General features: G+C 51.3%; 12 protein-coding genes and 1 long non-coding RNA gene across 31 annotated transcripts in view; 4 read left to right on the forward strand and 9 right to left on the reverse strand.

Annotated features, from left to right (window-relative positions):
• Window positions 1-4,338: 4,338 nt before the first annotated feature.
• Window positions 4,339-147,195, reverse strand: CACNA1G (calcium voltage-gated channel subunit alpha1 G). 9 transcript variants are annotated; one of them, XM_069032286.1, is made up of 38 exons: window positions 146,929-147,195; window positions 102,424-102,535; window positions 101,796-101,929; window positions 92,105-92,202; window positions 89,967-90,126; window positions 87,896-88,187; window positions 87,305-87,397; window positions 84,893-85,703; window positions 84,761-84,805; window positions 83,052-83,416; window positions 68,614-68,765; window positions 67,899-68,084; window positions 66,667-66,781; window positions 65,823-65,978; window positions 61,597-61,665; window positions 58,735-58,828; window positions 57,979-58,166; window positions 57,403-57,849; window positions 51,764-51,864; window positions 50,500-50,623; window positions 47,546-47,614; window positions 46,481-46,665; window positions 40,063-40,189; window positions 37,244-37,369; window positions 36,542-36,631; window positions 35,772-35,964; window positions 33,253-33,303; window positions 27,266-27,417; window positions 24,849-24,958; window positions 23,661-23,794; window positions 22,429-22,499; window positions 22,077-22,155; window positions 21,878-21,999; window positions 21,317-21,628; window positions 18,884-19,024; window positions 12,365-12,554; window positions 9,133-9,302; window positions 4,339-5,471 (listed from the first exon to the last, which is right to left on the reverse strand). In XM_069032286.1, exons 1-38 carry the CDS (start codon window positions 147,168-147,170, stop codon window positions 4,617-4,619), a joined length of 7,161 nt encoding a protein of 2,386 aa, XP_068888387.1. In that variant the 5' UTR covers window positions 147,171-147,195; the 3' UTR covers window positions 4,339-4,616. The 9 variants fall into 9 exon arrangements, with proteins under 9 accessions (XP_068888387.1, XP_068888388.1, XP_068888384.1 ...); XM_069032287.1 differs by having other exon boundaries at window positions 21,284-21,628; window positions 35,751-35,964; XM_069032283.1 differs by lacking the exons at window positions 18,884-19,024; window positions 61,597-61,665 and having other exon boundaries at window positions 21,284-21,628.
• Window positions 147,196-157,531: 10,336 nt separating this feature from the next.
• Window positions 157,532-175,937, reverse strand: SPATA20 (spermatogenesis associated 20). 7 transcript variants are annotated; one of them, XM_069032221.1, is made up of 19 exons: window positions 175,877-175,937; window positions 174,866-174,989; window positions 174,712-174,776; window positions 174,207-174,361; window positions 173,849-173,992; window positions 173,397-173,598; window positions 173,168-173,298; window positions 172,970-173,074; window positions 172,389-172,463; window positions 171,965-172,177; window positions 171,616-171,808; window positions 170,744-170,912; window positions 170,121-170,329; window positions 169,817-170,016; window positions 169,616-169,696; window positions 165,670-165,989; window positions 160,120-160,311; window positions 159,419-159,518; window positions 157,532-158,524 (listed from the first exon to the last, which is right to left on the reverse strand). In XM_069032221.1, the coding sequence occupies exons 2-16, from the start codon at window positions 174,973-174,975 to the stop codon at window positions 165,819-165,821; spliced, it is 2,223 nt and encodes a 740-aa protein (XP_068888322.1). In that variant the 5' UTR covers window positions 174,976-174,989; window positions 175,877-175,937; the 3' UTR covers window positions 157,532-158,524; window positions 159,419-159,518; window positions 160,120-160,311; window positions 165,670-165,818. The 7 variants fall into 7 exon arrangements, with proteins under 7 accessions (XP_068888322.1, XP_068888320.1, XP_068888321.1 ...); XM_069032219.1 differs by having other exon boundaries at window positions 174,866-175,003; window positions 175,877-175,921; XM_069032220.1 differs by lacking the exon at window positions 175,877-175,937 and adding an exon at window positions 175,260-175,866 and having other exon boundaries at window positions 174,866-175,003.
• Window positions 175,938-176,452: 515 nt separating this feature from the next.
• EPN3 (epsin 3) lies at window positions 176,453-185,975 on the reverse strand. Of its 3 annotated transcripts, none has more exons than XM_069032754.1 (10): window positions 185,702-185,974; window positions 182,438-183,093; window positions 181,962-182,080; window positions 180,285-180,368; window positions 179,893-180,000; window positions 179,716-179,800; window positions 179,156-179,467; window positions 178,191-178,292; window positions 177,584-177,805; window positions 176,453-177,448 (listed from the first exon to the last, which is right to left on the reverse strand). In XM_069032754.1, exons 2-10 carry the CDS (start codon window positions 183,006-183,008, stop codon window positions 177,129-177,131), a joined length of 1,923 nt encoding a protein of 640 aa, XP_068888855.1. In that variant the 5' UTR covers window positions 183,009-183,093; window positions 185,702-185,974; the 3' UTR covers window positions 176,453-177,128. The 3 variants fall into 3 exon arrangements, with proteins under 3 accessions (XP_068888855.1, XP_068888856.1, XP_068888857.1); XM_069032755.1 differs by lacking the exon at window positions 185,702-185,974 and adding an exon at window positions 184,427-184,448; XM_069032756.1 differs by lacking the exon at window positions 180,285-180,368 and having other exon boundaries at window positions 185,702-185,975.
• A 3,596-nt stretch (window positions 185,976-189,571) lies between these two features.
• Window positions 189,572-201,976, reverse strand: MYCBPAP (MYCBP associated protein). The gene is made up of 19 exons (XM_069032753.1): window positions 201,496-201,976; window positions 200,738-200,868; window positions 199,680-199,827; window positions 199,475-199,578; window positions 198,812-198,986; window positions 197,934-198,049; window positions 197,110-197,260; window positions 196,817-196,932; window positions 196,030-196,130; window positions 195,295-195,403; window positions 194,788-194,968; window positions 194,082-194,269; window positions 193,389-193,535; window positions 192,942-193,214; window positions 192,019-192,140; window positions 191,164-191,279; window positions 190,601-190,716; window positions 190,195-190,410; window positions 189,572-189,720 (listed from the first exon to the last, which is right to left on the reverse strand). The coding sequence occupies exons 1-19, from the start codon at window positions 201,956-201,958 to the stop codon at window positions 189,655-189,657; spliced, it is 3,039 nt and encodes a 1,012-aa protein (XP_068888854.1). The 5' UTR covers window positions 201,959-201,976; the 3' UTR covers window positions 189,572-189,654.
• Window positions 201,977-202,280: 304 nt separating this feature from the next.
• RSAD1 (radical S-adenosyl methionine domain containing 1) lies at window positions 202,281-205,024 on the reverse strand. The gene is made up of 9 exons (XM_069032759.1): window positions 204,832-205,024; window positions 204,256-204,389; window positions 203,972-204,176; window positions 203,534-203,899; window positions 203,385-203,448; window positions 203,151-203,298; window positions 203,029-203,083; window positions 202,546-202,649; window positions 202,281-202,470 (listed from the first exon to the last, which is right to left on the reverse strand). Exons 1-9 carry the CDS (start codon window positions 204,994-204,996, stop codon window positions 202,299-202,301), a joined length of 1,413 nt encoding a protein of 470 aa, XP_068888860.1. The 5' UTR covers window positions 204,997-205,024; the 3' UTR covers window positions 202,281-202,298.
• A 43-nt stretch (window positions 205,025-205,067) lies between these two features.
• On the forward strand, window positions 205,068-206,808 carry LOC138120255 (uncharacterized). Its single transcript, XR_011155793.1, has 2 exons — window positions 205,068-205,616; window positions 206,345-206,808. It is a non-coding gene; the product is annotated as an uncharacterized lncRNA (long non-coding RNA).
• A 395-nt stretch (window positions 206,809-207,203) lies between these two features.
• On the reverse strand, window positions 207,204-243,822 carry ACSF2 (acyl-CoA synthetase family member 2). 2 transcript variants are annotated; one of them, XM_069032758.1, is made up of 16 exons: window positions 243,757-243,822; window positions 237,597-237,792; window positions 235,730-235,858; window positions 234,694-234,747; window positions 232,031-232,149; window positions 231,663-231,825; window positions 231,159-231,254; window positions 230,103-230,251; window positions 229,321-229,412; window positions 228,170-228,246; window positions 209,777-209,884; window positions 209,518-209,669; window positions 208,926-209,067; window positions 207,733-207,843; window positions 207,504-207,572; window positions 207,204-207,412 (listed from the first exon to the last, which is right to left on the reverse strand). In XM_069032758.1, exons 2-16 carry the CDS (start codon window positions 237,774-237,776, stop codon window positions 207,362-207,364), a joined length of 1,692 nt encoding a protein of 563 aa, XP_068888859.1. In that variant the 5' UTR covers window positions 237,777-237,792; window positions 243,757-243,822; the 3' UTR covers window positions 207,204-207,361. The 2 variants fall into 2 exon arrangements, with proteins under 2 accessions (XP_068888859.1, XP_068888858.1); XM_069032757.1 differs by lacking the exon at window positions 243,757-243,822 and adding an exon at window positions 243,184-243,352.
• Window positions 218,797-228,157, forward strand: CHAD (chondroadherin). The gene is made up of 4 exons (XM_069032760.1): window positions 218,797-219,593; window positions 223,228-223,391; window positions 223,556-223,701; window positions 225,979-228,157. The coding sequence occupies exons 1-3, from the start codon at window positions 218,814-218,816 to the stop codon at window positions 223,695-223,697; spliced, it is 1,086 nt and encodes a 361-aa protein (XP_068888861.1). The 5' UTR covers window positions 218,797-218,813; the 3' UTR covers window positions 223,698-223,701; window positions 225,979-228,157.
• Window positions 243,823-247,070: 3,248 nt separating the features above from the next.
• Window positions 247,071-251,425, forward strand: LRRC59 (leucine rich repeat containing 59). The gene is made up of 7 exons (XM_069032681.1): window positions 247,071-247,377; window positions 247,731-247,790; window positions 248,308-248,466; window positions 248,773-248,877; window positions 249,423-249,495; window positions 249,921-250,094; window positions 250,625-251,425. Exons 1-7 carry the CDS (start codon window positions 247,273-247,275, stop codon window positions 250,867-250,869), a joined length of 921 nt encoding a protein of 306 aa, XP_068888782.1. The 5' UTR covers window positions 247,071-247,272; the 3' UTR covers window positions 250,870-251,425.
• Window positions 251,426-252,934: 1,509 nt separating this feature from the next.
• EME1 (essential meiotic structure-specific endonuclease 1) lies at window positions 252,935-257,666 on the reverse strand. The gene is made up of 8 exons (XM_069032518.1): window positions 256,991-257,666; window positions 256,780-256,907; window positions 256,514-256,606; window positions 255,980-256,101; window positions 255,652-255,784; window positions 255,016-255,131; window positions 253,811-254,000; window positions 252,935-253,467 (listed from the first exon to the last, which is right to left on the reverse strand). The coding sequence occupies exons 1-8, from the start codon at window positions 257,664-257,666 to the stop codon at window positions 253,291-253,293; spliced, it is 1,635 nt and encodes a 544-aa protein (XP_068888619.1). The 3' UTR covers window positions 252,935-253,290.
• A 163-nt stretch (window positions 257,667-257,829) lies between these two features.
• MRPL27 (mitochondrial ribosomal protein L27) lies at window positions 257,830-261,152 on the forward strand. The gene is made up of 4 exons (XM_069032561.1): window positions 257,830-257,889; window positions 259,355-259,477; window positions 260,191-260,258; window positions 260,713-261,152. The coding sequence occupies exons 1-4, from the start codon at window positions 257,868-257,870 to the stop codon at window positions 260,917-260,919; spliced, it is 420 nt and encodes a 139-aa protein (XP_068888662.1). The 5' UTR covers window positions 257,830-257,867; the 3' UTR covers window positions 260,920-261,152.
• Window positions 261,153-261,626: 474 nt separating this feature from the next.
• On the reverse strand, window positions 261,627-267,589 carry LOC138120109 (uncharacterized). The gene is made up of 5 exons (XM_069032560.1): window positions 267,468-267,589; window positions 266,684-266,805; window positions 264,678-264,776; window positions 264,055-264,219; window positions 261,627-262,652 (listed from the first exon to the last, which is right to left on the reverse strand). The coding sequence occupies exons 1-5, from the start codon at window positions 267,553-267,555 to the stop codon at window positions 262,506-262,508; spliced, it is 621 nt and encodes a 206-aa protein (XP_068888661.1). The 5' UTR covers window positions 267,556-267,589; the 3' UTR covers window positions 261,627-262,505.
• Window positions 267,590-268,255: 666 nt separating this feature from the next.
• Window positions 268,256-277,346, reverse strand: part of XYLT2 (xylosyltransferase 2) — a 12,629-nt gene continuing 3,538 nt past the window's right edge. Inside the window, exons 2-11 of one of the 2 annotated variants that reach the window (XM_069032273.1) lie at window positions 275,379-275,850; window positions 274,745-274,920; window positions 274,249-274,451; window positions 273,769-273,849; window positions 273,400-273,616; window positions 272,833-273,009; window positions 271,742-272,004; window positions 271,447-271,642; window positions 270,701-271,034; window positions 268,256-270,335 (exon numbers count right to left, since the gene is read on the reverse strand). In XM_069032273.1, coding sequence (XP_068888374.1) covers window positions 270,013-270,335; window positions 270,701-271,034; window positions 271,447-271,642; window positions 271,742-272,004; window positions 272,833-273,009; window positions 273,400-273,616; window positions 273,769-273,849; window positions 274,249-274,451; window positions 274,745-274,920; window positions 275,379-275,850 — 2,442 coding nt within the window. In that variant the 3' untranslated portion in view covers window positions 268,256-270,012. The remainder of the gene's footprint in view (window positions 270,336-270,700; window positions 271,035-271,446; window positions 271,643-271,741; window positions 272,005-272,832; window positions 273,010-273,399; window positions 273,617-273,768; window positions 273,850-274,248; window positions 274,452-274,744; window positions 274,921-275,378; window positions 275,851-277,346) is intronic. The other variant, XM_069032274.1, reaches the window with a different exon arrangement.

Here is a 277,346-nt window from a genome sequence, read left to right on the forward strand (position 1 = left end):
CTGCAGTGACAGGACAAAAGGGGGAATGGCTTCAAACAGAAGGAGGGCAGGTTTCGTTTAGACAGCAGGGAGAAATTCTTCCCTGTGGGGATGGTGAGGCCCTGGCACAGGGTGCCCAGAGAAGCTGTGGCTGCCCCATCCCTGGAAGTGTCCAAGGCCAGGTTGGATGGGGCTTGGAGCAACCTGGGGTAGTGAAAGGTGTCCCTGCCCATGGCAGGGGGATGGAACTGGATGAACTTTAAGGTCTCTCCCAATCCAAACCATTCTATGATTCTATGAAATGTTTCTCGTGGTACTTAAGCAGTACCTGAGCTCCAAGCCCCTGCTGCCTTTCAGCCCCTAGGCAGTGCCACCCCCACCAGCTCCTGCTTTGCAAGGAGTTAAATGACAGCAGGAGTTGCTGCTGGATTTCAGGCTGGAAATCCCAAAGATGTGAATGAGTGGAAAAGTCCAGCATCTTCCTCTTCACAGACAGATCAGATCTGCCCCTTCTCCTCAGTCCTTTCTCCCTGTTGGCTGCAGCTCTCTCCACTGCAGTCCTGACACCCTCAAGCCTTGGACAGAGCTGTTCTTGCCAGGGCAGAGGGATCCACAAAGGGCACAGCCAATGGTCTTGCTGGTCACTCTGCACACCCTGGGTAGTGTCCAGGGCCAGCTTTGCTTGTGGTCACATCAAATTGCTCCACAAAGGGCTGGCATTTCCCAATCTTCCTTCCAGCCTCCTGGCTGCCACTGCTATCTGATACCTTCTCCAACTGTTCGCAATTAAAACATGACCAAAGACTTGACTGCCTGGAGTGATATAGATTATCATCAGCAACAACAACAAAAAAAGGGAAATGCACAGTTGTTTTTCTTTTCAAAAGCTTTTAATAGGACACATTTGGTTTTGTCATTTGTAAAGATTTACACTCATTTTTTGTCTTCTTTTTTTTTTTTTTTTTTTTTAAAAAGGAACATTTTAATCCAATTTTCCCCATGAGTACCACCTTTTGTTGCCCTGACCAAAAGACCTCGTTTTGGCCTATATACCTGATACAGTATAACAATATATTAACTATTAAATACAAAGTTCTATCATATATACTAGGTTGTTACGGACATTGCAATGGTACTGTGCCTACTCTAGTCACCTTGTGTAATAGTGTACATGGGTTATTATAGCCAAAGGGGCAGAAAAGGAGAGACTGGGGCATAGCCTCATTTACAGTGGTAATGCTTTTGTTTTCTTGGTTTTTTTTCTTGTTGTTTTTTTTATTTTCTCCTTGAACACACCTAGTGCTGAGTGCGATCCACAGAAGTCAAAACCAGTGTTTTCTTTGCCCTTCTCCAAAATATCTACAGTACAAACCTGTAACCAAGTTATGAAAAATCACTTCTATGTGCGAGGGGCTGCAAGAATGGAATTTACATTTTTCCAGACACGTCTGCAATCTCTTTTCCCCCATTGTGTCAGACTGGCAATAACAAAATATCCTCCTCCCACCTGCGTACAGTAAATCCACAGTAGTAAAGTGCTGGTGTGCTTGAATGAGCTGGAGAGCCATGTGACTACTTCACCAAGGACAGGGGCTGAGCTCTGGGGGGAGGTGTTTTATGTGGGTACAGTTCTTGGACAGTAATAGCACTGCAATATCGTGGAACTTGAGCTTAGCTGCTGACTCCTGACCACAACCTGGATGCAGGCTATGAAACTACGCTCTACGTGTTGTAATACAGCAGGCCTGGCTCCAGGTTTATGAAAAGAAACTTGTAGATAAGAGCTGCTTCTGTTGCCAAGATGCTACGCAGACTTCTAACAATTTCTCTATAGATTTCTACAAAAATATAAAAAATTCTATCAACATAACCATTCTACAGAATTCCTGTGGATTTTGTACATTTTGTTTAAAAAAGTCAAATTCTATAAAACCCCCCCGAAGGTATTTAAAATGATTTGAGTATTATTGCACACGCTGCAGTACATTTGTATTTGTCTTTCAAAAGGGCATCTAGAAAAAACCTATCTGGTTTAGAAAACAATCTATTTTACATGGATTTCTTTTCCTGAATGCATCATCATAGAGTATCTTTTATTGGCTACTCTTTACTGAATATTCATGTATGATGTAAACTTTTTGTTACTTCCACAAACCTTGTCAGTAGGCAAAACCCCAAGCATTAAAATAGAACAGCCTTTAGGCTTTCTGTTACATTTGGAGTTGAGCATTTGGATTAACATCACATCACTGTTTTGTGCCATGATTTCAAGCTAAAATGTTCAGTGGGTTTTTTGTAAGGAAGGATCTATAGAGTAGTATCATCATGTGAACACGATCCGAATCATTAAGGAACCAGGGATGGCAAATTTAGTGGCCTAGCCAGTTTCCCAAACTATTTAGCACATGTGAAAGGAAAAGCTAGGGATCATTATGAGTGTAAAACCAAAAAGGGATTAAGAATATTTCTCAGGCTTAATGCACTGTAATTTTATTATTTCCTTAAATATGATCTGGGGGAAGAACTGATGAAAGGTTTGTTTGAAATCATTGCTTTAGACAGGCTTAACTCTGGATTTGGGCTGGCATATCAAAGAGAGCGGGTTCTGTATGGGCCTGTGGTGAAGAGGGGAAAAATGTCCCAGCCAAGAATTAATCTAACTGCAGTAAATAGTACAGAATGTTAATCCTCCTACTTCAAATCCACTGATTGCCTGACTTCCTGCTGAAAGCCCTTACATTTCTCCTGGACATGTAAATCAGTAGGGATTGATTATGGAGTAAATGTCCTCAAGTGAAAATAAAGGGGCTTAGGACCTCACATAGGCTGTGGGGTGTGAACAGCATCTTCTCCTTGTGTGTACACTCCAAGCTAATGCAGATACACGTGGTGGAAGTAGCCTAATCTCTGAATGGATAAAAGGCTGTACATCAGCATGTTGTAGTGATTTGAAAAGATCAGTAGTTCTCAAAAAGTTACAAACTCCCGACTGACAGAATTAGCACAAATCCTCCTCCTCCCTGTGCTGGTTCAGAGGCACCATTTGTGGACGTGGTTTCAAACCTGTGACTGTTGGCACACTTCAAAGCATGCCTGCAGTCTAATTTAGCCTACATCTTAATGTGATTTCATGGAAGTGGAGTGGAGTTAATGTCTGGCTTCCATCAGTCATGTGAGGAGGGGGAGGTGTCGAATGGGGCCATCCTCTCGTGGTTTTCAGGCTGTGCTGTCCAGTTTTACAGATTGCTTTTGGCAGTGGGCATTAGCACAGGAGTAAACAGGTAATTTCTGAGATGATTAATGTTACAAAGTAAGACATGAATTCTGGGTTTATCTACTTTATATCATCATGTTGCTGCTTAAGGCTATTGATAGATTGGAAATAAAATTGCAGTTGGGGTTATGTAAATTAACTCTAGCAGTGACAGCAAAATACCTGGCTGTTTTACTGAAAATCAGCAGTCATTTCAGTACCTGCAGACTTTCTTCCATGTACTCTGTAAAATAACTTGCAGAAGTGCCTTGATTCTGTAGAACATAAGCATATGATTTTAATTTTCAAGAATTATTTAAATATGATCAACCTCCAGGCATTTTAGGCAAGAGTTTAACTTTAGGCATGTGCTTAAGCCCACTGCTGTGCCATGTCTGCCCCGAATTCACCCACTGCAAGTCCTAAACTTGACCTCACTCTCCACAGAGTGCAGAGAAGAGGAGCTCCACTGCAAACAGAGGGATGAGGGAGGTGTAAAACTCAGCAAAATAAATAGTCCATCCTGGAGACACTGGAAAAACATCTTGGAAGTGACCACAGGCCTTTGTTGCCTGTTTCCTAGGCACATATGAAAATTAACCATGGATGTGACTTTGTGAGTTGCCAGTGGATGATCTACAACATCCTTTCATAATCCAGTATCTTGTACTGTTAAACGGCTCTGCCTTCACCGTCCTCAGACATCTATCAGCATGTTGGACCTTCCTGGGTCTGAGCACTTGCTTTCACACTCTGAATGTCAATTTTATGCAAGATTGGAATATTCTGTTAAAAAACTGCCACTGCGCTTCTGTACTACGCAAACAATCGTTTTCCCAGAATATCATTGAAGTCCAAGGGGAAAAATAAATTACATTAAATAATCCTTATTTACTGCTGACTGTGGGATACAATTCGTCTGTAATGCACTAATTGGCTACATTTTGTGCTTTGCAAAACAAAATGAAACCCAAACAAAACAAAACAAAAAAAAGAGAAGGGATTAAATATATATATTTTTTAGGTTAAAATATTCATAAAAACCAACTTTATCTCAGAAATATTCTGAGATACATAAAATAGAAGAAAATTAAATGAGTCTTTAGTCACAAAATGTACTACATCCCGCAATGCTAGATTCAATTAATTTAATAAAATATAATATACATATAGATTCTGCACATTGTATTGCTTTTACCTAAGCAGAACATATGCTTAAGTAAGCGTGATATAGGTTAACCACTCTTTTAACCAGCTGGTTCTTTAATCTTTCTTTGGAAATTTTTTACCCAGTGCCATTTTGGAGTACAGAGTTTTTTTAAATTTTTTTTTTTCTTCTATTACATGAAGGGAAGAAAACATTTGGCACCAACAGAAAAGTAACTCAGGGGTCCATTTCCGTTTGATCAAAGGAAAAGCTAGGAAGTGTCAACAAGTCTTTCTTTGGGGTAGGAGATGTTGACATACTGTCTGGAAGCAGAGAATCCCCTATATCCATTGAATCCTTGGACTCACAGGATGGAGCACGCCTCCTCAAGCAAACGTCTCCACTGGCAGGTGAGATGCTGTGAGGTCCCCTAGGTACCAAACTCTGCCCGTCAGGTGGATCTATAGATATACAGGGAGGGCTCAGTTTCTTCTTCTGCCGCGTTCCTTGCAAGCCTTCCATTTCACTGACCACCTGACTTATAAAGCCAGAGGAGCTGGACGTGGAATGGTGCTGAGGGCTGTTTTCCATGGAACAAATCTCTATTGAATGTCTCCTTTGATCATCTAACCAAGAGGGCGGTTTTTTTAGCAGACCCTGGGTGTCTACACTGTGGTATTTCTTCAGGTCCTTCAGTGTCACGTTGCCGGTATTGCCCACGTTCCTCTTAGGAGTGAGAGGCTGACCCTCTGAACAGGCACTCGAGGCTGTGCAAGTTTCTGAAGTGAAAGGCTCCGAGGAGCTGTTTATTTCAGATACTTCTTGGTCCATTGAGTCTTCAGGGGTCTCCTGATATGAGTCTGCACAAGCACAGGATGCTGGTGCCTGCTTTGAAATATTATACTGATTGTGGGAATGCTGCTGCGTATGGACGCTCGCCCGACTCCAGGCAGCCAACTCATTCGCTTCTGAGGGCGTCAGAGCCACTGGTGACTCCTCCTTGGGCCCAGTGGGGACATTTGGGTCAGAGAGCTCACTCACCTCGGTGTGGAGATTCTCCTTGCTATCCAGAGAGTCATTCCTTATAGCCATCTGTATTGGAGCGCAGAGGGGTTGGGGAGGAGAGGAGTTGCCAGGTGAGAGAGACAGACCAAACAAAGGTTAGTACAGGCAAGGCACAGCATTTACAGGACACTCAGCTCTGCTGAGATCCCTCAGCACAGACCCACTGACTCCTGTAACAACCTGTGTTGTGGGTTCTACCACTTCCCATCGTCAAGGACCTGTGGGTTTGTCCCTGTGTGACATCCCTTCACTCTTCCTAAATGGTTGACCTTTAGCTTTCTTCTCTAAGTATGGAGAGCTGCAAAACCAGAATGCCCCCACCCAAACTTAGTCATGTTCTTGTTATGCAAAGGATGAAGGTCTACAGCAAAGCCTTCAATAATTTCAGCAACCCAGGTGTGAGCAGGAAAGAAAGATGTGCAAGTGAGCCTGTGCATTCCCTTCTCCAGCTCAGGTGATGCTGAGGGCCTGGAACAGGATCCCCAGAGGCAGCAATACCAGAGCAACCCTGCTGTGTGCCAGTATCAAGGCAACAGCCTGTCCCTGGCTTTGGTCCCCTGGCTGGAGCCGTGACTCTGCACCATCTTACGGCAGGAGCTGGAAATGCTGGAGTCCAAAGCTGGACTAATAATAAACTGTAATTATTTCAATTCATTCTGATGCTTAAGTTCAGGCTTCCTAAGGCACATTTTGCCTTGGCTGTCTGGAGCCTTATGCAGTATCAGTGCCTGCTGGCAGAGGGAACGTTGGGCATGTTTTGAAGGCTTTGCCTTTTCACTGCACTGCGTTCCTTGTCAAAAGGCTTTATAAATCAGCCATGTTAACTGGCCCTTAAAGGCCAAGTCTCTGTTTGAGAAGACTCTTAAATGATCTTAAAGATAAAAATCTTCACAGGAAAATTTGGAGGAAATGCATACAGCTGGTCCCAGTCCTTTAGAAAAGTGTAAGGAGATGAAATGATGAAATTCCTCATGCTAAGGAATACTTTTGTGACAAATCACCCCAAAATGATCATACACTTTATACAAATATTGTCCCGCAAGGATCGTTTGTGCCAAATGATCTCTATTCAGCAGAGCTCTCGTCAGCTGCAGTGAGTCCATGTGTGCACAGAAACACCAGAGTCTATTGCAGCATCTGCACATTGCTCTCCCGTTGTCAACGGGGACAGCTCAGAGAATATTTAATATGGCAAACAATTTAATCCAGTGCTGGTGAATCCTTTCTAGTTAAAATTTCACAGCATAACACTGGCAACTAATCAGTCAGGAGTGAAGTTATGCTGATCTCCTCAGCACCAGTAGTTTTAGTGAGTGTTTGGGAGAAGAAATCATGTTCATATCCTGAAAAGAGACACAGACCACACGGAAGTCGAATACAGAAGCAAAAAGTAATTGTTGTCATTACTTTTGCTTGCACACCAACCTGTGTTGCACACCACGACAGTATTAGTCACCACCAGCTCTTTCTTTGCCTATGATACAGGCATCTGTGGTTGTTGTTAGTAGTAACTGTACAAATGTTTTACTGGTTTGTTTGAAAATAAAAGCACCCTCTGCCATCCCAGAAGGGGTGTACACCTGTAGCAGCCACAGCTTGGTGTGGGCTACACCTTGGATACACAGTCCTGGAACTACAGAATCAATATAGGTTTAATTTCAGGTAGAATTCCTCTGGAGAAAAGCCTTTGTGCCATGCACTGCCGAGGAGCGCAATCCTCAGCAGGAATGTTCTCCCAAAGCATCCGATCCACTCGTCTTCCTCTGCGAGTGCATTGCTAATTGTCAAACATTCCGGAGTCTAAACTGGACGTTACTGTGGGGGCTGTGCTCGCTCTCCAGCAGTCTGGAGGGAAAGGGAGGTTAAACACACATGTTTTAATGCTCAGGGAAAGTGCAAGGACCAGGTATGTGGTGGACAAGGTTTATCTATTATAGATTCAGGAGAGGAGAGGGAAGGGAAAGAACAGAAAAGAAAAAGAAAAGAAAACAAATCAGAATTGCATGCAGTATATGTAATGATAAGGAGAAATGGGTACTGAAAACCAAACTGCTTTGCCTGTTTGGGCTATTTGATGTGCTAGTGAGAAATTAGTGGTAGCAATAAAAAGGAGCAAAGCAGAAAGCACCTGAGCAAGCAGAAGTGCTGGGGCTGTAAAGGGAATTTTGCCTCTTAAAAGGACTAAGTTTCCCAGTGTCTGGCCATCTAGACTGCAATTAGCAGTAACAGAGATACCACCAGAACAACCTCACTGCTCCCATTAGCCAGCCTGGGAGCTCCTTGTTGCTCAGGAGCCTACCCAAGGCAACCCCTCATGGGTTTGCCCACGGACTGTGTCTGCTCACTGCCACAAAGCTCTTTGCTCTCTGTCACTCCAAGGGCATGTTCATGTCACTGCATGAGCAGGGAGGGCAATAAATTGACTTAAACGTATGAAAAGGTCTAGAAAAAGAAGCCGTCAAAGATATGAACAAAATTAGACTGGAGAAGATGGCTAACATGGTAATTTATTCCGGGTAGATTGCTTCAAAAGGATGGGTCTGTTATTCATTAGAAAGCAAGAGAGAGTGGCTATGAACTGGAATCATGACATCAATTAGTTTCCCCATTAATGGTGATTGGGGTAGCTGGCCAGCCCTGTGTGAATGAATACATGCAAGGAATTTCTTATGTCAATTTAGTATTACAGACTAATGTAATTGTTAACCTTGGTACTTCACATCCATTTTTAGAGCTTAATGAGTCAACTGTCTAATTTGTCAATGTTGATTAAAAGATGAAAGAAATGGGAATACTTTCATTCAAAAGCAAAGAAATTGCTTTTGAAAAAATAGAACTGATCCCCTTTGTGTATGTAAAATCAGGCATGGAAATACTGAAGAAAGCAGAGTTTTTGAATCAGATGTGCTTCTGGTCCTGGTCCAGCTGCACAATCATTGAAATATGCTTAAAAATGTGAGAGTGAAGCACAAGTTTAAGTATTTTACTAAAAAAAGATAAGTCTAAACTTATGTTTCCAATCAACCAGACTGGAATCTTTGATTAGATCTCTTAGATCTTTGATTGAATCAGGATTTAAATCAATGCCAGTCAAAAACCAGAGATAAAACCAGTTTCAAAATAAAATGAGTTCTGCTTTGCATATACTAAAACTTTTTAGAGCTCACAGCTGATGGAAAAAGATTTTAGTTTTCAATTCTCACTGTAAAACCAGTATGCTTCCCATGACGGTTTTGCATACGAGATAACCAATTTCCATGAAACACTTCTCCTCTTTTGGGAAACCAGAGGAGTCAGAGGAGGGGTGGCCTGGGATGGAGCCTGCAATCCCTGTGTCCTTTCAAGCACCGAAAAAATCACAGCAGTTAAGAATTAGTTCCTCAACCCCAACGAGCCCCTAGGGAGCATTTGGCTGCATTTATGAGGAGGATTAAAAAAAATAAAGTGCTAACAATGTGGAGAACATTTAGGCATGTTGCCAAAGGACATGATACTCATCACGCACATTCTTTGGAGTCTCCTGGATGGCTTTCAGATCAAAAACTATCAACCTTTTTGTTATTTCTGTAGGAGAATTACAGTTCTCTGGAGGTTTCTCTGTGAATCCCTCCTTGAATTTAAAGCATGGTTAACCAGGAAATGCATCAATATAAAAGCTCAGCGGATTTATGATCATAACTCTGCTTACCTGTCTGCGGAGCAGCCTTTCAGCAGAAGGGGAGTGCACCTGCTGGGAGACCTGGGGCTTGCTCTCCCCCACCAAATGGTCGTGAGCTCTTACATGGTGGAAATGGTCCTTTGGGATTTGCAGGAGAGAGCTGGTGTCTGCTGGCTGCGACTGCACTGACGCTTTTGAACCTTGAGAGGGGGAGAAGAGGCAGAAATGGGACATGTTCATCCAAGAGTTGTGTCCCAACCTCAGTGACCTCCCAGGGAAAACTGCTGTGCTGCACCTTGGATCGTACAGGCACAGCAAAACCACTGAATTCAGCAACTGGCTCTGCACAACTGGGAAAAAACTCCCATCTACTAATAAATTACTCCAGCATTGTCTATTATTTCATTTTTCTTGGCATTTTCCCCTGATACAACTGGGACTAGCTCCTGTTGAGGACAGAAGACTAGGAACTACAAGTTCATCTGAACTGGCAATTCCTGCATCCCTGCTTTTGGGCCAATAACTTTGCAGGCAGCCTCACCTCTAAGCACCACAAGCATCTGACTTTGAAAGGCTCTAGAAGGTGTCTCCATGCCTGAGCCTGCACAGAGACCAACTGCTGGGAGCTCCAAACCAGCAGGCACATGGAAATGGAAATGAAGCGAAAGGGAACAGCACCTGGCAGCTCTCAAGGCTGGTTTTACAAAGCCTCCCAGGAGAAGGAAACACATACTCTCCAGCCTCTTCCTGACCCTTTGTGGTTGCTGGCTACTTCTTCTAAAAGGTTTGAAACTCTGCGTGCTCCCCCCACACACAGGCTCAACGTTTTTCAAAACAATTCATTTAACCTGGACTGCATCCCAGAGAATCTCATTTGTCCTGGAATCTTTCCCAGAACAACAGCCCCATTACTAAGGAGTATTCAAACAAATACCTCCTGCAAGCGCCAGTGTTTCTGACAACAAAACCTTCTCAGCTTGAAATATTATGGCTTGGTTGTGGTGATTTATTAGAGGCGCCTGGCACCTCTTGCTGTCTTCACTGCACTCTATAATATTACAAACTGTAAACAGGTGGGGTGACGTCCTCCACCCTGAAAAGCAGTGACATTGTAGGTAGAAGAGGACAGTGATATGTCAGAATTTGGGCATCTTACCCACCTCCCAGCACTCTGGCCTGCTTAAGATGATTGGAATTTCACCAGCAGGAGAAAAACACAAGAGGTTTAATTGCCTAATGTGGTTATAAGACATCAGCTTTACCTCTCCGAAGTACTTCTGCTACACCTCAGTGGAACTGTTTTTCCTGTGGATTTATGAGGGTGCAATGCCTGTCCCCAGAAAGCCAGGGCTGTCAGATAGGGCTACTCAGCTTCTCCAAATGGAAACTGGGAAGTGAAGTCTTGAAAAAGGAGGGACTCAGAAATCACCCAGTCCCTTGTTGACATCGTTTTTGTTCAAGACAGTGCAAATACATCCCAATTAAGGGTCAACAATGAAGCACTGGAAATTCTCACTGTAGCAAGCATGATTCTTTTTGTGTGGTCAGGAACTTCTTGACTGCTACAGAGACCCATAAATTCTGGCTCAGCTGAAGCTAATGGGAGATTTGCTATTGATTTCAATGGGATTTTAGCTGCACCATTAGCATTATGTGCAAACAGGTTCTTCAAATCACCACTCTTGACCTTGAAAATTGTGTATTGTGGCAGAGATTTCTCACAACACCACATTCATCTTCCTCCCTTGTGCCCACATCTTTTTTTATTTGCTTCTGTTCAACAGTCACTATTCATCCCAATTCTTATTACTATGCAAATTTCAACATCTTATTTCTAATCTGTTCAAATCTCCTACCATTCTGAACAGTGCTGAAATTATGTTCTGCTTAGAGGCTTTCAAATGGCAATGCTTGTAAAAACTTCCCTGTCTTATTGGTGACAAATGTCTAAAATGATGGCATGTACAGACAAATTAAAGGTGGCTCCATTCACTTCCCAGCCCCAGATAACCCCTGGCAGGCAGAGGAACTGGGGGCACAGGGACAAGCCCTGGCAGGCAGCTGCAAGGGCAGGGACAGAGGTGCAGGCAGGGAGAGCCCTCCCTGTACCTAAGAATATCTCTGAATTTAGCTCCAAGACATATATCCCAACCATGCACACTGGGAAGAACAATTCCACACTCTCTCATTTTCCTGTTCATCTCACACTGAGACGTCTCTCAATTCAGCACATTTATGTTCATTTTACAGGCATTTAGAGACACCATCTTCCCATCTTTCATAGATGTTCCCAGACAGAGCTTCTGAAACCTGCCAGAACAGGTACTGCTGCAAAAAACAGACAGGAGGAAATATTTCTCTACTGGGATTTCTCCTCTGGGCCTGGTGGGATGGATAGAGCACAAGCTGTAGGGACTGTAACCTTAGGGAACCAGGCAGGGGGACAATCAGAGTTGAGCCAGGCCACTGTGACATTGCCAAAAGATTATGACAAAAGGATTTATCTTAAACAGGCTCTGTAAATTGTGGAGGGGCTTTGCAAATTGTGGAGGGGCTTTTCACAGCCATTCCACAAGGTCTAGACACACAGCTGGAAACTAGTGGCAATTTCCCCCCTTCTACCGAAGAGCTTGGTGTCCTGGGTCACAGTGTATTCTATTACCATCCTCATGAGCTGTTGAAACCAGGTGGGGCAGTGTTTCCTTGCCTCCTCCCCCAGACTATCTTGCTGTTAATGGCCCATCATTGTCCTGCCCCATGACTCAGAGATAACTCCCTCCGGACTATCTCCTGTTAATGAGCCTAATCAACACTTGGCCTCATGACTCATTACCCCATTGTGAGATGCTCCACCCAGAGGGAGGAACCAAGCATTCCGTCCTGGATATAATCTGAGATGCTGAACATCAGAGACAACCTTTCCACTGGATTTCCAGAGGACAGGAGCTACACAGCCACCACTGGACCTTCTGAGGAGGAGCAGACCCTCTTTCTACAGGATCACCACTTCAGAGGACTGCAGCCATTGTTCTACCAGACTGCTACCACCACCCTGACTAACAGGGTGCCAGATTGTATCTTGACTCTGTCAGTTTGAAACAGCGTTTTCTTTTAGTTTTTCCCTTTTCTTTAATTTCCCTATTAAATTGTTATTCTGACTTGGTATCTCCCACTAGTTTGTTTTCAAACTAGTACACTTGGAAAACCACAACTCTTGCTCTATTGGAAAATCCTACTCTTTTCCCAGCTGAGAGAGGTGTACCTGACTGGGACTTGTGATGTGCCGGCTTCCTGTCGCCCAGGGAGGCAGGGCAGGGGCTGGAGTAGGGAGGCTGGAACATGTAGCTGTCATTTGGCAAGGAGTGCGTGCGTCCCACTGAGGGCTTCCTCACGCTCAGCAGGTCCTTGCTGGGGGACAGGGTCAGCGTGTCGTCCTTGGAGTGGAGATCAGCCTGAGGGGAAGAAAAATGTGAGGAAGGCAGGAGTGGAAAGGTGGGAAAGAGGAGAAGTGCCCAGAAACGCGAGCGACAGCCATTGCAACCAGGATGGCACGATGGGCATGCACAGGGTGCACGAATGGATCTACCAGGGAGCCATCCCCCTCCGTCGGGGTTGTCAATAAACTCTCACACAATGGACCACAGAAACAGAGGAAGCCACACCGTAGGAATAAACCATGACTATTTCAGGGATATGCAAAGAAGGCATCATGCCTCAAGGCCAGCAAAGGTCACATGCTTGGCAGAACTTTGACCCTCTGCTCCCTAGGTGCCCTCAACAGCAAGGCAGGCTTTTGCAAAGGTGAGTAGTTTCCTCCTCTGACAATGAAAGAAAGAAAACCAAACAAAAAACCCCAACCCAAATGCAAAAACTAGTTTATCAAAAATATTTTCTGTTCTGGCTCACAGCACAATTTTATTGGATTTTCTTCTCACAAAATGAATAGCTAAACCTACTTTATTGAAAAGGATATCTAAAGCTCTACTGCTTCAGGGTGAAAGTCACTCTGTAATTAGAAGGGATCTAATGCAAGCGAGGGCTATTGTATATAGGTTCACTGTGGAATTTTTACAGCCAAAGAGACTCTTGGAATGGGCAGCCCCAGAGGCAATATTGAGTGGATTCAGGTCTGATTTCATAAGAAAATATCTCCATCCCAGAAATGTTCTTGGGTGTTATTGTCCTGGAGAGTATTAGCAAAAACTGAAGCAAAGTCATCTTCCCACTGTATTTCTAATGAAACAATTATTTAATCATTAAAATGTCCCACGTGAAATACACAGGAATAAGTTTGTGCCACTGTAGTCTAATACAGTATTTGGCTGATCATTTTTGGAAAACTTCAGGTCTTATTTTCTGACAAATTTTCCCTTCACTCCGTGCATTACAGGTTTTCTGGAATCAACCCAGATTTTTTTTTAATCCCAATTTTATCCTTCAATCGTAAAAACAAAATTTCACTACGGCATTCGTTTGCACAAGAAACATGATGAGATTAAAAGGAATTTGCAAAAACGAAAAAAAAAAGAGGAAAAAAAGAAGAAAAGACAGGGAATAGGAAAAAAAAAAAAGACCATTGTTGCAAATTTAATGAACAAAACAGGTCTGCACTGCCACGCAGCATTTTTTTCAGTCCTTGGGGAACTGCTGATTTGGATAGAGCTTAGATACAGCCTAGATAAGGGAGACTGCAGTCTCCTGATACAGCCTGGGGAAGCAGAGCCGAACCAGTGCTGGTAAAGCCGAGAGTTTGGATTTGGGAACCTCTCTGTCCTTCCCTGCCTTCCCCTTCTGCCCAGTTCATGCTGTTTAGCCATCATACTACTGAGCTTTAAGCAGAAAAGGTGCCCTGAAACCTGAGATCTCAAACTCAGACCCATTTGGATCTGAACACGAGAATTTGGATTCAAGATCCCATCCAAATCCAACCTTCAGTGAACCTTTAGGTTCATTGACAGGATCCAATACCACAGAGGGCTCGTTTCCACTTTTGGATCATCTTGGCGGAAATCTCATGAGTGAAATTCATGACAACCATTGCAAATGGCTGCAAAATGATCTTCCCAGGCCAGCCCACAGAGCAGTGGGAGCACATGATTTTTTGGTTCAGTGGTACTTTTGAAAAACATGTTGTTTTGGCTTGACTGAAAATCAAATCCAAGTTTTCCTTGAACAACAAGAAGAAAAAAAAAAAAAAGAAAAAAAAAAGAAAAAATCCCAATCCAAATCTATTTTGAGTAAAACAAAATATTGGGAGATATTTTTCAACTAAAGCCACATCTAAATGAAGTGTAAAAACATTGCATTTAGAAGAGATTTCAATGAAAACTTGCAGTTTTTCAGGAGTTTGGGCAACTGTTGTGACCAAACACTTTTTTGGTAGTGATAAAAATTCACAAAATCCTTTGTTCAACACAGTTTTGCTTTCTTTGGAGAGGGGAGACAAACCATCTTTCCTGGCTATACCCTTGAGACTTTGCAATGCTGTCAAACAAGGTTGTCTAATCTGATTCCAAACTAGGAGGGTTTCTCCTCTGTCCAACTCTCCATACTAATTTTGAAACAAAAGGCCTCGTACAAGAAGTTAAATGGAGTTTACAAAATCTTTTGCACAGGATGCCATGAAGCATGATGGGAAATATTGTCACGGTTTAAGAGATGTTTCTCAAATAAGTGCTAATTAGGATGACAGTCAGCTAATATGGCAGAAAATTTATGAACAACACAAACATCCAAAGGCAGGTACATGAACAACAACAAAGAAAACAAGAATGATCTAAAAATGTTGGGGAAGGAGTTATGTCTGTTGTACAGCAGAAAAAAAGCACTTGACTGCTACACAGCTAAAAATGTCTAATGTTTCAAAGAGGACATGGTTAAGGCAGGGTTCAAAATACTGGTTATGTCGGTCAAAATGACACTGAATAGTCAAAAAAATTTTTTTTTCCAGCATGGTGACTGCTAGAAAGAATTTTTCAAAACAAGTATCATCTCAGAGAGATCCCCATTTGTTATTTGTAAAGTAAACAGTCTGGCACCAATCATGCAAAAAGCCTTGTGGTGCCTGTGTTCGTAATGACAAAAATCCACTCCAAACTGAGGGCTTGGGCCTGACCCCTCAGCAGAGGACACGAGCCATTAGCTCATGGGTGTCTCTTCACACAGCGTCACTGATTTGTTTCAGATGGGGAGGAAATGTCAACCTTGACACTTTCCAAAGCTTTTTTCTTTACTACCTACTTCACTTGTAGAAAATACATGATTTTTATACATTAGACACCACAAGAAAAACTGAAATAACCACTCGTTCCTCGCAAGGAGCCAAGGTTGTGGACACAAGAGTGACAAAACCCAGGACCTAATGGCATTAAGGACAGTGTCCTGTTCAGGGAAGAGGTTGGTGCTATTTGGGAAGGGGCTGGAACTGGAAATGCCATTAGGCAGGTGCAGAGAGGTGGGAGCAGTATTTAGAACCCTGTAAACATCAGACTACACAGCGACCAGTGTATGTACATTGCTTTCCAGAGCACTAAGTAAGTGTGTGTTAATGTCATCAGGAAAAGAGTCATCCGTCAGAGCTAAGGACCAGGACTTTTCAGAGAGAATATCTGACGTCAGAGACAGAGCCTCCATCTCAGCTAGAGGGATCTAAAGGGAGAGATGATTAAACATAAGAAACCAGGACACAAATCTTTTGGAAAAGAAAATTAACAAAAGGAAAAAAAAAAAAAGTATCATAATCTAAATACTTCCAGACACTAAAGCAATATCACTGCAGTGGGAGAAGCTATATCATGCACATCATTACCGGGGACAGAACATTAAAGAAATTAAATATAACAAAGAAATTAAAAAAGGAGTGGGACATTCATACTTCAGTGCTTACCAGGGACCTGGGAGAGGGTTTAAAACCATACACTAATGCTAGCATTGTATTTTGCTGTTCTCCTGTCTACACGAAGAAGCAAAAGTAACACTACTTTCATACTAGAGAGATTTATCCTCTTGGCTGTGATCAAATACAAGAGGCTTCAAGATCTGATTTCTCTGAAGTTGTTCCCCCCCAGTAACCATGCTGGTTTCTAAGCTAAACTTGTTGAGTCTGCAAAGATTCCCCAAAAACAAAACCATTTTTTCTGATGGGGTATGGAGTGTGCCTTTCCCTGTGCCCCAGGGAGGCTGCAGGGACGCCCTCCCTCAAGAGGCAGGTGGGACCATAATTCACTTCCTCATGTCTAAAAGGACACAGGGAGAAACTTAAAGCTTGATTTTGGCCAGCAAACACCTTCCTAGTGCTTTCAGCTCATTTTGGCTGGCTAAAGAGCCTCCAGTGACACCAATATCTGCCCTACTAAAGCAGCCAACTGCATTTTTCAGCCCCCAAATGCCCCTCAGGCCTGGCCTCAGCTGCCTCCTCTGGCACTGAGAAATCCTGAGCTGGGAATCGGCTCTACACAGCCACACTCCTTCTGTTTTCATGCATCTTGCACAAATGGGGCATCTTGCCCCACTGAAGGCATTCAAACAATTAATAAATGTCTTTATCAAATCATTGATGAAGCTCTCTCCCTAGATACAGAGGTCTTTTTATAAGAAATGTGAAAATGCCACTTCAGATTTTAGAGGAAAAAGAGGGGGGAAAGGGACTGCAGCATCTCCCCCAGAGCAACAGCTCTGCTGCCAGGCACTGTAAGAGGGGGTGTCTGCTCTGCAGCAGGCCCAGTTCTTCCCAAATCCCCTCCCTGGAAACAGTGCTCATGGCACCAGGAATGGCATTTCATCCGGTGACCTCCAGACCTGGCTCACGCTCGCAGGGGCTGCCTGCTCTGGGCAAGTCCCAGGTGCTTCCTTTCCATTTCTCACTGTGCATTTCTTTTGCCGTCCTCTGTGCTTGAAAAGTCTTTCAGCAGCAATAAATCTTCCAAGAGAAAACACAGAGGCCCAGATCTCTTGCATTGAAGTTGTCAAAGGACTGGGTTTTCTCACTCTTAGAAATGGCAGCCGTGGGGTGGAACAAATCCAGCGATGAGTGAGCCTGGAGAGGCTCAAAATTCAGCTGAGATAAGTAAGAGGGTCGGGCTCCTCTCATCTAACCTTGGCTTTGATATCTCCTCTAGCACAGTCATCCGCTGGCAACAGATGAGAGAGGTGATTTGGAGCCCCTGATTTCGTATAAGGCTCCCCAAAAAGGCATCACTGCAGAGGCTGCCAGCCTGAGGACAGGAATCCCTAAGAGGGACCCACCGACAGGAGCCAGGAAAAAGCTGTGCAGGGGCGGGGTGGACACCAGCAGCTCCTGCCCGCTGGAGCTGCCCTGCTGGGAGCTGCTATTAATCAGGTTGCTTTCAGGAAGTCCCAGCACTGCTCTAAATTCCTGACTTGCCTGAGAACATGACAAATGGTGTGAACAGAAAAGCCAAAATGTAAACCAAACATCACCCCCCTTCAGCCTTCCCAAACCCGAAATTGAGTTTGAAGCCGTCAAAACATTTTGTTGGAAACATCCAACTGATTTAGACCAGTTTTAATTATAGAGGGGGGGGGGGGGGGAAGCTTAAATTTTACAAGAAAAAGCCATTGCAAATTGGAATGCTATATTTTTTCATTACAGAAATGTCAAAACAAACCCATTTTTTTTGCTGCAGCAGCACTTTCTGGTGAAAAATGTTGTGACAAAAAATTTTCAACCAGCTTTCACTGAGTTTCCTACTGACCCTCTGCCTTCCCTGCCAAAGCTACTGTCTCTATTCCTCTGGCAATTATTAGAGGCAACCACTTCCTATAGGTTAATAGACTCTGGGATGCAATATGGAGCAATCAGAGGGAGACGTTATCCTGCTATAGAAAGACCTGCAGTAGGATTTCATTTTACCTAAGTTTGTTCCTTTCCTTAAATGAACCATTGAAAGTTGGGTAATTTAGAGTGTCAGTGAGCTCATAAATAAGCACACTGATTTAACAAGAAAACTTCTGCTATTTTTAGCCAGAAAGGGGGGAAAAATAGATCAAGAAATATGGAATTTTCTCAATTCCAATTGCAGGAAAAAATAGGTGTGCTTGAATTATTATTATGGTCACTGCTGTGTTTTAGGGAAAATATTTGCTCTAAAGAATAATGCACTTTAAAAAGTAGGTATTTTATTCTAGGAAGTAAATGAGCTAATTTTAAACAAGCACTGCCTGCTTGAGAAAGCACTGGAGCACACAGTTACTTTTGTGCATCATTAAGGGCTGCTTCCCCTCCTAAATTCACTAGATCAGAGATGAGGGTCTAGTTCACAGTGACCCATTTGCAAGAAGCCTCTTTAGGAAAACTCTTCAAAACTGGATTTTCATGCAGTACAAGTAGGTACAGAACACAAAGATCATTTGATGATCCCCAGCAGCTCAGGCTCTGCTCTGGGAAAACCTCACACTGTGCTGCACGCTCTGCAGACATGCCCTGACATAGACTGCTGTGGAGCCCAGCTTAGGAGCAGGAAGCCAAATACAAGAACCCCACTGAAGGATGGAGATGGAATTTTGTGCATTTCTCCTCCAACACCCATGAACTGTAAATCCCAATGGAAAACTCCTTACTGTGTTCAGGAGGGAAACTCCGAGCCTGTTCTCTTCCTCTTGCATTGATACACAACATCATCAACTCCCACAGAAAAAGCCAAACTGACTTATGCTTCAAAATCCCTGGGACTGCATTACATAAAGGACTTTAACTTGCTATTAAAGGTCTCAGTCAAACTGAGTTTGGATGGAGACTTTGCAGGAAATTAGGAATATTAACCTGGTTCTCAGAGTTGTAATATTCGGGAGCTGGGAGGGCATAATGATGGCACACAGAGCCTGACAGGTTGTCCATCAGCTTCAGCTCTCCTTCCAGAGATTCCTGGATCAGCAGTGATATGGTGTCAAACAAGTGCCTTTCCTAGGAGGGATGGTGTGTAGCATGCAGAGAGAGAGAGCAAGCCAAAAAGAGAGGAGGAAAAACGTGAGGGACAGAGACAGAGAGAAAAAAAGGACAGCATATCAAACCCAATGAACAAAATGAAGGGGGAAAAAAAAACAGAAGGGGGGAAAAGGTGGAAACGTTCAGGGAGAACAGCAGTATCAGGAACAATGGGACAGGAGAAGAGGAGAGAGAACAGTGCAGTAATATCACGGTGAGCAGAGACAGCTTTCCCAGACATTACGAGAGACGGGGCGACGGCGGCTGCCCCGGGACCGTGGCTGCTCCCGCCCGGGGCCCTCCTCGGGGACAATCTCCCTCTCAGCAAACACGGCCGGTCACTCCTGGGGGCTGAGCAGCATCTTCCCATCGGTGCTGTCAACTTCTACAGGACACTACTCGCTGCAAGGCTTCTGCACACACGGTGCACGCTTTTGAGCTGCAGGACCTAATACTTGACACCTAAATCCATATCCAGAGGGCACAGAAATTAAAATAACCTGACTGGAGAGAAGCTGAGCATCCTGTCCATGGAAGCTGCAGCTGAATAGGATGGACACGTGTCAGGTCACTAATTCATGTGCCAGACATGGGCTGAGGTGCCCCCAGTGTTCTGGCCAATGTCAAACCAGCTGGCCACAGCACTGGGGTTGTACAGAGCAGGGTCTGGCTTTTGCAGGCAGCAGGGGAATGATTTCAGGGTGCACCTTCCATGTAGGGAATGCCCAGTGCATACAATGAGATGAGGACCGGCGCTACAGTCAAACAGCACACAGTGCAGAAATCCCAGGAAAGAGGCAAGCAAAAGAGCATGCTGTCCTTGCAGGGTCATGTCCTGGGAATTGTATTCCTCTGCTATCATGCTCAAGCATCAGATTTGTCCTGAAGATTTTGGCTGGGAAAATAAATAGTCAGAATAAGATCTCCTGGAGGTTTTTGAGGTTTCTGTTTGAGGGAAAGAGAAAGAAACACACTCTGGAGTTCACAACTGGAATAAACCCTTTCCCAGGCCACCTCCAGAGAGGGCAGGTTTAACAGACTGCAGAGTGAGGGTATCATTCCAACTGATTTGCAGTTTTGCCATTTCTCTTTTTTGCCAGTGTCAGTCCTGGTGCAGGACGACAGGGCTGATGACAGTTTGCCAGTACTCTGCTCAACACGTACAACAACAGTTGGGATGTGTTGTTTCTTCCTAGAGGACGTAGTAAATCTGGATTTCCCCACAGTGCCCTGAACTCCTTTTTCCTGAGCCAAAGAGCAGCTTTGGACTCCATCTCAGACATCAGAGACTCTAATGGCACCAGAAATTTCCAGTAGCTTAGGAACTGAAACAAAGCTTAAGCAGGGATTTACTCTCTTTCACCCTTGGACTAAAGATCATAAATGAGTTTTTCATGCATTAGAATACTCATTAGTCCACCCCAGGCTGAGGCCAAGATATGCTGTTGTGAAATCATGATGTAATAAAAGTTAATGAGGTCTGTGTAGAGTTTAACCCAATTTGCAATCAGCTAAGACTAAAAAAGGCTGTATTTATTAAGTAATTTCAGTTCAGTGACCTCCCAAAGAACTTGTCTGGGGCTTGACCTCGCGCTTCATTCCTCAAACTGAATCTTCATCCAAAAACTGTGCTTTAGGGAGATGTGGTGCAGCTCGTAGCAGCTCCCACATTACAGCCATGCTCCTGCTGGTGGGAGTTCTGCCACTAGCTCTGGTGAGCTCAGGTTTGAGTCTCCTCTGGATTATTCTATTGTTAAAAGAATCTTTTCTTACAAGCCTGACTGCGGGGATGGATTTTAAATTGAGGTTACATAAAACAAATTTAATACTGAAGCAAAGATTAGCCAAGTTTTATTCCTCTTTTATGTTGTGGTTCATGGTCTGTATTAGAAAAGCAAACACATTACACTCATGATTTTGCTATCACAAAGGTCCAGTCAAAACTCTGAATTAGAGTAAATTTCGAGCTAGCTCTGAACTCTGTTGCTTGAGTTGACCTCCAGAGTAAATTTCAAAACTCTCTACCTCCAAACAGATGCATCAAGGTGGTCTGGAGACCTGCCTGGGGTCTCTTCCCTGCAGCACTGGCTCCCAAACCACGCAAGGGTCAGCAGCAGACAGCGGGGAATACAAGCCCAGGACATCTGGTACACGCCTCTTTCATTACCAACTCGTGCAAGTCTTCCCCCAACAAAAATGCAGGTCAAGCCCTCCTCACCCTCCAACCAAGATTCTCACCATATGATAAGCTAGTGAGAGCTGAGAATCCACCTTGATTTGCATGGGATTGGTAAATCTGCGGGGGCTCTCGGGTCTCTCTCCACCAGCGGTGCCTCTCCACGCAAAGATGTCCGAGGGGCTGTGCTGGCCAGGGCTGATGGTCTTCATCTCCATCTCTAGTTCTGCTTCGAGCTCTGCCTCCTCCTTTGCCTCCTTGTTGCTCTCCTCCAAGTGCTTCATGAGCACCGCGATCACCACGTTCACCAGGACAAACTGGGCTGTCAGCACAAAGGAGACGAAGTAGATGGGGGAGATGACGGTGTTGTAACAGGTGGACTCCTGGTCACAGTCACGCAGCGTGTCCTGGAAACGGGGGAATGACCACAGAATCAGCCAGGTTGGAAAAGACCTTGGAGATCGTCAAGTCCAACCTATGACCTAACACCAACTTATCCACTAAACCACGGCACTAAGAGATGGAGGGATGTGAAGAGATTCCAGCATGAATTTCAGTCTGCAATGGGTTCTCCTTTCATGAAGAAAACTGAGAAGATTTGGCAAATTTCACATCTAGGACAGCAATACACTTGCTGACAAAACCTTAACATTTACCTTCATTATCCCATTCCAGTTGTCTCCTGTGGATACTCGGAAGAGAGTCAGGAAGGCCATACCAAAGTTCCTGAACGTGGCATGCCGTCCCAGCCCCTCGCAGGGGTGTGTGTCATCACACTCTGTGGGACCAAGCACAGCTGTGAGACCCCCACTCCCACACCATTCCCACCCCTCCCACTGGCACAAGAAGACTCACCGAGGTCTCCAAACAGCTCCACTCCAAGAGCTGCAAATATGAAAAACAACAACATGAAGAGAAGACCCAGATTCCCCACCTGAAAAGAGAAAAAGAAATGGGGGGGAAAAAACACAACAAAAGAACATTCATTGATTTTTTTGTTCCAGACCTGTTCCTTGCTGCATTCTTTAATCCAAAACTTAAATGGCTTCGGGGCAAAAATGACCTCAATGTGAGGACTGTATCTCAGTGCTTCGGGAGGGAAATGTGATTCTCTAATGACAGCAAAGATAAAATGATTAGCATTCCTCTGCAACAGGAAATGAGCTGTGGGCCAGAGGAGCTCTGGTTCGATATGGCAGTGGGTTACCTGCGGCAGCGCTTGCATCACGGTGTCCAGGAGGGCCCTCATCCCCACAGCCATCTTCAGCAACTTCAGCACTGCAGAAGACATGTTTGCAGTATGGTAACGGCAGCGTTAGCACAGAGGCACAAACTCAGTCCCTCTCCCAGGAGCACAGATTATAGGAAGAGAAATGTGAAATCATGTCAAGTGTTCTCCATTAGCTGCTACAGTCCCTGGCCTTTTTACATCGCTCCTCGTTGCCTGGATACTATCAAAATTCTGTGAATAGCAGCATCACCTACCCTGAGACTTGGAGAAAGTGTTATCACTCTGCCTGGCTCTTCCTTCCCCACTTTATCTGTGTTGGACTCATCTCCTTCCTCTGGTTATCATGAGAAGTTCCCTTCCCAGCCCTGGGGCTACTTTCCCACTTCCATAGGCTACCCACTTTCATACATGATTCACTGAGGAATGATTTACACATCTCTTCCAGACGGTTGCATTTCCAATTGGAAGCTGCATGTATTTTTAATTCTGAAAGGGATCCAATGCACAGAAAACCCACTTTTTCCCTCTCTTGAGACACAGCAGCATTTAATTTCTCCTCCAGCTCCTTCTCTGCTTAGATGAGGTCTGTAATCAAAACAATTATTCCTCAGAGCACAATACCCTTCAGGAGGGCCTGGCAGTACTTCATTAAGGGCCTGAGCACTCACATTTTACATCTTCATCATTTGGCCCTGACACCCCCCTGTTCTGAAAAATCAGGCCCCGAGGAAGCTGGCTCCCTGACTTGTCTGAGGGGACAGATGGATACAGAGTGACGAGGCATGCTTTGTCACCAAGTGGTGTGATGTAAAGCCTCATAGGAATTTAAATTTATTAGATTCTCATCTTTTAAAGCCAACATACTTGAGCTTGTGTTCTCTAATCCCTGTTAAGAGATGACTTTGATTTGACTGGAGCAATTTTCCCAGGTGCATCTGTGGGAGTTACTGCCATAGCTACTTCTCCTTGATTTCTAAGCTCTCAGCCTTCAAGTCCTCTTAAGGCAGAAACACATGGTCAGTTGGCTCAGCTTTTTGGCTCCTTGCAAGTATTTTCCCCATTGTTCTTTTATTTGTTTACAGCCTGCTGATGCCAGAACTATGCACATCATGATGGGGATGTGCCCCAGGACTGTTTCCCAATGCTTAACTCTTCTGGTGCAGACTGTGTGCCTCAAACATGAGTCAATTCTGCTTTATCCCTCTCACCTCGAGCGATTCTGAGAACCCTCATGATCCGGATAATCGTGGGGTTAATTGGTAGTGAAGCGTTCACCTCGATCTCTTCCAAAGTGATGCCCATGATAGACAGCAGCACGATTGCCAGATCTAATTGGTTCCATCTGGAGACAACACAAAGTGAAGTTCAGCATCTACTAAGAAGCTGGCAAGGGGAGGCAGCTTGTTTCACACGAATTCCAGTCATTTCAATGGTTTGAGCACTCAAATGAATCTGCAGTATTTTTCTGAGGGTATTATACAAAAGCAGTGATGTTATGAAATCATTATAACTAATGCATCTCATTAGAAAATCAGCCAATTCCAAAGATATCCTTGACTGAGGGGAAAGAGAAACAAAAGCTGGGCAGTTTTCTACCCAAAGGCTGCAAACCTCAGGAGAGACACTGTGATGTCTGTCCAGCCACTTCTAGACATGACACTCATGGACCTCAATGTGAGATCTGCCCCAGAGAGAACAGGACCCCATGTCCAGTCCTTGCAAAAAAATTGTGTTGGGTGAAGGAAAGACCCCAAGGATTTGTACCAGGCTGTAGAGAGTGGTAATTCCAGCATGGACACACAAAATATGGGGACAGGGATGGAACCATCCACTGGAAGCTGAAGGGCTCATGTGAAGGCCTGCTTAGTGCCCTGTTCTTGGTATTAACATTGAAGAAGGCAAAAATGGGAGAAAGAACCACTAAGGACATAAAATTTGTGTTTGTGAGGTAAGAGAGTGAAAATCTAGATAAAGACACAATGTCATCCACTGCTCCTCATCTGCATAAAAGAGAGGTCCCTTCTTTCTTTCATGTTCACTCAGGGCTAGATTCTTTCTCTTGACATAAATTTGGTCACTTCAGCAGGTTCTCTTCATTATGTGGACATGCAACTGGTGTGAGAAGAGAACTGGCTGCTTGTTATGAGATCTGCCCCTGTTTCATCTGTTCCCAAGGGCCAAAATGGTGCGCTCCCATTCCTTGGCATGCACAATCCATTCTCCAGCTCACATCCCAAGCCTCCACCTACCCAGCCTTCAACCAGTCACACCAAAAAGCCTTCATACATATCAGACTCACAGCATGGGGCAGAGCATGGGCATTCAGGACATGGAATGTGGGCAGCCCTCTGCAGAGCCTGCTGCTGGCCCCGTGGTCACAACGGAGCTTTTGTTACCTGTCTTGGAAGAAGCGGCGAAACCCGAAGGCAATAAGCTTGAAAACAGATTCCAGGACAAAGATAACAGTGAAGATGTAATTGCAAATCTTCAGGGCTTCGTCAAGAACCTGGGATGTGGACACAGGATGGGGGTTAGATGTTAGCACTGCAGAGGGGCTTTGCTGCCTCCAAACCTGACTCTTGTGTCATCACTTACCTGTTACAGCTAAAAGTCTTAAAACATGGGCTCTCTCTGATGAAAAATGTCCCAGAGAGTCAGGGAGTGCACTTGCTGCCTGGTGATAAAATCCCAGGAGGGGCTGACACAGGCCCAAGGCACAACTCACACCCCTAGCAGCAGCACAGCCCCAGCTGGGATTGCTGGGGTGAGCAGAAAGAGCTGCTGCATTTGCTGGTCTCAGCAGCACAAGACCTCTTGTGCTTTCATCAGAGAGCTGAATTTCATCCCACTTGTTCGTTTGTGCAAGTTCTGGCCAAATGGCTCCTTGCTGACAGCCTCCCATTACTCCTCACCTTGAGCTTTTGGCAAGGAGCAGGACAGAGGGATGGCATGCCAGGAGAAGCAAGTGCCTTGCATTTTCCTCTGCCCCCCTTCCCTCTGCAGAAGTCAGTCTGGTATTTAATCCAAGTGCATCCTGGCTGGGACAACTCTTGCACAGTCAGGCATTGAGCTACATCAGAGGTGATTTCATCCCCAAAAGCCTCCCTCATGAAGGAACACTGTGGCAGCAGCATCCTTCCTGGCCTTTTAAGTAATGTGGATTGAATTTCTCCCTGCTGGCATATAGGATGGTAATAACAATGTCCAGGGCACTGTTAGGGAACAGGGGAGATGTTCCTGCAGACCAAAACCAACATTTACTGTTCCCTGAGTGGGAGAAATCATAGCAGAAGGAGTTTAACTCATGCACTCATGCCTTTGTGCTACAGTTTAACTTCAAGCATCCATGGACAAAAATCACCTCATCTGACCGAGAAGCACAAGCCCGGCTGCCAAAGGAAGCCAAGGCTTTGAGCAAGCCTCCCTGCCATACTGCAGGGCACTTGGGCTCTGCAGCAAATGAGCACATTTAGCTGGCTGAAGCAGCTCTTTACTCAAACCACCTCTCTGCACACTGCAGCATTCCCGCCTCTCCAGGAGCTGCAGCATCTCCATCTGGGGTCTCATCGCCAGTGCGTCCTGGTATATCCCACAACCAACCCCTTTCAGCACCAAGAAATCACCAGTTTGGATATAAATCTCTTTGGTACATTTAGTCTTCAAATATCTTCAGGATCCCAGCAATCCATCACCTAGACCAGAGGGATCTCCAGGCCCTGATTGAGCAGGACTCAAGCACGTGTATGGCTCTGACCGTGCCGTCATCCCAGCACAGCCCAAGCTTGGACTTACTACCCAGATGCTGCATACCAGAGGCTTAGAGACAAAATGTTATTTTCCTAAAGAAAATGAAAAACAAAAGCCTGCCCAACATTCTTATAATGCAAGAGAAAATGCAGCTGCAAAGTGACTGCGGTAAGACGCACGCTCTAGAGCGACTCCAGCCCAGGCTCCTTCGCCAGCAGCCTTTTTCATCACCAAATGACTGAATCATGCAATCAGCCTTCCAGGGTGTTTAAAGGTGACCTGGACAGAAAAAATAAATTGGGCTTGTTCCCTTTCACTTTTGGCTTATGATAGACTGGAGAATATCCCCCCTGCCTCCACCCCCTGTTGTTTGCATGTTTTAGTTGTTTGGGTGATTTTTTATATTAAGTATTCAAGTCCTGTCTAATTTTAAAGAATATTTCCTCCTATTGTGTGTTATATTTATTCATTCTGAAAGTGGCTAATAAAAATAAGTACAAGTTATATGGCAAAGGCAGCTATTTCCATTTCATTCTTATGCACAAAAGACTTGCCATCCCAGGCCAGGCTGTTTTCATTTTCACAGTATGAAAGAGACCCAGGAAGTTAAGCACAACATATTAAAATGCACTTTAAAGACCAGCATGGAATCCAATTCCTGTGAAAATTGGATCCTATGGGACACTGGGGATTTAGAAGAAACTTTGCAAAAAGACCCCAATTCACAAATTCTTCTACTCTTTTTCCTTTTTCTTTTTTTTTTTTTGGGGGGGGGGGTGGGGGGGTGAAACATAAGTAAAATGGAAGATATCAACGATGACCTAATCAAGCAAAGCAAGCAAACCTGCTCCCAGTCTCATTTTCAAAGCAGTGAGTTTGCACTTAACTAGAAGGAAGAGGTGCAATGGGATCCATGTACCAACAGCCCTGGATTGAGCTGGGAGCCAGTTGTAGGATGGCTACACTCCACTGGCAGAGGTGGAGGTCTGACAGCAAAGCTGCCCTTAACCCTGCCCAGCACAGCTCTGCATGTCCCCCCGCCTGTCCCCTGCAGCTGTCCCAGTACCTTTGGCTGCTGGTAGTGCTCCATGGCCATGGTGATGACGTTGAGGCCGATGACGCCGGTGATGAACAGATCCAGGTAGTGGCTGGTGCACATCTGGTGAATCAGGAGGCGGAAACGGGAGTAATCCGAGTAGTAGGGCTTACACTGAGCTTCTGCAGCGGGGAGGAGGAGAGCGAGAGGCAAATCAAGGGATTTCTCTGGGTCTTTCTCAAGTCAATGCACCCTCACTCTCCAACTCCAGGGATGATAAATTCTAGACCAATCACAGCAACATGCTGTCTTTTTTATTTCCTTTTTTCCTTGCTGGCATGTTACCGTTTTTAATACACAGCAGGGCTCCCGTCATCTTACATCCATTAAACATCTTCAGTGGGACATGCTCTATACTCAGCCTTGTGGCATCAGGGATGAGGTGAGCTGGGACTAGTGTGCTGCTAAAGATAATTTTTCTCTGTAGGGAAATTTAAGTTGAATTTAAATTAAAACAACAATTTTTGTTTCTGCTGATCTTAAAAGTCCCCAAAGCATCTAAAAACCCAATTAACGGTCAGATGCTGGGGACAGATTTTACTAACAATTGCCTAAAAACACAGGCCATTGAGTTTGTGGTAGTCTTTGAAAGAGAAAGAGTTCAGGGCATATTAGGTTCTTTGAAATAAACTGGAGAGAGAACAGAATTCAACACTTTGGCTGTCAGAAAAGTGGTCCATAAAAATACCAAGGAAAACTGATCAATGAGCCTTAGTGATCAGAAAATAATGATCCTCCATTTAGACAAGATTATCAAAGCCTAGATTTCACTGTCCAACTCAGTCCTGTGTTCGGCTGCCTCGGGGATGACACATGGCCTTTAGACCCTGAATGTTCCTAGAGATAAACTCATTTACTCACCTAATCTCTAATGAGGAAATGCCAAGGCTGAGTATATAATTCAGTACAATTTTCCAGGAGGCATTATAATGCAGATTGAAGTGGAAAGGGCTGTCTTGAAGATGTCAGAGTATAATATTACCCTCATAATTAGATGATCAACTGGTTATGAAAATTATTGAGCTGTAAGAATTGCATGGTTGATATTTAGTGCTCTAGAGCAAATGTACAGTTTGACACATTAGCCCAAGAAAAAAGTTGGGCAAGAATGATGCCAGGAAGCACAGGTTTGGGTCGCTCTAGGGCAAAACTAATTTTAGAAGATTATATTTTGCCTGGAAATAGAGTTCACTTTGTCAATAGCCAATGACATTGCAATCAAACCCATAGATTTGATGGTTTCATGTGCTCCCTGCTTCATAACAGGATCCTGAAAAATCAGTTTTGTTTTTTTCCATAGAGACAGACTTTTCCCTTCCAGCTCAGGGACCAAAGGGAAAAAACAGTCAGCAGTTTTATTCTGTAGGGGTTTGGAAGGCCCAAAATTCTGTTTCAATGTCATCAAATGAAAGGCAGTATTAATATTCACTTTCTGATCAGCAGTGGGCTTTAGGTGATCTGCACCTGAGTGCTAAAGCACAGTATTGATGAAAAGGTCTATACAATTAATTTTCATGCTGAATCTATTGAGTGCTTATGAAAAAAAGCAGACTAGTAGTTGCTGACTCACTCAGAAGACTTTGTCAGATATCTCAGAATCTGCATAAATCTCCATAAAGTCAAGATATCTCGATCACATTATGCTAAATTATGAGTAGCAAATTAACTAAAATGTTTGAATACAATTAGGTTAGGAATAGGACCTATTTTTATGAACCAACTTATCATCTCGGAAAGAAACACCATCCTAATTGGATCACTTACTTCTTCTACAGTTATGTATAATTCACATTCAAAAAGAAAAATGTCAATGTTTCTACCTTTTCCTGCAATGGATTTACTTATGAATAATTACACTGGAATTCAATTTTTTTTCTCAGCTTTGACTGACAGGTAATTCCAAATCCTACAGAATAGCACTGATGCTGTTAGAACAGAGAGAGGATTTAGAGAGAGGTTGTAAATGTTCCCTGTGCAGGGCTCCTGCACCTGGATTAGCCAGTGCATGACCTTATAAGCAGGGTTGCTAATTGTTCAGATATCTGCAAAGGCTTTTCCCCTCTGCACCTGCCTCTCCCAAACCTCCTGTTCACCCTTCCCAGCACCCAGGTTTCCACAGCCAAGCCTCTCTGGATGCTGCTCTCACAGATGCCCTTGCAGCCTTCGAAAATTCCCAGTGATAAATGTTCCATCCTTCCCCATTAACTTTTTTGAGAGGGGATTTGGCAACCCATGCTTACAGATCATGCCATCACTCACTTCCCCGGTGTCCCCATGCCGGCCATGCATCTTGGTGCCACACGGATGCTCCCGTGGGATGACTCCACACAGGCTAACGTGCTGCCTGAGGGCTAGGGATAAATCCCCACTGTGTCTAGGTGGGCAGGGAACTTTCTGAACAGATAAACTGGTTTTTACCATTGTGACAATACCATTTCTTTAACTCGACCCTGCAGAGTTCTGCAGAGAATTTGGGGATAGCTCTGGTCTAATTCCCCTTGTGCAAAGCCCGTGCCCCCTATGACACAGTGCCATTTGTAATTATTGCAATAAAGAGCTTAACAATACCAACATCTTGGGAAATACAGACATCTGTTAAACTCCGGGTGGTGAACTTCACAACTAACACAACACCACATTACTGTACTGTTACAATACACTGTGTCAAGAACAACAAGAGCTCTGGGTTAGTCTTGGTTATTACTGGAAAGGTTAATGTGGCTTCCAGGCACACACGGTGTTAAAGGAAGGAGGAGGAGAGCAAACCAACAAAGAAGAATTGGCAGAATGAGAAAAGATGAGGAAATACAGCAAAAGCCCACTACGAGACATCAGGCTGGTAAACAGGGTGTAAATCAAGCTGCTTCACCTGGGCTGGAGGCCAAGACAGAGGGAGAAGTGGGTCAAATCTGGAGATCATTACACAGGATAAACATGGCTCAGACAGTGGATCCTGAGAAATCTCCTCCTAACCCAGGTAAGAAAGGGATGTTGCAGCCAGCTGGGAGGTGGTGTGACCAAGTCCCACCTGCCCCTTCATCCTGGGTGATGGTGGTCCAAGAGGACCAACTGTGCTGGCAAGGGAAGCAGTGCCTGGACCGGGGTGCACTTGGCTTTAGCTCATCATTTCTATGGGCTCTCAACTCAGGTTGTATCCCAAGCTTGACTACTCAACTCTTGGCATTAAGCTGTAGGATTATAACTGATCCCCTTGACAAGGGCTGGGAACTTGCCACTGTTCTCTCCTGTTTGATTGGAAGGAAATGACCATTGCTGTTGCAGGATAAACATTTCCCATTCCTAATCCCTGTCTACCTTTTCCCAGGCCAGATGCCCTTGGGGTTCAGTGATCCCAGACTGGGTTTGGGGCACTAAACTCTGTACTGCATTTGTCTGATGGCTGTGGGACGTCACCTGTGAAACAACACCAATGCCCAGCAGAGCAGCACTGGGGCACCCCTGTTTTTGCTGGGCAGTGCCACTCCCAGCTCCCAGAGTCTCCCAGGGCTCAGCCAGCCTCTGCCAGCACAGCAGGGAGTGGGACTGGGGCCACCTTCTTCCCATTAACTGCATTTTTTGGGGGGGAATCAGGTTGGGCATGCAGCCCAAATATCTCTGAGGAGCATCTGCCTCTGAATATAGCCCTGTCAAGAGAGAAATTGCCACTTTCCCCGAGGTGACTTCGAGCTGGAGGTGCGTGGGCATGGGAAATTGGAATTCACAAGAGTGGGACAATTCCATTACTGTCTCCTTCAGCTTCTTCCTTCTCCTATAATAAGGGAATTAACTCCTTTGCAGGTTTGAGTATATCTGGAGGACAGCAGCAAACTCAGTGAGCAGTGAGCCCTTGACGCAGCTGGATTTACAAACTGTATCAAGAATATTATTAGGTTAAAAAGTAGTTTGCACTGAAGGAACTTGTTTTATTTAAACACAGAGTTTTACTTGGCTTTTATTGTACTGAATGCATTTATTTAAAAAAAAAAATAAAGTGAAATGGAAAATGATAAATTATTTCCACTGCGAAGATTCCAGTTGTGATAGAATGTAGACTTGGAGAAGAAAAAAAAAGAAAAAAAATAAAATAATAAAATATCTCACTAAGCACCAGGCAGCAGCACACGCACGCACACCCACACACCCACACACAATTTCACCTTGTCTTCATAGAAAGAGAAAAGAAGCCCTCTGAAAGTGCAGGGATGTGGGCGAGCTTTGGGTCACAACTCCAGGCTCCTCACTGAACCACAGAAGGTTCGTCTACAGCACCCGGGCCTGATTCCCTAAATTCCCAACAGTCAGGTTCAGAAATAAAACCTTTCTATTTCCTCATGTTGGTGCCTGAAGAGCAGCATGGCACATTCACTGCCACTGGATCCAAAGAAAAGACAACAAAAGGGAACACAAAGCACAGACCTGACAATTGTACACGTTTTAAGGGCAAACGCTAAGAGGCTTTCTGAGCCTGCACGGGATAACGGAGGGGTTTGGAATTACCTCAGTGCCTCAAAAATAACATAAAATAAGACAGCCTTGATGCAACTCTGTAGGACCAGGAGAGGAGTCACAATCAAGCAAAAAGAAGAAAAAATAACCAGATCACCAAACCCAGTGAGAGCCCCTCCCTCACGCTGCCCCCATTTCACAGGAGAGGCCAGGAGGCCCAGCAAGAGCAGCAAGGAAGACAGCAAAGAAATATAAATATCAGGAATGGCAGTGGGAAGGAGATTCAGGATTTATTAAAGCATGTTGTGATAACTTCCAACAAGGCCTTAGAAATATAAGGTAGAACCTCTGTCTCCTTGAGTTATCTCTGCAGTGAAAGCCAATTTTTATTTAATCAAAACTCCCTGCAATCTAAGAGAGATGGATGGAGCCCTGCTCCCACTCAAGCAGTGGGGGCCTGTGCACAGGTGAGAGTTTTAATGGCACAATTTTCGTACTGTATTATTTTTGTCAAAAAATTACAGCTCTATTTGTTTCTATGTTGGTGCCTCTTTAATTATTCAGGCTAATATCCTTAAGTTATGAATTAAACAAAATGCTTGCCAGATCAAAGCTTCTCCTAAAAATAAAAAGAGCAAGGGACAGATTTGCATCCCTGAGCTTCATCCTGAGAAAGCGGGCTGGGAAAGGGAGGTGTGAGCAAGCTGTGGGTTGAAAGGGACAGCTCGGACCCCATTAGCGTTGAGTCCAGCTGGTCCATGCCCACCAGGACCTGGAAAGGCTTTGAGATGGTATTTTTATTTCTTTTAATTTACAAGATGCCTCATGGATTGAGCAACTCTTAATCAAATCAATTGAGCAACTCTTAATTCAAACAGAATTTACATGCTGGGCAGCACAATGACTAAACCCCATGTCCACAGCGGGGGTTGGTGTGGGGTTGAGCTCCCTGTTGAAGCACTGAGGCTGTGCCCTATACTGAATTTTACCCTGCTGAAAAAATTACTCCCTGGAGCACAGTGTTTGTGGAGCAGTAATAAAGGGCTGAAGAAATAATGAAATATCCTCCCTAAGCCTTCCAAAGACACACCTGCAAATTATTCAGACCCCTAAGCTGGTGGTTGGAAAGCTAAAGTCAACAGTAGAGGACCTATTTCACAGTCCAGTCATAATTCTCTTAAGAAAAAAAAGCCAAAACAACCAAAAAAAAGGAGAAAAAAAAAAAAAAAAGCCATGAAAAGTCTGACAGTGTCTTAATGAAAACCAGAGGGGGGGAAAAAAAAATACTGAATAACGTAAGATGATCGAGGAGTAAATTAAGGGTTTGCAAGTGTCAGTGCTGAGGCAGGTCTGCAGACCTGCAGCTCAGGATGAGATGCGTGTGCCATGAAGGAAGCAAACGAGCTTTGCAGCACACACACGGTTTAGTGGGATGCCTCGGGCGCGGTGGCCAGCCGTTAGTGACACAGCACTGCCATTCAGGGGGACGAGACGTGCCGGCTTCCCAGTACCTTGCTCTGCACTGGCTGAGCTCTCCATTAATACATCATCCAGCATTAGATCTAAAAGAACGAAACGGCATTAATCACCCGGCAGGACACACGGCAAGACTCCCCAGCCCCTTCGCAGGTCCCTGTGGCTCTCAGGCTCTCCGTGGCCTCTATCAGGAGTGCTTCCTTGTGGGATCCTGGCGCCTCATGGAGGGTGGGCTCAGGCACGCGTGAAAAAGGAAGGGCTCTTGTGCTTCTCCCACAGGCACCGGTGGAAGCCCAAGAGATCCCCAAGAACCCCCTCAGTTGATGATGAAGAAGACGACGCTGCTGAAGGACAATCTGGGACAGCGACACCTCGCAACGACCACTCCTGCACCTGCCCACAGCTCGGATCTCACACGCTTCCCTGGTTTTCAGACACCTGACTGGATAAATGCATTGGAAGAGTCTACAACCAAAAATGACCGTGCCACCAGTCAGATTTCCATGTCTGTCTGTATCTGACATCCCTAAGTTGGTTTGGGCATCTGGGGTCAGTCAGGAAGCCCAGCTGAAAGAAACCCCCATGCAGTTGCTGGCACAATCCCAGGCCTAGTCTTGGTTTCAGCTGCAAGTTCCCACTGTGCAGAACAAAGTTAAGCAATGACATCTGTTGCCTCCGAGGGCAAAGCTGGACATGGTCAATTAAAACCAATGTTTCGCTGAGCGTGGATTGGGAAAACTGTTCTGAAGCAATTTGGAGGACTTCATACTTTGCTCTTGAAAGGTTTTTATGGCAATTGAATACTCAGCAATATTTGATCCTCAGTAAAATAGCTGTTTATTGCCTCTTTAATTAGGCATTTCATAGCACTGAATGAATAACTGTATCTCCAAGGATGGTTTGTGATTCCTTCCCGCTGGGAAATTGCCCAGACTTACATCTTTTCTTCATCTAGTTCCTCTAGCATTATAAATAAGGTAATTAATAATAACTAAACAACTATTTTTCTTCTATAGAAATGTCTGCATTCCAAAACTGCAACTTTAAATAGCGATCTTTCTATCCAGCCTTTAAAATCCTTTTCTAACTCATCAGCTTGAAACTGTGCTTGGGAACTTGGACTAAGCAAAAGAGCTTTCTAGGCATTTTCTTGAGGGGGAAAAAATACCCAAAAAAACCCAACAACCAAAAAAGACTCTTTCCATCTGTATCCCACTTAACTGAGAACAGTCTAACGTGTCCTCCAGCGCTCTTGAGGGAAGCCTCCATCTTTCCACTGGCCAGTGAGGGAGCCAGGCTCTCGGCATAAACCCAAGTTTGATGTCCAGAGGCTGGTGTGACACATCCTAGTGGTTACAAAACCTGTGAAGCTCATGGGACTGAAAGATGTGACCAAAGGAAATGGTTGGGTAAGTGCTGAACTGAGGGAGGCCGAGGCAGTGCTGTGGTAACGTGGTTCCGTGATTAAGCCTGTCACAGCTATTAAACACCTCTTAGGCTATTAAAAAATAAAACAGACTTAATATCACCAGCTTTGGAAACAAGCATCTGATCAGACAGCCTCTTAAACAGTCCTGAAGTCTGTCAAAGAGAGAAGTGAAAGAGGACAGGGAGAGAGCAGCAGGCAGACTGACCAGGGAGGGAAAGTGCGAGGCCATGGACAGGAAGGGCAATGGAGAAAGTTCAGTCAGAAGAGAGAGCATGCAAGAAGAAGAGCACCTCTGACCTGTGGCCTCTGGCTAACTTATTTCTGACTTATTCAACTACATTAAAATGAAAAGAGACTAAGAGACAAATGTCAGGTTGGAGACTTTTGGCAGAGTGGGGTCTTTCCTCGTTTCACCTGTAGGGCCTCCTCTAGGCAGGGCTGCATGCTTGCACATCCACTTGGGACTTGGGCTCAATTTACACCAGCACTATTTTGTCTAGTTAGTTACTCTCCTTGTCTGGTTTTCTTTTTTTCCTTCTAATCTGTATTTCTCAAGCAAATGCATTGATATGTTTCTCTAAGGAGTTTTAAAGCGTTACTACAATGAGATGGCTCCATTATTTTATTACATTCTTGAATAGCCGTGGTGCTACTGTGCCAATAAATAAACCTGCTTGATAAATGGGACAGGTAACATCACTGTGGCATTACAAGACTGTAATAAACCAAATAGTGAACCTGGTTATCAGCAGCAGTGCTCATGACTCAGATTTACGATGCCATCCAGCACTGCTGATCTTTGCAATTGTCACTATTTGTGTAACATTGAGCTCTGCTATCCAAGAAGCTCCAGGTCTGATTATTATTATTTTTTAATTTAAATAACCTCCAATGGAAAGGTCATTGCAAATCATGCAGCCATTAAAAAGGCTTCCTTGGCTCCTTGCTCAGCCTAAAATGACACTATTTCCTTCATGCAAATTTTATAGCTGGACATGCTTTTGGGAGAAGAATTATCACCAGACACGAGGCAGGGAGGGGAGGGAGGAGGGGATCGTGTGGAAGGTCAAGCAGGACTCAGAAAGATGTGGAAAGACTACCGACCAGCCATCTGTTTCTCCTTACTCCTTCTCTTTTTCTCCAGCCTGCGGAGCCTCTTCTCCTCCCGCCTCTTGGCTTCTTCCTCCTCCTGGTGCTGCCGACACTTGTGGAAATTCTCCACTACCACCCCCACAAACATGTTGAGGACGAAGAAGGCCACGATCAGCAAGAAGGAAATGAAGTAGAGGAGCATCCATGGGTTGTAGTTCATGACTGGCTGCAAAGTGGAGGAAGGCAAATTTCAACTGAACCTCAAAAAAAAAGAATGGGAGCAAATTGATACATCTGTGCCATTCACAGAACTCATGGCCCTTTCAGGGAGCTCAGGCTGCCCTGCTCTTCCTGAAAATTAGAGCTTTCTGAGACATTTTAACTGAATGCTCCTAAAATGTGTGTTGAGGACAGAAGCACCACCTCTTTTGTGCCAAAATGACAGCAGCATCCTTTGCAGCTACTGTAAGTCCCTCACTGAAAACCTCTACCTACACAAAGCACTTCTTTTCTCCCGAAATGACCAAATTGCTCAAAAAGTCAAACCATCCTTTGACAGGTGCACTTCTCTTAATGCAAGTTACACCAGTCGTGTTGCAAAATCTGTAGGGAAAATTTTGAGTACAAATCCAGACTTTTTGCTGAACTCCTCATCACATCCCATGACTTGGATTAAATGCCACCCTGGATCCTAACCCCATAACGCCATTTGACTGTGGAAGCCCACAGTGCTTTGCAAAACAAGAGCTAAAATGTGTTGACCTTTGACAAGTCATTTGTTACAGCTCTGCTGCAGCTTGTACCTGCTGGTCGACTCCCACAGCATCCAAGCCATCATACATGATATCCACCCACCCGTCCTTGGAGGCCAGGACAAAGAGAGACATCAGGGCCTAGAAATGCATGGAAGAAAAAGTTAGGCACAGTTGCACTAAAGCTCTTTTACTTCTAACATCTTACTCCTCTTCGCCCTTTCCTGCCTGAGGAATGTCATTACCTGTCTGATAATGGGACACTTTGATGATCAAGATTTCTCTTGGCAGCAAAACTTATCAATGCCAATGCTCGGTACAGCAATGAGCAGTAATTCGGAAACCACAGTGCTGAAGAAAAAAGTGGCTTCATTTCCTCCCTCCGGGTCTCTACTGCTCCCAACTAATTAGTTCTTACCACACTGCTAAAATAAGTCTGCGTTGCAGAGATGGCTGAAAATGTCCGGCTCTATTAGACAAGCCCTTCTGCAAGATATATTTGGTTTGTTATGTAGCAGTGAAGCAATTAAGTGCTCCACGAAGCCACATGTGCTTGTTCTGTTCCAAAAAGAAGTGTATGCCTGGTTGGAAACACTGCCTTTGGGATTTACAGAGACAGAATGCTGTGTATGTGAACTGAATATTTACTGCGGCTGGCAGTGCCCGGTAAGAAAATCCCGTGGGATAATAATGCACAGGTTTTAAGTCAAGGAGGTAAAGGAGCAAAGAAGCAGATTACCGTTCTATTAATACCTGGCCGAGATTATCAAAATTATACTTGTGCCGGACCCATTTGTAGCTTGCTTCTGTACAATCCGATTTATTTGTGATGTTTCTGGTGTCCTCCCCCTGACAGACAAAAAACTTGCCTTTGAAAAGCTGCAAAACATGCAAAGAAGAGAGGAAGTGTCAGGGTTCAGTCTACACAGGTGATGGGCGTTTCTCCGGGGTTCTCTGCACAGCCCACACCAAGCAGAGCTGTTGAGGGAACTGACCTCATTCATGAAGGTTATTAAGAGTGAGCAACCTGTATAATATGCACCTAATGAGCAAATGCATGATTTCACATCGTTTAGGGCACCCACCTCATGCAATAAGCTGTCTGGTTCAGTGATCTGAGACTTGTCTAAAGGCCTTTGCTCCTGGGTTGTCAGCTCAAGTGTAGCCCCAGCCAATAGCCCAGACCAGCTAATGGCTTCTTACCACACGTGGAACAACTCTGGTGACTCTCAGCCCAGTTAACCACAAATGAAGTGCAACAGGGGCCCTCTGTCAGCAGAGAAAAGGTGGCAGCAAAGAGGCCCAGTGATGGACTAATCTCTGCTCACAGAGGTCACAAGGGGACACTTCAGAGGGGAGACGAGCCCCTGGGAGTGACGTTCGTGTTGAATCAAGACTGCTGTCAGTCCTGCTTTGCTCTCTGATCCTGGGTGCTGTGCCCCAGCTGTCATAAAGCTCTGCAGTCTGTGCAGGGTCACTGAAAATATTCCCTGTGCACAGCTTAAGGAGCCAAGCCCAGCTGGCGCTAGGTACCTGATCCTGAGCTTATTTTCTTTGTTTTAAACCTGGGGAGATGCAACTCCTGGAGAGTCAGCTCCTGATTTATACCTGCATGAGGAACAGGAGCCTCCACGTGCTTAATTCTAGACCTGGTGCTTCCCACACATGGAACAGAGAGTGTCAGGGGATGATTACTGCTTCAGACAGGGTGATTGATGCTAGCAGGATGGATGGTATCAAAGCCCAGGAGACAGACAACAAATCTAGTTTTATTGGCTGACAGAAGCTATTGACATTACTGTTGAGAAGGGGGGGAAATGGCAACCTGCTCTCCAGGCTCCTTAAAACACCACCTGGGTATACAGAGAAGAGACACTGATGGGGTTTGATCTGTTGTTCTAGACAAATATCAGTAGAAATAATAGTGAACAAGATAAACCCACACATTACTCCATGGGTTTCCTTCAGAAATCAACAGCAGGAAGATGGTCTCTAGGCATGCAAAATTAATCACTGCTCAACACAATCATAGAACTTTTAGATGCAAGAAGTATTCCCTGATCTTTCCATGGAGAAACACTATCTGTGGTAAGGCAGACTGGGGAGATACAGTCTTCACAGAGAAAAGTTTTAATTAAGCAGGAAGGTAAATAACTGGGTTTAGCATACTGCCTGTAAATATAACTTGTCTGGGAGCTGGACTGTAATGCCACACATGTGGCAGCAGTAACAGGGCTCCTGACAGGGCTTGGAAATACAAAGCCCAATTTGCAAAAACACTGATCCTTGTCAATGCTTCATGGTTTGGCACTTGTGAAAGGAAAAGACCCAGTGTTTCCTACTGGACTTACTTTATCCACCTCTTTCTTGTATTGTATTAATGACTATTCACACGTGGGCAGCTCTACAACCAAAACAGTTTTGCTAAGAGGACACGCTGTTAGAAACTTCGATGTCTGGATTTTAATAGCATTAAAAACCTCTAGTTTGATCCCCAGCTTATATTTACATGGAAAAATTAACTGTAACTTTGAGAGATCATCTTTTTATAGAAAATAGCTCCAGCCTCATCTTACACCTAATTAGACGTAAATATTAACTGAGAATTGTGCATCCTAAATACAGGATCAGTCTTGCTTGTGTCTACCACCGAACCACATCAATAGTCATGACAATTTAACGTAAGGCTGCAAGTCACCAGGGAAAGCATTGCAATTAGCAGGGATGAAATTCAAAGAGCATACTGCAAGTTTTGTTGTCTGGCATAAATTTTCCCATGTCTGAGTGTTAGATTGTTTTATGGGATATGCTTAGTTTTATGAATCCGTTTAATATAATGGATGGATGCTGTTATGCTGTAATGCTAAACCAATCTAGCTGCTGAGGTGGTTATGGATGGCATGATTTTCTTTCCTGTTTATTTTCAATGCTGTATTTATTATTTAAGCAGTATGTTAGAGTAAAATATTATATAAGACACCTTTCCAAAACAAAGCCAAATAGAGTTGCTTTCCAAAAGATGGCTGTGACAGATCAGATAAACTTCAGAAAGAAGTAAGTGTTATGTCAGAATATTTATATGAAGCAATCTCTTCTTCCCAGGTAATGAGAAACCAAGTGCATTGGAAATTGCCACTTTTCCCCTGGGTTCCTGCACTCCTGGGACTGAGGATATTGCCAGCAGAGCCAGCAGGAAACAGACTCAGAAATCTTTGTTTCTGCAAGCTTTCAGTTACACAAACTGTCAGAATCTGAATGAATCTCCAGGTCAAGGTCTCTCTGGAGTTTACAAGCCAATGATTTCAGCTTTGAGTTTCTATTTCCCCATCAGTTTGTAACTAGAAAAAAGGCGGGGGGGAGATCATAGACTCGCGGAATGGGTTGGATTGAAAGGGACCTTTATAGGCCACCTAGTCCAACTCCCTGCAGTGAGCAGGGACACCCCATCCATCCTGACATCAGTTCAAGCTCAGAAAGGCTTACACTGTGCCATGCTTACAGATACCCAGACATGGGGAAATTTGGGGCTTGTTACGCTTTCAGGTTAAGTGCTGAGGCTTACGAGGACTCACCTGAACTCCCAAGATCCCAAAGATTATGAAAAAGGCACAGCAGATGACCACAATGTTCCCAATGGGCTTCAAGGATGACATGAGAGTCTCCACCACCAGCTTCAGTCCTTGGGCTCGACTAATGACTCTGTAGGGGCAAGTAAGCACAAAAGCTGTTAGTCCGGTTCCTGCCCAGTTTTGCCTCCTATCAAGAGAGAGGACATGAAGAACATAGCATTAGAAAAAATTTTGGACTGAAAAGTGACTCAAAAATCATGATGGAAAAAGCACTTCTGGAAGACTGACCAGTGAAGTTATGGAGGTCTTGGAGGGAAGGGTCTCTGCCTAATACACCCAACTTTGCATAAATAGAGGAGGAAGAGAAAACATACAAGGAGCCAGGTCAGAAAATTCAGCTGCTTTGCTTGGGCCATCCACAGACACAGACTTTCATGCCTGTAGCCTGCTCAGGACTGCAAAGAGAGGGCCTCCCACTGTCCCTTCCTATACAGATTTAGGCAAGACACCTGATGAAACGGAGCTGCCACTCTTACACATCTGTCTGCACATCATGCCAGCAATTACAGAATCATAGAATGGTTTGGGTTGGAAAGGACCTTTAAAGGTCATCCAATCCAACCCCCTGCAATGAGCAGGAACATCTCCTACTAGATCAGGCTGCTCAGAGCCCCTGATATTTCCAGGGATGGGGCATCTATCACATCTCTGGGCAACCTGTACCAGTTTTCATCACTCCTTATCTTAAAAAATAATCTGTAGTGTCCTTATAGTGCTGCTGTATACAGAGACCTGAGCTACCCCTCAGACCATCACAATTTCTGTTTTATACCCACTGTACACCCTCAGTTCTAAACCAGTGCTGTCCTCCAGGTGAAACTTCACTGGCAGGACCAGAAGCATCTAACCTAATTTCTGTAGCTCCTGTCTGTCTGGTATCACACAGAATTTCATAACAGAAGATTAGATCATATCAGAAAGTTGAAGAAGAATAATGTGGACTTCATGACTGAAGAAAAAAAAAGAAAAGAAGTAGAAACTATACTATACTCTCAAGGTTAATGTTGCAAGGAAAGGACGAGTCTTGTGTGATTTAGAGAAGCCATCTCACCATGCTGGGAAAGATGAACGAGGTATTCAGCCTCACTGACCTGAAGGTAGGGACCAAGAAAGGCATCTGAAGAGGTTACATGCCTCCCTCCTCCTGATGCCAACTGGAATTAAGCATTTCACTAGCACTGTAAATCAGTTTGTACTGATGCCATAGAAACTGTGCTTGCACAAGTCAGAAGCAGTTAAATGCTGTGAAAGTCAGAGGAGGGGAGTGCCTGTGCCTTTCTGGGTGCTGCTGGTGACTCCTTTGAACACTTGGCTCTTGAATGTGCCCCAAACTTCCCCACCTTCTAGTTTCTGCCTGGGTCTCTCTTTCTCCACGGGAGTGCTCTCACCACCTCTCCCATTTCTTCCCGAGTCTGGCTCCACCACCTGAAGCACTGTTGCAACTTTGCTGCCTGGACAGGCTCCAAGTTCTGCTCCTCTCCCTCTCCCGGGCATGGTGCTCCCAGCAGAGGTCCCCATGGACACATCCACACTCCCATCACTCATGGCCTCAGCTGGGACCACAGCCAACCTGCACCCTCCCTCTCCTGCCCCAGAGCCTGCAGGTTGAGTGACCTGCAGTGCTCAACACACGGCCAGGCGATCTTACCAAAACTGTTGGCTTTAAACCATATCCTGAGAAGCTAAAGCTGATTTCCTTTTTTTCCTGGTTAAATATTTACTCAAAATGTCAAGGGTAACTCATCAGTTATCACTTTCAGAAAGAAACAGATGGTGGTATTTTTATCCACTCTCTTACCAGTGAAACACAAAGAGCAGATGCTGCTATTCCTCACGCTGGACATTTCTGCCAGGTAGGTGCTGTGGCTCCCTATTTCAGACACCACAGCTTTCCTGACGCTCAGATCTGGGTGTTTTAGGGAAGGAGCTGGAGGGTGAGATGGCTGAGGGAGCAGAAGGCTGCACACCCCACGAGCAGTGTGGGGACTGGTCAGTGTGGGCTGCCAAAGCTGCCCAGAGGGATTAGCCCAGGCTGGAGACCTCACTGCTGCTGTCACGGGGCTGAGAGCTGAGCCCAAGCCAGCAAACAGGGGCTGGAGAGCAGCTCAGTGTGCCTGACTCAATGAGCCAGGTAATGCAGCCTAACAGGCCGTGTCTGAGTGCACAAAGCGAGCCTTGGGCTGGACAGACTGAGGCTGAACATCTCTTCCAGCTCCTCAGATGGACTAAAGAGCTCCACAGCCCTCACATCCCTCACACAGTCCTGGGTGAAACGCTACATCTGCCAAACTACAGGTGGGAAACTGAGGCATGGAAGGAGGGCAAGCCACGTTCTCAGAAGTAGGAAGGCAACTCAATTCCAATTATTTCAATGTAAATTAGGTCCTTTGGTGCCTTTAGGGATCCTGCCTTTAGGGATCCTGACTTTAGGGGTCATGGACTTCTGCCCATTGTCATGCAAGACGGAACCAAAGTCTTCTAAAATGAAGGTCTATGTCTGAACTACTGGAGCATCCTTAAATTTTGGGGAACAAGGAAGGAATTTAGTCTCCAGAGTTTAAAGTTGATAATTTTCTCCAACAGTTATTAAGAAATGCTGTTCTAGAAATAATAAAGTGATTTCCCCTGTAAGGTATCCAGCTGAGAGGGAAAATAGGAGGTTACTTGTCTGACTTTGCAAAGTCGTGTGTGTTGAGGAAAAAAGGGCTGAAAAACTGCAGTGTTTGGCTCATTCAAGTGTTTTGATCAACCAGGGAATTCCTCAAATTAGAATGCATTAGGGTAAAAGCTGCCACCAGTTTAGCTCCATGCCAGTGCTGTTTTCAGCACTACAGGGAGAAAAGACTTTGAAAAAATTGTGAAAAATAATAGCTCTTACTAATGGAAACCTTCAGACCTTGGAGCTGCCTCAGTCTAAGGGCCTGATCCAGCACTGAGGCAAGCCTGTGCAAAGATTCCTGATATTCTCCAGAGTCTGACAATTCTCTAAGGTGTCAATGAAATTCTCAGCTTTTCCAGATTATTAGTATCACCTCCAATATATCAACATACAGCATCCCCACACCTCATCAGTATTGCCAAGGTCCTGCTGCTACCAGGGTTGTAAAATCTTATTATCTGACCCACACCCCTGCAATTTATGGCTGAAGGATGTGGCTGATTTGGAGCCCTGCAGTTGTGCAAGAACAGGAGACCTGACGAGCTTCCATTCAGCACAATTCCAGTCTGCATTAGGCACATCACAAACAGGGAAATTTAAATGAGACATTCTTTCTTCTTTTTTTCAGTGTGAAGAAATGTTAATCCCTATAATTCCACCTGGTTCTTCTGGTCTGAGCATTCCCAATGCTGTTAAACCCCTGGTGTGAGATGCTCCAAACCCACTGCCAACCTCATCCCAGTTGGATCCATTACCAACATTAAGCCTTCCTGATGAGAGCTCTCAGAAGAAGTAGTAGTACTTAGATGAAGCAACAGATCAACATTAATGAAGATCTTCCTCCACAGATTAAAAAAAAATTAGCAAAGGTGATGATAGATATGATAGATAGAAGAGAGTTATGAAATTACTATTAGACCATGATAGTATAAAAGTGAATAATTTATCTGTGTGCTTTAGAAGTCAAAGCCCGGGCTCTGCAGAGAGTAAAACAGCCCTGAAGTCCACCCACATTAAATGTGACTACATTTTCAATTTTGATTTCTGTTGTATGTTACTCTACAACACTTGATCCCAAAAACAGCAGGTTGAATGCATTAGGAAGGAATGTTACTTTATAAGCAATCCCTTTACTGGCTGAAACATCAGAGGATCATGGAAGCATCTTTAAATATCACTCCGTTGCGGATTTATTTTTGGAATTCTGGTCATAAAGCTGGGCTTGAATCTTCATGGATTCAATTTGGAGGCTGATAATCAATCACGCAATCAAAACCCCGTGACTGGCATACAGGTCAGGTTTTTCAATGCCTGGGCAGAAGGCAGAAGCGTGTGGGGGTTGGTGTGCTCCATAAAGCAATGGGGTGGTTTCTACAGGAGCAAATCAGAGACAGAATGAGGGAGATCTTTTGCAAGAATCCCCCTTCCAGGCTGCCCAGTGGGAAAGGTAACACAGAGATGACGAGGGTGGTCTCTGCTCTTGAACTGAGTGTGACACACGCAGCTGTGGCTTGGCTTCTCACTGAGGGTGTCCTCCTGCAGCCCTGTCCTGGAGTGTCCCCAGAAAGGGAGGACAGAAGGAGTCAGGTTTGCTCCTCTGTGGTGGGAGAGGTGCATTTGCTTTGATCCCTGCCTTACACCTTCCTGGAAAAGAAAAACTGGCTCAGCCTCCATGGGAGACTTCACCCAGGCACGGGAACTGGAGCCACGGTGTGCAAAGACCTCAGGTCACCTGTCCCAGCTGTCGCCCTGCGTGGATGCAGCTGCACATCCCGGCTGTGCAGCGAGGATGTGATCCCTGAGCCACACACTGAGCCTGCAGCAAAGGCAGCGCGGGCAGCTGTGGGCAGAGGCTGCTCAGGGCAGCCCAGATGTGCAGCACGGAGGCAGATGGGCTTCCACAGGCAGAGATTTATGACTTACTGAAAAGCCCCCAGTTTGATGGCTGCTTTTTCATTTCCTACAAATCTAATTATGGAAGAACAGAACTGATTCTGAACATATTTAGGGAATGGGCTTGTTGCTGTCTTTTTTTTACGTTTCCTTTGTAGTAGAGAGCAGCATATTGGCTGAAAACATTCACATACTCTCTTGAGAAAACAAATCAAATACCAACAGGAATGCAATAGCAATGGAAGAGCGTAATCCTACACATGCTTCAGATGGCAGGTCTTCCTCCAGCCTGCAGTTACTGAGTGGGTTATAACCCATAGCTGCAGATTATTCATGCACATAGGTGACTAGAGAGAAAGGCTCCAGTTAAAAAAGACCCAGACAGCCCCACAGATCTACAAAGAAGCATACAGGGCTTTGACCAGGTCAGACAGGTGACTCCAGCAGAGATCAGCACAACCCAAATGTCTCCCTTTAAATCGGATTTAACCATGGAACATCAAAAGAGAAACTTCCATTCCATAGTTCAGAGAAGAGAAATCAATCCTTCTTTTACCCTGAGCCATCTAGGTTATTTTATAGGTTTTCTTAACATGGGTCAAAAATCAGCAGAAACAGAGGAGCAGAGCAAATCTACCCAACCAAAAACTGGGCAGAAACTACCCCAGAAACTGCAGCTGACATGAGATACCAGGGGCCACACAAAGAGAGAAGAGTCTGAATTGGAGTCACATAGGAATACAGTCTACTTACATGGGGAGCAAGCTGAACTACCCCAGTGGTGCCAGCTGTCCAGAGAAAAATGATTAAAAGCAGCTCACATCCTAAAACTCACCAGGCACAACACACATATACAGACCAACTGAACAGAATGTCCTTTATAGCTGTTGAGAATATTTGAAAGATATATGTATAGGGATGGCCATTGTTATTTAGAATTATTCACACAGGGGTAGTAAAACAACATCTTCTATCAGAAGCAGGGCCCCATTTTTCTGTTCTGAAAGAGAAAAATCTTGACTCAAAGCGAACCTTTTTATGGAGGAAGCAGCAGTAAGATATGGCAGGCACACAAAGATGCTTTGAGCATGAAGGTTTATTAGCTGCTGCATAACAGGAGCAGCAACAATGGTATTAAAGAGGAACTGCATTTAGCATGAAGAGAAACCTTCGTGCCTTGGGGTACAGGTCACAAACAGATGCCTGTTTAGAAGAGGTTGGTCCTTGGGCAGGTTCTTACCAGAGTGTATACTGCCTGCTGGCAGAGTTGGGGGGCCAAGTTAGCAGGACAATTGTTTTCATCTTGTCTGGGTCATTTTCAAAGTAAATGTCTCTCTAAAACTAATGGGGAGCTGGGGAAAAAAAGCTTTTTTGCATTCTAGGTTAAGCAACAGTTGAGTCTCTGCTTCCTTAAAAAATGATCTGCTACCTGCTACTAATTTCCTTCTTTGTTACGAAAGCCGCTGACTGCCTGAAGGAAAGGGGGAGAAGAAGCTGTTAAGCTGCACTTTACACAGAGCAAATGAGAACACAAATAGCAGGGGATGTGTGTTTTAATGAGCAAAAGAGGCATTGATCAGTTTCCTATTGCACTTGGGGCTGGTCCTAAAACACAGCGAGGGCGCAGAGCTCTTGCAGCTCAGGGGACCTGCGGACCGTCATTGTCTGCAGAGCTGCGGGGGGCTGGGATGGCAGCGGCGACAGACGCTGTGCCCTTGTCTCGTCTGCCCCTTCCCTTGCAGGAATGCTCAGCCCTACCTTTGGCATGCACATCCTACACCCCTTAGATCTTCCCCTGCCTCTACTTACCTCAAGGGCCGCAGCGTCCTCAGCAGCCTCAGAACCCGCAGCATCCCCAGGATTTTCGTGCCGCTGTCTGACACCATCGAGACCAGGATGTCGATGACGGAGATGAGCACCAGCACCCCATCCAGCACGTTCCAGCTGCTCTTCAAGTAGGCTTTCTCCCCAAAACACAAGCCTAGTGCCACCACCTGCCCGGACACCAAGTTGCATCAAATTATGGCTGTACCATCCAACGTGTTTGCTGCAGTTAGCAACCTGCTGAGAACGCGATATTTACAGACACCAGTCTGGGAGTCCATTTGCTTCCCAGTACAGAAGGCTCATTAGACAAACCAGCAAAGTGTTCTATTGAAAGAATTATTAAAATACCACTGCAGAAACATCCCAGGTTGTCCCTTACAGCTGATGTACTTTTAATGCAGATAAACCTACCTGCACAAAACTGTTCCTAACACGTTTACCTCTGGCATAAAAAAAAATTCGATCATATTTTATTCCTATAGACTGCAGGAGAGAAGGTGCAGAGTGGCTGACCAAAAGCAATCATGTACCAGCTTTGCAGATAAAGAAACTAGAAAAAACTTTCCAAAGAAAGAGCAATTCTTCAGCGAGATGATTATGAATTACACAAGAGAGATTTACAGCCATGGGTTTCTGAGCCTCCTGCCTCAAATCCAGCAAAGTGTTTCAACGTGCTTAAGTCTCTCCGTCCTCAGGAAAGCACACAGCAGCTTAGGTTGTTGAGGACAACTAGTTGTTGAAGACAATGGGACTTACATGCATGGTTGAAGTTAAGCATGTGCTCAAGAGCTTTGCTGAATAGGGCAGGATTGCTGAATTCAAGGATCCCATTGCTCCTATAATGGTGTAAATCAAGAGCAGCTTCAGTGAAATTGTTCTTATGTAAAACGTGCTCAGAATAAGGCATGTGGTGGGCATCTGAGTATGATTCAGAAGAGGAAAATATACACCTCACTCGCAGCTGGCAGACCTAAGGGTTTTGTGAGTCCACGGCAATAAAAAACAACTAATATAATAGAGGCACACTTATCCTCCACCTGCATTTACCTTAACTGTCATCTCAGCCAGGAAGATGACTGTAAAGATGTAGTTGGAGAGTGTTAGGAAAATCCGTTCCTATGAAAAAGAAAATGAGAGACAATGTTTTATAGCCTGCTCTCTGCAGCTGTGCATCCCCCCATGCATATTTGGGTGGTTGATAACTGTTCTCCAGATTCTGTGCTGAAACAAGCCTTGGACTGTTTGCTCGCAAAGAGGAGAAAATCCAAATATTTAGACAATAACGCTGCATGGTTCAGCCCTGCCAGTACCCGGCTCTGTGTCAGCACCATGGACAGGGGCAGCCGCCGGCACCTGCCCCACAAACCCTCGCACTTGCCTCCAAATCCTTCCTCATTTCCCCCAAACCACCCTCCCCCCGCAGAGCGGAAACAGGGAGATGTGCCCTCCTTGAAACGTGCTTGACAAATCTCTACCTGCCCCTCACCTGCAGACATCACTGCATCGTGTAAATGTCACTGAGCTCCCACATCTCCCAGAAATTAAGTCAATATTAGAGTGACAGAGCTGTGAGGCAGGAGGACCCGTGGGATGCTGAAGTGCAGCTGGCATGAGTTATCACAGCTCCAGCAAAGCCAGCAAAGCTCTGGGGGTTTATGCCAGCTGAGACCTGCCCCCAAAAGGTCGATTCTGTTGCCAAAGCCACGGGCTAGACCTGGCACGAAGCCCAACAGCCTCATTTCCCAGTCCCCTGCACTATCCACCAGACCGTGCCCTCCTCAGTGCCTCCACTCAGCAAGAGCAGCCAGTGATTACAGATGAGCCCATGGACTGGTTCCCTATCTATAGTTAGCAGAAACCTTTCTTTTTAGTGATGATTATTAAATAAATTACACTTTTCCCTAATCCCTTGACAGCTTTTGATTCCCTGCACTGAGAAATGGACAGCAGAAGGCAGAGGCTGTAGGAACGATGATGCGTGTGCACGTACGTATGAGCACATACAATTGGCCCCAGTCCTGCTTTTAACAATTCTGGATTTATTTCTGCCTCTCCCTACAGAGCAGTCCCATAAGAGATGCAGATCTCTCGCTCAAAATGAGATGCAATTTAAACAAGACAAAACACCTTGGCAACTCTCTCGCTTGCCAGATCATGATTTACTGGAAGTGACTCAGGAACCACACAGTAGCTTGTTTCCATACCGGGTCCATAATTAATTAGGTCCTAGACCTGTAGTGTGATTGCATGAGATGCGATAGGAAACATCTCCGTTGTTAGCTGACTGCCACACAAAAGGCTGCTGTAGGGGGGCAGGCACTGGGCAGGAGGGAGGGGATAGGGACCTGCTTGTGCAGCTGGAGATAAAACAGCAATAGCACAGAGGTGAGACTGAGGATATTGCATTCCTGCCTGGCAAGCATGTGGCTATTTTGAAGGATAATCTCCCCGGCCCATGTCGTGCACTCTGCAGTGGGGAGTGCATGCTGGCTCACTACAGCAGCCCCTGTTCTGATAAGCCAGCTGAAACTGGGACAGGGACAGAGAACTCGCTTGAAGCAGATAGAAAATCCGCAGCTCAGGGAAGCAAAGAACAATTATTTTAAACAACTCAACCTAAACTAACTCTCTCGGTTTCCAGATGAGAGCTCCATCGGCACAGGCAGGGCACATGCACTCCTCCTGGCTCCCCTGCCCCAGTGCCCAGCATTCCTCTTCTCTGCAGCTCCCAGGCCACGGTCTGGCTCCCTTGGTTACAGCCTGATGGTGACAAACCTCACACCACTCCCTGTCTCCTTTTCTCTTAGCACTCTCCCAATGCCAGGGACACCACAGCTCCTCCTCTCCTATATGGAATACTGGGTTTGTGTGCTACAGCTCTTTGCTGTGGACTCCTCCAACTCACACGTGTCACCCCATTCCCCTTCATCTCTGTGTAACTGCAGCTCCTTCCGGAGCCAGTCTTGGGGAGTGGTAACTCTCTGAGGACATAGCAAGGGGCTCAGAGGAAGCATTTAGGATTTTAAAGGGAGGTTCTCAGGGTGCCCCATTTAGAGATAAGCAGGGTGATCTCCTCCTGCTAGATCAGCTGGCAGGGAGCCCTGTTCTCTTCTTGCAGCTGCGAGTTGGTGCATGGCTGCATGGGAACTGAAAAAAAAAAAAGGATTTAGGGGAAGGACTGCTGGGCAAACTGTTACAGTAAGGAGGACTACTAGGGAACGCTTAAAATAGGCACAGAGCAGCCTAGACTCCAGTTTTAAGGTCTTACATTGAAAAGCCACAAAAATGAACAGCCTGACACGCCTACATCAACAAAACAGGATTCTATATGATTGTGATATGAGCAGTCTTGGGTGATAAATCAGCAAGAGCCCAGCGCATCTCAGCCCCAATCTATGCCAAAATAAAAGAGCAATAGGATGATTCTGCCCCTCTGATTGCTGGGTGCTGGTGCTGTGAGGGTCTAGTTTGAGGAATCCTGACACAGCATATGAGAACAAAGTGATTCTGAAAACTGGCATTGCAGTGCCTGCATCAATTCAGGTTTTCTGGTGTCACAACAAAGCTGATACACAAAGGGGAGAGAAGAGTATGAAATGAACAGTTTCCCCCATTCCGTTTGCACCACACATACGTGCCTGTGGGGAACAGATGGAAGAAGTGAACATTGTGTTGAGAGAGGAAAAGTGTTTGAAGGTTTCTCAGAGAAGGAAACCGAGACAGATGTCATGCTATGTCAGGTGTTAAAACCTTGATTGTACTTCCAGAAATGGGATATTGGATATATTGCAGGCCACGATCTCTGCTCTTGTGCTTTGAAAGGAGACAGGGTAGGGGCCAGGAGAGTTGCTGCACCTAATTCAAAGGATACTCAGGGGGTGTTGGCACCTTTCCATTTTAAAAAGAGAAAGAAAACAAGACTGAGTGCACAGCAGTGGAGTCCAAGCCACGGGTGTTTGCTCCACGAGGAGCACAGGAAAACCTTAACCTCAGAAACTCACAGCGCTGTGAGGCTCAATTTTGGGTCGTTCCATGGCAATGGTAATGCAGTTCAGGAAAATGATCACCAAGACGACGTGATCAAACATCTTGTGAGTGATGATTTTATTGCACATCAGACGGAATCTGTCGAGAGAGGGAAAAAAAAAGAGAGTAGACACAGACTAGCTATTAATGCTCGACTGGCTGGGGAGACACGCAGCAGCTCGACACATAGCAGGAGAATCGAGCGCTCTGCCTGCAAAGCAGATGAGCTCCAATCTCCCAATCCCCTCCCTGGCAGAGCCACACACTGAGGGCAGATTGGGGTACGAACAGAAAGGGACCTGAGCTACGGAACTGAGCCACAAATTTCAAGCCCTGGGAATGTTCGTAGCAGATTTTGGTCACTTGGGATGGGGCAGCTGCTTCCATGACTCGGACACATGGCCAGGTTTGGATCTGCCCCCCTACCTGGTTCCTGGTGCTCAGGTTTAGCTTAAATAAAGGACAAAATACTCCCACTGAGCCCATAAGGGTTGAGCACACACGGAATAAAGGGATAGAAGCTATTTATTGTGACAGATGGCTGTACACTGACCCAGGATTTATAATACCGTATTACATTTCCCAAAGTCTGTTTCTGAAAATCTCTCTAATCTTTGTATGAATGAACCTGAATGCTGTCCAGGGCCCTCGGCTCCGACACGGGAAACCCTCGGGCGCGTCCGGAGGAACGCGTCGAACAGCACGGAGCTCAGCTGGCTCCACAAGGCCAGGCTCTGGGAAGGGCAGAGCCAGGGGCCTTCAACAAGGAGAGGGTGTTCTCTGAGAGAAAGGGAAGGGAGAGGACAGAGAAGTTCAGTTGAGAGGCAGGCTGAGGAGGTCAGGGAGTCCTTTGCTGTGCTGGAAGTGTGCAGTGGGGCAATTCAGATTTTTCTGCTTGATGCTGCACCTCTCCCCCTTGCTCCAAGTTCATCATACTCCACCAAATGAAAAACTTGCAGAGCACTGGCATCACTGCCAAAGTAAATGAGGAACCTGATGAAGCTGCAGCCATGCCCTGGGCTATGGGTCTTCATTGGACACTCCTGTGCTCTCTGCAGCCAGCAGCTGTTTGCTATTTGACCCTGATGTCACGCTGGGGCAGGGAAAGGGCTGGGAGTTGTGTGGACTGACATACAGAGACCCCTCTGGGATAAACAGGCAGGTGAGCCATTGTAACGAGGGCATGCATCGTTACCATCCATCCTATCACATCACCACTGCCCCAGTGCCCTGCCTTACCTGGAGTGAGGGGCAAAGATGTAGATGGACCAGGAGTCCCTCTCCTTGCAGCAGGTGGGGAGCCGTGCCCGTACCCAGGCCTTCATGCGGTCCCTTTTGCTCTGGGGGGAAAATGTACAGAGTGGGAGGAAAACACAGAACTGTTAAAACAACGAACCCCCAAAACTTCCACGTGAAGGATTTGGGGCAGCTTTTCACTAAACATTTATCTTCAAGTGCTCAGTGAAGCTGAAATAAAATAATGTCCCCAAAAAAGACCCGGCTGGGCAGTGGAAGGAGCTCTGGCAGCCAGATGAGGGCTGTGCCAGCCCTGTGAGCTCACAGGGCTTGGTCTTGCTTCTTTCTCTGCACAGTAACTGCATCTTGCACACAGTTATCCAAGAGGACAAACATGATGAATAAAACCCTTGCCCAAAGGAATGATAACCCACTCAGTCCCTCCAAATACTCATCAGATGCTTGCCTGAATTTTCTAAGGTATTTTGGGGAATTTTTGTGGGGTATTTCTGTTTGGTTTTTTTTAAAAACAATATGGAATGTTTATGTCAGAGGTTATAAAGGGAGCAGAGGGAGAGATTCCTGCTGCTTGCTGGGCCAAGCCCCGTGTCCATGCACCACTAGAAAGATGAAGAAAACATTTGAGGCCCAAGTTTTGGTCCAGGAGCACAATGGTGATCGTCTGCCCCTCATGCAGCATGAACAGATTAGATGGGAGATTATAAAGCCAGAAGAGAACACTGTGGTCAGCCTGACCTGCATGAACATGGGCCATCCGATTCCTGCAAATTAATTCCTACTTGAAACCACAGCACATCCTCAGCCACGCATACTTGTGTTAGAGACTGTCTGCAAGGTCATTTCAGGTCAGGAGGGCAGACTGCAAAGGCCTGAGCCAACAAGTCAACCAAAGACATCCAAAATTGGATGCTGAGGGGATGCCTCATCCTGGCTGCAACAGCTCCTGACTTAAGTTTATCCCTTTCTCATCCACAGACCTCCAAAGGAAAGTCAAGATCTTTAATCCCACTGGCAAAGCAGTGTTAGCACCCTGTGCATGGACAGCCATTAAAAGCCAGGCTAACATCTTGCCCACCACACCAGGGCTTCCCCAGCCCTTCCACATTGAAGCACCAGAGGATAAATGCACAGACTGGTGTGTGCTCTGTCACCAGAGTGATTTGCAGATAAATAAAAACCAATTCTCGCTCTTTCATCGCCCTTATTTCTCTGCTACCACCTGGGCTTGGATGGGTGGACCTGGAAATGTGACCGTGTGAGCTCTTTGAAGCTTCTTCTAGAGATTTCAGGGCTGTGAGGACACAGAGGGGTGTGAAGGAACCACCCTCACACCCCAGGAGCACCTGCGCTCCAGGACTGAGGCACTTTTATTTATTTCATCTTGGAAAGAGGGAGGAAGGATTCATTTTGAGGCAAACTGTCAGCACTTGGAGTACTCTGGACTGTAAAAATGGGATTTGTTAGGGTAATTGAGTGGAGTGGAGGAAGTGCTTTCTCCTTCTATATACACCCAGCCTGGAATCTCATTAGTGATGGGGAATAACTGGTGTAGTGCTTGTTTTAATGAAAGCCCTTGGTGACAACCTGAACCCTTCAGAAAATGAAAATCACCTTGGGCAAATAAGAAGGAAAGTTTGAATAACAAAAAGAAAAGTTAGAGCTTTCTACCCTGCTCCTTCAGCCATCCATCCTTCCCTCAACTTCCACACACACAGACCACGCACTGCACACCAGTGGAGTTTTGGTTGTCTTGGATGTTCTCACATCCCTTTTCCAGCTTCAGGCAAGGAGTCAGAACTGCTCCCTTCTCTCTAAACTGTATTTAATAGAGCATGCATCCTTGGGGTTGTGTTATCCCTTCAAGCAGCCTGGTTAGTCTAATTATCCATAGATTTAACAAAGGTAAATAAATGGATAAAAATCGGGTGTCTGCTCAAAGCTGTGGTGAGAGCAGTGATTGCTACCCCAGCCTCTGGACATGGAGTAATAGCTACGACTCAGTCCAGTTCATTTTGTGAGCTGGAAGGTTTCCAGAAGTATCTATTATTCAAAGCAGTTCTGGTATTTATCAAGGGGATTTGTAGTGAATGGTAATGCGTCAGCAGCACAGAATGCTTCTTTATATTCCTTTTGTCCAATCTTAATGCCAAAGATATTTTGGGGTTTAGCTAATTGTTGCAGCTTGCAGTTCATGGGCTAAATCAGATAACAAAGGCAAAAAGTGATCTTCCATCATGTCTCTCTATTCAGTGGGTTACAGTAAGGGTGAGCACCAGGGCTCGGCTGGGGCTTCAGCCCAGCTGCTCTGAGCAGGGCCAAGTACATCCCCAGAAACCTAAACTCGGAGGAATTACTCCATATTTCCACCAGCAGAACAGCACAGTTCAGTTAATTCGAGCCAAATGTAAGGTATTTGTGAAATAAACCCCGAGTGTTTCCAGCCTCAGCCCCATCCAAGGCTTTCCCAGCGAGGTCCAGGCAGGCTCCGAGCGCTGACAATGGGGCTGATTGCTGTTCAAGCCTGCATTATGTTCAAAGTGAGACGTCAATTATGTGGCTTAAATCACATCTATTTGTTCATAAACCACACCTGGACAGGATGAATAAAGATGTGGAGGGAGAAGAAAACTACTCTTCAATTCAGTTGCCAGTGACTTGGACAAAATCTCCCTGGGTAAGCCCATCCAAACCCCTCACCAGAGGCAGCAGGAGCCAGGACACAGGAAGATGCTGGGTGCTAACAGGCAGCAGTGGGAATGGAGCCCCTCAATCCCACAGCAATGAGAGCTGTGCTGATAAATAGCTGGTTTTTCTTTTTTTTTTTTTAGGAATTTCAGATATTAATGCACTTCTGAGGGTAGGATGAAAGGCAGTTGGCAATAAAAGATGACTGATGCACTCCTCAGAGTAAGGGAGAGGCTTAGATTTATAAAAGATTTATTATAAGGATGGGGGAACTGCTGAAAAACGCTCTGTGAGCGGCAGAGGACCTCCAGGCAAGCTGGAAGCTGCACAGAGGCGCTTGGGACCTGATTATTTAATTTTAATATGCAACAGGGACAGGCTGAGAGGGTTTGGGAGTGGCTGGACTGCACGCCACAGAGAAAAAGTGGAGTAGGCAAAGGGGAAGGAGCTGCAATAGCAAAATGCAGTGAGGTTTTGGGGAGGAGGGGACACATTGATTGTATATTCAATTATTTCCCTTACTTTCTGCTCTGAGCACTCAGCAATTTGGGTAGAAAGCACCTAAGAGGGTCTAAAATCCAGCAGCTGGAAACAACAAAGACCTGGCAGCAGATTCCTGATCCCAATCACAGCCACGTGAACCCAAGAAGGCTGTGGCTCACTCTCTCTGTGAGAGACTCCTTGTCTGCCATGACACAACAAAGAACAGATTTCAGCACCCTGGTTTCCTACTTCTGGGGAGAGAAGCTGTCAGGGGCCTGATTCTGGCCCCTTGGAGGGATGGGAATTCAGAATAAACTCATTGAAAGCAGCAGAGCAGCACTAATATAGGGGGAGCCTGGGAAATCCAGATGAAGCCTTTGCTCTTCCTTAATTTCTGCACAGAGACAATCAAACCCAGGCAGCAAGGAGGGATGCAAAGCTTTGATGCAGAAGGGCGTATTTAGGATTACTTTGATCTGAGTAACAGTCAAGTTCTTCTCTTCTTTTGTTGATGGGGAGTTTTGTATTTCATTTTTTCCATTTAAAATGCAATTTTTTTTCCTCCCTGACTTTGTCAAGGCTAATTTAGGAGCAAAGTTTCCCCCCAAATGTCAGGAGGGAATCCCAAAGGGAAGATCTGCAACCTGGGGGTTCATTTTGCTAATCTAAGCAATATCTTCTAATCCATCTGGTTTAGTGATTTGCAGTGAAGACTTATTTCAGAGCATGAGGAAAGGCACCAGTCATCAGCAAGTGTCCCAGTTGTGGCTATCCCATGGGCTGGGACACTATTTCCCCTATTCTGTCAATTCTTGCCCTTTTCATTTGCTTCTGACCATTCCATGGGAGGGTATTGAGGTGATCACACCCTCCGTGGCCAGACCTCAGTACACAGAGGATGATGTTCAGTTTATGCTAAAAGCAGATAATAAAAATTAAAAATCTTATTCAACAGTTCATTGTCAGCACTGGCTGGGGGCTGGAAGAGGAGGGACACATCCCATCACACCACACCCAGCACAAGGGGGACTGCTGGCTTTTGATCCTGGGGGGGGGGAAAGAAAGGGACCGGAGGGATGATTGGACCAGGTGAGCTGGAAAAGCAGCAGATGCTGGAGCATGAGAAAAAAATCTCTAGCTAGCAATAAAGAGTGTGGTCTCTTGAACGGTTTTAATAGTGGGTTTTTTTTCCCAAAAATAATTACTGCTCCTTTTCTTACAAATTCAATTTATTTTATGGAAGTTAAAAAGCAGGTTATGACAATCAGTAAAAATCCCAGGCTGAGGATCCATGCTGGAGATGTAATGGGATAATGGCTTTTTGCAAAGGCGGTCACAGCTGAGTGACTCCATTCTGCCAGCACTAACTCCCTTCTCCTCCTGTAAGGAACAGAGGACTCGGGAGCCAACGCTGCCTCTCACTTCCCTTCATATCATCCCAATTCCATTTTCATTCAATAAACTCCGTGCAAAAGAGTAAAATCACATCTACAGTCTGCAGCTTTCCTGTTCTCAGAACAGCCCCTGCTACCATCACCTGTCTCTACCCAAACCCTATCCGCTCCCCCAACAGAAACAGAGTCACCCCTGGGGATGACACATCAGACCATTGCATTTTTAAATCTGGGAACAAGGTGTAATCAAACAAAGAGGTAACCTGGGAAGAGCAGGAAACACTCCAAAACTGGCCCCAATGGACACGTGGCAGCCGGAACTGCGACACCCTTGTACCCAGCTCAAGCCCCACTCTGCCAGTCATGCAAACAACTTTGGAAAAGCAGCCAGATTCCCTTTTTTCCCCCTTAAGATACAAACATCCATGTGAAAAAAGGATCAGGAACCCTCATCCCTTCCCTGCACTTGCAGTCTTTTCAGCTAATATTTCCTAAATGACACTTTTTGGACCTGTGAAAGAGACACTCATTGGTGAAATGCCTCTTCAGATGGAAATTAATGCAGAGCCTCTGAAATTACCACCATCTCCATGGGACTAATGCTGCCATGGGAATGGGGGACCAAGCCTTGTCCTTTCATTGTCTATAGAAATTTTCTGCTGCTGGTGTGGGGGCAGAAAACTGAGTAACAGACAGAAAGCAGGGAGAGTTACTTGTTTTGCTTAAAAAAAAAAAAAAAAAAAAAGGAAAAATGAACACAGGAAAGCATGTGTATTAAATAAATAGCCTTCACTCTGCATGATTTAGTGGAACCTGGGCAGTTTTGCCCTGATGTCTCCATCATGAGCCATCTGATACTGCCCTGTAACACTTAATAGGACACCAACCCCATTTCTGAGAGCATCCACTGCCCAGAGACCTTCTGGGTGACTCTGGTCTGGTCTGGCGGTGATGGTGAGACCTCATCCCTTTTTCACCCACTTGTGCACTCCTGAGACGGGGACAAGCTTTGCTTTGACAAGTCAAAAAGCCCAAAATGAGCACGTGGCACTTCCTTACCATGTTGCCTTCATCATCGCCATCATCACCATCCTGGTGGGGCTCATCCAGGTGGAGCTGGTGCAGCAGCAGACCCGGAGATGTCCTCCCATTGCAGTCCTGGTGCTCAGAGGCAGAGGTTCTGGTGCTGTGCATGCTGCTGGTCCGGTACAGGGAAGGCACCTGCAGGGTATCCTGGAGGTCAAAGGACCCTTTTGTTTCCAGCGACTCCATACGGTGAGGCAAAGAGCCATTGAAGCTGCCGGCCCGGCTGGAGTGCTCCTCATCCGAGCTGTCCCCTTCCTCGGAGCTCTCCTTCCCCTCCCCGGACAGGAGGGACCTGCGCTCGCCGCTCTGCCCCCGGCGCTTGAGGCTGGGGGCCCGGCCGATGCTGTTCCAGCTGGAGCGGCGGCTGTTCCAGGAGCTGCTGGCACGCCAGGGACTGTGCGGGGAGCTGCGGGTGCTGGGCTGCGGGAAGGACAGGGACAGGGAGCGCATCAGCCCCGTGTCACCCGCCCCAGGCCGGCGGGGGCGGCTGGATGGACGGACAGCCCCACGGACGCACTGAACATCCGCAGGAGGAGGTGATGCGAGTACCGGGGACTTGAGCTCGTAGGCAGCCGCGGGGTCCATGGAGACGCCGCTGGCCCGGCGGGACTCGTGGCCCTGCGCCGCCTCCCCGAACACGGCGCTCTTGGGCATGGGCATGGGCGTGGCGGCCGTGTGGATGATGAGCGGCGGGGTCAGGCTCTTCTTCAGCTCCGGGTGGTCGCTCAGGGCCATCACTGGAAGACACAAGCGGGTTTTAGGTGTCACAGCTCAAGGGGGAACACCTTTGCCTCGTGGGGAGGCAAAGCTGCTGCACAGGAAGGGTTCTGCTCTGAGCATCAGGGGGATGTGGGCCAAAAAACCCTTCTGGAGAATTGGGTCGTTCAGCCCAGCAGGAGGATGTCAAACAGGAATGGGATCAGATGTCAAAGGGATCAGTGTCAGCGGTAGAGGAGAGCACACCCAAAATGTCGCCTGCTGCCCCTCAACCTCCAATCAAACACCCACCAGCTCCAACCCTGGGAACTTCCTGCCCGCTCCCTCCATCCTCTTTCTCCGAACTCCTCCAGCAGAGACACCCCACGAGCCCAGACCTCTGGCTTGGTGGGGAAATTACAGTTCGAATGCAATCATGTCTCTCCCTGCCTGCATCCCACAATCCCACCCCGAGCGTGCTGCAAAGTCAAGCATGACACAACGGGGACCTACAGCATTTCCTCTAGGAGGGTTTTTTCCTTTCGGACACACTGTTTGCACTGTTTTCCTTTCTGTGGAAGGGCCTGTCCTCCCGGGGTTATTACTCACAGGCTGGATTTGACAAGTTTTTCTTAAGTCCTCCCTCCTCTTCCAGGCTGCGGGGGAAGAGATCCCCCTCGGAATCGGACTTGGAAGCATCACCCTGGAGCAAAACAGAAGGCTTCAGCAAGGAGGCTGAGAGGCCACAGTGCACGGACAGCCCTCTGCAAAAATGGATTCCCGTGTCCAACACCACACCTACGGATCCACTGAACTTGGTACCACGATGCAACATCACCTTCCACAGAATGACGCATGCACAGGTTTATACCACAGACTAATTAACCTCCTACCAGGAAGACGGATTGCCTCTGGCTCCAAACACGGTCCCAGAAAGGGATCAGGAGAAAAACCAAACTATTGCTTAATTTTTGCTGCTGGAATTGCATATGTGGCAGATGTTAGGGAAGGACAGATATCAATGAGCAATTTGAGGACAAAAGATGATCCTACTAAATCTCTCTGAATTTACACACCTAAAACTCCCTGGGTGTGGCTCTTCCTAGTGATGCTTTGATGGAGCAATCCAGGGTTTGGAAAGGGCACAACAGACCCCAAATTTCCAAGGTGACAAATGTGCACGTGTCCATGGACACCCCATCAGCACAGAGAGGATCCAGGTGGCAGTACCCAACATCGACTGCCACAAGGGGCCCTTTCCCTCCCAGCTGCCACACACAAGAGGAGAGGGAGTTTTGGGGATTTATGCTGGATCATTTGGGGGGGTTTAAATTCTGCTGTATCATTTCAAACGTCGGTGGTTGAGCGAGACCTGCCTGCTCTGACAGGTGCCCATCCTCAGGCAGAGGAAGATGATGTTGACCATTGCTCTCAACGTGGTGCCTGGGCTCTTGCTCAGTCTTGTGGCACAGACCCTGATTCTGCCCATTGGCACTGCAGAAAGGCGCTTAGGGTGTGGTATAGTCAGGATACACCTAAGAGGGGCAGAGGTGCTCGCCAGAACGATCGATACCCATCCAAAAAGAGGAGGGTTCACGGCTGAAACCACTGCTCTGGCAAAGGGCACCAAGCCCTGTCACAATGGAGGAGAGGTGGGAAGGGGGGGAAGATGCTGGGATGGGAGAAGCCAAGCAGACCCTCACTTTAGCGGTGAGAGCCCAGGAGCCCCAGAAAACCCCACCAAGGCTAAGCTGCGTCCCCAGGAGCCCTGGCCAGCACTGCTGAGGTTTGGTGCTCGGGTACCTGTTGATTGTAAAATCTCAGAAGGACCCAGCATGGGACAGGAGGAAGAGATGAATCCAACATAGGTCAGTGCCCTGCACCCCATTGTTAAGCAAAACCCCAGAGGGATGAGCCCCAATACTCTTCCCCTATTTAGTGTGGGGTCACTAAACTGTTAAAGATATTTTTTCCAGGCACACTGGACACTCTGAGATATTTTCAAGGCAAAAGAAAGTGTGACGTGAAGTGTTGGCTCAAAATTTCCTCTCCTGAGGATCCAGGACTTCTGTGCTTTTCAGGGAAGCTCCTCCTGCAGGACACAGTCTGAGAAGGTCAGGAATGCACCTTGCAAGGGGGAGCAGTAAAGTCAGGCTGGCCTGAGCTTTGCTGGAGTCAGATCCAGTCTCTGTGTGAACAGGGGCTCCAGCTGGCTCCAGGTATGCTCCCCACGGAGGCTCCCAGTTCAGCCTGTCATCGGGCCTGCCAGGAATTACTCATACTCCCTAATGGGTTTTTAAAAAGAAATAAATAATGGGAAGAATTTGACGTGATTTGTATTCCTGGAGTGCTCTTCAACAGTCCTAAGGAAAGTTTTAAAGGGGCACAGTGAGACATGTGCCGAGAGGGAAAATCAGAGCTATGTGGGGACTTCCCACCCCCTTCCCCAGCACCAAACCCCACGTCTGGAGGGCAGTGAGCATCCCCTCCCAAACACCACGTGCCAGACTCAGGACGGTGCAGGCAAACATCTCGCAGCCGGCGCTGCTGCCCGTTACCTGTTCTTGCACTCCCAGTTTGCCTTTCTGGATAGAAAAGGGGTTATGAGAGAACAGGGAGTTAAAATCCTTTTGGGAAACGAGTGGATGTCAGGCTGGACCAGGCAGTACAACGGCTAAACCAGCCTGTACCAAAAGGGACTGACACACTGGGATATGAGGGGAAAGGGCTTTTGGGCTGAGGGAAAAGCCAGGCTTCTTAGAAAGGACAGAAAGGGAAGGGAGTGGTGAAGAGAGAGATGAGGGTGGCAGAAGGGTGAGGTTTTGGGGTGTGCTGTGCTTCGGAGATCCACGGCTTCCTCAGAGCTGAACGGAACCATTTCCCATCCTGTAAGGTGGCATCCCGCTGGCAATCCCAGCATTCCCACCGGCCTTCCTGGGACACGCCACAGTGCAGCTGCTGCCATCCTACCCTGTCCTGCAGAGCACAGGGCTCCCACACACACGTCAACACACACACACACCTATCAAAACAGGTTTGATTCCAGGTCCCTTCACTCCTGGGCATCCTCCCCCGCCTGTGGGAGGGAGCCTTGGCAGGCGTGCCCAGCAATCAGCATCACCATCCACATCCCCAGGATGTGACTGTGCCATGTGGCAGCCCCTTGGGGAGCCTTCCCCAGGGCAGACATCCAGACAGGGGTCAGCGAGAGCTGTTGGCTGGAGCCACATCAGCCACTTTGAAGCACCCACCTTAATTTACCTGGCTCGCTCAAAGAAAGAAGGGACTTAAAATCAGGGCCGACTTGACAATGAGGGTGACAAAAAGGAAAGAAAAACCAAAAACCACTTCCAAAATACCCAAATAAACCCCAAAAGAATGACAGCTACTACGATGAGAACAGCACCACGGTGTGTGACCAGGCACCACGAGAGAGACAAGCACGGTGGCGGTGGGATGTGCTGTACGTACCCCCGACGAGTCGACAGGCAGCTGAATACAGCTTAACTGCCCACTCGCTTCTTCTCGCTTGGAGATCTCCTGAAGGAGAAACGGGGGCAGGGAGGGGGGAGGAAGGGGAAGGTGGGGTTCAATTTTCACAGTTTCAACAGCAGGACTGAGTGGGGAATCAAAAAACACACAAGAAGAGGGAGGGAAGGAGAGGGGAAGGGGGAGGAGGGCAGTGTGTGGCCACGATGGAGAGCCAGGCACTGGATCCGTTCTGCTCAGCACAGGGAGAGAGTGGGTAGAGAGAAGCCCTTTGAAGGGACCAGCCTTACACCCTTTAAATTAAGTGTTTCGAACAGAGCTTGCTTCAGCTGCTAAGTGATAATTGTGCTAATGAAACACCAGCTAATAATTGAAAACATGACTTTTTTTTTTTTTTGCAGCTGTATAATAGCATCTTTATTTATTACTCCTTCATTAAGCAGCAATGGAGGCTTTTAATGAATGTTTGATTAACACAATATCAGTGCTCTTGCAGGTGAAATACCTAATTTCAGGAGAGACACAGTCCCTCCTCAGCCCTGTTGGTGGAGACACCCATTTAAATCAGCAGTTTAAACCAGGGGTCTGCAGCCAGAGGGACACAGCCCCATCCTGAGAAATTCTGCCCCACCCGTGACCCCAACATCATTTCACAGCACCAGAAGTCAGCCTTTCCCTGCCCACTTGGAAACCATACGTAATTTTTCACCTTGCTGTGTTTCCCCTTGCTCGGGTGGCTCTCCCCATATTCCTCAGCACTTTCCAGCAGTGTGGTGGTGCCTGGTCCTGTCCCATGGGCTGGGAGGAGGTTCCATGCTGCAGCAGGAGGGCACAGATTGTCCCGCCAGCTGAATTTCTTGCCTACAGGGCAATGGATCTTTCCTCTGGTTGCTAAATGGTTACAAAACTCATCCCAGCCTAGGCTGGGATGAAGAGGTTAAGGATTTGCCAGCAATGTGATGGACACTTAGCTTAAAGTCTTTGCTTGTAACAGAGAGAGACATGGAAAAGCCATTGAAAGGGAAAAGATGGAAACTTTTCCTTTCACAAGGAAAATCCCACTGAAGCCGATAGGAATGCAATAGGCAAGGGATGCAAGAAGAACACCATCCAAAATCTCCCCTGCAGGAGGAGGGACTGTTCCCCCTGGTGAAAGCCCAGAAGTTGAACATCCGTATTTCCCCAAGGAAGCAGGTAATGTCCTGCAGAGAAAACAATGGAGGGGCTGGAGGACCTGGGGTGCCAGGGAGGGAGCAGGGCACAAAGGAGGGGGAGGATCAAACCCACGAGTGAGGGCAGGTGGGGACAACAGGACACAAACTGGGAGGATTACCAGTGGAAGAATACGCCTTGGAGATAATACTATTAGGAATTCCCTTGGGAGAGGAGCTTTATGCCTGACTAAGGGGAGTAATTCCTTTCTTCAGGGAGAAGTCTCCGAGGCAGGGACCTGAGTGGTCAGGCAGCAATTTCCAGTTAGCAGCTTGATCAAACGGAGTCCTCTGCTCACCTTCTCCTCACCAACACCAGGGTCCAGTTCAATCAGGGAACGTGCAGTCAAAAAGAACCACGTGGTAAAAAAGTCCTGCCTGTGCCTCTTGCATGAGAGAAGCTGGTTACCAAATTAAAGGCAAAAATGGGGAAAAAAGCCCCACTTCAATCCTGCAAAATATATTGCTCTGTATTTAAAGTTCGGAAAAGGCCCTTTTAGTTTTTCAGCTGCTTATAGTCATCCGCTGCCTGGCAACTGGGGCTGCAAAGCCATGCACTAAAATTAATGAGGTGCTTGTGGATTGAGGAAAGGCACTCAAGGACCAGGGAGATAAAGGCAGCAGCCCCAGGATTGTGTTTCAGCCCAGAAATCTGAAGGAGAATGGAAAAAAAACCCCAACAAACTCAACTCAGGAGAGTCAAGTGCAGTCACGGGTGGGATACACCGGGGTTTGTTTACAGTGAGAGATGATCTCTCTATTAATTCTGCTTAGGAGAGGATCCTCTCTGTGCTGGCTTGCAAAAACCAGAACGTGATCTGTTCACAAAGCTACACCAGCAAAGCTGAATAAACATAAACCAGCAAGGCCAGACCTGGGGCCCGACCTCCAGAGACATTTGCTCCCTGTCTGCTGCAGGAAACCTGGACTGAGCCGAGGGATCTCTTGGTGTCATTGCACTTCACTGGAAGAATGTAGAGGACTCAGAATAACGGGGATGTGGAAGGAAGATTATTATTAAAAAGCTATCATCAGTGTCTGAGATATAAAATAGCAGTGTAATCAGAGTCACAAATTATAGAAATATGGTGTGAGTTTGTTAAAATTGCCATTGCTGGGCAGGAGTGGCAAACCAGGTCTTCAGGGGCTGCTCTGGTTCCTGGTCCCTGTGCCCACCTCAATACTGGCATGAGCATCACTGGCTTCAGGCTGTCCCAGTGCTGTCCAAAATCAGAGGTTCCTCCCTGATTTACACAGCCCTAAAAGCATATTTCAGCTCACACAGATACCCTGGAGCTGGCTCGGACCAGCCCAGCACTTCCCTGGCAGAGGAGAGGTGGGGGCAGTGGATGCAGCAGCCTGGCTGCAGCAAATAGCCAAGAGCAAATTTCAGGAGTGCTGCAGGCACTTCCCTGACTCCAGGGTAGCCATACTCTCAAGGACATCATTACTGGAATAAAACCACAACACATTAAGCCAGGACATGACTTTACAGGGAGTTGCACCATGGCACAGCTGGCCACAAGGCAAGGGATAATTTGCTGCCCAGGAAGAGGCATGCTGCAGGGATAGAGCAGGAGCATGCTCCCCCATGGGAAAGCAGGCTGAGCCAAGGGGCAGAGGAGTCAGCCTCCCTCGAGGGCCAGGGGCTGGCAAAGGGGCTGCTGCATTTAAAGGCTGTATCCTTTTCTCTGCACAGTGGGTGCACCAGGTGTGCATCTCCTGTGCTGGTGACCTTCAAAGATCAATTTGCCAGACTGAACAAAGGTTGGGTTTCGAAGCTGTCACCAGGAGCAGACAAGGAGCTTTGTACCTCTTCTCACTCAGGCACGGGAACATTTTTGCTATTTGAGAGAACTGGGCAAGGGAACATTTTGCTCTTCTAGAGAACCCAGCAGTGATTGTCCCTTTGGCTGAATGGTGGGGGGCATTTACAGACAGAAACAGCTACAACAATAACAATTAAAAAAGAAAAGCACCAGCACGGAGACAGACGATAGAAAAAAAATATTTCTTCTTGCTATGTCCTGGTATGACTCCATTAATTTAACTCCAGACTTCAAAAATAGTAATGATCTGTTTGTAGGGTGGCAGGATATTATAATACACATACAACAGATCCTAAATAATATTTATTCACCCCAGAATGCTTATAAAAATCAGAGATAGAGTGTAGAAGCACAGCCCATACAAGCAGACCCCAGTGAGGAGTTTTAGGTTATATTCATGTCTCCAACCAACTGCCCAGGCAGGGTGTAAGGGTCCCCTCCCCTTATGGGGGTTCTTCAACAGCTGAAAAGTTTTTGCAGGGAGAAGGTGGGCATCACAGGTCCCCCACTCTGAGGGGCACTAGGTGACATGCACACCCACTCCAAGCTGGACAGTTGGATTGGCAGTAGGATGGAAAAAAAGGTTGAGCTCAAGCCTATGTGCCCCTCAAAGCCTCCAGAAACCCAGGATGTCTCATGGAAGCTCCCATTGCGAGGGAGCAGATGGCAGAGACCAGAAATCATGTACTCATGTACTTTAAAATATGCAGAGCATTGCAGGGCTGGAAACTGGAAGAGCTCCATGAACGCATACCATGAAAAAAAGATAATCGTGTCACTAATCTCTTACCAGCCTGTGTAAGTTTTCAGGAGGGGCCTTTAATCTGGGTGACAAACACGGGGAAAACTGTTTCAAAGAGACTGTCATAGCAGCAATCCCATCCGCAGTGCCTGACTCACCCCTCAATTCCCACTCCTGCATTAATGCTAACAATGCTTTTCATTTAAGCCCTTCATTTAGAGGGTTTGCTGTATTAAATTGCACCATGGCTACAGAAATGAAAAAAGAAGGAAAAAAAAACATAAAAAGAAGACCTAATATTTTACCCCACTTTTTCCCCATACCACTTCTGTCAAGGTATTGCTGTCCACCTCAGAAATCAGATTCCAGGATCTGGAGGCCCTGAAACTTGAGAAGAAAGGAAAGGCACGAGCATGAGGACATTACCTCTGTCTGGAAACCCTCGACCAGGATGGCCACCAGCAGATTAAAGAGAACGTAATTCCCAAACGTCATGAGAGCGATGAAGTAGAGAGCAGCCCAGGATGAGGTGGAGGCCATGCCATTGTAAAGGACCTTGTTCCAGTCTTCCTGGGTCAAAATCTGCAGAGGAAGGATATCAGGACTGTGGAGATGCTGGAGGATAGCATGCTGGGTACCCATGCTCTGGATAGGCCAGACAAGCTTTTAGGGTATCCACTGTAGCTGTAACCACAAGAGGATAAATCCCTTCTGAGCCAGAGAAGACCGGAGGACCAGAGTGACTGTGATTCCTAACCACCAGCAAGGACCCTGTGCAAAGTGCCCTGACCATCCCCCATGTCCAGGGACAGCCATAAGGGAGGGTAACATCACACTGGTCAGACCTTTCCTTTCCTCAGACAAAATGACTAAAAGTCCTCCACAGATCCCAGAGTTACAGGGCCCAGAGCTGCTAGAAAAAAAACCTGCACATATCAGCTATAAACCAGATTCCATTATTTGTCGAAATACCACTGCAAATGGTCCTGATCTCCTCCTTTCCAACCCTTCCCTCTACATTTACTTTCACCCACCCAGTCCATCTTGTGTGCAAACACGAGAGCCTCCTGCCTTGGCAGCCCCTCCTCACCAGGATTCTGATTTGGTCTGGAAAACAGTCTGAAAGCCCCCGTAAACCTGCACTTGTGGTTCTGGTTATCTCCTTTCCATGGCATGGAGCTTCACTAAGCTCTGTCAGATGCGTTGGAAAACAACCCCAGTCTTTGCAGTCCCAAAATGTCCATCAACTGTGGCATTTTCCATTTTGTACCTGGAAAACAGTGACGATGGCCCAGAGCAAGGAGTCAAAGTTCTTCCTGTCGGGCAGAGTGTCACCATCCCGCTCCGAAGCAAACTTACAGCCAAAGAGGTGCATCCCCAGGATGCTGCAAATGACAGGAAGCAGGGGCTCAACAATGGGACCACCACACAAATCAGTAATCACACAGCAGGGTGACCGTCTCCTGATTTCACCTGGGTAATTCCTTTTTATGTTTTTTTTTAAAAAGATGGATCCTTTGTTCACTGAAAAACATGCCTTGAGATCACGCAAACGTTGTGAATTTAGGTCAAATCTGTCAAGGAGTTTCAACCAAAAAGTATGTCTGCTCCTTATTTTTCTTCTGCTTCATTTTTTGTTAGTCAAAACATTGTCTTTCAACATTTTCTAAACAAAATGTTTTGACTTTCTGTTTTGCAATGACACATTTTCAGCAAAATATGCTTCAATTGAATTAGGAAGACAAAAAGGGTTTCTGTGAAATGCCTGAGTAAGACATATCAGGGGACTCAAAACAGCTTTTTCAATTTTGACAGGAGAACAGAATACCTTTCATTATGGATAGATACTAAAGGAATAATCTGCTTTTCCCTGCTCTCTGCCAGTAACCTGAATAATCAAATTATTTACAGCTCTACTGAGCACCACAGCTGCAAATGGCAGTTTTGGAGTCTCCCTGGAAGAAGGGACATTATCCCCTGGAAGAGACTGGCTCTCTTCAACCTTCCCAGTGCCTGCATTGCTCAAACACCACAGTTGGCTGTAGAAGGAGAAAGGCTCCTCTCAAAATCTAGACCAAAATCTAAAAATACAGGGCTACGCCAACCCTGTTTCTAACATTTCTACTTGTCTGAAGACAAGGCCATGAAAAAGCACAAGCACTGCCACGTCTGACATTTTTTTAGGAACATCATCCTCTCCTTGGCAATATTTTTAGCACCGGGCTTTCTGATAGTTGGTAAGTAACAGGATTGCTGTCTTGGGGTGATGTCAAGGAATCATCCAGCCTGAAAGATTTTCTTTGTAAACCATTTTGCAAAGACAAATGTCTCATTGGGCCAACTGAGAGAATTTAGGGCAGCAAACCAGAGCCAGCAGTGCTGTTCCTGGGATCGTCCAGCTCAGCCGTGTCTTGGTATGGACTCTGTCACCTCCTCATCCCTCCACAGGATCCCACCTAAAAACTCCGAGCAACCTCAAGACAGGGAATTGGAAATGCTCACCTAAAGATGAAGATGAAGAGCATCAGCAACATACAGAAGGTGGCCACGTTGTCCATGGTCTTCATGAGGACGACAAGCTGGCGTTGCAGGGCTGGCATGAAGCGGACCAGCTTCAACACCCGCATGAGACGAAAGGTGCGCAGGACCGAGAGCCCCCCGCCCTGCTGGCCCACGATCTCCCACACGCTGAGGACAAAAAAGGTCAATGCAAGGTGACAGGACAAAGCCTTGTGCAAAGGCCCGGAGGAGAGAAAGTGAAGGGAAGGTGAAATGCAGAGAGCAGAGAGATAGAAAGTGGGCAGAGATGTGCTGCCAATGCCTGCGGTGATCTGGACTCTGTCCAGGCTTGCAAAGAGCAGAGCCCCACTTGAGTGTCAAAAATACGCCTGGAAATCAGTGACTGCAGCTGCAGGGGCAATTATAGCTTTTGCATGTGCCAAAAAACCAGAGATACTTAATCAGGGACTGGTTGTGCCATTTGGATCCCAGACTGTCCCAGGACATCGGGACTGATAGCTTTCTGCTTGGGCCTCTCTCTAAAATGACCATAAAATCATCCCAAGATATGTATTAGCAATCATGTCTAAGTGCATTAATTACAGAGAGAAGTGTAAAGTGTCACAGGAAGGTATTTATGCCAACTCTCCATTACTTTCTGTTTAATTAAACAGCTAAATGAGGAGAAACACACATAAAGAAAGCTCAAGGTTTGTACCTAATCACCACAATGATCCCATCAAAGATGTTGTATGGATTCTTAATGTAGCCAAAAGGACCATAAACAAGGACTTTCAGCAGCATCTCCAGGGCAAAGAGACTTGTGAAGACGATGTTGCTGATCTCCAGGGCATTGGTAAGTTCCTCTGGCTGGGGAAAGAAGAGAAGGAAATTGAGGAAACAAACAGCACAGCTCCATATCAAAAAATCACATGTGGAAACACAACAAACCCCAATACTGCAAGTGTGAGAATACTGATGCTAATGATGTGGTGAGAAAATGGCAATAAGTCACTCAAAGCCCAGGAGATGGAAGGAAAATACGATCAGCGTGTTTAAGGTTTAGAAGTCTATTGTAAATTCAGCAGGTAAATCCAGACATGGACTTCACGTTAATCAGAGCTTTAGTACCACCTCAGGAGGTTTAAGCAGAAGTGGCATGTACTGAGGCTTAATGCTCTGACATCCCCCACACTGATTCTCCTTATGCAGAAGGGAAAGTCAGGCCATTTTCTCACGTAAATATCCCTTTAGGGCCTGTCTTTTTATTTAGTAGCTCATCAAAAGATTTGAGCTAAGATTTTTCAAAAGCAGAGATCTGAGGTGATATAACCAGGATGGCTCAAAAAAAAAAAAAATCTCATTACTCAAAAAAAATCTCATTATCAGGAGGCCCCAAATCTGCAACAGAGGAAGGACCTGATCCTGGCATTCCAAACTGGCAATCTGAAAAACAGAGGCATGAAAAAACCCCAAAACCTTAACAAACACACTCCTGGTAGTCTCAGACCTAAATTAATACCTTTTATGTTTTTTTAGCACGTTGCACAGAGGGTTCCCAACAATGCCTGCAGATGCCCAGCGCCGCGCTTTCCCCGACAGGTGGGCGGGCATTATCGGAAAACATATGGCAGAAGACAAAACCCGGTGGTGTAGTCTGTGTAGGACCAGTCAGTGGCAAAGACAGGATCCACATATCAGATCCCTTCTCCCCGTTTAACCCCAACACGTGGCCGTGGCTGCACCTCTCTGCTGAAAGGCTTCATTAAAATCAGGAGCTGACGCTGCGCTGGCAGACGGCGGTGGGGGCACGGGGCAGTGGGCTGGCACAGCTCACCTCACACCTCACACACAGCAGCTGAGAGGCTCCCCTGGGGCAGCTTGGCACTGGCTGGTCTAAACCCCCTCTTGTGGCTTTAGATGCCTGGACCATAACCATGGTGGGTTATGGCCAGATGTGCACGCTCACAGCAGCCACGCTATGAGCAGAAGACAATGTGCAGCACATGCAGTTGACTGCACCTTCTACTTACATGAAACACATTCATGACTGGCCAAAAACTTCCTGTGACAGACCAGGAGCTGCCACACCACAGCACAGGCTGTAGGGTTTGACTTGAGGTCACCCAACCCCAACACCATGGCAACCACGAGAGCAGAGAGCTCAGGGACAGGGTCAACACTTGCTCATCCATGCCTCAGAGCCCCAAAAAGCTACGGTGACCAAAGGGTTAATGGATACATGCTGGGAAAAAACCCACATAAATCCATGCAGGCATTTGAATCTTTGTTTCCAAGGGTTAAACTGCTCAGGCCCAGCCTTTGCAGCTCAAGCTCCTCCAACCCAGCTTGAGGGTAGATGGGGACCCAAATTGGTGTGGTGTTACCTCAGCACAGTAGTGAATCCCTGAGGACTTGCAGAGATATTGGCAGGAGCTTGTGATGACACAGGATAGCAAAGGGGAAAACAGCAGCATTTAAAAGAAAATGTCATAAAAAAGAAAAAAAAAAGGTGTTGAACACAACTTATACCTCAAATATCCTTGCTGAAAAACAGATCCCTTGGCTAGAGCTTGCCAAACACACCATGCACACAGCCCAAATCACCTGCTCACTGATCTACAGCTAAAATACAAATGCTGCGGCTCCTGATATTAAATTCGGCTGTGGTTTAATGCCGTAATACCTATGGGAACACTCAGACACAGGGTAATAAATAGGCCAAGAACTTATATATCAAGTTGCTCCTCAGGACAATTTGCAAGAGCTGCAATTCTACATTACTCACAAAAAAATGCCAACTCATTCATGAGTGCCCCAGCGCCGAGGCAGGCTGTGCTGTTATCAGTACCGCAGTGATACGGCTGGAAAGGAGATGTGTTCCTGGAAGCTTTCCTTCTCATCCATCAGCACCACTAACCTGGACTCTGAAGGCTGATTTCCACCCTCTGTTCCCCCTCTGCAATGGTGCTGTCAAATCTAACTGGCCCTGCAGGCACAACCCAGTTAAACCCCTCGCCCAGCATCTCCCGCAGCCACAACACCCCTTCCTCGTGGGGGCTGACATGGGAAACCCAACAGCGCTGGAAGGGATGACATGGTAATAGCATGGATTCATGAAACTTTGGACTTCATGGGTACTTTCTGGTCAGAGATGTTTTTGGAACGTGCAAACCCAGATGGGAGGTGCTGGCAGGGCATAGCTGGGTGATGTGGGGAGGCAGAGGGGGAGCAGCACTTCCACAGCAACTCTCCCAGGACCCCCAGCACACACTGGAGGGGCCATGATCCCTCTGGCCCATGAAATTTCCCTCCCAGACCACCCAGCTCAGGAGATATCCAACACCCAAATAGCCCTGGCACTGGCTTGGGAATGCTATGGGACGCAGCAGTAACAAATGCCTCTGCCTCCCACTGCTTCACCCCAAAAAAGCTGCCTGCCCTCCCACTCCTCCTCCACACACTCCTTTTCACTTCTCTTGCATGAAACAGGTTTTATTAGCTGAGACATTGGGCAGACATAATAAAAATGAAGAGTGGGAACTCCTGAACCAGAGGTGAGAATTAATATCCAAAAATCTAAGATTAATGGCCAAACTGGGTTGAAATAGAAAGGGAAGACTTCCCTTTCATGCATCCAGGAGAAGATAAGAGTCTCCAGAGCAGCCTGGAGCTCTGCTGGGGTGGGCAAGCTGAGCATCTACTGGAAGCACACCCCACTCTGACCTGGCTGAAATCAGCTGAGTTATTTTCCTTTGGGAAACTACATATCCCTAAACAGTTGAGATGGGGCGATGCAAATTACTTGGGGGATTTCACAGCCATCTGTGGAGCAGGGCAGCCCCCCAAGACCCTCAGTCCCACTCAGGGGTCCCCAGGGCAGCTCATGAGTCCCCTGAAGCGGCTCAACATCCCTTTCAAGGGACACAGAGCTGAAGCTGGTCCATGGGGCACCCCTGCCATGAGCACCACTGGGATTTATTTGTACCAAGAGAGGGGGGCTGTTATCATGATCCTGCCCCAGGGAATCCCAGCCAGGCAGTGGGGATTCAGACCCTTCTGAGAATGCCAGATATGGGATTTTCAATCAACCACAGATGTATATAGATAATAAGATTATTTATAAGATGCTTCTACTCTAGAGAAATCACAAATATGTCTGAGACCTCTTTCCTGAGACATCATTACAGTACAGCAGGAACATGATTTTCTCTCCCATGGGAATTGAAATTATCATCCCATCCCAAACAGGAATTCAGAGTTTCAGACTTGGCAAACTAAAACATTGCACAAAATCTTGGAGGTTCTACCCTCTATTTCAGTCCCCATTCCTTTATCCCTTGTGCTCTGTACTGTAAATCAACCAAAATTGAAAAACATAAATAAAAGTCAGCTTGAAGAAGAACATGGAACTTTTTGTTCCCCAACTGTCCAAATGGACATTTTATACACCTCGGACAACATATTCCAATAAAGTTGGGGGGGTTTTTTGAGGCCAGTTCACTGAAACTGCTCCTTTCCCATGAACAGCTTCAAATGTGATAAACTGCCATTTTCTGACAATAACTGTCTAATCAAAACACTATCGACCAGCTCTAGACATGATGTACCTGAGAGAGTCACTGACTCCTGGCACACAACCAGCTCCATGGCTCCTCACTGGGCTGTGACGAAAAGAGCTGGCAAAATCACTCAGATTTTCTCTCTGAGGGCCACAACACAGCACCTGGGGGAAGTAACATCCTTCCTTTGACTAAATGATATATTGTGGGGAAAAAAACCCCTCCAGGATCACCCTAAAAAAAGGACATTTTTCAGGAAGCACAACTTGAGGTGCAGAGCCTGGGGTTTCTATCCAGCACAAAGCCTCTACCCACCACCCCCATTACAGCACAGCTGCCACAGCCTCAGCTTCTCCATTAAAAGAAGAGTCTGCTAATTCTCTCATCAGTAGCAGCAGTGCCTAATTAAAAGGAAAGCATCCTATGATTAAACGAGCAACACCCAGAAAGAGCGAGATCCAAGCATAATTCAGCTGTGGTACAAAACGCCAGCTCTGCCAACGAGCCCTCAGTAAATACCGAATTTTGTTTCCAGGACATCTCGCCTTGCTGGACACACAGACGTGTTGTCCTGGATAAATCACTCCCTGTTAGCCTTCTGTTTGTGTAGTGTCGATTTGTTGATGTACCAAACAGCACATTGACAAGTTGTGGCAGCACATGAAATCGGAGCAGACAGGGCAGCGTCGCTCAGAAAACACCGCGCGGCATCGGGGGCGGCGGGAGGATGCGAGCCCTGGGCACGCACCCAGACCTGACCCTGCCTGGCAGGGGGCAAGCGTGGCAGCCAGGAGGGCAAGCTCTCTGCACCCTGTCTGGAGGATTCAGGCAGGGCTGTCTGGCACCAAGCAGGGCACTGCCAGGGGGGACAGGAGGAGGCAAGGGAAGGTGTCCCCAGAGTGCCTCAACAGGTGTCTCAAAGGTGGACCAGCACCTTGCCCTTTTTTGGCATTCAGAAATAGGCTGTAATGCATTTCTTTATTTTTTTCACCCTACTTTTAAAGCTGAGTAGAAGCTCATGAGCAAGATTTCTGATGGCAGAAGGAACGTGCTCCATTTCTATGTGGGCACATGCCACTTCTCCCTACACACAGGGCCCCAAGGTGTCTGCTGAGCAAGCGAGGCTGCGGGCACTGCGTAGGGAAGAAGGTGAGGGCAGGAGCTGGGGCCATGAAAACTGCAAGCCCTGGGGCCTGTGTTCCCCAATTTCTGAAAAACAAGCCCTGCTGCTGGAAGAAGTGCAACCAAGTGCCCCGGCAGGCAGTGCCCAGAGCTTTCAAGGCTTCCAACTCCTGCCTTCCTCCAGCTGAGACCCATGTAGGGCACAGGCTCTTCATCATCATCATCAGACCTGCACCCGGTGCCATGGGCATGACTGGCACAGATCCCACACCCCCCTTGCCCAGACAATGAGCTCTGTCTGGGGTGCAGCCAAGCCTGGTCTTGCCCAGCCCCTGCCCCTGGGACACCAACACAAAAGAGCAGAAGCACCCCAGTGTCTTTCCTCTCTATCTTTCTAACAATAAAACAGAAAAACCCCACAGCACAGAAGGAGGGATGGGACAACCAGCCAGGAGGCAGATCCCTCCTGATCCCAAGAGACATCTTTGGGATATCACTCTGCTTCCGTGAGCAGATCCAGAAGACCGTGAAAACTTCTAACCCATTCAAACTGCTGCAAGAATAAAACCTTCCTGAAATCATTACCATGGCAACTAGGAAAAATAACACAGAAAGAAAATAGCGACCTCAGCTATTTCACAGGAAACACCAACAATGTTTTACTGACTCATCACTTGCAGATTCTTAATATCTATACATAAGAAAAAAAATCAAATGGGTCACACAAAGATAGGATTTTCAACTTGACACTGCTCTGTTAAGATCCTCTCCACCCTCCACGTGGGTGCAGACACACACCAGGTCCACCTCAAAACAGGAGCCAGACCACAAGTCCTGGGGCAAAATGCAAGAAATTCTAACGAACAGAAGCAGCCCTTAATTAACAAAATGAGGTGCCTTTTCTTTGCCCTCTCCCATGCTCAGTTTCCCATCACTGATAGCTGATGGCTGTGTCCTCACTCAACCCACAAGCCTTCTCCATGCACTGCCCTCATCACATCCACGTTAATCCCCCTGTATCAGTGCACCCACCGAGCCATGACCATCCAAAATACCACTTTGGTTCCCTTCAGAAAATACAGCTCGTGTTAGCCCCAGAGCTGCTTGCGACTTTATAAATAGAAACTCAATCCACGCATATTTTCAGCAGTGACATTCATTGTCTTTGGGGCTCCTTAAAAGGCATCAGGCTTTAACTATAGTCCTGGGTCCAGCACTGCAAACCTGAGCCATGCTTAATCAGGGTCTGATAGGCTTCCTCTACTCATCCTTTGCCAAATTGCTTAAAGAGAACTATTCAGAAAGTAGCAGGATTGCAGCAGGTTTGCTCTGCTCCTCCTGGGGCTGGAGACATGGAAAAGGGCAGTGTGCTCGCTGCTCAGTGGGCTGGAGGAGGACTGCTGGGATGTTCAGGATTTATAGGCATTTATTATAAGGAAATGACTTTGACAGACAAGTGAACAAGTCCAGTTACATCCCTTCACTGCATGGGAAAGAAGGATTTTCTTACGGGCTGAATAGAGGCTGAATATTTCATGCCACGGCAAGTAATGCTGTAAGAAAGGGAGGAAAGCAGCTTTCATTTCAGAGAAATCAGAGCTGTCTGCACAGGAGGGATTCCCCTTCCACCACCTCTGCTAATCTCCTTGTCTTCCACCCAGCCTTCCCCATTCCAATCAACAAATGTCCCTTCCAACCCCACATCTGCAGGGATGTGGAAGGAAGGAACTGAGTCCTGTGGACATGGCACCTCCTGGTGCAAGACCTTCCTCTCCAGCACATCTTTGTTGTGTAACCATGGCAAACAACTGAATTCTCTGGCCCCCACTGCCCATGGGCCGTGTCCCCAGGCACCTCCTGTCTACCTTGAGAGTGGGGTGCAAATGAAGGGACGAGCCCCAAATTAGATGGAGAATTTCATCAATCCACCCTGAAGGGACCCGCCACAAACCATCGCTGCCCAGACCCATAAACAGACCACACCCCTCATCACCAAGTCCTGCAGCTGGGTTCTCTTTATCACTCTCACGAGGCACAGATATTCTTGCCTGAACTCCTTATCTCTCTCTGCTTGAGATTTCTGGATTAATATTATCCCAGAAAATGCAAGAAAAACATGAACTAGCTCATCCCTTTGCCCAGGTTTCGAAGGAGCTTAAGCTGAACAAAAGCTGCATTTCCACTTGGTCATACCTTGTAAGTACTTGAGATTTAAAGCCCTCTATTTATGGTTAATCTAAACCAAGTTTGAAACTTATCTCCCCATTAGTACTTGAGAAGGGACCAGGGGGAGGGAGGGAATAAAAAGAGGGAAAGAAAAACGCTGTCACTGTAGGGCTCCTGCACAGTTCTGCTGAACCTGGGTTTCTGGTGCTGGTAACACTATCTCTAATGCTGACAGACGTCCATGGGGGAAAAGCCGCTCGTTCCCTAACATCAGCAAAAAACCAATTATAACAAAGAGCTGAAATCCAGCAGACATGAGGGAAAAAGCACTCGGCTCCTGCCCCCGCTCCTGCTGGGGGCTGAGCAGGGTGGGAATGGGCTCTGTGAGGACACGAGTGGCAGCAGGGCAGAGTCGTGGGTGCTGACAGCACTGGGACAAACCTCCACCAGGAGAACCGGGGAAAAATATGGACTGATCCCTGGGAAAACACCAGCAACCAGAAGTGCTTACAGATGAAAGCATTTGCTGGTGCAAGCTGAGGGTGCTCCAGATGCTCTAGCTGAATTTCCTGGCTCCTACCCAAGGGGAACAACCACAATAATCAAAGAAGGAACAGAGTGAAATGCCTGGCTATCTGCAGAGAGCAGCGATTTTTCATCCACGCAGGGATGAAGCGAGTTTGAAAGCGCACATCATTTTCGCATTTCACCAAGCCAGAGTCTCTTCTCAACGCTGCCTGAGCAGAGATAACACGAGGGTATGGATGGCAACTGAAACAACAGCTGTAATGATAGGATCTAAGACAGCCTGAGTATTTCCAGCCTCTGAACTAAATTAACAGGAAAGGATTGACACTTACAGTTCCCCAACCAGGGAGCTGAAGAAAAACTTTGGTAGGTGTCAAGGAATCTATATAGGCTCATCCTTAAAGCATGCAGAGAACTGATTTATCTGATGAAAATAAATACCCTTTCCAGCTGCATGAAATCTCATTTAATTTTCAAGTAATTCAGTTTCCAGAACCAGGATAAAGTCTGCTTTGTAGGCACAGCCCATTTTTTAATGACTGAGAGGACCATGGCACCACTGTATTTTTTAGCCCTGGAAGAGCTTCATGAGTGAGTCAATTAAAACATGGGAGCTCCTACAAGACCTCATAAATCCTTCAAATCCCCAAGAAGCAGAAGAACCCCATAAGGTCCATAAAAAGAATTACCCTCAATAACAAATAGAGAGCTGGTTTTGAAGTCAGTGATCCTCGTGATTAACAGCTCCGATGACTTCCATTAACGTTGACTCCTCCAGTCTCCAACAACAAGCTATTAATAAGAGTAATTTCTGCATAAGCAGGAGCTAATTGAATACAGCACATGCAAACCTATAGGGCACCTCATTTTCCTGCCATGGGAGTGCCCCTTGCAACCGGAGTGCCGAGGAATTAAGCTGACAGTAGCTCCAAGCTCTACGTTGGGCAAAGCCACCAAGGCACTGAGGGAGGGAAAAGCCTCACTGAGCTGCCAAGGCTTTGATTGCTTGGCTAAGAGCAGCTGGCACAGGGCTGGAGAGATGTGTAATGGAGTTAAATAGAGATGTGGGATGTGCGCCCGAGTGGAAGTGGAGATACCTCTAGGAAGAGAAGACACTGCATGAATGTGGGGCCTTGGGAGATCTTGGGAAGAGCCCAGGGCAGATGGAGGTTTTCCAAGGAAAGGCTGTCTCATTGATTCGGGGATGCACACACCTGTGTAAGTGTCCTTCTGAAACAAAGCCTAATGAATCAGACTCACATGGGGAAGCATCAAGTCAGAAATGTCACCACAAAGCTGGGCTGTACCATTCAGCTGGAGTGAGACAGCCGGGGTGCAGGGTTAAGGGGAGCAGCAGCAGTTTGCACCAGTGTGTGATGCAGAGAGCCCCTGGTGCAGCACCAGCTGCTGCCTGGACACAGGACAGGTCTTTAAATGCCTGCACTCGCAGGAAACAACTCAGAAGATGTGCAAAAGATGCCAAAAATATTTTACAAAACAAAAGGATTCCCTTCCTTCCTGACCTGGACACCTGACACAAATCCATGCGCATCAAAGAAGCCAAAATAGGAGTGTCCTGGACTGACCTGGCATGGAGTCACAGAGGCTGGAAGGGACACGGTGTTGTCCACAGCTGTGCTATGCAGCCAGGCAAGGGTGAGCAGCAACTGATCCCCAGATCTCCCACAGCCTCCTCAGGAGGTGAACGAGCACTGGGCAAGATCTCATTTTAGCACATAGGGATGGTCAAAGGAGCAGCCTCCACATGCCTGACAAATCTGCAGCTGCCATCCACCAGCAGCAGAATGTTCAACTGGGCTTGAAACTGGTGGGGACTGGGATGCTCTTGACCACCAAGTCCTGGGAGCAAAGTACCTCTCATCCCAAAGACGCCCTTATCTTTTGAGGCAGTGCTCATACAGGGATCCAGACCTGCTACTCTCCAGTCTGCCCAGAGCTTTGGACATGCAAGCACCCCGAGACCTGCACCAGCCTGTCACATCCCCACTGCCCAGTTCCCTTACACCATTTCTCCGTGGAACAATCCACTTTTCCTCCCACATGGAGAAATCAATCAGTGGGTGTCATGACAGCTAATAATTTCCAGTCACCTTCTTCCCTGCACATTGAATTCAGGCAGAAGCAGAAGTACATAAATACCATTTAGGTGACTATTATTAATGCTTGAACCTGCAGCCTAATGGTTGCTCCACACTGGCAGGTTTTCTAACCCTTCACCTCCCCTCTCCATCATCCTGGATACCTAAAAATTTCGTGTTCTGTGATGCTGATTAAGACAACCCTCATGTTCTCGAGCCTTGACTGTTTACATAAATAGACACTTTAATGCATTTTGCCAGCAAGGTTTCCTCTGACTCCTTGGGACAGATGGTTGATATTTCCGTGCTGCAGCAGCTATTAGATCGTAATGTTACCAGTGACAACTCTACATCATCTGTACCCTTCTCTCTCCCCTGCAGCAGGATGCACCAGGAATTCAGCTTGAGATACTGCCATGGTCTTAGGCTGCTCCTGTCTCCTGCAGAAGGAGTTTGCCCACCTTGGCTTTGGGCACTGTGGCTTTGTGGATCCTTACAACACCCTGCACTAGCTGGGGGTTCTCCACTGGCTGTACTCATGCTGGGGGGATGTCAGGCATTGCCTCATCCCACTTCCCTAAAGAACTGCCTCCCATGGATAGATAATGAGCTTTTCTCCTTAGGTGCTGTCCCAGAGAGTCATTCACCCTTGTCACCTCTCCAATTTGCTCTTAAAAATTAACTGAAGGTTCCCCGCAGGTCTGAACACATTTTTTTCTTCTTTCTTTCAGAGACACCAGGGTTTTAGATTAATCTAGATCCAAGTCCACACAAGACCCAGGCAGGGATTTGAACCCACTGCAGCTTTGGGGAGGCCAGTGAAGGACTCTCCAGTCTCTTTCTTGTTATGTTAACAATGGCAAAACACCGCAGAGACAGCGGCTGAAATTCAAGTGCTATTTAAACAAATGAATATGTAGGGTATAGTTCATACAATGCGAGTTCAGACAAGGAAACTCAGAACAGCCAGGAAGCTCAATATGAACCAGATTTTAAAAACAAAAACAAAACCCCAAAGCCCTTCCTCAAGGAAGCCCTTGCCGAATTCTTTCCCCTGCTGAGGAGTCCAACATCACGCCTCATACTAAAGCCTTTGCTTTTCACTCCAAGAAAGGACTTGGAGGAAAAAAAGGAAAATAAAAGCAGCACATTATGGAACAGAGCCTGGCTTACAGCCAGGGCTGGGGGGGAAGCAGCACAGAAACCCTCTGGTTTAGCAGCACATTTTACTCCTGCTCTATGGCAGAACAATCTTTTGCAAAGCCCCAGCTGTTTGAACCCGCAGTGCTGCAGAGGCTCAGCTTCCCTAAGGCAAATCAGTCAATTGGTTCAACAGTGTATTTAAAATCCCCCCGAGTCTACCTTTAAATCACCTTTATATTCCTCTATCCAAAGCTAATAGTTTCTACCTGCATTTTGCTTCATCTCTGTAGAAAAACAAGCTATTTAGCAGCCACGTTAATAATCCGTGGCAATCTGGTTGTCATTTCCCTGACAGAGAATTTCACACCGCTGCCCAGCAGCCGCGATGTGGCGAGTGCTGCGAGCACCTCACATTGCTCTGCCTCCCTCCCACTGCACCTAGAGCCAGAGAAGAGCAGGAGTTGGATCTGGATGGGTGGGGTGGGGAGGAAACACAGAATTACACCCGGTCACGTGTACCTACAGCTCAGGCAAGTGCAGGAACCACGTGGAAACAACCTGGTGTTGAGTGAGAAAGTCAGTCAGCTCATGCCAGAAGGAGCTAAGAGGAAACCCAGCTCTTGAAGCCCCAGCCATGTGATGGTAAAATGTGTGTTGGAAATTTACTATGGAAGGTGGCCTGTGGAAAAGAGCTTTGGGTGGAAGAGGAGCTTCATCCAGCAGCCCTGGCCATGGGTGCTCAGTCTGGCCAGGCTGACTGATGAGTGAGTGCAAATAAACAGCAGGAGGTTGGGGCCAGTGTTTCCAACACACTCCCAATTGCCACTCATCTTTATGTGCCTTCAGAGAACCACTGTCACCTTAAATATCCCAACCTGGCCTACTCTGGTTGCTGAGTCTGTTAAGCAAGGGACTGAAAGACGGTTTCGGGGTCTCTCTAGGCTGCCTGTCCCAAGGTGGGATGTCAAACCTCCAGAGGGGCAAACTTTTCTCCCTGGTTATTATGAGGATCCTCATAATCCTATGAGGACCTTCAAGACAGGAGCTCACCAGCTCCTGTCTTGAAGACCAGGATGCTCTGGTACCAGGGCTGCTGAATCCCAGCCAGCATTGCTGGGGACAGATGGGTGGACAGAAGCCTCTTCCTTCTCGAGTAACCTCCAGCCCATCCTTCCTCTCAGAGAGGAGCAGCCCCTCTGCCAAGGGCTGCTAAACAACACAAGGTTTTGACATGACACCTTAAAATAGGCCCTTAAAATATTTACCCTAATATAGCCCACTGTGCCCAGGGCAGCATGTGGAAAGCCCAAGAGGTAAATATTGTCTAAATAAGCAGAGAGCTTAATATAGAAAGTCATGGAGTCAAGTACTCTTCAAGCACCCTCATGTCTTTGCAAACATCAGTCAGTAAAGATAAATTTGACATGGTTGATCACTCACACTTTTAGGTAAGGCTATTCTAAAAGAAAAAAAAAAATCACGTTTCAGTGTTTATAATCTCTGCAGGAAAGCCCAGTCCAGCATTTTGCCCCTCTAATTCCTGTTCTCATAACTGTCAGATTATGAAATTGCCAACTCTAAGCCTTCTGAGGTTACAAAGAAACACCTCTCTGTTCTCTGCCGCCACTTCAAGCAGATGAACTAATAAAAACAAGCTCTGCTATTCCCTCCAAATGCCTGGGAGAAAGGAATCTGGAACAGTAGTGGCTTCAAAATACCATTAAAGAAAGCAACCACCCACCGTGTCTGGAGTCCCCCCACGCTTATCAGCTCCCTTCACCCTTGTTACCCGAAAACCACACAAAAATCTGCCTCTTGTTATCCAGATGTTTGCTGGGACTCACCACTGGCCAGGGCAGAAACCAGAAACCCCCTGCCCTACTTCTCCCAAGGCAAAGAATTGAGGAGTCGTGTTGCACCTACGGTGTTTGATGACTGGAGCTTGCTCAGCCACCCATCCCCAGTGGGGTGGTCCCCCCAGGTGGGAGCCCACACCAGCATCTCCCAAAGATGCTCCTGGTAAAGGGGAATGAGCTTTGACAATCTGCCCCTTGGGCAGTCACAGCAAAGAGATCAAGGATCTGTTTCCACCCTCCAGCCAAGGGAGGAATAAAAGTGTTTATTGGTTTCTGTGAACCACCTCCTCCCAGCTTTTTCGGAGATGATCTTCCCAAGATTATTAAATAAAGGTGGAATCACTCAAGCAGAGCTCCCACCAAGGGCAGCAAATGAAGGTGAAACCGGCAGGACTTTGGAGCACGCCACTGTTTAATGTGTACTGAAAACAACAGCCAGCCAGACTGTGTCAGGGTATCAGGGGGAAGGTGCTGGCTGGAAAGGACACATTGAGCACAGCCACGTCTCCCTGGCACTCGGTCACTGAGGCATTAATGCCACAGGATGACAGGGGAACTGGGAGTCAATCTGCAGCCACCACCGCTTCCACGGGGAGCTGGGGGAGAAACACCTCTGCATGCAACCATGAGCAACTCAGCAAACATGAAACATGCCAGGAGGGGAGAAAAGTGGAGTCACGACTTGAGATGCAACGAGCTCCCAGCCAAGGCTGGTGCTGGCACAGGGGTGGCTGTGTCTTTCTGGGAGCACAGAGCTCTGGCATCCCAGGAGAAGCAACATGCTGGGAGCCCTCAAGAATGGGAGGGGTCTATAAGAAGGTTTTGCAGCATCTCTGCATCCCCACTAATAAACTCTTCACCCCAAAGGAAGCATGCACCTGCAGCCCCAAGACACATTGTGCTTGAGACAGGATCAAGGGCACCATGCCAGGCGGGCCCCAGGAGCAGCCACAAAACCCACGTGAGATCAGAGCATGCAAAACCTCTTTGAAAGCAGAGTTCTTGTCATCCTCACGGAGATGTTTCAAGAGGAACGTGGCAACTCCTTTTCTTAATGACTATATATAGGGAAAGCTCTGCTAGGTGACAAGTGGTGAGAGGCTGGAGGAGAGGCAGCCTCTTGCCTGCAAGGACTCAGATAATCGAGCGGAGGAATAGCCAGTGATGAGTCTATTTTGGACTCATCATGCTGCTACTGGAGCGTTCACCGAGGAGGCAAAGACATTTGTTACCTCCTCTCCAGGGAGTGCAAATTCAATAGAGTTCCTTGCCTGCAGCTGCACCGACCCCAGAGCCCACAGAGCCCACAGCTGCCGGCAGCACCCCAAGCACTGCCAGGCTCACACTGCCTGGTGGCAAAGGGCTGCTTCCTCTCCTTGGTCCCCTCACCACAGACCCCAGCACCGCCTGGTGCTGCCCAGGGAACAGTGGTCTCAGCATGGTGCTGACCATCCCTGGCAGGGCTGGGATGCAGGAGCTCACATAGCCAGGTACCAGTCAAGGTGATTGCTGCAACCTGGAAGCAGGCTCAGAGGAAAAAGCCTGCCTTGTTTCATCCTGGGACCCTTCCCAGAGCATTCCGATGCCTCTCACCCCAAATCATCCCGCCAGCAGCTGGATTCGGACCTATAAACCCACCCACAACCCCTCTGCACCAGGAGCTGCCAGGACAGCACTCACCTGCTCGTGGTACTCGATCCCCATGCTGAGCGTGTTAATGAGAATGGCCACCATGATCCCACGGCCGAAATATTTGCTGTCGACGATCTTCCGGAAGGTCTCACACACCATGTGCCAGAAGGCCAGCACCCGGCTGGCTCTCCTGGCCCGGGTTCTGCCCCGCTGTGGGTCCCGCTGGTCACTGTAGTGGGCATCCTGTGTGAACTCATAGACCCCCTCGCTGTCTGAGTCAGCCGTCTCGTTGTCCGACAGCTCGGCCTCGCCCGCCAGTGCTGTGAGGCAGTAAGGGCAGCTCTCAGGGGTGCAGGAGCCACCATCCAGCTTGGTGCAGGGGCTGGAGATCTTGCAGGAGCTTTGGCAGGGACCTGAAATGCCAGCAGGACAGGGAAAGGGCAGCTCGTCAGCTGGGACAAGGGACTGCAGGAAGCAACCCCCAGTCCCTGTTAGCGCCAAGCCCTTGCCCCTGACACGACAGGCATTTCCTTATCGGAAAAGGGCTCCTGCCGGGTTAAAACCCTGGATCTTCTCTCTTCTTATGAAGCTCTCTTTGTTGCCCCCAGACAGACACCACCCCAGCCGTGGACCCTGAGCACACCTCATTACATCTCCAGCCATGACAGGAAGGAGGAAGCAATTGGTTCCCCCGGTCCTGGCAGGCTCCCGCCTGTCATTGCTGGGAGCACTGTTAGCAGCCTTCTTTCCTGCTCCCTCTGCTGATGCTCCAAAACCACCAGCTTCCCTCTCCACGCATTGCCCTCAATGGCAGCTGCCAGGTGTCTCCTGGGTGAAATACCAGCAGGATATTCCCCAAAATTCCCACCAGCTGGCTGCAAGGAGAGAGGCAACGCGTGCGCCTGACTCCTGCGTGGCAGCACCCAGCAGTGAGAATGCAAACCCTGTGCTAAACCAACTCAGAGCCCAGGTCTGTGTGTTTAGTCTCTGGGCTGGGGGGCAGGATTTGGTCTCTTCCCTGCACAGCTCCTGGCTGGAAAGGTCAATGCCACTGCAGTGGGGTGGAAAAGGCAGTGACTGCCTGGGAAAGCTTGGCCGAAACACTTCTTGGAGGCTGAGTGTTTGGACTACACTGGCCTGAACTCCCAAATCTCAAGATGTGGAGGGGGAAAGAGCATCTTGCAGTGAAAATATGAAACCCTTGATCCAATAAAGATGCATTCAGTGTCTGACTCTTACAGGCTTCCTGAGCAAATCACAGATTTTTAATACTCAGCATCTGTGATTGCCCTTGAGCACTCACACAAAGCAGACACTCAATCTCCCTGAGCCTTGTGTCCCGTGGGAGCAGAGCTACACAGTGCTCAGGGCTGTGATAGGACTCAGGTCTGGAAGGTGTCTATCTACAATCTCTAGCTGATTTTGGGAGTACAGGATTTGGGAAGTGTTCCCAGTAAATTGTTTGGGGGTGGGGGGAAATCATGGAATGTTGTCCTAATATTTAATCTAAACCCACCCTCTGCAAAGTTTAAAGCCATTCCCCCCTTCCTATCACTACATGTCCTTGTCAAAGTCCCTCTCCAGCTCTCTTGTACTTGTCTAATCTACAAGATGGGGATTGCAAAGAAAATGGATTCACTGAAAATCCTCATATCCCTTGGATTATTGCCGGTATGAAGTCTGGGAGGTTGAAACCTCTCTCCTAAATTTGGCTATAAGAGGCATTAGGTAGGTCGGAAGATTCCTGTTCATCTCACCTGGAAAGCCATCGCCTTTCTCTGTAACATGGACTGAAAAGAACCCTGTAAAAATTCAGAGAGAGAAAAAAATTAGGACAAAAATTGTATGTCCGGAAAGCAGCCCCAGATGCAGATCCAGCCCCGGCTCACCCGTGCTCTGTGTCTCTAGCAGCTTGTGCATGGTGCTGTACGGCCCGGGCGGGATGTTGAGGCTCGTCAAGGTGCTGCTCCCAGCACCCACCGCCGCCTCCCCCAGGTTCTTCTCTTTCAGCATCTCATGGGAGGTGCTGGAGTGCACTGTGGGGTACACCTTGCTGCCCACGATGTTCTTGGGGATCCCCTCTGGGCTTGGCAAGCCGAGGCTTGGCTGTGTCAGGGACGACCGGCAGCACACCGGCTCAAAGTGGCAGTCGGCATGGTAGATACTGTGCACAGACTCGGTGTTGCTGGGAGAGGCACTGGGGGCCCCCAGGGAGTTGGGTGCTGAGGGAGGGAGCATCAGCCGGTTGGTCCCGTTGTGCAGTGAGCTGGTCTCCACATCGCTGATCTCCGGGCTGGCACGGGGTGCCCGCAGGTTCCCGTTGCCCAGGTGGTAGTGGTGGTGGTGGTGGTGATGGTGGTGGATGAGGTGGTGCACGGAGGATCTCTTCCTGCTCCGGCGCTTCCTGGCGTGCCGCTCGGCTCCTGCCTTGCTCGTGGGGCTGCTGAGGAAGCCCATCCTCACGCCTGCCGCCCTGTAGGCCTTCACCAGCTGCTTGCTGCCTTTCCGGGCAATGTAAACCAGATACTTGAGGAGCTCATCGTAGCAGCTGCCTGGCTCTGAGAAGCTGGCGAGGGTGCTGGCGTTGGACAGGTAGCGCACACGCTGCTCCTTCATCAGCTGGCTCTCGCGCTGCTTCGTCTCGGAGAACTGTGTCGCTATCACCACCAGGCACAGGTTGATCATGAAGAAGGAGCCCACCTAAGGGGACAGGGGACATCAGCCACCTCAGTGTGGCTGTGGCACCCCACAGATCTGTAGAGCACAAAGAGTGGGGGACAAACCCCAGCCAACCCCACTCCCTGCGTCACCCAGCGGGGACCACTGGCCGAGCTGACTCACCCCCCTCAAGCTCCCACCCCAGGGACTCCCACTCTGACGTGGAGGACGTCAGAGATCAAAGATGATAGAAGATTATTTTGACAAAAACTCTTGCTCTTTTAGGATGGTGTTTTTCTCCCTCCACAGACAGCAGTTGTAATTATCACAATTAGTGGCATTACGATGAATGCACTGAGCCTTCCTGATAGGAGTGTTTTTCTCTGCCAGTGTGTGGGCAGCTTGCGAGCAGATCCCTTTCCCCTGCTAACGGAATTTGCGGGTGACTGTTACGCAAGGGCATCAGCAGCCTGTACCCACAGCCTGGAGATTTTCTTTCCAGCCAGGGTTTCATGAGGTTCTGCCTTCTGTAGAGCCCAGCCTGGATCACAGGGAATTACTGACGTGCTAACGGGCTATCACACACTGCTAACGTTACTCGCATGGCATCTGGAAAAGTACTGCTTGCTCTTCCTCTTCATCCTCTTGGGGAGGCTGAGAGCAAGGGTTTGTTTGTCTCTTGGGGAAGCTAATAGAAGAAAACAGCATCATGGACTAAACAACCATCTACGTTCTCATCAGGGTTTGAGTCCTGGTTTGACAAGGAGCAGAAATCCCCACAATGACCTAACTGACAACGTGCAGCTATTTTTCTGGACTTAGATCACTTATGTAGCAAGAAAAGGACTCATCTCACTTAGCTACATCTGAGTGAGGCACCTAATGATCCTTCAGAGTCAAGAGAGAAATAGGCGCATCAAGTCTGCAATGCATCTAATTTATTTTGGATGTCTACCTTCAGAGGAGATGAATCACCCCGTTAAAGCACCTATTTTTCTCCCTTGACGATAAAGGGAGTCTAGACAACGAGCTCAGCCAGTCACTGTAGACAATTCTGGTTGCATAGATGAAGCCCATCATGAAGCCCACCCCACAGAAACTCTTTGTTGGCTCCTTTGTGGGTGGTCTCGGATGATGCTGTGAAATGTGGGTGGCCTGTGGGCAGTAATCTCTTCCCTCCTTTCTTAATGTGCTCTCTTAAGTTTGGGACTGTTTTCCTGAAACATCCCCACTGCACCAAGGACCCAGCAGATGGGTTCTTCAATGTGGGGGAATTTTTGGGCAGCCTCTTTCCTTTCTGGCACTCAAAAACAGACCAGGTGACATTTGCCTACTTTAAAGCTTAAATTCAAGGTGGCAAGCAAGACAGAGAAGCTTGGAGCACAAGGAGAGAAGTAGTAGAAGCAGCACCAACAACAGAAGTGTATCTACCACCGCTTGAGCACATCTTTCTTTCCTTCCTCATGTTTGCAGCAAAATGCAGCTGCAGCACAATTCTGTAGGGAAGCTGCGTTTCTCCCAGCAGGCTGGTTGCTACTTCAGCTTTTATATTCACTGCATCCTCTGCCCTGTTCCTCTGAGTGACTCCAGTCTGCTCTCTCCAAAGGCCAGAAGGACCCCCCTGCTCCCCTAAGGCCACTCACAATGATCAGGAGGATGAAGTAGATGAAGTTGTAGAAGGAGTGTGCATCCATGACAAAGTACATGATGTCCACCCAGCCTTCCAGCGTGATGACCTGGTGGAGACAGGAAGGGAAAACAAACTCAAGGCTCAGTTACAACAAAGTGCACAGGCAATGTTTCTTCTGGCTGGGTCATGTCTGACACCCCATAGTTGGTCTTGGTGCAGTACAAGATGCTGAGGAGCCAAATCCTGCTCCTCCCAATGCCAACAGCCACATTACCCGCTGCCCAGGCTGCTTCCAGCCCCTTTCCAGCTGGACTTAAGGGCCACTAGTGCATTTTGCAGAGAGAAGACCAGTCTCTAGCTCTGCCCCGCATGAGCATCATCTGACTGCACACCCACAGGGTTTTGTCCATGCGTGTGAGGTGGAGACATTCTCAAAACAGGCATCATATTGTATCCCTAACACTCTGAGCACCTGTGCACTACTATATAAGTGCTCACTAGTGCAAAACAGCCCCCAGGAGTGCAATTAAACAGCCCCTGGGAACATGTTGGGGGCAGGACCTGCTGTTTGCCCACCTCGTGACAGTTGGCACACGGGGCTCACCTGAAAGATCGCGATCCAGGCGTAGCCAATGTTATCGAAGTTGATGGCTCCCTTGAAGGGGTTGTGCTCCCCAGCAGAGCAGTTGGTGTAGTACTGGTTCCAGTTCACACAAGACGTGTTGGTGGTGTCATTATAGGAATAATAATCCAGGGTGCACTCCAGACCCTCTTCCCTCCGCGTTGGGATACTCCGGCAGTAGCGCATCCCGTTCTCCCGGGGCTGGGAGCAGATGAAGGGGTTTTCATCTTCGTTCTCTGTCTGGTAGTAGCGCTCCAAATCCACCGTGTAGGGGCTGAAAGAGTCCAGACAGGGCTGGGGTTTGCACACCAATTGCAGGCAATCTGGCAAGGAGACAGCTGTAACAGCACAGCTTTTCTGCATCTTGAAGCTATTTTTTAGAGAAGGAATCCTCCTGGACTTACTGCAGCCCCACAGGGTGAGCTGATGTCCCTAGCTGGTTTTGAGAAACTGAGGCAGTGCACTCGGCCCCTTGGCAATCCTTCTGATGGCATTATTACAAGTTACTCCATCTGGAAGCACTCTGGCTTTGACTTTAGGAGACTAAGAGAAGGATTCAGTGTGACAGGGCTTCTCTGAAATGTCTTTGCTGCAGTAAGATGGAAATCAGTTAGTTTAAGCTCCTGTATCTCCTGTCCTTCTGGAGATGCTGAGAATTGTTTAGGGAGACTCTATGTACAAGGGCCTCCCAAGATTCCTAAAAACCAGAGACAGGGCCTTCATATGCATCGCACCATGTCAGTTCAGCCCACAGATAAGCTCTAAATTCCCTCTGAGGGTGGCCTTACCACAGCAAACCAGGCAAAAATACTCTTCAGGGAGATGAAACAACCCATGGCCAGCCAGAAACTGGCTCCTTGCTCTGAACACACTATCTCCTTAATGCTGCCAGGACTCCCACTAAAGCTTGCAAAGATATTTTTAAGCCTAGTTCAGCCTGGTTAATTCCTGCAGAATTGCCTGTAATACCCTTCAAAGCCTATCTAAACCCCTGGAATTCTGGCTCAATTAAACAGCACCCAAACCTGTGGCTCTATTGGATTTTCTCGGTGGTGAAACTGTCCCCCTGCTCTGCTGACATTTACTTAACAGGGACATGTCCTGGTAATGACACTTCCAGCCACCCTTCGAGGGCATGACCTACAAGAGGGGTGGGAGTTGATCAGGAGGTTGGTGGGAGATGTTGGAAGGTGCCTCATGCCAGCCTGGCCACAGCAGCAGCAGCAACATGGTCCTGCTGTGTGCAGGAAAGAGGCTTTGGGCTTGTAGGATTCCTCCATCCAGGTGTGAATCCAGCCAGATCCACCCTGGGGAGTCAGCAATCCACTGAAAGGTGTTGGGGGTGGCAGAACTTGGCAGAGCCATCAGGGGTTTGCAGTCATCTGCCTTTCTCCAAGCATTTGAAGGGATGGAAGTGGTTGAAAAAAGCAGGTAGGTAGAACAGGCATGGAAACTCTGGAAGAGGCGGTCAGCTATCAGGTACTTCAACCACTGTCCAAACAGTGCTACATAGGCCAGAACACTGATCACAACAGTCTTTTTGGCCTTAAAATTCAGGGATCTGTGAAAATTAACACTTTGGGATAGAGACTGTCTCTTGCTCTGAGGCTGAAAAGTATCTAGTATCAAAAATGCCCGGTAGCTCCATCAGCATTTCCAGGGGTTTAGGTGGGACTACAAAAGTCATGGCAATAAACACCACCAGCCACTGAAAGGGATTCAGATCTGAGCGTCTCCACACAGAAAAGGTCACACATTAATGATATGCTGAATTTAGAAAGCCTGAATTCCCATTCTCAGAGGGTTTCTTGGAGGCTTTTATCAATCAGAGAGGTTCCCAAGTGCCAGCTGAGGGTTAAGGACAGCCTGCAAATGCAAATGGCAAATTGTCACAGCTCCCTCTGTTCCTGCTGTGTGTGCCCAAGCAGGAGTGATGGTGGCATTTAGGAGCAGGGAGCATTTACAGAAGAGAAGGGCTTTTTTACAGAGGAGATCCTGGAGGGACAGCCTCCCTCAAGCTGGGGAGACACTGGTGCTGCCCACACAGACTCACATGCTGAAGTTCTCAGGGAGGAAGCAGCGGTTCCTGAGCAAACCTGCCCACAGCTGGACTCCCACAATGCCAAAGATGAAGAAGACAAAGAAGCAGAGGAGGAGGACGTTCCCCAGCATGGGCAGCGTGTCCAAAAGCAGCGTCACCAGGATGCGCATACCTGAGGCAAAGAGGAAAACCTCACATTGAATCTTCTTGTTCCAGCTCTGTCCTCCCGACCTTTTCCTTTCCACTGATACTTTTCCTACTATATTTCCTTCTATTCTTTTCCTTCTATCCTCATCACCCACATGTGGCTTGTGAACACTCACAGCTTCCCATCCCCTTTGGCTTCCCTCCAAAGCCCCTGGAACACTCGCCTTCATTCGTGCCTTGCTACTGGACACCAGACCTACCTTCCCTGCTCAAGTCCTCTTCTCCAAAGTTTTCTAGCAATTATGTTTCCTTTCTTCCCTCAGATTAAATTCTGACATTCTCTTTTGCTCAATCATATTTCTTTCTCCACTCAGTATATTTCAAAATTCCCTTCCTTCCCTATTTCCCCTCATCTACCCTAAATGCCCTCACTTCTTTAATATACAGGACTCTCTCTGGCAGTTAATTCTCACAAGTTCAGGAACAGCCAGTTCTGTAACAAAGACAAATTGATGGTGACTTCAACTTGACATTTACACACAAAAAAATGATTTAATCTGACATCCATGTAATATTCTGCTCATCTCTCACTCTCCTTCTTTCCCCATGTTCTACATTCTCTCACTTGCTTATATTGACTTTTATCTCAAGAAAGCGTTACTGTTGCACCCTTTACTTTGATATTCAGGAAGACTTTTTTTCTCTTATCCTGATGCTGTCACCTCCTCTCTCAGGGTTTTTCTTCTACTCCATTACTGGGGAACAACCACCTTGCATCAACTCCTAATTAACTAAAATTACTTTCTGTGGTTATTGCATTGATCATCATACAAAGCTCATTTTTTATTTTTCCCACCTTGCATTTCTATCCCACTGTAACTACGTTGCAGAGAAGACAAGATAAATTACCCAGGATTTCAAAACACATTAAGTGAATTACATCCCCAGTTAGACAGTGGTGGATAAATTCAGCTATCCACCAGTTCAGCAGCGGGGATAAAAAAAAAACCATTGCAAACAGGATTCTGAAGCTTCTGTAATGATTGAAACATCAGCAGCAAAGCCAGATTAAGTTCAAGAGTCAGGAGCAGGAAAATAAATAGATCCCAGGCACTTCCAGCATCAGCAGAGAGAACTGAAGCTGATTAGTTCTCATCAAGGCATTGGGCCAGTTCAGCTAGGGGCGTGCAGACTGGGATTTAATTTGGCTAAAACAGCACTGGATTTGATGAGCAGGACTGGAGGACCAGGAGAAGGATGCTTCTGGTGCAGTTGTACTTAACATACCTGATCCCTACAGCTCCGAGAGGGACGGTGCTCGGCGTCTCTCATGGAGCACTGGGGTTTGCCCAGCACGGGGCAGTGGGAAGGTTTGTGATGGCCAGTGCCATCTGGGGCTGGGCTGCCATGCAGCAGCAGGCAATGCCACCCACTGCTGCTTAAGGCAGGGCTGAGACCCTTGTCCATGACGTGAGAAACCAGGACTGGAGAGCCAGTGCCCATCCCACCCAGGTCTGCTTTGGAGATGTTGGGGCTGTATGGTATGTATTTGGGCTGTATGGACCAGCTCTGGGGTCCTCAGCACTTCCCAGGGGACTATCTCCATGCACAACAAGACTTCCTCACCCCAATTTCTCCAGGGGAGGATGGAGTATCTCAGGGAGGGTGGGAGCAGCATGGCTCAGACCCCTCTGCCTGTACTGCCTGGCAAAGGCTGTTGGCTCAGTCAATCCCTATCACCTGCAGCCCTTTAGTAGCCTCCTCAGGCCTTCTTCAGATGAGAAAGGAAGGTGTCTGAAGACAGTCCTGAATACCTTATTGACTCCTCTGATGCCACAGGTGTCAAAAAGAGCCCAGATAGTGGTGGTAGCACCCAGCACTGCCAGGCTTGGGCAAACATTTGAGCTGTGATGTAAGATCAAAGCATCTGGGTTTGCCCTTCTATCTTTGGGGTGTGGATCCAGAGAGCTGGCCCCAACAGGAGGAATTAGGATCTGACTTACTGGGGACCCTGTTAATGGCCCTGAGTGGCCGCAGGACTCGGACGGTGCGGACGGCTGAGAAGCTGACGTTCTGCAGGTCCAGGGAATACTCCAGCATCCTGAGAAAGACACAAAACCACCGAGGAGTGTCACGGATCCGGTGGAGAAATGTTCGATTATCAAACATTATAAAGCAAACATTAAATGCCAACCGCTCACAGAGGGACTTGTTACTGCGTCTCTCCCATCAGGAAAGTTTGCCAGAGGAATTAATTAAGGGTTGTTTGCGTATCAGGATAAAGTCAATGAGGGGGAATGTGATACACCAGCTCACACAGCCACAGATCTCTCTCTCTCTCTCATCTGCTTTGGGCCTCTTTTTGCACAGGGCCAGGCAGAAGCTTCTGAAAATCCCTGCACGCTCCAGAGGGGAAATTTCCAGGCACAGCCCTGTTTTTAACAATTTTACAGATACTGTAATGAATCCCAGTTTGTTGTGCTGAGCATCACCACAGTCCTGAAAGGAAGAACACCTCCTGGTGCAGACCCCTCTGTGGGGCACAGAAGATGAGCAGCACAGGACACTGAGCTCTGCTACCTCTGCCCAGCAGAGACCCTTGGCAGGTGGGAACAAAACTGGTGACACTTGCAGATTAAAAATGGGGCAAACACGGACCAAGGAACCTCCCAGTGCTCCCACTGTCTGGTAGAGTCTGCTCAGGACATGGAGCAGCAACATCCACAGGACTTAGTCTTAGGATGCACCTGGATGGCTGCAAGTCCCTGGGGTGCCCCAGCACCTCTGACTCTTCTCATGGCACCTTTGCTCAAGCACAACAGAGTCCTCAGTCACACCTCCAGGACTTTGCTCTCTGGCTGTGGGAAGATCCAAGAGTTCTGCCCAGAATATTCTTGAAGAGGCAGAGCCAGGCAAAGTCAAGGGACACAACCCTGAGGTTCCCCACGCAGTCGGGCTCCCACTGCCACAGGCAGCCACAGGATATTAATTTCTTCCGAAAATTATCAAGTTCCATCTCCAAACAAGCTGGGTGGTTCCCTCCCTCCAACTCTGATGGCTACAAGCCTAACTTCCAGCCTGGATATATTCAGGACAAGCTCATTTACATCTGTTCTTATGGCAGCACTGTCGTTTAAGTAGCTTCTCGAGCTGTTATTTGTCCCTGATGTTTACCTACCCATGTATTTACAGAGGACAAATCACATGTCCTCACAGCCTTGATTTTGCAAAGTCAAACAAATCAAGTTCTTCCAGCCCCATCTCACACACAGGCTCTCTGCTTCGCAGTCACAACCTTCCTCCACACTTGCCCTGGTCTGAATTAATCTCACCTGATTAGGCATCAAGTTTCTGGAGGAAGTTTTGGTCGCTCTTTGCACAAAGGCATCAGTGCTGTCCCTCCCCTTCCTGCTGGAAATCCCGCAGGATCCATCAGTGCTGTGTTGGGTTTGCCATGGCTGCAGCACACTGGAGGCTTCTGCTCTTGCTGCTATCAGCCAAACCCACTCTTCTCCCTCCTGTCGTCCAGCAGGTGAGGGGCACCCAGGGGGGAGAAGACTCCCAGCCCCCAAATAAACAACTCCGTGTTCAATGCAGCGAGGCTTTACCTGATAGGCTCTAACGAGAACAATCATGATGATCAAACTATAACTAAGATGAAAATAACCTCAACATATTCCTCTCTGTTTAGCTGACCCCCAGAACAATGGGACAGTCCCAGGAGATGGAGGTTGGACAGGCACATATGGATACTACGACTTTGTTCTCAGCCTCTGACCAGAAAGGAAGGCAGTGTGTTCACAAAATCCCACCTGCCCTGGGGGTAGAAAACCAGCCCCTTCCTCAGTGCACAGGACTCCCTGCACTGGGCAAGCTTTGGCTAAGGTGAGGAGAGGGGCAGTGGTTTCCCTGGCTTTCATGCCTGTCAAGTTTCACTTGCTGTTCAAAAAGATTTCTGTATGGTTGGCAATATTCAGGTAAAAAGCCCATACCAAACACACAGCTTTTCTTTCATCCATCATTAAAACAGAGGCTGCCAGCAAAATTCAGAGCAGCACACGGTTACTTGCACCAAGACAAATCATTTTCTGATTAATGACAGCTCCAGACGCACTTCCAGAGATGTGAGTGCTTGTAAGCTGCAAAGGACGTGCTGTAAAATGCATTTTGATTTAATTCATTAAAGAACAATTATAATGCCAAATTTAAAGGAACAAGCCAAACAACAACCCAGAAGCTTGAGCAAACACTTGAACACCAAGGCCAAGAGCAAGAAGGTGGTCTCCTGCCTCTGTTGCTGGACATTGGTGTTACAGCACTGCCAAGCTCAGCCCCAGCCCCAGACTACAGGGTCCACACCTTGCTGGTAACCAACAGCTCAAGTGCCTTGAGAGAACCCAGTACTGGAGAAAAAAATGTCAGTAGAGTTCAGTCACTAAAGAGCAAGTCCAGTGAGAACACCACCAGTCCCCAGCTCTAAGGTCACTTCCCAAGGCGAGGGGAAGCACGGGAAGAATCAATCCGCATCCCTGGCAAGGGAAGATACCCAGGGAGAGCAAATGTCAGGATGTCACCAGCTGGTGAGGTGACAGGTACATTTACCAGCATATATAGCATTTATGCATTGGAAATCTGCAGTGTAAAAGGCTCTTGATGAAGCTTCAATTCAAATGTCATCTCTGCTCAGAGGGGAAGGCGCGATGCCTGTCAGCGCTGCCGCCACCGACCTGGTGCCCAGCCAAGTTAAAGGCTCAGAGAGAAACTCAGAATTAAATAGGATGGATTCACAGCTCGTCAGAGTGATCAGCAACCCCCGATCGCTGGAGTTATTCAGAAGGAAAGCGGAAATATTTAGGACTTTCTAAGAATAAAAGTGGAGCATCTGCAAAGCCAGACGTACAACGGGCTGGTGGTGGGATGCAGAGAGGGAGCTGATGCAAACCTTTGGCAAACGCTTCTCCAAGCAGGAAAACTCCCAAGGCTCAGCTGACAGGCAAAAGGGATGGCTCAGGATGGACCAGGCAGGTGAAATTCATTCCTGTTCTGCCTGGAGACAGTGAGTTGGAGCATGCTGGGGTTTCTCTCATGTAAAGCCCAAAGCACTGGGAAGGATTTCCTGAGTGCAATGCCAGGCAGCAACCCTGAGGTAAAAGGCTTTCAAAAGTGATGCTCAGGGCATCACAGGAAGGGTTCAAGGGGCTCTGCTTACCCAGAGAGCCTCTAACAGAGCACAGAAATTCCAGCAAAGCCCTTCTCACACCTAGCCAGCACTGCTTCTCAGACACCCTGCTCTCAGCCCTGACTCTGCTCCAATCCCCGGGATCACTCCTGCTCAGGAAGTAGATGTTGTGAAAACCCAGCAGAGCCACACAGAGAGTTTCTGCTGAGGGCGCTTTCCAAGGAAAGCTTGAACTCTCCCCTTTCACAGCTGGGTGCTGGGGATGCTGCACAGCCAGGGGATGTGACCAAGGTCACACGAGGAGCCGGTGGCAAAGCAGCAGTGGCTGCAGGCAGGGCCACTCCCGAGAGCTGCCCACCCCCTGCACACTCAGAGCCCTGCACTGCCGGGGAGAGATAGGCTGAGATTTATTCAGTGTTAAAAAGCTTCCAAAACTGGGCATATAGACACCCTTTATCTACAAAGCACAGCCATCAGTGGGTGATGTTAAGCCATCAGTGCTGGAAAAGACAAGGAGAAATTATTTAGGCGGCGTTGTATCTTCAGAAAGCTGGAATGAAATTTCCCCCTGGCTCTCGCCAGCTTGCTTGTGCTCTGCTTTCACTCAGGGGCTGCGTTTGGAGCCTTGCGAGTCTCACCGCATTCGTGGGTGTTGCTTAATTTTAAAAATACTCATTTCAATCAAGCTGAACAGAAGAAAAAGAATAGCACACAGAGAGCATGAACCCTGCAGCCTGCTGGATCCAGCTGCACCATGTGTCCCAGCCAGGACACTTGACTAATGAGGCTTTTGAAGCAGCAGCAAGTTCAGCTGAAGAACTGAAAGAAACTAAAGAATTACCTTTTTAAAAGTCCTAAAACTTTAAAAAAACCCCAGGCTTTTCACAGGTGGATTTGAGTCAGCTCAGCTGCAAGGGAGACTGCTGAGGGCTTTCTTTTACCCAGCAGGTTTCTGTGAGTCAGGGATGCAGCTCGTTCGGGATGCTCTGCTCCAAAGGCTGTGGGAAGGCAGCACGGAGCACAGAGCATCCACAGCCATGGATTTCATCAGTGCCCAGGTCGTGGCTACCCTTTATCCACCCAAAAGTAACTTAAAACATTAAATTGCACAGCTCAGCCCCAGATACCAAATTCCTGGAGGTTCGTGATGACGAGCGTTGGCTTGATGTTGTTCTGGCACTTCTGCTCAGAGCAGAAAGCACCTAATTTGGGATTAGTCAGGACGTGGTGTGGCCACAGAGAAGGCTCCTAGTTTCCAGGACACTCACATCCACCCTGGAAAGCCCAGGGAAGGGCCAGGCTCCTGGGAGCAGGTTTGGTGCAGCTTTCCCTGCTGCCCAGAGGGGCTGTGGCTGTGGCAGTGGCTGCACATTGGGTAATTGCGTGTGCAAATCAGCCTCTTACACGGGCAATTACCCCCCCCGTGCTCGCTCGGGGTGCCCAGGCAGCACAGAGGGCACGGCTGCCACGTCCCCATGCGCTGTTCCTCAGATCAGAGGGCTCAACAGAGGCAGAGGGGATGAAAAAGCAACATTCATCCTGCCTCCCTGTTAGTTTTGTTTTTAAGGGATGAAGAGAGCAATATATGGGGGAAGAACAGCCTTTGCAGTGGGAGGCTGCAGCAGGGGCTCCTGTAGGCAGTCCCACACCAGCTCTTTCTTCCCTGTGTCTGAACCAGGGGGCTGAAACAGCCCCTTGATCAGCTTTGTACAGATAAAATGCCCTTCAGAGGAGCCCTGCCTGCCTGTGGAGCGATCTGGCGCTGCGGGGTGAAGGCCACATGCTGGAAGCTTCACCCAGAGCACCCAGCAGGAATCTTGCTCTGGCTGCTGCAGCCATGGGATCACAGCTCCCCACAGAGACCCGTCTGGCACCATAGCCCTCATTCCAATTTCTGAGCTAAAGAGCTTTTCAGACCCCATCCAGGTTTAGATGGAGCAGGGATGGAGTGGGGGCTGCGGCATCCCTTTCTCTCCTGTCACCTACGAACACAACAGGGCTTCCTGCAGCCTATTTCATCCCTGAAATTCAGCACTCAAAACCAGGAGGGAGAAAGACATCCTTAAAGGCTGTTTATGAAGGCTTCAGTGGAGCTCACTGTTTAATACAGCCTTCAACAGAGGGAGAAAAAAATCATAACAAACATTAGAAATGTTCAGGAAGCAAAGAGAGAAAGAAGTGGTGTCTGTTCCTGAATAAAGCAGCCTGCCAACCACCTCCAGCCCCAGCTCCTCTTCAGTCGTAAGCGAAATATTCCAGAAGTGTTTAACTTTCCTACAAAGTCTTTGAAGAGGCTCGTTACCATTACAATGAGCAAAGCACAAACAGGACTCCTCAGTCTTGGCCAAACAACTGACTGAGCCCGGAGTAACCACAGACCCACACAGCTGAAACAGGGGATGATGCACAGCCCTGCTCAGTGGGGAGCAGAACGTGGGCACAGGAAGGCAGAGAGGAACCCCGTGAGCTCTTACAGCTCCAAATTATCCCCTGGTGTAAAGCTTTCTCATGGGAAAACAATAAACCATTAGGGATTTTTGTTGTTTTGGGGTTAGAATTATAGAATAGAATAATGAAATCTCCTGAGCTGGAAGGGAACCACAAAGATCAAATCCTAGCTCCTGGCCCTGCACAGGGTAACTCCAAAATCACACCATGGGGTTTTTTGATGAGGATGGCTTAAAGCCTATTTCAATCTACACGGATGCAGAGGTCCATGGAAGTCCTTATCAGAACAAAGCCAGAACAAGCTGTTGTCCTGCAAGCTGCTGGGACTGCAGCAACGTGTGGGGCTAGGGCTGGTTTCAGCTGAGCAGAAGGGAGATCTCAGTCTGTGGCTACCCTCTTCCCATGGACTGAGCAGAGATGTCCCCATGCCCTGCTGGGAAGACAGTGGATGCTGGGTCCTACAGTGGCCAGGGAGACACCAAGCCAGGGCACATCTCCATCCCACAGCTCTTGGCTCATCAGCCCAAGCCTCAGTCAGCATTAAACAGAAACCACTTCTGCATATTTTGGGATGTAAACAAGCATCCATCCTCAATACATCTGTGTCTTATGCTGGGAGAGGTCAAAGTTATATCGAGTCATATTTAGAGGGCAAGAGCTGCTTGCAATGCCTGTTAACCTTGAGAGTGTTCTCTCACAAGCAAACTCCCCAAATCCCCTCCTCTAAAAATAATGCAACATAATTATGCCATTCATCACTTTTTTTCCCATCCCCTTTTTCCCCACACAACTCCATAACCTGCAGCCAAAGCCGTGTTTGCCTGAGCAGGCTTTTGATAGTGCAGCACTATTCTCATCCCCAGCAAGTTTTGCTGTAATTACAGAGATGTGTTGCAGACATTACACACTCTACAATTAGCACTAACTGCATTACATTGTCACAAAGAAGTCATTTACTCTCCATGAGTTTGTGAGATTGGTCTGGACAGTTTAACAGAGCTGAGAAGCACTTAATGGCATCCCACAGAAGTGGCCAGCAGGAGCAAGGACAGCATCCAAGAGGCTCTCCCAGCCCTTCAAGAGGCAGATTTGGGGCAAAAATGCACAAAAAGGCTTCTCCAAAATGATAACCTCTGTTAGGTCTAGAAAGTTCTCAAAGAATGGGCAAGATAAAATGCCACAAGTTTGGTTTTTTTGGGGGGGAGGGAGGTGGTGTGGGTTGAAGCCTGTTCTAAACTGGGGTCAGCTGGGAAGGATTTCTACGGATGCTGTGCCCGTGGGAGTGTGCAGCCCCAGTATGACCTGCTTTCCCCACCTGATGCCCCACAGACATAGTTTGCTGCTTCTCCTCTCCCCTCACATCACTTTCTGCAGCCCATGGGAAGGGAAGGGGCAGGGAAAGCAGGAGAGCAGGAGCTCAGGGCCCTGCTGGGTACTGGGGAGCTCACACTCTGCCGCTGCTTTCTTCCTTCCATGTCTTGCACATAAAAGGCAGAGAAAAAATGTGAAGACAAAACCAAAATTGCTCCATTGTGGTCACCTGGACCACATGGAAACCTCAGTCTCCTCCCCTGGCATTTCACTGAGGAGCCTGGTTGAGGCCCTTATGTGAGACCTCCATAAAAACGTGACTCACTTTATCTGGTATCTAAGCAAACCCAGCTGGGCTGTCAGGATTGCCCTGGCACATACTCTCCAGGGTCCCAGTTTGGCTCTGGCCTCTTTCCTGACACCTGCTCAGGTGCAGAATTCCTCCACGCAGAGTTCAGCTCATCCCTTGCTCCTGTGCTCTGCTGTGAGCACCACGGGCTGGGTGCTCATTGGGATAATTTGCCCCGTCTGGGAACCAAAGAGCTGCACTAAGGGCTACCTAAAGAACTTCCCTCTGTCTGGTTGGGATTTGACCCTGCAGCTCTTTTATCCCTTATCTCTTACAGTGTTTTTTACCTATATCTTAGATCTACTAAGGGCTTGAGTCCCTTACTTTTTTCTCTGCTACAGCAGTGGCCCATTCCTGCAGCCCCTTTGGCTTTCCCTGGCACTCAGCAGGCCCTCCAGGATTGAAGCAATGCTCTGAGTAGGATGCAGCACTTCAGGATGGATGGGCTAGGGTTGGAGGAGAGCACAAGGGTGCAAAAGGGAGCAGAGAAAGCCAGTGCTGGGGGAGGAGAGGCTGTTTTATATTTAAATCCAGTTCGATCTTTTGCCAGCCAAATTGATTTTGACGGGACCCAGATGGGAACAGTTCATGCACGTGGAGGAAAGAGCCATCACTTAGTGAGAGGCAAAGCTGACCTGGCAGAAGGCACGAGAGGGTCAGGCTGCCACGCTGCAAAAAACCTCTGCAGCAAAAAAACATCTCTGCATGTCAGGGGTGGGGGAGCAGCTACTGCAGGGCAGGGATCTGTGCTATGATGTGGCTCTGCCCAGGAAGGAGATGACCCTCACACCCCAAACACCTGGCTGGGTGCAGTAGGTGTGCAGAGATTTCTTCGCTTAAGCAAAGTGATATTTTGGCATAGGAATAAGGATGGTCCCTGCTGGTGTCCCTCTAGAGGGAGGTCCCATCATGGTGGAGTCCCCACAGAAGCACATCAGGGATAAGTCTGGCTCCAAAGGCTTTGCAAGTTCAACAGGCAAAGGCAGGACCAGGACTGGGAGGGGAAGGTGGCAGCACCCCAGGACAGTGGAGCTGGGAACAGCCCAGCACCTGTGACCATGCTTCCCCAGATGGGATGTCCGGCCTTGCTTGGGTTGGGCTCTTCATCACAATTAATTCCAGTAAAAGACATAATAAACCAGAAGAAATAAAGGTGGCTTAGCAAGCTCCAGCCCTTGGATGTGCTGCTGGTGCTGCTAAAACCCTCCCAGACCTGACTGGACCTGTGGTCCCCTCTTGTCCAACGTCCCGTCACTGTTGTCCCTAACATTGTTCAGGCATTTCAGGAGGAAACCTTGAGCCTTCTCCTAAACTGAGGAGCCAGAGGCTGGTGGGGCTGGAAAGCGGGAGGTTGTGGCCTCCTGCAGAAGACAGGTTTATGGGGAAAATTATAGCTCCTGGGTCTGAAGCTCACTGCATCTTTCACCTCTGCAGCAATGAATTTTTCAAGCTAAGGATGCACTGGGAGACCTGGCACCTCTGTTTTACTTCTTCCAGCTGACTGGCAGAGGCGTGGGCCATGTCCCTGTGAGGCCAGCAATGGACCAAAAGCAAAACTCACCGAGGTGTTGCCCCTTCTTGGGCCACACCAAACCCATGCCAGGTCTGGGAGGGGCCTTTGCTTCTTTCCAAGAAAAAAAAAAGCTGGGAGGGGCCTCTGCTTCTTTCCAAGAAAATCTAGTAAATTCGATCCCTAACTCTATCAAAAGAGGAAAAAACCCACTGTTTTCCCAAAGGTCTTGGGGCTCTTGAGGCAGGGAGGGGAGGAGAGGGCCAGCAAGAGATTCGTGTGTCAAAGAAACTCAGCTCGCTGGCCGCTGGCCAAGGACTTTTCATGTGGATTTCCAGCCTCTGCCAGGAGACTCTCGGGTGCTGGAAGAGCCTTTAACTCAAACCAGGTGCCTCTGAAAGGAAAACACTCAGAAAGGCAAACGTGGTTGCTTTCCTTCAAGAAAAAAAATAGGTATATATATAATGAGGGCAATCATGAGCATTTCAGTGAACGATCCTTCCTGGCACAGCCCTCCGTGCTCCCAACCGCCCACTCCAGCCATGGAAACTGAAACCTTTGGTGGGCTGGAGGGAGGAGAGCCAAGCCCAGCGCCCAGCAAGGAGCCCCAGGGCACAGACTGGTCCAAATCCACCACAAACAACTTTTGTCACCCTGCCCTGCTCTCTCCGTGAGCTGAGCATCAGCTCTCCCTCAAGCTACTGAGAGCACCAGAGGGGCAGCTGCAGCTCAGGAGTGATCCCTGCTGGGAAGCTGAGATGGACAACACCAACAGCACCGACACCCAGCCGGCCCCAGCCTTCACTGCTGCTCCCCCAAATCCAGTGCTCACCAAGCAGAGCCTTAAATAACAACAGAGAGACTCAGGAAGAAGAGGAGCTGCGTCCCCAGACTTACCCTGCAATGACGATGAAGAAGTCCAGGCGGTTCCACGTGTCTCCCAGGTAGCATTTCTTCCCAAAAATCCCCAGCGCGATCATTTTGACAATCATTTCCACAGCAAAGAAGGCAAAGATGAAGTCGTCAAAGCTCTGCAAAAGAAAGGAAGGGAAGAGGGATGCTCCTGCACACTTGCACAAGGGAGGGAATTAGAAGACCTGAGTCCAGCAAGGTCTCCTCTTGCACCACTGAAAGCTAAATCCCTGGAAGAAGCTGTGCTGAGAGCAGCCCGCTGTCTTCCCCAGCCCAGATGGCCCAACAGCACCCACAGTGCCAGGATAATGGGACAAGCATATTTTGGCCTCTGCTGTCACTGTCCACTAGATGGTTGGCCTTCCCAAGCACTCCAAGAAAGGCTTGGCTAGGCTGGGGCTGGCACAGCGTGGCAGGGGTTTTGCCTGACAGCACTGCGTGTTCTCATCCCAGCACCAAAACCAGCATTTTCCAAGTGCTGACAGGACAGACAGTGCAGGCAGGACCCGCCATCCTGGGACACAAGGCAACCATGGCTGGACCCAGCTCAGTCCTTCCCTCTCCACATCAACCTAAGGCTGCTCTTGAGCTTCCAGCAGCTCCGGGGCCGTACCTGGAGGATCCTGCAGCGTGGTGAGTCGCAGGCGATGTCCTCGCAGGGGTGGAACATGCCCAGCGTCACGCAGTTGAGCAGGATCACCAGCATGCTGACCCTCTCAAACCACCTGCACACACCCGTCAAGGAGGCAATGGACCCAGAGGTGTATCCACGAGAAGCCACTGCTGAATTGGAAAGGTTTTCATGGCCTTTAAGGCCAGGAGCAGACCAGCTTCCCCATGTTAGGCGCTAGCTGGGTTTGCATGTTTAGATACCTGCACGTGTTCTCCCCGTGCTGCCATCAGTGGCTACAGCTGATGTGAAAACCATTCTAAAATGGAAGTTGCATGGCAAGAGTGCTGAGTGCTTATGTGATGGATTAAAACATTAAATTAAATGAGCGATATCAACTTTTAGAAAAAAACTAAAAAACCCCACACCATTAATTTCCTCTCCTGGCGTTTTACAGAAAAGCACTTTAACAACATTACAATTTCTATTAACCATGTCACAGCTTATCCCAGGGGCGTTTCCCTGAAGCCACTGCTTGAACTTTCATTCCCACTCCAAATTAAGATTGCCAAAACCATTAATGAACTGCCTAAAAGCCTTTAAGTGAGGGCCAGCAGAGCCCGTTCCCTACCTTGCCTCCTGCCTCTCAGAGCAATTTTTAAAGAGTTGAGCTGCTGGGACAGACGTTGGATGCACTTTTGGGGCAGAATAAAGTGTGCTGCTGCAGCACATCCCCATAGGGATGGTTCAAACCTGGTACCCAATTCCTGCATCCTTCTGGGGGCATTTCCAGGCTGCCTGGAGCACAGAGATGGGAAATCCAGGCGCTGGTTCAGTGTGGTGCTGGGGTTATCTTCCAGCCTAGCATGAAAAACACCCTCTCGATTGCCAGAACCCACAGGCAGCAGGGCCGTGCTCCTGCCTGGGTGCCAGCAGCAGCTTCCATGCTCCAGGAAAATAAGCGTGGCCCCTGTCAGACGAGAGTTTTCACTGCAACACGGCAGCGGGTGGTGTTGGGGAGCTCGTGCTGTAGCGTTATCTGCCTGGGGAAGGGGAAGGTGAGGATGAATCAGCAGGTGCCTCCCTACCGGGCATGTGGGGCTGGGGCTGGCAGTTCCCACCACCCATCCTGGGCAAATTCCTGGAAAACCACATGGGGCTGAGTCACAGTTTGGTTGTCGGCAATCTGGATCTTTTAATCGGGAGAAATGTTTGCAGGATATCGGGATAGACATTCCAGCTGTCAGGCTGGGGCTATGGGCTGGAGTATTTAGCATAAATATAGTCCGTGGAGGGCAGACAGAGGAGGGGGCAGCTCCTGAAGGGAATCCCCAACTTGAGGGGCTGGGAAGATCCCCCAGCAGAACCAGCCGTGTCCAGGGCTCTGCCAGCAAGAAACTGCAAAGCCCTTGGGAACATAAAGAATTAAAGAAAACACCCTGTAAGATCCCAAAGGGGTGACAGAAGGAATGTCACCTGCATGCACTGTGCAAGATATGGAGCAGGGAAGTGAGGAGGTCCCAGGGCAGCCAGGTTGGTTGGGTCAAAACCTGCAGAGACAGATGGACACCTCCCCAGCCAGGCAAAGATCCATTCAAATTCTTCCGTGGCAGTGGACAAGAGCCTTCACTGGACGTGGATCTGCTCCACACACTCCATCCCAGCTAGGGATGCTTTTGCCCCAGTGGGCAGCTAGAGACTGCAAACTCCTGGGCAAGCAGAGAAGGGCACACAACCATGGTGGGCATCAGCTTGGAGCCACTCTGATCCCATCTCCTCTCTGTCCAAGACCCAGCACAGCCCTAACGCTGGCCCAGGGCAGCTGAGCAGAGCCAAGCCCACCACAGCCCCATGTCCAGCACAGAGGGACGAGCAAGGGCTGAAATGGAAGAGCCCAGGACGGCACCAAAGACACCCTCCCTGTCCTTCCCTGGCACGCCACAGTCTGCAAAGCCTCAGGTGCCCCTCAATACTCATTATAGTGCTGGCACTGGCACCAGTGACTGATTGCAAGGGGAGGGAAGCTGGGAGAGTGCAGCCCCCCGAGATGCCACAGCCTGCCACACATAGGGCACCAGCTGTGGCCAGCAGGGAGATTGGGGGACCAGCACCACATCTGTACCCCTAAGAGGGGCCCTGTGGTGCAGCCAGCAGCCCCCACCTGCCCAAAGACACACTGCCCTGGGCCAGCCCCCCATCTTGGCACAGCCACGGCCTCCCCCATGCTGCCCACCGTGCCAATGGTGAAGGTCCTCCCATCCTATCCTGTCCCCCCCCTCAGGGCTGCCCTCCCCACACCCCAACTCCTCTTGCAGGAACAAACATCTGCAGGCAGGAAAACAGCCTGGAGAGGGAGGGGGACCCAGGGTGCGGGAGGGGTGTTTATTTGCTGACGGCAGAGGTTTTTTTTCCCAAATTTAACTGCAGACCCACTTATCAGCACATCACTCCCTGGAGCACATACATTTCAGTCCAATATAACACTTCACCCTGATTAAATATTCCCGGGACAGGCACCCCAGCAGTGCTGAGGGCAGTATGTTAATGTGCAGCTGATAGATCAGAAGGTTGGGGGGGTGTTATTATTTTTTTTCCCCCTCTTTTTTTTTTTTCCAGCTGAATGAAACTTCAAGCTCTTTCTTCTGCTAATGGGATTTTCAGAGACACACAAAGTGCTGCTGGCTATGGCTTTGTACCGACCCTCCTTTGAGCCGAGAGGCTGACAAAGGGAAACTCTTCAATTAGCAAAAGCAGAAGGTGCCTTTTTGAATGCTTCTCATTGCTGCAGTACAGGCAGGGAAGGGGCAAAGGGGCTTTGGGGAAGCACCAGAGACAGTGTTGGTCCCTGGCCAGCAGTTCAGGTGAGGAGGAGAATACTTGAAAGGAGGGGCAGAGGTGGCATTGCCACCACCCCAGTGTCAGGCTGAGCCCACAGCCCTCACTGCATGAGATAAACATTTGCTGGGAGCAGAGCTCGCCCTCAGGGTCCTGCCCCCTCCTCACACCAAGCAGAGCTGATATTTAAAAGAAAAAGGATTAATAATGGGGTTAATGCCCACACAACAGGTGATCACCCCATGCACCCCACCCCAGGGGTGTCAGAAAGTCACCACTTTTCAGGGTCACTTGCTCATCCCAGCTTGTTCTTAAAAATCCACATTTTTACCATCAATGTGCTCAAGGCAGGCAGCCAAAATCCTCACAGATTCCTTTCAACTAAAAAAAAAATCTGTTTCCACCACACAGAAAATTGCAGTAACACTTCTGTTGTAACCTGACTCTTAAAATTCATAAGATAAAGAGAACAAAAGAATAAAAGAAGGAAAATGTCCAGAAGTCACTCACTTCTTCCTAAAGGAGCCCTTTCACAGAGCAAGAGCCCTCAGCCCCTTCCCACCACCGGCGCTCCCAGTGCCACCTGCCCACACTCCACAGCACCTGACCTTCCGTAATTAAGAGGCAAGAGCCCCAGATTCAATTAGCCAGCACTACCCAGCCTAATATAATTAAAAGAGAAAGATATTGCATTACACTCACTATGATTTGGTTGCAGGAGTTTGGATCAAATTCACCGGCAAGTGAATTAAATCGGGAGCTGCTGCCCAAGGGCAGCGGTCACCAGGTGAGATGCTCTGCCCAGCTGCATCCCGGGCTCTCTCCGAGGAGCTGGAGCACTTGCACTGCTCCTGGTCGGCTCTTTGGCTTGGGGGTGGGGAGAGCAGGCACCTCTGCACCCCAGAGATGGGGGTCTGCTTCCCTGGATGTGCCACTGACTGAGCCGAGTACGGAGGGCAGCGTTTGGAGATGCTCTGCAGGGACACACACTCTTCCATGGCATTAATATTTACTCCTTCCCTTGATGCCTTGCTACTCTCAGGTAGGTCCCACCATTCCCCCTCTCCTCCTTCCCTGCATCCCTCTCTCTCCTTCCCTGACCCCTCCTCGCACTCTCTGGTGAAGCAGCAGCTCCAAGGAAACGTGCTGCCCATCCTGCCATTGCTGGGAGCTGGGGTGGGACGGGGTGGGACAGCACATGTGGCACACCCGCCCGGCAAGCACATGGGAGCAGGGCTGGCTCCGTGGGCAACGGGAGGCAGCCCTGCAGCACCAGGGGCTGCAGGTTTGGACCACACAATGAAACTCAACCGTAGAAATGCATCAAACCCCCTGGATCCGGCCAGGTGACACGGGGCTCTGTCTGCTGCCTGGTTTTTAGGGCAAGGAGTAGTTGTTCAGACCCAGAGATCACATCCAGGACCAAGTCCCCCATCAGCACCCACAGCCATCACTTCTGTGCCAGGAGAAGCCTTCACTCACTGGGACAGCGGCTGGGATTTGACAAATGTGTGGAAAGCGCTGGCAAGGCCTGGAAATTTTTGTGCAAATGTGATGTGAAAATTGGGTTGAAATGACAGCCTTCCCCTGCAGTGTCACCAAGTCCCACCAGCTTAGGAGTGACACCGGGATAAGCTGCAGACGTTAATGAGAGTGGAGTTTTAGGCTTCATTCATATCATCAATTCCAGAAATAGCCCCTTTGACAGGAGCATAATGGCACTTCCAGGGCCTGGCCTTTGGGGGGGGTGGGAGGAGGCAGGGACTAAAATCCTAAAACATTAATTTAGGCTGTTTGCAAGGGAAGTTAAAAGTCCTCAGAATTAATCTGCCTCACAGATGGAAATAATAACCCCTTCCCAGCTTTGCCTCTGACTGCACCAGGCCAACAGGAAAAGGCTCTTCATGTCATACCCAGTTAAAGGTTATAGGATTCCCATCACAATCCTGGACATTTAATTAGATTTCTTTTTTTCCCTACCATATTCCTTTGAAAGCAAGACTGGCCTCTGTATTTTGTTTTCTGCATGTGCAGGAAGCATTTCCACCTCCGTGGATGCAGCAATGCTAGAGGTGCTCTCAAAGTATCTCCACACAGTGAATCCACTTCCCCAACCTGGAGCCGAGCCCTGGCAGGGATCTGCCCCCAGTGTCATTGTAACATGGTCTCTGCTCCACAGCTTTGCCCTCCCAGATGCTTTTCCAGGCCTGGTCCCTCCCATCCCTCTGAGGGACACAAGCACAGGATGAAGCAGGGAAGATGCTGCAGGTTTACAGCCCTTCCTGCAGCATCACAGCACCCCAGCAGCAGCAGACCTGCTTTTCCCTGGCAGGATGGAAAAGCTGCTGCAGGCACAGCAGCCCCGGCACGCTCATGGCACACGTGTGATGGAGCACTTGCCTCCTGCCCTGCGTTCTGCAGGGATTTGTGCCAGGAGAGTCCCATCGCCAGGGCATTCCTGGAAAGCAAAGCTGAGAGGCTCCTCTGGTGGGGCTGCACAAAGGGGTTTAAAAATTCAAGCATTGCTCACAGAGTGTTTCCGTTTCCACCGCGTGGCCAACGTCTGCCCTATCCTGGGTCAGCGCAGCTGGCAGGCTGAGGACACACTGCCAGGAGCTGGCATGACCCCACTGAGCCTGGCATATCCCCATCCACAAGCTCTGAGCCGGGAAAAAGCCAGGCAGGAGCATCCCTGCCTCGTCACTGCTCTGCAGCTCTTCAAAACCGCTTCCCTCCCAGCGCAGACAGACCCAGGAGGTTCTTTTAATTCATGCAGCTTCACAATTAAACCTGGGAAACCAAAACAGGGCAATTATTCATGGCAGTGTTTTTGGAAATGTCATCTCTAATTCATTTTGGCTTGCAGATGTTCAAAGGGATGCACCGCTGGCTGCTTCCCTCTGCCAGGAAAGGCAGGACCACGGAGTCCCCAATGGCCCAGTAACACATAACAGGGATTGTAAAGCCTGAAAGTGGAGGAAAAGAGGGATTTCAGGGAGCAATCATCTTATCATCCTTCTCCCAAGGACTTAGAATCAGCGCTGTCAGCTGCAGCGGAGATGCTTTCCTCTGCCTGTGAGATGCAGCCACCTCTGAAGGGAGAGGTAGGATTTGATCAGCAGTGTGGAAGAGCCCTGTTCAGACAGACAGGTGATGAGGCAAAGAATGATGCTGTATTTAGAGGGGATGAAGAGTGACCAAAAAGGTTGTTTGGTCAAAAAAAAAAAAAAAATTGAAACCCTGTTGAGGTTGTTATTTGTCTTACTGTTTTGGAATTGTTTCCTCGTAACCTTTTAGGTTTGTACTTGAAGGGTTTTTTCCCAGCAACCAAAAGGGTTTAAAATCTTATTGCTTAAAGAGAGAAAAAGAAAGAAGATAAAAAAATCCTGCAAGCTGAGTGACTTGCATAATCTCCAAACTTCAGGAGCTGGAGCTTTTAAGAAAAGCCCTACATATCGCTTGCAATTAACTCCTGAGCCGGGAGGGCTCAGCTGCTGGCAGCCCGGCCCTGGGACCAGCATCTGCAAGGATGGGTGCTTTAATAAAATAAATATAATATAAAATAATATAATATAAAGTAATAAAATGTCAAGCAAGAGCACTTTAGGCTGAATTTTTTTTGGCTTCTCATCCCAGTCCTCCTCTCCTCCTTGCGCGTTTCAGCAACAAGGGCAGTGACCAAAAGAAATGAACCTGTGCAAAGGGTCAGTGAGTGGCCCCCAGCCCTGGTTCAGCAAGATGGGTCATGTGGGAGCCCCATGGAGCTCACCAGCTCTTTCACCAGTGTGCTGGGACCCCAACTCCCACTGCTCTGCCTCTCTTGGAGGGAAGAGCAGAAGAGAAGAAGGTGAAGCATCACTCACCCAAGCCGAGCTCTGCAGAAGCTTCAACTTCCCCCAAACTCCTTCTCCCAACAGTTTGGCACCTTCAGCTGACATTTGGGTGGCTCAGGGACAGGCTCTCCTCCCATTCACCCCACCAGAGCTTGGCTGCAGAGGTGGGAGCGTGTCCCCATCCTCTTCCCAGACCTGTCCCTCCCAGCTCTTGGCTCAGCCTCTGCACCAGCCATCACCTCTCGTGACAGAGCCAGGGGATGGGCTCCCTCCCAGCGGCTTCACACGTGGCATTAACAAAGATGTTGTCCTGAACAGTAAAATCCTTCCTAATGGCCAGCTCTTCCACAGGGAGGCTGGGGCTACCAGTTAAAATACTCTCAATATGCCAAAGACATTGCTGAGGCTCAGTAACTTATTTAAGACCTTTTCTCCCACCACGCCTTATGAAGTGCACAGTGGATGGACACTAAACCCCCAAATATTTATATTTAAACTCACTCACTGTAAGTTGTCCCTTAATAACACCCTAAAGCTCAGCAGTGCCAGTTGCTCTTCAGGATACATCCATGGCACCCAGCAGTGCCACCCCTCACAATGCACAGCCCCAGCCACACTCCAGGACGGAGGAACACCCACGGAAACCCAGGAAAATGCTGCAGCACGGGCAGATGCATCTTCCCCTGCTGCTCACACAGAGCAGCACCTCGTGCAGAGCTGCCAGAGGCACCTCTTCCTCACTAAGGGGCTCCGGATATTTGGGATACTATTAAGTTTCTGCCATCCCTGATTCTGCTTGCTGCTACACACAAGACAAAAACTGTTATGCAAGGCTGCCTAAACAAGTTGCAGTGAAATCTTTGTAACATCCTACACCGACACATAGTTGGGATATGTCACATATTTGTCTTATTTTGTTCCTTCTTTGTCCTTTTTTTAGTCTCCTTCTACTTTTTCCCCCTTGGAAGTACGCTGGTTCCCATGGAAACAGTGATGTTATGGGTATGGACAGAGCTCCAGTGACGTCCACAAGTTCAGTATAAAAGCAGATTTATGTAACAGTTGGCAAAATGAAGGAATTGAAGGGATGGCTCTACATGGCCACACGTGTGGCATCAGGACTGCCGTGCCAAGGAGGTTGTGCTGGTCAGGCAAGTTCCCGCTGGAGTGGGAAAGAATGACAGGACAGGGAGGAGGAGTTCCCAGACTCATGGGAAGATGGATGAGGATAAAACTAGTCCTAAGCATATATACCTACATAAATTTTTTATCTATGTTTATTTATTTATATTTTAATATTGATGTATTTCCTTGAAGACCATCTTTCACCCTCTGCTGCTGGAGCAGAGGGTAGATGAGATGCAGGGTACTGACCCTGGGAACAGAAACTCTCCTGCCTGCGCTCCCTGGGAGCTGCAGGAGCACAGCCTGGTCCTTGCTGCTGCCCCAGCCCCAGGATGGAGGCAGTAGCTGACAGTGCCTGGCTCCTTGGCCAGGGAAGGAGATCCCCTGTGAGCCAGACCTGCCTGAAGCGGGAAGGGGAGCATCGTCAGGAGGCTCCTGCAGGCTTCAAAGCCTGAGCAAATCAGGCACATTTCCTCTTTTTCGCAAACCTGTGATTTAAATCCCTTCCTAGGGCAGTGCACAGATGGAGGGGATGTCTCTCCTCCTCCTCCTCCTCCTCCGCCATCAGTCCCCAAGGAAGAAGCCCGAACAGCTTCCAAAAGGAGGCATTGCCATGCCCGGAGACGTGCCACCTTGAACCCCCGCTTCCCGCAGAGGCTTGGCTGGCAGGCACCACACTGCACGGAGCCAAAACCTCCAAAAATCAATGTATTAATAAAGCCAGGGAAGTGACAGGCTGATTACAGTCCCACTGCATCCCAGGGACATGCTGGGGAGAACAAGCCTGTGCTAATTGTCCTGGCAGCTCCTCTGCTTCCCTTATGATCCCTGACGAGCTCACTCTCTGCTCCCACCAACACTGGGTTAACCCTCCTTTGCCAGGAAAACTCTGTGCCCATCCCTGCAAAGCCAAAATATTCCTTGTGGAGCTGAAATATTCCCTGTGAAGATCAGCACCCTGCCTGTCACAGGTGAAACAGGTTCTCTGCCTGCCTCCACAAACCTCTGCCCTGGGGACCACTCTCTCCCATGCCAGCCACATCCTGCTGGAGGATGCAGCCCCCCGAGCCCCCCAAACTCCCATATGAGCTCAAACCCAATCCCAGCCTATTAAATAGACACAAGGCAAGTGCATGAAAGATTCATGCAGGGCAGGGAATGTCATCGGGAGCAGTGCAGGAGATGGAATAGTTCTGCAGGAGCATCACCACCTCTGCTGATTAATCCAGCACATCCCTCATCACCCAAACAAGTGGATGGCAGGATGGCACCGAGTGAGGATCACAAAACCTGGTGAACACAGGGAGAGACAGAAATTACAGCTGGTCTGCATGTTCCCTGCAGCAATCCCAGCTGGATCTTGGGCAGAGGGAGAGGGAATTCCTTCTGCTGACTGAGGGCCAGGGGAAACCTCGGAGGAAGAGCTGTTGGTGAGCAAGCTAAACAAACAACCCCATTTCCATCCCACACACATGACCTGTTTCTACCCTGCCCCGGCCTTCCACTCAGCCCATTCCCATTCATCCACAGACACTGGGCAAGGGATGCTCATGGGCAGAGAGACAGGGAAATGAGAGCATGGGGCAGGAGCCCTGGAGGGAACCCTCCAGAGAGGCAGAGCGTGCACCCTAAAGCACAGTGCAGCCCTCACCAGCAGACCCCACACTGCCAGAGCCACAGAGTCATCACCAAGATGTCCCAAAAGGCAAATAGGGGTGGGGACATTCCACAGCACCTTCCATCCACTCTCTTTCACCAAGCAGGGAAACGTGTCCGCTGCACTGAGGCAAACACCTTCCAAGGGCCCTAGAGAAGCTCACGCTCTGGGGTTTGTCCTTTTGCACTCCCCAAGTGGGCAGTGTGGGGCTTGGGGGAGGAAAAAGGGAGACAGGAGGAGAGGCAGAGTCCTGGCTGAGTGGCTCCAAGAGTAGCCAAAAGCACCCGGCTCTTGGCCACATCTGCTGCAGCTGTGCCCTTCGTGTTCCCAGCACAGTATTTTGATTGCAAAAGGGTACAAGCTCAAAGTCCCTGAGGAAACCTGGCCAAGCCTCACAAAAAGCTCAGAGGACAAATCCAAGGACAAACCCAGGAATCATTTTAACCCTGTGGAACAAGCCAGGGCAGAAGGGCCCCTTATCATCACTTCTGCAGGGTCCAAATGGCTGAAAGCAGAGTGGGGGGACACAGACCCCATGTCCCCACACCTTTTCCTTTCCCCTTCACTGCTGCCCTGACCCAGGGACACTGGCCAGGGGCATCCCCAGGAGTTTCAGAGGGCAGTGCCTGACTTGCTGTGGTTGGAAGGGTAGCTGAGGGAGAGCCTCCTTTGAGGAAACCCTTCCCTGGGAGCTGTGCCTGACCACGGGAGAACCAAGCCCTTCCCACTTAAAGGCTGGCATTAGCCAATGCTGTGTACAACTTTCCATTGAGAGTGTTGCTGGAGAAATACAGCTTTGGGGCGACTCAAACCACCCACCAATTTTTGTGTATGTTTTCTTACCCGGCTGCAAGTTGAGGGAAAAAGAATATTAAAGAAATTATGTTTACAAAGTCTGAACATGATGATGATTTTCCAAATGGCCTGCTAAAGTGTTTCATTTAGAAACTGAGCCAATGTTTCCTTTCTAAAAAAAAAAAAATCAATGTAAAATACAATATTTTGTTGCAGGTTAAGTACTAATTAGACTGGAACCATCTTACACACTTTGGGTTTTGAAGTCTACGATCAATAAAAATAAGAAAAATAGCGGTTTTCAGTGAAAGCAACACAGAGCTTTCACAGCGGGGATAAGTGGCAAGGAAGTCATTCTGCAGGTGGGGAAATGGAGGCCAAGGCTACCCCAGTCCACAATCCCGGCCTTTTTCCCTGCATGGAAGAGGCTGCAGCCTGTCCATGACTGCACTGGGAGATGCTGGTGCGCCTGACTCCATTTTTGAGGTGTCTACAAGGAACACTCCTCTGGGAATGGAAACATCCTGACACCACATCAAAATCCGGCAGTGACTAAAATCCATCCCTGGCTTATGTGGAACGACCAGGAGCAGGAAGCTGCTCTCCCCAGGGCTGAGCCACCGTGGGCAGCGGGAGCTGGAGCAGGCTGAGGGACTCAGCAGGGTTGGGTGTTTGGTCTAATGGAACTCTGCAGCCAAATCCATGGCAGGAGCTCATGGATTAGCATCTCTCTGGCAGAGGAGAAGGAGGGAGGTGGTAGAGGAAGGAAGAAGCAGGAAGATTGGGGTTGGGATGGTGCTCAGTATGGGAGCCGAACTCTGCTGTGGCACTTGCATGGACACAGGAGGGGATGCCACCCCAAAACACCTTCCAGTCTCACATACCCACACAGCTGCAGCCAGGACAAACAGGGCAAGACCAGCTTAAAAGCAGAACTCATCCCACATGCTCCAGCCCAAACCCTGGCCTGCACTCAGATGTGATGTCCTATACCTGCCACACCCCACTGCCCAAAAACCAAAAGCAGACATGGAGGGAAGGTGTACAGCCCCAAGAAGCAGCAGGGGCTCCACTGCAGGGTTTGTGTGATGGATGTTAGATGAAATATCTCAAGTCTTAGAAAAGATGACAAAAGTGGCTATTTTGTAAAAGTTAAGGTGCATCCTATGGAATCTGCTTGCAGGGATGGTGCTGCCCCTGGATTCTTCTCCCCAGGCAAGGGCAGTGGCTGGAGAGGGGCACAGAGTCAGCCGTGTCCTCTACTCCTGTAATTCCCTCCCGGCAACCTGCTTGCTGCTAGTGGTAACCCAATTTGTGCTCCGTGTGATCCTGGCATTCCCAGGGGAAACAGACCAGTCCTGCCTTCCCTCCAGGCAAGGAAAGCCAAGGAGGAGGAGGAGGCCTGGCTGGCAGCGGGGGCAGCTTCCCACCTTCCCAACAGGCAAGATGCAGGCAGCGCTCCAGAGCTTCCCGGGGGCTTGGGGCATCACACCAGTTTGATGCTTTCAGCTTCATGACAGCGTGTTGACGTCTCCTTGCAAAGATGGGAAGTGGGAACAGACAGGGAGTGGGGTGAGCACAGGGCTGGCTGCCTGGGGTGGCAGGAAAGGGAACAAGATGGGACATGGCACCCGGGATGCTCATCCTGCTCCCAGCATTTGAAGATCCCTCTGGGTATCCCAAGGTGCTGCTACCACAGGGAGGGGGCTTTTCTTCCCAAGGATCAGGTAGACAAGCTTGCCAGGGTGCAGGGATATGCACTCATGTGGGGTAGCACCCACAGGGCTGAGGGGTGCAGGAGACTCTCAGGGAGAACCATTCCAGTGATGCCACCCCGCAGTGGCACTGGCAGGGATCTGGCCAGTGCCCTCCCACTGGCATGACTCAAGTGGGAATTTATTAAACACAAAACACCCTATTTAATTAGTGTCAGGCTTCAACAGCAGCTGACAATAGCCAGGAAGTTCAGTGAGAGGATGGCACATCATCTGTAATGCCTTGAAGGGGCTCTGGCAGCAGCCAGGGACCCGCTGTGACCCCTACGGCTCCTCCTGTGCTGGCAGCACTGACAGTGTGGTGTCACAGAGTCAAACCTCTACAAAGGGAGAGCAGGGACTGAGCCACTGCCACCTCCTAGAGCCTGTCACCTGTGTCAAAACACGGCATTTAAAACGGATTTATTCCATTTGTTCATTCCTGCAGAATAAGCCCCAGAGCCTGCTGGGTGCCCACTGTCCTGGGAGCTGCTTGGTGTTGGAGAGAAATCAGGCAGAGAGACCCTGGCAGCTGCAGAGGCTCCATTTCCACATCCCTTCCACAGCTCATCTTTACTGAGATAGATGGGAACAAGGCTGGTTTGAGCACATTTGGGTGGAAATTGTCACTTTGGGGGTCTTTATCCTGCCGTGAGCCCTGCCAAGGGGGACTGGGCACCTTTGGTGCAGATGCCCTGACCCTCACAATCAGCAACTGCTGGGCTGGGACAGAGGTGAGAAACATTCTTGGCACTCAGCCCCCAGTAAGAAGCAATTCATCCTTTCCTCTCCAAAACCTTTACTAGACCCTGCTCCTGCAGCTGGATCTGGCCCCACACACTGCTGTGTCCTGGAACAGCCCCAGGCTGCTTTGGACAAGCCTCACTCAAGTCATTTGGTCACTTCAGGAACCTTAAACCAAATGATTTCTAATGCTTTGGATCTCCCAAAAGGCTTCATGAAAATTGTACCCAACTCCCCAGGTTCCCAATCTCCTGCACATCATCTGAGCCTCCCTCCCTTTGGCTTAGGAAAAGCAACAAGGACGACCTTTGGTATTCCAAAATACCCTTGGAGCTGTTCAGTGCCAGCCCATTCAATCATGTCCTCGCTGGGAGCCCAAGGCCAGCACTACTTGCTTTGGAGCTCAGTGGGGACCAACCCACAACCAGCTAAAAGCCACAGAGTCCTGATATTCAGGCTCTCACAGCCCAGCACATAACTATGGGATCAAGGTGAAAAATTCTGCTCCAACCACCCACAAGGATTAGCAGGCAGGAGAGAGGAGACAGTACAAAGCCAGCCCTTTGGTTTGGCACACCAGAAACACAATGGGCATTCTTAAGTCCAGGTCTGGAGTCAAACCTCAGACTTTTTTTCCTTTTTTTTTGTATTTTTGCCCCCCTCTCTGCATGTGACTCATCCTTAGGCGGCATCTCCAGCCAGCACACAGCTCCTGATGAGCTGCTATTGATTTACTCCATGTGCAGACAAGCTTATTGGGGAATAAGGGTGCCTTGTTCCTGCTCCAGGATCCACGTGTCCCTGCACATGGAGTTAATTAAGAAAGAGCTCCGGGTGTAGGCAAGCCCTCCTCAAGCCCCAGAACCCACCAAGGGCACGCAGCCCACCATAACCCACCCCTGGCACCCTCCACGCCCCACCCCAGACTCTGGGTGATGCTCAGCAGGTGTGACAGGAGTGTTGGGGTTGGGGTGACAGCCCCAGGGAAGGGCCCTGCAGCCCTGCCCTGCTCCCCCAGCCCAGACACAAACATGGGCTCTCCCAAAACCTTGCAAAGGGCAGCTCCTCCCAGCCAGCAGCGCACTCTGGCAGGAGGCTGTAATGGGAGCAAAGCGCTTTAAAATTTAATGTGGAACAAAAGAATTTCCACAAAATAAAAATTGCAGTTTCTCTTCCATTAATAAGATATTACAAGCCTTGCTAAAGAGGCTGCAGTCTCCAGCTCCTGCCCTTTGCTGTCCTGTCTCCCTTTCCATCACAGCTTCATCATCCACTCCTGCTCCCTGTGCACTTCTCACTCCCGCTCTCTGTGGTGAAAACTCTCTGAAATGGCCAAGAAAGCTCAAACTTCCCCATCTCAGCCCATCGCCGGTACCTCTCTCCAATCCCGTGTGATTTCATCATCTGCCCTCTAATGCAAAATGGATGTTCTAACAAATAAACTGAAAAGCAACAAAGAAGCCGAAAATAAAGCCATCAAGCACGGGACCAATGTACGTTTGTCTCCTTTCTAATCCCATTATTGCTTTGAAACGAGCTCTAGATATTAGTGCTCCCTCATTAACAGCTGCTCCGGTTTCCCTCTGAACCCCAGAGACTGGACCCTAATGAATTTTGCAGCCAGAAAAAGTGCTTTTTAACCACAACAACAGCAACACGGACAGAAACTCAGATCCCGGCATCTCGCAGTGCTAATATTTATCTTTTCTCTAAGCCTGCAAGGAGACAAGACATTTTGGCTGAGGAGAGGAGGTGCAGAAGAAGCATGTGCATGTATGGAGCCGAGTGGGACATGGATGCTTTCAGGCACAATCCACTTACACCTCATAAAATTCTCATTGCTTTTGCCTGGAACAAGCGCAGTGACCGCACCAGCCCGTACTGAAAGTGCCGGAATATTCTGCAGCGGGCGCCGGAATGCCGCTGTCCCGGCACAGCTCGGGTCCAGGGATGCTCAGGAGAGAAGCACATCCTTGCAACCTGGGGTATCAAATGCCTCATTTTATAGTGTAGGAGATTTTGGGGGAGATTTTGATCTCCTCTGCAACACTGCAAAGTGCAACCAAATCGATTCCCTCAGGACTCTGTCCTTCCTCGTGTCCCGGTACAGGGCAGCGCTCTCGGATGTCCCTACTCTTCTTACTGAGTGCTGAGCTAGAGAAAAGCAGCCCTGGGGCTTCCCGGGGAGTATTTTCATGCAGAATGGCCCGGGGGAGCCGCCGCAGCGCCCAGCCCCTTCCCTCAGCAGAAACGCCCTGTAGGTGCTGAGGGACCCTGCTGCAGTCAGGGGATGCGAGGTTTCCCTGCTGCATCTCCATCTCTGCCAGCTGGGGAGGGGACATGGAAGGGCTCAGCACTTCATTTCCCCACAAACCCCCTGTACTGAGGGGCTGGGGGCTCCCCTCACTCCCCCAGCCATTCCCAGTCCTGTGCCTGCTCCGGCACTCCTGTCTTTGGCTGTGAACTGTTGCTCTGACTGAGCTCAAAATGCTCCGGGGACAGCGAGCGCTGCCAGCAAATACATTAGTGAGAGCAAAGCAGCTGAGGGAAAGGAGATCAGCTCTGTGCATCTTGCCAGGCTGCTTTTCTCCTGCCTTCCCTCTCGGCAACTGTAAATACGGAGAACTGAGCCTGATTAGAGGTTTCTGTCCCGATCAAGGGGACTTCTGTATGTCCTAATTCATTTTCCCCTGATCTGGTCTTTCCCATCCCATCTGTGCCACGGCCACAGTTCCTCCTGCCCTCAGTGCCAGCAGGCCAGGAGGTGCATTTCAGGCACTCTGAGCAGGAGCTATCTCTAAATGACAAGAAAGCAAAGGCAGGTGGGTTTCCCACAAGAGTAGCCACCTGCAAGAGGAGTTGCTTCCCACTGAGCACCAAGGGGGCCGGGCAACCCTGCTGGCAATGCCCATGGTCCTGCAGCACAGAGGATCATGTCCAGGCTGAACAAAACGGGCAAGGAGCAAAGAATCAGGCCTGGGGCCATCGGGCAGCGAGTAGAAAGCAAAATGCCAAAGCCTGGGTGCCTTTTCCCTGCCAGTGCTGCTGGGTGCCCAGCACCCTGCTCCTGCTGAGGGCAAATACTGCCCGCATTGTGGGTCCCCAGGGCTCTGGCAGGGACAATCAGGCAGGAATGTGCCAGCATCAGCAGTGACCAGAGGAGCTGGATTCGTGCTTCAGCCCTGCCTGTCACACTGCAAGCTCCATCCTGAAGCAATGCAGATTTGGGATGGAGGAGTCTCAGGGGCACCTGACAGTTCTGGACATGCCCAGCCCAGCTAGCCCTCTTCAGAGGGAAGTGGTTTTGCAGGAGGACCAAACCAAACTAAAGCAAGCTATGGCGTGCAGAGGAGAAGATGCAGGGGCCGGGGCTGGGACCAGCCCTTGGTCACAGGAAATATTTATTACAATTCTCACTCATCAGACAGACCTTGATCACAAAAAAGGAGTTGGTGTTCTACACACATAATTACATTATAATTTGTTCTTGCACACAGAGAGGTGTGAAAGGGCTGTCCAAGGATGCAAAACACTAAGACAGGTATTTTGCCCTCTCCTCACATCACCACCCAGACAGCATCTCCCCAAGGATCCCCACTGCCCCTGCACCACAAGCTCTGGGAAGCATCTTCCCAGGCTGGGCGGGCATTTTGGGAACAGGTCACACTTCCCAGCACAAACCACCAGCCCCCATTTGTCCTCAAGTTCAACTTGTTCAGCTTTAGGATCCCAGCTAAGCCCACCTAATTCAAAGTTCCACTTCTGCAGGCATTTCCCCGCTCATTCCTGGTGATATTGACCCCGGAGACCTGGCAGACTGCTCAGCTGGGAAAGAGAGATCACGTTTTCCTTTCAAGGGCTTTGGGGTTATATTTGGGCAGCAGGAGCAGGATGGGAGCTGAGAGCAGCAGCCTCAGCCTCACCACCACTGCAGAGGTGGGAGATGGTCCATGCACTGCCAAGAGCATCCCTGTGCAATTCCCCACCCCTGGAGCAGCTCAGCTGCTCAGGACAATGCAGGTCCTTCACTTATTTCCTTCTTTTCCTTCACCATCTCCACTATTTATTACTAAATAAATTTCAGTGGTTGGGGTGTGATAACAGGGCTGAAAAGCCTGGATTGCTTCTGTTTCCCAGACCCAGAGGGATCCAACCCCTGTCCCCAAGAGCCACCGAAGGATCTGAACTCACATGGCTACAGGAAGGCTGCCCCAAACAGAAACTCTCTATTTTTCTCTTAAATTCAAAGAAATTCAGATAAATTCCTTCTCATTAGTTTCATCTTATCCTAAATCTGAGCAAGGCTCATTGTTACAGTGCCAAATTAAGGGAAGGAGGCTCCCTCTCCAGACCCAGGCCACCTTTGCAGACCTACGGAGCCTGGCTTGTTCCAGGTTTCACCCTGGAGACTTGACCAGCAGCCTATTAAAATCAGGTCATTTATTTAGGTACTTAGATCTGGACTTCAAATAGCTAAAATTAGTCAGGAAAGTTGCACTTTTCAGGCTTTCTCATCCCATGCCTCAGTTTCTAAAACCAGGGAAGAGAAGAACAATTATTTCTCTCCAACCCTTTCGAAAGCACTTGGAGATCTTCAGATGACAGCGCGATTTGGTGCAGACGTATTCATTATTCTTCCCCTCCATGGAGCAGTGTTAAATCTTTCTCCATATAAAGTCATTTTCTAAATTAGGTAAAGACGGTGAGTTTTGCGCTGAGCACATGTGGATATTTTTATAAAATGTTTAAAACTTCTCGTCTGACTTTTTCTTCCCTTGAAGGACAACGTACCGAATTAAACCCTTCTGTGACCCCATTTCGTTTCACCCTCGAGGAGTTCTCAGCAAGACTTTGCCAAAAAGTAACATTAGCGAGTTCTCTTCCTCACAGATCACAAATGGCAAAGTTTGGCCTCATGTGCTGTTTGGGCTCAGTGGGAAGAAGGGGGCTGGGGACAGCCCCCAAAGGGTTTAACACATTGCTTTTGCTACTCAGAACCAGACAGGCGAGTCCACAAGAATCCCACAGGAGCTGCTGTCACAAATGGAGCCTCCAGCTCATCTCCAGTTTCCATCCCTGCCTTGTTCTGCTTGGCTAGAAATGCTGCCAAAGCGGCTGTGTGGCCGCTGGCTCCACTCCCCAAAATGTGCACCCTGATGGAATAACCTGTGGTAGGTCCCAGGCCGGGAGGAGGATACTGTCCTCACTCAGGTGGGCAGGACTGGGTGTCCCCTCCTACCCCAGGTCCAGGGCTGGGGACAGGCACCCGCCTGCAGAGGGTGTGACCCTGAGACTAACCTTTGAAATTCCCTCCTGAAGAGGGGATTTTTTTCCCTGCTAATAGAGGGTTGTATTGCTGGTAATGATAGAGAAGGGATAGAAGAGCCTTTTCCATCTAGTCCTTCACTGGGAAATTCATCCCCTACAGGGAGCTTGGCTGGGGACACACTCCCCAGCTCTGAGGCACGGGTGCAGGGGGAGCCTGGCTCCCCACATGCCTGGCACCAGGAAAACAAGACACAGTTGTGTCCAAGGAGATAGGCCCAAAGCCAGGAGGACAGAAATGAAAAGCGGGAAGTGGCACTGGACCGGCCAGGGAGCTATTCCTGCCAGGTGCTCCCCACGGCCTGCTGGCTGCACTGGGGCTGCAGAGCACAGATGGATCCTAAGCCCAGACAGCAAACACAGGAAAGGTCACCCCTGCCAGCCCAGCAAGCTGGAGCAAAACCGACACTGTGTCAACAGGGAAAAGGTTTGAGGTGAAGCAAAATAAAACATCGATGCCAAGAAACGTGCCTGCACAGGGCTTTGGGAAGGTTCGGTGTCTCGGCCAGCAGCGGCTGGAAGGGGGGTCACAGGGGACACTCTGTCACCAACCAGCTCCAGGCTTTAGATGGCAAAACCCTTTGGCTGTCCCTGGGCAAGGATGATGTGCCAGGAACATGGAGGGGAGCATCCGACTCCCACTCTACATCCCACCTGTGACTGGCAGTGAGAGGAACTGGGAATGCCAGAGAAGACCCGCAGGAAGGCTTTGAAAGGGCTCCAACCACCAGGAATGGGGCAGCCAGTGGCTCGAGATGTTCCTGGCTGGCAGCAGAGATGTTGGGAGCAGGGGGTGGGATCCCTCTGACCTCTGGCAGGGGAACAAACAGCTGCAGTGACAATAACCATGACATGGGGGGATGTACAGGAGCTGTGACCACCCCACAGCAAGCAGGACCCCTGAGCAGAGCCCCACTCGGCTCACCCCTGCACCACCACTTGGCACAGCACAGTTTTTGAGGTTTCCCACGGTGCACCCACCCTCTCGGGCAATAGAGATGATTTCTGAGGACACAAAACGGGACCCAACGCACTGGGAGGAAGGAAGGGACTGCAGACCCCCAAGGGACACAGCATGGGGACATCAGGGACAGAGGACGGCCAGCACTAGCCCTGGCATCTGAATACCAAAGTAAAAGTTTCTTATCCTCCAAAACAACTTCCTGAGCTTAAATTTCTGTTATTTTTAACCTCACTGCTGCATTATAAATAACCACCGGGTCCAGTGCTTGCCTCCCAAGCCAGCCACTGCGGGTTCCTACTCCAGCTGGGGCAAACTTTATGGCTTTACTTTTCCAAGAGCTGATCCAAACACTTGGAGGAGAGCCAGAGAAAGGCCTGACCTGCAGGCAGAGGCCAAGGGAACCAGAGCTGCCCTGTGGAGCTGCAGGGTCAGGAGGCGCTGAGACCATCCCTAGCAGGAGGGGAAGGGGTCACTGGGAATTATCTGTGTGTGGGTGGAAGAGTGGGTCCAGTGAGGGGATGTTTCCCAGGAAAGTCAGGCTTCTCCCACGGAGAGCATCCCAGAAGCATCTTGATGCACTCACAAGCACAACTTGGTTTTCCTCACCCAAATTTACCACCTTTTCTGGTCCAGCACCCAGTCAGCCACCCAGCTCCCCGGGGATGGAGCTGACACAGAACAGCTTGGGTGGGCCCCAGACATTCGTGGTCTCCATGTCACTGTCACAGCCCTGAGCAGAGCACCTCAGGGTCAGTAGGACCCAGGGGCTGGGCACCAGACCAGTGAGAAGGGAGGATGGGGGAGCATGAGAGATGCTCACCCTTGGGGACAGTCCCACCCACTCCAGGGGACACACTAAGGGGACAGCATTTTTCCCAGACCCCACCTGCATGCGGGGAAGGATGGGCAAGGGCTGTTCAGCCCTTTGCCAGAGCCTCTTCCCTCTCCAGCACCTGCAGCTGGGGGTGAGCAGAGCTCAGCAGGGCAGGGCAGGGCAGGGCAGGGCAGGGCAGGGCAAGGAGGCTGCAGTGAGGGGCTGGTTCCTACTGCCATCTTCCCATTCCCTATTTGTGCAGCAAAGGTTGCTCTAGCATCCTGGGCAATTGTTCTTACAGTCTGCAAGAAGGAGATTAAAACCTCCCTGTTCAGCAGACATGAGCAGCAAAGGAATAATAAAAAAGAAAAAACAACCAAACCAAAACAGCAACAACAACAACAAAATCCAACAACGAGAAGAAAATATTCAATCTGCTCCAAGGCATAAAGTCAGTCCGGCTCTCAGCACAGTTCCCGTGGCACTGTGGCTGCATCCCTCCCAGTCCAGGGGGTCCCCACACAGGCAGGCTGGAGGAGAGGCAGACCTTTTGTTAGCAGCTCAGAAACTTTTCCTAGTGGAAGGATCCCCGAAGCATCGGGAATTTCAGCCCCGAGCTGTTTACTTTCTGTATTTTTGCAGATTTCACTTGTGGTTCAGAGGAATTCAGACACAATTAGAGCCACTGCCATTCACTTGCCAGAGCCCAGCACAGCCACACCAGGACCCTCTGCCCAGGGACATCTGCCCTAAAACCCCACAGAGACAAAAGGCTCTGCCCTGCACCTCCTCTTTGCACCAAGGTGAGGGCCAAGGGCAAGAGCTGCCAGGGAAATGCTTGTGGAGGACAGACTCCCACTGCCAATCCCAGATGCATATCCCAGAGCCATCCTAGCAGAGAGAACAACCTCCCATTCCTTCCAGATGCTTCCTTGCAGCGGGAAGATGGGGGTCAGATGAGGTGCTGTTGGATAACCACCCCTCCAGTGATCCCATCCTCCTACCCTGCCACAAGGTGAGAGTGCCCCATGGCAGGGCTCAGGAAGCAGCTTGGCTGCTTTCACTCCCAGCTGTCAGGGGGTTTTCCCTGCCTCTGGCACCTTTCCCTTCCCCACTCTGTTCCCAGGGATGCCTTTGGAGGTGACAGGACAGCTTGCACTTCCCACGGGGTGGAAGAGGCTGCTCCTCTCTGCAGACACCTGTGCTCTCAGCAGGGATTTTTAAGGATGGCCTCCAGCCTGCAGGCTAGGATGCAGCATCCTCCTGAGTTATTGCTTCTGCTGGACCCCCTGCTCAGCCTGCAGCCCCTGCCTGCACACCAGATTTGCATCAGGGACTCTGCTCCACAATGCAGCCCAAAATAACTCAGAGGACGGGTCCAGAACCTGTGCACTTCCCAGATACTGTACCCAAGTGGAACAGGACCCCAGCTGGTCTCGGTCTTTCTCTGGGAAGTCACTCGAGCAAATCCCACAGGCACTGGAGAGGAGGGACCTGAACCCAAGTCCTGGAAAAGGAGCTAAGAGTGGAGTGCCTGGGGTGGTTTGCACCCCAGCACGGCACAGCTGGACCGAGAGGGAGGTTTATAGAGCAGCACTCAGCCTGGAGAAGAGCAGCTCCAGCATTGCCTGTCCCATCCCACAGCGCTGAGAACGGGAGAGCAGCAGCCGCTACCAAAACCAGGCAGGGAGAGCCAGACAGAAGCCTGCACTCCACTCTGTCCCCTCTGGCCGCTCTCCCCTTGCTTCCCACGGGATCCTCCCGGCTGCGGGAGCAGCAGCGGTGAGAAAAATCAGGGATCGGCTGCGGAAAACAAATCATGAATTAAAAAAGACTGCAGCTGCTCATGGCAAAGCCCCGGTTCTCAGAGCAGCATCCCACCCTGCCAGGGGTCAGCCAACCCCAGAGCGAGCTACGTGCCCAAATCAAAGGCAGGCGCAATCAGAGGGATCCAAGTAACACACGCAAATGGGCGATTTGCAAATAAACAGAGCGAGCCAGCGGAAACGGCAGGGGAAGGAATGCTCTCCGCTTTCAGAAGGTTGGGATCTGCTGGTGGGCAGCCCAGGGAAGGAATGCAGTGACGTCTGTCCAGCTAATAAATTAGCGAGCTGAATAATTCAGGGTGAATTATTCGCCTGGTTTTCCTTCCCCTGAGGAGGTGCTGAGCGTGCAGCAGGGACCGGGCAAGAGCCAGGGACCCCAGCGGCGGACAGGGACCCAGGTGAAGCATTTGCTGCCAATGCTTCCAGGCAGGGCCCGTTTTTGGGCAGTTTTCAGCTGGTGATGGAGCGGGTGGGGAACAACAAGAGGCTGGGATGTCATGGCAGGAGATGCAGCGAGTGCTGGGGACCACACACGTGTTCTCATGACAGCTGACAGCTGAGGGCACGGCTAGTTTGGGTCACTGGCAGTGTAGTGCCAGAGCAGGGATGGCCAGGGCGGGCAGAGTACTCTGCCTCTGCGCTCAGCCCCCAGGGCCGTACCTGCTGTCCCACTGCCTGCCTCTGCACTCCCAAAAGTGCGGTCATGCCCTCTGGTGACACCCAGAATCACATTCACTGCACGTCCCCCAAGGCACCCTGCAGACCTTAACCCCCAGCCTTGCGTGTCCATGGGGAGTAAGTGGAATCTGGGTCTCGCATCCCACATCACCCCACTCATCCCTTTTCAGGCTCCCTCAAACCAGAGCCACCTCACACGGGAGTCAACAACGAAGCCCAAGACTCTGCAGGTACAGAACAGGATCTCTGTGCTCCACGTGCAATGAAATCCCCCCAAAACACCGTGGTCCTACACCTGAATTGGGGAAAAACCTTGAGTGTGTGTTGAGAGCAGTGGGGAGCATGCAGGAAGCGCATCCAGCACCAGCCTTCCCGCGCCCCCACTCCCAGCCCTGCGCCAACCCAGCCCCCTTGGGTTTCTTTCCCTCTTTAACAAGCTGTCGCTCCCAGGGAGTGGCTTCCTGAGCAGTGACGTGACCCTGCTCCCCCGAGAGGCAGGGACGGCGCTGGGATTCATTCTCAGAGTTATAAAACCCCACAGCTGCCCCCAGGCTGGGTTTTCCCTCCATGGGGCCATGCTGGGAATCCAGCAGCGGGGAGCAAAGGGCAGGAGCTTCCCCCATCAGGGCCCAGCATCCCCACAAGCCTTTCACTCCAGCAGAGATGAGGAGGAGGGAGATGGTGATGTCCTGTGCCTCCACCACAGCAGCAAAGGGACCATGGCAGAGGCTGCCCCAGCTCCGTGGGTGCTGGCAGGAGGATGAGGGTCCCAAAGCCATGGCAAAGGGCAGAGCATGGATGCTGTGGGGACAAACTGCAAAGCCCCTGTGAGGGTGCAAAGGCCATGCAATGCCTTTGCCCCACCATTACTGAAACCCAGAGCGGTGCCCTTGGCCAGTCAACGGACAGACCAGGAGTCCACCCAGGTTATTTTTATTAGAAACCAGCAAGTCATTAAAATCCAAACCCAAAGCAGCGGCTCCATGCTCAGGGACACACTGGGGTAAACTCAAGAAGGGGATGCTCCAGGACTGAGCCAGGACCAGCTCTGCCCTGCACCTTCAAACAACTCAGCTGCCACAAAGGGCCCCCAGCAAACTCCAAGTGGGAGCAGGGGAAGGTGACCCCTGAGGAGCCCATCCCCCGTGGCAGGGTCCAGCCAGGGAGATGTTCAGAGGAGGAGAGCGGAGCAGCAGCGAGAACACTGCCGGCGGTGCCATAAACAACAGCCAGGTTTACAAGGCCCCAGGGACCAGGGAGACTGTTCCATTACCAAATCCCCATTTTCCCGGGGAAATAGCAGGTGCTGAGGAACAGCAGCTGCCAAGATACAGTATTTATATATACATGTAGATGTATTTTAAGAAGTAAAATACAAAAATTGTCTGCGTGAGCAAGAGGAAGGTCGTGAGTGGTGGGAGAAAAGCCAGAGAGCTGCCAGTTTCCAAATACTCATTCCACTTCACTGCTTTGGGATGCCACTCTCCTGCAATTCCTGCATTGATGGGGACAGGACAGACTTTGGGACTTCCTGAGCCCCCTTTGATCCCAAGTTCCCAGGACGTGCCAGTGCAGAGCTGGATCCCATGAGATCCCAACCCCTAAGGCTGCTTGCACACAGGGAAGCATTCCAGCAGGACTGCAACAGAGGGAGAAGCCAGCAGAGCCAGCCACTCACTGCTGGGCTGCTTTCATGGGGCTCCCCCGGCTGAGCTGCAGGGACCTTTGGGGGGACCATGACAACAGGATGGGGGACACAGAGCTACCCAACCTCCACCCCATGGGAGCAGGATCACAGGGCTGGCTCAGTCCCAAAGGGACCACCCCAGGGATGTCCCCCTCTCCCTGCTACCACCTCCAGGCAGGAGCAAGCACCCCGTGGGGCTCAGCACTGCCCCTCTGTAACCCCCAGGAGGCAAAACAGGACCATCGGCCTCCTTGTCAGGGATTTCCATCACACGTCTTCCCCTCCCTGGGTGGCAAAGGGGCTGGTGGGACACATCCTCCCTGGAGCCATCATCCAGGAGGAGCTTCCAGCACCAGCTGCTCCCCTAGGGAGGAAGGGGAGAGCTGGGGCTAGGGAAGAAGAAGGCCATGCACAGAGGGAACAGCATGAGAAAACCAACCCGCTGTCAATTGTGCCAAGTTGTGCAACACTCAAAATGTCACTGCGGGTTCCTCTTTTGTTCCCTCAGCCGCAAGCAGGAAAGCCAGATCCCCCCTGCCAACGGGGCCCCCTGCCCTCTCCTCATTTCATTTCCAGCAAAGCCAAAGCCTCTCGGGTTTCCCCGCAGCATCCCCAGCTCAGGCGGCTGCTGCCAATGGTGCGTGTCAGCAGGAGCGAGCTCCAGCCAACAGGACCGTGCCCGGCCCTGGGGGTCACGGCAGAGAGGAGCCATCCCCTCCGGCTGCTGCCGGCACGCTGCAGTGCCTCCCTGCCCTCCTGTTCTGGCTCCCTCCCCTCTCCAAGAAAAATATTTCAGCTTTTTCCTCCTTCCAGGCAGCAGCGCCTCTGCGTATTTTCAGTGGGTGAGCAGCAGCTCAGACCGGTAGTGCTGGAGCAGCAGCCGCCTCATCCCGCACCCAGGGCAGCAGGGATGCTCATGATGCCTTGGACGCATTCCCAGGTGTCCCTGTTCCCAACTCCACCACTGACCCAGCGTTAAAAAACCACTCAAAACCGGGGCAGACGAGGTGCTGAGCAGCAGCCCCAGCCCCGTTATCCACTCAGCAGCCCTCCTTGGAAAGCAAACCCAGCGGGAATCGTGCGCCAGCTTAATTAGAGGGGAGAGAGGCAAGTGGCTGCAAACCGGAGAGGAGCCTCGTTAGAGGTTACGCAACAATTTCTTAATCAATGGAGCTGCTCCGCAGAGTGCGGCTGGCGAAGCCGCTGGGGCTTGGCCGGCGCCGGCTCTCGGCCGCGGCCGCCCGGGCTCAGGTTGCCCGCAGGGTGGGTGCAAGGCAGCGTCGGCGGCGCCCGTGTGACAGCGAGCGGGGACATAACGCAAAATGACAGTATTTACTCTCCACTCTCCAAAAACATGCGTGCGGGGGGTCTCCACAGCCCACCCAGCGCCAGCTGCCCCGACTCAACGCTGGTGCCCCTCTACCCATGGGAGATGCGGTGCCATCAGCCTCGCCAGCAGCGAGGAGCTGCGGAGGAGATGGGGCACACAGCACCCTGCGAGCAGTTTCCCCAGCAGGGAGCCAGCCTCGGTAATTTTAGAACATGCCAGTTTGCTAAAGCACCCTCCGCACCTCCAGCAGCAGCCTGCAAGCTCCGTGTTCTCCCCAGCTTTTATTTGGGCAGGCGTGGGCCAGCCACAGGGAGCGAGGAGTGCCCGGCGATGCCAGCTCGCCCAGCCAGCTGCTTCCCCGGCTGTCCCGGCAGCTGGAGTCGTGGGAACACACCAGAAATCGCTAGAAAAGCATGAAAACATAAATCACACTTCTCATCTGCAGCTCGGGATGGGGCTGGAGGCAAAGGAAGCCGCCGTTTGTGCCTATTCTAAACTCGTTGCGTCGGTGCTGATTTCACTGACTCCCTACCAGCACGAAGGGAAATAACAGCCAAGGGCAGGGGCTGAAGCACTGAGACCACGGGCACTTCCAGGAGCTGTGCTTGACTCCCAGGGACGCAGCCGGAGCACAGCTACACCAGCCTGACACCCCTCCAGCACCGCAGCCTGCCCGTGCTGCTGCGCCCGGCGCGGTACAGGATGCATCCTGCACCCGCCCTGGCATGCGATGGCCTCGCAACCTGCAGCATCCTCAGCCTCAGGCTGGTCACAGGGCACTGCAGGTGGCCAGGTGGGAGGAGGAAGAGGGGGAGGAAGCTCCCACTGACACTCTCGGCCAGCAAACAGGCTCTTCTCTACCTTTCCATCCACAAAGCAAACCGCACCTATTTATCGGTGATGAGGTATTTCAAGCCACGCTCGTTAGCACCTGCTGCGAGCGACTCCGAAGGCACCGCTCATTCATCCCGCCTGCCCACGCGCCCTCGGCGGCGACAGCGGGAGGGGCTGGGGGGTCCCCAGGATCTGTGTCACCTTGCAGGGAGCTGGCACGGCGACACTGACACCAACCTCCTGTCGCTTGTGCTCCTCCAGCCAGGCCAGGTGAGACCTGCTGTTTCAGCACCCTGCAGAGACCTGACGTGCTCATCTCCCCCACTGCCCAAGCAGGGCAGGATCAGACCCCGTGGGAGCTGCCAACGGCATCTTCCCCTTCCCCCTCCTCCAGCCCAGCTGCAGCGAGGGGCCGTGGGAGGTGGGAACGAGGCAGCGAAAAGCGTCGAACGTGGCACCGAACCCGGCCATAAATAATCTCCTGAGCACAGCCAGGTTTTACAGCCTTTCCCTCACCTTCCTCCGGCAAACCTGAGAGCGTCCTGGATTCCTAACCTGGAAACGGAGCGAGACGGTGGAAATAGCAGCGACTTTCCCCCCTTTCTCTGAAAGGATGGGGAAGAAAGCAGCACTGTTAGGGCAGCCTCACCCGGCTCCGTGGTACAGGGACAGTGTAACCCAAGAGGACCCAAACCACAGCTCCTCCACCCCCTTCACATCCCAGAAGATTTCATCTCACGTTTAAGACGCAGGATTGCCAAAAAGATCCTGCCTCACATCGCTTTTCCTGTATGCCTGGAGGCAAATCATCTCATCTGCCATATGCATCAGTTCAGTGTATAAATCCGTGGAATAATAACTGCAAGGATTTTTTCCCTCCTCCTTGCTGTGCTCTCCTGCCTGCTGGGCGTGCAGACTCCCCGGGAAAGCATTGGCTGCCTGCACACTGTGTTGCCCAGCACGGCTGCACCCATGGGTGCCACATTCCACAAGCACGTGCTGCTGCTCAGCCCGGCTGTCCTTGGAAGATAGACCAGGAAAAACAACCTGCCCTCCCCACCTTCCCTCAGGGTATTTACCACTAATGTGATAATCTCCTCTCCCCACGCACAGACGGGTTTTCTTGGAACAGCAATAAAGGAGAATAAAAATGTGAGTCTGGGAATGCTGGACGTTTTCTAAGCCACCGCCCCGGAAAGGCTCAGCTGGCCAAAAAGTGAGGGGAGGGATGTCCAGAACTCCCATCCATCCTGATGGGGACCTAGGGGGGGAAGCACTGCTTAGCACTTTGGCTGCACCCCACCTTTCCTGGCTGGGAGTCTCCCTCCCCTCACCCCCCAGTTTAATATACTCTAGCCTGAAGAACTGGTGATGGAAGTGTAGTGGGTAAGGGACCATGGTTTGAGGGTATAAGTGGATTTTCACAGGTTCCTGCAAGGCTGGAGGCAGAAGGAGCTGCCCACCGGTGCCCTCGCCAGCCAACCACCAGCTTCAGCCCACAGCATCCTTCAGGGCTGCCAACAACGACACCTCTGCCAACACCAAAACCTCTGTCAACAGTGAAGTCTCTGCCAACACTGAAACCTCCACCACAGCAGCAGCTCACCCCAGGCCAGCTCTCAGCCTGTACCAGCCCTTGGTGGGGATGTGTTAGTTCAGTCACGCAGACCTATTGATTCAGGAGCATTAATTGGTCTTCACTGTTCAAACACTGACCTCAATTAGAGCCACTTTTCCTTTTTTCCTCTTTTTTTCCCCTTTGCTGGCTCCTTCCCCTCGGCTCTGATAGTTTAAATACCAGAATACCTACACTGGCCTTAGGGAGATGTGGTGTTAACTGTACATTTGTATCTCATTTATAGCCAGGCTCTTCACAGCCTTAATAAGCAGGTCCCTAAAAAATGGGGGAAAAGACACCCACTGCAGGGGATGTTTGCTGCCGGCCCAGAGCTGCCCAGTCATTTAGGGGGATTCAGAGATGGCACTGCCAACTCTGAGATCTGGGTTTGAACAAAGCCCTGATTTGGACAGTGCTCAGCTGGAGTGGTAGCTCAGTCTTTCCCTGGGAGTGATCCCATCCACGCCGTGCACATCCCAAAGGAGCACCATGGCTCTGTCTCACTGCAGCCCACCCAGCCTCCAGCCCCCCATTCACTAGGAGCACAACAGCCCTTGAAGTTGCTCTAATTCTCTTTATTTCCGATTCCCTACCCGTGGCATCCCAAGCCAAAGCCCAGGAGAAAAGAGCCGGAATTTCAGATTTAATTAAACCTCGTTGAGCAGGCTGCAACCTTCCTCCAAAGCCGGCGCTGATGCCGCTATCACTGAGCCGCCTGCACGCAGTGGGATGAGCCCATTCCAGCACCAGGGAGCCAGAGTGGGCAACTCCTGCCCGGTGCTGGCATGGGGGTACCCGCTGACCCTAGGGCTAACTCCCATCCCAGAAGCAAACACTTGTCAGGGTAAGAAGCTCAATAGTTGGAAATTTTATCACAAATCCCTGTTTATTTGTTTATTTAACCAGCTTTCTGCTGGTTGAATGGAGGCCTGAGATCATCACTCGGGCACAGCACAACCGCAGAGGTGTCTCTTTGCTGCCAGCCCCAAGAGCCAGAAGAGCTTCAGCACAGGTTTTCCAGTTTTAATGTTCATCCATTGTGGCACCAGTTTCATCTCTGACCAGGACGGACCCCCCAACCCCAAACTTTCCCACAGAAAACACCTCCCCCCACAGCACCTGCTCTTGACTCACGTTTATCTTCCCATAACACACAAACCACAGGGAAAAATCCAGAAGTTTTCAAGTTCCCCAGTCCCACTCAAAGAGCACTTGAGCAAAGTCGGAGCTCCCAACTCCCAAAAAAACAGTGGGATTTGGACACTGCTGAAAGTGTCACCTAAAGGTGTCTCCCAGCCCACCACAGACCAAGTGAAAGCTGTGAGAATAAAAGCAAATAAGAGACAAAAGGCTGGTCTGAAAGTTCACCAAAAAAAAAAAAATTAACCAGCTCAGCTCACAGCCTTTAAAACACCAAACCTGTAAACCTTCCCAAAGCCAGCACATTTATTCACATAGATGTTTACAGAAACCAGGGACACTCCTAAGTGTCCATGCAGGCTTCCCATTAAAAACACATTGCGACAAGAGGGGAAGAAATGCATTTGCAAGAAACGCTTCAACAGCTCCAAATAAATGAATTCCTAAAATTTTCAGCCTCTTAGTGGGTAAATTTGGGGAAGGTTGCCTTTGCCACAGCGGTTCAGAGCGATTGCTGCACCCAGCACACGTAGGCAACTTGACATCCAGACTGTTTTACACCAACCTCAGCATGCTGTGACCCCAACAAACCCCTCACACTCACCAGCTACAAATCCTAATTAACCTGTAACAGCTCAGGCTGGTTAATGAGCTGCTGAACAAGAAATGGCAGAGGCTGCATGGAGAGACAGCATGTGTCCTGCTGCCTCCCCCTTGCTGAGTGCTGCCCACTGAGGAGGGACACTCCCAGTCTCTACACCTCATTTTAGTGGCTTGGAAAACCCCAGCTTGAGGATGAGGTGACTCCAGAAACCACAAAGAAAACCCACCTGTGAGTATCCTACTGTGACACCATTCTGCCTGCGCTGAGGTGGTTTCCAGCCCTCCAGCCCTGAGCATCTTTTCTATTTCTTCTCCTTCAGTAACCCAAAGCCCTTCAGATTCAAATCCAAATTATTTTGCCCCCCCCCCCCCATCCAAGTCCTGCTGCTGTCATGAGGAGGAAAAAAAATGGATAGCAAGCACCTTCCACATCATCATCAGCCTGGGAACACCCCACTGGCCTGCCCCCGGGACACCTTATATGCCTGATTCCCATAAAGCCCCTGGTTTCTTGCAGCCTTTGAGACCCTCCTCCCCAGTTTCACGCCAGCCCCCCCTCCCCACAGCGGTGGGTTCACCTCGGGATAAACCCCACCACCACCTCCCAGAGCAGAGATCTAACAGAGGATGCTAAAAAGCTACCGGGCCGTTTCCATGGGTACGTGAGGCACATGTTGCTATGTGATACTCGGTCCGTTTCCATGGAGACAGCAGGGCTGTCACCACACAGGGCTTATTAGTTGCCATGGCTATTAAAAGGCGCTTGTCCTCTGGGGACCTGGAAGGACCAAGGCCACCACTTTCCCCTTGTCTCTCTCTGGGATGGCACCAGCTCCCTGGGATCCTGGTGGGCACCCGGCCACGCAGGTCCCTGACACCACAGGGACAGGCAGCTCCAAGCTAAGCTGAAGAGGGAGCCCAGTCCTGCATTTTTCCATGGAGAACCACATGTGCCCCAACCCGTGGAGCACCTTCTCCATAAGTGAGCAGAGCATCCCAGCCATGGGCTTTTTTACTGGTGGGGTTACAGCTGACACAGACCCCACAAAGCAGGGTGAGCACACAGAAGGGCCCAGTTGCCATCTGCCCGCAGAACCCTGTCACACCTCCCCATCAGCACAGCACAGAGAATTTTTGCCCAGCTTTGTATGGTGGATTTGGTATGGCCAAATCCATGTGTGACCTGGCAAAACCACCACAGAACTCACCCCTCACAGACAAGGCAGTGCTGCAAAATACAGGCAAGGGCATTGTCCGCCGTGCCGTGGATCCTTCTCCTGCCTCCCTCAGCCTGCTGCAAACAGCCACGCAGAGTGGCACAGCCCCTGCCAGCTACTTCCAAAGCCCATTTCTCCAAGCATGGAGAGCTGCTTGCTCCTTTCTCCAGCCCCTGGCACAATATCCAGCCCCCAGTCTCACCCAGCTCCAGCAGTTCCTGCCACAGCCCTGCACCCACCACTCCATCATCTCTCTAACTGCATCCCAGGAGCAGAAAAAAAGATGCAAGGAAGTCCTGGCTTTTATTTATTTTTAGTTTTTCCCCCTTTAGACAGTCCCAGGCCCCATTTCAGAGCCCCCACACTGTTTGGCCAGCACAGCATCTGAACCCATCTCCATCCTATCTCAAATCACCTCCCCAACAGGCCCTAAATGGGTTTTTATACAGCTACATAAACTCCTATACTCACACACTCTATTAAATAAATTAAGGGTATTATTTTCTCATCATTCTGTTAGATTTTCTAGGAAGGATATAATTTTTCATTTAACTCCAATGGACCAAAATAAAAAAAACCCACAACCAAAAACCTATAGAAAGGTATATTACCCTGTAGTGGAAAATTAGATTCCTCCTACACGATACTATAGGATGATTTAAATATAACATATAGGAATATAACATGCTATTAAATTGTATAGTATCTTTCGAGAAAGACCTACAGTATAGGATTCTAAAAATTACTCCCAAAACCTATTATGCTTCAATCTAGCCCAGCTGGTTTCCTTTCTATTACATGCTGCAACTTTTCCTAAAAGGCTCAGGTTTTAATTATGTCTTGAAATGCTGCTACAATCACACTCCAAGAATGGCTCTAAACTCCTCCAGAAATGACACCCAAGTGGGAAACCCCTGGCCTTGGGGTGGGATGGATGTGGGGATGGATGGGACTCTCCCCTCTTCACAGTAAAAAAAATACCATAATTAGCAGAGGGGAGAGGGGTCCAGTCAGGACCCAGGCCCTTGGCTTCATGGGCAAGAAGCAATTCTGTATTTCAATTCCATTTCTCTCCCAGCACTCACCACCCCAAATATTTGGGGTATTCAAATAGTCACTGATGCTCTAGCACCATGCACCCATCCTCTTCCCCCCTTCTGCCAAAAAAACCCAAAAAGGGTTACAGATAAAAGTTGCCTGTAGCTGTTGCCATAGAGACTCTCCAGCTCAGCACAGAAACCCAAAATCTTGTAAAAAATGGAAGAATTTAAGATTTTAATCAGTGAGAACACATGGGAGGCCAGGAGCATCAATGCACATCCTTGCCTTAACAGCAGGATGTGTTCTCCCCTTGTTTAACATCATCCTAAGAGCCAGCAGAGCGCGGGGACAGAAAGTGAGAGGAATGAAAACAATGAAAACCCCGTTCACTTTCGAGTATTTTCTGTCCCCAGAAAAGCAGCCTCTCGCTGCCCAGGCTGATTCTGGACCAATACCCCACCAGCCAAGCTGTTTGTGTTCCCATTTCCTTCATCCGCTGCCAGAAAAAGAAAATAAAATTCAACAATACAAGCAAGGCAAAATATTTCCCAGAACCGCGCTATTTCTCCCATAAACTTCACCTCGCCGCCAGCACGGCCAGCAGCGGGGGAGGAAAAACAAAGGAGAAAATCCCAACTTTTAGCACCACGAGATGTTTGCACGACTGTCTCAAAACTGCTCTTTTCTGCTGCATCCTCCACTGTCACTCCCAGCCCGGCTTCCACCGTGACCACAAATCAAACACCATGGGATAAACTCACTGCTCTGGCATTTTCACTGCTTGGCAGAGCCCCGGCTCCAGTCGTGGCCACTGGCTAAGACAAACACGGCCCTGAGCACGCTCCAGTGGCTGCCTTTCCACTGGCGGCACGCTGCGGCGTGCCAAGGTGGCCAAAGGATCCTATTTTACCACCTTTTAAGCCTTGTGGTGAGTTTGGGAGGTGATGGCATCCACCAGCAGCTCAGGGATGGGGCAGTGGTTTCACCTGGCAGCAGGATGCTGGGGATAACCAAAGCCACGGCGTCGGGGAAATGCCTCCAGCGCCAAGAGGTGTTCTGTTTCATGCCTGAGGATACAGAGCTTGAGGAATACCAAAACAAGGAACTTCAAAAAGGAGCGGTGTTGGCCCAGGGAATATTGTTGTATGAGCTCAGCCGCTTCAGAGCAATGGAAAAAATCATGCACTGACCCGAAGGGGTGGTGGAAGGACTCAGTGTGCGGGGGCTGAGCTCGAGATGTGCCACCAGCATCCACCCAAGGGGCCCAGGGGGAAGATGGGTGGGAGTGCAGGTACCTGTGACAACACCCCAGCACCCCAAGCTGCTCCCAAGCCCTGAAGCCAGGGAAGGACCCAGATTTGGGGGCTCAGGTAACTACCCCCACATTGCCCCGATGCTCTGATGTAGAGGCAAGGTTACCATCAGCTCCCAGCTTAGGCAGGCTGAGGTGTCTCTCCAAAACCTTCTACCACCACCAGGTCCCTGCCTGCTCAGCTCCTCACGTTTACCCTCTGCTGTACATTTAGATGCCCACCAGGATGAAGGTTCATTTGCTTTCCACTAACCCCATCCCTGACAGCACTGGGAGATGCAGGATGCATCCACCCTACCACCAGCTCCTCCAGAACACAAGAGCTGGAATCAGGACCCGGCTGGCAAGGAAGGCCCAGGAGGGAGATGGTGTGGATGGGGAGTTACAGACTAAAGGAATCATTCCAGCACTGGCTCATCTTTGGAAACAAGATGATTTTGGCTTGAAGGTCACTGGCAGAGGAGTTTTGTGACTTCTTTCTGTGCCTTTGCTCTTCTTCCATTGCAAAAGCAGGTCTCACCACGGTGCAGCCATGTCCTGGGCTCTGCTCAGCCTGTGGTGGGGACCTGTGTATGTACACCCACACACTGTGTGCAATTCTAAAACTGCCCTGGCGTCCCCCCAGATGCTCTTAGAGCCACTGCCAGGCTCAGGGCAAGGGCTCTGCTGGGGGACCTTTGCTCCTCTCAGGCCCTCTTTGCTCTGGACTAAAGCATCCAGGCACTCACATGGCAGCCAAGCACCTGCATGGCCTTGAGATACAGAACAAAGGCATCTCCTGCCCTCGGATAAAGCCTTTGGACCACTCCCAGTCAGATTTGCCAAGGCTCTCAGTGCCCCCGCCATGGCCCCCAGCCCTCCCCATGCTGCCCCATCCCCCTTGAGTAGCTCCCTCCCTCCCCTGCGCTCTCCTCTCTTGCTGTGCCTGTGTGTGGGTGTATTTGGAAACGAGATCTTTCCAGCTGAACTGCAAAATGAAATGCAAAGATCACAACTCCTTGAATAGATTCAGTGCACACACCCCCCCCAACCTCCAGCCTGCCCCCCATGCAAAATCCAGGCAATAGTAAAAAAAAAAAAAACAACCAAACCAGAGGTTAAAAGAAATCAAGGTGTTCAGCAGATGAACGGGGGAGATTGCAGGGGGGGGAGGGGGAGGCACAGCAAAGCACTTTCCTTTTGTCCCCCAGTTCACCATGAGATTTGCAGCTCGACCCCCACTTGCTCAGCCCTCTGAGCTCCCAGAGCTGAGACAGCCCAGCTTCATGGGGCTATGAGAGAAGAGAAAACAAAACCCAGCACAAAGCCAAGCCCAGAACCCAGCTGAGATGTGAACATCCGCTGCTGGAGGAGCCAGAGCCCATTTACTGAGATGAAGGCAGAAGTGTCTCCACCCTCGCTGTGGGTACCCCGTGCTGGCCTTGGGCTCCTCTGCTCTTCTTTTCCTGGAAAAAGACAGGATTCCCCTGTGCTGCTGCCATGAGCAGTTTTTGAAGAAGGGGCTGTGATTTGCCCACAGCAGGGGAAATTGCTCCCATGGGAGCAGCGTGTTGGTGCCTGGAGGGGGCTGCTATGGGGCAGGATGTGCACCATCCTAAGGGACAGGATGGAAGGATAAAACAGAAGCATCCTAAAAAATACCCTCACCACAGCAATGCCTCATCCAGGCAGCAGGGCCTGAAACAATGGGGGAGGGGAAGAGGAGGTTGGGGGCTCAGAGCACCATTCATGGCCTGGAGACTCCTGCACTAACACTGGCTGTGCCAGAGAAGGGGGTGAACAGACACTGCTGAGAGGGGAGTCACACAGGCAGAGAGTTATCCCCTATGTAAAACAGAGCCCAAGAGGTGGGAACATCCACCTCAGCTAGAGGAAGGACGTCCTGCCACGGCTCAGGCCCACAGGGATGCTCCAGCTCAGCCTCACAAGGGGACCATGACAGGTGAGCTTGGCCCTTGCTGTCACCATCCATCGGTTTCCCAAGCTGCTGACCCTGTGTGCAGCACACACGTGTGGGTACAAAGCCCCAGGACACCAAGCACACAGAGCTGGGAAATGCCCTGTGCCACCCCCATGGTTTGGGGTGCCCAGGGTCAGCTCACATCCACTGGCTCATCAACAGGAGCACCCACACAGCATTGAGGGCTGAAAGGGAAGATCTCACTCCTCCCCCCAGGCTCGTGGATGCCCAAAGCCCTGGGCCACGGCTAGTGAGGGGTAGGCTGAGAGGCCCATCTTATCCCCCCAAGCTATCCTTAACCCCTAAACAACTGCCTAAGAGGCACAAAATCCCAGGCACAGGGAGAAAGGCAGTGGATAAGAGTATGAGGCTCCAGTTGTGATCCATCCCAATTCCAGAGCCAAGAAGCTTCACCTGCACCTCTCCTCTGAGTCAAATCAGGCTCCACACCCTCCAACGCTGAGCCAGCCATGGATCACAAACAATAAAGCAATTTATACAAGGCAGAGACCTTCGAGATTTATGCTGTATGCTTGCCATATAGAGCAAACATATTCCCCTCTGCACGTGGCCGGGTCCTTTGTCAGAGGAATTTGGATTTTTGACCCTAGAAGTCAGGATGAATCTCTGAAGGAACATCAGAGACAGACCTGCACCGTGACCCTGAGCAGATTATGGTCTCAGGGGTATATCCCAAGACATATTTATGGCCCTCCAAAGCAAGATAAGTCAATAACCACATACAGTAGCAGTTACAAGTCAGATATTAATTTAATTCCTTTCCTCCCTATCTGCCCGGATAAGCATTAATTCAATGGAGCATCAGAGGGCTCCATTATTTATCATTCTTACTGGAGTTTGTTTTCTCCCATTAAGGTAGAACTGCTACACCCAGGCTATCTAGACACGATGGTTCCCAAATTGGAGACATTTTGCATCCAACACAGGCACGGGGACCACCAGCCCAGACCTGGGATTCATGTTATTAGCAGCTAGCACCGATGCAGAGGAGGCTGGTTAAGGAGCAGCCCATCAAATGCACTTACAAGCCTCATTCACCCGCAGCAGAAGGAACATTTTATTCCTACAGACCCTGGGGCCAAGCAGGAGCAGAGACATTTGTTCCCTTCCACAGGATCCAGCCAACCTGGCCCTGGGAGTTGCACACCCACCCACAGCAGAGCTCCCACCACCTTCTCCCCTCCCCGGAGCAGGGTTCTTCCCAAGTCTAGTCTCAACCCGGAGTTAAAAATGAACCTTATTCATGATTAACATCTCTATTTGCATAGCGTGGCTGGCAGCTTAACACCAAATAAATGTTTTGGCAGCAGGAGTCGCAGGCATGGGGGTGAGCCCTGCCCTCCAGAAGGCAGCTTCAGCCTCGCCATGGGTTAACGAGCACTTTCTAATTGAATTAACAAATCATTAACAAGCCCTGTTCGCCATCTGGGCAGGGGAGGGCTCTGCCTTGGGCTGCTCTGGCCACCAGCATCTCGGGAGGGAGCGCAGAGGCGGCCAATAACGCAGGAGGAGGGAGTGCGAAACCTGACCTGATTAAGTTATGAATCACAGGAAATCCTGGAGGCATAAAACCTCTCGGGGGTGGTTGGGCTGCCAAGGTGGGTGAATCCCTGTGAATCCCCTTGCCCAGCTCCACTGCTGCTGGCTGTGGGTTTGCCTTCAGCCCCCAGGCTTAGGGAGCATCTCGAAGCTGGTTCAGCTTTCACTGGGGAAAACCTTTTGGAAGAGAACCAAATTAGAGATAAATATAAGGATGCTTTGCACTAGGAACCCTGTAAGTGTGGGGCTAGCGCCTGGATTACAGTAAATAAATCCCCTTTTCTTTATAAACTCGTCTGTGCCAAGCTCCCAGCTCTCAGTCATCACCTGCTTTAGCATTTTGTTCCCATTTTCAGCCCTCTCCTGCCCTCACCCTTGGATTTTGCATCCCGGCAGAGAGAGAGAGAGAAAACTGGGATGACACGGGTGACAAAAAAAAACCCCCAACACCAACAGCTGCCAGTCCCTTGCGCCTAGGGAACATGCTAAAAATCCCAACCAAAACAACATTTCAGGCACGGGAGCCAAACCAATAGACAATTTCCATCTACTTGTGACTAAACCGGTGAACTTCTGGGGGCTGAGTCACGGGCACGTCCCGGTCCCACGCACACGTGCACGGCCGCAGCTCCCGCCAGGACCTGCCCGACCGTGCCACACCTCGGGCACGGGATGCTGCTCCTGGCACCCCAGCAGCCCCTTTCCCGTAAGGCAGTAACCAGCACCACGGCAGCCAGCACGGAGAGCAAGCCTCAAAGCTTCTCTCAGCAAATATTCAGGCTGAAAAATGTGGTTTTTCCATCTGCTCAAAGCTTCTTTGCTGGGGCTTTGGTAGGAAGCAGATGTGAGAGCATCCCAAAGCACGACCAGTCGTTACTCACTCCGTTATATAAAACCATGAGAATTTCCTCCTTTTTTCTTTTTTTTTTTTTCTTTTGTTTTATTTCTTAGCACCAGGCCAGATTCCTGGGTGAGAGGCCAAGGCTGGAGAAAGCCAAAGCCAAATGAACCCAGGTTGGGGGAAACCTCTGCGTGCATCACCATCCAAAGGGAACATTTCACATCTAGGTTGCTCAGCAGAGAGCCAAGGCTCCGGGGAAGGGAAAGCCACGATCTGGCCTCATAACAAACCCAGAAACACTTAGGCCTCCTAATTAACTAGGAAATTCAACCCCCTCCAAACCACAGCGAAGCTTCAAAGCCCTCCCAACCTGACTCCGGATGCTCCTTCCCCAGTTCCCCAAGGACAGCCCCGTTCCCTCAGACCCTCCTCTCAGCCAGCAAAGCTGCCGGGGGCAAAGGCTCCCCATGGGTCCTCTGCCAAGGGAAAATGATTTCATGATCCAAGTGAAAAAGCCATCAGGGAGGTTCATTTTGGCCGAAGGTTTTGCTCCCTTCCAGCAAAACAGTAGAAAAAAAAAGGAGAGTTGAGAGAAACCTGGGCAGGGAACTTGGGGTAATCCAAAACTTGGTCTTTTCAGAATGGGGAAAAAAACAAAGTGAAGGAGAGTTTCAAATAAAAATGAGAAAGCAGCATTTTTCAGCACGATGCCAAAGCTTCTGCAGGGGGTGCGGGGGGAGAAGAAAGCAGAAATTTTCTGTGCATCATAAAATCCCGGGCATTTCCAGACTGGCTCCAACACCCCGCACTACGGAACAGGGCAGAGAACACAAAAGCCGATCAAGTGGAGAGCAGGGAGTCTGGTGGGAGACACGTCAGCCCCGTGGATGAGCGGCGTGGGGTGGTCCAACCCCACCCCGGATCACCACCCGCCCGTCTGCCCCTCCTGTCCTGGGCATGAGGGGCGGGGCGAAAGCGGGGATCCCCTCCCAGCCACCCTGCCCCGGCTGCTGGCCCCAGATGAAGACCAGCCCCATACGGGCCGTTCACCGAAGAGCTGGACGCGGTGATCCCTGTGTGCCCCTTCCAGCTGAGAATATTCTGTGCAGATACCAAGCAAGTCTCCAGAGACGCCTCCCCCCACCCCAGATGGGTGCCCGTGCTCCGGATTTCCTACGAGGAGCCGAAGCAGAGCTGTCCCCGAGCAGCGCGGGGTCCCCAGGCAGGACGGGGCCACCCCTCCCGGCCGGGGCTCCCCGCGCCGGGATGACATAACCAGGGACCGCATGAGGCCGAGCCTTTTGTCTGTGAGCCGGCAGAGAGGGAGGGAAAGCAAAAAAAAAAAAATGAAGAAAGAAAGAAAACTTCTGGAAGTCATTACGATTCCTCTGCTCCAGTTTGCTTTTTGGCAGACAGCTTCCCTCTCCCCTTCCCTCCTCCCCCCCACCCCAGCCCGCTTCAAAATGCCAGCCTATGATTTTTAAATGAGAAAAAGCTGCGCTGTACTCCAGCGCTTGGATAAACTCCTACACAAACTTCCAGATGTGACACAACAGCCTGGAAGAGGGAATTCGCAGAAGAATCTCCTTAAAAAACACATACACACGCGGGGAGCAAAGGAAGCGCCTGGCTGCCGGCACGGCTGGGCCATGGGTGGGTCCAGAGATCCCTGGGGAGACGAGGGGTCACCTAGATTAGGATCGAGCTGCTCCTGGCTCTTCCAGGGAGGCAGGGAGGAGAGGAATGCTGGCCGCTGCGCCCAGCTCCGGGAAGTGAACACCGCCTGCTGCTCCCGCTGAGCTCCCAAAGGGTTTGTGAACAGCAGGGAAGAGGATTTGCAGTTATTTGTCTCCTGGGAGGAGGGAAATAACCGCAGCACCCCTGTGCTGCCCTTGCTAAAAGGTGATGAGTCCTATTTCTCCACGAGATGGTCACGCAGGAGCTGGAGAGAGCCCAGGGATGTGCCAGCACCTGCCCTGGGAGCAGCAGGATGCTCTGTCCCAGGCAGGAGGGCCAAGGGGCTGTGGGAGCCCCCTCGGCCGGGCATCAGCCAGACAAGTCATGTTTCATTTCTCCCCAGGAGCCATGGAAGGGGCACAGAGGTAGCAGAGGCTTAGCCACAGCAGGAGAAATTCCATCTGTCCGAGGAGGGACGGGAGGCACCAGCCAGCGAACTGGGTCACAGGAGAAACAAGCTCAGGTGCCCTGGGATGGATCAGACACAGGTGAAGCAAATGGATTCTGGCTCCTTTGTGGGGTTTTTAAATGAAAACAAGATCCATTTCAGGTCTGACCTGTCAAATCAAAGCGTTTTGCTTTGTTAAACGCAGAAGTGAGGCTGGAACAAATGTATAGAAGTGTAAAGGACACCACGTGCACTCGCCCCAAAAAATACACCCCTTTGATAACAAGAAAGAAGTATATTTTTAACCCTGCACCACACTGAACTCTTCAAAGAGCAGCACAAACAGTGCCTGGCTCTCCCCATGAGCTGACATGGATGAGGAGGGGGTGAGGACCCCAATCTCCCACAGGGTGACCGGGGTTCCACTTGCTCACTGCCCTCACTACAAGCATTCCTGTGAGAAAAGGTACTGGGGGGCACTGCTGGGGCTGGGGAGCCCAAACCACAACACAGCTCAGCAGCCTCAGGTCTCACCCGCAGCCAGCAGGAGGGTCCTGGCTCTGGTGCAGTCAGACACACGGACATGCCCCTCCTGAAGAGCTGGATCCAGCCAGACCAGCACAGAGTGGTTCCAGCAGAGCCCAGGGCACAGGGTGAGCTCAGCAGGGGCTGGCTGTGCCCTCGGTGGGGCCAGTGCTGCCTTCCATGAAGCACCAAGCTCTGGCACAGCAGCTCCAGCCATCCCAAGAGCCAGCCTGGTGCAGATCTCAGCTACACCTTGGCGTGATGCCATGGGGGCTCCAGACCCATTCCTGGAGGTGTCTGGGCATCTGCAACTTCCAACAGGAGTTGGGGGCACCCAGCACCTCCCCAGGACCCAGCTTTGGTCACCCACCTCTCCCTACTGGGGAGCGAGTGGAGCCGTGTGAGGCGGCTGCTGCAAGAGTCCTCTCTGTTTTACTGCAGACAGAAGTCAGGGCTGGTTTCTGTGACCGGATCAAGATATGTTTCTTTGCCAAAACCATTCCCAAACCCCAAATCCCAGGGACTGTGCCGCAGAGCAGCCAAGATGGATGGGAGCACCCCTCCTGGTGCCACCCAAACCTCCCCTTCCCAGCGAGGGAATTTGCTGACCTGCCCTTCGCCCTCCAAACCAGGAGGAAAAAACGGGAATTCAGCCAATTTGGGGATGTGTCCCCAGGAATGGCACCTTCCAGCAGGTTTTTGCAGTGCCCCGTTGCCGCGTGCTGCTCTCCAGGCAGCAGCGCTCTGCAGGCAGGCAGGCAGGCACGGGGGACAAGGCAGTTTTCAGTACTACAATAGATATCACAGGCCCTTTCAGTTACACTGCTATTTCTCTATTCAGAGCTCTTAATGCCAAGTGGTAGCATCCTCCCCACTTTCTCCATCCCCGCTCTTCAATCACTCCACAACTCTCAAGAAATAGCCTCGTTTCTTGTCTCTGATCAGAGGAGCAGCCTGGCACAGACCCTGATCCAGCCTTTCATCTTCCCAGCCTTCCTGGTGCTTTTATTTTACAAGTGAAAGTCAACTAACCAGCTTCCCTCCTCTTTTCTCCCCCTCAGAGACTCCTGCTTCTCCTCTCATGGTCTTGCCAGCATGCACACCAGGACACCCCGCATGTGCCACAGCCTTTCCCATCTCTGAGCCTGTGGGCCCAGCACTGTGACCACTAAACTTGTCCCTGCTCTTTCTTCCCTCTTGACCCGGAAAGTTCTCACCCAGGGAAGAACCTTCCACCCCAAAGCCACCAGGAATATGCAGGCTGTCAACCAGGCTCATCCCCCCAGGTCCTCGTGGCTCCCAGAGAGGTTTTCACTCAAAGACCACAATGGAATGGAGGGGGAGGACAGGTTGGTCATCTGGTACATGTTCAGAGTTAAAAATCCCAAGGTTTCAGGCTCTGGAAAATTTCTGGATCAGGACAAACTTCATGACCTCCTTCTAGCCCTAAGGGAGAGGAGGAGAAGGAGAGCAGCACAGTACCCCACATCTCTGCTCCAGACAGCAAGAGAAAAAGCTCCCTGGTCCAGGCAGAGGATGTTCTGGACAGAAACATGGCAGAAAATCCCAACAAACCACCTCAACAGGACTTTGCATCCCTGCTGGATACTCAGCACCTCAACCATCACCCTCCCCTAACCCGGCCTCAGGTACCACAGCCACGCACACTGCCTGGACAGGGATATCGAGCAGAATCCCAGGAGTTCCAGCTGCACCTCGGGGGTACAAACTGTCCTTCTTGGGCAGGAGTGGGTCCTGCACTTCTTCCCAATGCCTCATCCACAGTAAATTTTATCAGTCAGATTAGAGCACCACAAATATGCCTGGAAAAGCCCTAAGCTCTGCATCTCCACAAGCACAGCTCAAACCAGAGCCCTCCCATCCAGTTTCTGCAGGAGCAGATGCAGAAAGGTAAAATCCACCTGAGAGAGTGGCAGAAGGCAGTGAAAACTCCAAGCCCCCGGAGGTGGGACAGGATTCAGCAGCCGCATCAGCCAAAGCACTGTCACTCCTCTGCAAGGCAGCTGGTGGCAACAAAGACTTTCCAGCAACGTGATTTACATGGTTTTAACACTGGGGCATGATTCCTAGAAGAATACAGATGGAGAAGGGCCACCACACTAAAGAAAAAAAATAAAAGTAATAAATATAAACAAGAGCAGGCTCAGCTCCAGCACTGGAGCGGCAGAGAGGCAAAGGGATGAGCAAGACAACGCTCTGCTGAACAGCTCAGCAAGTGATGGGACACAGTGCAGGTACCAAGGTACTGCCTTCCTCTCTTCTGTAGGCTGAACTGGGGGTTTTTTGTGTTGTTTTTAAATAAACTCCCCCAATTCCGGGTCAGTGACCCTGAAAACAAACAGCTGCATGCAGCCACATGACTCAAAGACCCACAGCATCGCCCTCATGGCCCCGGGATTCCCAGCAAGAGCCTTTCTTTGTCAGTAACAAGTGAAAAATTGGTGACAAGAAAAATCCCAGCTAGCAGGACCGCACTTAATGCTCATCCCCGGCTCACAGTGGTGTTTTCAGGTGCCCACAATACCACTAATTTTCCAAGGACAAAAGTTAATCAGCTTGTTTTCGCAGCCACAGAGGAGAAAACACATTTCAAGCCGCTACTGGGGTGGGGGGTTTTACCGAAAACACTAAAACCATGCAGGTGTTAACACCAGATTCAAAACATCATTTCAAAGATTAAAAATTTAAGGAAAAAAAACAAAACAGAACAAAGAGACTTGGAAACATATTTAAACCAGCAATCATAAATAATATTAGTCATAGTAGGCAACAAGAACACACTGACTTGCAGCCTGTCGTTAATATTTCTTTCCAAAACAGAAGGCTTCACAAAGTTGAGAGATTTCCTAAGATGTTTAAATAAAGGCAGCTTTGAACTGCTTAGCTGGTCTGAAGGAGATCTGGGGAGAAGCTGCTGAGGGTATTCATGACTGGGAAGAGAAATCTTGGATTTTTCCCTCCTGGGGGACATTTTAGGAGAAAAGGCAGCCTGTTTATCAGAGAAATCATTGCTGAAGCTCAAGTAAAACAATATTCACAACTCCAGCAGACCCTCACCGCTCTTCCCAAGCACACCAACCTCAGCTGGGATGTAATTCCTAACAGCTCCCGCACACCAGGAGGAGGACTTGCACAGGGTATTCTGGTCCTCTGTACCATGTAACATGTCCTCCCTGCTGCTGCACAGCCTCTCCCCCTCCAGATGTGGGGCTGCTGCCCAGACCTACTCGCCTGCCTCTTGCGCCGGCAGCGCAGCACGGACACGGGAACTTCCCGGGAAGCGTCTGCACCAGCCCCTGCTGGAAGCCACATCGCTTCACTTTATTTCATTTCGGGGTTTTGTTTCTGCAAATAATAAATGGAACTGGAGTTTGGGGATGGTAAAATACTCGGAATGCTACAAGCCGTGTGCTGGTTGCAACCCAACTCCAAAGGGAAGCTTTAAAGACACCAAGACTGTGGAGGGAAGAAATTTTTCTATTGTCTCCTCTATTTTTTTTCCCCCTCCCTTCTTTTGAAGGCTTAAACTTGACTAAAGCGGCTTGGCCTGTGCCAGGGCAGATAGGGAGCTTGGAAGGAGATCAGAAGCCTTTAGAGGGTCGTGGTTCACCCCAGGATCTGACAAACAGCTGCCCTTGGCCAACGCACACCCAGGGGACTGTGACCCCCAACCTGCCCCGACCCCTCCAAGCAAGGAGCATCCCCCGGGGGACTGCAGAGAACGGGCCCTTCGACTGGCCTCGAGCACCCTGAATTGTTTAGGGACCCCGGAGCTGGGCAGCAACCCCACCCCCGAAAACCGCCGCCTCCCTCCAGATTGCAACCCCCTCGCAAACCCTCGGGGAAGGGATCAGGGAGCCTAAAATGGGCAAGAAACGGGGTCAGGGAGGAAGAACCGGTCCATAAAGCAAGAGACCGGGGTTAGGGTCCCTCAGCGTGTCTGGGGAGCGGGACCGGAGACGGTCGATCCCCGGGGAAGGATGGTCCCCAGCAGCTCCCACTCGGAGTCCCCGTGGAACGGAGCGCTGAAGCCCGCGGGAGCCGCGGCATCGCGGCCGGGAGAGGGAAGCCCTGCAGGAGGGGGAGCCCCGCACCCCGACATAGACCTCCGAGCCCCTGCAACAGCCCGGAAAACTTCCCGGGCGAGCACCGGGGAGGGGGCGAGCATCGCCGGCTGCCCCCCGCTTCCCCGGGGACGGCTGCTGACGGGTCCTCCCGAACCCCGGCTCCTTCCCCATCACCCGGCGGGCTCCAGACGGGAGGTGTCCCCCGCCCTGCCGGCCGCTCCGGGGGCGTGCGGGCCCGGTGGGGCTTACCTCGCCGCCGAACACCTGCAAAGGATACGGGTTACAGACCAGCCGGAGGCACCAGCTCCGTGGCCGGCTCTCCTGGCTCAGGTAGAAAAAGACGACGGGGGCCAGCGCCGGGTAGGGCAGCGCCTCCGCCTCCGAGTCGCCGCTGCCCGCCTCCCTGTCCCCCGGCCCCGGGTGGCCCCCGGCCCCGGACAGGTCATTAAGGCGGATGAAAGTCTTGGCTCTGCCCGGCTCCGGATCCTCCTCGGCCGCTCGCGGTCCATCTTCGTCCATCCTCCGGCCGGCGGCCCCGGGGGAGCCGGGGCGACGCGGGGCGAGCCGGTGGGACACCTAGAGTGGCGCGGCCATGGCGGGGCCGGGGGGCTGGGGGCTGCGGCGGGGCGGCTTCAGCGCCGGGGTGACATGGCCGGGCGAGCCACTGCCTCGTCCCCCGCCGGGGCCGGGGCCGGGCCGCCCCCCTCGTCCTGCCCTGCCGTCCGCGGGCTCCGTAGCTCCTCCTCGCCGTGCCTCCGGGGGCCCGAGCCGGCCGAGCCGCGGGCAGGGAGGCGGCGGCGGGGCGGCCCCCGCTGCCGGTGCTGGCCCCCACCCGCGGGGCGGGCCGCCCTTAGCGGCTCTGCCTGTCCCCTCCGCGCCCCAACATCTGCCCGGGGCGGGGGATGCTGCCCGGCGCCCCGGGGACGGGCGGCGGCGGAGGATGCTCCCGCGGCGGCCGCGCCGAGCCGAGCGCTCCGCACAGCTGGATCCCTCACTCCAACTTCAAGTCCCGGCTCCTCCTCCCCCCGCCGCCAATGGGGGCTCGCCCGCGGCCCCCCAGCGCCTCCCCATTGGCTGCGGTGCGTGTCCGTCCGGGGGCACAGCTGGACGGGCAGCGCGGTCCCCGGCGGGGCTGGACGGGGCGCACCCGCCCGGGCACCGGGGCCGGGCACCCCCTGCCCTTCGGGGGTGCGGGGGACAACGGGGACATGCAGCGCCGAGCGCTGGGGGCGGGGAAGAGCGGGAAAGCCCCACGCCGCGTCAGGCGGAGGCAGCCCCCGGTGGGACCCTGCGGCACCGGGAGAGGGGGAAGCCGGGGGGAGGCAAGGGGGAGAGATGCGGCGGGGGGAGACCGCCCTGCGCGGTCTCTCCTGCGGGAGGGAAGAGCGCCAGGAGTGCAAGGCCGGCCGGGCCAAAGTGCCGAGGGCTGCAGGAGCCGCTACCGAGCCCTCCCGAGCGCTGCCTGAGCCTTGCACGAGATCCTCGCCCTGCTGCGCGTCCCCAGGGGTTGCTCCCTGGCCCGTCCCCCACCGCCTGAGAGCGGACACCGTGCTGCGGCGCTCGGTGCATGTGGGTCACTGCCCCGTGCCCCCCCCCCCCCCCTCCAAGTCCCCGGCTGCTCGAGAGTGGTCAGCCCGTCCCGAGCCGGTCGCCCCCGGGCTGGCTGGAGACACGAGCCCGGCCGGCAGCTCGCAGGGGGGCCCGGCCCCGAGGAGGGGAGGGGGACCCGTCAGCCCCCAACCGTGGGAGCAGCCGGTCGCCCCCCCGTCCCCCCTGCTCCGAGGACGCGGCCGGAGCTCCCTCTGCCGGTGCGAGTCCCGGCCGCGGCGGGAGCCGGCCCCGACGGCACGGACCGCGCCGCCAGCGCCCCGGGGGACAAGCGGGGGGCACACGGCCCCGAGCGAGGGGCACGGCCCGCTGGGCGCTCCCGACCGCTGCCGAGTCAGACCTTCCTCCAGCGGGACCCGAGTAAAGGATTTTCTGCCAGCACCCCGCATTTTGATGTCCCCAGGCTGAGCCAGGACCCTGCTTCTTAATGTTTAGAATTTTTTTCCACTTAAGAAATAGCTTTCTCACCCTTCCCCAGTAGCCCTTGCATCATATTTATATAAATATGAGCATGTCCTTCCCAAGAGCTCCAGCTAGTCCAAAAACACCTGCGAGAACAACAGGCAGATGCTCCTGTCTGACCCAAAATGCCTTCTCTTGGCCAAATCCTGCTGGCCTGGGAGCACACTTGATCTTGGATTCACAGCCTGTGCTGTCCAACCCGAGACAAATCACATGGCTATTGGCAAAACTTCAAGGCCAGCCAGGCTCTGCTGCAGAGCTGTGAGTGACAGTGTCCAGGCAGAGGAGATGCAAACCCCACAGCCCCCCCGTGCAGGGCCAGGAGACCCTCCTGCAAGCCCAGAGGGACACTGGTGTGACAGCACATGGCATGTGTGACACCAGGCGAGCGGAGAGGCCACAACACGGGTGCTAAGGACAGGGACTCCCATTTTTTTCCACAGATTTCTGAGCGATCCCCCCCTCTGGATGCAGTGTGTGCACGGAAAGGGCAGAGCTCGGCTGCCTTCGGCCTCTCTCTGCCACAGCCAAAGCACAGAGCAGACACACGAGCATGCCAAGAGCTCCCCAAGCCCCCAGCCAACCCTCTGGCAGTGGGACACACAGCAGCCCTTGCTCCCTGGCAGAGCACAGCCCAACAGCTCGGCTGAGGTACAAATGCAGTTCCCGGGAAGGTCCACAAACATATTTGCATGTACAAGGTGCAGTCTTAGATCAAGCAATTTCCTCACTACATATGTACAGCCTGGTCACAGCTGCTTTTGATCCGATTCTCTTTGTATCCTGATGATGTACAGAGAGTCTTTGTGTGTCGGTCTGTTTATTTAAATGGATTTGGAGCAAACATTTTTTAAAAGCTGAAGCTTTGAGCCTCTAAGTGGGTTACCAGATTATATGCTGTCTCCATTTTAATTACATTTGGCTCGTTTTGTTTATTGCATACATTTTCAAGAATTATGCTCGCCGTGAGAATTGAAAGCATTTTGCTTTAGAAGATACCTGCCCTATAAAGGGATCCAACATCACACAGAAGAGACATGCAAACCTTCCCATCTCCAATAGCGTTCTCCCTTCAACTAGGACAGGAAAAAAGGAAGAGGATACATGGTCTGTCAAGCCTAAATTTAAAGTGAAGCACCCAAGGAGGATCAAGCCAGCACCACCAGCCTAACAGGAGTTTGGCATGAGCAAATACTAAACTAAAAAGATGTTCTTGTTAGGGGAAGAGTGATCGTGGTTGTGGATCTCAGAGGAATGAGAACCCAGAGCCTGGCACAGCCCAGCCAGGATGTTCGTTTGCCCACCCCTGTGTCAGGTGGGCAGAGGAGCTAAACCAGGAGCCCTTGCCAGCACTGCCCCAGCCCACGGCATCTCCCCAGGGAGCCCTTCCCTTGTGCCCAGGTTAGACCAGGAATTCGTCTTCCTCAAACAAGGGTGTTTCTTTGAGGGGGGCTCAGCTTCCAGACAGAAGTGGAGCGATCTGTTGAGGACTGGGAACACAGCTGCAGCCCAGAACCTTGGTGAGAAGGATGGAAAGCAGCAAGAAGTGACCCCAGAGATCAGAGCTGCACATTTAGGGATTTGGGATGTAAATGAGTAGAAATTTCAATACATAAGAAACTAACGAGGTCACAGCTGCCTCACATGCACAATCCTGGCTTTCTAATTAGACCAAAGATAGCACAGGAGTGAGGGATGAGGGTGAGCCAGGGACAGCTTAAGTAGTGGCAGGAATTTTAGGGCTGTGGTGGTTTTGGAGGGGCAAGAGGAAGGGGACTCATGCACTTCAACATCAATTATGGCCCCAACAGCAGTTGAGATGAGCCCCAAATTACTCAGCAGACCCCTGGCAGGGACACCTGAGGAGGAGAAGGCGGAGGAAGAGGAAGCAGCCCCACTTTCATTCCAGCACAGCCCTCTTGCTCTACTCTACCGCTCCATTTAGGGTTTTTTGGGGGGGAGCACAGCCCTGCACTCTCTTCCTTAGCAGTCCTTCTAGGAAAAGCATTGTGAGCAACATTTCACGTCAAGGGGGAGGTTCAGCCAAGCTGATGCTCACCAAAGACAGCTCCGGCTCCAGCATGGTAATGGGATTTGGAATCAGCCATACAGGAGCTACTCTGAGCTGCAACGAGGAAAGCCTACATCTGTAAGCACTTTGGCAGGAGGAGGATTGAAGACAGCCTCAGCAGAGAGGCTCCAACCCGATGGGAACCAGTTGCTATTTGTTTTGCTGTTGACATACAGCTGCAGTAGCTGTGGGTGATTTTAATAAGGCAGGATAATATTTCTATCAGTTCTGGGAGCTATAGACAGAACCTATATAGTATCTGGCTCGGGGCTGAGTGATTAATTGCAACAAAGTCCAAAGCTCTTCTCATGCCTTGGAACCAGAGGGAAAACACACATTTCGTTTCGGATGTCACAGTCTGGGGGCAGACCAGGCCTCCCACGACCAATTCACTGACTCAGGTGCTGTCAAAAAGCACTTTGAGAGCACAAAATCTTCTCTGTCCCTGCTCCCCCACCCCACCAGTGACAGTCAGTTCTGTGGGATTGGAGCCCTTGCTGTGCAAAGGGGCTCCTGGCTGCCCCATCAGTGAATTGACCCCCTGAAAAACACCGTTCACAGTATTTGAGCTGACACAGCTACAGCAGACACACCCACCAAACCCAGCCCCGTGCACACCCCGCTTCCCTGCCCTCCCTGTTCCAGGGACCTGGCTGCTCCTGCCGGCCCCAGCCCTGCTGGGATGCTCCCATCCTCAGTACCCACAGCTCAAAGAATACTTTCCCCCCTTTGGACAGCAGTGGAGGATCTGGGAGGAGCAACAGACCGGCCGCAGGTTCCACACAGCACAAAATAGCTCCTTAACCCTGCATAATCCCGTCCAAATATCTGCTTGTCCCCCAAGAGGTCCTTTTGCTAATTCCCTCTGTCATCATCCAGACACCTTCTTGCTCTTCCCAGTTATCTCATTGATGCCATGGCCTTCCCAGTCTGCTGCTGCACCCCGAAACCCCAGGGGAGGGGCTGGGTACCAGCACCGGGAGCGACCATGGAGGGTTTGGGAGAAGCTTAGTGAAACCAGCTGCTAGAGGTTACAAGCAGGGCTTCATCTTTAATTTTTTTCCTCTAATGAATGTTTTTATTGTCTCTCTCAATCTTTATTAAGTGACAAGCCAGACAAGTAGTTGGAGGGAATAAATACTACGGCATGAAGCACAACCACTGCACAAGGGGACATCTGTGACCAGCACAATCCGCTTTGCGTGCATGAAGGAATTCATAATTTCGGCTGGGGAATGCTTATTGCTGGCTGATGACCAACGCTTTCCTGCATGATCAATGTTTGCACCTTGACTTTTTGGTACACAATCAATCCCCGCCTGAGCACAGCCCGAGTTTTGGGAACTGCTACGTCTGCAAGGGCTGAGTTGCTCGAGGCCGTAGCACCAGTGTGGCTCATTCTCCTGACTTGGCAAGAGCTGAGCCGAGACCAGGTTTCAGCTCTGGGGCTCAGAACATAATTTATAGTAAAAATATAATTTATAACAAAAATCTTTCTGCCCCCGCCGTCTTTAAAAAATTTACATTTCCCTTTACAACCTCTATTACCTCCAGAAAACACGGAGAGGAGAGGGAAGTGCCCTTTCAAGGCTATTCTGTCTGGGCATATTGGATATTTTAGTGACCACATCCTGGCTCTGACCATCAGAAAACACAAAGGTCCATCACTCCCACCAAGACAGCCCCCCTAGACGGCACACAAGGACCCAGCACCACACTGGATGTTGTCCCTGTTAAATATCCTCTCACATTAACCGTGGCTTCCTCCCTCCCGAGGGAAAACAAGCTCTGCTGAATGCAGCCGAGATCGAGGCAGGTCCCTGTCCGGCACACTAGGGAGGCTCTGCCTTGCTCTACCCCTGGACATGGAGCCTCAGCCCAGCTCCTGCCTTGCTCTCACTGCTGCTGTGGAGACCCAGCTTTGAGGGATGAGATTTTGGGTGAGCAAGCCCTGCCCTGACACCCAGGCTCACCCTACAGAGCACACACTGTGGAGCAGGTCTTCCCCAGCCCAGCCTGGTGCTCCCCTCAGATCCCTCTCCCAAGTGGGCACCATTATGCAATGCCAGGGGCTGGAGCACATCCCCAAGCTTCCAACCACAGAGTCAGAGAACCTTTTAGACAGGAAAAGCCCTCTAGGATCATCAAGTCCAACCATTAACTCAGCACTGCCAAGCCCACCATGAAAAAATTCTCTGTAAGCACTACATGCACACATTTTCTAAATCCCACCAGGGATGGTGATTCCACCAGCTCTCTGGGCAGCCTGTTCCAGTGCCTGACTACCCTTTCTTTCAGTGAAGAAACTTTTCCTAATAACCAATCTAAACCTCCCCTGACACAACTTGTGGCCATTTCCTCTTATCCTCTTGCTGTTACCCGGGAGAAGTGACCAAACCCCACCTGGCTACAACCTCCTTCCAGCTGTACAGACCCTGCCTGAGCCTCCTTTTCTCCAGCATAAACACCCCCAGCTCCCTCAGCTGCTCCTCATAAGACTTGTGCTCAAAGCCATCCCTCAATCCCCTCAAATCTGCATTTCTTGCTTTTTTCTCCCAAGTTTTTGGCTTTCATTGAGCTCCCACTAAGCAGGAGCATGGGGCATGAGCCAGCCCTGCCGCTATCAGCGACTCCCCCTCTAATTGAATCTTCAAATCTTTCTGACAGGAAGAGACAGGAGGCAAATGAGATGCTTATTGCCAGGCCCTGGATCCCCGAGCTCTGCTGCTGCCAGCCCTGCAGAGCACCAGGACGCCGGTGAGCATCACCTGCTGCTCCAGAGAGCACCTGCCTTGGCCCCAACACTGCTAAAAGCACTTCCAGCACCCCAGGGAGCTCAGGAAGTCATGCCCAGAGACAGGAATGGCCTCAGAAAGGAAGGGTATAAGGTGCCAAAAAGAGAAAAGAAGCAAGAGTCAAAGGGCAGAACCAGGGGAACACCTGAGGATGGGCTGTGGAGTTCAGCCTTGGGCTCAGCAGGGATCAGGACACAGATTTCGTTCAACATGTGCTGGTTGGCAAGAAAAGAAACCTTCCAAACAACAGCAGCACACCCACAAGTCACCGCCCTGCCCTCACAGCGGCTCCAAGCTCAAGAAAAGCAACCCCCTGGTCTCCATCCAAGATCCCATAGCAGCCAGAGGCACCCAAGGGCATCACCCACCCCCCTCCACTGGCACAAGGGGCACAATAATTCTGCTTGGGCTCTTACCTGAGTGCTCAGGAGCTCCAGCCAGAGAACAACTCCACCCCAGAGCTGTACCAAACACCCTCCTGCCCAAATCTGGCGAAGGGAAGGCAGGAGGTGGAGCTGTGATGGCAACTGCTGAGCAATTGAGCAAATTGAGCAAACTGAGAAAAGGTGAACATGGGAAGGGGCAAAGGTAGGGAGAGGTCAGTAGCTCTTAGTGTTGGTGGCCAGGCATGAGAAAAACAGATCTTGGCCTATATTTAAAAAAAAAAAAAAGAGTCAAAATTTTCCCTAGTAAAGGTTTTATCCTGCCACCTTTCCCACCACAGAGCAGCTGAGCCCCACCTCATATAGGTCAAAATCATTAAACCCCTGTGCAGGGCTGTGCTGCGTGGGGAAGGGGGTCACAGTCCCTCCCCAAAGAGACCAACTCTGTCCCCAAACTCGCAGCTCTGGATGGCAGGAGAGCACCACGCCCTCCACACCTCTTCCCCTGTCCTAAAACAGCAGCTTCCCCCTCCAGCTGGGGAGAAAATGACCCAAATGGCTTTAAAATAAATGAATATTAAATGAGCACGTGGCACTGATAGCAGTGACCGACTGACATGGCACAAATGCCTCCCTTTCTCCGAGGAGCAGAGAACAGCGAGGACAGGGGTACAGGGAAACCTGGCCCCGGGGGGACTGGGAGGGGAGGGGTCAGGGCAAGAGGGACAGTGGGGCTTTAACCCAGGGTCTGTGGAGGTCGAGGGCCAGGTATCCTGGGGCCGAGCCAGCAGGGTGCTGGGTTGTGAGCAAGAGCTTGTGCCCTCTACCCCACTGAACATCTCATCCCAGTGAGTTCTGCCCCAAGCTGGCAACTGCAGGCTGGAACATCTGGGATGGCTGGGCTGGCAGCTCTTTCCTCCAGGGAGGGGGCACTGCACCCACAAATGATCTTGGCCATGAACTGGAGGCACCCCTGGGTGCCACTGGCCCTTACACACCCCAAACTTTGCTCCTTCACTGCTTAACCCCTCTCAGTCTTACTCATATTCCAGTTCACCTGTAAGAACCCTTGATGTGGAAAGGGGATTTTTTTACCCCTTTCCTTCTTATTTTTTTTTCATGTAAGGCCTCTGCTGGGAAATCTTTGTAATTAATAGCCCTTTAAAATAAAATATAATTAAAAATAATGTGGAACATGACAAAGCCTGCCAGCAGCTCTCAGTGGGGGTGGCTGATGGGGGGCAGTGCAGCGGGGTGGCTGCAGACAGGGGCGCCCAGGTTGGGGTGTGGGGGTAGTGCAATGTGCTGGGGTGGGGTCATCCTGGCCTCACCTCACCCTAAAGCAATTTCTACATCACCAAGAGCACTTGGACTTCTCTGTCCTACCTGTGGGGACATTGGGGTGCATCTCATCACCCTCTGCTGGGATGAGATGTTGAACAAAGGGCTGGGCCACAGGGAGACTAAATCCCATCCTGCAATGAGTCCATACAGACCCAGGGAGCCTTCCTGGATAGAAAACTCTGATTCTGACACTCTTAGAAAGCCAGGCAGGGAGAAGTGGCTCGTTGAACCCCCACTGAAGCCTGTGCTCCTCAGTCACCCTCTTGCAGGAGCTGAGCGCTGCAGAAGCGTGGAAATGAGGACATTTAAATTTAATGCTGATGAGGAGATCTTCCTCCTCCTTCCAGCAGAGAGCAGATGTCGCTTCACATCAGCAAGGCATCTCTAAATCACTTCCCCAGCAGCGAGGTGTACGGTGATGTCATTGTTTATAAGTTATTAGTTATTATTTCATAGGCAAACCTGAAATTTTTCCCTTTTTAATGTACATTGAGATGGATTCTGGGCTCCTGCCACCGAAAATATCCTGGCGGTCCCATCATTAGCCTCCTTTCAAGATCGAGGCTGCTTTCCTCACGGCACATAATTAAAACAGCGCTTTGAATTTTCAGCAGCTCCCAGCAACTTCAGGATGCACGGGAACCCAGGCAACAGAGGCGATGCCCCAAAGCCATGCCAGGCATGGGGACGTGCAAGAAGCCAGCGAGGGATGTGGTGTGAGAGGTGGCAGAGCAGCAGGGTGACCCTGGCAAGCCCGGGGTGTGAGCCACGTGCCTGCAGCTCCGTGCGGTCCCTCCGCTGCGCCAGCTCCTCGCTGTGGCTCCCGGGGAGCTTTAAGCCAGTTCCACACGTTTTAGCGGGATCCCCCTGCCTGTGTGTGGCCTTTCCCTTAGCGAGTCCACGGGCAGCACGAGCAGCTTTGCCAGCGGGGTTAACCCGTGTGGTGCCGGTGAGGGGCAGCGCTCGGTTTGGGGCTGCCCAGCCCTTTGTGAGCGCACATGGACAGAGACAACAGCGGCAAAATGAGATTCTCGGGTGCAGGAGGTGCGGGGTTCGGTGGGTCAGGGCTGTCAGTGTGGGAGAAGGGCAGAGCTGGTGGGGATCCAGCTGCCCTGCGGGGTGCAGGGAACACAAGGGAATGTGGTGCTGTAAAGCCCCACAACACCAGGGCAGCCCAGTGCCAGCCCCATGCCACTCCTCGTGCTCTGCACGCTGGTACCAGCCCAGTGTGTCCCCCCACCCTCCCTTTTCTTGGGGTAATGACTGGGTTTGGAGATTCCAAGGCATCACAGCCCCAGCCTTTCCTATGAGAGCTCTCCAAGGAACAGCCCAAGTCCTCAGACCACCCAAGGATGTGGCAAAGGACTGGCAGGTGCCCCACACCAACCTCCCAGCAGCTCCACAGCAAAGCACAGGGACATCAACAGGATCAAAGCCTGTCTCTGCCCCTGGGAGTCGTTTCAGTGGCAAGCCTGGATCCGACTGTGTCCCAAGTGGCTTCATCTCCCCCAGCACAGCCCTGGGCAAGCCCTGCACATCAGGCTTGGCGATGGCACTCAGTCACCCTCAGAACAGCAAGTCCCAAGACCTTCCCCAAGAGCCACCTTCCCACAGTACCCAGGTCCTGCCTGCTTAGGACAGACACAACTCACCCTTGGGGGGACAAGCCACCACCCAAAAATCACCCGGGGCTTACTCCCACCATGGGCCTGTCCCATTTCAGCACCTGAGTGCCCGGCTGTGACAGCCCTGACCCGGCCCCAGCAGGGAGCAGTGGTGCTTTAGTCCACACCCGACCCCATGTGCATCCCCGCTCAAGCAGCAGCACAGTGGAGACATGAGCCTGGCTTTATTTCAGCACAGTTTGGTCCTGGCCCTCCAAGGCCAGATCTCTCCCAGCTCTGGAGCTGCCCCTGCCCTTCTCCTGCCCCAGTTCCTGCCCATAATAGTGTGAGCAGACACAGAGCACTTGCACACACAGAGGAGCCAGCAATGAACGGGAACATATTAATACTCCCCTAACCAACAGAGGGGAGTTAATGACATCAAACTGGTTTGTTGTTGGTGGTTTTGATTATAATTTTTTTAAGCTCTGGCTTCTATCTGTCATTACTGTTATATTTCATAACCAGGGAGAAATCTGAATGAAGTTAATACCTGCGGAGTGCGGTGCAGAATATTCATGTACTGTGAACCAGAATGAGGCAAATGTGAATCTTTATTACCAGTGGAGGTTGTTAAATATTTTATTTTCTGTTTGAGACATGCTGTGACACATGAAACTCAATTAGAATATAACTAAACTCCACTCTAAATTATAGATAAATGACAACAAATGAAGGGGAGCAGCTCGAGCTCCCCAGTGCACAGCCTGGGGGAACGAGGGGGACAACTTTGAGAGAAGAGGGCAGCCCCCTCAAGACACCTCCATCTCAGCCAGCAAGCAACAACACAGCAACGTGTTTCCTCTGCAGGGCTGATTTTTGCCCTAAGACATCCTGAAGGAGACCCTCAGGGAAGCAGGATGGATCCCATCTCCCTGCAAACCAGCTCATGCATTCACCTGAAACAGCCTCCTCCCAATGCACCACAAGAACTCCTGAGCCCCCTGTGCCTGGGCTGTGTTTCCTTAAATCTGACTGTGCCTGGCAATAAAAACCACAGCAAAAAAGGAAAGACAGATGCTAAGGAGAAATATATATCAAGGGCCAAAGGCTGCACTGGTGCTGTGTTATGGAAATGCTGGGGTTTTCTATCCCTTGGCTCATCAAAGCCAAGCTAAGGACATGGTCAGGGATGGAAAATTAGGGGCTGAAAGGCCTTTGGGGTTAATTCTGTAATTGCTTGTTCTGGGAGATACTCATCATCACTGGAGAGGTTGCGTGGACTGAGTGAGTTGTAAGTGGCTGCTGCTGGGATCAAGCAGAGCCTCTGAGCAATATCCACAGGGATATTGCTGTGGGTGGACAGAACACACAGGCAGACAGGCATGCTCTTAACCCAGACAGGCATTTTCTCCCTGACCCTGCCAAAGTTCCCAGGCTGCTGGGATTCCCCTCAGTGGCCTTGTAAGAGCATCCAGCAGGAGCACCCGGCAGCAGCATCCCGCAGTGTTGCCATGGAGATCGGGCTCAGGAGGAGCCTGGGTGCTACACTCCTCGGGGGGGCTGCAGGACTCCCGCTGCACTGCAGCCCTTCTCCTTGGCTGTCCTGGGAGATAAAAGGGATTTGGGGACTTCATTAGTGCCACAAGGATCTCAGCCAGAAACGAGCGCAGGATCTGTGCTGGCGATCAAAGCCGAGGCCCTTCATTAGTGGCACTATCCAGGACCATCATTAGCATGTGAGGAGGGAGCCCAGAGCAGCAGGGCAGACCGGAGGATGTGGAGGTGGTGTGGAGAGAGAACAGCACCCTCCTTAGAGGGGTTTTTGCCTGTGCTTCTCAAGTCTCAAAGGACACCGGGCCCTTGCTGTCCCCTCCACCCCACTCCCCTTCGGGGGCTCTGCCAAAGCTCTGCAGTCACAGGGATGCTGACACTGAACCTCTGCCCTGCACTGACCTGGGTTAACCCAGCCGTGCTCAGTGCTTTCCCTCCCCGGGGTGTGTTTCCAGCCTGATTACCTCCTGATTTTGTCTACTATCTCCTTTTGCTCTGCCTCGCTGCCTCTGCCTGCCTGCTCCCAGCACAGGGTCCTCCTCCTCTGCCTCCCTCCTCCCAGACTGGGCCCTTCCTGAGCTCCTCGCCAGTGCTGGCCATAGAAAGCAAAGCAAGAACCTTTCCCCTGCCAGAGTTTAGCCCCTGGCCAAGCCTGCCCATGGGCTGAAAGGTTTCCAAACACCAGGGGGACACCTACTCTTGCCAGGGCACATCCCATCCCCATGGGTTTGCTCCATCAATGCTCAGGCTGCAGCTTCACACTACAACCAGGACCCCTCCAGCACTTCTGTCTTTGTAGACTCCTTCTAAATTAGATTCTTCTCTCTATTACCCCTGCCAACCCCTCAGGAGATGGGAAATAGCTTTATCTCCATCTTTTTCCCCTTCAATTTCTATTTGTTCACCAAAACATGGATTTCCTTTCTTTTCTTAGAGATAAACACACCTGTTCTGGCAGCATCCCAGAGGCAGCACATCCACAGCACGTGGTGGGGGTAGCAGCTCCCACAGCCCTCAGCAGCTGATGGAACCTTCATTCACAGCCACTAAAACACGAGTTTTAAAGCACAAGGTGGTGAGCAAGAGAAGCCAAGAGGTGTAGAAATCTGTGTGCTGTGGGCACCCTGAGCAGGCTCCCAGGAGGGATGAGAGGGGCACCCACGGGAGCAGGGCCTGATCCAAAGGCAAGACCTGAGAGTTGCTCACGCAGCCCCAGAGGGACAGGGATCCCTTGCTCCATCCCATCCCAGCTGAGGCACCATGCCACTGCCATCTGACCAGGGGTGACACCAGTGCCACTGCACCCAGCGCCCTGCCTCTACCCAGGGCCCCGTGACTAATTTGGGACGCAGGGGCCATTTTTAATATGCTGCTATAAATATTCATGGGCTGTCAGCTATGAAAAAGGAGCCTGCCTCGTGCCCTGCTGCCAGGCCAGGAGGCAACACGAGGGAGACCAAGCCCTCAGTGGTGCCACGGGAGCACAGAAACCCCAGAGGTCACCGGGACATCCCCGGTTTCCACACCGCTGTGAGGATGCCCGGTGGGTGCACACCTTGCAGGTGGCCCAAGCCAGCTCGTATCCAAATTGTGGTTGAACATCAAACCGGTTTCCCGGCGGCCCCAGGAGAGCGGGGCAGAGCTCACCGGCACTGGCCCCGGCGGGGGCCGGCTGTCAAAGCCGTGCCTCGGATCCCGCAGAGCCGCAGCTCTCGCCTGTCACGGCAGACCGGATGCACAACCGCGATGAAAGCCTTGTGCTGAGTCGCAGTTCTGCCGTTCTGGCGTGCACCGTGTCGAAATCGATGGCGATGAGGGTGTGGGTTCGGTCGGGCCCGGCTGGAGATGGACGGATGGAGACGAGAGATCTCTATAAGCAGCTCTTTGGAGCATGCAGTTTATTGCAGAGGGCGTGGGTACAGGGGCACTGCTTAGAGCTGCCAGCTGCAGCTCCAAGCAGGCCCAAGGTGTAGGAGAGAGAGAGATGAATCAAGAGTGCTAGAGCAAGAGGCTAAGAGCTAAGAGAGTAAAGAGCAAGAGAGTTACTAAGAGGAGAGCTGAATTAAGAAGAGGAGAGTTACTAAGAGCGTTACTAAGAGAGCGAGGTCCTTGTTACAATACAATAAATCATCTTCTGTAGTGAATATTCTAATTCTCACTAGCCAATCTAGTACAAGGTACAAATCCTATAGCATTTACATACAGCCTATAAGAGTTCTTACATTACCATAGAGTGTTACATTTTAACTTCTAAAAACTACTCCTTGGACCCCTTCTGCTGAGCTAGTAGGGTCTGCTCTGACCCTTGGACCTGTCTGCAAGCAGAGGGTATTGTTCAATCAAGAGAGGATTACCTTCAGCCGGCTATACCATTGTTTTCCAGTTGTTCAGTAACTAAGACTCTATATCTCAAAGATGGCCTTCATTTCGATGTCGCTTATAGTTTTCATATTCCCAAAATCTTTTGTTAGGCAATCATATTTATAAGGCTTTCCTGTTTCATCTTCCCCAACACACCGCCCCAGGGATCGCCCGCCACCCGCTCCCATGTCCCCACCACTCCCTCCCAGCCCCACAGCGCTCAGGCAGCACCGCTGCCCCAGCCCCAAAAACATCATCCCACAGGGACGTGCAACCCCATTTCTGCATTTCTGAATACCTATTGATTCCTCCTTTATTCTCTTCACCCCGTATCGATCCAGTTCAGCTTCTGTGACTCAAACTAAATTAGCTGCCGTTAATCCACGGATAATTGCAGCGAGCCCAGCTCTGCCTGTCCCAGATTCATGGGTGTCAGGGACGGGGAGGAGAGTGCTGGGTCACACAGGGACATTCAGGTTTCTTCTCTGTGGGTAAAAACCCCAAACAAGCCAGCAGGCATCAGCCCAGAGGCACCAGGGAAGTTGCCTCAGGACATCCACGCTGCAGCCAGAAACCTAGTTCCTATGGCTGGGAGCTGCTATTCCAGCGGGAGATTTGGCCCCAAAATCCGGGCATCGCCTCTCAGCTCTGGCTTCCTGCAAGTCTCAGCATTCCTGATGTGGGTTTTAGTTGCAGGTAATATCATGAAATATTGCTACCTGCTCCTGCCAGGCTGCAGCACACAAGGAGTTAATTCCAAATTCCACCCGGCCATGGGGAGAGGAGCAGCCTCAGCCCTCCTGGAGCCTTGGATAAAACCCCAGATGGAAAGCAGAGCCTGTTTCCCTTTGATTAGCAGCCCAGGCTCCCTGGGAGCCCTCAGCATCTCTCGCCTCTAATTTAGCAGCTCACAAAGTGCCGAAGGCAGTGGAGATGCCACTGTCACCTCACCTGCACTGACAGCCTGGCACAGCACCTGGGGACATCCCCACGCTGATGGCAAGGCCATCCCTCCACTGCACTTCTGATTCCTCTGTACACCCCCCTCCCACCCAGGCACCCACAAACCTGCACCTTCCTCCCTGGGCATCCTCCTCCACCCTTCTGTAGAGCCTCCAAAATAAACATTTAATTTTGATTTAATGCAACAGTTACCACAGTCAGTAAATACCAAAACTATATTAAAGGAGGATTAATGGCCATGTAATGGCCAAGTGTCCATTGCATAACCCTTAATTGGTGCCGATGGCCTCCAGCCATCCCTCCCCATCCCTCCCTGCCTTCCCAGCCATGGCAGGCCCTTTACAAATAGATGGGCTTGCTGCAGCTGCCAGGCAGGAATGGGAGACTTCCAAGTGTTCAACTACTCCCAAGCATCGGCCCGTGGGTGCAGAGCCTGTTTGGAGCAGCTGAGCATCGCATGGGGATGATGGTCCCCAAAATACCTTGGCCAGTGCACCTGGAAAAGGCAGCCAGCCTGGGGAGAGCTGTGAGCTCCCCTGCACAGCTCTGGAGCACACAGGGGCTCTGGGAGAGGCCAGGCAGGGCACATGCTCTAGGGCCGTGCAGAGGTGATGTAGGGTTTGGGTAAAAATGGCCAGGACACACTTTCGTGGGAGGGGAAAGCAGCAGCTGAGCCACAGGGGATACCCCCACAGAGTCCCCACAGCACAGCCTGGCTGTGTCCCCTTGGTCCCTGGCACTCATCTGCATGGAAAGTCAGTTTAAAAAGAAAGAAGCACATTTTGAGCAAGTGTCGGCCAGCCTCAGCTGCAAATTCACTTGTCAGGGATATTGGAATTAGTTGGAGCTGGATGGCGTGAACATCTGTGCAAGGCAAATGCTGGGGCAGGGAGGGGTAGCAGGAGCTGCTGAGCCCCCCAGCCCCCTCCACTGCCTGCAGATGCTCCATGGGATGCCAGAGGAGGGTTGGTGCAACCTGACACATACCCCCACCCACCTCCTGCTGCAAGGGGACCGCAGCAAGCACCCCAAATTACCCAGGAGAGGAGGCTGGAATTGAGGGGATTCACCATGGCAGCTTGCTGGCTGCACATTCCCTCTGGGTGAATACTGGAGTTACTGGGCTCAACAGCACAGGAGGGGCTTGGAGGGACTCCTCATACCAGCCCCATAGTTCCTGCCCCCCTGCACCTGCCTGTCATAGGCTCCCCTAATATTTTGGGGCATTATGGAGCCTCTCCATCATTTCAGAGCAACCACTGAGCAGCACTCCCCAACCTCCTCCTGCAGCACCCCCAGCTACCAAAATCTGCCTGCTCATGCCCAAAATAGCCCTCAGGCAAGAGCTAATCAGCCACTCAGGCATAAGCAGATCAGTGCTCAGGTGTTGACTATTTGGCCACCCAAGCATGGGGCAATGGGGTGCTCAGCCGTGCCAGGCCTGGGTGCTCATGTGTGAGTGAACCATGTGCACAGGTTAAAAAACCTCATTATTTTGCCCAGTGTACCTTCTCAAAGGCTGGCATGCCCAAGCTGGACACCTCCATGTGTTTTGGACAGGGATATTGACATTGGAGCAGGGTTGGATCCAGGCTTGGGACACCCTTCTCCATCCCCCCTCTCCCACAGATGCAGCATCCCCCACAACAAACAGCGTTCAAAGCCCATTTCCCATTGATGTCACATCAATGCCACAGGAGATAAAAGCTGAGAAATCCAGAACCAGTGCTGGGTTTTCCAGGGAATATTAATTAGAGGGAAAGCCTCATTAGTGCTGCTGGCGCTGCCTCCCCCTCACCCCACGTGTCCTGGACCCCCCAAAGGGGCATGGTGGGTGTCCCATGCCTTGGTGGTCTGAGCAATGGGGTGCCCTACACATGCCCCAATGTAAGTGTTAAATGTTAAAGAAGGTGTTTAAATTAAAAAGACACCAAGGGAAAACCTGTTTCTCCCCATCCACAGCTGCTGGGGCTCCCAGGCGAGCCCGGAGTCCTGGGCAGGAGGAAGCCCCCTGTGCCCTCTGGAGCAGCCTGACGGCAAACCCAAGTGGTCGTGGGCAAAAAGCAGCACATCAATGATGTGATGTGTTTTTGGAGAGCTTTTTTGACAGCTCTGCAGCTGGAAAGGAGCAGAGGGAGTACAGGATGCTGCCTCCAGCCACCCTGATGGAGAAAGCCCTCGCATCTGCCACCAAAGGGAATGTGGGAAGGGATCAGGAAAACAGACACTCTGAAGTGGCACAGGACCCCTGAGCCCGGAGATCCCTTTCCACCATCCTCCTGAGAGCCTGGGCAGGCTGGGCAGCACCCACCAGCCCTGTCTCCTGGTAACTGCCCCAGAAAAGAATCCTCGCAGCAAAACAGCATTTGCCGTGAAATCGGAGGGTTGGTGACAGGAAAGGGATGACAGAACAGGACAGGAAGCACCAGTGGGAGGGTTTAACCATGGCCACCAGAGGAGCAGCACCCCTGGGTGCCCCAGCACCGAGCCTGGCCAAGGGGTACCAAGGGGTCCAGAAGGGGGGCTGCAGTAGAACTCAAGCAAAGCCACCCCTGCTAAGGCCATAAAGCCCAGAGGTGGCTCTGGGGACAGGCAGAGTGTGGGAAGCACAGAACATGGCCAGCAGCCCCCAGGGACAGCAGCAAGGCAGAGGCACCGGGAGGACAGAGGTGCCACAACAGCAGTTATTCATCAACAATAACTTCTCATTCTTTTTTGTTGTGTTTATTTTTTACTGAGAGGTGAACCCAATTCCTCCTGACAGAGGTTCACAGCAAAGCTCTGCCTGGGGGCTGCTCACAGAGATGCCAACAAGCAACATGGTGTGGGAGGAAAGGACCCTGCGTCTGTGCCACAGGGGGCTGGTGGGCACCAAAAGGGGCTCAGCACGTCACCCCAGCCCCATCCCACCCTGGGGACAGCAGGCATTGTGGCATCTGAGACATGTGGGCTTCCACACTGGCACTCAGCACCAGCCCTGCTCTCCCGGCAGACACAAACCAACTCGCCCTGAGCACTCCTGAGGATGGGTGTCAAATCAATCCCCGCAGCAGAGATGCCAAGTTAAAAAAAAAAAAGGCAAAAAACCCCAGAGGAAAGCAGGCAGCCATCTGCCAAACCAGCAATTTTCAGCTGGATTTCCAGAAACACTTCAGCTTTTAAAAGCAAGAGAAGAGAGAAAACAAAATCCCTCCTCTTCCACAAGCATAGAAAGCATTCAGATGAAGTGCAAAATTCCAATTTGACTTCAAAGGCATTTCTCCTGGCTAGTTACCCCCAAATCCTGGCACAACCCACTGGAAAGACAGTGGGCAGTGCCATTTTGCTGCCAGGTGACAGTACCCAGCCAGCTGAGATGTGGGGTGCCGTGCTGGGGGAGCCCAGGGTGTCAGAGGGATGCTGAAAACCTGGTACTCACCCATTTGGAAGCAGGGAGGACAAGGAGGGAAGGTGGGGGGGAAAGGGAGAATAAAGCTTTCATCAGTTGTAATCAGCAGGTTTTTCTCATGCACTATATATTAAGTTAATGTATGTTACAATCTCCTCTGTAATGGAAAAATACCACAGCTGTCGTAGCCAGTAATGCTTTCAAGAGCACTTGACTCCCAAGTCATCCAGGTGCTTTTGACAGTGTTACCCTGGGTTGCTATAGGAACCCTAACAGTTTTCCCATCTGACTTCTCCATTAACACCGGGATTTATATTTAATTTGTTTTCCTTTTCCCCAGCAAGAAGAGGCAAGAAGCAAGTGTGAGTGCAGGGGCAGGAGTTGCTCCTCAGTGGGTGTCTCCTGACCATGCCAAAAACAGCACCCAGGACCACAGTCAGTTGTGCTGAGATGCTGCTGGAGCACGAGTGCAAGCAGACACCAACCTGCTGCAGGTGGGGAAGGGCACAGCCCCACTGCACTGCTAGGAACCATCTGGGATGGCAATCAGGGTGCCTCTACTATGGGGTTCTCCCATCTTCCCAAGCCAGTCTGTCCCCTTCTTGCCTTCCTGCGGGCAGCAGGACTGAGGGGCTCATGGGCTGAGCATCCCACGCAGCTCCTGGACAGAGGTGACAGGCAGGGAGCAGGTAAAGTTGCTGCAGATGTAGGCGGTGGCTTTCCCATCCTTCCTCTCCAGGGATGAAAGGAAAGGCAGCTGGCGGTAGAGGAACCCAGCGCTGTCTCCATCTGCGACCATCAGCACCTGCCCGGAGAAGGAGCTGTGAGAGCCAGAGAGCACAGCCAGCACCAGCCAGCTGGTCCTTCCTGCCCCACTGACACGCTGAGGGCTAGCAGTGTCCCCCCACACTCTCCCCAAAATGGGGAGAGGACGGGGAGTTGAAGGGACCCACTCCAGCCCTCTGCCAGGGTCCCCCACTGGTCACATCCCTTTAATGCCAGGGCAGGAAGAAGCGTGATGGAGATGTGGCAGCTTGCCTCCCTTAACCACTGGACACTTGGCAGCCAGGATGAAGCACAGGGATCAGCACATCCCAGCATAGCCAGCTCCTTGGGGACACCTGCCCAGCCCAGGGACAGCCCCAGGAAGAGCTGCAGCACTGCCCCACCCCACCTGCAGCTCATCCTCCTGCCCTCCCCACGCTTCCCAAAACTCAGGCAGCAATGAGCAGTGGGTCAGGGGCTCTCCCAGCTCACACGGCAGCACCAGCCAGGGGTGATGACCGGGCTGCCAGGATAATTAGCTCTTCTGAAAGGAAAAATGTTTGTTAAAGCCTCAGGGCTTGCAGGCTAATCAGGAGAAAGGCCAGGAGCTGTCAGCAAGCCTCCTGCCGACACAGATGCAAAGGGTGAGCAAAGGTTTGGCCCTTCCCAAGGCACAGGGGAACATCCTGCTGCTGGAGCACACAGCTCTCCCTTGCCCACCCCAATCCCAGCCCTGCATGTGCCTGCCGAGCACGGACACACGAGCAACACGTCCCTGCTACTCACACCACTGCCACCAAGGGATGCTGACACCAAATGCTGCCTCTCACAGCACACATCTCCCACCACAGCATCCTCTACACCAGGGCCAGCAGAAGACCCAGCACCGACGTCCAGAGACACCCACACAGCTTCACTCATGCCTGGCAGGGGCTGCCCTTGTGTCCCATGGGGGGCATCACATCCCAAGTCCCTGCCCCAGATAGTGGCTGCTGCAGTCCTGTCCCGTCCCCCATCACCCCACATCTGCTTGACCCAGCTCTGGCTCAGCCTGTCTCCCTGCCTGCCTTCTGCTCCCCCCCCCACCCCCAAACTTCCTCCCCCTTCGCCTTTGTCTGGAATTAATTCCAGGAGTGATTAATTACCAATTCATGTCCAATCTGAAATTCATTATTCATTTTTCTCACAAGCTCCCCAAGGTCCTCTCACGGGGCCAGGATGAAGGCGAGCGGCAGGCGAGCGCTCTGCAGCCAAGGAGATAATGGGATCCTTCATAATTACCCTGAAGACCATTAAGAGGGCAGGGATCTATACCAGGAGCTGGGATCCAGCCCCAGAGCAGGGACCCAACCCTCTCTGCTCCCAGCACCAGGACACCCTGGGAACAGCTATCAGCATCACCCCCACTTGCATCCCCACAGAGCTGCTTGCAGCAAGGGGCTCCTCCAGACCCAGGGTCCATTTAAAATCACAACCTCAATGCCATTTTATCATCGGCATCTCGTTACAGCAAGGATTTCAGGGTGAGGTTTGTAAGGAATTAATTACGGGAACGACCTAATTAATTGTGTTCCTGCACGCAAGCCTGGCCCCCAGCACCCTGCTGGCACGGAGGGAGTGGGGGCGCAGGGGACACAGGGATGTTCCCTCAACTCCTTGGCAAAGGCAATTCCCAAACCAGCCACGTCCCTAGAGCAGGTGAACCAGGGCTGCTCTGCTTAGGGCAGCTTCCCTTGGTGGGGAAGGAGATCTGGGGAGCAGCTGGAGAGGGATAGAGGCAGGTGGGAACAGGAGCATGCTTGTGTCTGTGTGATGCAGCCTGGAAAGAGGGACGGCTGCTGGGAGGCAATGGGCTGCTCCCAAAGGTAGTGCAACTCTCTGAGAAGTGGGATTCTCCCCCCTTCCTCCCATCAGCCCTGCGAGGTGAGGAGCCATTGCTACTGGCCAGAGATGAGGCTCCTACCACTCCTGCACACTCATGCTCGGAGAAGGGGAGATATGTGTCCACAGCTCTTCTAAGGGAGAGCTTTTCCCTCCTGCCACAATTCTTCATGCAGGAAACAAACCCAAGCTGGAATAGCTTCAGCTGCATCCCATCATTGCAGCATGAGGAACACACAAGGGGCAAGCAGGGCTAGACTCCCACCCTGCCTGCTGCCAGCCTCCAGCTGCAGCCTCTCGCATGCCCCTCCAAGCAGCCCTGGGCAGGCACGACCACAGCTTCACTCCCCCATGGAAATATCCATCCAGAATACCCAGCCCTCATTTTCCTCCCTTCCCCAAGGAATGCAAAGGCTTGGGGGCAAAAGACCCTCCCCTGGGGAAGGAGCATCCCCACCAGCCAGGCTTGTTACCAGCTTGGCAGGAGGGAGCCAGACTGCAGGGAAGGAGAGGACATGGCCGTGTATTTGTTCTGCTCCAGACCCCAAAGCTGCCGGTGTGGGTTCAGGGGACCAAGGGCTGAACCAGCTGGAGCAGAGGGTTGTTAACAGTGGTGCTGAGCTCCTGCAAACTGGGTCACCCAGTGTAATCCTCCAAAGGGACAGAGGAAGAGTGTGGAAACAGAGGACTCGCACACAAAAGAGGGACCTGCATGGAATCAGGGAGCTGCTGGACAGGTGATGGCAGAGGAAGGACAAGGAGCTGTGTGTCCTACTCATGCTCCTGGGAATGTGTCCCTCCTCCAGTGCTGGCATTAAACACTGCTGGGCACACAGGCAGAGGGTCAGGGGTGACACCCCTGTGGGCTGAGCCAATGTGAGAACAGAGCAGAGGATCCTGTGCTGATGGCTCAGCCCTCCCCAGTTCATCCTAACTGGTGTTACAGGGGGAAAGTGATGCTTTGGCCTCAGCTCCCCACATACTGAGACTGAAAACACCAGTCCCTGGCACCAGGACCCAACAGCCAGGGATGAATCCAGTCCAAACACTGAGCCCCCTCACTCACAGCCCAGTCCTATTTCCCTCAGCTCCACAGCTTTGCTGAGGTCAAAGCCATTATCCCCAAGGCAGGGACACTGCCCACCAAACCCGATGGGCACCAGCTGCTGTGCTGCCCTTCCCTGCCAGCTCCAGATGCAGCCAGCAACTCCAGCCCCTCTGTGGGATGCACTGACACATCTCAAAGCAGGGATAAGGACAAGCAGAGCCAGGCAGGAACCCCAATACACAGCAACAGCTGCTAAATGGGAGAAAAGCTTTGGGAAAAGCCAGCCTCTCCCAGCTGGTGGTACCCAGAACTGGAGTGAGGCACTGCCTCATCCCTTCCAAGGATGCAAAGGTATCCCCAGGCAGCAGGTGACCCAGACACTGACTGGACCTGCACAGGACATGACACATCCACACTGGGCATGACACATTCACACAGGAATGAAAGGTTCCCTTGGGAAAGCACTGGGCTCAGGCTGAGAGCAGTGCAAACAGCCAGCAGCAATAACAGCCACTGCTGCAGCCACTTCTGGGCTGGGCTGCCCATGCTCTGTGCAGGGGCTCAGCCCTGGCCCTGCTGGCTGTGCTTAGATACAAAAAGGACAGGATACTTCCCAGAAGAGAGGCAGAACAGAGGAGGAGGACAGAAGCAACAGCTGCACTGGGAGAAAGGATGCAGCACCAGCAGTGCAGGCAGCAGAGGCCAGGGAAGGGCTGGCAGGCAGGGGGCACCTCTACCTTGTTTGGGCTGAAGACAGAGCGGACACAGTGCAGCATCTCTTTGGTATCTTCTCCTTGGGGGTCCCCACAGATGACGACCTGTCCAGGGGGAGGGTGGGTGGCAGAAGGGAGAAAACAGAGCTGTGACTGCACCCACACCACTGCCAGCCCCGCTCCCTACAGCAGGTCCTGCAGGGGACACTGAGCCCCAGCCCATACCTGTTTGAGGGTGTGATGGAAGACAGCGGTGGCCCGGGCCATCTCTGGCAGGGTTATTGGGATCTTCTGCAGCCTCTCTGAGAAGGCAGCCAAGATCTTCCCAGCTTTTTCCACCCAGTCCATATGACCAGAGTAACAAGCTGCTCGGAGCAGGTTTGTGACAGTGACAGAGTTGGGGGTGGGCTCTGCTCCATCTTGGTCTGCAAGGGACAACAGCTGCCATCAGCCCAGTGCCTCACCACCCCACAGCCCTGTCCTCCCACACCACGACCCAAGGAAAGCACGGCCAGGTCCCTGAGCTCACCATCCTTGAGACGCAGGAGCAGGGAGGGATCGCCAGCCTCGGTGGAGAAATAAGCAAAGCCTTTAGGGTCCCAGAAGAGCTTGTCTTGCATGTGCTGGAGATGCAGGGCCCACTCCAGCCAGCCCTGCTCCAGTGACGCTTCATACAGGTCAAAGAGTGCCTGGATGACAAAGACATAGTCTTCCAGGAAGCCCTGGATGGGCACAGCACTGCAGTGGCAGACAGGGAAGGACAATCAGAATCTCTAAACTGAGCAGGTTGGAAAGTTCTCCAACCCAGCAAAGCCCTGCTTACTGGTCTCTGCTACCCAAGGAGATGCCACCAAGCAAAGCAGTGGCTGTGCCATCACACAGCTCAGCCCCAGGGTTCTGTACAGGAGGGAAAGGCAGGGGAAGACACTTGCCAGCATGAAAGATGAGGAACAGGAAAAGGTTTTGACCTCAATTCCTCCTCACTTGCTGGGGGACACTAATCCTTCCTAAACTGCACCAGAGCTCTGTACGAAACAAACAGCCTCTCTCCCTCCCAGTTCAGTCCTGCCTGGAAGAGAGGACAGGGACTGCTAGGGGTTTGGGCAGCACCTGCAGGTGGCCAGTCAAGTCTGTGGACTCTCTGACACTCACCTCTGCTCCACTGAGTTGTCCTTGCCCCGGTAGCAGCTCCGCAGCAGCCTCCCGCTGTCAGGGTCGAAAAGGTGTGTCCGCAGAAAGGCAGCTGCCTGTGCAGCCCTGCTCACATATCCCTGCTCAGCCAGGGCAGCCCCAGCCTGGGCAAAGCCTGAGATCATCAGCCCTGCAGAGGCAGAGACACCGGTACAGGTCAGGGAGGGCACACAGAACTAGTGAGAGGGTCACTGTCAGTCCTTTGAAGGATGGTCAAGATGAAATTAGTCTCCCTGATGCCAGCAGGTCTCAGCTCTTCTGCTCAGTTCAAATCACTAACAAAGTCACTTGCTGTCACCAAAGTGACAGGCAGAGTATTGTAAGGCCAGCAAGAGCTGAGCCCTCACTTGTGGGCAGATACAGGGCTCAAGACTATTCCAGTTTGCAGGGTAACTCCAGCCCATGCCAGCTCCAGACCCAAACACCCAGGAATTTACTGCTGGGAACAGCGCCTGGGGTCCTGCAGTTATTCCCTGTGGCAGGACACCCAGACAGACACAGAGCTGTGATACCCCACCCATGCAGCAGTAGGGATGGGCTCTGTGCCCACCAGGGTCCTGAGTCCCCAACTCAGTCCCATTCCCCGCAGCCCAGCCAGAGGAGCTGGACTGAGCCAGGGGAAGAGTTCTGCTGCTCTCTGCTGGCAGCTGGGGAGGGAAATAAAGCCGGAACAGTATCCTGATGCTCCCAAGCCTTGCAGGTGTGGGGCTCCCTCCACACAGCCTACCCAATGCTTCTGTGGGAGCTCTCCAGTCCCAGCAGGATCTGTTGCTACCAGGCCCTGGTGGGGGTCCAGCCAAGGCCCGTGCCCCCAGAGCAGAGCCACCTCTCACCATTCCACGCCGCCAGCATCTTGGTGTCCAGGTGTGGCCGCGGGCGCTGCGCCCGGGCCGAGGACAGTCTCTGGTGGCATTCCTGCAGGAGGGCACTCAGCCGGCCCGGCTCCAGCCCGAACCGGGCTGCCGTCAGCTCCGGGGAGCAGCGGGCAATGAGGACGTTCTTGCCCTTCAGCTCCTGATGAGGGTCCTGAAGGGAGAGGGAGACACGTTCTGTGAATGCCATCGGGCTTGGGAGGTGTTGGACTCTGAGTGTTTTGGGGCTGCTCTGCCATCCCTCCATGCCTGTGGATGCAGGTCCCTCACCAGTGCTCCTGGCACCGGGCAAGTCTCTGCTCCCCCTCACCTTCATGGGGTCCACATTGCCAGCCTCTTCCACTCCGTAGTGGTGCATGAAGACATCTCCCAAGGTTGTCCCCTCTGTGGCCCCCTCAACAGGGTCAGGAAGGAGAGCCCGGAGCTCCTCAGCTGTCCACACACAGAAAGCTCCTTCTCGCTTCTCTCCAGATGTGGTGGTTGGGTAGGAATCTGCATCTTCTGCACTATAGAAACCTCCTGCCTAGGAAAAAAGCAACAGATAGACCCTCCAGCACCAGGACAGCACTTTCAGCCAGCTCCCCATCACTGCAGGGCTGGCAGTCTGGCTAATGAGCCGCAGCAGTGCTCCAGACTGAGCTCAGCTGGGAGGGAAGGCAGGGAAAAACAGCCCCGAGCCACATGTCAGAGCAGGGTAAGCAGCTCCCTTTGGCTCAGCTCAGGGAAGAATCTACCTGGTCACTCAGGTCCCGTGAGACATAGAGCAGAATGTCTCGGACAACATCAGCAAAGAATTCATCACCAGAGATCTGAGGGAGGCACGGAGTGAACATCAGTGTTACAAGGGCAGGGGTGAGGCAAAAGACACAGCAAGGTAGGGTGAGAGATTTCAATTTGAAGAGTTAGCAAAGGAGCATTTGAAAGTCCAAGGATTTTAAATGTGGAATGGATTCAGAGTAAGACCTTCAACAGAAATCTACTATCAGTGAATAACTGCTTATCTACAAAGGGCAGTGGAGAGCAATGCTGGAGTTAACCCGAGGTCAGAGACAGCAGCATTGTTTGCTGACTTGCAAAAACCAGCCCAAAGGCTGTTCCCTTCCCCATTATGCTCAAAGCCCCGGGGCTACACTGTCACTGGTTTGTGCAGCACTTGTGGATAAACACCAGGAGATGAAGAGGAGCGCTGGATTGCTCCATGCCCATGGAATGGGCAGTATCTTGGGGAACAGGCTTTGAAGCTGCTCCCCAAATCAGACCTGTCCTGCCCAGCCTGCAGGAGTGGGAGCCCCACAGAGGGATGCCAGAGCTGTACCTGGAAGGCTCTGCTGTACATGGCTGCCAGCTGCCCCTGGTCGTAGAGCATCTTCTCAAAGTGAGGGACATGCCAGTGCTGGTCAGTGGAGTAGCGGTGAAACCCCTGCAGAGACCATGTGAACACATCTCTACCCCACATCTCCACCCCACACCTCCTGGGCATGGCAGGGGCTTACCCCCAAGGATTTACTCCTACCTGACCAATGTGGTCATGGATGCCCCCATGGGCCATCATCTTGAGGGTGTGCAGAGCCATCTGCAGTGCCCGAGCACCTTCTGGAGTTGTTCGGTGCAGGGCCCAGTACGTGAACAGGAAATTCAAATTGACTGGAACACAGGGAAAAAACGGAAGGCTGTGGGGTGGGCTCTGCCCCCACAGCACTGTCTGCCCCACAGCAGGTCTCAGCAGCAGAGACAAGACTGACCTGGGGTGGGGAACTTTGGGGATTTGGAAAAGCCACCATAGTCCTCATCATAGGATCTGGAGAGCTGCTGGAAACAGGTGTCCATCACCTCTTTGGGTGGTGGGGGCAACTCCTGGCCCTGCACACGGATCTCAGATGTGTGTTTCAATGCTTCCAGAATCCTCTGGCTGCTCTCCAACAGGGCATCTTTGTTCTCCTTCCACTAAGATGCAAAGGGAAAAAGATGGTTCTTCTTCTTGCCTTGCACCAGTCCAAACCACACCTTGAGTTCTCAATCACCCTCCCCAAATCAGCTCAAACCCACCTCTAACCCAGCCAAAGCTCTGGCTTGTTCTCTGGGCTACTCTTCCTCACAACTGAATCTCCTAACTCAGTCACCCTTCAAGCCCAGAGCAATTTCCCTGTGCCCGCCTTGGTTTAGCCCTGCCTGCTACACCATTCCTGCCCCGCACCTGCTCTGCGATCCGCAGCAGCACAGTCCGAAAGCCGACACGATGAACTCCATCCTCAGGAGGGAAATACGTCCCCCCAGCAAAGGGCTTGAGGTCTGGGGTCAGCCAGACACTCATGGGCCAACCACCTCCACCACTGGTGGCCTGAAAGACAAATCGTGTGTGCACCAAGGTCACGCAAGAAGCACCTGCAGCGTGCTCTTCCAGCACATCCCAGAGCCTGTGTGCTTCTCTCCACCCCTGTGACCCATCCAGACCACCCCACATACTGGTTCCTCTTGCCTGAGGAACATGACAACAAACAGCACCCTGAAGGAGCCAGTCAAAGCCTCCTGGGCCCCACCTGTGCCTCCCTCACCTGCACGAAGGTCATGTACACTTTGTCCACATCTGGCCGCTCCTCACGATCCACTTTGATGCACACAAAGTGCTCATTCATGATCTCCCCGATCTCCTTGCTCTTGAAGGACTCCTCCTCCATGACATGGCACCAGTGGCAGGTGGAGTAGCCAACTGCAAACAAGCTCAGGTGAGTGAGGAATGGTCCTTTGCAAGGAGCAGGAAACACCTGATGGGGAGAACACTCAGAGCTGGGGAGCCTTGCTACGGGCAACAGCTGCTGCCTCCCTGGAGAAGAGATGGAGGAAAAAATCCTCCTGGACTCTCCAGCTTTTGTTCCTAAAAGCTGGCCAAGGACTCTGGTCCTGGATGTAGCCCATTTTCAGAGAGAGCTACTCCAGCACGTGGCACTCTCATCCACATCTACATGGCTACTCACACACCAGCTCAGGATGCAGCTCAGCTTATCTGATCATCTACTGAACAACACGTGGGAACACAAAATATATCTTGTTTCTGGTTACCTGACAGGAATATCAGCTTGTTTTCTATCTTTGCTTTATCAAAGGCTTCCTGACCCCAAGGGTACCTGTGGGGGGAAGACAAAAGTCCCTCAGCCCCCACGGGCACAGGGAGAGGAGGACGAGGAGGAGGAGAAAAGGCTCCCATTGTTCTCACCAGTCCACAGGGTTGTGGGCGTGCTGCAGGAGGTACGGGGACTTTTCGTTAATCAGGCGGTTGGTGTGACGAGGGACGCTGGGGGGGCCGGCTGTCCCCGCCGTGGCCATGGCTGCGACTCCCGCTAGAAATGTGCACCTGTGACACCAAACAAGCTCAGGGGTTCCCGGCTCACCTCAACAAAGCTCAGCCTCTGGACAGAGCCAGGACAGCCCAAAGCAGCAGCAGCAGCAGCACCACCCCAGGTCCTGCCGTGCCCCAGGACAGGATGCTGCTCCCCACTATTCACTCCCCACACCGAGGGAACCATTCTCAGCCCCAGCCCCGGGTGCCTCTGCTGGGTCTCAGTCCACCCCAATCCCCCCCCAGGAGCTTACAAGTCCTTCCCACTCACTGGAGGCTCAGAGGGGGTTGTTCTCCAGTTCGGCACACCCCACCCACGGTGCGGTGAAGGGGGCACGCTCAACAGCTGGGAGCGCAGGAGCAGCACCTGTGGGGCCTGACCTGCGTGTCCTCAGAGAGAACGATCCCATCCCGGGCCGTGGGTGCGGGCAGGGGGACACAGGCTCTTTATGGTGAGGGGAGTGAGGGGCAGGAGGGGAGCAGGGAGACCCCTCTGCTGCCGGGCAGATGCAGGGCCTGGGTGTGGGGATGCAAGAGGGATGCAGGGCTGGGATGCAGGAGTTGCGAAAGGGGAGCAGAACGGGGGAACAGAGTATGTAAAGCGGTGCAGGGGCTGCGGGAGTGCGAGGAGGATTTAGGGAGGATACAGAGGGATATGGGGAGGGTGTTGGGGAAAGCAGGAAAAGTGCACGGGCGCGGAAAGGCTTTAGGAGGGACTCAGGAAGGTGCAGGGAGGATCTAGAGGATATGCAGGAGGGGTACCGGGCGTTGCAGGAGAATTATGGGGATGCGGGGGGCACAGGAGAGGTGCGGGGAGGATTTGCGGGCTGGCGGGGCACGCAGCCACCGCGCCCGGGGCCGGACCCGCCCCCCCGGCCCCTCCGGTACCTGCGGGCGCAGCGCAGCGGCGCCGCCAACATGGCGGCTGCTCCCCGGGCCCGCCCCGGCGCGGGCCTGGCCCCGCCCCCAGCGCCACCGCCCTCTCTCGTCACCGATATGGCCCCGCCCCCTGAGCCGCCTTCGCTCCAATCACCGGCCCCGCCGCGGCCCCGGCCCCGCCCCCTGAGCCGCCCTCCCTCCAATCACCGGCCCTGCAGCGGCCCCGGCCACGCCCCTGAGCCGCAGCCCCGCCCCTTGAGACCCCGCCCCTCCCGGCCCGGTCCCGCCCCGTTACCGGCCCGCCCCCGTTACCGGCCCGCCCCCGTTACCGGCTCGCCCGCGTTACCGGCCCATCCCCGTTACCGCCCCGCCCCCGTTACCGGCCCGCCGCCGCACGGCGAGTCGCTCGGCGCGGTGTGTTGTCTGTACTGTCGCACGGGGCACCCACAGCCGCGCACGGGGCACCCACAGCCGCACACCGGCTCGCTCAGCGCAGTTTATTGTCTCACGGGGCACCCACAGCCGCACACCGGCTCGCTCAGCGCAGTTTATTGTCTCACGGGGCACCCACAGCCGCACACCGGCTCGCTCAGCGCAGTTTATTGTCTCACGGGGCACCCACAGCCGCACACCGGCTCGCTCAGCGCAGTTTATTGTCGCACGGGCACCCGCAGCCGCCGCCGCAGCGCCCAGGCCCCGCCGCCCCCCGCCCCGAGAGCGGCGCCCAGCAGCGGGCGGGGGGCGACGGCGGCGGCGGGACGGGGGCGAGGGGGAGCAGCCAAGGGAGCGCGAACCGCGCGGGGTGGGAGGACCCCCAGCTTCCCCCCCCGGCCCCGCGCTGCCCCAGATCCCCGCAGGCGCCGGGGCAGAGCCCCCCCCACGCCGGGGGTCCATCCCGTGCACCCGCCCGGCCCGGTGAGCGGAGCCCCCGCACGACAGCCCTTCGTAAGGGCTCCGCCACGGCCCCTCACAGGGGAAGGGGGTTCCCTCCTGCCCGTCAAGCACCGGGGCTCATGCTGGCTGCCCCCCAGCCAGCCCCACCGTGGCCCCCCCACAGCGGCCCTCGCAGGGGAAGGGGTCCCCTGTTGCCCATCAAGCACGGGGGCTCATGCTGGCTGCCCCCCATAGTGGGCACGGGGAGGGGCTGGATGGGGGGCACCCTCCTGTGCAGTTTAGCAAACCCCCAAGTCTTAGTGGAAGGAAAGATCGGGGGGGATTGTAACAGCTGGGGAGAGGGTGAGAGTCCACATGTCCAGAGGGTTCAGAGGAAGGGGTTGAGCCCCCCGGGCGCGGACGGTGGGGCCGGGGGGCCGCTCAGCGGCAGTAAAGGCTGCGGCAAGGTGCTGGGGAGTTCGGGAAAGGTGCCAGCCTGAGGAAAGGCACTGGCGGAGGCAGGGAGAGCAGCAGTGGCAGCGGGGACGCTGCTGAGGGGCAGCGGCAGGGACGCGCTGTAGGTCATGGAGTTGGCGGGGTGGCCGGTGGGCAAGCCGGGCACTGGCGAGCTGGTCCGCATCTGATTCAGGGTCGGCTTGGGCTGCTCGGAGAGGCTGAAGGGGTTGGTGGGGGACGGCGTGCTCAGACCTGGAAAGGAGAGGATGCGACACTGTCAGGGCAGCCAGGCCACCCTCAGCCCTTCTCCTCCTCCTCCTCCTCCTCCCCTGCCCACCACCTGCCCAGCCCAGGGAAGCCCCTGGCCAGCAGCCCTGCAGCACCTACCCGAAAGAAAGGGGTTGCGGGTCTTGGAGGCCGGAGTAGGTGCGACCAGGGAGTCCAGGTTGACCAGGGAGGAGGCAGCGGGGCCGAGGAAGGCCTCAGGGGTTTTACAGTCCTTCCGCTCCTTGCTGGATTCAGGCAGGGAGTCAGCCAGGTTGGCGAGGTCGAAGCTCTTTGCCCCATCCTGCCTGGTGCTGGGGAACAGGTCACCAAAGGGGTCGGGCTCTGGGATGGAGGGAGGAGAGATGAGACACATGAGCCAGCTGGGAGGCACCAAGGGCGACAGCATCCTCCCTTGTCACTGCACAGGGTGGCTGGCAACACACCCCAGGTCACAGCGTGATGTGGTGGGGCTGAGCCTGCAGCATGGCCTGCCCACGTATTCCCCAAGCCACCAAGAGAGACAGCAGAGCTGGGGACACGGGTACACGCAGAAACCGGGGCTGCTCCCTCAGCTGCGGGGCAGACTGAGGCCATGGCACATGCCCGTGGAAACAAGCTTTGGCCACACCAGCAAGCAGCTCCACACACCCTGGCCAGCCCTAGAACTGCCTCCCTGCCACAGGCAGGGACAGGTCACCGTCCCCACCTGCCCACTCCCAGCTCTTACCCACAGGGCTGCTGGACTTGGCCGAGGAGGGCGGCTGCGAGGGCTCCTGCTCCGGCGGCTCGGGCGGCTTTGCAAACGGGTCGAAAGCGTTCCCCCCTGGAGCTGGGGGGAAGAGGGGACACTCAAGGAGGGGAGCAAGCGGGGAGGTGGGAGGCAGGAGATAGAAGGGTAGGAGAGAGGCAGGGGTGGCTGCCTGCAAGGAGACAAAGAGGGGGTGCAGTGCAGGGCATGGGGTTGGGGGTCAGGAATGTGCACTGAGGAAGATTTAGATGAGCCAGATCATGGGATCATTTGCAGACCAAGACACCCCTACTGCTCTCAGCCATTGCCCCACACGAAGCAGGTCCTTTTCCCAGCCCCAGCAGGGACAGGTCTGCAGGAATGCTTTAGCAGCCAGCACTGGCCCCCAGACCAGGTTCTGCAACCCTCACCAGGGACCAAAACTGGGGGCAGCACATGCAGGACCTGCACGGGGATGGAGGGAACACCAAGGAGGAACTGAGAGTGACACTGAGCTTTGAAACAACAGGCTGCTCCCACAACTGTTTCCCCATCTGCAACGTGGCACCTGCAACTAGCAACGGTCCTGTCTGGTCCTGGCAGGCTGTACAGGGGTCATTTGGGGTGAGCAAACAGGTATCACTAACGGGACACAGCATCACCCCACTGTTGGAGGGCTGTGGGGCTGCCATCCGCTCCCATGGGACATCTCTATTAACTGCCATGTTAATTAAAGCAGCCTATTCTGTACAGAGATAAAGCCTAGAAGTTCCTTGAAGTCTTCAGGATGCTGAGGGGTAAGCAGAGGTCCTGCTGATGGTCAGGAGGGCGGGGAAGGGGTGTTTGGGGAGCTGGTGGAAGGAGGAGGGGGGGAGAACCCAGAAAGGCCCACTTGCAGGAGGGTAGTGATGGTCAAGGCTGTCCTCAATCCTCAGCAAAGCCAAAAGGTCCATCGAGCCTCTTACCAGGGGTCGGAGGCTGCTCAGGCACAGCAGCCCAAGGGTCGGGAGCTGGTGTAGAACCGGAGCCCTGGGGGGCTGGGGGGGATGCTGTTCCCCAGGGGTCCGCAGGAGGGAAGCCAGAAGACACGGGCACCTTCCCCCAGGGGTCAGAGGCTGCAGTGGTGCTGGGGGGAAAGTCCCAGGGCCCAGCAGAGGTTTGCTGGGATGAGGCGCTCGCCTGGGAGAGGGGCTCCCCACCAGGGTCTGGGACTGGCACCCAGGGATCCGCTGCACCCGTCCAGGCAGAGGCCACCGGCTCCACTTTGGGTTTCATATCTGGAAAAAAAGGGAAACCGTGGGAGAGGGGAACAGTGCAGAGCACAGAGGAATGCTGAGTGGTGGGGATGTGGCCAGGAGACCATGGCTTCCATCAGTACCACCTGGGAGAGTAACAGAGTGGGCAGCAGAGGGAGGAGAAAACAGAGGTCCTCACTGTTGAGCTCCTGGGGACTGAGGAGGAACAGAGGCAAGGCACGGCTTTCTGCCACTGTCCCAAATTTTGGCAACCTGCAAGTTGTCCTCACCTGGCATATCCCATGGGTCAGCAGACGTGTGGCTGGAGGGGGCTGGTGCCGGCCCGAATATATCTGCCAGCTCCAGAATAGAGGACTGCAGACAGAAAGGGAATAAAGAGGTGAGAGGAGCCTGGGGCAGACCTGCAGGATCACCCCTGTATGACCACTCTGCCTCCAGTGCCGTACCTGGCTTTTCTTCATCTTATCTTCTTCTTGCTCTTCGTCCCTCCCTGGGGCAGTCTCCTCCACGGGTCTCTGCTGCAGGGAGTTCTCTCCTTGCCAAGTCCTCACTTCCTGTGGGGACAAAGGGTGGGACCTGTGAGCTCAGCAACCCTGCAGCCAGCACCTTCTCCAGGAGACACACCCAGCACAGGAGCTGCCACCTCATCCCCGAAGTCCCAGCATCCGAGCAGACAGCTCCTCCAGGGCCGGATCCCCCGGGAGAGCACTCAGCAGACAGCCCGGAGCAGCGAAAGCAAAGCGGGCACCGGAGCAAGGTGATGTTTTGGGCTCCGGTGCCACAGAGAGAAGGCCAAGTGCAAGGAGAGCGGAGCGCCAGGACTGCGGGACACAGGTACCTTCTCGTGCTCCTCTTTGCTCAGCGCGAGCGCGAGCTGCAATTGCCTTTCTTCGTCTGTACTGGAAAGTGGAGGAAGTGGCTTCTGGCAACAGAGGAAATTGGGTGACATTTCAGCTTGCCCTCAGCTCGCAGGACTCCTTGGAAGTTGTCCCTCTCCTTGCCACTGCTGTTTCTGCAGCCCCTTGACTGCCTGCACAGCATCTGTGCCCATCCAGCTGGCCTTGCCTGCAGACCCCCAGCCCAGTGTCCCTGTGCTCCCTAACTAGCTCCTGCTCAGGTTCCCTGCAGCCCCTGCCCAGCTCCTTCCCCAATCCCATCACCTGCTGCTGAATTAAGGCTGGGATGACCCTAAATTAGGCAGCCAGCATCTCCCCTGGGAGGTTTCTGGGGACCCTGATGCAGTCAGTGAAGGAGAGGGGAAGAATTAGGCATCCCCTTGCCCTGGTGGCCTGCTAGGGAAGAGGGTTTGTGATACTGACCGGCCTCAGTTCGGGATTCCTGCCAGCCCCACACCTAGACCTGAGCAGACTGTGGGGAGAGGCTGTCCCTGTACCACCACGGTGGCCCTGATCACTCCCCCATGAGACTTTTCCAGCAGTGTGGGGATTCACTGGGGCTGGAAGTGGGTACCCCAGTGGGGGTGTGCGTGTGTTGACACCCATACACGTGTGCACACACATGTGCAGCCCAGATGGACTCCAACAAACAGGCAACACTTTCCAGAGAGTGTTTCTACAGTGCTCATCGGAGCAGCATGAGGAAGCTATAAATACTCCAATTCCAGGACAAAAATAGGGATATACACCCTGTTCTGCCTCCAAAAGAGCCTCCATCGGGCAGGGAAGACTGGCAGCAGCAAGCACCATCTCCAGAGAACATCCCCTGCCCTGGCAGGACTGAGCTCATGGTGCTGAGTGCCAGCTCCAGGGGATGCCCACCAGTCTGGGCATGCAGCTCCTTGGTCCCTGTGTCCCTCTGACTTTGTGTACTGGCTGTAACCCACAGGCTCGTCCAAGCCGTGCCAGCTGGTTGCCAGTGAGCAAATAATCCATCCCTGGTGGAAAAGGGGCCAGCAGATAGGAGAGGGGACAACCTGGGGTGGTTTCACACTGGGGACAGCAGCTCACTTATTTGATTCCTCCTGGGGCTATTTCCCAGTGCTCCTTCTAGCTCAGTTTGAAAGGACCAGACAGTGGGAGGGAGTACCTGCCTGCAGTGAGCCCCCAGTCCCAGAGATGCTGCTGGCCCTGCATCCACACAAACCACTGGGCAAGGCTTTGCCTCCTAAAACCTCTGTGGGTAGGCAAGAGAAATGGGGGAGCTTACACCAAAGGTCCTTGGCAGAAGAGGGCAGCCAGGTTGGGGGGTGGGGGCTGGGATAAATCCAGAAGACCCCCCATGTTCACCCTGGGGTCTGGGAGGCTGGACAGATCCCAGCCTGGTGCTGTCCTCTCTGAGAATAGGGAGCAGGGGCAGCCCATGCCTCCATCTGCCCGCTGGCGATTTTGGATGCCAGGCATAACGCGAGCAGCCTGGTGCAGTTGCAGGTACATGCACCAGCCTCAGGCAGCCCCCAAAATCCTGCCTCTTCCCAGGGAACTGACCCACTGTGTTCACAGATAAGGCAAGGTGCAGGGAGATGCCTCACACCCCAGGACAGGCAGGGCCACTCTACCTTCTCTGCCTCTTCCCGACTCATGGCAAGTGCCAGCTGCAGCTGCAGCTCCTCCTCTCCTGTCGTCTGGGGCCGTGCTTGCTCCAGGTCAGAGGCGAACCGTGGGGATGAGGATGATGCTGGGAGATAAAAGAGGAAAAGGGGAAGGAGTGGCATCAGGACTGAGGTATTTTGGGGAGCACACCAGCAATTTCCAGGCCTCCATCCCAATGCCCAGCCTCCCCAGGAGATGTAGCCGCACATTAGAGCTCCCTACCTTGAACAAGCCATGAGTTTAAGGCTGGAGGCACCACCAGCTGCCACTGCTGCTGGCGTCCACCACTGGCCCTGCCAAATCTCTGCCCTATGCTGCAGGATGGGCTTCACCACCACCATCCCAAGAGATGCAGAAGAATGACAGGCACCAAGCAGGTGCAAACCAAATGCAACACCTGCCTGCCCTGAGTGAGCCTGAGTGAGCCACCAGTAACACTCACAGTTGAATGAGGAGGGTGAGCCCCGTGCCCGGCCGTAATCTTCACCGTAGGGTGATGCCCGGCGGCCATAGGTGACCTGGTGACTGCCACTGCCCATGCCCTCCAGGGCCATGCGCTCCTTGGTCTGCAGTGCATGTGCCCGCTCCTGCTTCAGCCGCTCCTCGTCCTTCAGCAGCGCCATCACCTGCTTCACCTTCTCCCGGATGTTGATGCCCTGGTCCTTGCCGTCACGGTCCACGTACTGGAAGTCCTTCAGCGTCTGGATGGTGTAGAGGTTCTCCCGGCACTGGTGGGTCACCTTCTCGGAGCCAGTTTTGATGAGGTAGTCCAGGAGGGTGAGGGCTTTGTAGACGTGACGCCAGTTCTTGCCGCTGTCGTTCAGCCGCCGCCAGATCATGCCCATGACCTCAGCGAAGGCCACCGTGTTGAAGGTGAGGTCGGCGATCTCTGACATCAGGGAGCTGGGAGGTCCCCAGGGATCATTGGAGGTGGCCTCCCGCACCTTGATCTCTGCCTCTGAGTAGTTGTGCACGATGTTCTTCACCTGCCGGCGCAGCGCCGAGGTCGTCATGGCTGTGTGGTGCCAGAGCCCTGCCAGGGGCAGGCGGGAACAGTGGAGAAGGGATGAGTGAGCACAGCCACAGCCTCACCAGCACCTGCAGCAGGGAACAGTGACACAGAGACCTCAGCATCACCCCAACCAGCGAGACCCCTCCCCAGAGCCCTTGGCTGGCACCAGGGACACTTCTCAAGGTGGATGTGACCATCACAGTGGCATCGGGTGCACCCTGCCGGGCTGCCACAGCTCACTAACCTGGACACACAGAATGTTCAAGGGGAAAAAATCTCGTAGCAAGTGATACCCAGCACTGCAGAGCCACCACAAGTTTTGAGTCTGGATTCAGCAAAATTTGGAGATTTTACCCTGCACTTCTGTTTCTAAAAGTAACCATCTGAAAATGGCAGCTCCCTCCTCCAGATCACGTCTGCCTCAGCTCCACTGTCCTGGCAAAGCTGATTTCAGACCCTCCCGGCCCTTGTGCAGCCAGGAGTTCCCCTGTACCCCCAGATGCACTACCTGCAGCTGCACACAGCCCTGCTTGTCCCAGTTGTCAGCTCAAGGCTCTCAGTGCTGTCAAGGCTGTGTCGTGCAAACCCAAAACCTCGTCGTGAGTCAGAGCCTGTCGCGACTCACTGGTGCTGGCAGAGGCTCAGGTGGGTTTTCCCAACAAATTCGGCAATTTTTCTCCCGTGAGAGGCTGGTGAAGTCAGGGTGCTAACAGCCAGCGCCAGGTCAGCCAGCAGGATGGATAATGCAATGCCCCTTTCACCAAAACCCCGAGCTGTCTGTGCCCAGACGCAGGACTTGGGCCACACGGGTTGGCATGGTCAGGAGCTGCCCTGGTACCTCCCCACGGGCAATGCCTGTCCTTGGGATGTGCTGCACCAACACAGATGTGGTGACGTGGAGCAGTCTGGACCTGTCTTCACATGAGCCCATCACAACCCTTTGCCCTGCTCCATGCTGGCCCTAAATCCTCACCTTCTCCCTGCATGGTGAGAAGACACTGTTCACCCTCCTTTTGTCAGAGGGCCAAGCCAAGGGAGAGGCAGAGGCTGCCTGGAGCTGCCTTGCCCTCGGCAGGGCCGCACCACAGGGCTGGAGCTCTGAGCTGCTCCTAGAGCCCCCAGTGTGGCCGTGACAAAACTCACTGGCAATTTCTCCTCCATCCAAGATAACCCGTGTGAGCAGAGGAATATCTCCCCCACACAGCAGTCTGCAGACAGTGCTTATCAGTGTCCATCCCACCACCCACCTCGGGTGCCGGTACCTCCCTGGACCGCAGCTGCCGTGCCACATCCAGCCCTCTCCCAGCTCGGGACACCGCTCCATCCCACTGGAGCTGGGCCAGGGCCATGCTGATGTGCCCAAGAGCCACGCAGGGAACCCACCATGCTCCCACACAACCCGTGCGACCAGTCCAGCACCTCCTGCTCCCGTGGGCCAGCGGCCAGGCGCCCCACGGCTCCACCAGCAACATCTCCCGTGAGTCAGAGAGGAGCCTGGCACCGCCACGCTCGCGGGCAGACGAAGTTTCTCTCGAGACGCTTCCCTGCACCGATTCCCTTTTGCAATGCAGCCCGTCAGCGTGGCCTTTGGAGCCCGCCGGGAGAGCCCGTGGTGCAGACGGCCACGCCGCTGCCCGCCTGGCACGGAAACGCCTCCGGGACAAGGGCAGCAACACAGCAAAGTCCTCCAAGGACTTGGCTCCACGGTCTGCTTTCCACCAACACCCAGGTGGAGATAAAGTCACGTTCTCCAAAGGTACCACCAGCCTGGAAAGCACCAGCAAACACACTGGCAGTCCGAGGAGGAGACAGGATGGTTCCTTGTGCCTCCAACAGGTTTCCTAGCTGGACAAACCCCAGCTCCGGTGACGGGCTCCCGGCATTGCTCATCCCGGCCAGAAACCTGACCCCAGCTGGACTTTGCCCGCCATGAGATGGCCTGGGAAGTCTGAATGGAAAGAGATGGGAAGTATGGGCTGGGGCAGGGATGAGAGGAACGTAATCAGGGCTAGAGCTGCCAGCGGGGTTAAGAGCTGCGGGTTTACCAAACACAATATCATCCCCCCCCCCACCCCGGAATATAAAGGGAGTGAAACAGAAGCTGTGTGGGAGATAAGGCGGCAGCACCCAGCAGCTCATATGGAATTACTGCAGTGACCTTGACCAAGAGGTGGCCAGGTGGGAGAAGGACACGGCTGCGGAGCTAGGTCCCCATCGCCCGCGGCCCGGCGCGGGGGTTGCGGCGGCGACGCGGCGGCGGCGGGGGCGGGGGGGCGAGGAGGAACGGCCTGGAGGGGGAGCGGGAGGGATGGAGGGGCTGAAGGGGGGGGCGAAAGGGTCCGGCGAGGGGAGGCGGGCCGGGGAGGGGGATTACAGCTCTATCCTTAATCAGGTGCAGGGCTGAGAGGAGCAGCGCCCGCCATGGGGGGAGCAGCAGGGAACGGCCCCCGCAGCGCTCTCGGCCGCGCCGCCGGCTCCTGCACCCGCTCGGCTCCCGCTCCCGCAGCCGCGGCGGGGCCCGAGCCCGGCCCGGGAGGCGTCACGGCACCGAGCTGCCCGCCGGGGCCCGGCATCCCCCGCAGCCCGCGATGCTCCGGCGTCCAGAACCTTCCTCCTCCTCCTCCTCTTCCTCCTCCTCCTCCTCCTCCTCCCTCCCTCCGCAGCCCGGTGCCAGGGGCGCGCAGCCCCGGTTACCTGCGCGGTGCTGCCGCCGGTGCCGCCGGTGAGCGCGGGCTGGAGGCGGCCGCAGCCGCCCGCTCCTGCTTCGCGCGGCCGAGTTGCCGGGCTGGCTGGGCAGGTCCTGGCGGCAGGTCCCGGCTTAACCCCTTCGGGGCCGCCCGGGCACCGGCAGAGGCGCTCAGCCCCCCCCGGTGCGGTGCGGCGCAGCGCGGTGCGGTACCGGCCGCGGGGGATGCGGCGCCGAGCCCCTGCCCCGCCGCATGCGGGAGGCGGGGATGCTGTAAATGCTCAGTCACTGCCCCTGCTCTGGCAGCCAGCCAGGCGCTGCTCGCTGCTGCCTGCGCGCCTGTATTCCTTTTTTTTTTTTTTTTTTTTTTTTCCCTCCTCCCCCCCATTATTTTTAGATAGAAATCCACGTCCCCGAGCGCCGTAAGAAGCTCCGAGGGATGTCAACCCTCCCCACCGCGGAGCTCCCTCGCTGCTACCCAAGGCCACGCTCGCAATTTAGGTTCTTTAAATTATTATTCTTTTTTTTTCTTTTTTCTTTTTTTTTTTTTTTGCTAGGATCTAAATTTGGAGCGGGTTCTTCCCCTGCTCTGAACAGCTCCCGGAGCCTGGCTGGGGGGAGAGAGGGAGGCATCAGATGACATGACAAAATAAGTCATGTCTCTCGATCATTTCAATGCCACCCCCTCTCTCCCGGCCTCTGCCTTCCATTTTAATCACTGACAGCCCTTCAAGTATTATGGATATATATAATCTTTTTAATGTCATTGACATTTTCCCCGATGGAAAGCATCTCGGGGGTGCTGAGACATTCGGGAGGGGGGTTGCTCGTGCCTTCCTGCTGCTGCTCCCGCCACACAAAGCACAGAGCTGAGATCCATCTTGCTCCAGGGTCCTGCCTTGGGTCTCAGGGGAGGCCATGTGCCTCTGGGGGCTTTGCAGATCTCAGCAGCCTGACATTCCCAACAGGCTCTGGCCATGCAGGCTGAACAAGCATCTAGTCCCACTCGCAGCCGCAGTGTGGGAAAAGAGCATATCCAGCATCCAAACCCTCTGCAGGTCAGCCCGGACAACATCCCAGCTCGGGAAGTGGCAGGCATTCTTCATGGCAGCCCAAGCTCCAGACTTTCCTCTTCCTCCACTCCCAGTGCTCCTGCTTCACTGTGTCAGATTGTGAGGCAGACAGCTTGCCTTTCTTCAGGCAGTGATTTTTTTATAAGCAAACGGAACCTCTCCATTGGGGAAAACACCCCAGGAGGTGTTTTTGGAGCTGTACAAATGTGGGTTTTCTTTGCTGGGTGGCCCAAAACCCCTCCGTGGGAACGGGACCCAGCAAAGCACTGCTTGCCCTCAGCAGAGCCTGGCTGCTCACCCAGACCCCCTCTGCCATTGAGAAGCCTCTGGAAATGCACTGTAACCTTCTGCTTGCAGCATTTTCCTGCAATTCCCCCTCTTCCCATCCTCTCTGGTGGTGATGATGTCTTCAGGCCCCACTCACGTGATGGGTTGGGAATGCAACTCCCAAGGCCAGGAAGGTCGCTCACCTTGGTTATTTAGCAAACACAACACAAATTATTAACACTAATACAAATAATGCCCACCGTTAGGAGAGGAGAAGGAATAATTTCCTTGCCTGGCTGTAAGGACTCAGCCTTACAGGGTCCTGCAGAATGCAGGGCTGACAGGTTTGAGGGTCTCTGTGCTAAGGACAGAGCCCACATCTCACTGTAAGTGGCCTGTAAATGAGAGGTATATGTTTCTAAAGCTGCTCTGTGGAAGCCAGCTCTAATACCACTGCAGTTCCCACCGTGTTACTTCCACAGATCAATGCAAAAAGGGGAAAAAAAAAAAAAAAAAAAAGCAGCTGGCTCAGAAAAAGCTGCAGCAGCCAGCCAGCAGAGTATCACAGCTGTTGGCCCAGCACATCCCTTCCTGCATGCTGCTTGTACCTTGTCCCCTGAGGACACCCTTGTCCAAGGCTGGAAGAGGCACTGGCAATATTTATGACAAAAATTTATGACAAGAAATTAGACTATTCACAGGTTTGTTCTCCTTTGCAGAACTCCTATGCCACCCACCCGCCCTCTGCCACCAGGCTCCTCTCTCGGCAGGGAAGATGCCAGCACAGGACATTCTTCCATTGTACGTGACTGATGTAAAACTTGGATCTACCTGGTGGTGTATTAACAGATTTTCCTGTGGGTAGATGAACACATGGAGCCTGGTTTCAATAGGCTGGACTGAAGATATGGATCCATGGAGACATGGATGGGCTTTGCCATCCTTTATGGTAAAGCTCCAAAGGAAAGGATCCCTGCCTCTGAGACAATCACGTTGCCACTAGAACGTGCAGACTCCCTCTCTCCTAGAAACAGATGGCTTGAGCAGTTTGAGTTGGGCAGATTCACAAGCTGATAATCATCTCCAGGGAGGCAGGAGCTATTGTCAGAGCCTGTGAGACACACCCCAACTTCAGGCCTTTTTCCTCCTAATTCTCAAAATGTTGCTGAAATTCTCACTCCAGGAATGCTGAGCAGAGACATTCCCTTTGTGGGTCTGTGCCCACTAAGCCAGAGGAGGCTCCTGCTGCTACAGAAGCCAAAATGCTTCCCCACAACCCACTAAGAGAAAACATCTCAAAACACGAGGGGCCTCACCTGGCCAGTGAAAAAAACCAAGCTGTTCTTTGCCATGGTACTGCTGGGAGCCAAGAGGAGGAATAGATCCTCTCCCCAGGGACAGCATAGGAGAGGCAATGAGAAAGCAGAAGACGCCAATTCAGCAGAAGGAGCAGCCATTTCACGCTTCATGGGCAGCTCCAAGCCGTGTGCCAGCCCAGGGACAGGGGCACGTGCCCAAGGGACACACCTAGAGCCACTGAACTCGTGGCTGAGCGCTGCTCAGCATGGACAGGCATCTGCTGCCTAAGAGCTCCAGTGGGATCACCATCCCCAGTTAATGATCTGCTCTGATGTCACTGCTCTGCAGGGCCAAAGCCTTGCTGGGGAATGCTGTCCAGCTGCTTCAGCAGGAAGGTGACACTTACTGACAGCAGGCCAAGACAGACCCCACACACAGCTCACTCTGCCCTGGGAACCTGCTGCAAGTGAAGTCCAACGTGCCACGCTCAGGCGTGGGATGCCTCCACAAAAAGCCCCATTCCAGCAGTGATGCACACAGATGGAAAATGGCGATGAGCCCAGACACACAGGCAGATGGACAGACAGGAGGGGTGGCTCTAACACGAGGCCTTACCATGGCTCACAACTTTTATAGCACAAATTTTACTCATTTAATTCAAGAGTGATTAGTCTTGGCAGGAAGCATGTAAAACCTGGCTCAAGAATGGGGCATGGGTACCTGGAGCTCAATGGAAAGAGATGGCAAGATCAGCACAAGAAGGAAGTTTGTGAGTGCAAAACCAGGCAGGGTGGCACACCCCTTGGGACAGTGCTTTTACTGGGATCCAGAATGCCTCAGAGAAGCCTCCTATCAGCAAGTCCCAAGGGGAAACTGGACAAGGAGCCAAAAATATGATAAAAACCAGGATGGATTTGTCTACTGTCCTGGTACCAGTGTTCATGAGTACAAAGAACACCCTGCTCACTCACCTGCTAGCCAAGCACAATCAAGACACAAAGAACATACCTCATGTCGACTGGCACTTTTAAATTCTCCTTTAGCAGAAATACCAGTATTTTCCAGCCTTAACGTTTCCTGAGGTGGTGATATTTCTTGCCTTGTCTCTTCTTGGCAAGCATCATCTGTAGCAGTAACAGATGATCTAGCAATAGTCTCACATCATAGTGTGTCAGAAAAGAGGCAGCCCAGTATTTGTAATCACTGAATCACTTCAGAAAGAAGAATCTCCACTCCATCTGTGTAAACATGGTTATTTATTTTTTTTTAAAGGAAGTCTATTTCTACATACAAAGGGCTTCACTCTCCCACTTCAGAGCATGTTACTGCTTTAGATCCTCAAATAAAGACACCATTTCACTCACCATTGAATCCAGAAGCCTGTAAACCTGCAGAAATTCAGAGAAGACAGTTGAGTGAAAACACACGAAGCAATCCTGGGGCTGAGACTGACAGAGATGGTTTCTGAGGTACATTTTCATATGGGCACACACACAACCACACAGAAGTGGCAGCCTGCTGCTAACAGAGCTCTAGTAATAACTTCCCTGGCTATGAAGTGTGTTTAACATTATCTGAGGCACAATTAATTCAGCTGATCCCTCCAGAGTCTGCAAGCAATGCTAAAGACATCCCAGATACGAGTCCCGCATGTGGCTATGTGATGGCTGGATTTCTGCTAACAGATTCCAGGCTGAAACAAATTAATTTGGATTTCACACTTACCTTGCTGCAGCACAAGGGACGTGTGTCTGCCAGTTTTCTGAGTTTAACAAAATGCTTACCTCTCCCCCTGAGCATCAGTGTGCCTTACAAGAAAACAACAAAACCAAGACAATGACACAAGCTTTGGTCAGACTCACTTCAATGTAGAGCTTTTCCTGGTATTTTTGAAGTGAAATAGAGTCCACCTGCTCCTGAGCAGGTTCTGCCCCATCTGTAGGTGCAGCTCCCTCTTGCACCTTCTGCTTCTCATCTCTTCCTTTGACAGACTCTTCTCCTCCTTTCATGTCCTGCACTGAAATGGAAGATACTCGCTTCTCATCTTTTGTTTTCAGCTTTCTGCTGCTCGAATGATCCTAATCAAGGCCAGACCAAGGAACAAAGGGACATAGGTCAGGACACTGCTCAGACTGCTGCAAGACACACCTCCCAGCAGCAGCACCTCTTTCACTGGGTTGGAAATCAGCTTCAACTCAGGATACACAACCTCAGGATGGATCCCCCTGTCCCCAGTACTCAGGGTTCACCAAGCATCCCAGCACCTACCGATTTCCCTGTTGACCCTCTACTTTTTTTGCCTTCTTTTTCCTTTTTCTCTTCTCTCTTAGTGGCTGTTTTGTCTTCCTTTCCTCCTTTTTTTGCTCCTCCTTGCTCTAATTCCTCTACAAAGGAGAGGATTTCAATTAACCAAAAGCATCCACACATCCAGGAAGTCCAGCCCACTGCACTAGCACAGTGGGAGTGTGTTACTTTTGCAGTGTATTTTCCTCTTTTTATTAATCTGAGCTGTACTGCACTGAAAAACAATACCTTGAAGAGTTCTTTGTTTAAATAAGGAATGAAGAGGTCTCATTGAGGCAGTGTTTGCTGGGTCAGTCCGTGGCTACACCTAGCTGAATTAAAAGGCTTTTTGTGGGGGTGTTTTTTTACTGATGCCAAACCACAGATCCCAATTAGTATTGTGACTGTCACACAACCTGCCAGTTTTTTCCTAATGCTTTTTCTTCAGGGAGACATGCTGAAATTGACATTTCAGTTCAAATTCATCATGTTTTCTGTATTTCCAACAGCCCACAGAAGGCAGTTGCTGTGCTAAAACCACCATTTACCTGTTTCCTCTGGAACAGCTTCTACATAGGTGTCCTTCTTAATCAAACCAAGCAGGGATCTCAGCCTCAGAGAGTGACTCACCAGGTCATCAATTGCTCCACGCCACAGCTGGAGGCTGAGAAAAGGATCAGGATCAGAAGGGAGACAGTGCAGCAGCTGCCACCTTGTCTGAGCCTGTGCCCAGAAATGAAGGCACCTTATACCTGAGAGCTGCTCTGTGCAACTAAACCAACAAAACAGCACCCACTGTCTAAATATCTGTGCAGGGGGATGCTAAATTGCTTTCCTCACGTTAGATCCCTCCGAGATCTCAGTGGTTTGCAAATCAACAGGCTCCCAGGAACCCATAAATATTACTGTGAAACTAGGTCTGCTCTTCAACATGACACACGTTGGTAAATCAGCATCAACCTGCTCTGTGTTTACCAAGAGGAACCTGCATCCTTCTAATTTAGAAGCAACTCAAAGCTGTTGATATGTTTACAGTCTGAAAGCCTGAGCAAAGAACAGAGAGACTGTATGAGGGAGGAGACAGTTATCTGAGTAAAAGGGTACAGAAAATACCCAAAGGTTTCATAAATACAGACTGGAATAATCTTGCCAGAAATAATCTTGTACACTCTCCAAAATTACATGCATTTAATATTCTAAACTTATCTCCAGAAAAAAAAAAAAAAAGGCATTTGGGTCCTAGACAGCTGCTACAATTAAGCTATAAAAAACCAGAGTGTAAAGATGACTTCTAGACCTCGTATAATTATGTGCACTCTGAATCACAACACTTGCAACAGAGCTCGCTGAGGCTGTTGATCCCACAATGTTTTCACAAGCTTTTCCCTGCAAAGGTAACCCACCAGAGTGGATACAGAAGGTCTGACTGAGTTGGTTTCTGTTCAACACACAGCTGCAGAGCTGCCTTATTGAGCTGGGCCAGTGCTTCTTCCCGCTGCTCCTCCCCAGGGATTGACATTATAGCCTGTGAGAGAAAACACACAGGGGCTGTGGAGTACTTCTCAGTCTTCATTCCCAGTCCCTGAGCTCAATGGAGCAGCCCACAGCTCTCTTCCTGGACACCAGTCTGAAACCAAGCTGCACTGGGCACTTACACACCCAGATGTGGCTTCCTACACAGCTGGAATATGGCCAAGGTACCCAAGATCTGGGGAACAATCCCAGATTCTCCCATCAGACTGATATTAAGCCCCTTTGCAACTTCAGGTGCACTGGGGAAGAGAGATTCTATCAAGCTAGAAGGCTCCCTAGTAAAGCTTAGTTATAAAAACAGCAGAGATTTCCAAGAGAGCACAATAGAAAAACCACTGACAGAATCCAATGCACTCTTGCTTTAATCTAGGGAGGTCTGTACTTTATCCACAGCCTGTCATGAGTGCCCTCTTAGTTCTCTGATGAATAGAAAGGACTCTCCAAGGAGAAGAGCCCTTGGGGGAGCCCCAGGAAGCTGTAAGCCCAGCCTGCCCCCCACATTCAGTCCTGGGATGACAAAGCTAACAGGGCAAGAGCTTAAAATATCTATTATATTGTGTGGTTCTCTTTTCTTCTTCACACAACAGCCCACAAAGTCTCTCTTGGGAATCTCTTTACAAGAGCACTGAGGGTGTGGTCAGCAGAGCCAACAGACATCGTAAATCTCTCAAACTCCCAGCACACTGGCAGCAGCCCTTTGGGTGGGCTCACACTGGGGCAGGCTGGGCTGTTCGCAGGGAAATTAACACACCATCAGCTTGTCACAGCACCAGTGGGGAACAGAGGTGACCACCTGTTTAAAGTCCTCGAGGGAAAGATTCCATCCTGAAGCACCTGCTTCTTCCTCCTCAATGCTCTTTTCCCTTGAAGCCTCCTCTAATGTGTACTTCCCACCTGGGAGCTCCGTGGTGCTGCTCTGGGCAGAGGGAGTGCTCTCCAGGTGCTCTGTATCCTCTGCAGTGCTCCTCTGCTCCAAGGGCACCTCCTCCTCCAAGACTGAAGGCACAGTGAGGTGCTGTCTCCATAGTTCATGCAGCTGCTTTACCACTTGATGCTGATAATGCAACTGTGATAACAGGGGAAAAGGTAAACATGAGCTGCACCTTCCTTCTTCAAACCCAACTCTTAAAGCCTCCATGGCAGACTCTGCCAGCTCCAGAATCCCAGGGATGCAGCAGCCCCACGGGTCTGCCCTCCCCTCTCACTTCAGTTGTGCAGCCCATCCAATAGCAAACATCACCTTGGGATTTTTCTTGTGGAACAGCTCTTCCTCTGTGACACAGGCATCCACAGGAGATGGGGTGCGCTCAGGGGTCCGAATTTGGTGAAGAAGTTCATTCAGGCTGTCTTTCACTATAGCAGCACATTCTCGAGCAGCCAGCTCACTCTGAGGCACCACAACAACACCACCACATGTGAGTCCCCATTCCATATGCAAGCACACAAATTCAGTCCCACTTGTAACCATTCATTATACAGAGTTACAAGGACATGAGCAACTGCAAACCCCATTGAGCAGAGCAATACTTCCAACAGCTTTTCAAATGAACCCTACAAATCCTCCCCCAAACTACACTTTTCAAACCACAGTGTAATTTTCAATTTATACCTTAACTGCTATCATAGTGTACAGCAGTCAATCCCCTTCTCACTAAGTAACTAATGAAATGAATTACCAATAGAAATTTCATTCTTTAAAGGACCAGTGTGAACACTTTAGGAGACACAGTCAAGTCTTTAGTAACAACATTACAACAGACTGCAGAGTTCCTCATGTTATTTAGCAAACCTGCTCAAGTATGTGCAGACATTCTGTAAATCTCACTCTCAGCAGCAATTGCACAACAATAAAAATACCATGTCCGCTCCCACCCTTATCCTCTATTTGCATATAAAGTTCAAAGCTCAGTTACCCAGTTACATGCTTGGTTACCTCCACTTTCTCTCTGAAGTCAGCCAATTTATCCTCATACACAGCAATTCCCCAAAGGGTCACCTGAAGCAGAGCTCCTCCTAATAACAGAGGATGTGTCCTAAATTCCCAGGGCTCACTGAAAATGCCTGGTCTCTCTGACTTGAAAGTAAAGGAAAAACTCAGAGTTTCTCCAGGCAAGATTACACCTGAAATAAGAGAGGAAATGCACTGGTCTGCAAGAAGCCACCTGGTTAAACTGAGCCTTTTCTGACACCATCCCAAGTGTCCTTATCTCTCTAGGAAACTCTTTCCCCATTGTTTAGCTGGTTATCACACTTCATCCAGCTATTGTTCTCCTTCCAGACTTACTCCCAGTCCCTATGTTCCCGAACTGGTGTTATTCCCACTGCACTCTCCTACAGCAAGCTCAGTTTTCTCTCCAGAAGATTATGCCCCGTTTGCCATCAGAAAATGATTCACTTCTCAATGTTCCACCCATTTACACAAAGAGCAGGAGCAACCTTCTTTCCTTTAAGTTCCAGGAGAGGGATCTGCCTTGCACAGCTCTTTTGGGGTGAGTCAGCTCTGACACCCAGGGTGGCTTCCTCAGGAGAAATCACCCAGCAGTGCTTTGCCATTAGTCAGACTCCACATGCCAGGTAACTCCCAAATTCCTGCTCTCTGCTTGAGGTACAAAGGTCTTGGAGACCAGCAGGTCTCATACCTGGTCTGGTATCAAAGTAAAAACAGGGTATCTTCCTCCCCTTGGAGGGGATCTGCTGGGGAAGCCTCATCCAGTTGTACCAAACAGCAGCTTTGCCATCATTGGTCACTGTCAGGAAGCTTTCAGCCTTCTCACTAGTCAGAGTCTCAAAGGTGAGCCGGGCAGCAATGCCAATTTCCTTCTACAAGGAAGAGGAAAAGGATAACAATTTCTGCTCTATCTGGCAGGATTTATCCTGCATGAAGTCATAGCTCAAATAAAGGGCTGAGCCTTGGTAGAAGAACTTGTAAGGCAGGTCCAAAGCAGTGGCCATTACACAGAGAAAGCCTGGGAATCTGACCCTCACACCACAACCAGAGCCCTCCTGTTCCTAGATCTCTCTGGAGCAAACATAGGGACAGACTAAGTCCCCCATTCTGTGGCTTTGGAGCGACACTCATTGTACAACTGTGACTTGGGAACTCAAATAGGCTTAGCTTGACTAAACAATTAAAATCTCACAATTACCCTGCAAGTAGTGATGCCCTTGATCCAACGAGCAGGCTCGCCACAGAAAACTAAAGATGGAACCCTTTCAGCTTCTGGAACCACAATGAAGGAGTCACCTAAGGGGTCACTGGTAAAGAAAACAAAAGCCAGCATTTTGATGGAGTGAAATCCACTTCCAGAGAGGGGAGAACCAGGGGTGATTTACAAGACCCTGTAAGGAATAGTCCAAATTAATGTTTTCTCACACAGTAATCTTTTTAGGGACAGAGCCCTGCAGGTGAACCCATTGAGCTACATGTCACTGGCAAGGAGGACAGGACAGCCAGAATATTAAAGAATGAGACCTGTCTGAGGCACATGAGTGAAAAAGGACAAGAGGCCCTCAGGTTGTGCCTGTTACAGATGGACAGGACAGGGAAAACCAGGAAATTAATGATGGAAGGCTACAAAAAGACAACCAAATGGAGGTAATTGAGAGTAGAATCCCACCTTGCCTGATGTAAGCTCTGGAGCCACACAGAGCCAAGACTGGAGGAAGAGCCTCAACAACACTTTTCTCTGATTCTTGCTCCTTAGACACAAGGCCCCAAGGCCCAAAGGCTCCTAAATCTGGTGATTCTAATATAAGAATATGCCTCTTATTGTGTCCCAGTGGAGACTCGTCTCCATTCTAGATAAGAGCAGCTAAGGATACCCTCACAGACTGGTGGTGCACACCCAAAATTCTTTCTTTTGCCACAAAGTAAAACTTACAGGTTCTCAATCTCTTCAGAACGGGTGGTATGTCGAAAAGCCTCAGCTGAGACAGATGTGAAAGGCTGCCCTTTCCCAATCACCTCCAGTCCTTCCAGATCCTGGACATAGACAAAAATGACCAACTCAGAAAGTTGCTCTTTTATATAGCAAGGACATTAAAACACTAGACAAATGCACCAACTCAGTCAAGTAAAGGGAAGTTGTGATATCTTGCCCCTACAATGGTTTTTAGAGGTATCCAAAGAATGCTCAAGGGACATGGGAAAGAACCAATTCTGAGATTCCCAAGAATCCTAGATGATTGCATTCCCCACTACCAATGATGCATGGAGAAAGTCTCCTTCACACGTTTCTCATCCTCAGAGACAGGTTTCAAAGACAAAAAAGTGAGGTTTGTTCTGTTTTTAGGAGGAGGAGCCACCTGCCTTCAGGAGATTATTTCAGAGTGTGTCTTCCACATGGGTAAAGATCTCTTCCCTCTGCCCCAAGGCACTAAATCAAAGTCCTGCACCAGTACTTGGCAGGTTTTTCTCTTCCTAGGTCCTGGCAGGGTTTGGGGTCCTTTTCTGAGGCTCCTAGACTACTCCATGCAACACTTCAGGAGGTCAGACAACTCTTTCATAGGTGTTGCCCTTTGGAAATATGGGAACTTTCAGGGATGTGGGAAATGTGGGACCAAGTTTTAGTTTCCTCATGATTTTTTCAGATCCAGCTCTTGGCAATTTTGTTACTGTACAGCACTTGACAAGAGACACAAAGAATGTCCTTGCTCCTCTGGTCTTACCGGCTTATAGAAGCCCAGCTCCTCTAGGATAGATTTTAGCTCCTGCCGCCGATGTTTCAGGAAAAGACTCTTATCCCAGTTTAGGTGGCAAGGAATCTTCTTTGGAGGCTTCAGACCTGTGGAAATACCCATACAAGAGCTCACTCTACATACCCACATGCCTATCAAACTTCATTCTCTGCCAAACTTTGGCCTCGTGGTGTTTTAAAGAGGAGGCTCAGCAGGGAAGGATCTGCTCCCTTCACACCTGTGCCCCATTTCTTTGGGATCTTCTCTATGCAGTGTTCCCTTACCTGTTTCCCTCTGGACAGTGCGGGGTTTCCCCACATGAGTGGGTGGCTCTGGGTGCCCACGTTCTGTCCGGGTCAGGGTCAGAGTCAGCCCGGTGAGTTCATCCCCAATTTGCTCAGGAAGGCTCCAGAACTCGCTTCCCACTCGGTATCCCTAGGGTGGGAAACAAGGCTCCCACTGATACAGAGTCATGCAGCTACCTGCTATTTTCACAGGCACTTGAAGCTAAAAAGAAGAGGTCTAACCCTGCCTATATGAGCATTTTTAAAGTCTAGGAATTATCCCTTCCTGCAGAGCAAGCCAAAATTTCAATCAGGCTGCTGTCAAAGACAAAAGGACTTTCTTCTATCCAGTGCATGTGAAGGTTGAATGATATTAAAATAAAGCCTCACACAAATGCAAGTTCTTTGATAGTGCTATAAATGTACAAAAGGATTTTAACACGATACTCCCATAACCCTCATGCCTTACCCTGCCTTTTCTCCATGGCAATCACTAAAATCCAGTCCGAAGCTATCAGATCTTTCTGCCCCTGGAACAGCAACTGTGACACATTCCCATGCCACTTGCTCATGCACAAGAGCCTTTGGTAAGAATCAAGAAATGCCACTTGCTCATCACCTCTTTCCCCTGACTGGTATGGATAGCACAGTTCAGGGTTTTTTTTTTCATGTCCCTGAAAGCTCTGCTCACACACCAGGCTGAGGGACTCAGAGTGGCTTTGATAAACATCTCCTGACAGCACTTCAGAGGGTTACTCAGAACAGTGTCTGTGCTGTTTTGAAAGAGCAGCACAATCAGGACACACAGGAAGTGGGGCTCTCACCTTTCCAGGAAATAGGGCAGGGAGACTCCGGTCAATGAGGTCACGTTCTTCCTGGATTTGCCTGTAATTGTCCGACACATTCATCAGCAATTCATTCTCTGGCTTGTGAAGAATTTCTGTAAATAAGAAACGTCACATCATCGGTGCTGCACTTCTGGGCACACCTTTGCCACTGTTACCATTCAGCTGTAACCCACTTACACTGTTCCCTGCCAAATTCACTGTCCTCTCCCCAACCAGAGCCACCAGCTCACCTTCCCACCACATCCAGAGCCACCAGCATGAGCTGTGTGGGAGCTCTGAGTGATGCCTTAGGTTTTAACTTTCATATTTTCACATCCTGTACTGCCCAGTGTGTAACTCTGAGTTTCTTGTAGCCTGTTAATTTCTGCTCTCTCGTGCCAGGCAGACGTAACAAAGCCTCTCCGGGCCTGCTCTTCAAGGACATCCAAACCATCCTAGGCCCAAAAAGTATAAACCAAAAGGCCTCTAAGGGTGGCAAGCTGAGGGGAATTACATCATTAACCTGAAGCTTTAATTGGAGAATTAATCCTGATATGCAAATGAACCAAACCTATAAAAGTGTGAAGAACTCGTGACCTGTTGTCCATCTTGGGGTCCATCTTGGCAATAGCCTCTGGCTCCTCAGGGGTACCTTTGAAGGCCTTTCAAATAAATACCTGCCTTATTCCCTTACTCCTGTCTAGTCTCTGTTTCTAGGAGGCCTCTTAAGGCATCATGAGAACATGGAATTAGACTGCAATGGCAATAGGATTATCCCTGATGGGCAATGACCACTGTGGGTTGGTGTGGGGACACCAAACTTTTCAACCTGCACACAGAATTTCATAGAATGAGACCTCCTTAGCTTTTCTCACCTCCTAGGTGCTTCTCCTGCTTTTTCCTCATTGCCATATGATGGCTCCAGTTCTGGAAAGCTTTGTGCTCTGCTAGTTGGGCCTGATGTGCCTTTTCTTTCTTCTCTCCTCCATGTTCCTCTTTTAAAGCTGTTGCAGTAACATCTGGACAAGGAACCTTAATAGCATCTGCTAGCTGATGAGGAATGGAATATTAAATGAACCTCACCATGCACAGCAAAACAGGAATGGGAAGGGGGGAGAGAGACGAATTCTTCAGATTGACAGCACTTTTACATTAGCACTCTGAGAGGAAGGAAACCAGGGCAGTAGGGACACACTCAGATACAAGAGAAGTATTTATCTGACTAGTGAGACTCCAGCAATGGCGTTGCTGCAACACCAGCTCTTCCCTGACACCATCAGCAGGGCACAGAGGGAAGAGGAAGCCTGTGTAATTGTTCCCTCCATGACCTGGTCCTGCACACGGGACTCCAAAACCTGCTGGTGCAGTTTCTCCAAAGGCAAACCCTCCCCCAGCGTGTGACAAGGCTGGGAAAACCACACCTCAGGCCTGGCCTGCTCCTGATAGGTGCTGGAAAACATCGAAAGGTACTGCAGGCACCACACTCCACCTCTGGAAAAGTGCCACGCAGCAGCATTTTCCTAACTCTATAAACCAACCTGAGTGTTTTCTCTGGCCAAGGCTTCAATCTTTAGCTCCTGGAGACTTCCCAAAATGTGATGAGGGAGGATCTCTCCACAGTCATCATCAAACTGTCTTGGTCCTACAACACACATATAAAAATACCCAACCCCAGAGCCAGGTCACTGAAGTTTGATTTAGCAAAACCAAAACTCAGAGGTGAGATGTGAATTTGAACCCTACCAGGAAAAGCCAGTGGTTCCCTGGGTGCCTTGGGGGAAACAGAATGTGCTACAAGATGTGCCACCTCCTTGGGTTGGTGTTTTCGGATGAGGTTGCTCTTCCTAACTGGAATTCTCCCAGCAACACGGGGAAGGCGTGGAGCATGGAACTTCAGGAAATAAAACAGTTACAGTGCAGTTAGGTACACACTGACTCACCTTCATTGCAGCTGATCCTTTTAGGATATGCACAGCAGCCATAGCAGCACAGTTCCTGTAAGGGTCCTCAGAGTCCTGGGTAGGGGCTTTTCACACGGACATGTAATGACAGGACAAGGGAGGAATGGATCCAAACTAGAAGAGTAGGTTTAGCTCAGATGTTAGGAAAGATTCTTCTCTGTGAGGGTGGTGAGGCCCTGGCACAGGGTGCCCAGAGAAGCTGTGGCTGCCCCATCCCTGGAAGTGTCCAAGGCCAGGCTGGATGGGGCTTGGAACAACTTCTGATAGTGGAAGGTGTCCCTGCCCATGGCAGGGGGGGGAAATAGATGAGTTTTAAGGTCCTTTCCCAGCTAAATCTTCTATGATTCTTCCCCTACAAGACACCACACACAGCTGTGCAGATACCAACTCAGTTACTGTCTTATTCCTCTGGGCCCTGGTTGCAGGGGCATGAAAGGAGAGTTTTAAATCACTTTCCCAAGAGATTTCTGCTGCTGCGTCACTGAAATGCTTCCACTCACACACTGTGACCTGACTTTTGGAACAAAAGTCATGAGAGCTACTAAACAACTTACAGGTCTTATTAGATCAGAAAGCTGAAGATGTAATTTTGAAGCAGCAAATTACTTATCCTTACATTTGAAAGGACTGTATAGGGACTTCTAATCCTTTGCTTTTAGCAACTGAACCTGATGAGCTGACATTTTATCATGAGAAAAAGCAGGACAGATAAAATGGAATGAGAAATCAGCTGCAAGTGATTTTTGGCTTAAGTAAATAGGCAGTACCCTCTGTTAAACACACAAAAGGAGAGTGTCAGTTAAGGCAGCTGTTTCTACCAGTAAAAATACTCATACATACTTTCTCCAGGTCCTCCACCCTAATTTCAAATGCCTGGATGTCCTCTCCTTGCAAAGCATATGGAACAGGCTCGGGCTCAGGCTCTTCTGCAATTGTTGAACAGGGCCGTTCAAAAGTCTTTTCCTTCTTGCCTAAAAGACAGATGAAGAGACTTCTTCAGTCTCCCAAGGAAGCACCATATTCCTTTCAACCTGGTTAATGATTTCCAGCTGAACTATGTTTGGGGATTATTTCTCTTTAAGGTTGCACAGAACAATTAAATTTAGCATCTCTTGTAATTGAAAAAATCAACTTCTGAAAAGCTGCAAAAACCAAAGTGGGTCAAGTAGGAGTGAATTGTCTCACACTTTATTCTAGATGAGAGACAACGGGTAAAATAAATGCAAATAACTACAGATCCCTGCAGGTGGAACACATTCCTGGGAAGTTTTCCAGCTCCAGCTGCAAGTGCAAGCACACAGATTCCCTGCGCTCACCCAGCGCGACTCGGATAACACAGCACCGGATTTCGGAAGCGCTTTAGGGGCAGAACAGCTCCGAAACGGCCAAACCCGGGCAGAGCCGGGTGCGCGGCAGCTCCGCCGGCACCGGCGGGCCGGGCCAAGCCCAGGGGATCCCACCAGGGGCTGTTCCCCCTTAACCCTCCCGCTGGGACCGGCTCCTTTTTAAAAAAAAATTATCACAAAAATGACAGGAGGCCACTGGCTGGGGAAGGGGCTGGCTCCGGCCGCTTCAACCGCGGCCCCGCCGGGCCGTACCAGCGGGAGTCCAGCTCCGGGACCGACTCTCCCGCCGCGACGCCATGTCCCGGCCACCGGCCCCGCCGCAGGTCGCGATAGGGCACCGAGCGGGCACCCAGCGGCCTCCGAGAGCCTCCGGGGCACCCAGCGGCCTCCGGGCGGGCACCGAGGGGGCACCGAGCGGGAACCCAGCGGCCTCCGCGGCACCGAGCGGGCACCGAGCGGGCACCCAGAGGCCTCCGAGCGGCCTCCGGGGCACCGAGCGGGCACCGAGCGGGCACCCAGAGGCCTCCGAGCGGCCTCCGGGGCACCGAGCGGGCACCCAGCGGGCACCCAGAGGCCTCCAAGCGGCCTCCGGGGCACCGAGCGGGCACCAAGCGGGCACCCAGAGGCCTCCGGGGCACCGCCCCCTGCTGGGGCTCCGCGGAACCGCTCCGGCGGGCGGGGCGGCCCGCGCGCATGCGCAGCCCCCGGCACGCATGCGCCATGGACACACAGGAACGCACCGGGGCGCCGAGACAGCCGGAGCACCGGGGACATCGGGGCTGCGGGACACCGGGCGACTAGGGACACCAGGGTGCCGGGACACCGGGATCCAGGACACCGCGTGGCAGCGGGATACCCGGACACAGCGGGATACTGGGGCGCCGGGACTCCGGGATACACTGGGGACATTGGAACACCGGGGCTCCGGGGACAGCAGGGACACCAGGATCCTGGGCGACTAGGAACACCGGGGCGCCGGGATACAGGGACCTACCCTGCAGTAACACCTCCCCTGCCCCAACACCCCTGAGCCAGCACACTGCTCCTGTGGTTTATTATCCATTGTGGCCGCTTACAGCCCTCGCGTCCCGGCCACCGGCTCGGTCCCCCGCCGGGGTCCCCCTCGGTGGGCGCCGGGCAGCGCCCAGCACCCGCTGCAGCTGCCAGAGCAGGTCGGGCAGGAGCGAGTCCAGCACGGCCAGGCCGGCCCAGGTGCACCGCAGGCCACTGGGGAAGAGGTGGTGGTGAGCCCCGGTGCCCCGGGGAGACCCCCGGTCCTGCCCACGGCTCCTCGGGGCTCACCCGCTGTCCAGGACGAGCCAGCCCTGCTGCTGCAGTGCCCGAGCCTCCCCCGGCGCCCCGAACACGGCCTGCAGGCTGAGCTGGGGGGAGAAGTGCCCCCAGCGCTGTGTGCCCAGGGCGAGAGAAGGATGTTAGTGATGGGGCATCAACATCCCAGTGCCCAAAGGGGCTGCAGTAGGGCTGAAAAGGGGCTTTGGACAAGGGAGTGGAGTGACAGGAAAAGGGAGGAACGGATGGAAAGGACAGATTTGGATTAGATATTGGGAAGAAATTCTCCTGTGAGAGCAGTGAGGCCCTGACACAGGTTGCCCAGAGAAGTTGTGGATGCCCCATCCCTGGAAATGTTCAAAGCCAGGTTGGACAGGGGTGTCCCTTCCCACGGCAGGGAGTGGAACGAGATGGGCTTTAAGGTCCCACCCAATCCAAACCATTCTGTGATTAGCATCAGGTCGATGTGGGGTGTCACCACGGGTGGCTCCTAACCTCGTGTGTGACGCCTTCATCCGTGCGCAGTCCCAGGGTGAGCAGCTCCTCCAGCCTGTGGGGGCACAGAGAGCTGTGTGGTACGGACAAGGAGGGGGCATGGGGGGGACCCCAGTACTCACTGCTCCAGCGGGCTCAGCACCGCCCGACTCCTGGTGCCGTGTCCCTGGCTGTGCACCTCCCGCATCCAGGCGACAGGCTCCAGAGTCTGGACACGGGCTTCCCGGCTGCAGCCGCCCTCACCCCGCGGCACAAAGCGCCCATGCGCCCCTGCAGCAGCCAGGGAGAGGGACAACAGAGTTCAGGGGGCACATGGCCACACACTCCCCCCCACTGGCCCCCCATCACCCCCTTACCTGGCCCCACACCGATGTACTGGTCAGCCCGCCAGTATGAGAGGTTGTGGGTGCTGAGGGCGCCCTGGAGGAGAGCCCTGGGGTGAGGGGGCGGCTGACCCTGCTGGGGCAGCATGACATGGGGGGACACAGCATCAGGGGCATCCCACCTTCCGTGCAAAATTGGAGACCTCATAGTGGCGGAAGCCAGCGGCCGCCAGCACAGTGCGGGCGGTCTGGTACATGTCAGCCAGCACGTCCTGGGGCGGTGTGGGCAGGGCTCCCCGCCGGACCTGTGCTGCCAGCGCCGTGCCCTTCTCCAGCGTCAGCTGGTACAGGGAGATGTGGTTGTCACAGAGCCCCAGTGCCGCCTCCAGCCGCTGGGCCCAGGCATCCCGGCTCTGTCCCGGCAGCCCAAACAGGAGGTCAATGGAGGTTCGGCCAGGGAAGAGCCCCCGTGCTGCTTCCACAGCCTTCCATGCCTCTGCCGCTGTGTGCTCCCGGCCCAGCATCCTCAGCTCGGAGTCATCCAGAGACTGCAGAGGGAGCACGGTGACAATGGGGTCACTGGGAGCTGTGGGGGCTGCGGCGGGGAGAGCCCCTCTCACCTGGACACCGATTGAGAGGCGGTTGACCCCGGCTGCCCTGAAGCCGGCGAGGCGCGATGTGCTGGTGGAGCTGGGGTTGGCCTCCAGCGTGACTTCAGCGCCAGCAGGAAGGTGGGCAGCCACCGCCACGGCCTCCAACACTGCCGCAACAGTGCCAGGGCTGGCCAGGCTGGGGGTGCCCCCGCCGAAGAAGACGGAGCTGATGCTGTAGGGCAGAGGGTGGGAAGCTGCAGGTGGGCACCGAAGGGCCCAGCACTCCCCATAAGCCCACCCTGTACACCCACCTGTGCACCTGGCTGAGGCGGAGCAGGGTCTGTGCTTCCCGCACCAGGCAGGCGCGCACAGCCGCCTCATCCACCGCGGGCACCACGTACGTGTTGAAGTTGCAGTAGGAGCAGCGCTTGCGGCAGTAGGGCCACTGCGGGCACGGGGCATGTGGGATGCCCATGCCTTTACCCTTCGCTGCTCCATTTTGAAGGGAAACAGCCCCAGCCCGGTGCACGGACCCCAGTGCCCCCCACCTGCCCCTCAAGGCACACGACCCACGGGTGTGACCCTTCATGTGCACGGCTCGGGGACCCCCTCAGCTCAGACCAGCCCCATGACATGTGCAAGGTTGGGCTCTCCCCCACGTGTGCAAGCTCCGAGGTCCCACATGCACCCACGTGTGTGCGAGCCCCAAGGAGCCACATTCACCTTCCACCTGTGCCAGCCCCGTGCCCCTCAAGGTGCGCAAGCCCCGGGGTCCCTCTCCCCACGTGTGCAAGCCCCAGGACCCACATGTATCCCCACGTGGGCAAGCCCGTGACTCCCCGTGCACCCCGCACAAGCCCCGGGGTCCCGCCCGTGTCCCCGCTCACGTGCACGTAGAGCGCGGCTGTGGCGGGGCCGGCCGGTTCTGGGACCGGCTCCGGGGCCGGTTCCGCGGCAGGACCCGGTCCCGGTGCCCGTCCCGAGCCGCCCCCGCCGGGCAGCGCCGCAGCGACAGCCGCCAGCTTCCGCGGCCACTTCCGCGCCGCCGCCATGGGAGCTCCGGGCCGCGGCACCGGGCGGGCACCGGGCGGGCACCGGGCGGGGCCGGGGGAGGGATCGGAAGCAAAGCTCTTCGGTCCCGACGAGGGCTGTGCGGGGGATGCTCGCTCTGAATGACGGGGGTGCTGGGGTCAGTGACCTCCCCCGGAGCCGGGAATACCGGGGTCAGTGTCCTCTCCCGGTGCCGGGGATGCCAGGGCCGGTGTCCTCCCCAGACACACGGCCCCAGTGAGGTTTGCGAGCCGCCCCCGCATCCTTCCCCGGCTGCTCCTCGGGGGCGGGAAGGGTTTTCCAGCGTTTCGGCGGAGGGAGGTGGCCTGTCCCCACACAGGGTTGTGCAAACCCGCAGCTGACGAACCCCGATGTTAGTAGTTGTCTCTGTATAGCCAGGGGGAACTCCGAAATGCCCACGACAGGCTGTGGCTGCAGATTCCCGGGCCAGAAACGCGTAGTTCGACGTAACCTTCCCCACTCCGGGGAGTTTCCGAGCAGTCGGCGAGGACTATAAGAGTGGGACTCAGGCACGGGCAGGGCAGAGGCCATGGAACGAGCCTGGAACACTGCACGCACCGAGGCCGCACTCCCAGCCAAAAGGACCAGCTTTTCCTCTTCCGTGAGTATTTACAGCCGGGGATGCATCATCCCAGGGGTTGGGAAGGGGCTGGGGGCACCGCGGGAGATGTCCTGGCTTGCAAGGGCTGGATGTGCTCCGGGGAAGGCATGGGATGGTAGGGAAAGCTTCCCTGGGACCAGGCTCTGCCAGGGCTCAGACCCATGGATGGTGCTGCCCCACTCTCAGAACAGAAGCAGGAGTGGGGTGGCAGGGACTGTTCCCCCTGTGCTTGCTGTGACCAGGACCCACTGGGTTCCTCAGCAGAGTGTCTGTCCTCACCAGCCAGGGCTGGTGTCACCTTCATTTCTTACTCACTGCCCCCCAGCTACGGTGAGTACATGGGGCACCTGTGGGCAGAGCAGGGGTTGTGCCAGGGGTGGAGGTGCTGATCAGGGAGGGGAGGAGAAGCTCTGCTCACTGCAGGCCTGTCCTGCACCTGGGTTGGTGCTGTGGGAAACAAAAGAAGGTAAATAGTCCTCCTTCCCTAGACATCAGTCACAGAGACCCTCTGTGCCCCAAGGACCCTGGCTACAGCTGCAGGTAACAGTCCTTCCCTCGGGAAGGAAGGTTACAGAGGTAACCAGGGGAGGGAGGAGACCTGAGTGAAATGCGGAAGGATCAGTGCTGACACCAGCCCCACGAGCAATGTGGGAACAGGAGAGGAACTTGCTGAGAAGACACTGTACAGAAAGAGTCTGACACAAGCCATCCATGTTTTTTTCTTTCAGAGAGCAGATGTGGACAGAAGACTTGTCCTCGCCGTCTGCTTCCATGGGTAGAGGCCCCAGTCCAGCTGCGAGATGAAAGATTGAGACCTCGCTGATGCTCCCCCTCTCTCCCTGTTGCACCCTTTCTCTCTCCCCCCACTGGAGGAAGCCACAGCACAGAGGGGGCCCAGCCTTAGCCCAGCTCAGGAAGGAAGCAGGAGGGAGACAGCAGGAGGTCAGCGAGAGTTGGCAGCAACATTGTCTGCTTTCCAGCTGGGGTGGGACACTTCTGGCAAAGAGGAGCTCTGCTGTCCGTCCTCTCACAGGAGTGTTTCATGGTTGGGAGGTACCAAATAACTCCCGTAAAATGCTGTCCCAGGTACGCTCTGCTGCACGCTGCCGATGGGACAGGAATTTTGGTATTTCTGCAACAGCCTTACTGTGTGTCTTGTCCAAAACAACAAAATAAACAAAGCCATGTCTACCTTGGAGAAGGTTTTTCTTGGGAAACACCTGGGGGAGGTGTGGGAACAGAGTGAGCTTTTCCAGCCAGTTTTAGGGAGTCCCAAAGCAAAGTCTCCTTCTCTGAACCCCCTGCCCCTCATTTCAAGTTCAGTTGCTCTTAAATGACCCAGGAGTCTCACAACATCCAAGGAGAAAAGGCATCACGTACCCTGGGAAGCCAGGCCAGGGCGTTCAGACTTAAAAAATACCCACCAGCATCTGTTCAACTCCTCTGAAATGGCTGCGGCCAAACTGCTCAGAGACACACAAAATTTTTAAACCTTCATAAGGTCTTTCAGTAACTGGACAGAATTCCAGAAATAAGCATCCCTTCCTCGCACCACAGTATTTCTGTTGGCAAAGAAACAAGCCCAACTAGGAAAAAAAGGTGCTCTGTTTTATTGACTAAAAGTGCCATCGGCCTGATGTCGGGGGGAAAGTCTCCACTGCTTAGACCAAGGCACAGGTGAAAAGCAGACTCAGAGCTGACTGAAATGGCTGATTTAGTGTGGTTTTTCCTCTGCCTTCCCAATCTCAGAGCTGAAGGTGCTGCTCCATCTGCTCCCTCAACTTGTATTTCTGAATCTGGAATAGAGTGGAGAGAGGAGGGAGAGAGACTCAGAGAGGAGCTGGGACAGAATGCCAGGGTTCCTGCCCTGCCCCAGCCCCCTCTTACCTTGCCTGAGACAGTGAGTGGGTACTGTCTCACAAACACAACATAATGTGGGATCTTGAAATGGGAGATCTGGGAAGAGAAAAACAAGGGCTACACAACCCAAAAGGAACAGCCTGGCACTGTCAGGGCTGGGTCCCCCAGTGCTCTAAATCCATAGGCTTTCATCCACCAGCCTCCAGCAGCCAACGGGTGTACTGGTCTGGAAGGAAACTGAGGGCTGGGGACCTACCTTCCCTTTGCAGAAAGCTTTAATCTCTTCCTGGGTGCAGTCCTGCCCAGCCCGCAGTCGGATGCAGGCACAGATCTCTTCTCCCATCCTCGAATCCTTCACACCAACCACCTGGTTGGGACAGATGGACGGTGTGAGCCTTGGGGACGTCCCTGTCCTCCCATGGGGTCTGTGTGCTGGCCCATGGCGTGTTCCCTGACCCCATACCACGGGTTGCTGGAGCATTGTGGGTGCAACATGGACCTCTCATCCCTCTGCTTCCAAAAGAATGGGACAAGGGGTTTCACAAACAACAGGAGACTTGGTAGGCTGCCACGAGTGCTTCGGGATCTCCAGATGGAATGGCAGGGGAGGGATGAGGTTGAATTAAAGGATTATTGGAAACCCTTATTATCACAGATCTTAGTGGGCCCCTGCCTGTGACACCAGGAAATGGGCTTTCCGAGCCTGAACCCTCTCCAGAGTTTGCTCCCACTATTCCCCAAAAATCCTGCTGCCATTCCCTGCCTTGAACCAGTACTGCAAACTTCTAGAGACACGTCGATCCTTTTGAGTCCAGAGCAGTGACATAAAGCCCTAGAAACCACATAAACAGGGCTGGTTTGCAACCCATCTGCACTGAGACTGTTCCAAGGAGAGATGCTTGCCTGGCACAGGCAGAACTCTGACTAAATAACCAGTTTATTTATGGGGAAACTTGTCTGGCACAAAACCTGGAGAACAATCCCAGCAGACTGGGAGCAGCTGCTTAGTCCTGGAAATCTTTGTTGTCTTGCAAAGGGATGAAACAAAGTCTCACTCCTCATCTCCAGGGACTTGTTGGAAGAGTCTTCCTGGATGTCAGAGTTGAGCAATTATCAGTAAAAACTGTCCTTCCAGACTGCTTTCTGAGTAAGAATTTCAGAGGGAGCTATGAAAGTGGACAGGAAGTTTAAAACTGAAGAATGACAGGCACTTTGCAGACACACAGCTGGAGCACAAGGGGATTGCCCCAGTCCATATGCCCCATGCCAGGAGCTCTGCCTACCCCTTCCATCCCATGAGCCTCTCCCTCCTCCTTGATAACAAATATTACATAGAATTTGATGCTGAAAACAGGGAAAGACAACCAGGTTCCAAGCAGCAATCCCACTAGCTTTATGTACAGGATTCCCAAAAACAGCTGCTCACCCACCCCACTTCCTCCCACTCACCTGGACCTCCTCAACCTTGGGATGGGTGTGCAGGAACTGCTCAAGTTCTGCTGGATAGATGTTCTCTCCTCCCCGAATAATCATGTCCTTGCAACGCCCTATAATTTTGCAGTAGCCGTGCTCATCCAGGCTCGCGAGGTCCCTGCAACGAGAACACCCTCCTAGTCCTGTCCCAGCTGGGTGGAAGAATGGCTGATGCTCCCACCCAGCCAGGGTGGTATCCAGAGGATAATGGCTGAGATGCCACCTGAACACACGGAAGAGACCAAAGAGCTCCTGTTACAGAAATTGGCAGCATCCACACAAGCACCAGGGTTTAGGGGAGAGGCAGCTCCTGCCTCTGCCCTCTACCCCCACAGTCCCTCCATCCACAAGAGGCCAGTGACAATCCCCCTCTCCAGAGACACTCAGCACCAAGGGCTCTGTGCTAAAAGCAGTTCTGAAGTGTCACAGACAGACCAGAGGGATAAATTGGGACAGTCTTCTCTACTTTGGAAATCCCAGCCAAGCACTCCTATACACACCCATGCATCCCCATCCAGTGTCACCCTGTGGGACAGTCTGGGACGAGTGGGGCTGTTCCCAGACTCACCCTGTCTTATACCACCTCTCAGCAGTGATCACTTCTCTTGTCTTGGCAGGGTCGTTCCAGTAGCCCAGCATGACGCAGTAGCCACGGATCTGAAGCTCCCCAGGAGTGTTCAGAGGCACAGACTGCCCTGTTTCTGGATCCTCAATTTTTGCCTGGAAGAGAAGAAGGGCTTAATTAGACACCAGCACCAGACAGGGAGAATGGAGTGAGCTCTGCTGCTGGCAGAGGACCTGGAGCAGGTGGGGAAGGTCACGGTCACCTCTGTGTGGGGAAAGATGTATCCCACTGTCTCAGTTTTCCGGTCGATGCTGTCATTGGGGAACCCCATGAAGGTGACAGGGCTGTTTTCTGTGGTCCCATAGGCAACCTGCAAACACAGGAGAGGAAATGTGTCTCAAGGGGAAAGGGGATGCCACAGCTCAGGGCATGGGAAAGACAAAGCTGGTCATGACCTCCAGGGAGAGTGGGGTGGGAGGAGGGTGTTCTCCCAAGCCACTCAGGTCACAGGAAGCCCTGCTCTCCTGGCTGTGGATGGGGCCCTCCAGACACTTCTGCCAGAGAGTCTTGGAGAAACAGGAGCTAAAGCATCACTGCACCTGCCTGCCATGGCCTTCCTCACCTCCCTCACAGTGCTCCAGACCCCATCACCCATCACCCATCACCCACAACACTTGGGGTGTCATGTACTTTTGACACCCCAACTGCTATTCTTGGAGGACTCCAGGGTTCACCATCCTCTTTTAACCCCTGCTTCTCCAAGCCCTGTCCTGTTGACTCCACACCATCTCTGCCAGACACTGACTTTGCCTTGGTACCCTTGCAGCCAAGGTGCTGACTTTGCCTTGCGTCTCTAACAGCTCAGGGAACACAGGACATCACTTTGGAAAAACCCTGGAGCCAGCAGCAGGCTCCTGTGGGAGACAGTGTGTCCTGCAGCATGGCTGCTTGCTGCAGATCCTTTTGTGCAGACATCAGCCCCCGTAAACCTTGTAAGGGCATCACGAGGCTGCTCAACACTCGGCACAGCTGCCCTTACAGACCCAAAGCCTCACAGCGGGACGAAAGCTCCTTGCTGCTAAACCTCCCTCACAGCTAATCCCGACGGCAGGCTCTGAGCCACCTCAGCTGAAGGTCACTTCTCCTCGGAGGAAAATTCCAGCGCTTTATGCCCAGCTCAGTGGTCTGGCTGAGGCAGCAGGAGCTGCACAGGAGGTGCCCTGGGCAGCTCTGAGCTGCACCAACAGCACCATTGCTGGGATTGCTGCTCCATTTCCAGCTCCTGGGAGCTGTGTTTCAGCAGTGGGAGCTGCTGGAGCACTGCTCTGGTGTCTCTAACCCACTCACAGTAATGTCACCCCAGTAATGTCACCAGTGGTTGCTTTGCTGGGAGAGCATGGCTGTGAAAGTGCTGATGTGGGAAGTATTTCCTCATTTCTCCTCCACTTCTCCAGACTGATCTGTGAGCAGCTCTGACTCACCAAATTGGTCAGTTCCTTCAGAGCAAATGCCCAGGTGTGCCTACATGGTCATGGCTTGGGCATGGTGCTCACCCAGCCCCAGACATCCAATGTGGGGCTTTGCAAAGGGCTGTGATGAAGCTTCTGAACAAGGATGAAAATATCCTGAATGAGCTGAACACAACACTGGTATAGTGTACAACAGTGGGTAATAACACTGGAGCAGGTGGTGCTTTCTGCTGCTTGGAGCTGCTGGAGGATCTCATGTTGGGCACAGTCTGTCACAACGGCTGATGCTCTTGTTGACTGCACCAGGGTCAGCGTGAATCCAAGATGGAGCCTGCTTTCATCCAGGAATCTGGAGAAGAACTTCTCCAGGATGCTGCAGGGACCATCTGGTGCAAAATGCTCTGCTTGGAGCCTGGCAGCCCCCAAGGAGCGACTGTGAATAGGCTTCTGCTCCCAGACACAAGGACAACATCCCAGCCGGGTGCAAACCCACAGCATCTCATGCTCAGACTGAATTTCTCTCCCACCCACTAATACGAGTCCTGTGGCTGAATCAAATGACTGACCAGACCCAAATCCAAGACCTTAAACACTTATTAAAAATCCCAGTGCCTTTGTTTTTTTGTTTTACTCTGCTGGATGAATTGCAGTGTTGGTCCCAGGATCCCAGCCAAGCCCTGAGTCAATCCTTGCTGCCTCTCTGGGTCGCTCCAGCAGTTTAATTGGATGCAGGAGCAGGCAGCTCCCTGGCAGGATGATGCTGTGAGTGCTGTGGCTCACCAGGCTCCTCCAGATGTCTGGCACTGTGCCCTGTACCCCAAACACCAGCTATTGCTGCCTTGGCCCCATAAACACCCTCACACCCTCACGAATAGGCTTCCCAACTGGTCCAGAGGGCAACACAGACCCTGGAGGTCTGAACCTCCAGCCACTCATCTGCTTCCCAATCACTGCCTTCCCCAGCACATCACACTATAGCCAGACACCAGGATGTTGCTCCAGATCTTTCCAAGATGTTACCTCCCTCTTAGGATGGTTTTCCCCAGCTGTGTTCCCAGGATGGAGGCAAGGGATGGAGCAAACCCTTGTGCCAGCACTGCTGTCCTTCCCAGCCCTTATCTGACACGTGGAGCATCCAACATCTCCATTTTCAGCAGCAGATGAAACCACACTTCCATTAAACCCCACACACCAATTTAAACTTGGAGATATCCATGAAGATTCCTAGCTTTCGTGACCCAAAGGGACACTTAACATCATTCAGCCTTGTCATCTGGTGTAATTCAGTCCAGAAAACCTCACCCAATAATTTCAGCATCAGCTCCATAATTTCCACTGGAGCTGTATCTGGTGTCAAAGCAGAGCTTTCCAGAGGCACAGATTCCAGCTTGGACCCTTGGCTTTGAGAGGAGCTACATGAATACAAAATATAATTGACAGCAAAGCCCTTTTTTACTGTAGGACCAGAAGTGACCCCCCAACACCCAGATCAGTCCTGCCCTCAGTGATGACAAGGACAGCTCCAAAACAAACTGCTGCCTAACTTGCTCCTACCAACAAGAGATTCATTCTTTGTGAATCCTAAGCCTCTGTATAAACCAGGAATAAAAAGAACATCTTAGCAGGACTGTGTTTTTTAAAGCACATTTCCCAAACATTTCCTGCTAGTGCTGTTCAAATACTGGTCACTGTGGAACAGGCAAAACAGCCTGAAGAGGGAAGCGTTTAAAAATTAAAAATAAAGTAAAAACAATCAGACTCCAGTCTCTTTAGTAAACATTTGGGAGGCAGGCTGATCTGGTGGGGACAGTGGGAACTCTGAAGACCCTGGGTTTTTCCCAACTGTGCTGCTTATTTACTGTATAACTTGGAAGAAGCCATATCAGCCCTCTGCTCCTTGGTTTCCCTCTGCATTTAACAGCAATAAAAACCCAGTGCCCTCCACATTCAACTGCTGCTGAAAGCTGTGATGAAAAGGCTGGGGTTTGTACCACCAGTACCCCAAGTGGGGTTATACTGGGTGGCACTGGAGCAGAAGGTCAGGGCTGCAGGAGGGCATGAGTTCCTTGGAGGACACCCAGCCCTGGTGCACTGCTCAGGGAGGATCTTCACACCCCTCGTCACCAGCCTCTGGTTGTGCCACGCTGGAGGATGATGATAGCAGGGCTTGAACTGCCAAACTGAAGCCTACAGAAACTGAGCTTTGCTGGAGACAATATTGGCCTCAGAAAAAAACCCAGCAAATTGACTGTGAAAGAATAGGGATTTTTAGACTTCAAAGAGGGCGTAATGAGCAACAGAAAGCAGACTGGCAACCCAAGAGATGTGCTCAGGGACCTCTAAGAGGCCCTTTGAACCCCTCTCAGTGTAACATGCTGCATGGATCTAATTATCCCTAAACCCGTGCCGAGTGTGTCTGTCTCAGATATCTCCATCAGAGTCAACCCCAGCCCTTCCCATCACAGCCAGCTCCAAATCATCCTTAACTGAGCAACAGCCTTACCTCACTCAGCTGCTCCCTGCCAAGATCACCCTAAACTTGTCTGTCCTCTGGGGACATGGGTCTCCTTGCTTTGGAGATATCCCGCTATCCCAAATTGTATTGGAATATTCCTGAGCCTTCAGGTCAACTTTGCTGCTGCAGAAAACAACTTCTGATCACATCCAGCCTGTGTCACACCGAGATCTCATTTCCTTCCCCAGCAACAGTACCATCTTTGTGTCAGAAACACCAGGACACAAACAAACAGGTCTTGCAGGACAAATCTCCAAGGGTGGCCACCCTGTTGGCATCTCTCCCCACCAAGAGAGCTGCCAGACAGTCCCAGTTTGGATGAGGCTTAAAAAAGATCCCAAAAGTGTTAGGTGCCCAAAGCACCTTCTTTGTGCTGTGGCATGCAATGGCTTTGCCTCAGGAGGAGACCAAAAGGACAACCCTGTGCCCACACTGTGCCCCAGCTGAGACTGCATGGGAATGAATCTCCTGTTATTGCCCAGTGAGGACAAGCTGCTCCTCGTGGTCTGGAGTTAAAGCTGCCTCTCTTCTCTCCAGGCCAAGCAGCATCCTTGAGGCTTGGAACTATTTCCCCTTCCTGCCAGCAGTGCAGAAGTGCTGCCCAGTGGCAACCAGCAAAGACATGGGCAGTTACTGGTTTATCCACAGTGTGATAAAGGTCTTTGCTGTGCAATTAACTCCATCCTCCCTAGTGCTGGTGCCAGTGCATCTGGGAAAAGTGAACTTAAAAGCAAAAAGTGAGGGGAAATGTACAAAGTGTCACGTAAAGGTAGAAAACCACTGGTTTGGGGATATCTGGATGCTCAAAGCTGTTGGAGAAGGAAATTCAGGAAAAGTTGAGGGGCAAAGGTAACATCCCTATGGATTTGGAGAGCTCAGCTCCCACCAAACACACGGCTGGAAGCCCAGGATCTCGTTGCTTCCATACAGCATTTTAGATGCTCTCACAGCCCATTCCCACAGCTACAGAAACCACCCATTCATCAGGTCCTCCCCAAAAACAAGGTGGGGTGGGGAGGCCAAGGACAAGCAGGGAAGCTGTCACCACATGGAGCAGAGGGGGCTAATGGCTGGGGAGCATTGGGGAAAGGCAGAAGTCTTGCATGGATCCGTGGTGCTCCACAAGGGAAGAGGCTCTGCAAACCAGGACAAGAGCCCTGGCCAGAGCAGTGGGATGCTAGGGAACGTCTGGTGCCTCGCAGGATGGACACGGCAGGGCTGGGAGAGGCTGTAAGGGCTGGGTGAGCTTCACAGGAGAGGCCAAGAGCCTCATCCAGCAGCTGCTGGAAACAGCAGAAGGGAAGGGTGGGTGGACATCAATGGGGAGCCAAACTGGCAACAGATCAATGGGTGGAGGCCATGCTACAGTGGAAGAAAACCATCAGAAGGAAGGAAGTGGACCCACCATCACCTCCTCCAGCTCAACAAGCAGCCCCCACACTGCAGTGATGAGGACCCTTCAATAAATGGCAATTCAGGTCTGAACTCAGAGCCCTGGATGCCACTGCTGGGACCCTCAGGTGCTGCCTGGAAGAGGGGGGGGAACCCAGGAGAGCCTCTGTGACTCCCCTTTGCCCACCCACCACTGCTCCTCGAACACTGCCTGGAGTGTACTCTGCCCTTGGGACAAATCCATGGGACACTGCAGAGCTTGCACCTTCTCCTACCCTGCTCCCAGCCCAGCACCCAGTGCCAGGGGCTCAGCTCCACAAGGGCTGGGGCACTCCAGGACAGCCCCAGAAGCTGCCTGAGCCCTCACCTCCAGCCAAAATGAGCAAAGCTGCACCCCAAAGCCAGCTCCACTGGTGCCACTACAAGAAGCTGATTGCAAGTCTTCACTGACACAAGAAACAAGATCTGGAGCCCTTAAGATCTACAGCATCAGGCTTAAAAGAGCAATGGAATATTTTAACGTGGAACTGTCTTGATATGCCAGAACTGTTCATACTTATAAAGATTAAACATGGAAAAGACCATCTCCAATATTGTGCCAAAACAGTTCAGACCTTCAGCATCGAAGAAACACCCCAAATCTCTATTTATACTGCGTCAAAAACTGTATTTATTTGCTTAGCCCACAACAGCTCCGAGAAAGACAGGAAGGGAGCCCAGCATCTGCGAGTCACCAGGAATGTTTGCAGAACTGTTAATCAATTAAAAAAAAGAGAGGGTGGCAGGATAATCCTGCCTCTTCTGCGATGTCCTTGCAGTGCTGGTCCCAGGGGATGTGTGAGGTAGGAGCTGGCCAGGACCCAGCTCCCCACGACTGCGGCACAGGGACACCGACACTGCTCCATTGTCACCTCCAGACTGCAAACCACCCACGACTGGGACCCAGGCAGGCTTTTGAGGATGGCTGGACATTTGCTGGCCGGTTGAGGGCTGCAAAACCCGGTGTGGGAAGAGCAGAGCCATCCAGCGAGCAGCTCAAAACACAAACAGCCAGGAGCTGGGGGAGAGGTGCCAGCTGTAGCAGATGCCAAACAGCTCCCACCACAGGAATGTGCTCACCGAGGCATGGAAATCAGAAAATACTAGGGGAAAGAACTTCCTTTTATTCACCATTTGTGCCTGGAGAAATGGAGCTGAGGAGTGGACACCTCTTCCCTGCTGCCACCCCACTGTGGCACCAAAAATAACCTGGCATCCACCTAAACTCTACAGCAGGTGGGAGTCCTGGAGCAGGGACAGCTTCCCACCTCACAGCAGCATCATGGCAGCTACGTCCCAGCATTTTCACAAGGAAGCTACAGGTCTCACTGGTGTCCACAGCCACAGCACACACATCCCTGCAGGGAGAGAGTGTCCCTGTCCCCCCAAATCTGCAGCCTCAGCCAGCAAACAGATAAAGGGTAGAAGAAAGGGAATTTTATCCCAAAAGGAAGAAAGAAAAGGAGGTTTGAGAAGTTTAACCTTTGAAAAGGGTCTTGTTCCAGAAATACACAGGGGTAGGATGTATTTATGGGTGGGGTTTGCAAGGCCCTCACCAACTTTTTGCTTCAGCCTGACCCACACTGGCTGAAATCTCTGCAGAAGCAGTAAGGTGCTAGATGATATTTTTTGCAAGGGGACAGGAAATCCAAGTACCAGACTCTCAGGGAAGGAGCACAGATACAGTCCCCAGATTCAGTGCCCAGCAGAAACAGGCAGGGTTTTAAATTTCACCCACTGCTTACTCTTGCACAAAATAGCTGGTACATAACTACAGGAATTGTTCATCAAATAATTACAGTGAAAACTAAAGTGATTGAACCTGCTCAGAGAGAGAAAATAAAAGATGAAGATAGAAGATGATGCTTTAGAGGTGATTTTTTTTCTTTTCCAATCATTCACCCAGCTCCCTGCCTGAGCTCTATGAGCAGTGCACACTCAGGGGCACTCTCAGAATCATGGAACAGCAAACTGGAGAGGCAAAGAAGGAAAACACAGAAGTTTCTGTCTATCTCCTGTTTCTCTGTCTCAAAGGTCCTGACTAAGACACTCAAAGAGCTCCTCTAGAGCACAAAGCAGCTGCGTGACCACTGTGGTGCCTACTGAACCAGGCATAAGCCAAAATACCATTGTTTTGATCAAAGAATTTTAATTCCTACAGTAACCAGGAGGTCCCTCCAGCAGGAGCCTGGAGCTCTCAAGGTCAGAGCATCTTTCCAGAGGTGAGAGCATCTTGGTGCTGAGGTGAGCTGCTCCACGTCAGGGCATCACACCTCAGGGCTGACAAACACTGAAAGCCTCACATGGCCTGGTTTGCACCAAGGCCCCACATTACATCATCGTTCGGCCACAGGCTCACCAGAACCACATTCCTACCCCAGAAGCCTGTTTTCTCCCCCAAATTAGTCCTGCAGTGCAAACACTGCTCAGACTGACAGCTGCTGACCAGAGCAGGGCTGCCAGGCCGTTTGCATAACACGGTCCGGAGCACGCTCGGCGGCGCCGGCTGATTCCTCGCTGCAACAATGGAAAAACCCAGAAATCTCAGTGAATAAGCCAGTCTGTGTCCTAAGTCAGCCCTTGGATTTCCTCCCTTTCTTGAGCCCGTCTCGCCTCTGCACAGGCTCCTCTGGGGCTCTGCAGCCAGCCTCAGGAGCAGAAATCTCAACAAGCTCACAGTTATGTGCTCGGCTCTCAGCTGCTTGCTGCAGCCAGGAACTGGCTGGAAATCAGTTCAAAATGTTCCCGTTCCAAACCCCACCCCACAACCCCTGGATCTCTCTCTTCACACTCGCAGAAGCAGGCACTGGGGCTTTTAACTGCTTTGCTTTAGCCTTCTTTATTGGGAGAGCAGGGGACAGCCCCTGTGGTGTTAATTCACCTTTGCCACTGCTACCCTAAGACAGGAACCAAGGCAGATCCCAGTCCCAGCTCCAGCAGTGATTTTTTTTCTCTGCTACCTCTCCATCCCTTTACCAATGCCAATGCTTTTCCCTTTCCACAGCTCTGCCTCAAGAGCCACAGGCATTGCCACCTACCTCTACACCACTGCCTGGCATTTCATATCCACCAGCCTATGTCCCACCACTTCCTTGCAGGCTCTGATGCTGCCCCACCCCTTGTTGGAAGGTGCTGGGTACCCTGACCATGAGCATGTTGTCCTCAAGTGTTCATAAGAAAAGGCACAGTAGAAATTAAGACTGTCTTTGCACTCCCTTTCTTGGCCAGCTCCTCAATGCAGCCTAGATCTGCAAGTGTTCAACCAAAATTTGGCACTGCAAGAGCAACTGCAGCGCTGTTGGCCTTTGGCATGACCTCACAGCACTCCCACCTCCTCCAATCCCCTGTGAGAGCAGGACCAGGAGCTTCTCCCCAAACCAGCTGAGGCTAAATAGAACCCCGGAGTCTGCTGGAAGCTCCAGCAGGAGGTGGCTGTGGAGCTCAGCAGTGCTCCCTGCTATACTGTTCAACCAAAGCAGGCTGTTTTCCCCCCTGCAGGTGAATCTGGGCCCTGCTCAGCGCAGCAGGGACCAGGCAGGTTCTCCACAGAGCAGGTCGGTGTTGGTTCTTTCGGACTATTTGCCTCCCATTTTCCTCCAGAGATGAAAACCAGCTCTGCACATCGCTCAGCAGCAGGGCCAGGCAGGGCCATGGACACTCCTCTGCCTGGTGCCAAGGGGTTAAGCTCACAGTAAGTTCCCAAAGCCAGTTGTTTCCAACTGGCTGCTGCCTGCGGTTTGTGGGAAGGGATTTTGCTTTTTAATAACATTATAAATAGGGCTGTGTTCAGTATGCTGCAAACCCAGTTACTCTCTCTCTCTCTCCCACCCATCTCTCTCCTCCTCCCGCTTCTCTTCCCACCACACTTAATTCCAGATCTGACCATGAAGGGGTCAGGCTTCTTCCTCGGTGTCCTCAGCCTGCTGGCATGTCTCGTCTCCACCACGCAGGCATGTCCCCCCAGCTGCCACTGCCACGGCGGAGACCTGCAGCACGTCATCTGTGACAATGCAGGGCTGAAGAAGATCCCCAAGGTGCCCGAGCAGACACGGCTCCTCAACCTGCAGAAGAACAACTTCCCCATCCTGCCAACCAACGGCTTCCGTGACATGAAAAAGCTGGTGTCCCTGCACCTCCAGAGCTCACGGATCAAGGAGATCTCCACCGGGGCCTTCCGGGGGCTCAAGAGCCTGGTCTACCTCTATCTCACTGACAACCAGATCAGTGTCATAAAGCCGGGAGCCTTCGATGATCTGTCTGATCTCACCTACTTGTACCTGGACAAGAACAAGATCCCAGACCTATCCAAAGGGCTCCTCTCCCCTCTTGTCAACCTCTTCATCCTACACTTGGGCAGCAATAAAATCCGGGAGCTGAAACCAGGGGTCTTCAACGGGGCTAAAGATCTGCGCTGGCTCTTCCTCTCTGACAACTCCCTCACCAACCTCCTACCTGGGGCCATGGAGGATGTAGAAAACCTCGCTGTCCTCCACCTGGACAAGAACCAGCTGAGCAGCTACCCTGTGAATGCAATGAGTAAGCTGAGAGTGCTGGAGGAACTGAAACTTTCTCATAACCCAATTGAGGTCATCCCTGACAACGCCTTCCAGTCTTTCGGGCGATACCTGCAGACACTCCACCTGGACAACATGAAACTGAAGAAGGTGAGTCCTTTCTCTTTCCACTTGCTCCAGATCAGAAACATGGGGCTTGGTTTTCTTCTCTTTTACAAAGCCCTTGGTTTGCTGTCCCTCCCTTGCAGAGGAGAGGGGAGATGCAGGTCTGCAGGCTCTGCAGGCAGCAAGGCCCTGCATGGCTCAAGCGAGGGATGAGAGTGAGCACCCCACCCTTCTGTAATTTATGAAAACCCAAATTATCTGATTAAGCCCCCTGGATGGATGCAAGGCAGGGCATTCCCTCCCAAGCTGGGAGGTGACACCAGACATTGAGAAAGGTACCTAGGATGCTCCAGGACAATTAGGAACCTCCCCTCCTCCCAGAAACAAGGTGAGGGATGAGAGGTGAGCATGTCCCTTGTACTGGAGGGCACTTCCATCTTGCAGAGCTGAACTGCTCTGCCTCCTTTGCTCAGCCCAGGTACCTGCTGTAGGTTGGAAGAGGGAGACTCCTCAGAGGATCTGTGAATAGTCCTGGTTTCTTACCCCTGCCCTGCAGACAGGTAGGGGTACAGACCTTCATCTTCACCTCCCCACTGCCTCCCAACCTGACACGTTACAAGGAAAGGTTTGTTTATTGATGCTCTCTGAAAAGGAAGTCTCGCAGCATCTTACAAAGGGGCCCTGTTCCCACTGGAGGGGAGAAGGGACATTCAGGTATCCCAAAGGGCAAAACAACCCCCTCCTTCTTCTTCTGTGAGAAAGCAGTGTCACATTCAGGGAATCACTTGTTTTAGGACCTCTGAAAAGCCAGGCAGTGCTGCAGAACCCTGCACAGCACCCTGATGCAGCCTGATGTCCTGGGTGAATCCCCCATGGCTGGAAAGGGAGGGTGCTGCAGGCAGAACAGAACAGTTCTCCCTGGGATGATGCTCTGCCAGGAAGCCCAAAGAGTATCCAGGTGAGGCAGGTTGGGACTGCATGGCAAAGCAACACCCACCACCACATGCAGGAAAATGTGATGAAGAAGAGAATTTCTTCACAACTCAGTCTCATGGGCATGAGCAGATCACATGAAAGCTACAAGAAATGCATCACACCAGAGTTTTCAAAGGGATAACATCCCCAAAAGCTCAAAAACTGGAATTACAGCTTGTTCAGGTGCAGAACAACACTAAATAAACCAGCTCAATAATAGTTCAGTATCTAAGCCCTTGTCCACTCGGAACATAAACCTCTCCAGGATGGGACTGAGCAAACTTAACACTTGAAAAGAATCTATTGACCTTACTAGGCAAGACCTTAGATGTGGTTCCACAGCATTTCTGTAGACTCAGTTCTAAGGCACATTCAGTCAAATATTGCAGCATAATGTTGTACTAGCCAGAGACACCAGAGTCACAAGTTACGTGTTGAAGAAATTAGACTGTGGGGTGTTCCAGGGAAACAAGCATCCTTGGTTTGGCCAAGAAGCAATGGTTAACAATTCTAGCCAGCAAAAAGGACTTTGTTTTTTACAGTGACCACCTGTGGACAGGAACTTTAAAGGCTGTTGTGCAGTCAGTGCCTTCTTTCCTCCCCAGCAGCCCAACAGGACACCAGTTTATGGGGTCAGCACTAACAGGTGTGGCTTCTGCAGCTTCAGGGCTTGCAAATACAAATCTTCCAGCTCAGCATTCTCCCTTTAAATCCTCAAAGGCCTCATATCCAAACAGCCCACGTGTGAACTTTGCACAGCTAAGAGACATCTAATCACAGAGGCCGCGTGATCCAGGAAATCACCACCAAATGCTCTAAGTGCTGCTGGCATCTTGACTGCAGCTCTTTCTCCTTCACAAACGTGCTGTCCTTAGCTGTTCCCTGCATGGCTGCAAGATTTTTGAGCTGATCAAGTGTAAACCCATGCAATTCTACCCCAGCCTAAATAACACTTGAGCAGAAGGAAGGACAGCCCTCAGGCTCCAGCACAGAGCTTCTCTTCCCCCCCAGCATCACAGAGCCACACTGTACCCCATAGGGCTGTGTTGCACAGGCCAGGACCCTCCTCCTACCTCAGCATGAGACAGGCACCCCTGTCTGCGTATTCAGTGTAAAATAAATTAACAGCAGCAATCCTCCATCTAAATAAGGGATAAAAATCACCCTTTTCTTCCCAAAGACACGCTCTGGCAGGCGGCTCGGCAGCTGTTAGCAGCAGATGTGAACTCTTCTCATGGGGCTGGGAGAGGAATGAGCAGCTGAGACAGTAACACCACTGTCCAACCCTCCCGCCCCTTGCATGGCGTGCCAGCATCCCTCGGAGCAGCTCCACTGTCAGGACAGTCCAACCTCCCAAGGTCAGCTCAGTTTTGGACAGAGAAGGCCAGCAGTGCTGACTGTCCAACAGCTACAGGGATCTGGGAGTCTCCTAGCTAAGCTCTACTCCCTTCCAGCAATGCTTAATTTGGAAGATGACAAAAGTTCACGGCTTAAAATAGTGTGTTTCCTCTGTCAAGGTTTTCAGCTTAGAGAGCGTGAACACGCCCTGATGGTCCATGAGAAGAGCAAGGTTCTTTTCAGAAATGGGAGCACAGGTGCTGGGCTGGGAGACTTTGAGAAGACCTAGTGAGTGTTCTCTCCAACCTCTGGAGAAAGCTTTCCCCCCACTTTGAAAGGGGGGAGAAATGGTTTGTCAAAGCCAAGAAGAGCTTTGTGCTTTGTCAGGGAGCCCCTCTCCATCCATCACTGCCAAGGAAGTTTCTGTTGAGGGGTTTGCTTTCAACAGCTTTCCAGCTTGAGTAACCATGGGCTGAAAAATTTCAGGGATGAGGCCTTGGGGAAAAGAGGAGAGGGCTGCAGAGCCAGGTCTACAGCCTCTCTCTCCTTTTTGGCAGCTTTCTTTAGGGAGGCTCTACCCCTTAAAGCTTCCCTGTCTACCACGAAAAGACAAACTTTACAGCATCCCTTGCAAAAAAACCACTGGAAATGAGGAAAAATAGAGGAGGTTGAGGTGCTGGAAACCTGCCTGTATTTCTACACTGCTCAGATGCCAAGTGTAACTTTCCACTCGGAGACCCTGGGCACTGCCAAAGTCTACAGCCCCTTCAGACGCCACAAACACTCCCTCCTTCAGCCGCTCCAGGATAGGAAAGGCAACAGGCCTTGGGAGGATTTCCAGCCTTAGAAAGGAATATACCAGAAAATATCTTCATTTAGAATGAAGAAGTATGGCTCAAAAATAAAAAAGGCTGCCAGACTTCAATTTATTTAGGGATGTGGCTGCAAAGACAATCCCACATGGATTTGGGATGCAGCTCTCCTTGTAAGAGACTCCATCACCCACAAGCCCACCAGCCCGTTGCCTCTCAAGTGTACAGAACTTCCAGCAAGCCAGGTCCCTGTTCACAGCTTCTTCTCTTGCTCTCTCCATGCTTCATAGAATGATAGGATGGCCTGGGTTGGAAGGGACATTAAAGATGGTCCCTTTCCAAAACCCCTTGACATGGGCAAGGACACCACGTTGCTCCAAGGCCCGTCCAACCTGCCCTTGAACACTTCCAGGGATGGCACATTCACAACTTCTCTGGGCAACCTGTCCCAGGGCCTTGTTCTTATGACACTCAAAGTCTGGAACAGAGGCCCTCAGGTCTGAAGTCCCCATTCCCCAACTCCACGTTCCTCACCAGAAACCTTTGTGCTTCAGTTTGCAGACAACGCATTTGCCGGCGTGACCGTGCTGAAAACCGCCCACCTGGAGAACAACCGGCTCACCCAGCTGCCCCGAAACTTCCCTTTTGACAAAATGGAGACGCTGACGATCTCCCGAAACCCCTGGCACTGCAACTGCCAGCTGGCACCTCTGCGCAAGTACGGCACCGTCCCACCCCGCGCTCCCTGGGGTCTCCTTGGGCCTCCTCAGCTGTGCCGGGACACTGCTGGCACACTCGGCGGCTCTCTCCCCACCCTGCCCTCTGATGTCCGTGGTTTGGGCCTTTTTTAAGCTCCTCTTTTCCTTCCTCCCTGTGTCCCAGGTGGCTGAAGGGCAACCGCACCCGTGCTGAGGACAGCTGCTCCACACCGGCGCAGTACCGGGGACAGCCCATCAGGGACACTCCGGCCCTCCGCTCCTGCAAGCTGCCCACCAAGAGGTCCAGGAAGGGGAGCCGCCATTAAACACGTAAGATGGTTCCCTTTTAGTCACACCAGAAGCCCCAGCACCTTTTGTGGCATCAGGCTTAAATGCCACCAGGGTTTGGCTCACAGCAGCTCATCCATCCACCCACCAATGTCTCCACTCAGAGCTGCTCCATCTCCTGGCTCCATGAGCTCTCAGAGCAGAGCAGCTGCCTGGAGCATCAGGGATGGAGTCAACTCTGTGAAACAAACACAGGGCTAATGACAGGCCTGGAGCAGAAAGTGAGGGACAAACATGTAAATAAATATGAACCAGAGAAGTAAGGATCCTGAAACCACACACGGAATAACTTTGAAATCTTCAGAGCTCCTATAGCAACATGGAAAAAATTTAATCTCTTTTTGCAGCAATTGTTGTACATTAGGAAAAAAACCAAAAGCCCTGCACTGTAACAGGATTTAAGCCTCAATCATGCTTCAGGCACCATGGTGATATGCACGCTGTCCTAACAACAAAGCCCCATATCAAGTCAGGAGGTAATTGCTGTGCAAAAGGGATAAACACCCTATATCAAAACAAGGGTGGATTTAGTCCCCTCTTACCCTGAGCTGGGACCACACAAGCTTTATTTTTCTAACCAAGTGGAGATGCTCAGCCCTTTGCCCTATAAAGCTCCTCTAGGTCTGGTGTGAAATCCAGGGCAAGACATTGCTGGGAAGTCTTGCCCCAGGCTGCCCAGCCCATAGGAAAATAGATCTCTTCCATAAGGAGCAGCTCTTCATCCAGCCCTTGCCTTTCCACAACTACAATTCCCTCCAAGACAGTCAGGTATTTAAAAACAACAGCTGTTGCCTTCAAATGAGTATCCCAGAGGAGGGAGGTTCAAGACAGCAAATATTCTTTGGGTAAGGTGTCCTGGGCCAGGAGGTGATTCAGAGACAGGGCTGCCTTCCCCTCCAGCAATGAGCTTTTGCTGACAGCTACCAAGGCAAACACCGACTGTGAAAACCAACCACACAAACACCTTCCACAGCTGGAAACTACCAAGGGTATTAAATTCAGCCCACAGAGGAGCAAAAAAGCCACAACTGTCATCACTCCACCCCAAGCATTTTAGTTTTTCCCATCCCAGGAATAGATCTGGAGTTTGTACAGATTCCAGAGGACTTCGAATGAGCCCGTGAGTTTGTAAGCTCTTGGGAAAGGGACCTTTGCTCATTTGTTAAGGGAAGTGCAGTGATCCTGCACTGCACTGTGTGGACAGAGGAGGTCATTGTGCCATGTTATGGCCATTTGGTCCCCACTTCACTAAGGATATGCACAACAGGATGGAGAAAGGAAATTTATGACCAAAATGTCAGGGATTATACCAGCTGCTCTGTGCCTTTCTAAAGTGGTTATTTCTCTTGTAGTGCCAAAGGGTTTTATGGATTGGAGATGGAAATACCAGTCATTCCATACAGGGCAGGAAAAGTTCTGCTCTAAGTATGGAAAAACTTCAGTTTTCTAAACCACAGTACTTAAACAGTTTATTTACAGGTCTGACTCTTCTTAATCTTCTCTCCCTGTCTGAACTCAATCCCAGTTCCCTCCTCCATGGTGAGAGTAAGAAAACCATGACAACAATACCTGTTTTTTTCCTGTAACACTTTCCATCCAGCTCCCTCAAACAGGTTTACAGGGGCTCATGAAATAGAAAACTTATTTATTCCAGTCTTGCAGGAGACAAAGCTCGGTGCCTTCAGGTGTCAGTGCCAAAACACAGGTACACAAACCCACTCCAGTGTGGTGAGCATGAATCTTATGAAAGGACTCTGACTGCATCATGCACCTCTTGAGAGCCAGGCAGCTACAGGGGGCTCTACAGATACAGGAGCTATACAGATACAGGGGTCTGTATTTCAGGGATGAGGACTGACTTGGGTCACTGACTAAATTTAAGATAAAAAGCTGCTTGGTAGTTTCTAAAACTCCACCTGCCCTGGATTTTCAGAACCAGGGCATCAAAATAGTCCACTACTCTTGAAAATTTTGCTCTGGGTTTCCTTCCTTTGCCAAGAAAGTGCTCCCTGACCATCAGCACTTTGGGTAAGATCCTCAGGAGTCACACAGAGAGTTGTCAGAGTAGCTCAGAGATAGGACTAACCCATTTCCTCTGCCCTGGCAAGTTGTAACAGCTCCTTGACTCCAAACTCTTCACTTTCAAGTATGGACTTAATCTGCTGATTTCAAAACAAACAGACAAATGTTACAAGTTTACTGCTCTGCTTGAAAAATCCCCTTGAAGATGTGGCCTTCTCTCTTTTTTAACCCTGGCAGGCTCCAGCATGGCCCGTCCTGGTGACCGGTCACTTCAACCATCAGAAAACTACTGACTTCTGAGTCCTTCCTTGAGCTTCTCCTACCTGTCAGGAAACACTTCTAATATATCTGAACACCTCCAGCCTCTTCCGAATCCCTGCTTCTCTGCTGATCACAAGGATGGAATCCACCTTCTCAATCTTTTCTGACATCTATGTATTTTAAAAGAGGCCTTTTAAAAAACTAAACTATGCATGACCATACTAAGACAAGCTAAGCTAGATCCTGCCAGTAAAACACAGTCATCCTTCCCAGAAGAAACATAAGCCACGTCCCTGATCAAACAGCTGGTCACTGTCTCTCCCATTCCAGAGGGGAAGGAGCAAGTGGGAAGGTAGGAGCATCCCTCCCCCAGCTGCTTGATAAGGAAAATTGGTCTCAACCCATGCAAAGAGACTCCCCTGCCTTCCCATGGAGGGGACCCCTGCAGGCCAGGGCTGAGGGGACAGACGAAGCAGTTACCAAGAGCCGGTGGCCCCGAGGCAACAATCTCCCAAAATTGGCCAGAAATCCTTTATGGGAAGCAGTACTGGGAACCCCCAGAACTGGAGCCATCTGAAGACTGGATTCCCTCCCACTCTGTGGGGTCACCAAGACGTCCAAGAGGAGAAGGTGTGCATGGTGCAGTTGGCTTGGGCACCCCTCCTCTCCTCCCCACCCATACTCCAGAGGATCTAGCAGCACACCAGGGTGACTGTGGTTTATTGTCACGGCTATCACAATGCCACAGTTGCAACTCAACTATGTTTTTTAATCCTAAGGAGTTATATAAATATATGTCTATTTATTCCTCTGTAACTGAGTGTAAATGACCTTTAAGAGGGTGAAAACTCCTCTGCCTCCTATATAGAAATTGAATTGTGTATTTTCTTATGTACATCTTCTGTATAAAGCTCTTGCTGCAAAGATGAATTCAACAAGTCTCTGTGTGTCTGTCTGAGGGCTGAAGGGATCAGGAGTAACATGAGACCAGTGGCACAAATATAGACTTAATCCTCTTTATCCCATGGGCAGAGCAACTGTTTGGGAGGGTTTTATTATTTCTCTCGCTACACAACAGGAACATGTGACACCTAATGAGTCCTGGGCTCTCCCAGTAATGCTTGAAAATATTTCGTGAGGCCAAACTCGAGCTTACTATAAAAATAGGTAGCTGTCACCTGACAGAGTTCAAGCAGCGGCACCAAGGCTGTCCCTGGAGTTTCCAGCTCGGCATTAAGAGCATCTTATCCAGGAAAAATACTTGGCTGCATCCAAGACAGCTCCAGGACGGATGCCCTGGATTCCCCTGGTCTGTGGCAGAGCACACAGCTGTCCCTGTAAAACCCTGGTGCAGTCAGGGTCTGCCAACAACAACAGCCTAATCTGACTCCCAGACCCACGTGTTTATCCATCACTACTGGCTGCTTCCTCAGCCTTGGGAAGCAGCGTGGCACCAAATTAATTTCCTTTAGGGCAAAACAAAATAGTCCTTTTTTGGCTCAGCCATTCGCATGCAGATGGCAGGACCTGCCTATGAGATGTGTCACCTGGAGGGCCACTGACCCCCTTGCTGGTGGCCTGTCCCCCACATGCAGCACATGCTGGTGGCTCTTGCACAGGTCCAGGGTGCTGGGACACGTGGTGGAGCAGCAGCACAGGTGGCCCAGCATGTGCTGCCCTTCTGGCAATGCAGCATTTGGTGCTGCACATGTGGATGGCACCATGCCCACGACCTGACTCAGACATGACAAAAACCATGCAATGAGAGTTTACATCCACAGGAAATCCAGGATGGGGAAAGAAACTCGACAGCTCCACAGCAAGAGGAATACAAGCATCCACCCACACCAACCTAAACCAGCACTGCCTCTGCCATCATCATCCTGGCAGTGTGTACAACTGAATGTTAGTAAAAGTTTTTAAATGAGCAGCAGAATTTCACTCAATGACATTGAATGTGGTGCCTTGTCTTCTTCCAAACCTTCCTCCCCAGACACTCCAGCAGCAACCAGGCAGAATCCCCACTTCTGTCTTCCAGCTCCTCTGAGCCTTCGCTCTTCAGCCTGATCCCAGCAGCTCCAGGACTGCCAGGGACCAGTCTGGTCCAGAGACACCCAAACTCAGCATCTCACCATAACAAACACCCCTTGCAGCAACCACAACTCACCACAAGCTCTGGCATGTGCATCTTGGTGATAATTGTCCTCATGATCTCAGGGGGAACAGGAGAACCTGCAATGATTCCTGAGAGAAAGAGGAAAAGACTTTGGAAACCAGCTATGTATTCCCAGGAGAGGTCCCTCAAATGATTCTGCACTCCCAGATTTAATGCTGACAAGACCTGTGGGATACACTGGTTCCTGTCAAAATACTTCCTAAATGTTTTTATACAGGTCCTAGTTGTTCTAGAAGCAAAGGCTGCAACAAGGCCACTTTGCCTTTCTCGACAGGAAAATACTCTATAGCACAAACCTAGTCCAATCTGTGGTTCCCCAAACAAGGAAAGATTCAGAGCAGAAAGAGGCACAGTTTTATAGTGGGATAAACGCTCCCATAGATCATCAACATAAAACCAAAAACCTTTCCTCCTGCCTTTCACAAAGCAGCCCTTTTGGGAGAGGGCAGATCCCACTTCCACCTGTTCCAACCTAGGATGACAGAGCAGGAGAGGCAGGTAATATATGGGCTTTGCTGGGGAATTGGATGAGACAGGATCATTTTTCACATAGCAGAGATGATTAGATAACCTGCTAAAATATTTCCTTATGCTCCAGCACCACCTTCTCTCCGTACTGTTACTGCCTCAAAAAGACTGGTGGTCTGCACAGCTATTTGCAAGGTGGGCTGTGACAAGAGAGGAAGCTCCAGCACACGGTATCACACCCTCCAGTCCTGGGAGGAATGACTTCAGAAACGGGCAGGAAACTTCAGGTCAGAAGGAGAAATCTGAGCACGGCTCTGCTTTAGGGACTGCACCAGCCTGAGGCACAGAAAGCATCTGCTGCCACGCGGTGGTGGTTGGAGAGACAGGAGTTGAGGAAAATCAGGCTGTTCCTGACATCTCCCCTTGCAGCTAAAATAGAAAGGTCCTCCCTTAGACTGCCTTAAGATGAACGAGTGCTAAAATACATAATGATGGAAGGACTCGCCAAGGAAAGGAAATGTAGCATCAAATTAACAGGAGAAACAGAAGGCTCACGCAACTAAATTCTTCCCACCAGAAGAGATGTTTGCTCACAAAACTTGATACAGCCTCCCAGCAGGGAACCAGGAATATCCTGGTTCTCAGGATTTTTCCATTTGACTTCTGGGACTTACCTCCCCGGAGAGTTGACAGGTCATAGGAGTCAAAGTCTGGCTGGGAGAGCATGTCTATGAACATGGTGGGTGTGCCGAGGAGGAAGGAGCATCTTGAGGAAAAAGGGAAAAAAAGGCAAAGCTACAGAGGTGGAACTGGAGGTATGCCCAGCTCAGCACCCATCCCATCCCATCCCATCCCATCCCATCCCATCCCATCCCATCCCATCCCATCCCACCCCACCCCATCCCATCCGGGGCTGCAGAGCAGCAGCATGGGAGCAGGCACAGCGGAGGTGCTGTTCAGCAGCACACATCTGTATAAAACAGAGACACATCTGTATAAAACAGAGACACATGTACATACATCTGTATAAAACAGAAACACATGTACATGTAGGCTGCAGACACAGCAACAGCTCTTTTGTTTCCCAAGCTATACTTGAGGAACAATCTGGAAACACAACTATCCCAGCAGCAGAGCTGGGATAAGCTTGGAAAAGAAGGGCAGGTGTTCAGATGAGAAAACACAGCAGGCACAGCAAACCAAGACACCACTATGCTTCCCAGACAAAACCCTATGGTGACATGAAGGATCCCTTAATTTTGGGAGAAGGGTGACACATTCCCAAGGTGAAAAGGCAGATTTTGGCTCCTGAAGTGCCTGTGCAATTGAGTGCAGCAGCAAATCTGCCTCTCCCATCGTGGCAAGGAAGAGCACGAGCAAGGTCCTGGCAGGTGGGGCAAAGGAAGAAGCAGAGGCACGAGGCCAAGAACTGCTCCTTAGCAAAACAGGCTCTCACTTCTCTCGAGACACGGCCTCCAGAGCAGCCTTGCCCTCGAAGCTGGGCGATGAGAAGATGCAGGAGGTGCCATGCAGAGCCATCACCATGCAGCCTCCCACCGATGCCAGGCAGTGGTAGAGGGGCGCAGGGAGCCCACAGCGACTCTCCTGGGATCAACCAGACAACAGTGAGGAGAGAAGACCTCCCAGTACGTCTCCAGCCCACCTCCTTGCTGAAGAGCAAAGATCTCAGCAGAGACATTTTTCCTGATCCACTTGGCTGGAAATCTGACATTCCACTGTGTTCCTGTTAGGTGAAAACACAACTGGCACATCCTGCCTTTAATAAAAATCAGTTTGGGAAGTTTTTAGTGTCAATATTTCATCCTGTAATTTTGCAATGTCTCTTCTTTGCTGGACACCTTGGTCTAGTATTGCTTATACATTATATGCCAAAGCAGACGAGTGGGAGTGCTGTGAGAGGCATGAAATATGCAGGACTTGGCACATGCTATTCATTTTACTTTGTTTTTTTAAAAACACCAAAGGCTCTGAAGACTGATTGAAACAACTCATCTATGCTCTGGATCAAAGCTGATATGTTAGAAATAAGTACTTCAGAACTTCAAAAGAAAATATTTGTCTTTAGCAGTTTTTAAAAGAAACCACAAATAGAGAGGTCGAACCCTGATAAGAGTTATAAGACTGTAAACATGACATGAAATGAACTCATGTAAATCAAATTAAAACCTCATTCAACAGAATTCAAAGCTAACATCTAGAGTCTTGTAATTATTTGAAATGAGTATTCACCAAAATGAAAAGTGATTAATTTCATGTTTTTCCCCCACAAAAAGATAGCTTTTTCTGCCTAAAAAAAAAAGCTTCACATGAAACTAAAATGAAACATCAATGAATTCCATTGAAATGCAAAATGTTATGCATTAATATCCCTCAGTGTCATTTGCAGCAAAACATCCTGCCCTTCCTCTGAGTAAACACCAGCATTCTCCACACATGTGGTCTCTCTGTTGCAGCAGAGGCCTCCCCAAACCCCGTTCCCACCAAGACCCACCTGGTTTGTGACCCCCAGCCTCAGACCAACCAGATTGGCATTGTTCACAATGTTCCTGTGGGAGAGGGTGGCTCCTTTGGGGCTTCCTGTTGTCCCCTGGAAGACACAGGGCATTATGCAATAACAGCACCTTTTCTGAGGGTGAGCTCAGGGGAGGTTCCCCAGGCAGACTCTGGGCTGATCTTGCACTGTTTTCTCCTATCAGACCTGGGAGACTGTTTTTACTTCTTTAATAGCACCTGAATCCCAAAAAATAGCCCAACTTCAGCTGAACAGAATTCACCTGGCCCTGTCTCATCTCCATCATCCCTTGACAAAGGGCTGAACAGAAAGAATGGAAGAAGGGGAAATGCTAGAACACTTCTCCCATCCTACTGCAGAAGCTTGAAGCTTGGTCTCAGAGGGAAATAGGAAGAAAATGTGATGTGTGGCATTGCACACCTCTTTCCCCATGTCCCCAGTGAGGACCCCAACCCCAGGGCATGGAGCCAGCAGGGCACCTACTGAAGTGAACTGGATGTTGATGGGCTCATTGCAGGACAGGGTCTGCTGCACGGCCCTGAGCTGCTTCACGTGGCTGCTGTCCCCAGCCTGCATCACCTCATCCATGTGGAAGGTGCCAGGCAGCTTCGAGTCACACATGATGACAATGGATAAGTCAGGTAGCCTAGCAGAGAGAAAAATACCTTCAGCACGAACAGAACAAGGAGAAAAGTGCCCAGGGCAAACCTCTGGGCCAGCCTAACTTGTTCTCTTCAGATGAGAGCCCCTGTGGATCCTTCTTCAGCAAAGCCCGTGTTCTGCAGCTGAGGGACACAAGGCAGGACATGGCTGTGAGGTCAGTGCAAAGACACCACATGTTCCTAACTCACCTTTTGCTCTTTATTCCTCCTGGACTGGATTTTTCTAGCTCAGGACATGACTGTTTTAGAATATCATAGTATTTCTGTGTTTTAAATTGAGTGGGGAACACCAGTGCCTGACAGCCAACCTGTGAAGGGAGACAGAAACTCATGAAAAGTCACGCTGGGTTGATGGTCAGGACATGATAAAGAGCAGCCACCACCAATACAGGAACAACATCCAAGGACAAAAGCAAATGAGCCCTAACAGCTGTGCATTCCTAAAACCCCCCAAAAGCAGGGCTGTGCTGTCACTGCACACCAAGCATCCCCAGCCTGGAGCCAGCTGTGCAGCCAATGCTTTGCTCCTCTCCACTGAGGGATTCAGGATGATTTTTGCTGGTCAAGAAAGCAGAGCTGCAGCCTAAGGTTTCCTCCTTGCCCAGGATCAACACTCTGCATTATGGGCACAAGGCAAACAACTGATTTTTCAGATTATGAGTCTCAACTAACAAAAAGCCCAGTCCTAAAATATGACGAAATAAAGAAAGTTAAAACAAATGCATTTGTGTTGTTTTGGAATGAGGATTTTTGAGGAACTTTGGAAAAACAAGGAATTCTAAAATCTGCCTCTAAGATCAAGCCAAGATTTTTTTTGTGGAATTCTTTTGAGCTGTTCCTTTTCCTAAGATTTTTCCACCTCTTTTTAAAGCACTAGCTATTTTGAAAATTAAAACATTTTTCATTCAACCCTTACATTTACATAATCCCAAAACAAAGCACCTTAATTACTCCAAGAATTTTTTTCTTTTTCAGCAGAGGAGATTTGCTGAATTTGACCCAGATTTGCAAACTGCTTTCATCTTCCAAAAAATGCATTAGTGTCAAATAAACTATTTACATAAATGATTTACTCAGCTGTTCTCATTATTTTCCCAGAGTCCAGGAAATAAGGAGACAAAGGCTATGCCAATAAATCATTTGTAAGTACCCTCTGGGCTTTGTCAGAAAGGAAGATAAACATTTGCTCTATTTTCTGGAACAGGCTGCCCAGAACCCAGGGGACTCAGGCTGTTTTGGGCCTCTGCAACTTTTTACTATGAGTTCCTTCAAACTACAATTCTGGTTGAACCAGCTCTGAAAAATAGATGCTACGTGAAAGGAGCTTGAAGGGCTGATGCTGGACAAGATAAGAGCCTCTGGTTGGGCCTCTCCCACTTGGTCTCAACCTGAATAGCAGCAGACCTGTCTTCAAAGAATGTAAAATATGAAAACTCGTCATCAGTTTGCTTTTACAAAGCCCTGGAAATACAGCAGGAATCCAAGGAATGGTTATTCCACACATATTTCAATGTATACCGAGGGGACTGCACAGACAGACAGGATCCAAAAGGAAAAGCCCTAAAGTCTCCAGAAATTTTGTTATGCAAATAAACAAACACAAACAAAACCTTAGGGTGGTGAGGAACTCCAGAGATGCCAGTGTCAAAGGTGCATAGAAAAGCTGGGAATGCTGGCAAATCTGGAAGGGCAAGACAGGAGCAATTCCCAATGGAGCTGAAGCACATTTCTGGTCTTACCCCATCAACATTCCAGATTACATCAGAGGAGAAAATCAGAGGAGATGAAAAGGAAAACCAAGGCCTTGCTGGGGAAAAAGGGAAGAACTGAGTTGCACATTCCAGCAGGAAAGAGAAGTTCAAGGACATCCACACCCTGGAAGAGATGGTGCTCTGCTGCAGCACGGGGTTCAACCCCAATGAGAACAGGAGTGAGCAGCGGGACTGCTGAGAGGATTAAATGAAGGATGAAACAAGAATTCAAATTGCAGCCCAACAACCCAATTACAGAGTTACTGATACAAGAGAAAAGTTGCTAAAAATTATCCACTTTCTAAGTAAAACAGTAACTTGGATGGTGCTGGAAACATTCAGAAGTAGCTCCCTCTCTTCTAATATCAGCCTTTGATTTATAGCTGAACAAACCACAACGAACAAATTAGCTGCTTAATCTTAATTTTTAGCCATCAAATGTTTAATAACCTGAATTCCTCATTATTTGAGCAAGGGAACCTGAACAGTTTAAATTGATCAGTGCTCTGCACGTTGCAAACTCAAACCCAGGCAGGTATTCAAGGGTAGATGAGGTGGCAGGATCAGACAGCAGAGAGATGTTAAACAGTGGCAATACCTAGGACTTAAACCAGCTTAAATCCAAGGCCAGCCAGCCTCAGACAAACCTGGGAAGGAGAAATCAAGCTACCAAGTAGACTCATGCTTTCTGAGGTTAAAATGAGGTCCTTTCTGAGGTTCTACTTTCAAGGCTGAGATGCCAGATGGTGATTTTTGCCCTGAGCAGGAGGGGCAAAGAGGAGATATCTAGTCCTGCATTTTTTCCCCTCATTCCATGGTAAATGATTGCTGGCAGGGGTTGTGGGTTGCTGTAGTACTGGCAGTACCTGGCTGTTAGCAGACAGAGAGGGATGAGAAAGATGCAGCAGTTTCCATCAGACAGGGTGGCAGCCACAGGGAACAGCAAGAAATGCGGCCACTGAATTGCAGCTTCAATCCCTCTACACATCCACCACCAGCCCTGATCTCCAGCCAGCTCTTCCCATACACTCCAATCTTAAGCAGCTCATCTGCACCACGTCCCCACCACCCCCTGCAGCAGACAGTCCGTGCCATACGAACCTTCCTGAGCACAAACTCCAGCTCAGAGGCCTGGTAGGCTGGATTCACAGATACCTGAAGAGCAAGAAACAGGAAGTTTAATCACCTTCTTGCCTTGAACACCCTCCCCCCTAGCAAAGATTCCGACAGAAAAGTCGCCCCAGGGTTAAGGCACACTCAGAGCCCCTCCTCCAACACAGAACTAAGAGCTCACCACCACAGGGATTCCACATTCACAGAAAAAATACCTGAATTCTGTGTTTGTGCAAAAGAAAACAATTGCAAAAGAGGTTTATGTGAGGTCACATAGTCAAAACAGAGCTCCAGGAACAGAAACCAGACCTCCTGTCTCACAGGAGTTGATCCAGTTGATCTAGTTGATCCAATCCACTAAACTAGATCAAAACTCTTGTGCAAGTCAGGTTTCTTGATGGACAACCATGATAATACCTTCTTCTACTCAGCCCTCCACAGAGTGGCCACTGGAGCTAAGTTCACCCCCAGGTTCCTACTGAGCCACGCTCTTCCACCCTATTCCTGCAGACACTGGAATGAACCAGGATGGAGAAAAGGAGCAGAAGGCAGGGTACAGACCTCAGCACAATGCACTGCCTAAATAAGGTGTATTTTGGTCATGTTATCAAATCAAAATTGGCTTTTATGGATGTGCAGCCTGGACCAGATTTTTAAGCAAGCATTTGTTCCACGGAGCAATACATTTGGAAGGGATCTAACCAGCTGGTAACCAGTTAGGACAGCAACATCCCACATAAAAATGATCCTGTAGAGAAAAGCACATCTCCTCCTATTAACAGCTGCTGCAAGCACTTTTTTTGCTGCTCCTCCCTCTGCAGTCTGCTTCCCTACAGAGTGGAGGACAAAGATGCAGAGAGCTGCACAGACCTTCCTTAAATACTTGATTCAGCTATAGATGACGTGCCAGGCAACAGCACAGAAAAAAGAGACAAACTTTATTCTCCAGTATTTCCTATTGCTTCTTGGTTTCTATTTCTTTTCCCAATAGATTGCTAAGACCCAGGCACAGCAAACTCCTTACCAGGATGATTCCTGCCTGGGCAGTTGCAAACTGCATGAGAACCCACTCGTATTTATTGGGTCCCCACATCCCCAGCCGGTCTCCCTTCCGCAGGCCAAGGGCCAGAAGTCCAGCTGCTGCTTGGTCCACCTGAAAAATACAACACAAGAACCTAAGGATCACACACAGGATGCAGTGGGGATTATTGGTCTCCAGGCACTGATTTCTGGAGAAAAAGCATCTTCTTTGTAACTGAAATGCAACAGAATGTATCTCCCCAGAACAGTCCATCAGCCCATGGCTGCAGCAGCTTCTGAGCCTGGAGCACAGACCAGCCCCTGCTCAGCAGGTTGACTGAAAGCATAAAAATAACAAACCTGGAACAATACAACAAAGCAGGAAGGAAATCAAAATAGGCAATTATGTTGTTGCAAGTTACTTCTTGCCCAAAGACTATTTATTGCCAAGTTCCTCATCAATTCCACTTAGGACCAAGCCTCACCCATATGCTGGGCCCATCCACATTGGTGGATCTGCTTCCCTTCGGGGTATCACTTCCTTCAAAAAGGATCTGGATGAAGAAAATTCTATCAAGTGATTTTTGACCAGGGCTCCTGTCCTCATAAGTCCTGTGAGGAGTGACTGGGGAAGCTTCGGGGGCTCAGCCTGGAGAAAAGGAGGCTCAGGGGGGACCTTTTGGCTCTGCACAACTCCCTGACAGAAGGGGGCAGCCAGGTGGGAGTCAGGCTCTGCTCCCAGGGAACAAGGGAGAGGATGAGAGGAAGTGGCTGCAAGCTGCACCAGGCTAGGGTCAGGCTGGACATCAGGAGGAATTTCTTCACTGAAAAGGTTTTAAATATTGGAAAAGACTTCCCAGGGAGGTCCCTATTTCTGGAGGCATTAAAGAAGTGACTGGATGTGGCACTCCGTGCTCTGACCTACATGACAGCGTTGTGTTCGGCCAAAGGCTGGACTCGGCCTTGGAGGTCTTTTCCAACATGAATGATTCTGTGATTCATTAACTCAAATTCAGCCACTACATTAACAACTACTTTATTTTGCAGGATCATAAGTGTGTTTCAGGTGCACAAATGTATGTATAAATACTCTGAGACATTCTGGAAATGTTTTATAGTTTTGTTAAGTTCTCAAATGAATTTATAAAATCTACCTTGTAGGAGATATGAATTTGAGGAACAATTTGATTTAGTTCTGAATTACAGCCCACTTCTTAAAATCAGGGTGAACACAGCTAACCTTGTTTACCTGAATGGATGTGACCAAAACCATAGTAAGCCTAAAAACAAACAAAACCATTTTTTCCTTTCAAAGATCATTATCATACATTTATTAGAAACTTCACAGGTAGTTAGCTCCATTCAAAAAACAGATAAACATATATTTGTATATGCACACATACATACACATAGATACACCCACACACACCTGTGCTGATGATACTGAGCCTTGACTTTGTGCATTGCCTTCATGCTTGGATAAAAATCTTCCCCACACTCAGGGCCTCTGATAGTCAAAGTGACTAATCCAGAAGGTGGAGTCTACTCCAGTAGAGAAAAACACCATAACACAGCCCATAATCCATCAGATAGGTGTGATAATTTTTAAGTATGAAGGTTCGTTATGGGATATTCAACAAGCATTTTGCATATGCCACTTCCTCCCTGTCATGCCAAGGTTCTGAGGAGGATGAAGGCAGCACTCACCTGTCGGTGTGTGCTGGAAACGCGCCGTTCCCTCTGTGCCAGGATGAAGGTCCACCCACACACAATTCATCTCAGTCCTGAGCTGAGCAATGAAACTGTTTCCCATTTCTCCATCACACCTGCTGCTGTCATCCACTCACCTGAGGGGTGAACCATGCACTCACCTCCTCTTTGAACTGAGCAAATGTCTTCCGAACCCCATCCCGGCAGAAGACCAAGGCCTCACGGTCGGGAAAGCGCTCCACAGTCTCCTCCAGGCACTGGCCCATGGTTTTGTCAAGAAGAGGAATGTCTGAGGGCCCCTGGATGTAGCTGTTGGTCACCTTGGGGGACACAGAGGGCATCCTTGTGTGCAGGGCACTGGGAAAGAAAAGAAGAGGCTGTTTAAGATAACCTGTCATTACAGTTTTCCCCACCTGGAGGGATTATCAGCCTGCCAATGACATCAGGAATACCTCATGCACATTCCTGCACCAGCGGGAACCACAGGCAGCTGCTTCAGTGGGTCAAGATCAGGAAGACTTCCAAGAGGACTTTGAAAGCTTACACAGTGGCTTGGGGCACATGGACAGCCTTGGTATCCCCCAGGGCACCCACATGTGTGTCCATACCAGCAGGCAGAACAGGCAGAGCCTCCACTCCTCCATGGGAAAGGAGCCTGCACCAGCCCTGCAGAACCAGCACAGCCTGGTCCTACCATCATTCACCTGCAGTGAAAACTACACAAACATGTTGGAATGCCTGGACAGAATATGAGCTCTGCAGTTCACTGAGAGATGGCAATTGGGTTTGGTCTTTCTGCAACATTAAAAAGTATAAATAGCTGAGAACTAACAGGATCAAACCAGTTTGTAGATAAGTTCTCCCAACTGGCTGAAAAGAGCAAACAAGTGAGAAAGAGAGAATTAAAATTAAAAAGGTCAGTCTCCGAAATGATCAGCAGAGAAGAGTCCAATCCAGCAGAATTAAAACTGTTTAGAAGAGTTCAGAGAAGTCGAGCTGTAACTGAGGTGTCTGCAAAGGAATGGTCTGTGTTTACAACAGCAAGCAGCTGTACACGTCCTCTCTCTGACAGCTGGAATGTAAAGAGTTTATGGGACTGAAACAGCATCAATAAAACAAGGAACTACCAGTGAGATAAGGGGGGAGAAGAGCAGAGGCAATACCACAGCAGGGAGGAGATGGCCCCCACTGCAAATTTGGAACAGGTGGGGAGGAGGAGAACAGGGATGGGTTTGAGAAGAGCAATCCTGGGCAGGGCAGGAGCACTGCGAGGTGCTGGAGGCCAAGAGGGAGGCCAATGAGTCTAGAGAGGCAGCAATAAGAAGATGTGGTCAGAGCAATAGGGAAAATCATTTAAAAATCATTGAGGCTTTCCCTGAGGTCTGATCATCAGTGGAAATGCAGCAATCTCCCCTCAAACCACAGCTCCTGACCATTTGAGTGCTGCAGTTCCTACCTTGGTTTTTCTCTCCATCTCCTACAAGCCTCTCTCTGCTCTAGCAGCCATCTCCCACCACGTTGTCCTCCTCCCCAGGCAAGCCCCCCATGTTCTCTGTCCCTCCTCATTTCCTCTCTGCCTTCCTCCACCACTTCAGCTCCTCCATTCCGACATTAGGAGACAACCAGGAGGGACAGGGCTAAGGGACACTTGTAAGGTGCATAGTACAGAGGCTGTGTATAATTCAGTGTATAATGGGGAAATCCCTGCCTTAAAGAAGAAAAACAGCTCAGCCTAAACTTCCATCTACTACGGGATCAATATTCTGCAAAGACTTGGTGTTACTGCCCCAAAAGATTTGTTTTTCTGCCCACAAGAAACAAATCTGAGCAGGGAGTTACCTCCTACATGAAGTGAAATTCAGTATCCAGAGAACAAAAACTAGATTTTACCTTCAGGGGAGTACTGTTCCAAGAGACAAGTGAATTACTTGACCCTTTTTCCCCCCACTGCTTTTCAGCAGAGGGAGAATTGCGCAAAATCCCATGGGCTCTCTTCAGACATCCCTCCCCACCAAGCTCTTGGGCAACTCACATCAAGGCTGTAAGGCTGCCTGAGGAAGAGGGAGGACAAGTGCTAAACTGAGCTACCTTTTATTGTTTGAAAACTCTTGGGCAAAGCATGTAGATAAATGAGGAGATGAAAGAAAGCTCTGAAGAAAGGCCTTTATAAACATAGGTTCTATAAAATAAAAGGTAGAAAAAACTCTCCCTAAAGCGAGGGGAGGATGAATGCTCCTGGGAGAGCAGTAAAAGCCACTGGACCCACCACTTGCTGGTTGAAACAGCGACTGGAGAAGTCCCTGTCCCCTGTCCCAGCTCACGAAGGCAGATGAGGAACCCTCAGGCTGTTTGTTAAAACGTTTAATGGGGCCAGCCATACTCACATCTCCCTCAAGCCAAGTAGTCTCCAGTGTCAGCAGAGCCTGTCTCTAACTCCCCTGCCCGGGAAGGGCTGGAGCGGGCAGGGAGCAGCTGCTGACCTGGTTGCATAAGAGCTCTTCCCCTCAGCAACGTCTCAGGGGGCACTGGGAGCCAAGCAGGCTCAGCACTGGGAAAGATAAACAACAAAAGACCCTCACAAAAAGAGACTGAAGAGGGGAGGAAATACTACAAAATTCAGATTGAGAAAATTCAATCAGAATCCAAAGTGTCCAGCTTAAACAGTCTCCTGCTCTGCAGTCAGCTTTCAAAGAGGTACTTGCACAACCCTGCATTGCCAATGAAAAGGGCAATCTTACACTGTCATGTCTTGGCAAAGCATTACAAAGATCAGGCTCTCTGGGCTTACTATCTCAATATTTTCCAGACCTGAAGAGCCAAAGGGTTTCACTGACTTTTCAGAACCAGATTCTTACACTAAATGCAAGAAGGCACAAAGCTCCAGGCTTCATGGCTTGGCTTCCTCCCTACCCCCAAACATGAGGATGAAAGTGCATCAAAGAGCAGTAAATGATATCATTACAAAGCCACATGCTCCAAAATACTGAGAAAATAGTGCTGTATTTCACAGTGTGAACACAGCTTGCTCTCAGAGGTCCCAAGCATTCACATTTTCAAATGAAAGCATCAGCAGTACTGAAATTAGAGGCTAAGAAGGCTAAGATATCTCACGCTCATTACTCAGAGTCACTGACTCCTCTCAAAGCACTAGCTCACATCATCTCTTCAAATGCATCAAAGCAAAATTCTCAGCTGCCATCGGGTCTGAGCTCCCCAAACTCTGGTCTGACATTCACACGTGCTTCAGCATTTCTGTAACACTTAGGCAGTGGCAGAAGTGAAAGGTGTGAGATAAAACACAGCAGCCTGTTGGAAGCACTGGGGGTCAGGAGTGGAATAAAGGAGGCAGACACAAGATATGTTCATTATCAGCAGCATGGTGCCGGAAATCACAGAGGGCTGGTCTCCCTCCTGCCTACAGCCAGCAGCAAGTGTATGTATCTGATCTGAGAGAATGTATCAAGAGACCTCTACAAAGAAAGAGTCCAAAGGATTTAGAAATAATCTCTGTGTTCATCTTTGCTACACAAAACAAGTAATTCACCCTTCACCTGTTCCTACGAAGCATCTGGTGCTGCTGGAGATAAAATCAGACCAACGGTCCGATATTACGACAGCTCTCATTTCCCTGACTCAGCCGAAGGAGAGCAAATAAAACACTGCTTGCTCTTGGGTGTCAAGCACAGACTGTAAACCACGACTTTTGGAGAGCACGTGCCTTTTGTTAGCAGCACGTTTCAGCAGCAAGACAGCCTGCAAATGAGCCAGCCTCATCCACAGGCTGTCCCTGCAAAACTCCGGAACCCTGGAGTTCAGCAACACAGCTGAACAGCGAGATATCAGAGATGTGGGGAAAATGCATCCTCTTCCCTGCAAAAGGCAGGAGAGAAGCCAAATCCCAGCAACCCCAGAATTCTCCTGCCTGATGGCAGGAAGCAGAAATTATCAGACTGAAGCAAGCACTCTGGACTAATCCTAGGAGCTGTTTGTACTTTTCTCTGAACAGCCCCAATCAACAGTCTGGAGCTGTTGATATAAGATAACCAGCTCTGTTTTCACCTTTAACTCTTTACCAGTCTCTACAGAAATTATCTAAAGGGATGAGAGAGGAATGCAAGGCAGGGTAACCTCCTGTCCCCTTTGCAGCGTGAAGGACACTGACCTGCTCTGTGGTGCCATCACCTCTGCACCTGTGGGAAAGGCCCTGCCCTCCCAGGGCTTGGGAACTGTCCTGACTACAGAAATCATACTTGGAATGGTTCACAGATTCCTCTGCCAGTTCCTTTGCTCATGGACATCTACCAGGAGCTTCTCTCCCCAAAGCAAGAGCTTCTGGGTCTTTTGTGTAATATGACTGCAGTTAAAGGGTGTTGCAATTTAACTCCACTCTGTTCTCATTTCCTCTTTAATCTGTTGACTAAAGAGTTAACCGGATTCTTACTTCTTTTTTTTTTTTGCTTGTTTGTTTTGTTTATTTTTCTTTAAGGAGAGATCAACTTCCCTGGGTTTTCAGACTCCTCCTGCAGCAACTTTCTGGTTATTTTTTTTCCACTGTGCCTCTCTGCCCTCTGCACTCTCCCTGCCGAAAGGATAAACAAGCCTACAAGCAGAATTTAATACACTTTTTTTATAACATTACTAGAAAGAGTTTACTCTCTAAGTACATGCTCTCTTTCTCCAAGGGCTTTGTGTTCCTGTCCCTCGGTTTCAATCCTGGGCTGGAGTGAACTGCAGTGAACTCTCTGTCATGCTTCCCTTCTGATCCTATTTCCTAACAACAGATTTTGAGAAGGCAAGCTTCACACACCCATGATGAAGTGGCTTCAACCACCTCACTCCTAATGTCAAACCAGATGAAAAGAAACACCCAAACCCTGTCTGTGAAAAATAAGGAACCCACCCACCCGGTTCTTGGAATTGCTCACTGGAAGTCATTCATCCCAGTGATTATTACTCTGAATATCAGCTAAACCTTCAGAGCCTGTCCCAAAACCAGGTGCTTCCCATTGCTGTTTTTTCACACAATCTTGCTCCAAGAGGCAGCTCTGAAGAAAAGCAAGGCAAAGAACTTGCCTGATTTCCCAGGCCCCAGAGCTCCTTGGTGTCCTGGACCCGCTGTGTCACCCAGCACCCTGGGGGCTGCAGGACCACAGGAGGACAGGGACACTGACTGCAAGTCAGAGCCCTGAAGAAGGATGGGGAAGCCATTTGTTACACTTCACATTGCTGCAATCCGGATGGAGCTGCTGCTCAAAGTTCAGCCCTTGCCATTCGTTCACATCCCTCCGCCCACCGTGCAGGGTTCATCCCTGCCCCAAGCCCACTCCCAAGGTTGGGGGGAAGCAGATCCAGGGGATGCAGCCTGCCTCCTACCACCTTGGAGGGGTTTTAGAGTAGCCAAGGGTTACACACCGAGATGAACATGCCCTCCCTGTGCGCAGCCACTGGCCTGGCTGGCCACCCACAGTGCCCTGCAGCTGCCCTATAGCCCCTATCCCCCATCACACACGGTCTCCACATATCCTCTGCAGCCTCTGTGCCCTACAGCTCCCCTACCCCAGAGCCCTCCGCCCCCTATAGCCCCCATACCTTCTCATCCACAGCCCCCCTGTCCTCTATAGCCCTTATTCCTTCTCATCCACAGCCCCCCTGTCCCCTATAACTCCTACCCCTTATAGCCCCCAGTCCCTTACAGCTACCCATCCCCTATAGCCCCACAGCCCTGCACCCCCTATAGCCCGCACCCACCTGCCTGGCGGGGATCCCGGCGGCCCGTCCGCCCGGCGCAGGAGCTGCAGCCCGTGCCGGGACAGCGCTGCCAGACGGGCCGTGGCCATTCCTTCAGCGGCGGCAGCACCCGAGCACCCGGCGGGACGCGACCCGGCCCGTTCTGTCCCGTCCCGTCCCGTTCCGCCGCTCGGTGCTCGGTGGCGCTGCGCTCCATGGCCCGCCCCGGCCCCGGCCCCGGCCCCGGCCCCGGCCCCGCTCCGCCCCGCCCGCGGCTCCCCGCGGCCCCGGGACCCTTCGCCCACCGGGAGGAGGCACCGGGGGACGGGGAGCAGAGAAAGCGCTCGCCCTGCCCGGTCCGCGAGAGGAACTGGAGGCTCAGAGGGAGCCCCCAGAGTCCCGCCCGAGAACTTACCCCGTCCTCTGCCCGTCCCCATCCCAAGCTCTGCGCTGCAATTCCCTCCCTGTACATTCCTACTCCATTATTTCTTCTTCCCAGCCTGTTCCATCAGCCTGACACAACCACTGTTACAGCCCAAATGAGTGGAGATGGACTTTGGTGCAAGAAAACCACCATCATTTGCCTCCACTTACCTCCGCCTGTATCACTTGGTGCCCGAGCCCTGTGAGTCACCAACTGGCCTCCAGCCCTATCCCCTCAATGAGTTATCACTTAGCGCCCCACTAACACCTTTAGACACTCCCTGTGGAGAAGAGACCAGCTGGGACCTGCAGAGCCGCTCCAAGGCTGGGCAGGCTGAGACCTCCTCACCTAAGGGCAGAGGTGTGGGCAGGCACCAGGTAAGGAGTGTGGTGGTGCTGAGCTCTGCAGCAGCACTGATGCTGAAGAGGTGACACAGTGTATCCGTATCACATCAAGCACAACACGGAACAAGGGCATAAATATCAACCTCAGAATGACGAATGTCAGACATCAAAGCCAAAAATGCGCTTGTAATGGAGTGAAATACCAACTGCCACCAGACCCTGGTGTCTGACACTTGCTTTTAGAAACAGGAAGGATTTTCCCCAATGTGCATCTAGTTCAAAAGGAATTTGTTTGGTGACAGCAGTGACAATATCTTCTTTGGTAGGGAAAGGGAGATTTTTCTTTGAAACGTGAAAAATTTGCCTTGGGCGCAGAGGGAACACAGAGATCTTCAGAGAGTCTGGGAATGGTCTCCAACCCCGGGCTGGCATGGCCAGCTCAGGCCCAGTAAGGATGAATAAATCACAATTAGATCAACTGTGTTCATCCCACTTCCCTCAGCATTTCCTCCTCCCTTCTCCTTGCTAGTGTGCTTGCAACCCCCAGCAGAGTGCACAGATGTGCCTCGTGCTATGCTTTGCCTGTCTTGTGGAGCTTCAAAGTCTTTCTAGCCTACATGCACAGATACCTCAAGTCAGTCCCACTGAACTCAGCAGCGAGGTGAGTTTCTGGATTCCCACAGGGGAGGTAAAGCTGTGTGACTTTTGTGGCCAGAAGTTGCCCTTCCACTGGTGTGGACAGAATAGAGCAATTGTCTTTGTGCTGATGGAGCATCAGAGCGCTCAGTGTTGTATAACCACATGGAAAAAATTGATGCAAACCTTTAATAAATAAAAATAAAGATGACTTTTAGCTTGATCTTACCATATTATGACCATTAGCCCAGAGGGTGAATCCTGGTTAAAGAAAGAATTAAACCAAGAATTATGCAGAAAATAATGTGACCTTGACATTTGCGTATGTTTGTTTGAGATCAAGGCAAAGGATGCCTGAAGCAGTACCACTTCATACACCATTGCATAAGGTACCATTCCTTTCTAATCCAGATTTAAAAATCTGCCTTCATGATAATCACAAATAAGAAGGTAGGTTTTGTAACCCATCTACACCCCTGTTTTTTCTAGGAGCCAAAGGTTCTTGGATTTGTGTAAACACAGATTTCAGTCTCTGTAGCACTGCATGGACAAAGACCTTTCCCAGAGATGCAGATGGTCTTGTTCAGGCCCCCTCAGAGCCCCTCTGGGTTTTGTCCTCCAGAGCAGGACTGTATTTGGTGCCTCCCAGCCATGGAAGGGAACAGCACAGCACATCACATGAATCCGTCACTGCCTCAGGGTAACAAGGGGATCAGCAATCAGCTGCTTCCCTTGGAGATCTGGCAATGAGAGGCTTCCCTACCATTCACTGGAGCAGGTCTTCTCTGGCCCTTCCCTCCAAAAACAAACAAACTGAGGGATGGTAGAAATTCTTGGATAAGTAGACCTCGATCTTCTCAGATGAGGGCTCTGTAATTTCTTCTCACATTTGGAGGAACAATAACACGCTCCAAAAAACGTCCATAATCTCCTGGACAGGAGCACCTCAGCCTTGGGCAGACTTTATTGTAGTTTCTGTGAGGCAAATCCTTGTGCACTGTTTTGGGGTGTCTCTGCTCAGAGAATCCTGTGGCCTCAGTTACCTCAGTGCTGAGTTAATGCTGGTTTCTGGGTGTTGGAAGAAATTCACTGGCAGCTTAAAAACGAACTAATGCATCCACAGGGTAGATGCGCTGGCTGCAGTAGTGAAAACATCTTTGCAATGTCCTATACATCACAAATAGCACAGAGATCAGGAAATTCATGGTTAGTCCTTGCTGTAATCCCATTACCAGGTAACACTAATTTGGCTCTGCCTCAGGCTCTTTCCTCTTTCACTGACTTTCTCCACAGAGGATTAGGAGAGTGCTCTGCTCCTGTGGCACTGGAGCCTTGGGAGCAAAGCAGGGATATCCATTAAGCGTTCCTCCTGTGAAGAGACATTGTGGAGTAACAGCCCAACTGAGAGGGAATTCACCCCTTGGATGAGGGAGACTGTGGAGAGACTGAAGCAGCTGTATCAGATATTGTAAAATGAGGTATGCATCACTGGGTTTCTGTTGGGATTATTGGCCATAAACCAGTTGGTTCTCTGTGGGGTGGTGCATGACCGGTGATGTGACTGGATGCAAACTGCACCCACCCATGGGCTGGGAGTTCTCCTTCCTTCTGCAGGGCTTTCATGTAGCCCAGATCTAAACACCTGCCAGCCTGGCCAGGGTCCCAGGGTTGGTGGGACAGCTGCAGGGATGCCCTGAGCCATGCCAGTGTGTCCCAAAATAGGTTCTTCCACCCAGTGTGCAAGAGGCCAATCCACACCCAGAGTTGAGGTATTTGATTTATTTACAGTTCTGCACTGGATGGCAAATCCACAAAGCCAGCATGATGACTGTCAAAAATTTTCACTATTTATATATTTTAGCAAACAAAGGCATTAATGTTTATTTGCTACAAGTTACCTAGTTCTCATATTAATTAGTATTCTATCTTCCATTGGTTAATGATTCTCTTGCTTCCCATGCTAATTAGTCCACAGGCTTGGTCTTTCTCTTCTTTTGGGTTGGTGGGTTTCTTGGGTCTGTGGCCATGAGTAGGTAGTCACAATCTCCCCCTGACAGAATTACCTTTTACCTGCTTGGAGCTGATTAAACCCAATTGCTGAGTTAGCTTTGTAAGTTTCTTCCTTATCTTGGGGATTCTGCCAAATGTCCTAGCAGCCCATAAATCCTGCATTCCTTGTGCCCACTATCAGTAGTACATCCTTCTTCCCAAGCTTTGTTAATCTCGCACTAAGTCTGAGATCATTGGATCAAGCCTTAAACCTTAACAAGGCAATTCTACCAACAAGTAATTCGTCTTTTTAAGACAGCACTTAGAGCTTATTGGCTGCTCTCTGCTTCGGGGACTAAATCTCCATTCTTGTTGCTTCGGTTTGAAGGTATGCAGCGATCAAACATCAGATAACATCCCCTCCTAAGACAGTTTTCAGGCGTTTTGCGGCGGCGGTGCCGGTGGGGCGGTGCGGCCCCGCTCCGGGCCGGCAGCGGGCGCGCTCGGCCCCGCGGCGGCGGCTGGCGGGGCCCGCGCGGACGTGGCCGCGGAAGTGGGTGGCGGGGCCGGGCCGTGCCACGCCGGGACGGGACGGGCTGGGTCGTGCTGAGCTGTGCTGAGCTGTGCTGAGCTGTGCTGAGCTGAGCCGCTCCGAACCGAGCCGCGCCGCCTCCCCGTGCCGAGCCGCATCCCCCGTGGGCGGCCGCCGACGGAGCCATGTCGCGGGGCAGCGGCAAGGGGCTCAGCCTGAAGGACAAGCTGGACGGCAACGAGCTGGACCTGAGCCTCTGCGACTTGAACGAGGTGCCGGTGCGGGAGTTGGTGAGTGTCCGGCTGCAGGCCGCCCGCCGGGGGTGGGTACCGGCTCCCGGTCCCCGGGAAGGGGCAGCGTAGGAGAGCCAGATGTGCTGGGGGGGTTGTGAGCTGGCCTGCAGGTATTTAAAGCAGTGAGGTTCTGTGTCCCGCGGGCCCGGCAGCTGCTAGTCATTGCTGTCCCGGGATAAGAACCGCCTTTGGACTCAGAGATGGATCCGGAGATGACGTGACTTCGGAGCAGCCGCGGGGGATGGACAGATTGGCGCGGGAGAAACCGCAGAGGCCGAAGCAGAACTAGCAGGTGTCAAAAGGGCTCAGGTGAAGCTCCATGTTCATTCAGTGCCTTATTTTTCTTTCAGGCCGCTCTTCCAAAAGCTACTATCTTGGATTTGTCCTGTAACAACCTGATTTCCTTGCCGGTAAGGTGCTAGAGAGCCTCCGTGAGGATGAGTCTGCTGGGAAATATTTGGAAAGATAGCTGGTGCTTCAGTAGAGGCTCACCAGGAGCTGTGAAACTGGCACTTGCCCTGCCCTGGGGTGGCTGAATGACTCCATTGTCAGTGACAGGTCAGTGCTGGCAGTGGGTTTGGCTGAGGCAGGAGAGAGTAAAGGGCTGAACTGTGTGAAGATTGCAGTACATTCCTACCAGAGCATCCCCAAGTGAATATAGAGGAGTTTCATCAGCAGTGGAGGCTCGGGTTTGTTCCTGTCATATTGTCATCCATAACCTTCTCAGTCTGTCTTACCTGTCCCGCTGTGTCTTACCTCGATCTTCCAAGGCAAAGGAGGAGAGCAATTTTCCTCCATCACAGTCCTGTAGTAAGTCAAGGATTGTGCCTAATGTGAGGTGCAGGCTGTCTCCACATAATTGCCACTGAGGTTCTTCCACGAAGGTGCTGACCAGCTTTCTCTGGGTTTTCTTTGTTTGGGTTTTAGTCAGACTTCTGCAGTTTGATGCATCTGGTGAAACTGGATTTGAGTAAAAATCGGCTGCAACAGCTGCCCTTGGACTTTGGCCGCCTGGTCAATCTGCAGCACCTGGACCTTCTAAACAATCGCTTGGTCACCCTGCCAGTCAGCTTTGCACAGCTCAAGGTAAAACTGTTTGCTGGGCAGTTATGTAAAGCTTTGGGATGCAGCCCAGGGTCTTGTGATCCTGCTCAAGTTGATTTCTCTGGTAAAGCATCCATCCTGCTGACACCCATTCCAAAATTCAGCTGGCTCTGCACCGCAGCTCAGTGAAAGTCCTCTCAATCTATTGAAAACATCTCTGCTCATCTTCTGTACCTGTTTCATTCATATGAAAACTAAGCAGTTCTTTGCTTCTGCTTTGGATCTCTTAGAGATCTCTAAGAGACTGCTGTGCTCTTACAGCCTCCTCTTTGTTGTGCCTTTTTGCAGAACCTGAAGTGGCTGGATCTGAAGGACAATCCCCTGGATCCTGTCCTGGCTAAAGTGGCAGGAGACTGTCTGGATGAGAAGCAGTGTAAGCAGGCTGCTGTCAAGGTAAGGAGTCTGCTTTTATTCTATTTTTTTTTTCCTTTCATGGCTTTGCCAGTGATTCTTCCTCTGTTTGCTTAGCAAGCTGGGCAGCTGCTGCAGGAGCCTGGAGTTTCTTCAGGCAGTGAGGTGCAGGTCCACTGCACTGACTCCACTACTGCTGTGCCTGTGGAGAGCAAACACCTGGCTGAGGAGGATGCTTCTCCATTGCCAAGAAAGTGGAGGCATAATCAGACGTAATAATCCATGCCTGTGCTGATAGTACAAAAACCTCTGGAGAAGTTTTGTCAAACATAAATAGGAATGTTCTGTGATCCTCTGTATCGAGCACCAGTTTGCCATGTTCGTTTTTAATGGGAAGATCTGTTTTTTAACAACAGAGACTCCCATAAGTTGTGAGTTTTTTTCAGAGCCGTAGCTGTAGGGATAAGTCAGGGTTGGGGGTCAGTCCCAGCTGCCTGTCCTCAGCCACACTCCAGCTGTTCTGTTCTGTACTGACTGTGCCACGAGGCTTCTGCACAGCCCTCAGGTTGTTTTCTTGGCCCTTTAAGGTACTGCAGCACATGAAAGCCATCCAGTCCGAGCAAGATCGACAGCGGCAGCGGAAACTCCAGGCAGAGAGAGGTAGGCACAAGGAACCCCCATGTGCCGTCTGCTGAGGACAGCTCTTGGTCTCTAACACACCCAGACATTCTGATCTCCATCTAACACATTGCCATCTAACACATACTTGTGGCCACCCAAACCCAAAGTACTCAGGGAGTAGTAGGGTAAAAGGGCTAGAGGGAGAAAGACAGCAGGGGGGTAACTCTGTGATTTCTTGGCCTGAGAAACAGGAACATCTCTAGATGGAATGTGCTATAGGTTACCTATAAAAACATTAAAGAAAAGCACAGTAAAATGCAAGGTATGTAATACTAAATAAAATTATTAAAAAGAGGATAGTTGTTAAATTGGTTTCCTCGTTCCAGTTGGGATAAGAAGGTAATAAGGAAAATGGCAATGACAACCCTTTACATAAAAGGGAAAAACTTGCTGTTAACCCCCAGAAATGGAGAAGAAACGTGAAGCAGAACAGCGAGCGAAGGAGGCTCAGGAGAGAGAACTGCGGAAGCGAGAGAAGGCAGAGGAAAAGGAGCGCAGAAGGCGGGAGTACGATGCTCAGAAAGCTGCAAAACAGGAGATGGAAAAGAAAAATAAAAAGGAAACAGTGCACACCCGAAGTAAGTAGTGTCCATTTTGGGTGGGATTGTGTCAGGTTTCATCTTCATCAGATTTTGATGCTGCCAGAATTGCTTTCATGCACCCAGGTACTGGGAGATGGTGGGAGAGGGTAGGGGGGAACCTGTAGGAGTTTTAATAAACTGCTGCTGTGCCCTTTTCCCCTTTGCCTGTGTTCCCATGAACTGTGGAGCTACAAGTCAGGAAATTCTCCAGCTGTTCCTAATGAGAACTTCCCTCCACTCATTTTTTCTTAAGTCTACTGAACATTTGCGTAATCAGATCTTGTGCAACACAGAGATGCTTTACACCCTCTTCACTGCTGCCCATGAAACTGGATCTGAAACTTTTCATCCTAAGAAGTTAAATCCTGCACATCTACTTATTTATCAGAGCTAAATGATGAAAATTCACAACAAAAGCCAACTGCAGCAGAGGATTATCTTACCTGAACAGTTTGTTTGTGAGCATAGCCTATCAAAGATAGTTGATTCATTCCTCACATTCTATCCTGTTCATGTTCTCACTACAGAGCCGGCCTCCAGCTCCCGTCCCCCTCAGCCCCCCCGGCACAAGCCCTCGTGGTCGCGGTCGGTGCTGAGAGTCCTGCTCTTTGTGCTGTTCTGCATCCTCTGTACTCTGGCTGCCTGCAAGCTGACGGAGCTGCAGCATCAACCTCTGTGCGTCAGCGTGAACACCCTCTACGAGGACGTGGTGGCTGCTCTGCAGAACCACAAAATGCTGCAGAACATGCTACAGCACAACTCGCAGCAGTGATTGTCCTGGATGGGCACTTGCTTCGTCAGCATCTCCTTCCACCATCTACGCAGCCAGAATTCCTATGGAATTGTGTTCTGATGAAACTGCTTTGAACCAGTCAGCGTTGGTTTGCTGGTCCACTCCACAGAGCAGAGCTATTGTTCAAACCATCTTTGTTGTGCATGTCTCTCAGTCGGCCTGTAACTCCCATTATTTGTGCACGTTAACCTAAAGTTGTTACCACTCCTTGCCTCCAAGTGGTGTCCACCAGGATTGTGAGGTACAGGAAGCTGCCAGTCTATAGGAATGGGAACAAGCAGCCCTTGCATCACCTGGGTGAGAGCTGTAGCTCTGAGCTGGAGGTGGAAGGTTTTTAATACATATCCATTCCTTGCTCTCATTTCTGTTCGTGCTAAAATTGGTGGTATGGCTGTATGGGAATAATACACTAAGGCCCCACTCCAGGACCAATTACAGGTGTGTAGGATGGCTGTGCATCCCTATGTTGGAGCGAAGAGGCTGATGGGCTATTGAAAGGAGCTGAAAATTTTCAATACAACAGTTTTCACAGCAATTTGTCTGAACTGGATGTTTATGTTGTTAACAGGGTTTTAACTTTATTTAGGCCTTTTGGGAACAGCCACAAATTATTTCTGAGTACATAGGAATAATTCTGCCTGCTGCAGCTGCAGCAGCAGCACTGGGTGGCACTGTGGGAGCACTGCTGGCAGGAAAGGGGAAGCCTCGGGGCTGGGGGAAGGCTGGGAAGTTTGGTGGTTTGCACCTCGAGAGAAAACTCACCTCTGCAATGGTCTGTGATTTATCATTTCCTTAAAAATTATTTGAAATTAATTCATTTTAAATTTTCCTTAAAAAAACCCCACCAAGCAGAAGTTTTTCATATCCTTAAGGGCTTTGCGAGTACTCAAATGAGGTGCAGGTTTCAGAGAATATCTGTGCTACAGACTCCACTGAGACATCCTACACTGGTCTCCAGAATCGCTCCCTCTTCTCATACCTGGGATTATTGCTGCCAGGAGCAGTGCTATGGGGAAATCATCTGCAGTGGTTCACACCAAGGTCACTATCACAGCAGTAAATCTTCACTTTTCTGTAACCCAGTGATAAGACTGTGGTTCCCTGAATATCACACAGGAGAGAGCAGCAGCACAAGTATCAGATAAAAGGAAGGAAGAGCTGCCTCTGCCTTAGCAGGGTGCATGTTTTCAAAGCTTCCTTCAAACAATTTTAAGCTTTACTTTGGGTGTCTAACTCACCCCATTCTGTAAAAGGTCTTGCTTCCTATCCAGAAATGTTCAGGAAAACGACAACATCCAAAGCAATGTTTCCTCCATGCAGCCCTTCCTGCCAACATCCAGACAAGTGTTGCATAGGTTGGTGAGTGCCGGGCTTATACAATTTATGGATTCAGGTCAGCAGCAGTGCTGGCCAGGCAGGGCTCCTGCTGGATGCCTGGAACAAGCAGGGCAGGTGGAGATTTTTTCCACTGGAGGCAGCAGGGTTCTAAAGAGTTAGCTTCCACACATGGGATGCAGTTTAATTCTCTGAGCACTCATCTCAGTAAGTGCTGCTGTCACAAAAACCCTCAACCGTCCTTGTGTGCACACAAGTGCTGATGGCTGCACTGACAGGCCGTGGTCCCCAATCTAATTAAAAGGAAGCTTTTTCTGCCAACTGTTTAGACCTCATAATTCCAGCACATATAATCAGATTTCAAGACCCTCTCTAGATTAAGCCGTCTGGAGATTGAATCAGAGCACTCTGTATCTGAAAATTAGTCTTACTCATTCCCACCTGCCACAGCAGAACAATGAGAGGCTGTTTTGTGAGGTGAAGTTCTTTCACCTCACTAGAGCAGGTGCTGGGGGGGCAGCACCATGTTGCTCTAGCATCAGGATTTGTCCCAAAGGAGGAAGAAGGTAAGTCCTTGCAATTCAGGAGAGCAGCAGGAAGTATTCCTTTCAACAGAAGACATACCTGTCTATTTTCAAGACAACATATTAAGAAGCAAAGGTTGTTCTTCAAAATTATTTATTTTGTAGAAAGACAAATAAAACGTCAGTACTATAAGCTGTGTGCAACTTGTGCTTAGGAAAGATGTTCACCATCTTTCTTGTGTAAACTGCTGCAATTCAGCAACTTTATCCAACTTTTTCCCTGCTACGATAAAGTCTAAATGTGCTTCAAGTCTTTAAACAAGGATCAATGAGTGTTATCTAAGCACTTCTTCACAGAAGAAAACTGAAAACTTGACCAGACAAACAGTAAAACCCTTATTCCCTGGAGCTACTGAGTAAAATTCAAAATGGAACACTTGAACCAGACAAACAGTAAAACCCTTTTTCCCTGGAGCTACTGAGTAAAATTCAAAATGGAACACTTGAACCAGACAAACAGTAAAACCCTTTTTCCCTGGAGCTACCCAGTGAAATCCAGACAGAGGTCAGGATCGTGGGAAGTCATCTGCAGATAGATGCGTCGGGACAGCTCCGGCCCAATGCGCCGGGAGGTGGCTGTCACCCCCTCCCCACGGTGCACAGGGATATTGGCCAGCATGTTCTCCCGCTCCTGGTCCGAGGAGCACCTCTCATAGGCCTAAAAGCAACACCAAGGGAACAATGAGATCACCCATTTGCATCCATTGCTTAAAAAACCAGTCAAAGCTATGCACCTGTGACTGCTCTGCCCTTCCACAATGTCCACTCATTTTTCACTTGCTCTCTGCCCAGGTCCCATCTGTGAACTTGGAGAGTGGAGCCAATGCTGCTCCCTCAGTGGGGAGCCAGAAGAGTGGATGCCAAGGAATCAGTTCCTTCACTAACTTACTGAACCACTCATACAGAATCACTGTGTCTAATTTAATACTAATTACTTCTTCCACCCCTTGCATGAGCTGTCTCCCTGCACACAGTGCTGGGTATCCCTGAGGCATCCTCACCTGGATCAGAAGCTGAGGAGAAGGGTAGGCAGACACGATAGCCTCAGCCATCTCAGAGCTGACACGGTTAAATTGCTGTATCTGCCTCTTCCAAACTTTCAGAAGACCCCTTCCGGAAGGACCCACCTTCACCCCTCCACAGCAGCCCTTCTCCAAGTAGAAAGAGAACTCTGTGTTCTCTTGCTCTCGCCTAGGGAGAACAAGGAATGAGGAAGCAAATGAGACAATGAGGCTGTGAAGAAAATCCTGTCCATCTGTTGTCACAGAGCCAGAGTGCCATCCCTCGCTTGAGATGTCAGAGACATCACTGGCATCAAAGAAATGCAAACAACTTGACCCTGTTTTCTTTACATGCTTTACCAATTTCTTTAAGACCCAGATTGCTACTGAAAAAGAAACAATCCTGTACTCAGCAGCAATCCTGACACAAGCCAACTTGCAGACAAAGTGGTAAACAAGAATTCACCTTCTGGCTGTCAGCCATAATAAAACACTTCTAGATGTCATTTTTAATGACATCTCATCTCTCCTCATGGCTGACATGGAAAATCCAGCAGCTGCTGTAATAGGAGTATCAGGATTGTGTGAGACTGCACAAGATGGCTTTCCTAGCTATCACTGTGCAACAATCTGCTGTCCTCCCTTGTCAATGGAAAGAGCCAAGTGGTTCATTCTCAGGCACGTCTCTTGGTTACACACTGAAGAAGAAAAGCTGGCACTCTAAGAGCCAGTCCTACTTGCATTCCCTTCCCACTCCAAAAATCTGACTGAGAACAAGAGCTCTACTTGATGGCAAGGCTTCAGTGTGAAACCTGAGGGTGGTGAGGCACCAGAACAAACTGCCCAAAGAAGTTGTGGATACTCTGTCCCTGGATGTGTTCAATGCCAGGTTGGATGGAGCGCTAAGCAACCTGGTCTAGTGGAAGGTGTCCCTGCCCATGGCAAGGGGTTGGATTAGAGGATCTTTAAGGTCCCCTCCAACCCAAATGAGCCTGTGACTATGAAACCCGGGTCTGTCCTCACGCCTCTGTGGGCAGGACATCAATTTCAAGAACAAGTCTGTGTTGAAGGAGCTGCATTAGCAGCTGCTCTGTCACCTGTGCCTTTAAAAACCATTATACCCTGTGTTGTACCTGCTATTCCTTCCCAGTAGCTTTAAGTGCAGTCTCTCCAAAGGTAGGACCAAACTTCCTCTGCTTACTCACTTGTATGGTGCCTCAGCCACAGCTTTTGTGAACATAGTGGCATATTCCCCAAGCTCCTCACTGCTCTCAAACATGCTGATTTGGACTTGTGTGCTCAGTTGCAGATCCACCAGGGCCTGTATCACCATAGGGAACAACAAATGGTACAATCAGTCTTGTTGCATCAAACCCCATTTTTGTCTGAAGCAAAAAAGTCACGAACATCCTGCTGTAGGACAAGAACCTTCACTCTCTCCCCATTTTGGGAACAGTTAATTTAAGACACTGAAGTATTTAGGGGCACTCTGCCTCCTGACAGCTAATATCGCCTCAGTGTCCTCGGAGCTGCCTCAGCTCCTCCGTGGCTCTTGTTACAAACAGGCCACCACCAGTGGGCTTTGCCAACGGGCCATGAAGGGCAAGAGGTGCTGAGACTGACATCAGTACCCAGGTGAACAAGACACATCAGTCTGTGTGGGAGCAGGTACATGACTGAGCAGTGGGGAGCTGAACCCAAAGAGCTCAGTCCACAGACTGATGGACTAATGAATAATGAAGGCTGCATACTTCCATCTAAAAAATTGTGTGACTGGGTCAAATATTCAAATACTGGCAGACAACAGATGATGGCTGCATGTCTGTTTTAAAAGCACTCACTTCTTCCACATCCATTCTGGATAAGTCCAGGCCAGAATCCTTAACCTCCTTTTTTCTCCGTTCTCCCCGTTTCTCTTGATTCCCACTCGCTGCTGTGTGTCGTAGCCTTTGCTTTGGCTGACCTTGGAGAGACCTAAAAAGAGTAAAGTAAGACTGGGGTGACAGTCTGGATGGACCTTTGCTTCTGTTTCTGTCTAAAAAATGGTGGAACAGTTCTGGGAATACCTCTTATACTCCAGTCTTTGCTAGAAGGAATTAAAGTAAACACCTATGGCATTTTTCAAGGCCAGAGAAAACACAGAAACATCTGGAGAGAAAGAAGCCTGACCTGAAGTAATTTTCCACTCCAACTACTGCCAGAGCCAGAATTTTCCCAGGCACTTTCTCCATCATATGAGCTACATAGCTCTGCAGGGTCTCCTTCTGCTTTCCTGCATAGCTGTCAGTGTTCTACAAAGATGAATGGGAAAAATACGGAGTTAAACCATTTTGAGGTAGACAGAGAAGCACTGCAAATTATGGCCCTCGTTGTAGGTCTGCAGATGAGTCTGTTCACCCTCACTCTTCAGGGCAAGTAGGCAATACTTGATCCAATGTAAAGTTAGAGCAGAAAGAAAGGAAAAAAAAATCCCACTTGATGTAACAATAACTCTTCAGGAATGTGTGAAAATTTTAACTAGGGAAGAAAGCTTGTCAGAACTTTCCATTATAGAACCCATTAATGGCTCCTACACCCAGATTTCTGTCTTACTGAAATCCTGCATTCCTCCCACACCAAAACCTTCCTGCCACCAAGAGATGACAAAACACCGGTTTTGCATCGAGGTATGTTCAGGAGCACAAAAGTCATGAGCGTTCTCACTTGTTTGTAGCTGTGAGCCATGGACAAAAACTCCTCCAAGCCAAGCAGAACCAGGACATTTGGTTCTTCTGTCCATTCATCTCCTCCTCCCATCTGTTCAGATATGAAAACAAACAGGCCACAGTCTGTTTAGGATTCAGACTCCCACTCAGAGCTCTGAGTGGGGAGATTAGAGAGTGTTTACTTGAGTTGATAAATACAATTACTACCGACTGCAAATAACACATGAAAAAAAGTGCAAGATTATCAAGATTTTATTCGCATACCTGTGATGTCACTGTCTTTCTCCTCCAGGTGATGCTGCAGGGAATATCGTGATTCTCAAACACACAGGAATAATTGGCAGCCTGCAGAGCACTAAGGATCTGCTCACCACCTTCTACCTGTAAGATGACTGAAATCGATACATGGGTCAGGCCTCCAGGGAGAGGAGACAACAGTCAGTACAAGGCAGGTGCAGGCTGTGAGGATAACTACCTGGATCTAGCACCACTGTTATGTATTTCTGGCACTCCCCTGGCCGCTGAGCTTTCAGCATCTGGGCAACGGCTCTCTTCTTCTCTTTCTCCTCCTCCTGCTCCCTCCTCTTTGCTTCCTGCTCCTCCCTTCTCTGCCACGCATTCTGGTAGGTTGCCTCCCGTTCCTTCTGACTATATTGTCGCTTCTTGAGAGGGAGCAATGTTTCTGGCCTTTCTCTGCTTACCGGCGGGCTACTAGGCCTGTCTGAGTCGACTGGCAGGGAGCACAAGGAGGGTCTCGTAGCACTGCGTGTAGCATTCTCACTGCCACAAGCCACTTCTCCAGACGGCGCCAGGTCTTCTCCCAGCCCATGGCTGCCAGGAGAGATCAGGTCACCACTAGCACAAAGCCCAGATGCCTCTCCTGTATCGCCAGCGCCCAGGCTGAAAGGCTCAGGCTCCACTCCCTCCCTCATCTTGATCCTCTCACGCCAAGGGACGACATTCATCACCTCCTCATTCACCTCTTCGCTCTCGCTGCTCACCATCTCGACAACTTTTGCCGCTTCAGGATCAGGAGACGGTACCCGCGGGCGGCTCGGCCCGCCGAGGCATGGGGACGGCCGCAGCAGGGAGGCCAAGGAGGGCAAGTCCTCCTCCTCGCTGCTCTCAGACCGCGAGTCGCTCTCCGCCATCCCCGCGCCTCCTCAGGGGCACCCGTGCCGGCCTGAGGGGAAAGCCCGCGCCGGCCGCTGGTTGGCCCGGAGGCGCGTGCAGTGGGCGGCGATTGGTCCGAACGCTCGCGACGCCGCGCGCTCGGACCAATCGCCGCCCAGCGCGTGCGCGTGCGCACCGCCTTCCCAGCGGGAAGAGGGAGGGGAAGCGGCACCATCAAGATGGCGGCGCTGGGGCGGCTGTGTGAGTGAGGGGCTGTGTGAGCGAGGGGCTGTGTCAGCTGTTTACCCTCTGAGGGGTGGGCAGCGAGGGTCTGGCCGTGGAGCGGGAGGGATGAGCTCGGGAGAGTGCGCCTCAGGGAGGTCACCCCGTGGATTGCCGCGCCCCCGGTGGGATGTCACGGCCGGTAGCGCGAGGCCGAGGCTTTTGCCTTTGCCTGGAGCTGAGGCGGAGCTGTGGTGAAATGGGCGGGCTTGTGTATGTGAAACTGTAACTATAGTTCGTCTTTGCCTAATTTCCTGTAGGTTGTCACGTCTCGGAGGCTTTAATTTAGTTAATAGGTCATCTCCTGAAACTAATGGGGTTTTGTACCCTTTTCTCAACAGTATTTCATAGAATTATGGAAAGGTTTGGGTTGGAAGGAATCTTAAAGGAAGGAATCTTGTTCCAACTCCCTGCCGTGGGCAGGGACACCTTCCATTAGACCAGGTTGCAGTAAGCCCCGTCCAACCTGGCCTTGAACACTTCTAGTGATGGGACATATTTTTAGCTCGCTGAGTATCCGTGATAATTTAATTAAGTTAAACTAGTGGTTTTACTCAGGTTAAGGAAACGAGATAACCACTATTCTGCACTAACCTGCTGCTTAAGAGGCTAGATTCAGAAAAATTAGGTTTGTCTCCTAACTGCATGAAAGGCAGTACTGAAGATTTTTAAGATCATGATGATTTGGGTTGGGAGGGAACTTAAAGATCATCCAGTTCCAACCCCCTGCCATGGGCAGGGACACCTTTCACTAGACCAGGTTGCTCCAAGCCCTATCCAACCTGGCCTTGAACATTTCCTTAGACTGGGAGGATTAATGAAAAGACTGTGCTCCAGACTCCCTTACTGCCACTCCCACTGCTCTGTGTTCCTTCTTAGAGCCATTAATCATAGAATCACAGAATCACTAAGGTTGGAAAAGACCTCCAACACCAGCAAGTCCAACCTTTATGCTCCTTCTAGATACTCCTCAGATTGCTCCTGGCTGGTGATAGATATTTATATATTGTCCAGAATTGGAGTCTGCTCATTTGTAAGATTTCAGGATGTAACTGTGTAAGTAAATGCCATTTGGTCAAAGGGGAAACTGAAACAAATCACAAGCCATCTTTTCTCAAAGCACTGTTAGAGCAATCCACAGCAACCAGTAACATCTGTGCTGCATTTTAAAAGAACGAAACAGGAATTTGTGCACATCCTTTAACATTGTTGCTGAGAATTTAATTCTTACCTGGGGAGCAGCAGCACTTGAGATGTGACCTCTTTTCAGGGAATTTAAGCCATTGTGGTCTAATTTATCTTGGAAGTACTTTTTGTTTCTCCCAGGGCTTTCCTTTGCCTTTAATTTTAAAGCCTGCCTTAACTGATATCCTTTACATCTGAGAAAAGGAATTATGTGTGATAGTTTTTCCAGCTGATGTTGTTGTTCTTTCTCTAAACCTAGTTCTAACCACTCCCCAAACAAGCTTGGTTGCTGTCAGATGGGCTTCTAAGAAAAGTGGGGGCAGCTCAAAAAACCTAGGTGGCCGCAGCCCCGGGAAACGCTATGGGTTCAAAAAAGTCGAAGGTAGGTCTGAGTATCTTATTTGCATTTCACTGGGTTCTTCACAACTGCTCTCCCCTGGTACGTGTTGGTTGTTGAGTGTTTCAGGAGGAGGTGGGCAGGACACTTTTCCAGGAGAAAGGGAAGGGGAGGATCAGTGAAACCTCGTGATTGAGGGTCGCTGGTGGGAGGGCAGGGTGAGTCAGCTCCGGCCATCAGCCAAAATTGCCTACAGAAAATGTACTTGGTTCTAACTTTGCCTCTTCAGAGAGCCCAGGAGGAGGGAACGCTGTGGGACGCCTCATAACTGCACTGCACTTTCCCCCCACGCTGGGTGGAAAAACTGAGCATTTCCAGTGTTTACAAAGGAGAGAATTACAAGGCTTAGCAGAAGCCAAAGTGCAGATTCTTGCAGTTGAGGGCTTAATAATTATTAGCTTTGCTGATGGAAACATATCAATGTAAATGTAATAAAACAAATGCCTTCAGCAGCCAGAAAATGCCTTGTACCCTAGAAGCAGTCTTTTCAGAGATTTGACTTTTTGCCATGGTCTATCTATTGCCCTTTTATTTCCTGCTAACAGCACTTTTGTTCAGATGCTTTTAGCATTTGAAGTAATTTTTCCTTAGAAAATGCCCACAGAAAGCTGGGATTTGTAAGTCCTGGAATCATTTGTGTTCTGCCAGGGCTCTGGGGAGCTGTTTCTCTGCAGTCTGACTGTGTCACTCTGTTGCAGGTGCATTTGTCCATGCAGGAAACATTTTGGCTACGCAGCGGTTGATCCGCTGGCATCCCGGCGCTCACGTAAGGCCTTTTCTCTCTCTCTGGTTCTCAGAGAACAGCAGTCCCTCCCCAGAGTCCCACACTCACTGCCTCCTCTCTTTCAGTCTCAATGTTCATCCCTGTGTTCTGTATATCCCAACACTGGGTTTCATGACCTGGTATTAGTCACAGAGCCTGCTCAGAGCCTCACCTGTGTCCATGAGACTTAGGGAAGGTCTGCAAATACTCGATATCCCAAAACACTTCTGTGACCTGACTGGGCACTTGTGCTTCAGGTTGGAATGGGTGTCTCATGTCTCATACTGAGCACCATTGCACACTGGTTCCTGGAAGCAAGTTGTGTGATTTTATTTTAAAAAATAAAGCAACAGATGCTGTTGAAGCCGGGATATCAAACGAGGCAGACCAGGGATCAGATCTGCTTTACTTGTGGGTGTCCAGCCTCTCCTTTCTAACGCTCCTCATCCTCTCCCAGGTGGGGATGGGCCGTAACAAGACACTCTATGCCCTGGAGGACGGGATTGTGAGATACACCAAAGAGGTCTATGTGCCCCCACCCCGCAGCAGTGAGAGCAGAGATGTGATCTGCCAGCTACCCAAAGGAGCAATCCTGTATAAAACCTTTATCAGTGTCGTCCCTACCACAGAGGTAGGAAGCTTCAAACTGGTCACCATGCTGTGAACCTGCTGTGTCACATGGGCACGGATGGGAAGGACAGACTACTACAGCTCTGCTGGCCTCTGAGGACAAGAGTGGCTCTGAAGATACCAGTTTAGGACTTGTTTTTGCTCGTGAAGTGCTTGTGATCTGTGTTCAGACAGTGAGATCACCTGCTGGCATTTTTAAGAGTGTTTAATAAATGCTGTGGGGCAGCTGAAGGTCTTGGCTGCACATGGAATGTGTTACCATGCTCATTTAGTGTCTGGAGAGCCTGGTCTGTTGTGCCACTGGATGAATTCCCTCTACAATCACTCTTGTGTCAGTACTTGTCCCACTAATAATTCCCTCTATTTTTGCTCATTTTTAGTCATTACTGTTCTGTTTGTACCTTAATCCACAATGCTGCAGAACAGATCCTTTTCCACATGCACCTAATGCTGTGTACCCGGAAGCTGGAGTTTTTACTCTACCTCACTCCCCTCAATGATTAACTTAAATACCTGAGTGTTCCATTCACTGGCCACGTGAGGCATGTTCACAGGCCTAACTCTTAAGTCATTACTACATTCAGGGGGCCTGGTAAGATGCCCACATCTGGGCTGGTATTTGAACCTCAGCAGCTGGAGGTGTATGATAAAACATTATCCAGGATACTCATCCTTTTATCTTTGAGTCATTATGTGACATTTTTGAGCTTGTATTCCTCAAAATAAAGGAGCCCCAATTCGTTGTGGCCAAACTGATCTCATTTTATCTATAGGTTTGTAAACAATTTGAAACATTGACTCTGCAGTAGAAAACAGGTTATCAAAATCAGTACTGTAAGGACACTGGTGTTGACATTATTAGACAATTCTTCTGCTCTACAGAAGACCAGGTGAACTGGGTCAGCCACAAATGTCCACCTGTGCTTCGCAGCCTTCATGGAGACCAACCAGCTGTTCAGTCCATGCATCTGTCCTTTCCCAGCCTGTAAATCCAGTCCCATGGTTCAGCTTGGTGGTTGGTATTTGGGTATAACCCATGGACCTCCAAATCCATGTGAGGTCTGTACAGAACCGTTCTCAGTCACAGAGGCCATTGGTGCCAGAGTACACTGCAATGCTCCAGAGCACATCCCTTCTGCCCCTCACATGTGAGGAGTCCCACCTGGCAGCCAATCCAGATACAGTAAAATACTTGATAATCTAAGAAACAGGTGAAGCAGCACAACACCACCAGTGCCTGAGGTCTGATCCTTGGTACAGCCAGCAGCACTGCCTCACAGAGGTATGAAATGCTGCTCCTGAGGAGCTCTGGCCTAGCAGACCTTCCCCTTGGCTTTCTCCTGTGCAGCTCCAGCAGCTGGACCTTTGCCTTTGGTGTTAGCCAGAGAAGAGTGAGCAGGCGTCCCCAGTTCCTCTGCTCAGCGCAGTACCCAGCAATGGCTTCGTGGTTGTCCTTGTGCTGCAAGAGGGATGTCACTGGTGGCTGGGTTGGGCTTGCCTGTGTCTCAGCTGATTGTGGATCTGGGTGAAGGTTTGGCCATTCCCTGTGGAGGAAAATGGTATCCCAGGCACTTCTGTTGCTGACAGCATGGGAAGCAGCAGTACACCGAGGCCAAGGCCTTACACCGCAGTGTTTCGCTGAGTTTGGTAGCTGAGAGGGGCATGGAAAGGGTCTGGAACACCATGTCTGTCCAAGGTCTCTGAGCTTATTCCTGTTCCTGAGAAAGCTGGAGGATGCCTCAGAGCATGCTCATAAGGAGGTGGCATCTATTGAGAAAGGAAGAGCATTACACCGGATCAGAAATAACCAGGAGATTATCCCACCTCTTCTTACAAAGCGGATGAGAAGGCTCACAACCACCACCAGCCTGAAATTAAACCCCCGCAGTCCCCCAGCGCAGCCGGCTGTAGGCAGGGGAACACCTGGAGATGAGAGCATCAGTCTGGAACATAGCACAAACCTGCTGAGAGACACATTCTCCCCTCACACTCTGTGCCAGGTTCCTGCTCTTCCCTGTTCTCCTTCAAGGACTTGGCAGAAGGCCAGAATAGACTTGACTTTTGTTGAGAGAGGACTGTAATTTGCTTTCCCTTGACTAAAGAAAGGCTACTGGGATTTACAGAAGCACCTATAAAGCAGGCATTGTACCCAGGTTTCAGCAGCAAGTCTCACTGCAAAGAGAGAGGAACCTCCAGGCCTTGTCACATTTATTTTGGCAGAGCTGGGCTAGCTTCTTACCCACAAGTGACAGGAAGTGGCATGAGGATGTTGTGGAAGAGCTTCCAGTGCCATTCCTCAACTACTTGTCTCTGGAGCTTTACTCTCCTGTGCCCTCACTGCCCAGGTTTCACAGAATCACAGAATGGTTTGGGTTGCAAGGAACCTTAAAGATCATCCAGTTCCAACCCCTGCATGGTCAGGGACACCTTCCACTATATCAGGCTGGTACTTTTCGGGCAGGTACCGTAAGATATAGCTCCAAACACTGAGTGGCAAGTGCTGACTATGCCAGACTTTATGGTACAGCTTTAAGAGCTCAAAATCCAGGTAAATTAGTGAACTCCTAGTGCTTTACTCAGGGTCTCAGACGTTTCTGTTCTGCTTTAGACAATGAGGTCTCTGAACAGGAGCATCTCGGGATGCTGCCACAGGACCTACTTAGCAGATGCACTCACTTTTCCCTGTTCTATTGTGGGAGGGCAAATCTTAAATACGGTAACAAGCAAAGTCTCCTGATCATTAATAAGCCATAAACATTTCAAGGTAATAGCAAGAGGTGTCCCCAGGAGTGTCCTGCAGGGAGAAGGAAGCAAAAACTCATGAAAGCCTTAGAGATCCAAAAATAACACTCCCAGCCTCCCAGCCTGGACTTGTATGGAGCCCGTGATCCGAAGAGCCTGCCCTTTCTCCCTGGGGCTCTGCCATGCCTCCTGCTACAGGCATTTCTGCAAATGCGCTGGGGGAGGGGAGATGGATCATTAACCAGCACAGATGTACAGCAAAGGAGCCTCCCGTGCTTTCCGAGAGATAAAAGCTATCAGGGAAAGGCAATCACAGAGCACAGAGTCCTCGGCTACCACCAGCTGCTGAAGCAAGACACAGATACGGGCCACAGTGGTGACTGCCATGGGCTTCTGCCACCCCCGCAGTGCAGGGAGGGGAGCTCACCTCCTGGGATGGCTCTGCCCACAGCCCAAACCTGTCAGCAATCATCTGATGGATTTCCCGCTGGCGATCTTTCTTCCGCACGCTCTCGTAGCTTGGCAGGCGGGGCTGCTCCCAGGACGGGAGCTGGTACGTGCTGGGGGGTCCGACACAGAAGAGCTCGTCTCCCTAGAAATGCCCATCCCCAGAAAAGGGTCAGTGTGATGGTGGCTCTCTTCACTAGAAGTTCATGTCCTGGTGTCACCTTGAGTTAATTCAGGGTTCAAAATTGTAGGTAGTTGTAGGCTTCTTTGAACACCCAGAGAGGAAATCCTCCCTCCCAGGAGGCAATTACACCTTGACCTGCACTGTAGGATCCCAACCCCCCAGGATCTACCACTGGCACTTCATGCCCAAACACCTCAGGGCACTGTGGTGTCCTCTGCAATATTCCTTCCCTCCACATGCTGCCTCCCCCCAGGGTTTTTACATACTGGCAGCACTTCCCAAAGTTGTGGGATAGCACCAGAAGATGCTGCCCATCACCTTTTGCTCCAGGCAAACCCCATAACCAGAGTCTCTTTCCAAGCTCATGAGCACTTTTGCTACCATTCCCACCCAGCTCCCAGCAGGGACCCTGCCATCACCTGCATGCCGGGGTTCTCGGCAGCGCTCTCCAGCCGTGAGGCTCCGCGCTGGGGTCCCACCAGCCGCTGGCTGCTGCTGAAGTAGGGCGGGGGGCGGTCCTGGAATGAGGAGGACATGAGCAAAGCCGAAATCCCTCACACCCATCCCAGCAGAGAGCAGAGCTCAGCCAGCTCGCATGGGACAGCAGGACCATGGCAGAAGAAGAGTTGCTCCCTCTGCCCACGTGGCTCCTGCAGCTCTCGCTGCTGGCAGCAGCCCCTGCCTGTTTGGTGACACCAATGGCTCCGGGACGTCTTTCCTGGCAGCACAGGGCCTGCTCCAAGGGCCAGAGCCAGCTGGAGCAGAGCACAGCCTGAGGGACAGTCTGGGTCCCAGGGCAGGGTTTCACTGAAAAACAACAGAACCATCTCTTTTTGGGAGACAACAGAAAACAACCCAACTATTCCACTGGTGTAGATAAGAGCTCCATCACATGCTCAGAGTTACAGGATTTGCAAGCTCTTATCTACTGAGGTTGTCATTTCAGGATAACGCAGCAAGCAAATCTGCAGGGCAATAGCTGTGCTATTCCAGAGCTGTTTCATTCCAGTTAAACTGATTCCCTGTCCAGGTGTTGAGCAACAGTTAGCAGAAATGCTCTTCACAGAGAACAGCCCCTTGAGCCAGAGACAGGACTTGAGCCATGGCTGTACCTTGCTCTCAGAAAACCCCATCTCTGCCAGCAGAAAACAGCCCAGAGACTCCCAGGGCAACCAGGGATGCACAGGGAGGACTATGAGGGTTTACTTTTGCTCTTAACAACCAAGGAGCTGTTTGTCTTGGCCCTACAGCACAACTACAGAGGCTGCAGGAAAACAGCACCCAGCTGTTGGTTCAATAACTGATGAGCAAAACCAGTGCAACTACTCCTGCCCAAAAGCTGCCTCACACACTACCACTGCTTCACTTTTTCTGAAGGAAATACATTCTATATATGTTCCCTTTCCATATGTAATTCTTTGCATCCATCCTTCAACACAGCCCTTTACTAAAGACAAGATGCCTGCTTGAACTTCCCACCCCAGAGCTCAGGGAGCACCCCACACTGCCTCAGGGAGCAGCTCTACAGGGCAAGGGAGCACGGCAGCAGGGCCTGCTCCCAACGTGTGCCATGGGCAGGCAACAGGAGGCAAGAGAGGGAAAGGAGTGGAGACAATGAATCAGACAAGGACACCATCAGTGCAGCTTATTTCCACTGTGATTTCTGCTGGGGACTTCCCAGCCTGTGCTGGACTATTAGATTTGCCTTTCATAGCACAAGCCTCTCCATCCCTTGCTAGTGAGGCTGAACATCCACTCTTCTCTCAAGGACTGTGGAGTGGTACCTGCAGCCCTCCCCTCAAGAGCCATCCTTGCAGCTCTGGAGGCTGAGCTTTCCCCAGGCAGTCACTGCCACAAAAGCAGCGCTGGCTGCACACACTGCTCTTTTTCCATCAGCTTCCCTAGTTGAAAGCCAGCCCCAGGAAATTACAGATGCGAGCGAAAGGGCTTTGTGTCTCACTGCTCCTTCCCCAGGAGCTGTGCACAAGAGAGCCAGTTGTCAGGGATGCGAGTGGCTTTGTCTGCTTTTGCCCTCAGCTTCCAACCCCCTTCCCTGCTGGGCCCCTTCCCTATAAAGCAGAGCCCGACCCCACACATGACTGTGCAGGGGGAGGAGGACCTCCCCCCTGAGCTGTGTGGGGAGCAGGGAAGCCTGTTAGTGAGGCCTTGGAGATACAACCACAATGGCACAGCCAGGCAGGACTGGGTGGGTGGATGGATGGATCTCTGGGATGGAGTGGGAGCAAGGAGGAGGCAGAGCCCAGCTCTGCTTGGAGGTCCCACGTCCATCAGCAATCCTAACCAGGCTACAGGAGGGTAACCCGGTGGTGCAGCCCCACAGACCCAGCTCAAGGAACAGGAGCTCGGGGGCCAGAGGGGGACTCCTGGGCAGGAAGAAGAGAGGGAGGACTCGGAGGACACTCACATACTGGCTGGGGGTCTGGAACAGGCGGCAGGAGCAGAGGAATTGGCAGCACATGGGGTCCCGGTGGTACAGGAGCAGCAGCAGGATGAGGATCGCCACGATGAAGACGGAGGTGGACACCGCTGCCAAGAGACGGGAGAGGCGAGAGAGCTGCTGGTTGGACGGGCCCGCGGGCTGCCTCCTGCTCTCGCCCCGCGGCTTGCAGAAGCCCCTGAGAAGCCGGTTCCACCTGCTGCCCGTCCCAAGAGCGCTAAAGCCCCTTTGCGCCCAACATCTCTCTCTCCCTACGAAACCGGGAACAATCTGCAGAGCCGGGAGGGGCTCACCCCATCCCGGACCGCGGCCGCAGGGACCGACCCGCGGGGACCGGCACCGGCACCCCGCCCGGGGCTCTCGGCTCCCTCAGCACCAAGGCAGGGCGCCGGTTCGCCAGCGCTCCGGTCTCCCGGGAACCTGCGGCTCCCCCTCGGCCCACGCGCGGCTCCGCAGAGCCCACCGGCCCCGCCAGCCCCCGCCAGCCCCCGCCAGCCCCGCCAGCCCCCGCCAGCCCCGCCAGCCCCCGCCGGCCCCGCCAGCCCCCGCCGCCGCTCCGCTCCGGCCCCACTCCCGCGAGCCAGCGGGACCCCCCTGGATTAGGACCGGCCGCTGCAGCGACCGCTCCCCCGCTCGCCCCCGGCTATCGCCTCATCGGCACAGCCCGGGAGGCACCGGCAGAGGCCGATCCCGCCCGGCGGCCGCCCCCGCTCCGCTCCCAGCCCCGCCGGAGCCCCCGCCAGCCACTCACTGGCGGCGATGACGATGGCCAGGACGTTGCTGTCCATGCTGGCGCTGGCGGTCGCTGTGTGGCCTGAGGCCTCCCCGGGCTGCGCCATCCCGACCCCGCCGCCGGCAGCCCCTGCCCGCCGCCCGCGCCCCACAGCCCGCGAGGGGCGGGGCGGGGCGGGGCCCGGGGCGGGCGGGCTCAGCCGCGGGGCTCCCGGGGCTCCCCCTTCGGACACGCGTCAGGGCCAGCCCGGCTCATCCGCGGGTGCCCCGGCCTCCTGCCGGGGTTACCAGAGCCCCGCGGTCCCGGCCGAGCGGCAGCCAGGCCGCGTGTCACTGCCGGGATCAGCGGGCACGGGACAAGCCCAGCAATGCCCCGCTCCTGCGGAGGGAAAGCTGGGCTGTGCCGCGGGAGGCTCCTGGCCCCGCAGGCAGAAGGAGGTGCCCGCTCATTAGCTAATTAACACCTTAATTAGGTGCCACGTTAACGCTCGGTATCCGGGTACCTTCAGGGCACCCGCTGCTAGGGTGGAACCGGACTCAGCCCGCGGCTCCGGGTCGTTCCCGAGCTCTCACTCTCCAGCCCCAAGCTTTGAAAACCCCGAGCTTGATTTTTGGGTCACGCATCACGCATCTGAGGAAGGTGACCCTGCCCCAACACCCTCACAGCCCCTGCCCCGGTGCCCAGGACGGATTTACACCCTCGCCGGGTACAGCCAAGCTTCCCCCACTCTTCACCCCTTCCAGAACACCACAAAAAACCGACACACCACACTATAGATATAGATGTATTTGTGATGTTGCATATTTAAGACAACTTTACATAATGCTTCTGACACAGAGTTTTGGCGTCCTCCCCTGTGTGGCCCCCTCCCCCCACATTCCTCCACAGCCCCGGAGCACCCCAGGCAGGAGTGGGTGCAGGACGGCAGGGCTGAGGGCCAGCAGGTACCTGCCCTTGCACACCGAGGTCTCAGCCCCCTCCCTTTTACAGTACACATCTTCCAACACCCGCATCCTTAAATTTGGAGACTGGGAGTGTCAGACCTGCCAGGTGGAGAGAGCTGGGACATGGGAGAAGAGTTATGATGGCACAGATCCATGGAGACAGCAAAACCCCACCAGCTCCTGAGACCCTGCCTTGAGCAGAGGGTTGGGTCAGATGGGCTCCAGATTGTCCCCAGCTGTGAAGTGTCGTCCCAGGGTGAAACCAAACCCAGACTTCTCCAGGCTGCATCAGTTTTGGAGAGAATGTTAGAGGCAGACCCCAAGGACATCCTGGGGGGACTGCAGGGAAGGGGGATGCTCCACTGCAACCCTTCCCAAGAGGAGGTGGCGCCTCTTCCCTCTGGAGCAGTGGGAAGCAGGAACAGCAGAGACCGGATGGAGCCGGCTGGACCTTCTCTCGCCTCTTTGATTTTTGGCCAGGGAAGCGCAGCAGGTCCCGAGAGCTTCTGCCAACGTGGGAGAAAAGGTCGGGCCAAGGAGCTGTGGCACGGGGCAGCCCTCCAGGCACAGCTCATCCACAGCAGGAAGTCGGCCCCGTGGATGATATTTTGGCAGGGGATCAGGGAGTCCTTTTGCTTAACTGGAGACAGAAGTGGCGGGGTCTACAGCGTGGCTTGTTGGACTTGAACCACACACTGAGCACTCCCCGCTCGCTGTCACAACACACCAGGGCTCCAGACATTTGGCATAGTCGGGCAGCTACACCCACAACCTGGGGGCAATGCTGCCCCAAGGCCAGCAGGCTACAGGTCCCCAGCAGCCCCCAACAGGAAATGGGCAAACGGCAAAACAATAATTAATAATGATAATAAAAATAAAAAAAACATGTAAACGACCCAGCACCCTGTCCTGTAGCATCAGGACACCCAAGAGAACAAGGTATGTTACAGTCTGAGGGGAGATGGAGACACAAGGACTTCCCGGCCAATGCGGGGTCTCGTCTCTATTGCACTTTGCATCATATATATTTCTATATATATATTTATAAAAATACAAACTAAAGGGCTGGGGTGGAAGGGATGAGATGCAAGCCCTGGGCCAGCAGCAGCTCTGTGCACACAGCAGGTTTTGACCCATTCTGCTTCTGCCTATCCCCAGTCCCTCATCAGCCCACCAGGGCAGCAGCCAGCAACAAGGGTCCATCCTGCCAAGTTCTAGCCCAGGGCTGGGCAGGATGCTGAGCTGGTCCAGAGCCTGCCCACCCACCAGACGTCCCTCCCTCCCACATCACCCTTTCCTGAGCCTCCAAGGCCTGGAGTAACAAACACACAGCTCTTGCCTGGTGCCGGCCGTGCCCTCACAGGGATAGACACTCCAGCACGCTCTTCCCTGGCCAGCAAGGGCTCATTCCTGCAGAGATGGGCAAGACCCACCTCATGCCTCTCCCTCTGCCAAAAATACTCCATAGGAGAAAGTTTTCCCCTGCCTGGAGGTTCCCATTTTCTCTTCTTCGAGTGACTACGGTGCAAATGGCACAGGATGATGTGGTCCAGAGACACCCCCCACACCAGAAATGGAGGATGCTCCTTGCTCCCAAGGCCGCCCTCCGGCTGCTCCTGCTACCTCAGCCGCCCGTCGGGTTTGACGGGCCCCAGTTCCGATTTGGGGTCTGGGGAGAGGGAGCTCCACGAGGTTTTCCTGCAGGTCTCCAGGGAAGCACAGGCAGAGGGGCTGCTGACACAGACATTCGCTGCGGACCAGAAGGTGCCAATGGCAGCATCTGCCCAGTCCTCCAGCTCCTTGCCCGTCAGCCACGCCTTCCGCACCGCATCCTCCTCTGCCGCCTCGGAGCGTGGCAAGCTGAGGATCCCCCCCAGCCCCTGGAAGTTCTGGTCCATGTACTCATTGCGGGGGGGGCCACCATGCAGCCAGTTGCTGTCATCTGGGCAGGACAGGGAGAGAAAAGAGGGGATGAGCAGCGCAGCAACATTCTGGCACCCTGCAGGTCCTATCCCCCCAACTCCAGCTGGGGAACAGCACCTCATCCCTTTGCAACACCAGCTTCCCTCCAGCACAAGGAAAAAGGACGCTGCTGCAGAAAGGATCTGACTGACCTGCCAATGGGCTCTCCACAGCTGCCCAGGGGACAGCCCAGTGTAAGGATTCACATGGGCAAGGGGACACCAGTGGAAAAATGGCTCCAGTCTGGTCATCAGCTGCAGCCCAGGGGCCAGCACAGGGGGAAGCACTTTGGACTGCCCACAGGGACACCCTCCCATCCAGCCCCAAACTCCAGAGCATCCTCACCTTTCCTGAGAGGCTGCTTGCGGTTGAAGGTCTGGGGCACCACCAGGAACTGGTTCTCCCCCAGAGGCTCCCAGAACTGGAGGAGGCGGATGGTCCAGATGCCAGGGCGCAGGGGGTGGTTGAGAGGGGGCTTGTACTGGGTGAACTCTGCCTCAGCATCCACCGTGATGTCGTAGGAGGCGGCAATGACGTAGGTGGGGTCGATCCACACCACTGTGGCCGTCAGGTTGGGGCCCCGTGACCACTTCTGCATGGCCACCGGCTCATCAAAAGGCCCCATCAAGCCTCCAAAATTGCGGAAGAGTCTTTCCTTGGGGTCCCACTCCGTGCCCACCTGAAGGGACAGGAGGCACAAGCAGTGGGACACTGGGGAAGGAGACAATATCAACTGAGGTTTTGTGTTTCACCTCCCCAGAACAAGAGAACACATAAACCTTGGAGTCCAAAGCAATGGACACTCCACCCTCCATAGATCACACGCCAGCACTAATTCAGCTGTGCAGGGCCTCCTGCAGCTGCAGGTGCTGGGCACCACATCTGAAAGATCCCCTGAAGGCCTGTTCTCCAATGATCAGCTCCTCACAAATAAACAAAACTCCCAGACAAAGGTCTGTTCTCAGACACAGCAGCACTGTGGTGTCCTGGGTCCAGCACTGTGTCCCTCTGTCCCCATGGCATGCAGGTGGGGGAGAGGAGGAACGGCAGCATGGTGCAGGAAAAGCCAGGGAGGAAAGCGCCCCATTTACCTCAAGGTTTTGCAAGCGGTTTGCCTGCCCTCCATGACCTGACAGCTTCAGAGCTCCCTGGGGCATCATCCACACCTCCAAGGATTCTGCCTGCCCAGTTGCCAAATTCTGCACTTCCTGCATCACCAGGTAACCCTGGAAACGGTCGTCATAGAAATATAAGTGCACACTGGAGGGGAAGCCTTGAGGCTCAAATCTGGAGAGACAGACAGAGAGGTTGCACATCTGAGCATCAGCACCCTCCCAGCACAAGATAAAGGCCACCATTTGGTTGAGACCACGGCAAATACCCTACCTGCACAGCTTGTCAGCCTTGGCTCCTGGCATGGATGCAGCTTTGTGGAGCCCCAGCCTGGAGAAGGCTGTGTAGAAGGTGAGGGTGACATCACTGAGACCACTGAGCCCATCGACACGGTCGTAGACGTTCTCCCAGTAGGCCTTGAGGGCCGGGGTGTTTGCGGGGTAGCTGCCGTAGAGGTGCGTGTCCAGGATCTCCAGCACCTCCTGATTCACCGTCGACTCAAACTTGCGGGCGAAGAAGGTGGGTCTGGAGAGTTGCTGGAAAAGCACAGGCGTTTCTAACAACGTTGGCTGCACCCACTCTGCCCTCCCACTCCTGCCCACTTTTGAGGGCACAGACTAAGGAGCAGCACAGCACAGCCAGCCTGAATGTGGGATCCTTTATGACAGGATCAGTGGGAGCACACCAACAGTTACTGGAATGCAGATGGGTCCCCATCTCTCCCACCGCCTCCCCCTTTCTGTGCCCAGAAGCAGCCATGTGTCATCCAGCTCCTTTGCTGCAATCTCTGTTCTGATGGGCTCCCACCCACCAGAGCCACTGCTGAGCCCTGCATTAGCCCTGGCCATGTGGTACAGCCTGCAGGAACAGGGCCTTGGGCTCTGCAATCCTGGGACTGCTGGAAAATCCTGCCACAACTGTACTTTTCAGGGCTGGCTCTATCTGCCCCAAACCTCCTGTGTTCAGTCCACACCTCCATGCACTGAGAGCATGGGAGACATTTTGTCACAAGGCATTTTGACCTGCCAAAGAAACAGCACTCTGAAGGGGTTTTACTAAAAAGGAGTGATAGGCCCCAAGTGATAGGTTTGCAGGGAAAGAGCAGGAAAACAGGAGAGAACATCTGGGAATAGGAGCAATGCTGCAAGCAGAAGCCTGGCTGCAGGGCAGGATAGTCCAGATAATCCCACTGCCTGTTTACAGGCACGTCTACACTGAGCCCCACTGGGAGACCCTGCTCCAGTCTCTTGTGGGGACATATACAGCAGCTGGCACTGCTGCCCAGGGTACCCACAGGGCAGCTCGGAGAGGAAAGGACAGGGAGGAGGGGAGAGAGCAGGAAGGGAAAGGAGGATCTTTTTCACCTGTAGCCGAAGGAAGTCCTGGGGTTTGAAGTCATTTGGGGAGCACCCGCACCAGTCGACTATGTGTTTGTATTGGCACTTACAGCCCAGCTTCCGGTTCCAGTTGGTCACTCGGAGGTTGTTATCGACCAGCGTCTCGCAGGCGTGGCTGTTCTCCAGGACCGTGTGGAAGAAGGACTGCACAAGGCAGAAAAGGGACAGGACACCCAGTGGGATGGAAGACAGGTGGTTAATGGAGCTCTCCACACATAGAAGAGAAGGACAGATCTCAACTGCTCCAGAACGGAAACTTAACTCTGTTCCCAGCACAGGGCAACACTTAAGGGACCAGGCTTGCTCCAGTCCTTATCTGGCCCAGAGGGTGACTGGACCTAAAGCTGGGCTGTCTGACCTGTCTGCTCCTCTCTCCCCTCTTTCATACCTAAGTTTGGAAAAGGGGAGACACAAAACTGCCTGAGCAGAACCAGCAACACCCTTTGCAGCTACCCAGAGCAGGGATGAAGTGGGACAGGGATGTTAAGCACAGTGGGAAGAAAATCTGTCCCGTGGCCCACAGCCAGCACCCACCTCGGCTGGCAGGAGCGTGTAGGTGTAGAACTGGCGCAGCTGGGACACCAGCTGGTCCTCAGCATAGACCACATATTCCACAAAGCTGCGTGTCAGCGAGAACCAGTCGGAGCCCCCATCCACCACGATGCCCTCGGGGATGTGGCGTTCGCCCAGCCGCCACATGTGGGAGTCACACTCGTGGAACAAGCGGTCCAGGCCCTGCTTCTTGATAAACCTGGACATGGGGATATGAGGAGTTAGGAGTGTCAACCACTTTGCTAAGTGCAGATGCAGAACCTCCCCTCCCTGCCACAGCTGTTTCAGTTCTTTTCTGAAATCCCTTGTTTTCTGTTCCTCCAGTTCAGCTCTGCCTCTAGCTGAGATTACCTGGCGTTGTCTCGGCCATGTGACTTCAGGAAGTTCTTATCTCGGTATTTGGACAGGAACATCACCAGTTCATCATTAGTCCTGAGGTGCAAATTAGGAATCATTAATGCCCCTGGGGTGAAGCAGCCCGGTAAACATTAATTCTGCCAGAGCCATTAGACACAAGGAGCCCAAAGCTGCTGACTCAAACCCTTGTCCCATCACTGGGCAGACACAGACACAGCCCCTGTGCTGTCTGGCGCCTCACATGCATGTTCTGCAATACCCAGACCGCAGGAAAAAACAGCCTCCAAGGTACTGGCTGGGCTGCTCTGCACACATGGGTCCAGCCTGGCCCTGGAGCATCATCACCAACACTTGTGCAATCTCTAACACCATCTCCCTCAGCTCCCCACTCCTCCCTGCCCCTCCCAAGGCTGCTGCAGCCTCACGAAGCCCCAACACTTCCAGCACCCTCCCCTGCCCCAGCAAGGCCCTCACCTCGTGGGGTAGTCAGTGGCACTCAGGTTGATGAAGAAGTCCCAGGGCCACTCGGACAGTTCCAGCAGGTCCTTCATGCTGCGCAGGTACATCTTCAGCAGGCTGGCACCGCCCCAGATGGTCACCATGCGCCAGGGGGTCACACGGATGTTGGGGTAGTGCCGGGACAGCTCCACGGCCTCGCGATGGAGGTAGTTGGAGCGCTGCCAGGAAACATGGCTCGTTCTCAGCAAGGAGCTCCTCCTCCCAGGGCCCTGCTTTCCTTGCCCGGAGTCAGCCCTTGCAGCAGCCTCCACAGTGAGGGAGGCAGCAAACAGGGCAGGGGGGGATAGATCCTGCTTCCACAGGGTTGCAGAAATAGCGGCGGGAGGGTCACAGCTCCACAGCAGCGAGGACTAACCCTATCTGGCCACTTTCCTCACTCACCACCCGCACCCCAGCTCTGCTCCCTCTCCGGAGCACTGTTAGCACCCACTCCCTCACCCCTGCCACACACCTTGTCGACGTGGATGTAGAAGAAGTGCTGCTGATGGTACACAGCCTTGATGAGCCGCTTCAGCTGGCGGATGGCCCTGCCATGCACCACCAGCATGTAGGCGATGCGCACAGGCTTGCTGGGGGGCCCCTGCTGCAGCCGGCTTTCGTCCCACTGGATCACAGGGCTGACCTTGCCTGCATGGGGAGGGAGAGGGGTGTCAGCCACCCCCAGCCTTGTATCTACTACCTGGAGCTCCTGAGCAAGGCAGGGGACAGCAGGGAAGCACTCAGCCTCGGGCAAACCCCAAACTGGCTGCAATGCCGGGCATGGTGGCACATGCAGCCCCTTGTGTTACACTGATGGGTGGTTTTGGGAAAGGGGGTGTCCTCCTCTGGTGCCTCAAAACAGAAAATGCAGCTGGGCCTGACTCTGACCCCTGCAGAATTGCAGGCTGGGATGAACAGCCCAGCTCAAGAAGGCTGGCACAGCTTTGATTGGATTACAGAGGCAGTGGTAATCTGGGAATCAGTGACAGATTGAGGCCGCTGTTTGCCAGGTGGGACAGTTTGGTGACATAAGGAAGGTGGCCTACGAGCCTGCCTGGGACATTCCCGATGCCCAGGGTGACCAAGAGCACCCCAGCAGGACTCACCGGAGAGCTGGCAGTGGCGAGGCACAGACTGGGGCATGAGGCTACCAGCCCGGTGCAGACACACCACGTTGGCGATCTCCTGTTGGCACTGCTTGCTGCTGGCCCGGGCCAGCGCCGACAGGGCGTCTTTGCCCGTGATTTCACACTTGGGGGTGAAGCTGTTCTCGGTGGGCTGGGGAGCCCCCTCCACGCTGCCCGTGTCACCCTGCTGGAAGATGGCCAGCTGGGCCTCCCCGCGCAGCTCCGTCAGGTTCCTGCGGCTGGAGGAGTCCGGCGCGGCCGGCAGCCTCCATCCCGGTTTGTGCCTGGCCGTGACGGCTCTCACCACCTTGGACACCATGGCCCCGGGGCTGTCCGGCCGGCCCCGCCATCGGCCGTGCTTCCGGCTGGCGCTGCTCCGGCGCCCGGCAGAGCTGTCCGAGTCCTTGGAGCCGTCGCTGCTCTCGGGAAACCCCGCTTTTTTCTGCCGCTCCTGTTGCATGTCCACGTGGATGCAGAAGAGAGGACAGACAGCGTTAACTCGGGCCTGCTTCCCCCAGCTCTGTCAGCACACTCCTCAGAGCATCCCTGTTCCCATCCCCACAGAGCTCAGTGCTGCAGCATGGCAGGTGCTCCAGGAGCAACCACTGTGCAGCAAAGGACATTACACAGCCCTTTCACCATCTAAAACCCCAGGCTAAGACCCGACAGCAGCCCCCTGCCTATGCCCCCATCATGGGGACACCCAGACGGTCTCACTCTCTGTGGTTGGGCTCGCTGGAGACTAATTGGACACAGTGGGTTGTGTCTGCACCAACCACCCTCCGAGGTCCTGCCCACCTAGGGACACCCCTCACACAGGAGATGAGCACTGGGCTGTACTGGCTGGTGATGGTTTTTTCACCAGGAGGCAATTGGACCAGCTCTTCCCTGCCATGATCACGCTGTGAGCCCAAGCCCAGCACAGCCAGAATCCCAGGTAGCCACAGCTGTGTTCTCTGGGCTGCATAGGAATTGACCAAGGCCCTGCCCATGCTCCCTTCCCTGGACCCTGGCTCCCTGCGCTGGGCTGGGGCAGGCACTGCCATCCCCACCTTCCCTAGAAATCCAGTCACAAACCCAGGTGGATGTGCAAAGGGAGCAATTAATTACGCTTCATTACTTCTGCCAGGCTGGCTGACCAGCAGAGACAGTCAAGCCTTGGGGAGAGCAGGGAGCTGGGAAGTTTGGATGCCGCACTTGTGGGAAAGAACTTTCCCAGTGGTACCCGTGATGCTGGGGCCATGTGCCCCGCAGGCACTCCCGGATGACAGCGGGCAGCTGCCTGCTCCAGCCCGGCCTCCCAGGGCTCTCTCACAGCACCCCCGAGCCCTGACTGCCCAGCAGCTGTGCCAGGCACCATGGGGAACTGTAAGGAACATCCAGGGGTATTCCTGAGCAGCGGCATCTCACAAGGATGGACAGATGCCTCACAAGGACAGCAGGACTGAACTAGCCCCTGGCACAAGACTCCCCTGAGGGTGTAGCTGCTGGGAAGGTCACAGCCAGGAGAAAGCACACAGTGAAAAGGCTGGAAAGCATTTGGTGATCTGTCCATTCCAGAGTCCCAAAACTACCCATGTTGTGCTGGCACAGCCTGCAAACCATGGCCAAACCACTGCTTAAATCCAGAGGGGCTGGTTCAGCGGGGATCAGCCAAGTCTGCTTCCACCCAGACAGGCGTCACGGGCAGCCCGAGACAGGCAGTGAACCCTTCATTAGTCACCACACAGGACCATCTGTTCCAGAGCTATAAACCTGTTTTCCCCACAGAGCACCACAGGCGAGGGCAGCCGGGAGGCCACAAGTGAGAAGAGAGTCTCTTCCATGGGCTCAGCCCTGTTCCTACAGGAAGAGACTCACTGATCCACTCACATCCTGCACTCCCCAACACACCTGACTCTTGGGACACCCCCCATTCGATGCCCACCCGTGAGTCCTGCTCACCCC

This window comes from Aphelocoma coerulescens, chromosome 18 (assembly GCF_041296385.1).
Source record: "Aphelocoma coerulescens isolate FSJ_1873_10779 chromosome 18, UR_Acoe_1.0, whole genome shotgun sequence".
Classification (NCBI taxonomy): Eukaryota; Metazoa; Chordata; class Aves; order Passeriformes; family Corvidae; genus Aphelocoma; species Aphelocoma coerulescens.

What these genes read in the sequence shown, in the direction of transcription:
- CACNA1G (XM_069032287.1), bottom strand. Translation starts at nt 147,170, where the DNA reads ATGGACGAAGATGGACCGCGAGCGGCCGAGGAGGATCCGGAGCCGGGC. An exon ending in GCTAGAGACACAGAGCACGG is followed by an intron (nt 84,806 to 84,892) that starts GTGAGCCGGGGC and finishes GAATTTTTACAG; the next exon opens with GGTTCTTTTCAGTCCATGTT. An exon ending in ATTACAACTCTGAGAACCAG is followed by an intron (nt 12,555 to 18,883) that starts GTTAATATTCCT and finishes TCTTCCCCTCAG; the next exon opens with GCTGATCTCCACTCCAAGGA.
- SPATA20 (XM_069032219.1), bottom strand. Translation starts at nt 175,908, where the DNA reads ATGTTGGCGGCGCCGCTGCGCTGCGCCCGCAG. An exon ending in CAAGCTGATATTCCTGTCAG is followed by an intron (nt 174,362 to 174,711) that starts GTAACCAGAAAC and finishes GCTTGTTTGCAG; the next exon opens with TTGGCTACTCCACCTGCCAC. An exon ending in CACGGGACCTGAGTGACCAG is followed by an intron (nt 172,178 to 172,388) that starts GTAGATTCTTCC and finishes CTTTTTTCCTAG; the next exon opens with GCAGGAGGTTTCTATAGTGC.
- EPN3 (XM_069032754.1), bottom strand. Translation starts at nt 183,008, where the DNA reads ATGACGACCTCGGCGCTGCGCCGGCAGGTGAAGAACATCGTGCACAAC. An exon ending in TGACCCATGGGATATGCCAG is followed by an intron (nt 179,468 to 179,715) that starts GTGAGGACAACT and finishes CTTTTTTTCCAG; the next exon opens with ATATGAAACCCAAAGTGGAG. An exon ending in CCGCAACCCCTTTCTTTCGG is followed by an intron (nt 177,449 to 177,583) that starts GTAGGTGCTGCA and finishes TCTCCTTTCCAG; the next exon opens with GTCTGAGCACGCCGTCCCCC.
- MYCBPAP (XM_069032753.1), bottom strand. Translation starts at nt 201,958, where the DNA reads ATGCGTGCCGGGGGCTGCGCATGCGCGCGGGCCGCCCCGCCCGCCGGA. An exon ending in TCCACAAGAAAAATCCCAAG is followed by an intron (nt 193,215 to 193,388) that starts GTGATGTTTGCT and finishes CTGTTATCACAG; the next exon opens with TTGCATTATCAGCATCAAGT. An exon ending in AGGAAAAGCTCTACATTGAA is followed by an intron (nt 189,721 to 190,194) that starts GTGAGTCTGACC and finishes GAATTTCTGCAG; the next exon opens with GTTTACAGGCTTCTGGATTC.
- RSAD1 (XM_069032759.1), bottom strand. Translation starts at nt 204,996, where the DNA reads ATGGCGGCGGCGCGGAAGTGGCCGCGGAAGCTGGCGGCTGTCGCTGCG. An exon ending in GTACATCGGTGTGGGGCCAG is followed by an intron (nt 203,299 to 203,384) that starts GTAAGGGGGTGA and finishes TGGCTGCTGCAG; the next exon opens with GGGCGCATGGGCGCTTTGTG. An exon ending in ATGAAGGCGTCACACACGAG is followed by an intron (nt 202,650 to 203,028) that starts GTTAGGAGCCAC and finishes CTGGGCACACAG; the next exon opens with CGCTGGGGGCACTTCTCCCC.
- CHAD (XM_069032760.1), top strand. Translation starts at nt 218,814, where the DNA reads ATGAAGGGGTCAGGCTTCTTCCTCGGTGTCCTCAGCCTGCTGGCATGT. An exon ending in ACAACATGAAACTGAAGAAG is followed by an intron (nt 219,594 to 223,227) that starts GTGAGTCCTTTC and finishes TTTGTGCTTCAG; the next exon opens with TTTGCAGACAACGCATTTGC. An exon ending in CAGCTGGCACCTCTGCGCAA is followed by an intron (nt 223,392 to 223,555) that starts GTACGGCACCGT and finishes CCTGTGTCCCAG; the next exon opens with GTGGCTGAAGGGCAACCGCA.
- ACSF2 (XM_069032757.1), bottom strand. Translation starts at nt 243,272, where the DNA reads ATGGCCACGGCCCGTCTGGCAGCGCTGTCCCGGCACGGGCTGCAGCTC. An exon ending in CCTGTCAACTCTCCGGGGAG is followed by an intron (nt 228,247 to 229,320) that starts GTAAGTCCCAGA and finishes TCTTTCTCTCAG; the next exon opens with GAATCATTGCAGGTTCTCCT. An exon ending in ACATCTTTCCCCACACAGAG is followed by an intron (nt 209,670 to 209,776) that starts GTGACCGTGACC and finishes CTTCTCTTCCAG; the next exon opens with GCAAAAATTGAGGATCCAGA.
- LRRC59 (XM_069032681.1), top strand. Translation starts at nt 247,273, where the DNA reads ATGTCGCGGGGCAGCGGCAAGGGGCTCAGCCTGAAGGACAAGCTGGAC. An exon ending in AGGTGCCGGTGCGGGAGTTG is followed by an intron (nt 247,378 to 247,730) that starts GTGAGTGTCCGG and finishes TTTTTCTTTCAG; the next exon opens with GCCGCTCTTCCAAAAGCTAC. An exon ending in GTAAGCAGGCTGCTGTCAAG is followed by an intron (nt 248,878 to 249,422) that starts GTAAGGAGTCTG and finishes TGGCCCTTTAAG; the next exon opens with GTACTGCAGCACATGAAAGC.
- EME1 (XM_069032518.1), bottom strand. Translation starts at nt 257,666, where the DNA reads ATGGCGGAGAGCGACTCGCGGTCTGAGAGCAGCGAGGAGGAGGACTTG. An exon ending in CCAGAATGGATGTGGAAGAA is followed by an intron (nt 255,132 to 255,651) that starts GTGAGTGCTTTT and finishes ATGGTGATACAG; the next exon opens with GCCCTGGTGGATCTGCAACT. An exon ending in CTCCTCAGCTTCTGATCCAG is followed by an intron (nt 253,468 to 253,810) that starts GTGAGGATGCCT and finishes TGTTGCTTTTAG; the next exon opens with GCCTATGAGAGGTGCTCCTC.
- MRPL27 (XM_069032561.1), top strand. Translation starts at nt 257,868, where the DNA reads ATGGCGGCGCTGGGGCGGCTGT. An exon ending in TGGGTTCAAAAAAGTCGAAG is followed by an intron (nt 259,478 to 260,190) that starts GTAGGTCTGAGT and finishes ACTCTGTTGCAG; the next exon opens with GTGCATTTGTCCATGCAGGA. An exon ending in GCTGGCATCCCGGCGCTCAC is followed by an intron (nt 260,259 to 260,712) that starts GTAAGGCCTTTT and finishes ATCCTCTCCCAG; the next exon opens with GTGGGGATGGGCCGTAACAA.
- LOC138120109 (XM_069032560.1), bottom strand. Translation starts at nt 267,555, where the DNA reads ATGGCGCAGCCCGGGGAGGCCTCAGGCCACACAGCGACCGCCAGCGCC. An exon ending in GGCCATCGTCATCGCCGCCA is followed by an intron (nt 266,806 to 267,467) that starts GTGAGTGGCTGG and finishes GTCTCTTGGCAG; the next exon opens with CGGTGTCCACCTCCGTCTTC. An exon ending in CCGAGAACCCCGGCATGCAG is followed by an intron (nt 264,220 to 264,677) that starts GTGATGGCAGGG and finishes GGGCATTTCTAG; the next exon opens with GGAGACGAGCTCTTCTGTGT.